The sequence below is a fragment of the Lissotriton vulgaris genome, chromosome 4_2 (genome assembly GCF_964263255.1).
Source record: "Lissotriton vulgaris chromosome 4_2, aLisVul1.2, whole genome shotgun sequence".
Classification (NCBI taxonomy): Eukaryota; Metazoa; Chordata; class Amphibia; order Caudata; family Salamandridae; genus Lissotriton; species Lissotriton vulgaris.
Genome location: NC_141692.1, coordinates 19,149,888 through 19,420,828, shown reverse-complemented (window position 1 = coordinate 19,420,828; position 270,941 = coordinate 19,149,888). Strand labels below are relative to the sequence as shown.

Sequence of the window (270,941 nt, the reverse complement as noted above, 5' to 3'; positions counted from 1 at the left end):
AGATAGATAGAGTGATAGAGAGAGAGAGAGATCGAGAGATAGAGTGATAGATAGAGAGAGATAGCTAGATAGAGAGATAGAGTGATAGATAGAGCGAGAGAGATAGATGGAGAGATAGAGTGATATATATAGAGAGAGAGTGACATAGAGAGAAAGAGTGATAGATAGAGAGAGATAGATAGAGTGATATATAGAGATAGAGTGATAGATAGAGAAAGATAGATAGAGAGATAGAGTGATAGATAGAGAGAGATAGATAGAGAGAGAGATAGAGAGAGATAAATAGATAGATAGATAGAGTGATAGAGAGAGAGAGATAGAGTGATAGATGGAGATAGATAGATAGAGTGATAGATAGAGAGAGATAGATAGATAGATAGAGTGATAGATAGAGAGAGATAGATAGAGAGAGAGATAGATAGAGCGATAGAGTGATAGATAGAGAGAGATAGATAGATAGATAGATAGATAGATAGATAGATAGATAGATAGATAGATAGATAGATAGATAGATAGATAGAGTGATAGATAGAGAGAGAGAGATAGAGAGAGAGAGATAGATAGAGAGATAAAGTGATAGATAGAGAGATAGGTAGATAGAGTGATGAATAGAGAGAGAGAGAGATAGATAGAGAGATAGAGTGATAGATACAGAGAGAGAGATAGATAGAGAGATAGATTGATAGATAGAGATAGAGATAGATAGATAGATAGAGTGATAGATAGAGAGAGAGAGATAGAGAGAGAGATAGAAAGAGAGATAGAGTGATAGATAGAGAGAGATAGATAGAGTGATAAATAGAGAGAGAGAGATAGATAGAGAGATAGAGTGATAGATACAAAGAGAGAGATAGATAGAGAGATAGAGTGATAGATAGAGAGAGAGAGATAGATAGAGAGATAGAGTGATAGATAGAGAGAGAGAGAGAGATAGAGTGATAGATAGAGAGAGAGAGAGAGATAGATAGAGAGATAGAGTGATAGATAGAGAGAGAGAGATAGATAGAGAGATAGAGTGATAGATAGAGCGAGAGAGAGAGATGGAGAGATAGAGTGATATATATAGAGAGAGAGATTGAGATAGAGAGAAAGGGTGATAGATAGAGAGAGATGGATAGAGTGATATATATAGAGATAGAGTGATAGATAGAGAAAGATAGATAGAGAGATAGAGTGATAGATAGAGAGAGAGATAGAGAGAGAGATAGAGTGATAGATAGAGAGAGATAGATAGATAGAGTGATAGAGAGAGATAGAGAGATAGAATGATAGATGGAGATAGATAGATAGAGTGATAGATAGAGAGAGAAAGATAGATAGAGAAAGATAGATAGAGCGATAGAGTGATAGATAGAGAGAGATAGATAGATAGATGGATAGAGTGAGAGATAGAGAGAGAGAGAGATGGATAGAGAGATAGATTGATAGATAGAGAGAGAGATAGATAGATAGATAGAGAGATAGAGTGATAGATAGAGAGAGAGATAGAGAGAGAGAGATAGAGAGATAGAGTGATAGATAGAGAGAGATAGATAGATAGATAGAGTGATAGATAGAGAGAGAGATTGAGAGAGATAGAGTGATAGATAGAGAGAGAGAGATAGAGAGAGATAGAGTGACAGATAGAGAGAGAGAGAGACAGATAGAGAGATAGAGTGATAGATGGAGAGAGATAGATAGATAGATAGAGAGATAGAGTGATAGATAGAGAGAGAGAGATAGATAAAGAGATAGAGTGATAGATAGAGAGAGATAGATAGAGATAGATAGAGAGATAGAGTGATAGATAGAGAGAGATAGATAGAGTGATAGATAGAGATAGAGAGAGATAGATAGAGAGATAGAGTGATAGATAGAGAGAGAGATAGATAGAGAGATAGAGTGATAGATAGAGAGAGAGCTAGAGAGAGAGAGATAGAGAGATAGAGTGATTGATAGAGAGAGATAGATAGATAGAGTGACAGATAGAGAGAGATAGATAGAGAGATAGAGTGATAGATACAGAGAGATAGAGATAGATAGAGATAGATAGAGAGATATAATGATAGATAGAGAGAGATAGATTGATAGAGTGATAGATAGAGAGAGATAGATAGAGATATAGAGTGATAGATAGAGAGAGAGACAGATAGAGAGATAGAGTGATGGATAGAGAGAGAGACACAGATAGAGTGATAGATAAAGAGAGATAGAGATATAGAGTGATAGATAGAGATAGATAGATAGATAGAGTTATAGATAGAGAGAGAGAGATAGATAGAGAGATAGAGTGATAGATAGAGAGAGAGACAGATAGAGAGATAGAGTGATAGATAGAGAGAGATAGATAGATATAGTGATAGATAGAGAGAGTGAGATAGAGTGATAGATATAGAGAGATAGATAGATAGAGTGATAGATAGATAGAGAGAGAGAGAGAGAGAGAGAGAGAGATAGAGAGATAGAGAGAGATAGAGATAGAGAGAGATAGATAGATAGAGAGAAAGAGTGATAGATAGAGAGAGATAGATAGATAGAGAGATAGAGAGATAGATAGAGAGAGAGAGATAGAGAGATAGAGTGATAGATAGAGAGAGATAGATAGATAGAGTGATAAATAGAGAGAGAGAGAGATAGAGTGATAGATACAGAGAGAGAGAGATAGAGTGATAAATAGAGAGAGAGAGATAGATAGATAGAGAGAGATAGAGTGATAGATAGATAGATAGAGAGAGAGAGAGAGAGAGAGAGAGAGAGATAGATAGAGAAATAGAGTGATAGATAGAGCGAGAGAGATAGATGGAGAGCTAGAGTGATATATAGAGAGAGAGTGAGATAGAGAGAAAGGGTGATAGATAGAGAGAGATAGATAGAGTGATAGATAGAGATAGAGTGATAGATAGACAAAGATAGATAGAGAGGTAGAGTGATAGATAGAGAGAGATAGATAGAGAGAGATAGAGAGAGAGATAGAGTGATAGATAGAGAGAGATAGATAGATAGAGTGATAGAGAGAGAGATAGAGAGATAGAGTGATAGATAGAGAGAGATAGTTAGAGAGAGAGAGATAGATACAGAGAGATAGATAGAGCGATAGAGTGATAGATAGAGAGAGATAGATAGATAGATAGATTGATAGATAGATAGATAGATAGATAGATAGATAGATAGATAGATAGATAGATAGATAGATAGATAGAGTGATAGATAGATAGAGAGATTGAGAGAGATAGAGTGATAGATAGAGAGAGAGATATAGAGTGAGATAGAGTGACAGATAGAGAGAGAGAGACAGATAGAGAGATAGAGTGATAGATGGAGAGAGATAGATAGAGAGATAGAGTGATAGATAGAGAGAGAGAGATAGATAGAGAGATAGAGTGATAGATAGAGAGAGATAGATTGAGATAGATAGAGAGATAGAGTGATGGATAGAGAGAGATAGATAGAGTGATAGATAGAGATAGAGAGAGATAGATAGAGAGATAGAGTGATAGATAGAGAGAGAGATAGATAGAGAGATAGAGTGATAGATAGAGAGAGAGATAGAGAGAGAGAGAGATAGAGAGATAGAGTGATAGATAGAAAGAGATAGATAGATAGAGTGACAGATAGAGAGAGATAGATAGAGAGATAGAGTGATAGATAGAGAGAGATAGAGATAGATAGAGATAGATAGAGAGATAGAGTGATAGATAGAGAGATAGATTGATAGAGTGATAGATAGAGAGAGATAGATAGAGAGATAGAGTGATAGATAGAGAGAGAGATAGATAGAGAGATAGAATGATAGATAGAGAGAGATAGAGAGAGATAGAGTGATAGATAGAGAGAGAGAGACAGATAGAGAGATAGATTGATAGATAGAGAGAGAGAGAGAGATAGAGTGATAGATAGAGAGAGAGAGAGAGAGATATAGAGTGATAGATAGCGATAGATAGATAGATAGATAGAGTTATAGATAGAGAGAGAGAGAGATAGATAGAAAGATAGAGTGATAGATAGAGAGAGAGAGACAGATAGAGAGATAGAGTGATAGATAGAGAGAGATAGATAGATAGAATGATAGATAGAGTGAGATAGAGTGATAGATATAGAGAGATAGATAGATAGAGTGATAGATAGAGAGAGAGAGTTAGATAGAGAGATAGAGTGATACATAGAGAGAGAGAGAGAGAGAGAGAGAGTGATAGAGAGAGATAGAGTGATAGAGAGAGAGATAGAGATAGATAGATAGATAGAGAGATAGAGTGATAGATAGAGAGAGATAGAAATATAGAGAGATAGAGTGATAGATAGAGGGAGAGAGAGATAGATAGAGAGATAGAGTGATAGATAGAGAGAGAGAGAGAGAGAGATAGAGAGACAGAGTGATAGCTAGAGAGAGATATAGATAGAGATAGAGTGATAGAGAGAGAGATAGATAGATAGAGTGATAGATAGAGAGAGAGATAGAGAGATAGAGTGATAGATAGAGAGACATAGAGATATATAGAGATAGATAGAGAGATAGAGTGATAGATAGAGATAGATAGATAGAGTGATAGATAGAGAAAGAGATAGAGAGAGATAGAGTGATAGATAGAGAGAGAGAGATAGAAAGAGATAGAGTGACAGATAGAAAGAGAGATAGATAGAGAGATAGAGTGATAAATGGAGAGAGATAGAGTGATAGATGGAGAGAGATAGATAGATAGAGTGATAGATAGATAGAGAGAGAGATAGAGAGAGAGATAGAGTGATAGATAGAGAGAGAGAGATAGAGTGATAGATAGAGAAAGAAAGATAGAGAGAGAGATAGAGTGATAGATAGAGAGAGAGATAGATAGATAGAGTGATAGATAGAGAGAGATAGATAGAGAGATAGAGTGATAGATAGAGAGAGATAAATAGAGATAGATAGAGAGATAGAGTGATAGATAGAGAGAGATAGATAGAGTGATAGATAGAGAGAGAGATAGAGAGATAGAGTGATAGATAGAGAGAGAGATAGATAGAGAGATAGAGTGATAGATAGAGAGAGAGAGAGAGAGAGAGAGAGATAGAGTGATAGATATTGAGAGATAGATAGATAGAGTGATAGACAGAGAGAGATAGATAGAGAGATAGAGTGATAGATAGAGAGAGATAGAGATAGATAGAGATAGATAGAGAGATAGAGTGATAGATAGAGAGAGATAGATTGATAGAGGGATAGATAGAGAGAGATAGATAGAGAAATAGAGTGATAGATAGAGAGAGATAGATAGAGAGATAGAATGATAGATAGAGAGAGAGAGATAGATAGAGAGAGATAGAGTGATAGATAGAGAGAGAGAGATAGATAGAGAGATAGAGTGATAGATAGAGGGAGAGATAGAGAGATAGAGTGATAGATAGAGATAGATAGATAGATAGATAGAGTGATAGATAGAGAGATAGAGAGATAGATAGAGAGATAGAGTGATAGATAGAGAGAGAGACAGATAGAGAGATAGAGTGATAGATAGAGAGAGATAGATATATAGAGTGATAGATAGAGTGAGTGAGATAGAGTGATAGATATAGAGAGATAGATATAGAGAGATAGATAGATAGAGTGATAGATAGAGAGAGAGAGTTAGATAGAGCGATAGAGTGATAGATAGAGAGAGAGAAATAGATAGATAGAGAAATAGAGTGATAGATAGAGAGAGAGATAGATAGAGAGATAGAGTGATAGATAGAGAGAGACAGATAGAGATAGATAGAGAAATAGAGTGATGGATAGAGAGAGATCGATATAGTGATAGATAGAGAGAGAGAGATAGATAGAGAGATAGAGTGATAGATAGAGAGAGAGATAGAGAGATAGAGTGATAGATAGAGAGAGAAAGAGAGAGAGAGAGGGAGATAAAGAGATAGAGTGATAGATAGAGAGAAATAGATAGATATAGTGATAGATAGAGAGAGATAGATAGAGAGATAGAGTGATAGATAGAGATAGAGATAGATAGAGATAGATAGAGAGATAGAGTGATAGATAGAGAGAGATAAATTGATAGAGTGATAGATAGAGAGAGATAGATAGAGAGATCGGGTGATAGATAGAGAGAGAGAGATAGATAGAGAGATACAATGATAGATAGAGAGAGAGATAGAGAGAGAGATAGAGTGATATATATAGAGAGAGAGAGAGAGAGATAGAGTGATAGATAGAGAGAGAGAGATAGATAGAGAGATAGAGAGAGAGAGAGAGAGAGAGATAGGGAGATAGAGTGATAGATAGAGATAGATAGATAGATAGATAGATAGATAGATAGATAGATAGATAGATAGATAGATAGATAGATAGAGTGATAGATAGAGAGAGAGAGATAGATAGAGAGATAGAGTGATAGATAGAGAGAGAGAGACAGATAGAGAGATAGAGTGATAGATAGAGAGAGATAGATAGATAGAGTGATAGATAGAGAGAGTGAGATAGAGTGATAGATATAGAGAGATAGATAGATAGAGTGATAGATAGAGAGAGAGAGTTAGATAGAGAGATTGAGTGATAGATGAATGAATGAATGAATGAAGAGATTCTTATTGTGCGCAAACTTTTCCCCATGGGCGTCAAGGCGCCTACATCAAAAATAACAGCTCGTCACCACATGTAGCATTCTATCATTGGTAGGCCCTCCTGAAGAACCAAGTTTTAAGTTCCTTTTTAAACAGGTCAATTGAGGGTAGCGTTTTTAGCTCAATTGGGATGGAGTTCCAAAGCTGCGGGGCAACAACTGAAAAGGCCCTGGCTCCTCATCTAGTCAGCCTAAAGCGGGGCACGACAAGTTGGAAGAGTCCAGCGGACGGAAGACCTCTTGTTGGAACGTAACGAGTGAGTAAGGAACTGATCGCACTCGTTGATCCCTCCGCCAGTGCTCTATACGCCAAGCAGAGAATTTTAAAAGAAATTCTGTGCTGCACAGGAAGCCAATGAAGGTCTTTCTTGGCCTTGGTGGCAGATGATGTCTTAGGAAGAGCCAGAACAAATTGTGCAGCAGCATTCTGCACAATTTGCAGCCGATGTATGAGGCTCTTGTTAGACTCCATATACAAAGAGTTGCAATAGTCTAACCTGGAGCCAACAAGAGCGACTGCAACCTGTTTGCGCGCCTGGGGGGAGAGATAACCACGGATTCTGTTCAGTATCCTAATCACGCCCCAGCACGTGGCCACGGTCCTGTTAGCTTGTAGAGACAGAGAGAGTGAGGTGTTGAATATCACACCAAGATTTCTGGCTGATTGGGATGGAGTGGGGCAGGTGCCAAGAGAAGAAGGCCACCACTCGCTCGACCAAACATCCTGGTCCTTCCCAAAGACCAGTACCTCTGTCTTTTCGCCGTTAAGCTTAAGGGAATTAATAGTCATCCAGTCTGCCACATACTCCATGCATACCCTAAAGCTGGAGGCGGATGTCCTGACAGAGGAGTGAGCCAGAGACACCATTATCTGGGTGTCATTGGCGTAGGACACCACCTCCAACCCCTGCGATCTTACTAGTCTAGCAAGGGGGGGCCACATAGATGTTAAACAGGGTCGGGCTCAATGCCGACCCCTGTGGCACCCCACATTGCAAAGACTTGGCAGGGGAGAGGTAGTTCCCAAGCATTACTCTCTGCTCCCTTTCAAGAAGAAAGGAGTTCAAAAGACTCAGGGCCGGTCCAGTGACCCCTGCCTCCCTAAGCCGAGATGTTAAAATGGCGGGAGACAGGGTATCGAACGCGGCCGTGAGATCCAGCAGGACCAGAAGTGTAGTTTGGCCAGAGTCCACTTTGCGCCGGATGTTGTCGACCACAAGGGTAAGAGCGGACTCTGTGCTGTGGTGTTTTCGGAATCCGTGTTGCATGTTGTCTAAATATTCTGACTCATCGAGAAAAGAGGACAGGTGGATGTTAAGATGCGCCTCCAATATTTTTGCTGGAGCAGGGAGAAGGGAGATAGGCCTGAAGTTTTTAAGAAGGCCGGGATCGAGTGACGGTTTTTTAAGGAGAGGCTTCACAATATATACCACACAAAAGAGCAGACCAGGTCTAAGAAGGGTGTGTGACCATATAGGCGATTGCAAAACAGTTGGATGCAGAGGAGGGCAAGTACTGTTGAATAGCAGAGGCTTGAAAAATTCCCATCAGCCCACCGTTGTGGTGGAATTCCATCATGTGCGAATTCATGATCACCCAGAACCTCGCCCGGCCTAATAGTGCCAGGGAAAAATGGCAAAACTCTGACCATACTGTTCCTCAAAAAAAGGGTGCAGTGCTGAAGTGTTTGTGATGGATAAAATTGACTACTGAGACTCAACGAATATTCAGACAAAAGTCTTAATGTCAAAGATTAAAAAGACACGCCGAGTAGTTGGAGCTAAAACTACCCTCTGGCGCTGTGCAAAACGGTCGACATGTTTCAGCCTGTAGGGGAACTACCCCGGCTTTCTTCAGGACCTTTAATGTTGAATTGCTACTGCAACTGAAGGTGATATGTGATATGAAGAACACCATAAAATGTACTTTAGAAAAGTTACATATCTACCAAGACCTTTGCGCTCCAATATTCTCTGGAGGAAGAGAAACATGACTTCTTCCTATCCAGATTTTTGTGGGTGAAGGCCTCACCTCACCCGGCAACCGCTCGGGAGAATGAGGCCCCGCTCTATCCATCGGTGCCCCTAATTCTGACCGAACGGAAGTGGAGGTCACAATAGCCTTCTTCCATACAGTTGGAAAAGAGCCCTGGACAATAGCTTTATTCATGGCCACGAGCATGGGAGGAAGAAGACTGCTTCTACACTCTTTAAGTTTTTTAAGAGGAAGAGGATCCATGGGGGAAGCGGATTTAGTCCTGTCAAGTAGAAGGTTCAGTCCCTCCAGAGACAAGAGAGGAAACTCCATAAGTGGTTTGGGAGGGTCTTTACCTAAGGAGTCAAGATTTAATATGACAGGAGGGATGTTCTGATCCAAAGAGTGGCAATGGGCTTCCAAAGAGACATGAATATCCAGGATCTTCTTATGGAAAAAGTCTGAGATATTATTGCATAGTTCTTGCAAACTAACTACAGGATCCAGGAGTTGAAGGGAGCATAACAAATCAGCAATTTTAAAGAGCTCCCTAGAAGATGTGAGAGAGCTGGTAAGATTGGAAAAGTACTCCTGCTTCTCCATTACCACTCTCTGTTTATACTCCCGCAATGCAGACTTGTGAGCCTCTCGATCATTAGGGTCCCAAGATTTCCTCCACCTTCTCTCACTGCTCCTGCATCCCTGCCTCAGAAGTCTCAGCTGGTCAGAGAACCAAGGTGCCGTGGGCTTCCGCCGGGCTACATAACGCAGAGATGCAGGGGCAAGCTTTTCCACTGCATTGGAAATAGAATCCATCAGATCTTGAGCTGCCTCAGCTGCGTCTTTCCGGGAGAGAGATTCAGTAGAGGAGACCAGAGAGGCAAGAGCCTCATCCGTGATAATTCTGAAGTTTCTCCTAAGAGTAAGTGAAGAGGTAGCCTGGATGCCAGAGCAAAGGGCAGGAAGAGCAAATTCCAACGGTACTGCAAAGTGGTCTGTCCAGACCAGCGGCAGAGGGGGGCCAGTAGAAAGTCTCAGGTCATTAGAAAATACCCCGTCAAGTATATGACCAGCCTTATGAGTGGAACTATTCACAAGTTGAAGAAAGTCACAAGCTCCAAGTGACCCAACCAATGATAAAGTATCTTTTGAGTTGGCCTCATCAAGTTGAAAATTAAGATCACCTAAGGTGGTGAGGCAGGGCTTACCAAAGTAGGGTTCGAGAATTCTTAATAAGTCCGAAGAGAAGCCAGATCTAGAACCCGGCGGCCTATAGATCAAAATCCCTGTGAAAGAGGCCGATGGGGCACGAATGATACAAAAATAAAGAGCTTTGAACCGATCTTGAGGCATGGATAGTGATTTGATCGTGCAGGGAAGAGAGGATTTTGAAAGAATAGCGATTCCTCCTCTGCGCAACAGTCTATCCTGCCTATGCAGGGAATAGCCATCAGGAATGGCCATAAGCAAATCGTGACCGGAGGTGTCAGAGGCCCAGGTCTCCGTAATGAACACCCAGTCCGGCTGTCGCTCATCCACAAAATCGTGAAAGGCCACGTTATGCTTGATGAGTGAACGCACGTTGATAAGAAAGCCAGATCTCAGGGAAGTAACAGGCTGTTTTTGAGGAAGAAGGGGTTTAATAGGGTCAGTAGATGAGAATTGAAAAGAGACAAAACATGTCCTACAACTATAAGAGTGCAGTATCCCTTCAGGCGAGAAACGATGTAGACAGGGTCGAAAACTTGGTTTAAAAGAGAGGATTTCAGACATGGAATATTGCCTAATTACCTCAGAGAGTGAAGATGGAGTAAAAGCCGAGTCCAGCCCGACCTGCAGCCCGTCCTCAGCGCGGACGGGCGCAGACGGGCTGAACTCAAGCGTAACTCCGGCGTCAGTCTGGCGTCCCCGCTGCGCGTTACCGCTGCGCGCAGGCATGGCTAACTTTATATTCGCCTCGCAAGAAGAAAGCGGACTAGAGCGCGCGATGTCTGCCCCTCACCCAATATGGCCGCCAACGAGACAGGGGCAGAGGACCCGCGAAATGCGGTGCTTTCCACAGATTATAGTGCGGGTGAGATGACAGCAGTGGGGGTATGCGTGGCCGGCGTTAAAAGCAGGGGTAAGTGTCCAAAAGAAATCACAACTAAAATGGCAAAACGGGAATTAAAATTCAAGAGCTGCAAATGACAGGCGCTGCTGCGAATAGTGCGCTAAAGCTGAGTAGGGCAAGCTGCACGATTTGCCTGCCTTTATACTCGCCTCGCAAGATAGAGAGAGAGAGATAGATAGAGAGATAGAGTGATAGATAGAGAGAGATAGATTGATAGAGTGATAGATAGAGAGAGATAGATGGAGAGATAGAGTGATAGATAGAGAGAGAGATAGATAGAGAGATAGAATAATAGAGAGAGAGAGAGAGAGAGAGAGAGAAAGAGATAGAGTGATAGATAGAGAGAGAGATAGATAGAGAGATAGAGTGATAGATAGAGAGAGATAGATAGAGTGATAGATAGAGAGAGAGATAGAGAGATAGAGTGATAGATAGATAGATAGATAGATAGATAGATAGATAGATAGATAGATAGATAGATAGATAGATAGATAGAGTGATAGATAGAGAGAGAGAGATAGATAGATAGAGAGATAGGGTGATAGATAGAGAGAGAGAGATAGATAGAGATATAGAGTGATAGATAGAGAGAGATGGATAGAGTGATAGATAGAGAGAGAGAGATAGAGTGATAGATATAGAGATAGATAGAAAGAGTGATAGATAGAGAGAGAGTTAGACAGAGAGATAGAGTGATAGATAGAGAGAGAGAGATAGATAGAGAGATAGAGTGATAGAGAGAGAGAGAGATAGAGAGAGATAAATAGATAGAGATAGAGTGATAGATAGAGAAAGATAGATAGAGTGATAGATAGAGAGAGAGAGAGAGAGATAAATAGAGATAGAGTGATAGATAGAGATAGATAGAGTGATAGATAGAGAGAGAGAGATAGAGAGAGAGAGAGAGAGATAGAGAGAGATAGATAGATACGGTGATAGATAGAGAGAGAGATAGATAGAGAGATAGAGTGATAGATAGAGAGAGATAGAGAGAGAGAGATAGATAGAGAGATAGAGTGATAGATAGAGAGAGAGAGAGATAGATAGAGAGAGATAGATGGATAGAGTGATAGAGAGAGAGAGAGATAGAGTGATAGATATAGAGAGAAAGATAGAGTAATAGATAGAGAGAGAGAGAGAGAGAGAGAGAGAGAGAGAGAGAGAGATAGAGAGATAGAGTGATAGATAGAGAGAGAGAGAGATAGATAGAGATAGAGTGATAGATAGAGAGAGATAGACAGATAGAGTGATAGATAGAGAGAGAGATAGAGAGATAGAGTGATAGATAGAGAGTCATAGAGATATATAGAGATAGATAGAGAGATAGAGTGATAGATAGAGAGAGAGAGATAGAGAGAGATAGAGTGACAGATAGAGAGAGAGAGATAGATAGAGAGATAGAGTGATAGATGGAGAGAGATAGATAGATAGAAAGAGAGATAGAGTGATAGATAGAGAGAGATAGATAGATAGATAGATAGATAGAAAGAGTGATAGATAGGGAGAGAGAGATAGATAGAGATAGATAGAGAGATAGAGTGATAGATAGAGAGAGAGAGATAGATAGAGTGATAGATAGAGAGAGAGAGAGATAGAGAGATAGAGTGATAGATAGAGAGAGATAGATAGAGAGATAGAGTGATAGAGAGAGAGATAGAGAGAGAGATAGATGAAGAGATAAAGTGATCGATAGAGAGAGATAGAGATAGATAGAGATAGATAGAGAGATACAGTGATAGACAGAGAGAGAGAGATAGAGAGAAAGAATAATAGATAGAGAGAGAGAGATAGAGAGAGATAGAGTGACAGATAGAGAGAGAGAGAGATAGAGAGATAGAGTGATAGATAGAGAGAGATAGATAGATAGAGTGATAGATAGAGACAGAGAGATAGAGTGATAGATAGAGATAGATAGATAGATAGAGGGATAGATAGAGAGAGAGAGAGAGAGATAGAGAGATAGAGTGATAGATAGAGAGAGAGAGATAGATAGAGATATAGAGTGATAGATAGAGAGAGATAGATAGAGTGATAGATAGAGAGATAGAGTGATAGATATAGAGAGATAGATAGATAGAGTCATAGATAGAGAGAGAGAGTTAGATAGAGAGGTGGAGTGATAGATAGAGAGAGAGAGGTAGATAGAGAGATAGAGTGATAGAGAGAGAGAGAGAGAGATAGAGACAGATAGATAGATAGAGAGATAGAGTGATAGATAGAGAGAGATAGATAGAGAGATAGAGTGATAGATAGAGAGAGAGAGATAGATAGAGAGATAGAGTGATAGATAGAGAGAGATAGATAGATAGAGAGATAGAGTGATAGATAGAGAGAGAGATATAAATAGAGATAGAGTGATAGATAGAGATAGATAGATAGATATGGTGATAGATAGAGAGAGAGAGATAGATAGAGAGATAGAGTGATAGATAGAGAGAGATAGAGAGAGAGAGATAGAGAGAGAGATAGAGTGATAGATAGAGAGAGATAGATAGATAGAGAGAGATAGATAGATAGAGTGATAGATAGAGAGAGAGAGAGAGAGAGAGAGAGAGAGAGAGAGATAGAGTGATAGATAGAGAGAGATAGATAGATAGAGAGAGAGATAGAGAGAGAGAGATAGATAGATAGAGAGAGAGATAGAGAGAGAGATAGAGAGAGAGAGAGAGAGAGAGAGAGAGAGAGAGATAGAGAGAGAGATAGAGAGAGAGATAGATAGATAGAGAGAGAGATAGAGAGATAGAGAGAGACGGATAGAGAGAGATAGATAGAGAGAGAGATAGAGAGAGAGAGATATATAGATAGTCAGTCAGTGTAATCTAGACAATAGGGATATGAGCCTTGAAATGCCTTTACCAAAGTCGTCAAACTGGTCAATCCAGACTCGAGAACTCAGTTAACAGAAGAAACGACAGGCAGCCAGGGAGGAATGTGTCTAAGCCCCGCCCCCGCTTGCAGCTCCTCTTTCCTGGCAGGACTGTGTCGCCTGTCATCGGATGAAGACGCCCAGGGGCTTGGCGGTGACAAGCAATGAAATCCAGAACCACTTATCAGGTATCTCAGTCACTTTGCTGCCCTGAAGCTATCTATATGGCATTGTCACCTGCATCTTTATTTCCGGGAGTGGTTCTTCTCTTCATAGAGATGGTATGTTCATGGTAAAAGAATGCAGTCGAGTCATATATGATTAAACAACCCTTTCTGGCAAATGGATCGGAATTTTGGGCAGTTACAAGTCACACGCTAACCTTTTGCAAAAGATTTTAACAGGGGCGACTCCTCTGCTAAGGTGGACGGTTGTTATTATCATATTATTTTTCATAGGTTGGGGTCTGGGTTAGGGTGAGGACGGGCTGGGCTGGTGGCACTAGAGAGGAGTGGTTTTCACACTCCAAGTGCACATGACTTTTTGGCCGGCGGTCTTGGGCTGTTCAAAACATTAATGCGCACTTTGCATGTTCCCAATCCAGGCTGTAATGCACAACCTTGTGGGGAATTTTAGATTTGGGTGTGAGGTAATAGAAATTTTCAGGTAGCTAATGTGTCCCCCACTCGCACCCTATCCATGCACCCATGTTCCTTCTATGTCATGTAACTTCCTTCCCGTACATGCTATAAAGACGCATATGCATTTGCGTCAAACGTTAACATGTCAGTTATATAATTCTCCAAGAAAATCCCGTTAATTAGGCTTCTAGGCCTATGGTGCCAACGTCTTTACATGGTACACTTTTGAATCTCGCACACGTTTTCTCCATGTTTCCTGGCTCAGTCGAGCTAGGCCCTTAATTGAGGCCCCAGGTCTCTTCTGTCTCTGAAAGCTGTAGTTTAGGTATGCATCCCTGACCTCTGCCTTACTTCCTGTCCAGCGAAGCGGTGCCCGGCTCAGCCTGGCCTTCCTGCCAAAGACAGTATTTTGCCTACAGTTATCAGCTCAGCCTCCTCGAAAACACATTCCAAATCTAGTGAAATAGGTAAACATATTCCCGGCTGCAGAGCAAAGGGCCCGGCCTTCCTGTCCTCCTTGCAAGTGATTTACAGAACCCGTTACCATGGTAGGCCCATGGCCCCGCGCATTGCACCAAGACACGTATGCACGCACTAGCATCCCGTATTGAACGGCCTCTGCTCGAGAGACCTTTTACTCCAGATAATACATCCTCAAAACACAAGATACCAGATATGCTATAGGTACAGGTCGTTCTGACATCCCAGACACCAGTCTCCTCTACTAGAGCTAAAATCAAGCCCCCAGTTCTCCCCAGTTACACGTCATACCTAGTTGCGCGCGCATCTAGGCCAAATGTTTCTGCTGACCCTGCAGGAATTCACTATGTATCCACCCACTTATGACACTTCTTGTGACGTTTCTCTGACATGTCAAGTGCATGCCCATGTGTACGCCTTCTTACACGCCCCCTGTTACGCACATGTGTTCTTATCTTTTACTTTTCACTAGTTACGCCTACTGTATTCATTTCAATTATACTGTTTTACTATATATAATGTGTGATGTTAATAAAACGTTGAATATCCCTTCCTGAACCTTAGTGGTGATGGAACACGATGTCCTGTTCCTCGAGGATCATAATTAAAGCCCGTATGACTCAGATACCACGGACTCTGCCTCTCATTTGATTGAGCTATCCTTATTGATATTTAATGTATGGAAAAATAGTCCGGTAAATTTATTTACCACAGGTGTCTCTGGTTGGCACAGGTAAGAACTTGTGTCAAGGAGGGACCCTCTCCTCTAGTCAGGATAAGGGGATCACCCTCTAGAATAACCCCTGCTCACCCTCTAGGTAGTGTGACGCAAGCAGACAAGGCTAATCAGTGGGCGTCATAGGCTAAGCATTTGTAAACACGTACAGTAATCAAATGACAATACCACAAATGGACACCAGTCTAGGATTCATAAAAATATGTATGCTTTATATAAATATAGATAGCTCCTATGCACACTTAATACAAGACCATAAATAACGTTTCACTTGTGATGCACACAATACTTTTTATTCGAGGATATGCATTGTCTCTTAAAAGTGTTTCTAGACCCTAAATAACGTTTTAAAATGCACACAATTGCTGTGGGTAAAGAGTTCTCTTGTAAAATAGGCTTCATTTCAAGTTGGCACAGTTCATATTTCCTAGGGCGATCCCTTGATGATAAACGTAAAGAAAAGGGCCTTTAAACACCAAATCCGGACTTTCAAATCCGACGCTTGCACAGTACCTTAGAAAATTAGCCACAGACAATGCGGGGGTAAACGGCGTACTCTGGACGGGAATCGGCAGTGCTTCTAATGCCGGTCTGGCTCGTGGCAGCCGTCGTGACGGACGACTGGAGCGGGACCTCAGAGGGGCGCTGCGGATCGTCCGGGCTGCTGGCGAGGTCCGGAGCGTAGGCAATCTTGTGTGGTGATCAATCCCCCCAGAGGCGGCAATGCGGCACGGAGCGGCCTGTACGCAATGTACAGCGCGGCTCTCCTTGTGCGGCGTGGCCTCGGGGGCAAGGCAAGGTGCGGTGCGTTTCAGTACGCTTCCAGCGTATGGCCCGTACCTCTGTTCACTTCGGCAGGCACATAGTACGAGGTGTACTGGGCAGATGATAAAGGTGGTACGGCTCCAAGGGTCCCAAAAGGCGGTGCGAATTGGTTCGCTTCAGGCGTACGCGATGTTGGTTCGGGTGGTGCCTCTCTGAGCGGGGAATGCCTTTTCTTTTAGCAGCGCGACGTCCGGGAGTTGGTATGCTTCGGCGTACGAGTCGTCCCCATTGGCGATGCGCTCCCTCTCAAGGTTTCTCCCCCAAGTGGGGATGTGGCGAGCAGTGCAGTGCATCCTTCAGAGGAGGGTGAAGCAGGTGTGGGCGGCCCAGTGGGACAGTGTGAGTACGGCTCGCAGGCAGAGCGGTTCACACGGGGCGGGCGGTCAGAGGTCGGCTTCACAGAGGTCCAGGGGTACGGGACGCACTTGGCTGGTCGCTCCAGCAGCAGGGGAGAGTTTAGCAATTTCTCACAGCTCAGATACAGGCAGGCAGAGTCCAATGTTCCTGGGACTCAGGTCAGGGGGCCAGCTCGCTTCCAGGCCCTTGGAGATCGTTTTGAGCCCAAGTTGTTTGTAGCAGAAAACAAAGCAAGTCTCTAAAAAGTAGCAAGTCTTTGGGGGTTTTCTTCCTCTCTTTTGGCAGCAAGGCAACCACTGTAGGCCAGTCCCCCAGGATAGGGACAGTCTTCCTCCTTCAGCTTTCCTGGTTACTCTTCCTCATGCAGAGAGTTCTTCTTAGTTCAAAAGCAGTATCTAGTTTCTTAGGAGCAGGGCTCCTACATTTATACCACAACTCCTTTGTTCTTGCAGGCCAGGCGGGCCTTTGCCTAATCCGGTCCAGGCCCAGGGGACGTTGTTTTGCAGACTCTGGCTTCTCCTTTCAGTGAGAAGGGCAGGGACTTCAGATGCTCCGCAGGAGGTGGAGCCAGTATTGTGGTGACAAGTACAGTCCAGGAGCACTCTGTTGACAGTCTTCCCCTCTCTCTTCTCAAGGTGCAGGGCAGAGACATCAGTCGCTCTCCAGGGGGCGGAGCCAGCGTGGAGGTGGCAGAGCACAGCCCTATTCAGAGTCAAGGGGCACTCCCCCTACCCATCCTGGTGTAATCTCTCTATTCACCACCTGTCAGCCCCAGCGTGTCTCCTGGAATTCCCCAGCCCTGTCACACACAGATACACATCAGAGCAGAGGTGGGCTAAAATGGTTAGGCAAGCAAATACTAACTTTCTAAAAGTAGTATTTGCAAACACAGGATATTAAAATAAACTTTACTAAAAGAAGTATCTTATTATTCTGAGTTCAGGCATACTAAACTTGACTTTTTACCCTGCTCTCTGAGTCTGTTAGGATTATAGAGTGTAATAATTCAAGTAGCCCATTCTGGCCTATGGAGAGCAGGTAGCCTTACAATAGTGAAACATGAAAATGGCTGTAATTCACTATTAGGACATGCCACACACATCAGGGTTTGTCCTACCTAGGGCTTAAAATGCACCCTGCCCTTGGGCCTGCCATAGGGGTGACTAATATGAAGTCAAGGGAAGGTTTGGGGACTGGCAAGTAGGTGCACTTGCACAGTCAGCATGACAGTACCAGACTACACGCAGGTTCTGCAATGGCAGACCTTAGACACATTTTTTAAAGGGCTACTTCTGTGGGTGGCACAACCAGTGCTGCAGGCGCACTAGCAGCCTTCGTATTTACAAGCCCTGGCACTCCTGGTGCACTTTACTGGGGTCTGACAGTAAACCAAATAAGCCAAACATGAAATCCAATCAATGTATATATTTTCCATAGGGACCACTTGCACTGTGGCACTGATTGGCAGTGGCACAGTGCCCTGAGCAGCTGACACCAGCAAAACACATGAGGCACAGCAGCAAAAAGTGGAAGGGAGACTCACGCCAAGGTGCCAGGTCTAACAGGGATCATGCACAGACTCCCTGTCACTGACTGAACACCTAACCACAGCGCTCAGAATATTCACAACGCTGCCTTGCAGCATTGTGATTGGCTTATGGGAGACTGTGTGCTTTCTGGTTCTGGGACTCACAGCGGCTGTAGGAGGTAAAAGTTTTTATTTTTTTATGTCTTGCAGCTCTATCAGTGCCCACCTGCACTGCACAGCAGAGCTCTTCAGCCGTACATGGCCCAGTCCCAGCTGCACTGCGCAGCAGAGCGCTCGGGCCCTACAGGGTCCAGTGCCAATGCACTGCGCAGAGCACTTCAGCCCTATATGGCCCAGTCCCAGGTGCACTGTGCAGAGCACTTCAGCCCTACAGGGCCAAGTCCCAGGTGCAGTGTACACGGATCTACAGGGCCCAGTCCCAGGTGCACTGTACAGAGCACTTCAGCCCTACAGGGCCCAGTCCCAGTTGCACTGCACAGAACACTTCAGCCCTAAACGGTCCAGTCCCAGATGCACTGTAGACGGCTCTACAGGGCCCAGACCCAGGTGCATTGTACATGGCTCTACAGGGCCCAGTCCCAGGTGCACTGCGCAGCGGAACACTTCAGCCCCACAGGGGCCAGTTTCAGCTGCACTGCGCAGCAGAGCGCTCCAGCCCTATATGGCCCAGTCCCAGGTGCCCTGGGCAGAGCACTTCAGCCCTACAGGGCCAAATCCCAGGTGCACTGTACACAGATCTACAGGGCCCAGTCCCAGGTGCACTGTACAGAGCACTTCAGCCCTACAGAGCCCAGTCTCAGGAGCACTGCACAGAGCACTTCTGCCCTACAGGGCCCAGACCCAGCTGCACTGCACAGAACACTTCAGCCCTACACGGTCCAGACCCAGATGCACTGTACACAGCTCTACAGGGCCCAGTCCCAGGTGCACTGTAAACGGCTCTACAGGGCCCAGTCCCAGGTGCACTGAGCAGCGGAACACTTCAGCCCCACAGGGGCCAGTCCCAGCTGCACTGCGCAGCAGAGCGCTCCAGCCGTACCGGGTCCAGTCCCAATGCACTGTTCAGAGCACTTCAGTTCTACATGGCCCAGTCCCAGGTGCACTATGCACGGTTCTACAGTGCCCAGTCCCAGCTGCACTGCACAGCGCACTTCAGCCCTACAGGGCCCAGTCCCAGTTGCACTGCACAGAGCACTTCAGCCCTACAGGGCCCAGTCCAGGGGTGCACTGCGCAGAGCACCTCGGCTCTACAGGGCCCAGTCCCAAGTGCACTGAACAGAGCACTTCAGCCCTACATTGTAGTGTAGTTCCTATTTTCTCTATAGGCCCTGCGCATTGGAATAACATAAACAGCAGTGTAGATGAGGACTGAGGTCATCTAGGTCTCTACTGACTACGTTAGACTTAATTTAGGTTTGCGCAAGCTAGCTCAGAGGTCACTGGAAACTTTCTTGAATGAATAGGAAGAGATCAGCTTCCCTGGCTCAGACAAGAAGGGATTCAGCTTCCGACAACTGCATAAACATGACAACTTTGCTCCCTCAGAATAAGAGTAAATCTCTAGAGTCGTGAAAACAATAGACAGCTATTTCACTCAGTCAGATGTGCGTTCTTAGTTTCCCCAGAGTGCAGAGAAGAGAGAGACGGGCGTTTTCAATAAAAGGTATTATTTATTGAGCAGTCTTCCTTCTCATGCAAGAGAAATGAATTGCCACAATTGCAATACTTAATATAAAGTAAAGTACGTACAGTAAAAGGAGTATTATAAAATAATACTGTAAAAGCATTGATATGGTTTCTTAGCCATAAGAAACTTTAAAATGGATAAAATATATACATACATATATACATAGGCTAACGTCCTCAACTGGTGCTTCTAAACTACGCCTACCCCGGTGTACCTGACCTAAGCCTAATACGTGGGAAGGAGTAAGTGAGTAGCAGTTTAAGTTAAGTAGGTTTGTTGCCAAGGATCTGTTCAAGAATTCTCTCTAAGGGTTTAGTCAGCACTGTACCTTGGGAATAGAATATAGGAGGTCTGGTATCTCTCTCTCTGGACTCGATATCCCAGTCACCCGCAAGGGTAGGCTGTAAACGCCGGAGCTGGATTTTCTCGGTAGGAGAAAAGACAGCGTCTTTCTCAGCGCGTCAAAGAGGAGGGGCAGCGTCCGTGGGCTTCTCGCGTCTGCTGGGCTCTCCGAAAGTAGATTAGCTGCTCTACTCCAAAACCACCACTGTGTGTTTGCTTAAGGGAACGTTGGTATATTTATACCTGAAAGGTGCCGAGTTTGACGGAAGGTTTGGACATAAGACGTCAATAAAGATGTCACTAAGAACTGGCAGTTCTTACAGTGCTCGCAGGAGTTCTATTACAAATCAAAACAAAGCAAGTGGGGATTTCCCAGGTTGCTGGAGGTTTGGTGTGTCGAAAGAAATCGGTGTGCTCTCTAGGAATCCAAGGAAGTAGCTTTTGCCGTGCCTTGGACTGCAAGGGCGATTTACAGAAATATGGATCTGATTCTTATGCCATTATAGGGATATTATTGATTATAGCCGTACAAGGGCATAAAGTCACAATATTGATTCGGGTTCCTAGATAAAACACATCAACATGGCCCAGTCCTAGTTGCACTGCACAGAGCATTTCAGCCCTACAGGGCCCAGTCTCAGGTACACTGCTCAGAGCACTTCGTCCCTACATGGCCCTTTCCCAGGTGCAGTGCACAGAGCACTTCCTCCCTACAGGGCCCTGTCCCAGGTGCACTGCACAGCAGAGCACTTCATCCATACAATGCCCAGGCCCAGCTGCACTGCGCAGCAGAGCACTCTGGCCCTAAAGGGCCCAGTCCCGGTCGCACTTAGCAGCAGAGCACTTCAGCCCTACAGGGCCCAGTCCCCGCTGCACTTTGCAGGAGAACACTTTGGCCCTATAGGGCCCAGTCCCAGGTGCACTCAGCAGAAGAGCACTTCGGCCCTACAGGGCCCAGTCCCAGGTGCACTCAGCAGAAGAGCACTTCGGCTCTACAGGGCCCAGTCCCGGCTGCACTGCTCAGCAGAGCACTTCATCCAGTCCCGGCTGCACTGTGTAGCAGAGCGGTCCGGCCCTAGAGTGCCCAGGCCCATTTGCACTTAGCAGCAGAGCACTTTAGCCCTACAGTGCCCAGTCCCAACTGCACTGCACAGAGCACTTCAGCCCTACAGGGCCCAGTTCCAGCTCCACTGTGCAGCAGAGCACTTCGGCCCAACCAAAATTTAGGCGCTTCCAAAATAGTGGTTCTCTGTATAAATGAACAAACAAAGTTAATTGTGTAAAGTGCTTTGAAACCTCTATGTTTATTGTCACTGTTATATATTGTTGCACAGAACACTTTGCGCACTTCACGCTGTTCTTTTTGTCACTTGCGTCGCCGTAGTGTCACCCACTTGTCACTCGTGCACCTTGTACACACTTGGGTCTTAATGAATTTGAGTATTTACAATTGCAGTGCTGATATTAATTGGGAATCATTTCTCTGCCCTACTAATTATATGTTGATTAAAATTGATGCTTTTAGCACATGTTATTAGTAAATAGAGTGTCCTTGTGCCCTCTTGGATAATGTTTTCATATCCTTATCATCTGTCCTTCAATTATACCAGTTGGGATATTGTTTCTTTTACACAGGGCAATGTGGCAGCTAAACTGCACAGCAAAGCTCTGTAGCGCCGCAGGCCCAGGTCAAGCTGCGCTGCGCAGAGCACTTCAGCCCTACAGTGCCCATTCTCAGCTGAAAAGCACTTCGGGCCTACAGAGCCCAGTCCAAGCTGCACTGCACAGTAAACACCTACAGGGCCCGGTCGCGGGTGCACTGCGCAGCAGAGCACTTCGGCCTTACAGGGCCCAGTCCCGGTTGCACTGCCTCAAGGACTAAGAATGAGGAATTACCACTGGGGCTAGAGAAGCAGCTAGCAGCACTGCCTAGACGACTTAGATTCAGGAAGTACTGATGGGACAAGAGAAGCTCCTGCAGCACTGCTTAAAGGGATAAGAATGAGGAATTACCTCTGACAACAGACATAGCTGCAGCACTGTCTAGCAGATGTAGAATGCGGAATTATCAATGGGACCAGAGAAGCAGCTGCCCACTGCCCAGAGAACTAAGAATGAGGAATTGCACACCAAAGACCTCAGACAACCTTTTCACAAATCCATCGTACCTTGCTGCTCTCTCAGCTGTCAATAAAGTACACTACTCTGTGTGAAGCCAGGCCTCTTTATTAATGGCAAATTCAAAAAGAAAGTTGGAAGGTGCACTCGTTCCGAGGTCAATGAAGCAGCGTAAAGAGTTATTCCATAATCAAGTCCTTTTATTCAATAGATCTCTAAAAACTGGCACACAGCCAACCTGATTCTTTGCTAGAGGAAACTTTGTCAGGGCTCCTATATTACAAGAATCCAAACACATAGGTCATAGGTTACACCTCAATATGTGGTGTATACAGTAAACTATCTCATAATTTCAAATATTAATCATATGCTCTATATGGCATTACGATACACCTCCCCTCTGTTTGATGCACTAGATTTCTCATGATTCCAGATAAAGCGAACGTGAGGACTTCCTATATATTGAATGGCACCAAAGGTAAATCTTTAGTCACCCATCAGCAGTAAAGTGGCGAGTTGTTGTAAAGACTAATGAACGGAAGGATGGCATTGCTGCCCTGTGAAATGGATCCAAAAACAGAAGAAGCCTGGGAGTGCTGCACGCGTGGGCGCCACAGGGAGACATGTGGTTTCAATCATCGCACCCGTGTCTGGGCACGATAATTGAAACCACATGACAGCCAGTGCACGTACTAGACACCAATAGGTCATGGGCGGATCAATGCGCCTGCCTTTGGCCTATTGCGTGCTCTCCTTCATTACAAGACACACGCAAAGACCAATAGCGTGCTCCTAAAGGAAAAGCACACGCTCATGCCTTTCCTAGGTCAGCTTCTAAAACCCCATTTTTAGCTACTAAACGTCTTGCTCTGCGTGACAGTGCTGTGCAATGCAACACGAGGTGTGAGACCTAAAAATCGAAATTCGATCCAGGCATAAATTATCTTCAGATATGCAGCAATCAATGACTGAGTGTCCCCGTGGAATAGAGACAATGTTTCTGATTTCCTGGCTAGCATTGAGGGTTGTGAAAACAAGTTATTAAAATAAGATTAAATACAACAAAGTATCATGTTTAAGGAATAGTATTTCCACATTTCAGTGATAAACAATGTCTGATTTAAGACACTTTGCCGTTTTCAAGATGAGAGCTTTCACAAAAATAAATGGACATGCCAATGTCAGTTAAAAAAACAAACAGGAGTCAAAACTGGTCTTAGCAGAAGCATGTCTAGAAACACAGCAGAACCGTAACGCATATGCTGCAGGTAAAGTAAATTACTGGTGAAAATTGAATGCCTGTTTCAGTACTGTGCAGCATGTACTATAAATATTATCTGGAATTTTCTGGCTGCCTTTTGAAGATATAACACTATGCGCGGCAAGCATTATTGTGCATACACTTAACATCCTTCAAGCTGGGATATTAAGGTATGCACAAAACAACAGTAGTGGTAATACTAAAGCCTACATGGAGCCTAGGCTTTTACTTACAAACATTTTCTCAACACAAAGCTGCTTTAAGAACCAGAAGTGCTTCTGAAAGTAAAGTGCTTTCAAAGACCCCTCATCAACCCCTTTCCCTGGTCTCCCATGCCCAACAGGCACACAAAAAGAAAGAAGTAAATACATATGGCATGCTCTGGGGGGCGCCCCAAGCACACAAGGCAGGTGATGACTGTAGCATTCCTGCTCTGCGGTTCACACACAAGTAACTCCAGATGGTGGCGGGGGGGGGGGGGGCACTGAAGGAGGGGAGGTTATCTGGGTTAAATCAAGACACACACAGGACATATATGTGTCCACAAGCTGCCAAATGAATAATGTGACCAACACTTTTTTGCTGAAATAAATGTAAACAAATGTTAAAGTTGCAGCAGGAGGAGGAGGAGGAAATGTTCTGCTGAAATGCTGCTTTCCTTTGACTGCAGGCACGCGTCCTTTGACCTTTAATTGCTATATTGTTAACATTGAAAGAGACACATTGTGCTGCGGAATGTGGATAAAGACACGCTTATTATCTTCCTCCGCATATAGGTTTGGTATAGATTATTTACAGCCACACATATTCATACCCAGAGAAAATCATATACAATATCAATGAATCACACAAATGATAAAATCCAGGTAAGTTAGCGCAAATACCAATACACCACTTAAAAAAACTGAATAAGAATAAGAACAATTACCAGAAATACCAAAGACATGATAGATACTAGGCAGTTAGAAAAAATTACAATTCATTATTATTTACATATGGCCCTTACATATACATAAAATCAAAGCCAGCAGCAAGATAGATGTAAGAAGACTAGTAGCAGTGCCCTTTTAGGTTTTATACCATTAAAATATTAAAATATTGCCTAACAAACTCCACTATTCCCACTGTTAGGGTCTCTGGCTTCTTTGCTCCATTTTGTCCCCAAGGATGCTGGCCTGTCTGCCCCTACATGCATATAGTGCAGTCTCTTGGTTGTATACCCCTAGGAGCTGTGCCAGCAACATCTGGAATATATATATACATAACATGGTGCGTCACTCCTTACGCCTGCTTCAAGCAGGCGTAAGGATTTGACGCAGCAGCATCGTAAAACTGACTCCGTGAAATCTTGTAGATTTCACTTCGTCAGTTTTACTTGGCTTTCCCACGAGGGAACGCCCACCCTGCGACAGAACGCCCACATGAAACCTGACGCAGGTTTCATGTGGCGCAGGGCTTTACAACGTGACGCATCTGCCTAGATGCGTCACGTTGTTAATAAGTCGCAACATGGCACATTGTTTACGCCACCGCTGCGTCACAAAAGTGACGCAACGGCAGCGTAAAAGTGTTGCAACAGGCTTGTAAATCTGCCCCTTGGTATTTAAGTGATCTTCTCACCTTTCCGTATTGCCAAATGAAGTTAGAAAAGATGAACTCCAAGGTCTTCAGAATCCGTTCATCTACCTCTAGCCGGATTGATGGAAACAGATATACAATTTTAGACAGCATAGTCATTTTAAATAAATTCCCTCTTCCAATAATAGATAGATGCAGCACATTTATTCGCTTTATTCAAAGTTAATTTTGCCTATGACATCAACCTTCGCGCAAATAGGGACACCAAGATGAACTGCAGATTCTACACCTCGAAAATCATTAAAGGTTATGTTTTCTGTGCTGATTACTTGTGCTTAAAATCGAAAGGCAAGGGGAGTAACTGTGCAACCACAGGGCTTGCCCATGCTTTTTTACAGAAAGGCAGAGCTCAGAGCTCTGCCAATAGCATAAAATGCAAGCAGCTCTGGCACTGAGCAGGAACCCAAAAAGAAAATAGTCACCCAAAGAGCATATATATAATCAAAGCGTAATGATTCAGTACTTATTCCCTGCTGCCTTTGAGGAATGAAAGAGTTGGAGGGACAATAAGGCAGGACTAGCCACTAGCAAGCAAGGATTTTTAAAGGACACTAAACCCAACAAACAGAAAGCAGGGGGATGGCTTTAAGCCAACAGGAGAAGTTACAACAGGCCCCCGAATGCTCGACCTCAAAATATATACCTAGGGCAGCAAGCAACCCCTCCTGCTTGAGGGTGAATGATGTGGTAGTGGAGCCAGGGGTGCAATGGGGTAGAGGGGGGGGGGGGGGCTAACACTCCCACGGAAGGGCTGGCTCTAGTACTGGTCACACACGGAGCAAAAGTCATTTTTGGCGCCCCCTTTCCCATTTCCTCCTCGTCCTCCTCCATGAAATCCCTTAAAACTACTCACCGACAATGCACCTCCTCTCTCTATAGCAACTTTCTGACAAATATTTAATTGTTTCTAGAGCTACTCATAGTTTACTCAAACTCAGTTATGTGATCTGCATGGTACACATTCTTTGTAGCAGGCACATTAACCCTGTGCGCAGTGTGGGTGGCAGGAGTGCCCTTTTGAGTGCACGGTGACCGATGCAACAGTATAAGAGAAGGGTAAGAGGAGTGACTGCAGGGTGAGTGAGGTGACCATATGAATTTGGGTGCGGATGTAAGTGCAGAGTGGGATGAATGAATGCATGGTTAGTGATGGGCTTATTTGAGTGTGATTGCAGATCGAGTAGTGAGGGGGACAGGTGCGTGAAGAGTCACATGAGTGTAGGGTGAGTATTGTACTCGTGTGACTACAGGGTGAGGTAAAGGATGAAGAGCACAAGGGCATTGTGAGTGCAGAGTGATCACTGTTAGCGCAGGGTGAGCGGGTGGATGGTGTGAGTGCATGGTGATCAGTTTGAGTGCATTGTGATCACTGTGAGTGTAGGGTGAGTGTGAAAATGAAGAGCGAGAATGAAGAGTGAGTTGTCTGAATGCAGTGGGCATTCCCAGACACTTGAAGTAACTCAGCATGTTATTGACAGCAGATATAAGTTAAACTATTGCTATTATGGCATTAATCAGGGATCAAGGGGAAGGAAATACATAATGTGCTCATCCTGCAATAAACTTCCAGTCTTATGATTAGGGTCGCCAGCTCATTATTTTGATGTTCCAGACGATACAAAAATAAGCAGCCACCTAAAGCTGTATTTTCAGCACTTATCTGTGCATACTTCAAACAGCAGATATAAAGAGAAAGCACATTTAATTGTATTCTACGGCAGCCTGAATGACCCATGCCTGATATTTAAAGGGAACAAAGACAGAAAAGTCACAGTACAAATGAATACATACTTTTTTATGTACAACCTTATTTAGCATCATGTCAAGGTTTTTCCAGGCTCTTTAAACAACACATGGCTGTCATTTTTCTTTTGGCAACTCTACTTTATACTCCTTTTCATGAAATGCATTCTCACATTATGGCAGTAAATGTAAAATACAAATGTAAGCAATAGGCGGAGTGGGGGCCCAGGGGGTACTGGAACCAGACACAAACTAAACCTTGATAACCAGTTTACAAAGGTATGTAAATATGAAAATGGTCTTCAGAGACCTGTGCAAAAGACGGGCGTGCCGGAGATAAGGCTCCAGACACTCCCCAGCCGACAGCAGCTTGTGATGCTGCAGCCCGGCCTGATACACACAACCTGGGGGAGCTGAACCCTTTTTAGCCCTATGGGCGTTGTGCGCCTTGGTGCAACACAGGAGCAAAGAAGGGGCACCATATTTCACATCACCATTCACAGGGATGGGACTGGGACTGAATATCAGGTATGACATCCTCATCTACTCTGCCACCACAGAGGACCACCACTGCCTCCGGTCAGCACTACAATGACTCAGGTACTACAGCCTTACACTACTTTTGGCGAAGTGCTCATTTTTTGAACCATAGATTGAAATTTTGGCTACGCTGTCACCAAAATCAAAGTGGAACCCAGGAAGTAGTCAGGAGACATTAACCAGGCCCCTTGTCCCCTTCCTACCTCCTTTCGTCCAGTTTATTTCCAGACTCACAACACTTTTGGACCCGCTCTGAGCCCTGACAAAGACTTCTGTGAAGTGGTCCTGGAGCAACAAAGCGGAAACCTTCGCCAATTGTGAAGCAAACCCTGCTCGACGATACCACAATGGCCTAGTGGGACACCGGGAGGGCAACAGAACAGCCAATTGATGCCAGCCTGGTGGGGATTGGAGTGGTACTGATCCAGGAAAGGTTACCGGGCCATCAGGGCGCTCACCTCAACGGCACTCGCTATGCATACATCGAGAGGCAGGACCTGGCCTTTAAATGGAGGTGCAAATTACCAACAAATAATGGTTGCATTATTTGGTGAGAATGCTTCACAGCGACCAACCGGCATTACACGATGGGCAGTGCAGCTACAGTGATACCATTGTACAGATGCATAAGGCCCCGGATCGAAGAATCTGGCTGGCTTCCCATCTCGACACCCAGTGGCTCAGGAGACTATGCAGAGCACCACAACATTAGGTACTGAAGACTCTGTATGGGTTATGACTTGTCGTGCCTTTCTAAAATCAGTGTCTGTGCAGGAGCTCAGCCACCCAAGAAGATGCAGCACTCCAAAAGGTCATCGGCAACCTCCAAGGAGGAGCGTGGAATATTTTCCTGAGCGACGCCAACCAATTGGTACCAGCAGACAGGGAACTGTTATCCCAGCTGTGGAGGGTGTGAAATGAACTGAGTGTAGCTTCAGACACCTTATTCTGGAGAGGCAACCACATGGTGATGCCAGCCACGTTGTGCAAGTGAGTTGTCAAGCTAGTATTCAGGTCACCGAGGAGCAGGGAAGAAGTAGCCTCGCCTGGGGCCTCATTACAAGCCCCTTGCCCTGCTGCTACGTCACTTTTTTATGCTGCAGTGGTGCAAACACTGCACCATGTCTACAAACAGGCGCATTGGGTCCAGTGCATCAGTTTGTAGAGCCCTGAATTACATTTTACCTGCGTCAGGTATAATGTGTGCAGGCTAGTCGTTCCCATGCAAAAAAGCCACGTAGAACTGATGCAGTGAAATGTAGAACATTTTGCTGCGTCACTCTATGACTTCACCATCAAAATTCTTATGGGTGCTCAGACCAGGCGTGAGGAATGACGCAGGGCTTTTACAATGCGACTCACCTATTTTTCCTGAGGCATTGCTGAAGTTGCATCAGTTTTGAGACCAACTCCAGCAATGCATCACTTTTGCGTCAGGGGATGCCTACCCTGCATACATTTTACTTGGTGTGGGTATAATGTGGCGCAGGCCTCTACAAACTGATGCATTGGACCCAATGTGTCAGTTGGCAGATATGGCAGAGTACGGCGCACTTAGTACACCACCGCTACATCAAAAAAGTGGCACAGAGGCAGCACAAGGGGTTTGTAATTGAGGCCCCCCGACGGTGTGAGTGGGCATCATTCTTGGGCACAACCAGGTCCTGCCTACGCAATGAGCAGACTGGTCAACACCATTACACCTTGTCTTGTTGCACAAAAGAAACCCTCTTTTCTCATCATTAGATCTGCAAAGGCATGTTTTCTTGTACAAAGTTTTGACAACAAATGGCCAAAAACATGTATGCAGGAGTCAATGAAGAAGCAGGGAAGCATGAGCTGGAAAATATATCCAATATTTATTGAATGAGTATCAACCGTGTAATAAACTTTAATCAACAATTACACAGTGGTTCTGGTTAATTTCTAATAGAATACCAGATCAAGCATGAGGGCATTGATTAGAGAGACATCAGATAGCATTATTGGCCTGGCTTTGGAGGTAAATAATCTTCCCATGGCCCAGTCTCTCTCTCTGGATAGTGGTTCCAGAGCAGGGGAACTGGCAGGGCTGGTGCCAGGCAAGCTGAGAAGGACGGTCTGGAACATCCCCACCTTGGCAAGAAAGAAAACACAAACAAGAACATGTGGTACTTCATAGACCAACAATAAAAATCACTGATTTTCTAAAAACATAAGTTTCACCAAATGGTAAGATGTAGGTACTAACTTTGACGTTAGCTAATTGCACACATTTTTTAAATATTCCACACCTGGGCCTGGGGTGCGAGATCCCTGTCGCACCCACTATCCCTGCGACAGGTCTTGGGGATACGACAGAAAGAGGGAGGAAATGTGCAGAATAAGTTAAACATAGGGCAGAAAAACAAGAGCGCACAAGAGGCAAAACAGAGGGCAGAAAAAAAAGCAGAAAAAGCAAAACAGAGGACAGAAAGATCAGCAGAAAAGACAAAAGATAGCAGAAGGGGGCAAAACAGATGCCAAAAAAACTAGCAGAAAAAGCAAAACAGAGGGAAATAAAATGAGCTGAAAATGTAAATCAGAGCAGAATAGAGCAAAACAGAGAGCAGAGTAACGGAGCGAAAAGGGAAAAACATAGGGCAGCGAAAGTAGAAGAAAAATCAAAACAGAGGGAAGAAAAATTAGCAGAAAAGGCAAAAAAGGGCAAGAGGCGAGCAGAAGAGGCACAAACAGAGGGCATCATGGACCCAGGCAGAGGGTGACAGACAGTGGGCAAGCTGGAAAGGAGAACTGTGGCTGGGGGATCTGGCACAAGGACCTGCTCATTGCCATATGAAATGCTCTAGGCAACTATTGAAGAACCCCGGGTTACCATATGCAATGCCCTACTCAACTACTCAAGAACCCCAGGCTATTGTTGGCGACAACCTAGTAAACCACTAAAGCACCAAGGGCTACCACTTGCAAAGCACTGAAGGACCACAGTGTATGAGAGGGAATGTCCTAGTCTACCATTGAAGGATCCAAAGCTGTAGAAGGCAATGACCCTCAAGCTACTGAAGAAATTATTTTTCTTTTGAAGATCCACCGGTTGCCATAGGCACGTCCGAGGTCTATCACTTAAGGCCTCCAGGCTACCATAAGCAATGCGTAGAGTACCCTTGAAGGCCCTTAAGCTAACGGTGGCAACGGGCTAGTCTACTGCTCAAGACGCTCAACCTAAAATTGAAAATGCCTCAAACTACAACTGAAGGACACCAGACTAGCGTTAGTAATCCGGCAGCATTTCATCTATTTTATAGACCAAAATGACATGGTGCTTTCAAGGCGTGTGCTGCTTTTGGCTGGAAATGTAGCTGCATTTGTTTACCTATGTAAAGTAAACTCCTAAACACAATAGAATAACGTACACAAAGGAACATAACTGTCCTCTCCCTCAGCGCCTTGAGACCCATTCCGGGTGAGAAGCCAACGCTTTACAAATTGATTAATTGATTGATTAACACCAAAATTAAAACTTAACTTGCAAAACACAGCAGAATAGTCAAAAGAAAACACAAAAACTACAGAACAGAACAAAATCACATTGCAATAATGTAGCACAAAAACAACGGGACACACCAGCAGCACATCAAATAGTTACACAGCAAATATGCACAAATATTCATATCATTCATCACCATCTCCAGAATCATGTTTTCATAATGCATGAAGTAAAAGGTGTTTAGAACAAACACTACCTTAATAGCACCTGTCAAAGATGCTTTGTGACCCATGTCGTAACCTAGCATCACTTACTTTCGAACATCAAATGAGTTGATGGGAAACAACCATTACAATGCAGTCATTGCAACTCACTACTTTTACAATGCAGAAGTTACAACGCGAACACATTTACTTTGCATGCCATTACAATCCAGGCAATAAAACACGTTACTACATTGCATACCATTACAACACATGCCATTACAACACATTATAGGGTAAGTAATGGAGATTTTTTAATTTTAGAGTGGGCATTGGTTTTATGGTACATGGGAATAGTACTTTTTACCCCTACGCTATCCAATACTTACCCTACTGTTGCACTCACCCGTGTGGGAATAGTAATTTTTAGCCCTACACTACCCAAATCTTACCCTACTGTTACCCTAAACGTATTATGCATCATAATGGTATGTGTCGTAATGGTATGTGTTGTAATAGAATGCGTTGTAAAAGTAGTTTCTAAAAATGCATTTTAATGGCATGCGTTGTAAAAACATGAGCTGTAATGGTAGTTGTGATGTAAAAAACATGTTGTAAAAGTATGTGTTGTAAATGTTTGTGTTGTAACGTCATATATTGGAATTGATTAAAAGTTTATGGTGTGATTTCCCCAATGCTCACACAGCCAGTATTATAGGTGAGGGGGTTGGAGGAGATGCGGAATGGAAGATCCACAGTGGTGTCTTTCTACTCATTGCTGACACGCCACACCATGCTACACAGATGGATCATTTACTTTCAGTCAATGGCACTTCACAAACAACACCACACCCACCACATTAACACCACCTACAACCACACAGTGAAGTAGTGTGGCTCACTGGTTAGAGGCGGCAGACCCGAGAGCAGAGGATGGCCCGGGACCAGGGTTCGATTCCCGGCGCGGCAGGTTTCTGGACCAGGGTCAGCGGACTCGATAATTCTCTCGCCTCGGTGCCCACTCTGATCAGCGATCACACTCGGCAACTCTGGGCATTAGCTTGCCTCATCTTCACTAACGGCCCCACCAGACCGCCGGGGATGCCTGGTCTCACCCTGGAGATACCCATTAAGGGACCATCTCTCAGGGAAGCCAGGAAGGGTTTCGCAGCGGTCGAAGCGCCTTGGGACCCTCCGGGTAAGTAGTGCAATATATAAATGCCTATACATTTACATTTACATTTACCACACACAGAACACACACACGCCCACCAACAAACATACACCCTAGGACAAACTTTTATGCATGTTACTCAACACCCAAACACTAAGCCAACACACCACGGAAATCTAGTACATCTTGGACACTCACGTCCCAGACCTTCTCCCCCTTATGTAAACCTGGCTGACCTCCGAGTCGGCATCTGACAACACCGCAGCCATACCAGCATGTTACAAGATTGCATGACAGAACCAACAGTGAAGACCAGTAGGAGGAATCACAATAATATAAAAAGGATCCTGAAGTTGCATTACAGACAATGAGAACTATACCCCCTACATGGAGCACCTACACTTCAATCTATGAATCACAGCATCCCACATCCTGAGCGGAACCCTTATCGACCGACCACCGAGACCCAGAGTCACTTTCACTGACACCATCTTCCGCCAACTCTTACTGTCTTACTAGGAGATTTTGTCTTCCATCGTGAAGATAGGAACAACACCACCGTACTCTTTGAGAGCCTAGAAAACCTGGGATTGGCACATCATGTCATCGAATTTATACACTCCAGTGAACACACTCTTGACCCTGTCTTCACCATTTTCAATGACATTGAAATCACCGCAAGTCTCTTGCCTGGACTGCCCTCATATAATTCCCATTCAACATTCCTCACCTAATAAAACCCAACACTGAACGCCTGGCCAGACGCAGCTAGAGCAGCATCTCAGAATCCAATTTGCTCAACTCCCTAAGCCAGAACCAGCCAAAACCTACCAATGACCTCAACAGCAACATCAAACATCTCAAAGAATGGATCACAGCATGAAACGACTCTCTGGCACCTCATAAACACAATACAGAGAGTAGGACACAAAAGCAGGCCAGCTGGTATGAGGCACTCCATGAAACAAAACAACACTGCAAACAATTGGACAGAAAATGGAGAACTAACCACTGTGAAAGTGACATGAAGACATGCAGAGCAGCCCTGATATGCTACCACCAGCAAATTAAAGATGCTGTATCAGAACGCATAGACGCCATCAAAGATTTCACCTCACCAGCTTTTCCCCACAAACACCATTATCTCCTCACCAGAAGTGTGTGACAACCTCTCGGACTTCTTCAGCAACAAAATCAAAGACATCTATAACAGCTGCAACCTCCAACGGGCCCCCAACTCCTTTACAATGAGCCTATTCATGAACACCCTCTAAATAACCCTGACTGCTTGGGTAACTTTCACAATGTAAGAGAAATCCAACATCATGAGGACCATCCACTCCAACAGACAACTGCCCCAAAACATCTACTATATTGGCACCTTCCCTATCAGAAAAGGCCTCACCTACACCCCGAACAACTCGATTACCTCCATGACATTCCTGAATTCCTGGAAACACACTAGGGTCAACACATTGCTAAAGAAACCTTCATCCATCTTCATTCAACTATCAAACTACAGTCTGAACTCCCTTTTACCCTACCCAGCGTAGGTCATGAAGAAAGTCAGCAACAAGCAACTTGCTCACTTCTAGACACCACACAATCCATTTTCCATACCGACCACAGTATTGAGACTGCCCTCATCTCAGGCACAGATGACACCTGGCTGATCCGCGACCGTGGAGATGCTGCAGCCCTCATACTACTCAACCTCTGAGCAGCCTTAGACACTATCTCCCACTGCTCCCTGATCAGAAGACTACATGAAACAGGCATCCAAGGACCCACCCTCAACTGAATCTACTCCTTCCTCACAGGAAGAACCCATAAAGGCAACACACCACCCTACACTTCAGAAGGAAGGGCTCTGCCAGGGATTCCACCTTGTGGCCAACGGACTTCAGCCCCACACCCACCCCCTCCGTTCATACCAGAAATCTTGGAATCAGCATGGAAAACAAGCTTGACATGATGGCCTAATTAAACACAGTTACCTCTACTTGCTTCCACATCCAGAGGATGCTGAGGAAGATCCTCAAATGGGTACCCATAAAGCCCAGGAAGACAGTTACACAGGCCCTGATTACCAGCATAATTGACTAGGCAAACACTGTACACTCAAAGAAGCTTCTGAACAGGCTCCAAAACAAACAAAACATCTGGGCACGTCTCATACTCAAACTATCTCACCAACCTATATCAACCCACATCTCAGAAAACTTGCTCCACATGCGCAAATGTACCAAGTTCCAACTCTTCACACTCACCCACAAAGCACTGCACAACAATCGCCCCGCCTATCTCCTAGCCACCTCCGCTCAGTCAGTATGGATAAGTTGAGGAGCACTGTGTGCCACCCTTGAGAGGTCATGTGCCCTCAGCTCACAGTATGCAACATAATGCCCTGAACAACCTTTATCTCCTTGTGAGATCACCTATGGTTGCCCAAATCCACTCAGCTCATTATGAGTCCACATGGTTGCTGGATCCTACCATCTACAGACTGACCTGGAGTAGAAGAATCTGTTCTGAGAGGGCCCTGTGCCCCGTAACAGATAGACCCAAGGTGCTTCAGGATCCCCGCTAGATCATCATGTCTCCATTTAGACAAGTTAGCCACAGAGTGATCATGGGTTTTTCGCAATCCACAACCTGGCCAAGACTAGTGGCATCTACTGCCAGAGAAATGCCCCCTTCTGGTTGAAAGACCCAACGTGTATCAGTATCCCCCTGAATCATCATATCCCCACTTACCCCACAGGTTAGCCAAGTAACGGGTACAGCGTACCACCATCCATCCCCTGGCTTCGAGGCGATCATTCACATCTATCTGAAGGGAATTCGCTCACACTGATTGACCTCAATGTCCTCTTGCAAAACATCATGAAGCCCAGGACCCACACTGAACCTGTAAAATAGGATGGAAAGAGGTATCCTATGCTAATTCTCACCTTAGAGTCCTCCTTTGAGAAGAAGGGCACTAATGCCAGCTGCAAGGAAGAGCATTGTGTAGCTAATCTTCACGCTGCTTGCTCCGTTGCAGAGGTCCGTTTGGCAACAAGAAAGGCTACTAGTTACTCCTTGTATAGTATCAGATCCTGGCGTGCAGGTTATGGCACAGAAGTTGTTGACAGTTGTGAGTGAGCCTATAAACAAAGACACAAAGACAGGAAGTTATAATTAAAAAATGTGTAGGTTTTCAATAGAATATTTTGCATGGAGACAGACGAGCATACATGTGGTAGTAGCTGAGGAACTCCCTGCCCATTCACTCTGATATTTGGCGATAGTGCCATCACGGTCTCTAGCTTTATCCTTCATTCCGATGCATCATCTGTTGTTTCTCAGCTTCTTATCAAGAGGGACAGTAAGAAAGTAGATTTTGGGAGGTGTGATGCATGTTACTTAGGTTCTCCAGTTTCTACGGAGGTAACTTTGATTGGGCAGTGCCTTGGTGGGTGCAATGGTTTAACATGGGGTTCTATCACTTTGGATAATACTGAACTATAATTGCAATGTCTGCGTATTCTATTAGTGCACCTGACTCTCCAGAGGTAGCTCAGATGATCAGTCAAAATATACCCCATCATGTAGTAGAAGGGTAGGATTCAGAAACAGATCTAGTGCCGGCTTCAGAGAAGCATGTCTCCCAAACCCTTGGCTCACCAGCCTCGTTTAGAGGGGGGCAGACCTTTAGATTTTGTCAGCTCAGCTTCTACTGGCACTATTGATGGAAAGCTTCCTATGATGGCCATTTGCGCTGCTCCTTAGTCGTAAGGAAAATAGGGTAAAAAGCATCTAAGAACTCTACACTTGCTACAATTAGCAAGGTACTCCCAACAAATGATTGTTATTGTGACTTTAGATGCTCTCTGTTCAGAAGCAGATTCCTGTTAGTTGATTCCCATGTGTTCTGCTGCAGCTTCCCAGAGTGTTCTAATGAACAACTAGAGCGCTAACAGTCTAACTTATGAGAAAAGTGTGACACACCTGAAACCATCTTGATTGAATCAAAGCTGTAGACTATAAGCATTTCCTTTGGAGGGAGTTTGTTTTGTAGTCGAAACTATAGTTAGTGCTCTGCAAAGCTAAAGTGAGGGACCACGGCAACCCGGAATCACCCATTTCTATGATGTAAAGGTCAGCTCTCCAAGGGGCATATCATCAACAACCGGCGATAATTATCGCTAAGCGCACTTAGGGCTAGGATAATTATCGCCGGCTATCGCTTGTTTATATCGCGGAGATAGCGCGCTATCAGTGACACTTATCTCCAGAACGATAAAAATTATTCAGTTAGCTGCCAAATGTGGAATTGTTGCTGGGATTCCAGCGATAATCGCACAACGTTTGGCGCTATGTTGTTGATAGTGCAGGGCAGACTTAACCATGATATCCACCTTCCATTGGATATCATGGCTAAGCCAAACTAAAAGCAGGCATAAGGAAAGTAGCAAAAATCACGTTTAGCGCGACTTTTCTTATCGCTATGCTTGTTAGCGTGCCCATTGATAATTGGAGAAATGTCGGTTAGCAAAATTTCTCTAGTTATTTTGGGAAGGAACGCCCACTTTGCATCTCATTAGAGATGCAAAGGGAGGCGTAGAGAAAAAAGGTGCTAACATGCGATTATGCATGTTAGCTTGTTGATAGGGCGAAAACGTTACCTCCGCTTTTCTGGCTTTTAAAGTAAAAAAAGCGGAGATAAGGCCCTTGATGATATGCCCCAAAGGGGCATTTTATCAAGACAGGCGATAAAATTATCACCGCTTTAGTGGCCAAAAACTGCAGCTAAAACGGCGATAATGGCTTGATAATATGTTCTATGGTATTCCAATTGAATCTCAGGTCCTTCACATCTAACATGGGCTCCAATAGGAATTCCATAGAGCATATTATCAAGCCCATTATCGCCATTTTAGCGGCAGTTTTCTGCCTCTAAAGTGGCGATCATTTTATCGCCTATCTTGATAATATGCACCCAAATTCGTCAAACCATCGCCTATTAAGAATAACTAAGTGTAATGCCCTTTACTATGATATGATCTCTGGGGCCCTCATTGGCCATCAAAGATTATTTAAAGATTTCAATAATGTGATTCCAGGGGTGTATCAGTGCCACAAAATTGCCCCTCTGGGTTGCAGTAATGTGAGTAAAAAAAAGAGGAGGGAGCAGCGTAAGCTGGATTCAGGTACCTTTTCCTGCACAGAAACAATCTCCCCACAAATATTCAAACCTGATTAAAGGGGCTTTTCCCCTGACAGCCATTTTGATGTAATACATTTAGGGCCAGGAGAAATGTAAATGATGTCAGTGGGATTTGCAGAATTCTAGGTATTTCATGTTAAACGTGTTACACACAGTTCCTGGATTGACCCCAGTATTTCACGTCACATAATTATGCTGAATTGATAGAGAAATTATAGCAGATGAACACAGAAATAATGCGAACTACCACAACATGAGTGGCTTCTGTTAGCAGCTTTTGTGTTTTCATGCATTTTTTTTTGCAAATGTATCCTCGTGTCAGAAACTGATGTGAGGATGCATTTTGTGCCACAATATAAATAAATAGAATAAATAAATAAATGACATATTTTCCAGTCACATAATTTTGCGTCATTTTCTTGGATGTGTGCGCAACAGTGAAAGCAAATTACCAATATGTAATGTGCAAGGCACGCAGGAATGAGTATTTTATTAGGCAATAGCACCAACCACAGGAAATAGCAGTGCCTAGATGCAGAGATTGGAATCAGAATGCACCTATAGCAGCCTGCAAAAGCTGCTACAACACAACACTATATTTACACCTCTGTGCTTAAAATCAAAAGAAACTGAACCCCTTTGTTTGGTTTATTTATTCATTTATTTATTTTTTGCAATTTTTAAAGCGCTACAATTACCCGTGGGTGTCTCGGCGCTAGAGGCTAGGAGCTGATACCAGTGGTTAAATCTCTAGGCAGAAGTTAGATTGATTTATAGTTAGTCATGTCGTTGAGAGAACAACCAAGTCTTTAGTTGCTTTCTGAAGACAATCAGAGATGGGCTGGTTTTTATATTAAGAGGGAGGGAGTTCCATAATTTAGCAGCAGCTATAGTAAAACATCTGTCTCCCCAGTTAACTTTCCTTGTTCTGGGTATCTGCAGCAGATGAGCCGTGTTGGAACGAAGCGTTCTGGGAGTTGCCAAAGGCTTAAAGGAATTTTTAAGGAATTTGGGTCCTGTGTTGTTTATTGCCTTGTAGACAATACAAAGGGCCTTGAACTTTGTGCGACTTCTGACTGGAAGCCAGTGCAATTGATCCAGATGTCCAGAGACCGAGCTGTATTTAGGAATGGTCAATAAGACTCTGGCAGCAGCATTTTGTATCATTTGTAATTTGGAAATAACCTTTTTTTGTGCATTGAGGAGGAGGGCATTGCAATAATCGGTACGTGAAAACACCAGTGTAGATATAAGTGTTTTGCCTGCAGTTATAGGAAGATATGGAAGAAGTTTCTTTATTTTCCTTAAGATGTTAAAAGATGATGATACTACAGCGTTCACGTGATGATGGAACAGGAGTTTGTCATCAAATATTACTCCCAGGTTTCTGACTTTGCTGACCGGTTGAGGTGGAGTTCCCAGTTCCTCTGGCCACCATAAAGGGGACCACAAAGGTTGAATACTTCCAAAGAGCATGACCTCCGTCTTAGATGAATGAAGTTTTAAGCAGTTGGAGGCCATCCAACTGCTAATGGCTCTCATACCGTCCTTGAAGTTTGCTGCAACATTAGGTCCATTTTTATGTATGGATAATACCAACTGAGTGTCGTCGGCGTAAGTTGTTAGGTTGATGTTATACTCTTTTATTACCCTCGCTAAGTCCGAAACATAGATATTAACAATCATTAGAAATGCAATAGGTCTCGCAGCATTAGAGTTAGTGCTTTTAGAATTGTTTATGGGTTTTTTTGTAAATCTTTAGCATGAGGTTGAGGGTGAGTGAGGGTGAGTGAGGGTGAGGGGTTGAGGGTGAGTGAGGGTGAGTGAGGGTGAGGGGTTGAGGGTGAGTGAGGGTGAGGCTGAGGTGGTGAGGGTGAGTGAGGGGTTGAGGGTGAGGGGTTGAGGGTGAGTGAGGGTGAGGGGTTGAGGGTGGGTGAGGGGTTGAGGGTGGGTGAGGGGTTGAGGGTGAGTGAGGTGAGGGGTTGAGGGTGAGTGAGGGTGAGGGTGAGTGAGGGTGAGTGAGGGTGAGTGAGGGTGAGGGGTTGAGGGTGAGTGAGGGTGAGTGAGGGTGAGTGAGGGTGAGTGAGGGTGAGTGAGGGTGAGGGTGGGTGAGGGGTTGAGGGTGAGTGAGGTGAGGGGTTGAGGGTGAGTGAGGGTGAGGGTGAGTGAGGGTGAGTGAGGGTGAGTGAGGGTGAGGGGTTGAGGGTGAGTGAGGGTGAGTGAGGGTGAGTGAGGGTGAGTGAGGGTGAGTGAGGGTGAGTGAGGGTGAGTGAGGGTGAGTGAGGTGAGTGAGGTGAGTGAGGTGAGGGGTTGAGGGTGAGTGAGGGTGAGTGAGGGTGAGTGAGGTGAGGGGTTGAGGGTGAGTGAGGGTGAGTGAGGGTGAGTGAGGGTGAGTGAGGTGAGGGGTTGAGGGTGAGTGAGGGTGAGTGAGGGTGAGTGAGGGTGAGTGAGGGGTTGAGGGTGAGTGAGGGTGATGGTGAGTGAGGGTGATGGTGAGTGAGGGTGAGTGAGAGTGAGTGAGTGAGGGGTTGAGGGTGAGTGAGTGAGGGGTTGAGGGTGAGTGAGTGAGGGGTTGAGGGTGAGTGAGGGTGAGTGAGGGTGAGTGAGGGTGGGTGAGGGTGAGTGAGGGTGGGTGAGTGAGGGTGAGTGAGGGTGGGTGAGGGTGGGTGAGTGAGGGTGAGTGAGGGTGAGTGAGGTGAGGGGTTGAGGGTGAGTGAGGGTGAGTGCGGGTGAGTGAGGGTGAGTGAGGTGAGGGGTTGAGGGTGAGTGAGGGTGAGTGAGGGTGAGTGAGGGTGAGTGAGGGTGAGTGAGGGGTTGAGGGTGAGTGAGGGTGATGGTGAGTGAGGGTGAGGGTGAGTGAGAGTGAGTGAGTGAGGGGTTGAGGGTGAGTGAGTGAGGGGTTGAGGGTGAGTGAGTGAGGGGTTGAGGGTGAGTGAGGGTGAGTGAGGGTGAGGGGTTGAGGGTGAGTGAGGGTGAGGGTGAGTGAGGGTGAGGTATTGAGGGTGAGGGGTTGGGTGAGGGTGAGGTATTGAGGTGAGGGGTTGAGGTTGAGTGAGGGTGAGTGAGGGTGAGGGTGAGGGGTTGAGGGTGAGTGAGGGTGAGGGGTTCTTCAGGGCTTTTTTTTTCTCCTAAATTAGGAAGTGGGACCTCCGTTTGTGAAATCCCACAAGATATTCCCTTCTGCTTGTGTGGTTTTAAGCTAGTAGGTGGGACATCATTTTTAAAGGAAAATTTGCTGAGAGCTAACCAAGTGGACGAAGAATTCGAGCAAGATCGTTGGCACTAGCTGGAGGGATTTGATAATTTAGTTACTACCTTGTTTCATGTCCAGTTCTGTGGTTTATCTGTAAACCTATTGCACTCTGGGAGTTGTAGTCTGGGTTTACTTAGATATTCAAGAGCCAAGACCAGGGATGGAACATGGATTCTTGCTGAAATGGAGTGAGGTTGGAACCCTAGCGGCATAAGAGGAAGTCCTCACCGGGGTATGTCGATGCTGCTGGATCTGAGCAGTCGCATTTATGAAACCAGTGCTGCATGGGGTGGAGACATGGGGGACCACAGCGTGGGGACTGAGCATGTTTGAGAATCTATGAAGTGGTCAGCAGCGGCATTTGGAGGTGGTGACTGTAGGAGAGGACTCTCACTGAAGGCCATGGAGCAGTTAAGGTGGACAAGGAGGTTATCATGGTTGGCGTGCCCGGGGTGGAGAGACGAGGCATGTGAGAGGGCTCTTCGTCCATGGACTGGCCGGGGGAGAGCAGCCGGAGGGAAGAGAGGGGAGGGGGGAGGAGAGCGAAAGGATCGGAGACACGGCGGGTAAAATAAACAAAAAAAAAGCCGGAGGGAAGAGAGGGGAGGGGGAGGAGAAATGCGACACGGCGGGAAGGGGAGGGGGCGGAGCCGGTCAAATAAACAAAAAACAAGCTGGAGGGAAGAGAGGGGAGGGGGGAGGAGAAGTGCGACAGGGGAAATGCGAGACAGCGGGAAGGGGAGGGGGCGGAGCGGGTCTGTGCAGGGGAAGCTGCCTCGGGCTGGGGTTGCTAGGAGAGGAGGAGGGGGGAGGAGACCTTGGAAGCAGAATCTGTTACAGCTTTGATGTGCCCTTTGAGATCCGGATTTTCGTCGAGCATGACGCCCAGTAGTGACCATTCTGAAGTCAACATCTCTTAGTTTCAAACTAGAGACTATGACTGTTGGGTTAGATTTGGAGGGGAAGAGAAGAAAATCAGTCTTGAAGGCATTATATTTAAATTGTTTTTGATCCATCCATTTGTGGCTGCTGTGCAGGACAGATTAATTCTTGGAGATACGTTTGAGGAAATCCATCCATTTTGAGATCGAGTTGCGTGTCTTCAGTGTATTGGTGAGATAAGATGCCAAGATCTTTAAGTAGTCCCCCCTCTGTGATTCTTTGACTTGCACATTGTCAAGGATTTGTTCTAGGATCCAACTGTGTGGGGTGCGGACGGAAATTAAAGTGGGGTCAGAAAGGGAATTGTCAGTTTTCACTATTTGGGAGTGTTCTGAGAGGTAGGATTGGTACCATTTCACAATGCTTTCCTACTTGCGCATCCTGTTTTTAAGAGTGTCCAGAAGAATTTGGTGGCCGGTGATGATGTTTAACATGGCAGTTAGGTCTAATAAAAAAATGACGTCAGTGGCTTTTTTTAAAAGGTGCGGAGTGTGTCATTGGTCACCATTAGTGCTGCCTGAGAGCTAACCAAGTGCACGAAGAATTTGAGCAAGATCGTTGGCACTAGCTGGAGGTATTTGATAATTTAGTTACTACCTTGTTTCATGTCCAGTTCTGTGGTTTATCTGTAAACCTATTGCACTCTGGGAGTTGTAGTCTGGGTTTACTTAGATATTTAACCAATTGCACTGCACGCCTTGAAATGATACGTGTAGTTTTTAAGAGCCAAGACCAGGGATGGAACATGGATTCTTGCTGAAATGGAGTGAGGTTGGAACCCTAGCGGCATAAGAGGAAGTCCTCACCGGGGTATGTCGATGCTGCAGGATCTGAGCAGTCGCATTTATGAAACCAGTGCTGCATGGGGTGGAGACATGGGGGACCACAGCGTGGGGACTGAGCATGTTTGAGAATCTATGAAGTGGTCAGCAGCGGCATTTGGAGGTGGTGACTGTAGGAGAGGACTCTCACTGAAGGCCATGGAGCAGTTAAGGTGGACAAGCTGGAGGGAAGAGAGGGGAGGGGGGAGGAGAAGTGCGACAGGGGAAATGCGAGACGGCGGGAAGGGGAGGGGGCGGAGCGGGTCTGTGCAGGGGAAGCTGCCTCGGGCTGGGGGTGCTAGGAGAGGAGGAGGGCACTGCACGCCTTGAAATGATACGTGTAGTTTTTAAGAGCCAAGACCAGGGATGGAACATGGATTCTTGCTGAAATGGAGTGAGGTTGGAACCCTAGCGGCATAAGAGGAAGTCCTCACCGGGGTATGTCGATGCTGCTGGATCTGAGCAGTCACATTTATGAAACCAGTGCTGCATGGGGTGGAGACATGGGGGACCACAGCGTGGGGACTGAGCATGTTTGAGAATCTATGAAGTGGTCAGCAGCGGCATTTGGAGGTGGTGACTGTAGGAGAGGACTCTCACTGAAGGCCATGGAGCAGTTAAGGTGGACAAGCTGGAGGGAAGAGAGGGGAGGGGGGAGGAGAAGTGCGACAGGGGAAATGCGAGACGGCGGGAAGGGGAGGGGGCGGAGCGGGTCTGTGCAGGGGAAGCTGCCTCGGGCTGGGGGTGCTAGGAGAGGAGGAGGGCACTGCACGCCTTGAAATGATACGTGTAGTTTTTAAGAGCCAAGACCAGGGATGGAACATGGATTCTTGCTGAAATGGAGTGAGGTTGGAACCCTAGCGGCATAAGAGGAAGTCCTCACCGGGGTATGTCGATGCTGCTGGATCTGAGCAGTCGCATTTATGAAACCAGTGCTGCATGGGGTGGAGACATGGGGGACCACAGCGTGGGGACTGAGCATGTTTGAGAATCTATGAAGTGGTCAGCAGCGGCATTTGGAGGTGGTGACTGTAGGAGAGGACTCTCACTGAAGGCCATGGAGCAGTTAAGGTGGACAAGCTGGAGGGAAGAGAGGGGAGGGGGGAGGAGAAGTGCGACAGGGGAAATGCGAGACGGCGGGAAGGGGAGGGGGCGGAGCGGGTCTGTGCAGGGGAAGCTGCCTCGGGCTGGGGGTGCTAGGAGAGGAGGAGGGGGGAGGAGAGTAGGGGAGGCACGGCCTAGCGGCCGTGCAATCAAGTAGTGAGGGGGCGGAGTTGTGGGACGGCTGAGAGAGAGAGTAGGCGGCTGGGGGCATGTGCACGCGCATTTAAGCTCAATGCGCATGCGCATTGAGCTTAAATTTATCGTGCACTGCAAGGAATCGCCACGATTCCTTGCAGTGTGGATAAAGAGCGGATAAGTGCCAATACTCTCGCCTTGCTCGATGCGCATGCGCATCGACAGGCGAGACCTAAAAAGGGTCGGACTTAGCGAGGAACCCTGAGGGACTCCACACGGAAGGCTGAAAGTAGGTGAAGTGAAAGTACCTAACTTGACTGCCTGCTTGCGGTCAGCCAGGAAGGATGTGATGAGATCTCTAGCTCTATGTTTGATACCAATGGCCTCGACACGGCCGATCAAAGTGGAGTGATCGACCGTGTCGAAAGCCGCCGACAAGTCCAACAGAATCAGGACAGCCTGTCCACCCTTGTCCATCGTGGCCCTTGGCAATGGTTGGCAACACAGACTAAAATCTGTAGTTGACACCGTTACAGGACTCAGGACATTACTTATGGGCTTTTGCCATAGGGCAGTGACGCAGGCCTCCCTACGGCACAACAAAAGGGCAGAAATGCGCCGTATCTATATGAAACTCCACACATATAATCCTTTTTGGATTAAATCCTGTGAAAAATGATTTTTCAGAGAATGGATAATTTATTGTATCCAATCTTAGGAAATTAGATATACATATAACTATTCCGAAGGCTTTATTTTATTTTTTGATAATCTGTATGATACGGCGCATTCCTGTCCTTTTCCCCTGCGCCGGTGCACAATGGGCTGCCGTCCACCAACGCAGGCACCTTTGCAGCATGGTGCAAGGGTTCCTGCGTTGCGGGAATGATTGCTTTTGTGCCGGAAGGGAGCCTTTCTGCACAAAATCAATTCATTCAGGCGCTTTCCTTTTTCTATGTGTGCTGCAGAATGCAAAAAATGAAACTAAAAGGAGAAATGTTTTAGGCCCTCATTTATGAAAAGTGACGCATCGCTGCGAAAAAACTGCCATGCGTCACTTTTCCTTGCCCCCTCCTTGCGGCACCAATGATGCATCATATTTACAGTATGACACATCATGTCGCAAGGAGTTACAGGTACATGAGTATTTCCGACGTTTCTGTAGGCGCAAAAATAATGCATTGTTGAAGTGTGTAACAAAAGTGATCTAGCTCCATCATAGGCAAGTCCCATGTTAAATGTGCCTGCGCCAATATCTTACGCCTGCCTCAAGGCAGGCGTAAGATATTGGAGCATTTGTGTCATAGAAGTGGCGCAGTGAAATCTCATAGATTTTAATGCATCATTTCTTCGACCCTTTCTTGCGTCGGAGCGCCCCCCCTACATACATTATACCTTTGTAAATATGGCACAACGTGTCGCTTTTGTGACACTGCTAGGGGCTTTTATAAAAGCCCTTTGTGCCACCATATGTCACTTTTCCCACGCTAAAAATGACACAAAAGTGGCACAAGGGGCTTGTAAATAACCCCCCTGGTGCGTCACAAAAAGTGATGCACCGGCGGCGCAAAAGTAACGCAAGGGCTCATAAATTAGCCACTTATTTTCTCTTTCGTTGTGCCTGCCTAATGCCACCTCTGGGTTGGTGTTAAGTTCTGACACATTTCTAGATTTGCGATGCCTCGTAAATCTTGGAATGTGTCAGGCTCCATGAGTGTTGCATGGGAACACCCACAGCAACACCCATGGAACCCCTTTTCACACAGTTTTCTGTGTGAAAGAGGCACATATTTATAAGGCCATGTAAAGCCACGTAAAGTGGCTTTACATGGCCTTATAAATATGCAGTGGCACATTGCGCCACCGGAACGTAAAAAACGTGACATTCTGTGGGTGCAAAAATGCCAATAGGGCCTCATAAATGAGGCCACCAGGACTTTGGCTGCTCCTTGAAAAGTCTATTAAAAAAAGAGTCAAAAGACCCCGAAAGAAAAGAATGTAAAAAAAGGTAAGACACCACCTGAAGGTTGGGTGCAACTCCTGGCCAACGCCTGCTGGCGCATACCCTCATGGCCACCTCTGTCGTGGTTGGCTGTAAATAGGCTAATGCAAGAAACAGCTGAATATAGCATATATTTTTTTTTTTTAAACGTTCACTGAAAACCACAAAAGTTAAAACACAATTATGGTTACCTTTGGATGTACAACTTTATTATATGTTTGAATGAATCTTAAAAAAACAGTGAAAAACACAAAATGAAGTTAAGGTTGCCAAACAAAACCTAAAAAAACACAAAAATCCACCATGGATGGTTAGACAAACCAATCATAATGTGATTCCCCTAATACAAAGTTATTGACCTCACAGATGGATGACATTATTGATGACATCACTAAAGATATCTTAAATGACAATATTGATGACAACCATAGCTTCACTCCTTCTTTTGTAGCAGGTGGAGTGTCGGGTGAAAGATACCGCATCAGCAGAGGTAGGTAAAGTTCCATGGGACTGTCAGTTCTTCCTATCGGCCACATGAGTCAGCGACGTCATGCAAAATGATGGGACCCCGACAAAATGTGATTAGGGGCCCTTGAGTCTCTCATATTCCACAGATATTAATTGGTGTTGGACTCGATGGGGGCCCCCTAAAGGTTTGGGCCCTTCAGCGCTGCCAGAGTCTGCGTTACACCCTCACCAACGGAATAACCATGCACCCCAAAGTAATGGCCTCAGGGGCATATTCACAAAGAAATGGCGCAGTGTGGTGCAGCTTCATTTAGAAAAATCTGAGATGCGCCATATGCACAAGAATATGGCTCACCTGTGTGTTTTCCCTTTTGCAGGTGCTAAAAAAAGCTGCCTAGCCCCAACATAGACACCCTGGTGCCCTTGTGCAACAGTGCCTGAGCTGAAGGGATGATTGTTTATGAACATGAAGGTGCAACCTTCCTCCACACAAACAATCAATGAAGGTGATTTGCTGCAGAATGCAACAAACATAGAAAGAGCAAAAAGAAGGCGAAATAAAAGTATTTCTCCTCGTCCCACCAATCAAGGTCTTCTTTTCAGTGGCGTTAGAGTGATACCTGCGTCAAAGGCTATCACGTTTAGCCCCTTCCATCCGGGGCTAATTCCCCCTCGGTGCGAGGGGGAGGGGGGCCGCGCGCATCGCCTCTGTGCTCGTGACGAGCTCAGCTCATCACGACTCCGCCCACTCAATGGAACGCCCCGCACAGGAGGGGAATTATCCCCGCGTGGGCGTTCCGCGGCGGTTAGCTCGTCATGAGCACAGCTCCACTGTGCCTCAGAGCGCCGAAAGGGTTAGAGCACAGTGGTAAGCAACGCAAAGTGGCTTAATGCTGCCTTGTAAATATGGAGTAGGGCATTGTGCCAGTGGAAAATCCTAAAAAGTGATGCTCCAGTGGCACAATGCCCTTGTAAAATATGCCTCTCAGTTTCTCCAGTGCAAGATGTTGACGAAATTCCATAGGAAGCATGAATTTCACTGTGTGGCTTACATTGGTTTCTATCAGCTTGAAAATAAACACACTGAACTGGTTAGAGGGATGAAAGGCTAACTTTGGCAAAGTAAAAAAAAGCGGCAACACTGCAACTATAAAAATCGAGATTTAATATCCTTACTTACTAAAATGCTGGGGATGTCAAATGAGTATACACTCTTAATTTTTGCTAACTAAATTTTTGGTCATATGTACAAGCCCCTATTGCCACTACAACGTCACTTATATCGACATTGTGGTGGCCATAACGCCTCATTTTCCAGGCAGCGTTAAGCCCCTTAATGTGGCTTATCACTGCCTTGTAAATAAGGCCCTCGTTCACACTAGGGTTAGCGTGAAAGGAGTGGGCAGTGGGTGTTGCAGTGGGCGTTCCATCACAACATCCATTAATTTTGACGCAGCCCCCTATTTACCAGGGCAGCGTAAAAAGGAGGCAGCGCCAACATTAAGACCAGGGAAATCCTCGTCTTAAGTTGGCGAAACGAGGAGAAATGCTTAATTTTTCCTCGCTTTTGCTTTTTCCATATGTGCTGCCCTGCGCAGAACACATGGAAAAAGCAAAATGCCTTGAATTGTTTATGTACAGGAAGGCCCCCGTCCTGTGCATAAACAATCTTTAAAAAAATGTGCCATTTTGTGACTTTCATGTGTGCTGCATTAAGCGGCAAACATAGAAGTGACAAAATGGCATTTAACCCCTCCCCTGCTGGTGATGGAACCGCTCCGTCACCAGCCAGGGACGCGCTGTGCTGATGACAGAGCGGTTCCGTCACTGCCCACTCGGAACGCCTGCGTGGCACGGATTCCTCGCCTGCGCGGCGTGGATTCCTCTCCTGCGCTGGACGTTCTGTTTAGCAGGCGGGGCTGTGACGGAACCGCTCTGTCATCAGCACAGCGCACCCGAGGCTCGTGACGAAGCGGTTACGTCACGAGCACCGGAGCACCGCGCGCCCCCTCACGCCCTTAGCGCTGCGGCGGAATTGCCGCCGTAGCAAAGGGGTTAAAGATTGCTTATGTACAGGAAGGAGGACCTTCCTGCACATAAACAATCTTTCCCCTGCACGCAGACACCGTTGCACATGGTGCAAGCGTGCCTGCATTGGCACTACACTGCTAGGTGTAGCGACAGAGCAGGGGGAAATGCAAGGCTGCACCCTATCCTTGTAAATAAGGTGCAGCCTGGCATTTCTGAGATGGCGGAGCACGGTGTTAGGCCAGGACGGCTAACGCCTCACTCTGCCACTTCCTTGAACATATGCCCCTTTGTCTCTTGAAGTTAAAGAACGAACTTCTGCACAAGATGTGTTTCTGGTCACACATTAGCATTTATAGCTAGAATCTCTGCATGTTTATGACTGTACAAAACTCCAACAGTTCACTTTCACGAATTACCCAAAATGCTACAAAAAACCTGTTAATGTGTGTTATTTTTGGAAACTTTCGTTTTTTGTGTTACTTAGTGTAAACAAAATTGAATAGGTTGTGCTGACGAAAAAACACTTACTTATTTATTATTAATTGCAAATAAGTATATTTAGCTAAAACAATTTTGTCAGAAGAATATTTGTGCAAGAATGAGAAGCTGTCACTGTTGGCATAATTGTAAGAAACATTTAAAAAACATAGCACGTGCAGAATATTTCAAAATTATAACTTATGTTATGTTTTGTTATATGTTGTGTTATGTTATGAGGATTTGTGAAGTGTGGCATATCACCGAGGGGTGTCCAGGAGCTGAGCACGTGTGGAGCCCTTCTCCTGGGTGTTAGTTGAAGAGCCAGGTCTTCAGCTTCTTGCAGACTTCAAGAAGCGTGGAGGTCTCCTGCTGGGCGTTAGTTGAAGAGCCAGGTCTTCAGCTTCTTGCAGACTTCAAGAAGCGTGGAGGTCTCCTGCTGGGTGTTAGTTGAAGAGCCAGGTCTTCAGCTTCTTGCAGACTTCAAGAAGCGTGGAGGTCTCCTGCTGGGCGTTAGTTGAAGAGCCAGGTCTTCAGCTTCTTGCAGACTTCAAGAAGCGTGGAGGTCTCCTGCTGGGTGTTAGTTGAAGAGCCAGGTCTTCAGCTTCTTGCAGACTTCAAGAAGCGTGGAGGTCTCCTGCTGGGTGTTAGTTGAAGAGCCAGGTCTTCAGCTTCTTGCAGACTTCAAGAAGCGTGGAGGTCTCCTGCTGGGTGTTAGTTGAAGAGCCAGGTCTTCAGCTTCTTGCAGACTTCAAGAAGCGTGGAGGTCTCCTGCTGGGTGTTAGTTGAAGAGCCAGGTCTTCAGCTTCTTGCAGACTTCAAGAAGCGTGGAGGTCTCCTGCTGGGTGTTAGTTGAAGAGCCAGGTCTTCAGCTTCTTGCAGACTTCAAGAAGCGTGGAGGTCTCCTGCTGGGTGTTAGCTGAAGAGCCAGGTCTTCAGCTTCTTGCAGACTTCAAGAAGCGTGGAGGTCTTCCGCTGGGTGTTAGTTGAAGAGCCAGGTCTTCAGCTTCTTGCAGACTTCAAGAAGCGTGGAGGTCTCCTGCTGGGTGTTAGTTGAAGAGCCAGGTCTTCAGCTTCTTGCAGACTTCAAGAAGCGTGGAGGTCTCCTGCTGGGTGTTAGTTGAAGAGCCAGGTCTTCAGCTTCTTGCAGACTTCAAGAAGAGTGGAGGTCTCCTGCTGGGTGTTAGTTGAAGAGCCAGGTCTTCAGCTTCTTGCAGACTTCAAGAAGCGTGGAGGTCTCCTGCTGGGCGTTAGTTGAAGAGCCAGGTCTTCAGCTTCTTGCAGACTTCAAGAAGAGTGGAGGTCTCCTGCTGGGCGTTAGTTGAAGAGCCAGGTCTTCAGCTTCTTGCAGACTTCAAGAAGCGTGGAGGTCTCCTGCTGGGTGTTAGTTGAAGAGCCAGGTCTTCAGCTTCTTGCAGACTTCAAGAAGCGTGGAGGTCTCCTGCTGGGCGTTAGTTGAAGAGCCAGGTCTTCAGCTTCTTGCAGACTTCAAGAAGCGTGGAGGTCTCCTGCTGGGTGTTAGTTGAAGAGCCAGGTCTTCAGCTTCTTGCAGACTTCAAGAAGCGTGGAGGTCTCCTGCTGGGTGTTAGTTGAAGAGCCAGGTCTTCAGCTTCTTGCAGACTTCAAGAAGCGTGGAGGTCTCCTGCTGGGTGTTAGTTGAAGAGCCAGGTCTTCAGCTTCTTGCAGACTTCAAGAAGCGTGGAGGTCTCCTGCTGGGTGTTAGTTGAAGAGCCAGGTCTTCAGCTTCTTGCAGACTTCAAGAAGCGTGGAGGTCTCCTGCTGGGTGTTAGTTGAAGAGCCAGGTCTTCAGCTTCTTGCAGACTTCAAGAAGCGTGGAGGTCTCCTGCTGGGTGTTAGCTGAAGAGCCAGGTCTTCAGCTTCTTGCAGACTTCAAGAAGCGTGGAGGTCTTCCGCTGGGTGTTAGTTGAAGAGCCAGGTCTTCAGCTTCTTGCAGACTTCAAGAAGCGTGGAGGTCTCCTGCTGGGTGTTAGTTGAAGAGCCAGGTCTTCAGCTTCTTGCAGACTTCAAGAAGCGTGGAGGTCTCCTGCTGGGTGTTAGTTGAAGAGCCAGGTCTTCAGCTTCTTGCAGACTTCAAGAAGCGTGGAGGTCTCCTGCTGGGTGTTAGTTGAAGAGCCAGGTCTTCAGCTTCTTGCAGACTTCAAGAAGCGTGGAGGTCTCCTGCTGAGTGTTAGTTGAAGAGCCAGGTCTTCAGCTTCTTGCAGACTTCAAGAAGCGTGGAGGTCTCCTGCTGGGCGTTAGTTGAAGAGCCAGGTCTTCAGCTTCTTGCAGACTTCCAGAAGCGTGGAGGTCTCCCGCTGGGTGTTAGTTGAAGAGCCAGGTCTTCAGCTTCTTGCAGACTTCCAGAAGCGTGGAGGTCTCCTGCTGGGTGTTAGTTGAAGAGCCAGGTCTTCAGCTTCCAGCAGACTTCAAGAAGCGTGGAGGTCTCCTGCTGGGTGTTAGTTGAAGAGCCAGGTCTTCAGCTTCCTGCAGACTTCAAGAAGCGTGGAGGTCTCCTGCTGGGTGTTAGTTGAAGAGCCAGGTCTTCAGCTTCTTGCAGACTTCAAGAAGCGTGGAGGTCTCCTGCTGGGTGTTAGTTGAAGAGCCAGGTCTTCAGCTTCTTGCAGACTTCAAGAAGCGTGGAGGTCTCCTGCTGGGCGTTAGTTGAAGAGCCAGGTCTTCAGCTTCTTGCAGACTTCAAGAAGCGTGGAGGTCTCCTGCTGGGCGTTAGTTGAAGAGCCAGGTCTTCAGCTTCTTGCAGACTTCAAGAAGCGTGGAGGTCTCCTGCTGGGCGTTAGTTGAAGAGCCAGGTCTTCAGCTTCTTGCAGACTTCCAGAAGCGTGGAGGTCTCCTGCTGGGCGTTAGTTGAAGAGCCAGGTCTTCAGCTTCCTGCAGACTTCCAGAAGCGTGGAGGTCTCCTGCTGGGTGTTAGTTGAAGAGCCAGGTCTTCAGCTTCCTGCAGACTTCCAGAAGCGTGGAGGTCTCCTGCTGGGTGTTAGTTGAAGAGCCAGGTCTTCAGCTTCCTGCAGACTTCCAGAAGCGTGGAGGTCTCCTGCTGGGTGTGAGTTGAAGAGCCAGGTCTTCAGCTTCTTGCAGTCTTCAGGAAGCGTGGAGGTCTCCTACTGGGTGTTTGTTGAAAAGCCAGGTCTTCAGCTTCTTGCAGTCTTCAAGAAGCGTGGAGGTCTCCTGCTGGGTGTTAGTTGAAGAGCCAGGTCCTCAGCTTCCTGCAGACTTCCAGAAGCGTGGAGGTCTCCTGCTGGGTGTTAGTTGAAGAGCCAGGTCTTCAGCTTCTTGCAGACTTCAAGAAGCGTGGAGGTCTCCTGCTGGGTGTTAGTTGAAGAGCCAGGTCTTCAGCTTCCTGCAGACTTCCAGAAGCGTGGAGGTCTCCTGCTGGGTGTTAGTTGAAGAGCCAGGTCTTCAGCTTCCTGCAGACTTCCAGAAGCGTGGAGGTCTCCTGCTGGGTGTGAGTTGAAGAGCCAGGTCTTCAGCTTCTTGCAGACTTCAAGAAGCGTGGAGGTCTCCTGCTGGGTGTTAGTTGAAGAGCCAGGTCTTCAGCTTCTTGCAGACTTCAAGAAGCGTGGAGGTCTCCTGCTGGGTGTTAGTTGAAGAGCCAGGTCTTCAGCTTCCTGCAGACTTCAAGAAGCGTGGAGGTCTCCTGCTGGGTGTTAGTTGAAGAGCCAGGTCCTCAGCTTCCTGCAGACTTCCAGAAGCGTGGAGGTCTCCTGCTGGGTGTTAGTTGAAGAGCCAGGTCCTCAGCTTCCTGCAGACTTCAAGAAGCGTGGAGGTCTCCTGCTGGGCGTTAGTTGAAGAGCCAGGTCTTCAGCTTCTTACAGACTTCAAGAAGCGTGGAGGTCTCCTGCTGGGCGTTAGTTGAAGAGCCAGGTCTTCAGCTTCTTGCAGACTTCAAGAAGCGTGGAGGTCTCCTGCTGGGTGTTAGTTGAAGAGCCAGGTCTTCAGCTTCTTGCAGACTTCAAGAAGCGTGGAGGTCTCCTGCTGGGTGTTAGTTGAAGAGCCAGGTCTTCAGCTTCCTGCAGACTTCAAGAAGCGAGGAAGAGGCCGCCGTATGTAGAGGGCGCTGTTCCAAAGGTGTGAGGTAGGACAAGGCTAGGCCTCCTGTTCTGCTTTTGCGGATGCGAGGTGTGTGTGCGAGAGCGAGTGAGGCAGAGTGTAGGTGTCTGCTGGGCTGGTGGAAGTAGCAGTGGTAGTTGAGGTAGGCTGGTCCAGTGTTGTGCAGTGCCTTGTATGCGTGTGTGAGGAGTTGGAATTGGCATTGTTTGTGTATCGGCAGCCGGTGGATATCTCGGAGGTGAGGTGAGGTGTGGGTGAGTCGTGGGAGCTCTAGGACCTATCTAGCAGCGGTGATCTGGATGGTTTGAAGATGGCAGAGGAGGTGGTTGGGTATTCCGGCATACATTGCTTTGCCGTCGTCAAGTGTGCTGATGACCAGGGCATGAGTGGTAGTATATTTAGTGCTCTTAGGGATCCATAAGAAGATTTATTTAAGGATGCGTAGCATATATAAATGGGAGAAGCCGACTGAGCACATCATGTTGAGTTTGTATTTTAAGATGATTCCCAGGATACATTTCATCAAGTTTTTAGCAGGATTCACATTTCGCCCCCACAAGTTGCTAGCTGCAGCAAATAAACATGACAGGGTTGGGCTGACCTCACTTACCTGCGGTGGCGGTCAATGTGGCGCAGTACTTGTCTGTCCTCCCTTCACAGGTGCTCGGAGTGTCGCACCTCCCAGTGGAGGCAAGGCATTGATAGCACTTCAAGGAGTAAGCTGAAAAAGGAAAGAAACCAAACATAAGTGACATATGCAAAAGTGCTGAGCTCGCACAGTGCCTTCTAAGCATTAATAGATGTATCTGTTCATGGTTTGCTCAGTGCATTCAGGCCTGATAGCTTTGTTTAATGCAGTTTAAATCCAACAAGACTAATGCACACACACTCCAGGATCGATTTCGCCATTTGCAAAATAACTTCAGTTTTGTAAAAAGACTGCGCTTCTTTCAAAAGTGCCCACAAAATCAGGCAAGCTCCCGGGAGGTCGTACCACACAAAAGACGCCCCCTACTGCGTACATTCCTTTGTGATGCACAAGTGGTTTTCAGACAGTGTGTGTCTGCCGCATGTTAGGCTGCGATGGGTATCTTCAGACATCCTTCAGCTGCGGGGATCTCTCCCTGCAGGGTCAGGACTGCCAGTAAATAGAAGCCCTTGGAAGACTCAAGACACTGTGCCCTGCCTGCAGTGTGCACCAGGTACGAGCCTTGTATTGAGCATGCACAGAAACATGATCAGAGCTGTCTGGATAGCCATGCACGTGCACCTGATCGGAGCTGTTTGGATAGCCATGCACGTGCACCTGATCGGAGCTGACAGGATAGCCTTGCACGGAAACCTGATCAAAGCTGACAGGATAGCCATGCACGTGAACCTGATCGGAGCTGACTGGATAGCCATGCACGTGAACCTGATCAGAGCTGACAGGATAGCCTTGCACGGAAACCTGATCGGACCTGACTGGATAGCCATGCACGGAAACCTGATCGGAGCTGTTTGGATAGCCATGCACGTGAACCTGATCAGAGCTGACGGGATAGCCTTGCACGGAAACCTGATCGGAGCTGACAGGATAGCCATGCACGTGAACCTGATCGGAGCTGACTGGATAGCCATGCACGTGAACCTGATCAGAGCTGACTGGATAGCCATGCACGTGAACCTGATCAGAGCTGACTGGATAGCCATGCACGGAAACCTGATCGGAGCTGACTGGATAGCCATGCACGGAACATGATCGGAGCTGTTTGGATAGCCATGCACGTGAACGTGATCAGAGCTGACTGGATAGCCATGCACGGAAACCTGATCGGAGCTGTTTGGATAGCTTTGCACGTGAACCTGATCAGAGCTGACTGGATAGCCATGCACGTGAACCTGATCGGAGCTGTTTGGATAGCCTTACACGTGAACCTGATCAGAGCTGACTGGATAGCCATGCACGGAAACCTGATTGGAGCTGTTTGGATAGCTTTGCACGTGAACCTGATCAGAGCTGACTGGATAGCCATGCACGGAAACCTGATCGGAGCTGTTTGGATAGCTTTGCACGTGAACCTGATCAGAGCTGACTGGATAGCCATGCACGTGAACCTGATCGGAGCTCTTTGGATAGCCATGCACGGAAACCTGATCGGAGCTGTTTGGATAGCCATGCACGTGAACCTGATCAGAGCTGACAGCATAGCCTTGCACGTGAACCTGATCGGAGCTGTTTGGATAGCCATGCACGGAAACCTGATCGGAGCTGTTTGGATAGCCATGCACGGAAACCTGATCGGAGCTGGCTGGATAGCCTTGCACGGAAACCTGATCGGAGCTGACTGGATAGCCATGCACGTGCACCTGATCGGAACTGTTTGGATAGCCTTGCATGTGAACCTGATCAGAGCTGACTGGATAGCCATGCACGTGCACCTGATCGGAGCGGTTTGGATAGCCATGCACGGAAACCTGATCGGAGCTGTTTGGATAGCCATGCACGTGAACCTGATCGGAGCTAATTGGATAGCCATGCACGGAAACCTGATAGGAGCTGACAGGATATCCTTGCACGTGAACCTTATCAGAGCTGACTGGAAAGCCATGCACGTGAACCTGATCGGAGCTGTTTGGATAGCCATGCACGGAAACCTGATCGGAGCTGTTTGGATAGCCATGCACGTGAACCTGATCGGAGCTGTTTGGATAGCCATGCACGGAAACCTTATCGGAGCTGTTTGGATAGCCATGCACGTGAACCTAATCGGAGCTGTTTGGATAGCCATGCACGGAAACCTGATCGGAGCTGACTGGATAGCCATGCACGTGAACCTGATCGGAGCTGTTTGGATAGCCTTGTACGTGAACCTGATTAGAGCTGACTGGATAGCCATGCACGGAAACCTGATTGGAGCTGTTTGGATAGCTTTGCACGTGAACCTGATCAGAGCTGACTGGATAGCCATGCACGTGCACCTGATCGGAGCTGTTTGGATAGCCATGCACGGAAACCTGATCGGAGCTGTTTGGATAGCCATGCACGTGAACCTGATCGGAGCTGTTTAGATAGCCATGCACGGAAACCTGATCGGAGCTGACAGGATAGCCTTGCACGTGAACCTTATCGGAGCTGACTGGAAAGCCATGCACGTGAACCTGATCGGAGCTGTTTGGATAGCCATGCACGGAAACCTGATCGGAGCTGTTTGGATAGCCATGCACGTGAACCTGATCGGAGCTGTTTAGATAGCCATGCACGGAAACCTTATCGGAGCTGTTTGGATAGCCATGCATGTGAACCTGATCGGAGCTGTTTGGATAGCCATGCACGGAAACCTGATCGGAGCTGACTGGATAGCCATGCACGTGAACCTGATCGGAGCTGTTTGGATAGCCTTGCACGTGAACCTGATCAGAGCATACTGGATAGCCATGCACGGAAACCTGATCTGAGCTGTTTGTATTGCCATGCACGTGCACCTGATCGGAGCTGTTTGGATAGCCATGCACGGAAACTTGATCGGAGCTGACAGGTAGCCATGCACGTGCACCTGATCGGAGCTGTTTGGATAGCCATTCACGGAAACCTGATCTGAGCTGACTGGATAGCCTTGCACGTGAACCTGATCGGAGCTGTTTGGATAGCCATGCACGGAAACCTGATCTGAGCTGTTTGGATTGCCATGCACGTGCACCTGATCGGAGCTGTTTGGATAGCCATGCACGTGAACCTGATCGGAGCTGTTTGGATTAGCCATGCACGTGAACCTGATTGGAGCTGTTTGGATAGCCATGCACCGAAACCTGATCGGACCTGACTGGATAGCCATGCACGTGAACCTGATCGGAGCTGTTTGGATAGCCATGCACCGAAACCTGATCGGACCTGACTGGATAGCCATGCACGTGAACCTGATCGGAGCTGTTTGGATAGCCTTGCACGTGAACCTGATCAGAGCTGACAGGATAGCCTTGCACGGAAACCTGATCGGAGCTGACAGGATAGCCATGCACGTGAACCTGATCGGAGCTGACAGGATAGCCATGCACGTGAACCTGATCAGAGCTGACTGGATAGCCATGCACGTGAACCTGATCGGAGCTGTTTGGATAGCCATGCACCGAAACCTGATCTGACCTGACTGGATAGCCATGCACGTGAACCTGATCGGAGCTGTTTGGATAGCCATGCACGGAAACCTGATCGGAGCTGACAGGATAGCCATGCACGGAAACCTGATCGGAGCTGACTAAATAGCCATGCACGTGAACCTGATCGGAGCTGTTTGGATAGCCATGCACGGAAACCTGATCGGAGCTGACTGGATAGCCATGCACGTGAACCTGATCGGAGCTGTTTGGATAGCCTTGCACGTGAAACTGATCAGAGCTGACTGGATAGCCATGCACGTGAACCTGATTGGAGCTGTTTGGATAGCCTTGCACGTGAACCTGATCAGAGCTTACTGGATAGCCATGCACGGAAACCTGATCGAAGCTGTTTGGATAGCTTTGCACGTGAACCTGATCAGAGCTGACTGGATAGCCATGCACGTGAACCTGATCGGAGCTCTTTGGATAGCCATGCACGGAAACCTGATCGGAGCTGTTTGGATAGCCATGCACGTGAACCTGATCAGAGCTGACAGGATAGCCTTGCACGTGAACCTGATCGGAGCTGTTTGGATAGCCATGCACGGAAACCTGATCGGAGCTGTTTGGATAGCCATGCACGGAAACCTGATCGGAGCTGGCTGGATAGCCTTGCATGGAAACCTGATCGGAGCTGACTGGATAGCCATGCACGGAAACCTGATCGGAGCTGTTTGGATAGCCTTGCACGTGAACCTGATCAGAGCTGACTGGATAGCCATGCACGTGCACCTGATTGGAGCTGTTTGGATAGCCTTGCATGTGAACCTGATCAGAGCTGACTGGATAGTCATGCACGTGCACCTGATCGGAGCTGTTTGGATAGCCATGCACGGAAACCTGATCAGAGCTGTTTGAATAGCCATGCACGTGAACCTGATCGGAGCTGTTTGGATAGCCATGCACGGAAACCTGATCGGAGCTGACAGGATAGCCTTGCACGTGAACCTGATCAGAGCTGACTGGAAAGCCATGCACGTGAACCTGATCGGAGCTGTTTGGATAGCCATGCACGGAAAACTGATCGGAGCTGACAGGATAGCCATGCACAAGAACCTGATCGGAGCTCTTTGGATAGCCATGCACCGAAACCTGATCGGACCTGACTGGATAGCCATGCACGTGAACCTGATCGGAGCTGTTTCGATAGCCATGCACCGAAACCTGATCGGACCTGACTGGATAGCCATGCACGTGAACCTGATTGGAGCTGTTTGGATAGCCTTGCACGTGAACCTGATCAGAGCTGACAGGATAGCCTTGCACGGAAACCTGATCGGAGCTGACAGGATAGCAATGCACGTGAACCTGATCGGAGCTGACAGGATAGCCATGCACGTGAACCTGATCAGAGCTGACTGGATAGCCATGCACGTGAACCTGATCGGAGCTGTTTGGATAGCCATGCACCGAAACCTGATCGGACCTGACTGGATAGCCATGCACGTGAACCTGATCGGAGCTGTTTGGATAGCCATGCACGGAAACCTGATCGGAGCTGACAGGATAGCCATGCACAGAAACCTGATCGGAGCTGACTGGATAGCCATGCACGTGAACCTGATCGGAGCTGTTTGGATAGCCATGCACGTGAACCTGATCAGAGCTGACTGGATAGCCATGCACTGAAACCTGATTGGAGCTGTTTGTATAGCTTTGCACGTGAACCTGATCAGAGCTGACTGGATAGCCATGCACGTGAACCTGATCTGAGCTGTTTGGATAGCCTTGCACGTGAACCTGATCAGAGCTGACTGGATAGCCATGCACAGAAACCTGATCGGAGCTGTTTGGATAGCTTTGCACATGAACCTGATCAGAGCTGACTGGATAGCCATGCACGTGAACCTGATCGGAGCTGTTTGGATAGCCATGCACGGAAACCTGATCGGAGCTGTTTGGATAGCCATGCACGTGAACCTGATCAGAGCTGACAGGATAGCCTTGCACGTGAACCTGATCGGAGCTGTTTGGATAGCCATGCACGTGCACCTGATCGGAGCTGTTTGGATAGCCATGCACGGAAACCTGATCGGAGCTGGCTGGATAGCCTTGCACGCAAACCTGATCGGAGCTGACTGGATAGCCATGCACGTGCACCTGATTGGAGCTGTTTGGATAGCCTTGCACGTGAACCTGATCAGAGCTGACTGGATAGCCATGCACGTGCACCTGATCAGAGCTGTTTGGATAGCCTTGCATGTGAACCTGATCAGAGCTGACTGGATAGCCATGCACGTGCACCTGATCGGAGCTGTTTGGATAGCCATGCACGGAAACCTGATCGGAGCTGTTTGGATAGCCATGCAAGTGAACCTGATCGGAGCTGTTTGGATAGCCATGCACGGAAACCTGATCGGAGCTGACAGGATAGCCTTGCACTTGAACCTGATCAGAGCTGACTGGAAAGCCAAGCACGTGAACCTGATCGGAGCTGTTTAGATAGCCATGCACGGAAACCTGATCGGAGCTGTTTGGATAGCCATGCACGTGAACCTGATCGGAGCTGTTTGGATAGCCATGCACGGAAACCTTATCGGAGCTGTTTGGATAGCCATGCACGTGTACCTGATCGGAGCTGTTTGGATAGTCATGCACCGAAACCTGATCGGACCTGACTGGATAGCCATGCACGTGAACCTGATCGGAGCTGTTTGGATAGCCTTGCACGGAAACCTGATCGGAGCTGACAGGATAGCCATGCACGGAAACCTGATCGGAGCTGACTGGATAGCCATGCACGTGAACCTGATCGGAGCTGTTTGGATAGCCATGCACGTGAACCTGATCAGAGCTGACTGGATAGCCATGCACTGAAACCTGATTGGAGCTGTTTGGATAGCTTTGCACGTGAACCTGATCAGAGCTGACTGGATAGCCATGCACATGAACCTGATCGGAGCTGTTTGGATAGCCTTGCACGTGAACCTGATCAGAGCTGACTGGATAGCCATGCACGTGCACCTGATTGGAGCTGTTTGGATAGCCTTGCATGTGAACCTGATCAGAGCTGACTGGATAGCCATGCACGTGCACCTGATCGGAGCTGCTTGGATAGCCATGCATGGAAACCTGATCGGAGCTGTTTGGATAGCCATGCACGTGAACCTGATCGGAGCTGTTTGGATAGCCATGCACGGAAACCTGATCGGAGCTGACAGGATAGCCTTGCACGTTAACCTGATCAGAGCTGACTGGAAAGCCATGCACATGAACCTGATCGGAGCTGTTTGGATAGCCATGCACGGAAACCTGATCGGAGCTGACAGGATAGCCATGCACGTGAACCTGATCGGAGCTGTTTGGATAGCCATGCACTGAAACCTGATCGGACCTGACTGGATAGACATGCACATGAACCTGATCGGAGCTGTTTGGATAGCCATGCACCGAAACCTGATCGGACCTGACTGGATAGCCATGCACGTGAACCTGATCGGAGCTGTTTGGATAGCCTTGCACGTGAACCTGATCAGAGCTGACAGGATAGCCTTGCACGGAAACCTGATCGGAGCTGACAGGATAGCCATGCACGTTAACCTGATCGGAGCTGACAGGATAGCCATGCACGTGAACCTGATCAGAGCTGACTGGATAGCCATGCACGTGAACCTGATCGGAGCTGTTTGGATAGCCATGCACGGAAACCTGATCGGAGCTGACAGGATAGCCATGCACGGAAACCTGATCGGAGCTGACTGGATAGCCATGCACGTGAACCTGATCGGATCTGTTTGGATAGCCATGCACGTGAACCTGATCAGAGCTGACTGGATAGCCATGCACTGAAACCTGATCAGAGCTGTTTGGATAGCTTTGCACGTGAACCTGATCAGAGCTGACTGGATAGCCATGCACGTGAACCTGATCGGAGCTGTTTGGATAGCCTTGCACGTGAACCTGATCAGAGCTGACTGGATAGCCATGCACGGAAACCTGATCGGAGCTGTTTGGATAGCTTTGCACGTGAACCTGATCAGAGCTGACTGGATAGCCATGCACGTGAACCTGATCGGAGCTGTTTGGATAGCCATGCACGGAAACCTGATCGGAGCTGTTTGGATAGCCATGCACGTGAACCTGATCAGAGCTGACAGGATAGCCTTGCACGTGAACCTGATCGGAGCTGTTTGGATAGCCATGCACGTGCACCTGATCGGAGCTGTTTGGATAGCCATGCACATGCACCTGATCGGAGCTGGCTGGATAGCCTTGCACGGAAACCTGATCGGAGCTGACTGGATAGCCATGCACGTGCACCTGATCGGAGCTGTTTGGATAGCCTTGCACGTGAACCTGATCAGAGCTGACTGGATAGCCATGCACGTGCACTTGATCGGAGCTGTTTGGATAGCCTTGCATGTGAACCTCATCAGAGCTGACTGGATAGCCATGCACGTGCACCTGATCGGAGCTGTTTGGATAGCCATGCACGGAAACCTGATCGGAGCTGTTTGGATAGCCATGCACGTGAACCTGATCGGAGCTGTTTGGATAGCCATGCACGGAAACCTGATCGGAGCTGACAGGATAGCCTTGCACGTGAACCTGATCAGAGCTGACTGGAAAGCCATGCACGTGAACCTGATCGGAGCTGTTTGGATAGCCATGCACGGAAACCTGATCGGAGCTGTTTGGATAGCCATGCACGTGAACCTGATCGGAGCTGTTTGGATAGCCATGCACGGAAACCTTATCGGAGCTGTTTGGATAGCCATGCACGTGAACCTGATCGGAGCTGTTTGGATAGCCATGCACGGAAACCTGATCGGAGCTGTTTGGATAGCCATGCACGTGAACCTGATCGGAGCTGTTTGGATAGCCTTGCACGTGAACCTGATCAGAGCTGACTGGATAGCCATGCACGGAAACCTGATCTGAGCTGTTTGTATTGCCATGCACGTGCACCTGATCGGAGCTGTTTGGATAGCCATGCACGGAAACTTGATCGGAGCTGACAGGTAGCCATGCACGTGAACATGATCGGAGCTGTTTGGATAGCCATGCACGTGAACGTGATCAGAGCTGACTGGATAGCCATGCACGGAAACCTGATCGGAGCTGTTTGGATAGCTTTGCACGTTAACCTGATCAGAGCTGAATGGATAGCCATGCACGTGAACCTGATCGGAGCTGTTTGGATAGCCTTGCACGTGAACCTGATCAGAGCTGACTGGATAGCCATGCACGGAAACCTGATTGGAGCTGTTTGGATAGCTTTGCATGTGAACCTGATCAGAGCTGACTGGATAGCCATGCACGGAAACCTGATCGGAGCTGTTTGGATAGCTTTGCACGTGAACCTGATCAGAGCTGACTGGATAGCCATGCACGTGAACCTGATCGGAGCTGACTGGATAGCCATGCATGTGAACCTGATCAGAGCTGACTGGATAGCCATGCACGGAAACCTGATTGGAGCTGACTGGATAGCCATGCACGTGAACATGATCGGAGCTGTTTGGATAGCCTTGCACGTGAACGTGATCAGAACTGACTGGATAGCCATGCACGGAAACCTGATCGGAGATGTTTAGATAGCTTTGCACGTGAACCTGATCAGAGCAGACTGGATAGCCATGCACGTGAACCTGATCGTAGCTGTTTGGATAGCCTTGCACGTGAACCTGATCAGAGCTGACTGGATAGCCATGCACGTAAACCTGATGGGAGCTGTTTGGATAGCTTTGCACGTGAACCTGATCAGAGCTGACTGGATAGCCATGCACGGAAACCTGATCGGAGCTGTTTGGATAGCTTTGCACGTGAACCTGATCAGAGCTGACTGGATAGCCATGCACGTGAACCTGATCGGAGCTCTTTGGATAGCCATGCACGGAAACCTGATCGGAGCTGTTTGGATAGCCATGCACGTGAACCTGATCAGAGCTGACAGGATAGCCTTGCACGTGAACCTGATCAGAGCTGTTTGGATAGCCATGCACGGAAACCTGATCGGAGCTGTTTGGATAGCCATGCACGGAAACCTGATCGGAGCTGGCTGGATAGCCTTGCACGGAAACCTGATCGGAGCTGACTGGATAGCCATGCACGTGCACCTGATCGGAGCTGTTTGGATAGCCTTGCACGTGAACCTGATCAGAGCTGACTGGATAGCCATGCACGTGCACCTGATCGGAGCTGTTTGGATAGCCTTGCATGTGAACCTGATCAGAGCTGACTGGAAAGCCATGCACGTGCACCTGATCGGAGCTGTTTGGATAGCCATGCACGGAAACCTGATCGGAGCTGTTTGGATAGCCATGCACGTGAACCTGATCGGAGCTGTTTGGATAGCCATGCACGGAAACCTGATCGGAGCTGACAGGATAGCCTTGCACGTGCACCTGATCGGAGCTGTTTGGATAGCCTTGCACGGAAACCTGATCGGAGCTGACTGGATAGCCATGCACGTGCACCTGATCGGAGCTGTTTGGATAGCCTTGCACGTGAACCTGATCAGAGCTGACTGGATAGCCATGCACGTGCACCTGATCGGAGCTGTTTGGATAGCCTTGCATGTGAACCTGATCAGAGCTGACTGGAAAGCCATGCACGTGAACCTGATCGGAGCTGTTTGGATAGCCATGCACGGAAACCTGATCGGAGCTGTTTGGATAGCCATGCACGTGAACCTGATCAGAGCTGTTTGGATAGCCATGCACGGAAACCTTATCGGAGCTGTTTGGATAGCCATGCACGTGAACCTGATCGGAGCTGTTTGGATAGCCATGCACGGAAACCTGATCGGAGCTGTTTGGATAGCCATGCACGTGAACCTGATCGGATCTGTTCAGATAGCCTTGCACGTGAACCTGATCAGAGCTGACTGGATAGCCATGCACGGAAACCTGATCTGAGCTGTTTGTATTGCCATGCACGTGCACCTGATCGGAGCTGTTTGGATAGCCATGCACGGAAACTTGATTGGAGCTGACAGGTAGCAATGCATCTGCACCTGATCGGAGCTGTTTGGATAGCCATGCACGGAAACCTGATCTGAGCTGACTGGATAGCCTTGCACGTGAACCTGATCGGAGCTGTTTGGATAGCCATGCACGGAAACCTGATCTGAGCTGTTTGGATTGCCATGCACGTGCACCTGATAGGAGCTGTTTGGATAGCCATGCACGGAAACATGATCTGAGCTGTTTGGATTGCCATGCACGTGCACCTGATCGGAGCTGTTTGGATAGCCATGCACGTGAACCTGATCGGAGCTGTTTGGATTAGCCATGCACGTGAACCTGATCGGAGCTGTTTGGATAGCCATGCATGTGAACCTGATCTGAGCTGTTTGGATAGCCATGCGCGTGAACCTGATCGGAGCTGACAGGATAGACATGCACGTGAACCTGATCGGAGCTGACAGAATAGCCATGCACGTGAACCTGATCGAAGCTGTTTGGATAGCCATGCACCGAAACCTGATCGGACCTGACTGGATAGCCATGCACGTGAACCTGATCGGAGCTAATTGGATAGCCATGCACGGAAACCTGATAGGAGCTGACAGGATATCCTTGCACGTGAACCTTATCAGAGCTGACTGGAAAGCCATGCACGTGAACCTGATCGGAGCTGTTTGGATAGCCATGCACGGAAACCTGATCGGAGCTGTTTGGATAGCCATGCACGTGAACCTGATTGGAGCTGTTTGGATAGCCATGCACGGAAACCTTATCGGAGCTGTTTGGATAGCCATGCACGTGAACCTGATCGGAGCTGTTTGGATAGCCATGCACGGAAACCTGATCGGAGCTGACTGGATAGCCATGCACGTGAACCTGATCGGAGCTGTTTGGATAGCCTTGTACGTGAACCTGATTAGAGCTGACTGGATAGCCATGCACGGAAACCTGATTGGAGCTGTTTGGATAGCTTTGCACGTGAACCTGATCAGACCTGACTGGATAGCCATGCACGTGCACCTGATCGGAGCTGTTTGGATAGCCATGCACGGAAACCTGATCGGAGCTGTTTGGATAGCCATGCACGTGAACCTGATCGGAGCTGTTTGGATAGCCATGCACGGAAACCTGATCGGAGCTGACAGGATAGCCTTGCACGTGAACCTTATCGGAGCTGACTGGAAAGCCATGCACGTGAACCTGATCGGAGCTGTTTGGATAGCCATGCACGGAAACCTGATCGGAGCTGTTTGGATAGCCATGCACGTGAACCTGATCGGAGCTGTTTGGATAGCCATGCACGGAAACCTTATCGGAGCTGTTTGGATAGCCATGCATGTGAACCTGATCGGAGCTGTTTGGATAGCCATGCACGGAAACCTGATCGGAGCTGACTGGATAGCCATGCACGTGAACCTGATCGGAGCTGTTTGGATAGCTTTGCACGTGAACCTGATCAGAGCTGACTGGATAGCCATGCACGGAAACCTGATCTGAGCTGTTTGTATTGCCATGCACGTGCACCTGATCGGAGCTGTTTGGATAGCCATGCACGGAAACTTGATCGGAGCTGACAGGTAGCCATGCACGTGCACCTGATCGGAGCTGTTTGGATAGCCATTCACGGAAACCTGATCTGAGCTGACTGGATAGCCTTGCACGCGAACCTGATCGGAGCTGTTTGGATAGCCATGCACGGAAACATGATCTGAGCTGTTTGGATTGTCATGCACGTGCACCTGATCGGAGCTGTTTGGATAGCCATGCACGTGAACCTGATCAGAGCTGTTTGGATAGCCATGCACCGAAACCTGATCGAACCTGACTGGATAGCCATGCACGTGAACCTGATCGGAGCTGTTTGGATAGCCTTGCACGTGAACCTGATCAGAGCTGACAGGATAGCCTTGCACGGAAACCTGATCGGAGCTGACAGGATAGCCATGCACGTGAACCTGATCGGAGCTGACAGGATAGCCATGCACGTGAACCTGATCAGAGCTGACTGGATAGCCATGCACGTGAACCTGATCGGAGCTGTTTGGATAGCCATGCACCGAAACTTGATCTGACCTGACTGGATAGCCATGCACGTGAACCTGATCGGAGCTGTTTGGATAGCCATGCACGGAAACCTGATCGGAGTTGACAGGATAGCCATGCACGGAAACCTGATCGGAGCTGACTAAATAGCCATGCACGTGAACCTGATCGGAGCTGTTTGGATAGCCATGCACGGAAACCTGATCGGAGCTGACTGGATAGCCATGCACGTGAACCTGATCGGAGCTGTTTGGATAGCCTTGCACGTGAAACTGATCAGAGCTGACTGGATAGCCATGCACGTGAACCTGATTGGAGCTGTTTGGATAGCCTTGCACGTGAACCTGATCAGAGCTTACTGGATAGCCATGCACGGAAACCTGATCGAAGCTGTTTGGATAGCTTTGCACGTGAACCTGATCAGAGCTGACTGGATAGCCATGCACGTGAACCTGATCGGAGCTCTTTGGATAGCCATGCACGGAAACCTGATCGGAGCTGTTTGGATAGCCATGCACGTGAACCTGATCAGAGCTGACAGGATAGCCTTGCACGTGAACCTGATCGGAGCTGTTTGGATAGCCATGCACGGAAACCTGATCGGAGCTGTTTGGATAGCCATGCACGGAAACCTGATCGGAGCTGGCTGGATAGCCTTGCATGGAAACCTGATCGGAGCTGACTGGATAGCCATGCACGGAAACCTGATCGGAGCTGTTTGGATAGCCTTGCACGTGAACCTGATCAGAGCTGACTGGATAGCCATGCACGTGCACCTGATTGGAGCTGTTTGGATAGCCTTGCATGTGAACCTCATCAGAGCAGACTGGATAGTCATGCACGTGCACCTGATCGGAGCTGTTTGGATAGCCATGCATGGAAACCTGATCAGAGCTGTTTGAATAGCCATGCACGTGAACCTGATCGGAGCTGTTTGGATAGCCATGCACGGAAACCTGATCGGAGCTGACAGGATAGCCTTGCACGTGAACCTGATCAGAGCTGACTGGAAAGCCATGCACGTGAACCTGATCGGAGCTGTTTGGATAGCCATGCACGGAAAACTGATCGGAGCTGACAGGATAGCCATGCACAAGAACCTGATCGGAGCTCTTTGGATAGCCATGCACCGAAACCTGATCGGACCTGACTGGATAGCCATGCACGTGAACCTGATCGGAGCTGTTTCGATAGCCATGCACCGAAACCTGATCGGACCTGACTGGATAGCCATGCACGTGAACCTGATTGGAGCTGTTTGGATAGCCTTGCACGTGAACCTGATCAGAGCTGACAGGATAGCCTTGCACGGAAACCTGATCGGAGCTGACAGGATAGCCATGCACGTGAACCTGATCGGAGCTGACAGGATAGCCATGCACGTGAACCTGATCAGAGCTGACTGGATAGCCATGCACGTGAACCTGATCGGAGCTGTTTGGATAGCCATGCACCGAAACCTGATCGGACCTGACTGGATAGCCATGCACGTGAACCTGATCGGAGCTGTTTGGATAGCCATGCACGGAAACCTGATCGGAGCTGACAGGATAGCCATGCACGGAAACCTGATCGGAGCTGACTGGATAGCCATGCACGTGAACCTGATCGGAGCTGTTTGGATAGCCATGCACGTGAACCTGATCAGAGCTGACTGGATAGCCATGCACTGAAACCTGATTGGAGCTGTTTGTATAGCTTTGCACGTGAACCTGATCAGAGCTGACTGGATAGCCATGCACGTGAACCTGATCGGAGCTGTTTGGATAGCCTTGCACGTGAACCTGATCAGAGCTGACTGGATAGCCATGCACAGAAACCTGATCGGAGCTGTTTGGATAGCTTTGCACATGAACCTGATCAGAGCTGACTGGATAGCCATGCACGTGAACCTGATCGGAGCTGTTTGGATAGCCATGCACGGAAACCTGATCGGAGCTGTTTGGATAGCCATGCACGTGAACCTGATCAGAGCTGACAGGATAGCCTTGCACGTGAACCTGATCGGAGCTGTTTGGATAGCCATGCACGTGCACCTGATCGGAGCTGTTTGGATAGCCATGCACGGAAACCTGATCGGAGCTGGCTGGATAGCCCTGCACGCAAACCTGATCGGAGCTGACTGGATAGCCATGCACGTGCACCTGATTGGAGCTGTTTGGATAGCCTTGCACGTGAACCTGATCAGAGCTGACTGGATAGCCATGCACGTGCACCTGATCAGAGCTGTTTGGATAGCCTTGCATGTGAACCTGATCAGAGCTGACTGGATAGCCATGCACGTGCACCTGATCGGAGCTGTTTGGATAGCCATGCACGGAAACCTGATCGGAGCTGTTTGGATAGCCATGCAAGTGAACCTGATCGGAGCTGTTTGGATAGCCATGCACGGAAACCTGATCGGAGCTGACAGGATAGCCTTGCACTTGAACCTGATCAGAGCTGACTGGAAAGCCAAGCACGTGAACCTGATCGGAGCTGTTTGGATAGCCATGCACGGAAACCTGATCGGAGCTGTTTGGATAGCCATGCACGTGAACCTGATCGGAGCTGTTTGGATAGCCATGCACGTGTACCTGATCGGAGCTGTTTGGATAGCCATGCACCGAAACCTGATCGGACCTGACTGGATAGCCATGCACGTGAACCTGATCGGAGCTGTTTGGATAGCCATGCACGGAAACCTGATCGGAGCTGACAGGATAGCCATGCACGGAAACCTGATCGGAGCTGACTGGATAGCCATGCACGTGAACCTGATCGGAGCTGTTTGGATAGCCATGCACGTGAACCTGATCAGAGCTGACTGGATAGCCATGCACTGAAACCTGATTGGAGCTGTTTGGATAGCTTTGCACGTGAACCTGATCAGAGCTGACTGGATAGCCATGCACATGAACCTGATCGGAGCTGTTTGGATAGCCTTGCACGTGAACCTGATCAGAGCTGACTGGATAGCCATGCACGTGCACCTGATTGGAGCTGTTTGGATAGCCTTGCATGTGAACCTGATCAGAGCTGACTGGATAGCCATGCACGTGCACCTGATCGGAGCTGTTTGGATAGCCATGCACGGAAACCTGATCGGAGCTGTTTGGATAGCCATGCACGTGAACCTGATCGGAGCTGTTTGGATAGCCATGCACGGAAACCTGATCGAAGCTGACAGGATAGCCTTGCACGTTAACCTGATCAGAGCTGACTGGAAAGCCATGCACATGAACCTGATCGGAGCTGTTTGGATAGCCATGCACGGAAACCTGATCGGAGCTGACAGGATAGCCATGCACGTGAACCTGATCGGAGCTGTTTGGATAGCCATGCACTGAAACCTGATCAGACATGACTGGATAGACATGCACGTGAACCTGATCGGAGCTGTTTGGATAGCCATGCACGGAAACCTGATCGGAGCTGACAGGATAGCCATGCACGTGAACCTGATCGGAGCTGTTTGGATAGCCATGCACTGAAACCTGATCAGACCTGACTGGATAGACATGCACGTGAACCTGATCGGAGCTGTTTGGATAGCCATGCACCGAAACCTGATCGGACCTGACTGGATAGCCATGCACGTGAACCTGATCGGAGCTGTTTGGATAGCCTTGCACGTGAACCTGATCAGAGCTGACAGGATAGCCTTGCACGGAAACCTGATCGGAGCTGACAGGATAGCCATGCACGTTAACCTGATCGGAGCTGACAGGATAGCCATGCACGTGAACCTGATCAGAGCTGTTTGGATAGCCATGCACGGAAACCTTATCGGAGCTGTTTGGATAGCCATGCACGTGAACCTAATCGGAGCTGTTTGGATAGCCATGCACGGAAACCTGATCGGAGCTGACTGGATAGCCATGCACGTGAACCTGATCGGAGCTGTTTGGATAGCCTTGTACGTGAACCTGATTAGAGCTGACTGGATAGCCATGCACGGAAACCTGATTGGAGCTGTTTGGATAGCTTTGCACGTGAACCTGATCAGAGCTGACTGGATAGCCATGCACGTGCACCTGATCGGAGCTGTTTGGATAGCCATGCACGGAAACCTGATCGGAGCTGTTTGGATAGCCATGCACGTGAACCTGATCGGAGCTGTTTGGATAGCCATGCACGGAAACCTGATCGGAGCTGACAGGATAGCCTTGCACGTGAACCTTATCGGAGCTGACTGGAAAGCCATGCACGTGAACCTGATCGGAGCTGTTTGGATAGCCATGCACGGAAACCTGATCGGAGCTGTTTGGATAGCCATGCACGTGAACCTGATCGGAGCTGTTTAGATAGCCATGCACGGAAACCTTATCGGAGCTGTTTGGATAGCCATGCATGTGAACCTGATCGGAGCTGTTTGGATAGCCATGCACGGAAACCTGATCGGAGCTGACTAGATAGCCATGCACGTGAACCTGATCGGAGCTGTTTGGATAGCCTTGCACGTGAACCTGATCAGAGCTGACTGGATAGCCATGCACGGAAACCTGATCTGAGCTGTTTGTATTGCCATGCACGTGCACCTGATCGGAGCTGTTTGGATAGCCATGCACGGAAACTTGATCGGAGCTGACAGGTAGCCATGCACGTGCACCTGATCGGAGCTGTTTGGATAGCCATTCACGGAAACCTGATCTGAGCTGACTGGATAGCCTTGCACGTGAACCTGATCGGAGCTGTTTGGATAGCCATGCACGGAAACCTGATCTGAGCTGTTTGGATTGCCATGCACGTGCACCTGATCGGAGCTGTTTGGATAGCCATGCACGTGAACCTGATCTGAGCTGTTTGGATTGCCATGCACGTGCACCTGATCGGAACTGTTTGGATAGCCATGCACGGAAACCTGATCGGAGCTGACTGGATAGCCATGCACGTGAACCTGATCGGATCTGTTTGGATAGCCATGCACGTGAACCTGATCAGAGCTGACTGGATAGCCATGCACTGAAACCTGATCGGAGCTGTTTGGATAGCTTTGCACGTGAACCTGATCAGAGCTGACTGGATAGCCATGCACGTGAACCTGATCGGAGCTGTTTGGATAGCCTTGCACGTGAACCTGATCAGAGCTGACTGGATAGCCATGCACGGAAACCTGATCGGAGCTGTTTGGATAGCTTTGCACGTGAACCTGATCAGAGCTGACTGGATAGCCATGCACGTGAACCTGATCGGAGCTGTTTGGATAGCCATGCACGGAAACCTGATCGGAGCTGTTTGGATAGCCATGCACGTGAACCTGATCAGAGCTGACAGGATAGCCTTGCACGTGAACCTGATCGGAGCTGTTTGGATAGCCATGCACGTGCACCTGATCGGAGCTGTTTGGATAGCCATGCACATGCACCTGATCGGAGCTGGCTGGATAGCCTTGCACGGAAACCTGATCGGAGCTGACTGGATAGCCATGCACGTGCACCTGATCGGAGCTGTTTGGATAGCCTTGCACGTGAACCTGATCAGAGCTGACTGGATAGCCATGCACGTGCACTTGATCGGAGCTGTTTGGATAGCCTTGCATGTGAACCTCATCAGAGCTGACTGGATAGCCATGCACGTGCACCTGATCGGAGCTGTTTGGATAGCCATGCACGGAAACCTGATCGGAGCTGTTTGGATAGCCATGCACGTGAACCTGATCGGAGCTGTTTGGATAGCCATGCACGGAAACCTGATCGGAGCTGACAGGATAGCCTTGCACGTGAACCTGATCAGAGCTGACTGGAAAGCCATGCACGTGAACCTGATCGGAGCTGTTTGGATAGCCATGCACGGAAACCTGATCGGAGCTGTTTGGATAGCCATGCACGTGAACCTGATCGGAGCTGTTTGGATAGCCATGCACGGAAACCTTATCGGAGCTGTTTGGATAGCCATGCACGTGAACCTGATCGGAGCTGTTTGGATAGCCATGCACGGAAACCTGATCGGAGCTGTTTGGATAGCCATGCACGTGAACCTGATCGGAGCTGTTTGGATAGCCTTGCACGTGAACCTGATCAGAGCTGACTGGATAGCCATGCACGGAAACCTGATCTGAGCTGTTTGTATTGCCATGCACGTGCACCTGATCGGAGCTGTTTGGATAGCCATGCACGGAAACTTGATCGGAGCTGACAGGTAGCCATGCACGTGAACATGATCGGAGCTGTTTGGATAGCCATGCACGTGAACGTGATCAGAGCTGACTGGATAGCCATGCACGGAAACCTGATCGGAGCTGTTTGGATAGCTTTGCACGTTAACCTGATCAGAGCTGAATGGATAGCCATGCACGTGAACCTGATCGGAGCTGTTTGGATAGCCTTGCACGTGAACCTGATCAGAGCTGACTGGATAGCCATGCACGGAAACCTGATTGGAGCTGTTTGGATAGCTTTGCATGTGAACCTGATCAGAGCTGACTGGATAGCCATGCACGGAAACCTGATCGGAGCTGTTTGGATAGCTTTGCACGTGAACCTGATCAGAGCTGACTGGATAGCCATGCACGTGAACCTGATCGGAGCTGACTGGATAGCCATGCATGTGAACCTGATCAGAGCTGACTGGATAGCCATGCACGGAAACCTGATTGGAGCTGACTGGATAGCCATGCACGTGAACATGATCGGAGCTGTTTGGATAGCCTTGCACGTGAACGTGATCAGAACTGACTGGATAGCCATGCACGGAAACCTGATCGGAGCTGTTTAGATAGCTTTGCACGTGAACCTGATCAGAGCAGACTGGATAGCCATGCACGTGAACCTGATCGTAGCTGTTTGGATAGCCTTGCACGTGAACCTGATCAGAGCTGACTGGATAGCCATGCACGTAAACCTGATGGGAGCTGTTTGGATAGCTTTGCACGTGAACCTGATCAGAGCTGACTGGATAGCCATGCACGGAAACCTGATCGGAGCTGTTTGGATAGCTTTGCACGTGAACCTGATCAGAGCTGACTGGATAGCCATGCACGTGAACCTGATCGGAGCTCTTTGGATAGCCATGCACGGAAACCTGATCGGAGCTGTTTGGATAGCCATGCACGTGAACCTGATCAGAGCTGACAGGATAGCCTTGCACGTGAACCTGATCAGAGCTGTTTGGATAGCCATGCACGGAAACCTGATCGGAGCTGTTTGGATAGCCATGCACGGAAACCTGATCGGAGCTGGCTGGATAGCCTTGCACGGAAACCTGATCGGAGCTGACTGGATAGCCATGCACGTGCACCTGATCGGAGCTGTTTGGATAGCCTTGCACGTGAACCTGATCAGAGCTGACTGGATAGCCATGCACGTGCACCTGATCGGAGCTGTTTGGATAGCCTTGCATGTGAACCTGATCAGAGCTGACTGGATAGCCATGCACGTGCACCTGATCGGAGCTGTTTGGATAGCCATGCACGGAAACCTGATCGGAGCTGTTTGGATAGCCATGCACGTGAACCTGATCGGAGCTGTTTGGATAGCCATGCACGGAAACCTGATCGGAGCTGACAGGATAGCCTTGCACGTGCACCTGATCGGAGCTGTTTGGATAGCCTTGCACGGAAACCTGATCGGAGCTGACTGGATAGCCATGCACGTGCACCTGATCGGAGCTGTTTGGATAGCCTTGCACGTGAACCTGATCAGAGCTGACTGGATAGCCATGCACGTGCACCTGATCGGAGCTGTTTGGATAGCCTTGCATGTGAACCTGATCAGAGCTGACTGGAAAGCCATGCACGTGAACCTGATCGGAGCTGTTTGGATAGCCATGCACGGAAACCTGATCGGAGCTGTTTGGATAGCCATGCACGTGAACCTGATCAGAGCTGTTTGGATAGCCATGCACGGAAACCTTATCGGAGCTGTTTGGATAGCCATGCACGTGAACCTGATCGGAGCTGTTTGGATAGCCATGCACGGAAACCTGATCGGAGCTGTTTGGATAGCCATGCACGTGAACCTGATCGGAGCTGTTTGGATAGCCTTGCACGTGAACCTGATCAGAGCTGACTGGATAGCCATGCACGGAAACCTGATCTGAGCTGTTTGTATTGCCATGCACGTGCACCTGATCGGAGCTGTTTGGATAGCCATGCACGGAAACTTGATTGGAGCTGACAGGTAGCAATGCATCTGCACCTGATCGGAGCTGTTTGGATAGCCATGCACGGAAACCTGATCTGAGCTGACTGGATAGCCTTGCACGTGAACCTGATCGGAGCTGTTTGGATAGCCATGCACGGAAACCTGATCTGAGCTGTTTGGATTGCCATGCACGTGCACCTGATCGGAGCTGTTTGGATAGCCATGCACGGAAACATGATCTGAGCTGTTTGGATTGCCATGCACGTGCACCTGATCGGAGCTGTTTGGATAGCCATGCACGTGAACCTGATCGGAGCTGTTTGGATTAGCCATGCACGTGAACCTGATCGGAGCTGTTTGGATAGCCATGCATGTGAACCTGATCTGAGCTGTTTGGATAGCCATGCGCGTGAACCTGATCAGAGCTGACAGGATAGACATGCACGTGAACCTGATCGGAGCTGACAGAATAGCCATGCACGTGAACCTGATCGAAGCTGTTTGGATAGCCATGCACCGAAACCTGATCGGACCTGACTGGATAGCCATGCACGTGAACCTGATCGGAGCTAATTGGATAGCCATGCACGGAAACCTGATAGGAGCTGACAGGATATCCTTGCACGTGAACCTTATCAGAGCTGACTGGAAAGCCATGCACGTGAACCTGATCGGAGCTGTTTGGATAGCCATGCACGGAAACCTGATCGGAGCTGTTTGGATAGCCATGCACGTGAACCTGATCGGAGCTGTTTGGATAGCCATGCACGGAAACCTTATCGGAGCTGTTTGGATAGCCATGCACGTGAACCTGATCGGAGCTGTTTGGATAGCCATGCACGGAAACCTGATCGGAGCTGACTGGATAGCCATGCACGTGAACCTGATCGGAGCTGTTTGGATAGCCTTGTACGTGAACCTGATTAGAGCTGACTGGATAGCCATGCACGGAAACCTGATTGGAGCTGTTTGGATAGCTTTGCACGTGAACCTGATCAGACCTGACTGGATAGCCATGCACGTGCACCTGATCGGAGCTGTTTGGATAGCCATGCACGGAAACCTGATCGGAGCTGTTTGGATAGCCATGCACGTGAACCTGATCGGAGCTGTTTGGATAGCCATGCACGGAAACCTGATCGGAGCTGACAGGATAGCCTTGCACGTGAACCTTATCGGAGCTGACTGGAAAGCCATGCACGTGAACCTGATCGGAGCTGTTTGGATAGCCATGCACGGAAACCTGATCGGAGCTGTTTGGATAGCCATGCACGTGAACCTGATCGGAGCTGTTTGGATAGCCATGCACGGAAACCTTATCGGAGCTGTTTGGATAGCCATGCATGTGAACCTGATCGGAGCTGTTTGGATAGCCATGCACGGAAACCTGATCGGAGCTGACTGGATAGCCATGCACGTGAACCTGATCGGAGCTGTTTGGATAGCTTTGCACGTGAACCTGATCAGAGCTGACTGGATAGCCATGCACGGAAACCTGATCTGAGCTGTTTGTATTGCCATGCACGTGCACCTGATCGGAGCTGTTTGGATAGCCATGCACGGAAACTTGATCGGAGCTGACAGGTAGCCATGCACGTGCACCTGATCGGAGCTGTTTGGATAGCCATTCACGGAAACCTGATCTGAGCTGACTGGATAGCCTTGCACGCGAACCTGATCGGAGCTGTTTGGATAGCCATGCACGGAAACATGATCTGAGCTGTTTGGATTGTCATGCACGTGCACCTGATCGGAGCTGTTTGGATAGCCATGCACGTGAACCTGATCAGAGCTGTTTGGATTAGCCATGCACGTGAACCTGATTGGAGCTGTTTGGATAGCCATGCACCGAAACCTGATCGGACCTGACTGGATAGCCATGCACGTGAACCTGATCGGAGCTGTTTGGATAGCCATGCACCGAAACCTGATCGAACCTGACTGGATAGCCATGCACGTGAACCTGATCGGAGCTGTTTGGATAGCCTTGCACGTGAACCTGATCAGAGCTGACAGGATAGCCTTGCACGGAAACCTGATCGGAGCTGACAGGATAGCCATGCACGTGAACCTGATCGGAGCTGACAGGATAGCCATGCACGTGAACCTGATCAGAGCTGACTGGATAGCCATGCACGTGAACCTGATCGGAGCTGTTTGGATAGCCATGCACCGAAACTTGATCTGACCTGACTGGATAGCCATGCACGTGAACCTGATCGGAGCTGTTTGGATAGCCATGCACGGAAACCTGATCGGAGTTGACAGGATAGCCATGCACGGAAACCTGATCGGAGCTGACTAAATAGCCATGCACGTGAACCTGATCGGAGCTGTTTGGATAGCCATGCACGGAAACCTGATCGGAGCTGACTGGATAGCCATGCACGTGAACCTGATCGGAGCTGTTTGGATAGCCTTGCACGTGAAACTGATCAGAGCTGACTGGATAGCCATGCACGTGAACCTGATTGGAGCTGTTTGGATAGCCTTGCACGTGAACCTGATCAGAGCTTACTGGATAGCCATGCACGGAAACCTGATCGAAGCTGTTTGGATAGCTTTGCACGTGAACCTGATCAGAGCTGACTGGATAGCCATGCACGTGAACCTGATCGGAGCTCTTTGGATAGCCATGCACGGAAACCTGATCGGAGCTGTTTGGATAGCCATGCACGTGAACCTGATCAGAGCTGACAGGATAGCCTTGCACGTGAACCTGATCGGAGCTGTTTGGATAGCCATGCACGGAAACCTGATCGGAGCTGTTTGGATAGCCATGCACGGAAACCTGATCGGAGCTGGCTGGATAGCCTTGCATGGAAACCTGATCGGAGCTGACTGGATAGCCATGCACGGAAACCTGATCGGAGCTGTTTGGATAGCCTTGCACGTGAACCTGATCAGAGCTGACTGGATAGCCATGCACGTGCACCTGATTGGAGCTGTTTGGATAGCCTTGCATGTGAACCTCATCAGAGCAGACTGGATAGTCATGCACGTGCACCTGATCGGAGCTGTTTGGATAGCCATGCATGGAAACCTGATCAGAGCTGTTTGAATAGCCATGCACGTGAACCTGATCGGAGCTGTTTGGATAGCCATGCACGGAAACCTGATCGGAGCTGACAGGATAGCCTTGCACGTGAACCTGATCAGAGCTGACTGGAAAGCCATGCACGTGAACCTGATCGGAGCTGTTTGGATAGCCATGCACGGAAAACTGATCGGAGCTGACAGGATAGCCATGCACAAGAACCTGATCGGAGCTCTTTGGATAGCCATGCACCGAAACCTGATCGGACCTGACTGGATAGCCATGCACGTGAACCTGATCGGAGCTGTTTCGATAGCCATGCACCGAAACCTGATCGGACCTGACTGGATAGCCATGCACGTGAACCTGATTGGAGCTGTTTGGATAGCCTTGCACGTGAACCTGATCAGAGCTGACAGGATAGCCTTGCACGGAAACCTGATCGGAGCTGACAGGATAGCCATGCACGTGAACCTGATCGGAGCTGACAGGATAGCCATGCACGTGAACCTGATCAGAGCTGACTGGATAGCCATGCACGTGAACCTGATCGGAGCTGTTTGGATAGCCATGCACCGAAACCTGATCGGACCTGACTGGATAGCCATGCACGTGAACCTGATCGGAGCTGTTTGGATAGCCATGCACGGAAACCTGATCGGAGCTGACAGGATAGCCATGCACGGAAACCTGATCGGAGCTGACTGGATAGCCATGCACGTGAACCTGATCGGAGCTGTTTGGATAGCCATGCACGTGAACCTGATCAGAGCTGACTGGATAGCCATGCACTGAAACCTGATTGGAGCTGTTTGTATAGCTTTGCACGTGAACCTGATCAGAGCTGACTGGATAGCCATGCACGTGAACCTGATCGGAGCTGTTTGGATAGCCTTGCACGTGAACCTGATCAGAGCTGACTGGATAGCCATGCACAGAAACCTGATCGGAGCTGTTTGGATAGCTTTGCACATGAACCTGATCAGAGCTGACTGGATAGCCATGCACGTGAACCTGATCGGAGCTGTTTGGATAGCCATGCACGGAAACCTGATCGGAGCTGTTTGGATAGCCATGCACGTGAACCTGATCAGAGCTGACAGGATAGCCTTGCACGTGAACCTGATCGGAGCTGTTTGGATAGCCATGCACGTGCACCTGATCGGAGCTGTTTGGATAGCCATGCACGGAAACCTGATCGGAGCTGGCTGGATAGCCTTGCACGCAAACCTGATCGGAGCTGACTGGATAGCCATGCACGTGCACCTGATTGGAGCTGTTTGGATAGCCTTGCACGTGAACCTGATCAGAGCTGACTGGATAGCCTTGCACGTGCACCTGATCAGAGCTGTTTGGATAGCCTTGCATGTGAACCTGATCAGAGCTGACTGGATAGCCATGCACGTGCACCTGATCGGAGCTGTTTGGATAGCCATGCACGGAAACCTGATCGGAGCTGTTTGGATAGCCATGCAAGTGAACCTGATCGGAGCTGTTTGGATAGCCATGCACGGAAACCTGATCGGAGCTGACAGGATAGCCTTGCACTTGAACCTGATCAGAGCTGACTGGAAAGCCAAGCACGTGAACCTGATCGGAGCTGTTTGGATAGCCATGCACGGAAACCTGATCGGAGCTGTTTGGATAGCCATGCACGTGAACCTGATCGGAGCTGTTTGGATAGCCATGCACGTGTACCTGATCGGAGCTGTTTGGATAGCCATGCACCGAAACCTGATCGGACCTGACTGGATAGCCATGCACGTGAACCTGATCGGAGCTGTTTGGATAGCCATGCACGGAAACCTGATCGGAGCTGACAGGATAGCCATGCACGGAAACCTGATCGGAGCTGACTGGATAGCCATGCACGTGAACCTGATCGGAGCTGTTTGGATAGCCATGCACGTGAACCTGATCAGAGCTGACTGGATAGCCATGCACTGAAAACTGATTGGAGCTGTTTGGATAGCTTTGCACGTGAACCTGATCAGAGCTGACTGGATAGCCATGCACATGAACCTGATCGGAGCTGTTTGGATAGCCTTGCACGTGAACCTGATCAGAGCTGACTGGATAGCCATGCACGTGCACCTGATTGGAGCTGTTTGGATAGCCTTGCATGTGAACCTGATCAGAGCTGACTGGATAGCCATGCACGTGCACCTGATCGGAGCTGTTTGGATAGCCATGCACGGAAACCTGATCGGAGCTGTTTGGATAGCCATGCACGTGAACCTGATCGGAGCTGTTTGGATAGCCATGCACGGAAACCTGATCGAAGCTGACAGGATAGCCTTGCACGTTAACCTGATCAGAGCTGACTGGAAAGCCATGCACATGAACCTGATCGGAGCTGTTTGGATAGCCATGCACGGAAACCTGATCGGAGCTGACAGGATAGCCATGCACGTGAACCTGATCGGAGCTGTTTGGATAGCCATGCACTGAAACCTGATCAGACCTGACTGGATAGACATGCACGTGAACCTGATCGGAGCTGTTTGGATAGCCATGCACGGAAACCTGATCGGAGCTGACAGGATAGCCATGCACGTGAACCTGATCGGAGCTGTTTGGATAGCCATGCACTGAAACCTGATCAGACCTGACTGGATAGACATGCACGTGAACCTGATCGGAGCTGTTTGGATAGCCATGCACCGAAACCTGATCGGACCTGACTGGATAGCCATGCACGTGAACCTGATCGGAGCTGTTTGGATAGCCTTGCACGTGAACCTGATCAGAGCTGACAGGATAGCCTTGCACGGAAACCTGATCGGAGCTGACAGGATAGCCATGCACGTTAACCTGATCGGAGCTGACAGGATAGCCATGCACGTGAACCTGATCAGAGCTGTTTGGATAGCCATGCACGGAAACCTTATCGGAGCTGTTTGGATAGCCATGCACGTGAACCTAATCGGAGCTGTTTGGATAGCCATGCACGGAAACCTGATCGGAGCTGACTGGATAGCCATGCACGTGAACCTGATCGGAGCTGTTTGGATAGCCTTGTACGTGAACCTGATTAGAGCTGACTGGATAGCCATGCACGGAAACCTGATTGGAGCTGTTTGGATAGCTTTGCACGTGAACCTGATCAGAGCTGACTGGATAGCCATGCACGTGCACCTGATCGGAGCTGTTTGGATAGCCATGCACGGAAACCTGATCGGAGCTGTTTGGATAGCCATGCACGTGAACCTGATCGGAGCTGTTTGGATAGCCATGCACGGAAACCTGATCGGAGCTGACAGGATAGCCTTGCACGTGAACCTTATCGGAGCTGACTGGAAAGCCATGCACGTGAACCTGATCGGAGCTGTTTGGATAGCCATGCACGGAAACCTGATCGGAGCTGTTTGGATAGCCATGCACGTGAACCTGATCGGAGCTGTTTAGATAGCCATGCACGGAAACCTTATCGGAGCTGTTTGGATAGCCATGCATGTGAACCTGATCGGAGCTGTTTGGATAGCCATGCACGGAAACCTGATCGGAGCTGACTAGATAGCCATGCACGTGAACCTGATCGGAGCTGTTTGGATAGCCTTGCACGTGAACCTGATCAGAGCTGACTGGATAGCCATGCACGGAAACCTGATCTGAGCTGTTTGTATTGCCATGCACGTGCACCTGATCGGAGCTGTTTGGATAGCCATGCACGGAAACTTGATCGGAGCTGACAGGTAGCCATGCACGTGCACCTGATCGGAGCTGTTTGGATAGCCATTCACGGAAACCTGATCTGAGCTGACTGGATAGCCTTGCACGTGAACCTGATCGGAGCTGTTTGGATAGCCATGCACGGAAACCTGATCTGAGCTGTTTGGATTGCCATGCACGTGCACCTGATCGGAGCTGTTTGGATAGCCATGCACGTGAACCTGATCGGAGCTGTTTGGATTAGCCATGCACGTGAACCTGATTGGAGCTGTTTGGATAGCCATGCACCGAAACCTGATCGGACCTGACTGGATAGCCATGCACGTGAACCTGATCGGAGCTGTTTGGATAGCCATGCACCGAAACCTGATTGGACCTGACTGGATAGCCATGCACGTGAACCTGATCGGAGCTGTTTGGATAGCCTTGCACGTGAACCTGATCAGAGCTGACAGGATAGCCTTGCACGGAAACCTGATCGGAGCTGACAGGATAGCCATGCACGTGAACCTGATCGGAGCTGACAGGATAGCCATGCACGTGAACCTGATCAGAGCTGACTGGATAGCCATGCACGTGAACCTGATCGGAGCTGTTTGGATAGCCATGCACCGAAACCTGATCTGACCTGACTGGATAGCCATGCACGTGAACCTGATCGGAGCTGTTTGGATAGCCATGCACGGAAACCTGATCGGAGCTGACAGGATAGCCATGCACGGAAACCTGATCGGAGCTGACTAAATAGCCATGCACGTGAACCTGATCGGAGCTGTTTGGATAGCCATGCACGGAAACCTGATCGGAGCTGACTGGATAGCCATGCACGTGAACCTGATCGGAGCTGTTTGGATAGCCTTGCACGTGAAACTGATCAGAGCTGACTGGATAGCCATGCACGTGAACCTGATTGGAGCTGTTTGGATAGCCTTGCACGTGAACCTGATCAGAGCTTACTGGATAGCCATGCACGGAAACCTGATCGAAGCTGTTTGGATAGCTTTGCACGTGAACCTGATCAGAGCTGACTGGATAGCCATGCACGTGAACCTGATCGGAGCTCTTTGGATAGCCATGCACGGAAACCTGATCGGAGCTGTTTGGATAGCCATGCACGTGAACCTGATCAGAGCTGACAGGATAGCCTTGCACGTGAACCTGATCGGAGCTGTTTGGATAGCCATGCACGGAAACCTGATCGGAGCTGTTTGGATAGCCATGCACGGAAACCTGATCGGAGCTGGCTGGATAGCCTTGCATGGAAACCTGATCGGAGCTGACTGGATAGCCATGCACGGAAACCTGATCGGAGCTGTTTGGATAGCCTTGCACGTGAACCTGATCAGAGCTGACTGGATAGCCATGCACGTGCACCTGATTGGAGCTGTTTGGATAGCCTTGCATGTGAACCTGATCAGAGCTGACTGGATAGTCATGCACGTGCACCTGATCGGAGCTGTTTGGATAGCCATGCATGGAAACCTGATCAGAGCTGTTTGAATAGCCATGCACGTGAACCTGATCGGAGCTGTTTGGATAGCCATGCACGGAAACCTGATCGGAGCTGACAGGATAGCCTTGCACGTGAACCTGATCAGAGCTGACTGGAAAGCCATGCACGTGAACCTGATCGGAGCTGTTTGGATAGCCATGCACGGAAAACTGATCGGAGCTGACAGGAAAGCCATGCACAAGAACCTGATCGGAGCTCTTTGGATAGCCATGCACCGAAACCTGATCGGACCTGACTGGATAGCCATGCACGTGAACCTGATCGGAGCTGTTTCGATAGCCATGCACCGAAACCTGATCGGACCTGACTGGATAGCCATGCACGTGAACCTGATTGGAGCTGTTTGGATAGCCTTGCACGTGAACCTGATCAGAGCTGACAGGATAGCCTTGCACGGAAACCTGATCGGAGCTGACAGGATAGCAATGCACGTGAACCTGATCGGAGCTGACAGGATAGCCATGCACGTGAACCTGATCAGAGCTGACTGGATAGCCATGCACGTGAACCTGATCGGAGCTGTTTGGATAGCCATGCACCGAAACCTGATCGGACCTGACTGGATAGCCATGCACGTGAACCTGATCGGAGCTGTTTGGATAGCCATGCACGGAAACCTGATCGGAGCTGACAGGATAGCCATGCACAGAAACCTGATCGGAGCTGACTGGATAGCCATGCACGTGAACCTGATCGGAGCTGTTTGGATAGCCATGCACGTGAACCTGATCAGAGCTGACTGGATAGCCATGCACTGAAACCTGATTGGAGCTGTTTGTATAGCTTTGCACGTGAACCTGATCAGAGCTGACTGGATAGCCATGCACGTGAACCTGATCAGAGCTGTTTGGATAGCCTTGCACGTGAACCTGATCAGAGCTGACTGGATAGCCATGCACAGAAACCTGATCGGAGCTGTTTGGATAGCTTTGCACATGAACCTGATCAGAGCTGACTGGATAGCCATGCACGTGAACCTGATCGGAGCTGTTTGGATAGCCATGCACGGAAACCTGATCGGAGCTGTTTGGATAGCCATGCACGTGAACCTGATCAGAGCTGACAGGATAGCCTTGCACGTGAACCTGATCGGAGCTGTTTGGATAGCCATGCACGTGCACCTGATCGGAGCTGTTTGGATAGCCATGCACGGAAACCTTATCGGAGCTGGCTGGATAGCCTTGCACGCAAACCTGATCGGAGCTGACTGGATAGCCATGCACGTGCACCTGATTGGAGCTGTTTGGATAGCCTTGCACGTGAACCTGATCAGAGCTGACTGGATAGCCATGCACGTGCACCTGATCAGAGCTGTTTGGATAGCCTTGCATGTGAACCTGATCAGAGCTGACTGGATAGCCATGCACGTGCACCTGATCGGAGCTGTTTGGATAGCCATGCACGGAAACCTGATCGGAGCTGACAGGATAGCCATGCACGTGAACCTGATCGGAGCTGTTTGGATAGCCATGCACTGAAACCTGATCAGACCTGACTGGATAGACATGCACGTGAACCTGATCGGAGCTGTTTGGATAGCCATGCACGGAAACCTGATCGGAGCTGACAGGATAGCCATGCACGTGAACCTGATCGGAGCTGTTTGGATAGCCATGCACTGAAACCTGATCAGACCTGACTGGATAGACATGCACGTGAACCTGATCGGAGCTGTTTGGATAGCCATGCACCGAAACCTGATCGGACCTGACTGGATAGCCATGCACGTGAACCTGATCGGAGCTGTTTGGATAGCCTTGCACGTGAACCTGATCAGAGCTGACAGGATAGCCTTGCACGGAAACCTGATCGGAGCTGACAGGATAGCCATGCACGTTAACCTGATCGGAGCTGACAGGATAGCCATGCACGTGAACCTGATCAGAGCTGTTTGGATAGCCATGCACGGAAACCTTATCGGAGCTGTTTGGATAGCCATGCACGTGAACCTAATCGGAGCTGTTTGGATAGCCATGCACGGAAACCTGATCGGAGCTGACTGGATAGCCATGCACGTGAACCTGATCGGAGCTGTTTGGATAGCCTTGTACGTGAACCTGATTAGAGCTGACTGGATAGCCATGCACGGAAACCTGATTGGAGCTGTTTGGATAGCTTTGCACGTGAACCTGATCAGAGCTGACTGGATAGCCATGCACGTGCACCTGATCGGAGCTGTTTGGATAGCCATGCACGGAAACCTGATCGGAGCTGTTTGGATAGCCATGCACGTGAACCTGATCGGAGCTGTTTGGATAGCCATGCACGGAAACCTGATCGGAGCTGACAGGATAGCCTTGCACGTGAACCTTATCGGAGCTGACTGGAAAGCCATGCACGTGAACCTGATCGGAGCTGTTTGGATAGCCATGCACGGAAACCTGATCGGAGCTGTTTGGATAGCCATGCACGTGAACCTGATCGGAGCTGTTTAGATAGCCATGCACGGAAACCTTATCGGAGCTGTTTGGATAGCCATGCATGTGAACCTGATCGGAGCTGTTTGGATAGCCATGCACGGAAACCTGATCGGAGCTGACTAGATAGCCATGCACGTGAACCTGATCGGAGCTGTTTGGATAGCCTTGCACGTGAACCTGATCAGAGCTGACTGGATAGCCATGCACGGAAACCTGATCTGAGCTGTTTGTATTGCCATGCACGTGCACCTGATCGGAGCTGTTTGGATAGCCATGCACGGAAACTTGATCGGAGCTGACAGGTAGCCATGCACGTGCACCTGATCGGAGCTGTTTGGATAGCCATTCACGGAAACCTGATCTGAGCTGACTGGATAGCCTTGCACGTGAACCTGATCGGAGCTGTTTGGATAGCCATGCACGGAAACCTGATCTGAGCTGTTTGGATTGCCATGCACGTGCACCTGATCGGAGCTGTTTGGATAGCCATGCACGTGAACCTGATCGGAGCTGTTTGGATTAGCCATGCACGTGAACCTGATTGGAGCTGTTTGGATAGCCATGCACCGAAACCTGATCGGACCTGACTGGATAGCCATGCACGTGAACCTGATCGGAGCTGTTTGGATAGCCATGCACCGAAACCTGATCGGACCTGACTGGATAGCCATGCACGTGAACCTGATCGGAGCTGTTTGGATAGCCTTGCACGTGAACCTGATCAGAGCTGACAGGATAGCCTTGCACGGAAACCTGATCGGAGCTGACAGGATAGCCATGCACGTGAACCTGATCGGAGCTGACAGGATAGCCATGCACGTGAACCTGATCGGAGCTGTTTGGATAGCCATGCACCGAAACCTGATCTGACCTGACTGGATAGCCATGCACGTGAACCTGATCGGAGCTGTTTGGATAGCCATGCACGGAAACCTGATCGGAGCTGACAGGATAGCCATGCACGGAAACCTGATCGGAGCTGACTAAATAGCCATGCACGTGAACCTGATCGGAGCTGTTTGGATAGCCATGCACGGAAACCTGATCGGAGCTGACTGGATAGCCATGCACGTGAACCTGATCGGAGCTGTTTGGATAGCCTTGCACGTGAAACTGATCAGAGCTGACTGGATAGCCATGCACGTGAACCTGATTGGAGCTGTTTGGATAGCCTTGCACGTGAACCTGATCAGAGCTTACTGGATAGCCATGCACGGAAACCTGATCGAAGCTGTTTGGATAGCTTTGCACGTGAACCTGATCAGAGCTGACTGGATAGCCATGCACGTGAACCTGATCGGAGCTCTTTGGATAGCCATGCACGGAAACCTGATCGGAGCTGTTTGGATAGCCATGCACGTGAACCTGATCAGAGCTGACAGGATAGCCTTGCACGTGAACCTGATCGGAGCTGTTTGGATAGCCATGCACGGAAACCTGATCGGAGCTGTTTGGATAGCCATGCACGGAAACCTGATCGGAGCTGGCTGGATAGCCTTGCATGGAAACCTGATCGGAGCTGACTGGATAGCCATGCACGGAAACCTGATCGGAGCTGTTTGGATAGCCTTGCACGTGAACCTGATCAGAGCTGACTGGATAGCCATGCACGTGCACCTGATTGGAGCTGTTTGGATAGCCTTGCATGTGAACCTGATCAGAGCTGACTGGATAGTCATGCACGTGCACCTGATCGGAGCTGTTTGGATAGCCATGCACGGAAACCTGATCAGAGCTGTTTGAATAGCCATGCACGTGAACCTGATCGGAGCTGTTTGGATAGCCATGCACGGAAACCTGATCGGAGCTGACAGGATAGCCTTGCACGTGAACCTGATCAGAGCTGACTGGAAAGCCATGCACGTGAACCTGATCGGAGCTGTTTGGATAGCCATGCACGGAAAACTGATCGGAGCTGACAGGATAGCCATGCACAAGAACCTGATCGGAGCTCTTTGGATAGCCATGCACCGAAACCTGATCGGACCTGACTGGATAGCCATGCACGTGAACCTGATCGGAGCTGTTTCGATAGCCATGCACCGAAACCTGATCGGACCTGACTGGATAGCCATGCACGTGAACCTGATTGGAGCTGTTTGGATAGCCTTGCACGTGAACCTGATCAGAGCTGACAGGATAGCCTTGCACGGAAACCTGATCGGAGCTGACAGGATAGCAATGCACGTGAACCTGATCGGAGCTGACAGGATAGCCATGCACGTGAACCTGATCAGAGCTGACTGGATAGCCATGCACGTGAACCTGATCGGAGCTGTTTGGATAGCCATGCACCGAAACCTGATCGGACCTGACTGGATAGCCATGCACGTGAACCTGATCGGAGCTGTTTGGATAGCCATGCACGGAAACCTGATCGGAGCTGACAGGATAGCCATGCACAGAAACCTGATCGGAGCTGACTGGATAGCCATGCACGTGAACCTGATCGGAGCTGTTTGGATAGCCATGCACGTGAACCTGATCAGAGCTGACTGGATAGCCATGCACTGAAACCTGATTGGAGCTGTTTGTATAGCTTTGCACGTGAACCTGATCAGAGCTGACTGGATAGCCATGCACGTGAACCTGATCAGAGCTGTTTGGATAGCCTTGCACGTGAACCTGATCAGAGCTGACTGGATAGCCATGCACAGAAACCTGATCGGAGCTGTTTGGATAGCTTTGCACATGAACCTGATCAGAGCTGACTGGATAGCCATGCACGTGAACCTGATCGGAGCTGTTTGGATAGCCATGCACGGAAACCTGATCGGAGCTGTTTGGATAGCCATGCACGTGAACCTGATCAGAGCTGACAGGATAGCCTTGCACGTGAACCTGATCGGAGCTGTTTGGATAGCCATGCACGTGCACCTGATCGGAGCTGTTTGGATAGCCATGCACGGAAACCTGATCGGAGCTGGCTGGATAGCCTTGCACGCAAACCTGATCGGAGCTGACTGGATAGCCATGCACGTGCACCTGATTGGAGCTGTTTGGATAGCCTTGCACGTGAACCTGATCAGAGCTGACTGGATAGCCATGCACGTGCACCTGATCAGAGCTGTTTGGATAGCCTTGCATGTGAACCTGATCAGAGCTGACTGGATAGCCATGCACGTGCACCTGATCGGAGCTGTTTGGATAGCCATGCACGGAAACCTGATCGGAGCTGTTTGGATAGCCATGCAAGTGAACCTGATCGGAGCTGTTTGGATAGCCATGCACGGAAACCTGATCGGAGCTGACAGGATAGCCTTGCACTTGAACCTGATCAGAGCTGACTGGAAAGCCAAGCACGTGAACCTGATCGGAGCTGTTTAGATAGCCATGCACGGAAACCTGATCGGAGCTGTTTGGATAGCCATGCACGTGAACCTGATCGGAGCTGTTTGGATAGCCATGCACGGAAACCTTATCGGAGCTGTTTGGATAGCCATGCACGTGTACCTGATCGGAGCTGTTTGGATAGCCATGCACCGAAACCTGATCGGACCTGACTGGATAGCCATGCACGTGAACCTGATCGGAGCTGTTTGGATAGCCTTGCACGGAAACCTGATCGGAGCTGACAGGATAGCCATGCACGGAAACCTGATCGGAGCTGACTGGATAGCCATGCACGTGAACCTGATCGGAGCTGTTTGGATAGCCATGCACGTGAACCTGATCAGAGCTGACTGGATAGCCATGCACTGAAACCTGATTGGAGCTGTTTGGATAGCTTTGCACGTGAACCTGATCAGAGCTGACTGGATAGCCATGCACATGAACCTGATCGGAGCTGTTTGGATAGCCTTGCACATGAACCTGATCAGAGCTGACTGGATAGCCATGCACGTGCACCTGATTGGAGCTGTTTGGATAGCCTTGCATGTGAACCTGATCAGAGCTGACTGGATAGCCATGCACGTGCACCTGATCGGAGCTGTTTGGATAGCCATGCATGGAAACCTGATCGGAGCTGTTTGGATAGCCATGCACGTGAACCTGATCGGAGCTGTTTGGATAGCCATGCACGGAAACCTGATCGGAGCTGACAGGATAGCCTTGCACGTTAACCTGATCAGAGCTGACTGGAAAGCCATGCACATGAACCTGATCGGAGCTGTTTGGATAGCCATGCACGGAAACCTGATCGGAGCTGACAGGATAGCCATGCACGTGAACCTGATCGGAGCTGTTTGGATAGCCATGCACTGAAACCTGATCGGACCTGACTGGATAGACATGCACGTGAACCTGATCGGAGCTGTTTGGATAGCCATGCACCGAAACCTGATCGGACCTGACTGGATAGCCATGCACGTGAACCTGATCGGAGCTGTTTGGATAGCCTTGCACGTGAACCTGATCAGAGCTGACAGGATAGCCTTGCACGGAAACCTGATCGGAGCTGACAGGATAGCCATGCACGTTAACCTGATCGGAGCTGACAGGATAGCCATGCACGTGAACCTGATCAGAGCTGACTGGATAGCCATGCACGTGAACCTGATCGGAGCTGTTTGGATAGCCATGCACGGAAACCTGATCGGAGCTGACAGGATAGCCATGCACGGAAACCTGATCGGAGCTGACTGGATAGCCATGCACGTGAACCTGATCGGATCTGTTTGGATAGCCATGCACGTGAACCTGATCAGAGCTGACTGGATAGCCATGCACTGAAACCTGATCGGAGCTGTTTGGATAGCTTTGCACGTGAACCTGATCAGAGCTGACTGGATAGCCATGCACGTGAACCTGATCGGAGCTGTTTGGATAGCCTTGCACGTGAACCTGATCAGAGCTGACTGGATAGTCATGCACGGAAACCTGATCGGAGCTGTTTGGATAGCTTTGCACGTGAACCTGATCAGAGCTGACTGGATAGCCATGCACGTGAACCTGATCGGAGCTGTTTGGATAGCCATGCACGGAAACCTGATCGGAGCTGTTTGGATAGCCATGCACGTGAACCTGATCAGAGCTGACAGGATAGCCTTGCACGTGAACCTGATCGGAGCTGTTTGGATAGCCATGCACGTGCACCTGATCGGAGCTGTTTGGATAGCCATGCACATGCACCTGATCGGAGCTGGCTGGATAGCCTTGCACGGAAACCTGATCGGAGCTGACTGGATAGCCATGCACGTGCACCTGATCGGAGCTGTTTGGATAGCCTTGCACGTGAACCTGATCAGAGCTGACTGGATAGCCATGCACGTGCACTTGATCGGAGCTGTTTGGATAGCCTTGCATGTGAACCTCATCAGAGCTGACTGGATAGCCATGCACGTGCACCTGATCGGAGCTGTTTGGATAGCCATGCACGGAAACCTGATCGGAGCTGTTTGGATAGCCATGCACGTGAACCTGATCGGAGCTGTTTGGATAGCCATGCACGGAAACCTGATCGGAGCTGACAGGATAGCCTTGCACGTGAACCTGATCAGAGCTGACTGGAAAGCCATGCACGTGAACCTGATCGGAGCTGTTTGGATAGCCATGCACGGAAACCTGATCGGAGCTGTTTGGATAGCCATGCACGTGAACCTGATCGGAGCTGTTTGGATAGCCATGCATGGAAACCTTATCGGAGCTGTTTGGATAGCCATGCACGTGAACCTGATCGGAGCTGTTTGGATAGCCATGCACGGAAACCTGATCGGAGCTGTTTGGATAGCCATGCACGTGAACCTGATCGGAGCTGTTTGGATAGCCTTGCACGTGAACCTGATCAGAGCTGACTGGATAGCCATGCACGGAAACCTGATCTGAGCTGTTTGTATTGCCATGCACGTGCACCTGATCGGAGCTGTTTGGATAGCCATGCACGGAAACTTGATCGGAGCTGACAGGTAGCCATGCACGTGAACATGATCGGAGCTGTTTGGATAGCCATGCACGTGAACGTGATCAGAGCTGACTGGATAGCCATGCACGGAAACCTGATCGGAGCTGTTTGGATAGCTTTGCACGTTAACCTGATCAGAGCTGAATGGATAGCCATGCACGTGAACCTGATCGGAGCTGTTTGGATAGCCTTGCACGTGAACCTGATCAGAGCTGACTGGATAGCCATGCACGGAAACCTGATTGGAGCTGTTTGGATAGCTTTGCATGTGAACCTGATCAGAGCTGACTGGATAGCCATGCACGGAAACCTGATCGGAGCTGTTTGGATAGCTTTGCACGTGAACCTGATCAGAGCTGACTGGATAGCCATGCACGTGAACCTGATCGGAGCTGACTGGATAGCCATGCATGTGAACCTGATCAGAGCTGACTGGATAGCCATGCACGGAAACCTGATTGGAGCTGACTGGATAGCCATGCACGTGAACATGATCGGAGCTGTTTGGATAGCCTTGCACGTGAACGTGATCAGAACTGACTGGATAGCCATGCACGGAAACCTGATCGGAGCTGTTTAGATAGCTTTGCACGTGAACCTGATCAGAGCAGACTGGATAGCCATGCACGTGAACCTGATCGTAGCTGTTTGGATAGCCTTGCACGTGAACCTGATCAGAGCTGACTGGATAGCCATGCACGTAAACCTGATGGGAGCTGTTTGGATAGCTTTGCACGTGAACCTGATCAGAGCTGACTGGATAGCCATGCACGGAAACCTGATCGGAGCTGTTTGGATAGCTTTGCACGTGAACCTGATCAGAGCTGACTGGATAGCCATGCACGTGAACCTGATCGGAGCTCTTTGGATAGCCATGCACGGAAACCTGATCGGAGCTGTTTGGATAGCCATGCACGTGAACCTGATCAGAGCTGACAGGATAGCCTTGCACGTGAACCTGATCAGAGCTGTTTGGATAGCCATGCACGGAAACCTGATCGGAGCTGTTTGGATAGCCATGCACGGAAACCTGATCGGAGCTGGCTGGATAGCCTTGCACGGAAACCTGATCGGAGCTGACTGGATAGCCATGCACGTGCACCTGATCGGAGCTGTTTGGATAGCCTTGCACGTGAACCTGATCAGAGCTGACTGGATAGCCATGCACGTGCACCTGATCGGAGCTGTTTGGATAGCCTTGCATGTGAACCTGATCAGAGCTGACTGGATAGCCATGCACGTGCACCTGATCGGAGCTGTTTGGATAGCCATGCACGGAAACCTGATCGGAGCTGTTTGGATAGCCATGCACGTGAACCTGATCGGAGCTGTTTGGATAGCCATGCACGGAAACCTGATCGGAGCTGACAGGATAGCCTTGCACGTGCACCTGATCGGAGCTGTTTGGATAGCCTTGCACGGAAACCTGATCGGAGCTGACTGGATAGCCATGCACGTGCACCTGATCGGAGCTGTTTGGATAGCCTTGCACGTGAACCTGATCAGAGCTGACTGGATAGCCATGCACGTGCACCTGATCGGAGCTGTTTGGGTAGCCTTGCATGTGAACCTGATCAGAGCTGACTGGAAAGCCATGTACGTGAACCTGATCGGAGCTGTTTGGATAGCCATGCACGGAAACCTGATCGGAGCTGTTTGGATAGCCATGCACGTGAACCTGATCAGAGCTGTTTGGATAGCCATGCACGGAAACCTTATCGGAGCTGTTTGGATAGCCATGCACGTGAACCTGATCGGAGCTGTTTGGATAGCCATGCACGGAAACCTGATCGGAGCTGTTTGGATAGCCATGCACGTGAACCTGATCGGAGCTGTTTGGATAGCCTTGCACGTGAACCTGATCAGAGCTGACTGGATAGCCATGCACGGAAACCTGATCTGAGCTGTTTGTATTGCCATGCACGTGCACCTGATCGGAGCTGTTTGGATAGCCATGCACGGAAACTTGATTGGAGCTGACAGGTAGCAATGCATCTGCACCTGATCGGAGCTGTTTGGATAGCCATGCACGGAAACCTGATCTGAGCTGACTGGATAGCCTTGCACGTGAACCTGATCGGAGCTGTTTGGATAGCCATGCACGGAAACCTGATCTGAGCTGTTTGGATTGCCATGCACGTGCACCTGATCGGAGCTGTTTGGATAGCCATGCACGGAAACATGATCTGAGCTGTTTGGATTGCCATGCACGTGCACCTGATCGGAGCTGTTTGGATAGCCATGCACGTGAACCTGATCGGAGCTGTTTGGATTAGCCATGCACGTGAACCTGATCGGAGCTGTTTGGATAGCCATGCATGTGAACCTGATCTGAGCTGTTTGGATAGCCATGCGCGTGAACCTGATCGGAGCTGACAGGATAGACATGCACGTGAACCTGATCGGAGCTGACAGAATAGCCATGCACGTGAACCTGATCAAAGCTGTTTGGATAGCCATGCACCGAAACCTGATCGGACCTGACTGGATAGCCATGCACGTGAACCTGATCGGAGCTAATTGGATAGCCATGCACGGAAACCTGATAGGAGCTGACAGGATATCCTTGCACGTGAACCTTATCAGAGCTGACTGGAAAGCCATGCACGTGAACCTGATCGGAGCTGTTTGGATAGCCATGCACGGAAACCTGATCGGAGCTGTTTGGATAGCCATGCACGTGAACCTGATCGGAGCTGTTTGGATAGCCATGCACGGAAACCTTATCGGAGCTGTTTGGATAGCCATGCACGTGAACCTGATCGGAGCTGTTTGGATAGCCATGCACGGAAACCTGATCGGAGCTGACTGGATAGCCATGCACGTGAACCTGATCGGAGCTGTTTGGATAGCCTTGTACGTGAACCTGATTAGAGCTGACTGGATAGCCATGCACGGAAACCTGATTGGAGCTGTTTGGATAGCTTTGCACGTGAACCTGATCAGACCTGACTGGATAGCCATGCACGTGCACCTGATCGGAGCTGTTTGGATAGCCATGCACGGAAACCTGATCGGAGCTGTTTGGATAGCCATGCACGTGAACCTGATCGGAGCTGTTTGGATAGCCATGCACGGAAACCTGATCGGAGCTGACAGGATAGCCTTGCACGTGAACCTTATCGGAGCTGACTGGAAAGCCATGCACGTGAACCTGATCGGAGCTGTTTGGATAGCCATGCACGGAAACCTGATCGGAGCTGTTTGGATAGCCATGCACGTGAACCTGATCGGAGCTGTTTGGATAGCCATGCACGGAAACCTTATCGGAGCTGTTTGGATAGCCATGCATGTGAACCTGATCGGAGCTGTTTGGATAGCCATGCACGGAAACCTGATCGGAGCTGACTGGATAGCCATGCACGTGAACCTGATCGGAGCTGTTTGGATAGCTTTGCACGTGAACCTGATCAGAGCTGACTGGATAGCCATGCACGGAAACCTGATCTGAGCTGTTTGTATTGCCATGCACGTGCACCTGATCGGAGCTGTTTGGATAGCCATGCACGGAAACTTGATCGGAGCTGACAGGTAGCCATGCACGTGCACCTGATCGGAGCTGTTTGGATAGCCATTCACGGAAACCTGATCTGAGCTGACTGGATAGCCTTGCACGCGAACCTGATCGGAGCTGTTTGGATAGCCATGCACGGAAACATGATCTGAGCTGTTTGGATTGCCATGCACGTGCACCTGATCGGAGCTGTTTGGATAGCCATGCACGTGAACCTGATCGGAGCTGTTTGGATTAGCCATGCACGTGAACCTGATTGGAGCTGTTTGGATAGCCATGCACCGAAACCTGATCGGACCTGACTGGATAGCCATGCACGTGAACCTGATCGGAGCTGTTTGGATAGCCATGCACCGAAACCTGATCGAACCTGACTGGATAGCCATGCACGTGAACCTGATCGGAGCTGTTTGGATAGCCTTGCACGTGAACCTGATCAGAGCTGACAGGATAGCCTTGCACGGAAACCTGATCGGAGCTGACAGGATAGCCATGCACGTGAACCTGATCGGAGCTGACAGGATAGCCATGCACGTGAACCTGATCAGAGCTGACTGGATAGCCATGCACGTGAACCTGATCGGAGCTGTTTGGATAGCCATGCACCGAAACTTGATCTGACCTGACTGGATAGCCATGCACGTGAACCTGATCGGAGCTGTTTGGATAGCCATGCACGGAAACCTGATCGGAGTTGACAGGATAGCCATGCACGGAAACCTGATCGGAGCTGACTAAATAGCCATGCACGTGAACCTGATCGGAGCTGTTTGGATAGCCATGCACGGAAACCTGATCGGAGCTGACTGGATAGCCATGCACGTGAACCTGATCGGAGCTGTTTGGATAGCCTTGCACGTGAAACTGATCAGAGCTGACTGGATAGCCATGCACGTGAACCTGATTGGAGCTGTTTGGATAGCCTTGCACGTGAACCTGATCAGAGCTTACTGGATAGCCATGCACGGAAACCTGATCGAAGCTGTTTGGATAGCTTTGCACGTGAACCTGATCAGAGCTGACTGGATAGCCATGCACGTGAACCTGATCGGAGCTCTTTGGATAGCCATGCACGGAAACCTGATCGGAGCTGTTTGGATAGCCATGCACGTGAACCTGATCAGAGCTGACAGGATAGCCTTGCACGTGAACCTGATCGGAGCTGTTTGGATAGCCATGCACGGAAACCTGATCGGAGCTGTTTGGATAGCCATGCACGGAAACCTGATCGGAGCTGGCTGGATAGCCTTGCATGGAAACCTGATCGGAGCTGACTGGATAGCCATGCACGGAAACCTGATCGGAGCTGTTTGGATAGCCTTGCACGTGAACCTGATCAGAGCTGACTGGATAGCCATGCACGTGCACCTGATTGGAGCTGTTTGGATAGCCTTGCATGTGAACCTCATCAGAGCAGACTGGATAGTCATGCACGTGCACCTGATCGGAGCTGTTTGGATAGCCATGCATGGAAACCTGATCAGAGCTGTTTGAATAGCCATGCACGTGAACCTGATCGGAGCTGTTTGGATAGCCATGCACGGAAACCTGATCGGAGCTGACAGGATAGCCTTGCACGTGAACCTGATCAGAGCTGACTGGAAAGCCATGCACGTGAACCTGATCGGAGCTGTTTGGATAGCCATGCACGGAAAACTGATCGGAGCTGACAGGATAGCCATGCACAAGAACCTGATCGGAGCTCTTTGGATAGCCATGCACCGAAACCTGATCGGACCTGACTGGATAGCCATGCACGTGAACCTGATCGGAGCTGTTTCGATAGCCATGCACCGAAACCTGATCGGACCTGACTGGATAGCCATGCACGTGAACCTGATTGGAGCTGTTTGGATAGCCTTGCACGTGAACCTGATCAGAGCTGACAGGATAGCCTTGCACGGAAACCTGATCGGAGCTGACAGGATAGCCATGCACGTGAACCTGATCGGAGCTGACAGGATAGCCATGCACGTGAACCTGATCAGAGCTGACTGGATAGCCATGCACGTGAACCTGATCGGAGCTGTTTGGATAGCCATGCACCGAAACCTGATCGGACCTGACTGGATAGCCATGCACGTGAACCTGATCGGAGCTGTTTGGATAGCCATGCACGGAAACCTGATCGGAGCTGACAGGATAGCCATGCACGGAAACCTGATCGGAGCTGACTGGATAGCCATGCACGTGAACCTGATCGGAGCTGTTTGGATAGCCATGCACGTGAACCTGATCAGAGCTGACTGGATAGCCATGCACTGAAACCTGATTGGAGCTGTTTGTATAGCTTTGCACGTGAACCTGATCAGAGCTGACTGGATAGCCATGCACGTGAACCTGATCGGAGCTGTTTGGATAGCCTTGCACGTGAACCTGATCAGAGCTGACTGGATAGCCATGCACAGAAACCTGATCGGAGCTGTTTGGATAGCCATGCACGGAAACCTGATCGGAGCTGTTTGGATAGCCATGCACGTGAACCTGATCAGAGCTGACAGGATAGCCTTGCACGTGAACCTGATCGGAGCTGTTTGGATAGCCATGCACGTGCACCTGATCGGAGCTGTTTGGATAGCCATGCACGGAAACCTGATCGGAGCTGGCTGGATAGCCTTGCACGCAAACCTGATCGGAGCTGACTGGATAGCCATGCACGTGCACCTGATTGGAGCTGTTTGGATAGCCTTGCACGTGAACCTGATCAGAGCTGACTGGATAGCCATGCACGTGCACCTGATCAGAGCTGTTTGGATAGCCTTGCATGTGAACCTGATCAGAGCTGACTGGATAGCCATGCACGTGCACCTGATCGGAGCTGTTTGGATAGCCATGCACGGAAACCTGATCGGAGCTGTTTGGATAGCCATGCAAGTGAACCTGATCGGAGCTGTTTGGATAGCCATGCACGGAAACCTGATCGGAGCTGACAGGATAGCCTTGCACTTGAACCTGATCAGAGCTGACTGGAAAGCCAAGCACGTGAACCTGATCGGAGCTGTTTGGATAGCCATGCACGGAAACCTGATCGGAGCTGTTTGGATAGCCATGCACGTGAACCTGATCGGAGCTGTTTGGATAGCCATGCACGTGTACCTGATCGGAGCTGTTTGGATAGCCATGCACCGAAACCTGATCGGACCTGACTGGATAGCCATGCACGTGAACCTGATCGGAGCTGTTTGGATAGCCATGCACGGAAACCTGATCGGAGCTGACAGGATAGCCATGCACGGAAACCTGATCGGAGCTGACTGGATAGCCATGCACGTGAACCTGATCGGAGCTGTTTGGATAGCCATGCACGTGAACCTGATCAGAGCTGACTGGATAGCCATGCACTGAAACCTGATTGGAGCTGTTTGGATAGCTTTGCACGTGAACCTGATCAGAGCTGACTGGATAGCCATGCACATGAACCTGATCGGAGCTGTTTGGATAGCCTTGCACGTGAACCTGATCAGAGCTGACTGGATAGCCATGCACGTGCACCTGATTGGAGCTGTTTGGATAGCCTTGCATGTGAATCTGATCAGAGCTGACTGGATAGCCATGCACGGAAACCTGATCGGAGCTGTTTGGATAGCCATGCACGGAAACCTGATCGGAGCTGACAGGATAGCCATGCACGTGAACCTGATCGGAGCTGTTTGGATAGCCATGCACTGAAACCTGATCAGACCTGACTGGATAGACATGCACGTGAACCTGATCGGAGCTGTTTGGATAGCCATGCACGGAAACCTGATCGGAGCTGACAGGATAGCCATGCACGTGAACCTGATCGGAGCTGTTTGGATAGCCATGCACTGAAACCTGATCAGACCTGACTGGATAGACATGCACGTGAACCTGATCGGAGCTGTTTGGATAGCCATGCACCGAAACCTGATCGGACCTGACTGGATAGCCATGCACGTGAACCTGATCGGAGCTGTTTGGATAGCCTTGCACGTGAACCTGATCAGAGCTGACAGGATAGCCTTGCACGGAAACCTGATCGGAGCTGACAGGATAGCCATGCACGTTAACCTGATCGGAGCTGACAGGATAGCCATGCACGTGAACCTGATCAGAGCTGACTGGATAGCCATGCACGTGAACCTGATCGGAGCTGTTTGGATAGCCATGCACGGAAACCTGATCGGAGCTGACAGGATAGCCATGCACGGAAACCTGATCGGAGCTGACTGGATAGCCATGCACGTGAACCTGATCGGATCTGTTTGGATAGCCATGCACGTGAACCTGATCAGAGCTGACTGGATAGCCATGCACTGAAACCTGATCGGAGCTGTTTGGATAGCTTTGCACGTGAACCTGATCAGAGCTGACTGGATAGCCATGCACGTGAACCTGATCGGAGCTGTTTGGATAGCCTTGCACGTGAACCTGATCAGAGCTGACTGGATAGCCATGCACGGAAACCTGATCGGAGCTGTTTGGATAGCTTTGCACGTGAACCTGATCAGAGCTGACTGGATAGCCATGCACGTGAACCTGATCGGAGCTGTTTGGATAGCCATGCACGGAAACCTGATCGGAGCTGTTTGGATAGCCATGCACGTGAACCTGATCAGAGCTGACAGGATAGCCTTGCACGTGAACCTGATCGGAGCTGTTTGGATAGCCATGCACGTGCACCTGATCGGAGCTGTTTGGATAGCCATGCACATGCACCTGATCGGAGCTGGCTGGATAGCCTTGCACGGAAACCTGATCGGAGCTGACTGGATAGCCATGCACGTGCACCTGATCGGAGCTGTTTGGATAGCCTTGCACGTGAACCTGATCAGAGCTGACTGGATAGCCATGCACGTGCACTTGATCGGAGCTGTTTGGATAGCCTTGCATGTGAACCTCATCAGAGCTGACTGGATAGCCATGCACGTGCACCTGATCGGAGCTGTTTGGATAGCCATGCACGTGAACCTGATCAGAGCTGACTGGATAGCCATGCACTGAAACCTGATCGGAGCTGTTTGGATAGCCATGCACATGCACCTGATCGGAGCTGGCTGGATAGCCTTGCACGGAAACCTGATCGGAGCTGACTGGATAGCCATGCACGTGCACCTGATCGGAGCTGTTTGGATAGCCTTGCATGTGAACCTGATCAGAGCTGACTGGATAGCCATGCACGTGCACTTGATCGGAGCTGTTTGGATAGCCTTGCATGTGAACCTCATCAGAGCTGACTGGATAGCCATGCACGTGCACCTGATCGGATCTGTTTGGATAGCCATGCAGGTGAACCTGATCAGAGCTGACTGGATAGCCATGCACTGAAACCTGATCGGAGCTGTTTGGATAGCTTTGCACGTGAACCTGATCAGAGCTGACTGGATAGCCATGCACGTGAACCTGATCGGAGCTGTTTGGATAGCCTTGCACGTGAACCTGATCAGAGCTGACTGGATAGCCATGCACGGAAACCTGATCGGAGCTGTTTGGATAGCTTTGCACGTGAACCTGATCAGAGCTGACTGGATAGCCATGCACGTGAACCTGATCGGAGCTGTTTGGATAGCCATGCACGGAAACCTGATCGGAGCTGTTTGGATAGCCATGCACGTGAACCTGATCAGAGCTGACAGGATAGCCTTGCACGTGAACCTGATCGGAGCTGTTTGGATAGCCATGCACGTGCACCTGATCGGAGCTGTTTGGATAGCCATGCACATGCACCTGATCGGAGCTGGCTGGATAGCCTTGCACGGAAACCTGATCGGAGCTGACTGGATAGCCATGCACGTGCACCTGATCGGAGCTGTTTGGATAGCCTTGCACGTGAACCTGATCAGAGCTGACTGGATAGCCATGCACGTGCACTTGATCGGAGCTGTTTGGATAGCCTTGCATGTGAACCTCATCAGAGCTGACTGGATAGCCATGCACGTGCACCTGATCGGAGCTGTTTGGATAGCCATGCACGGAAACCTGATCGGAGCTGTTTGGATAGCCATGCACGTGAACCTGATCGGAGCTGTTTGGATAGCCATGCACGGAAACCTGATCGGAGCTGACAGGATAGCCTTGCACGTGAACCTGATCAGAGCTGACTGGAAAGCCATGCACGTGAACCTGATCGGAGCTGTTTGGATAGCCATGCACGGAAACCTGATCGGAGCTGTTTGGATAGCCATGCACGTGAACCTGATCGGAGCTGTTTGGATAGCCATGCACGGAAACCTTATCGGAGCTGTTTGGATAGCCATGCACGTGAACCTGATCGGAGCTGTTTGGATAGCCATGCACGGAAACCTGATCGGAGCTGTTTGGATAGCCATGCACGTGAACCTGATCGGAGCTGTTTGGATAGCCTTGCACGTGAACCTGATCAGAGCTGACTGGATAGCCATGCACGGAAACCTGATCTGAGCTGTTTGTATTGCCATGCACGTGCACCTGATCGGAACTGTTTGGATAGCCATGCACGGAAACTTGATCGGAGCTGACAGGTAGCCATGCACGTGAACATGATCGGAGCTGTTTGGATAGCCATGCACGTGAACGTGATCAGAGCTGACTGGATAGCCATGCACGGAAACCTGATCGGAGCTGTTTGGATAGCTTTGCACGTGAACCTGATCAGAGCTGAATGGATAGCCATGCACGTGAACCTGATCGGAGCTGTTTGGATAGCCTTGCACGTGAACCTGATCAGAGCTGACTGGATAGCCATGCACGGAAACCTGATTGGAGCTGTTTGGATAGCTTTGCACGTGAACCTGATCAGAGCTGACTGGATAGCCATGCACGGAAACCTGATCGGAGCTGTTTGGATAGCTTTGCACGTGAACCTGATCAGAGCTGACTGGATAGCCATGCACGTGAACCTGATCGGAGCTGACTGGATAGCCATGCATGTGAACCTGATCAGAGCTGACTGGATAGCCATGCACGGAAACCTGATTGGAGCTGACTGGATAGCCATGCACGTGAACATGATCGGAGCTGTTTGGATAGCCATGCACGTGAACGTGATCAGAGCTGACTGGATAGCCATGCACGGAAACCTGATCGGAGCTGTTTAGATAGCTTTGCACGTGAACCTGATCAGAGCAGACTGGATAGCCATGCACGTGAACCTGATCGTAGCTGTTTGGATAGCCTTGCACGTGAACCTGATCAGAGCTGACTGGATAGCCATGCACGTAAACCTGATGGGAGCTGTTTGGATAGCTTTGCACGTGAACCTGATCAGAGCTGACTGGATAGCCATGCACGGAAACCTGATCGGAGCTGTTTGGATAGCTTTGCACGTGAACCTGATCAGAGCTGACTGGATAGCCATGCACGTGAACCTGATCGGAGCTCTTTGGATAGCCATGCACGGAAACCTGATCGGAGCTGTTTGGATAGCCATGCACGTGAACCTGATCAGAGCTGACAGGATAGCCTTGCACGTGAACCTGATCAGAGCTGTTTGGATAGCCATGCACGGAAACCTGATCGGAGCTGTTTGGATAGCCATGCACGGAAACCTGATCGGAGCTGGCTGGATAGCCTTGCACGGAAACCTGATCGGAGCTGACTGGATAGCCATGCACGTGCACCTGATCGGAGCTGTTTGGATAGCCTTGCACGTGAACCTGATCAGAGCTGACTGGATAGCCATGCACGTGCACCTGATCGGAGCTGTTTGGATAGCCTTGCATGTGAACCTGATCAGAGCTGACTGGATAGCCATGCACGTGCACCTGATCGGAGCTGTTTGGATAGCCATGCACGGAAACCTGATCGGAGCTGTTTGGATAGCCATGCACGTGAACCTGATCGGAGCTGTTTGGATAGCGATGCACGGAAACCTGATCGGAGCTGACAGGATAGCCTTGCACGTGAACCTTATCAGAGCTGACTGGAAAGCCATGCACGTGAACCTGATCGGAGCTGTTTGGATAGCCATGCACGGAAACCTGATCGGAGCTGTTTGGATAGCCATGCACGTGAACCTGATCAGAGCTGTTTGGATAGCCATGCACGGAAACCTTATCGGAGCTGTTTGGATAGCCATGCACGTGAACCTGATCGGAGCTGTTTGGATAGCCATGCACGGAAACCTGATCGGAGCTGTTTGGATAGCCATGCACGTGAACCTGATCGGAGCTGTTTGGATAGCCTTGCACGTGAACCTGATCAGAGCTGACTGGATAGCCATGCACGGAAACCTGATCTGAGCTGTTGGATTGCCATGCATGTGCACCTGATCGGAGCTGTTTGGATAGCCATGCACGGAAACTTGATCGGAGCTGACAGGTAGCAATGCATGTGCACCTGATCGGAGCTGTTTGGATAGCCATGCACGGAAACCTGATCTGAGCTGACTGGATAGCCTTGCACGTGAACCTGATCGGAGCTGTTTGGATAGCCATGCACGGAAACCTGATCTGAGCTGTTTGGATTACCATGCACGTGCACCTGATCGGAGCTGTTTGGATAGCCATGCACGGAAACATGATCTGAGCTGTTTGGATTGCCATGCACGTGCACCTGATCGGAGCTGTTTGGATAGCCATGCACGTGAACCTGATCGGAGCTGTTTGGATTAGCCATGCACGTGAACCTGATCGGAGCTGTTTGGATAGCCATGCATGTGAACCTGATCTGAGCTGTTTGGATAGCCATGCGCGTGAACCTGATCGGAGCTGACAGGATAGACATGCACGTGAACCTGATCAGAGCTGACAGAATAGCCATGCACGTGAACCTGATCGAAGCTGTTTGGATAGCCATGCACCGAAACCTGATCGGACCTGACTGGATAGCCATGCACGTGAACCTGATCGGAGCTGTTTGGATAGCCATGCACCGAAACCTGATCGGACCTGACTGGATAGCCATGCACGTGAACCTGATCGGAGCTGTTTGGATAGCCTTGCACGTGAACCTGATCAGAGCTGACAGGATAGCCTTGCACGGAAACCTGATCGGAGTTGACAGGATAGTCATGCACGTGAACCTGATCGGAGCTGACAGGATAACCATGCATGTGAACCTGATCAGAGCTGACTGGATAGCCATGCACGTGAACCTGATCGGAGCTGTTTGGATAGCCATGCACCAAAACCTGATCGGACCTGACTGGATAGCCATGCACGTGAACCTGATCGGAGCTGTTTGGATAGCCATGCACGGAAAACTGATCGGAGCTGACAGGATAGCCATGCACAAGAACCTGATCGGAGCTCTTTGGATAGCCATGCACCGAAACCTGATCGGACCTGACTGGATAGCCATGCACGTGAACCTGATCGGAGCTGTTTCGATAGCCATGCACCGAAACCTGATCGGACCTGACTGGATAGCCATGCACGTGAACCTGATTGGAGCTGTTTGGATAGCCTTGCACGTGAACCTGATCAGAGCTGACAGGATAGCCTTGCACGGAAACCTGATCGGAGCTGACAGGATAGCCATGCACGTGAACCTGATCGGAGCTGACAGGATAGCCATGCACGTGAACCTGATCAGAGCTGACTGGATAGCCATGCACGTGAACCTGATCGGAGCTGTTTGGATAGCCATGCACCGAAACCTGATCGGACCTGACTGGATAGCCATGCACGTGAACCTGATCGGAGCTGTTTGGATAGCCATGCACGGAAACCTGATCGGAGCTGACAGGATAGCCATGCACGGAAACCTGATCGGAGCTGACTGGATAGCCATGCACGTGAACCTGATCGGAGCTGTTTGGATAGCCATGCACGTGAACCTGATCAGAGCTGACTGGATAGCCATGCACTGAAACCTGATTGGAGCTGTTTGTATAGCTTTGCACGTGAACCTGATCAGAGCTGACTGGATAGCCATGCACGTGAACCTGATCGGAGCTGTTTGGATAGCCTTGCACGTGAACCTGATCAGAGCTGACTGGATAGCCATGCACAGAAACCTGATCGGAGCTGTTTGGATAGCCATGCACGGAAACCTGATCGGAGCTGTTTGGATAGCCATGCACGTGAACCTGATCAGAGCTGACAGGATAGCCTTGCACGTGAACCTGATCGGAGCTGTTTGGATAGCCATGCACGTGCACCTGATCGGAGCTGTTTGGATAGCCATGCACGGAAACCTGATCGGAGCTGGCTGGATAGCCTTGCACGCAAACCTGATCGGAGCTGACTGGATAGCCATGCACGTGCACCTGATTGGAGCTGTTTGGATAGCCTTGCACGTGAACCTGATCAGAGCTGAATGGATAGCCATGCACGTGCACCTGATCAGAGCTGTTTGGATAGCCTTGCATGTGAACCTGATCAGAGCTGACTGGATAGCCATGCACGTGCACCTGATCGGAGCTGTTTGGATAGCCATGCACGGAAACCTGATCGGAGCTGTTTGGATAGCCATGCAAGTGAACCTGATCGGAGCTGTTTGGATAGCCATGCACGGAAACCTGATCGGAGCTGACAGGATAGCCTTGCACTTGAACCTGATCAGAGCTGACTGGAAAGCCAAGCACGTGAACCTGATCGGAGCTGTTTGGATAGCCATGCACGGAAACCTGATCGGAGCTGTTTGGATAGCCATGCACGTGAACCTGATCGGAGCTGTTTGGATAGCCATGCACGTGTACCTGATCGGAGCTGTTTGGATAGCCATGCACCGAAACCTGATCGGACCTGACTGGATAGCCATGCACGTGAACCTGATCGGAGCTGTTTGGATAGCCATGCACGGAAACCTGATCGGAGCTGACAGGATAGCCATGCACGGAAACCTGATCGGAGCTGACTGGATAGCCATGCACGTGAACCTGATCGGAGCTGTTTGGATAGCCATGCACGTGAACCTGATCAGAGCTGACTGGATAGCCATGCACTGAAACCTGATTGGAGCTGTTTGGATAGCTTTGCACGTGAACCTGATCAGAGCTGACTGGATAGCCATGCACATGAACCTGATCGGAGCTGTTTGGATAGCCTTGCACGTGAACCTGATCAGAGCTGACTGGATAGCCATGCACGTGCACCTGATTGGAGCTGTTTGGATAGCCTTGCATGTGAATCTGATCAGAGCTGACTGGATAGCCATGCACGGAAACCTGATCGGAGCTGTTTGGATAGCCATGCACGGAAACCTGATCGGAGCTGACAGGATAGCCATGCACGTGAACCTGATCGGAGCTGTTTGGATAGCCATGCACTGAAACCTGATCAGACCTGACTGGATAGACATGCACGTGAACCTGATCGGAGCTGTTTGGATAGCCATGCACGGAAACCTGATCGGAGCTGACAGGATAGCCATGCACGTGAACCTGATCGGAGCTGTTTGGATAGCCATGCACTGAAACCTGATCAGACCTGACTGGATAGACATGCACGTGAACCTGATCGGAGCTGTTTGGATAGCCATGCACCGAAACCTGATCGGACCTGACTGGATAGCCATGCACGTGAACCTGATCGGAGCTGTTTGGATAGCCTTGCACGTGAACCTGATCAGAGCTGACAGGATAGCCTTGCACGGAAACCTGATCGGAGCTGACAGGATAGCCATGCACGTTAACCTGATCGGAGCTGACAGGATAGCCATGCACGTGAACCTGATCAGAGCTGACTGGATAGCCATGCACGTGAACCTGATCGGAGCTGTTTGGATAGCCATGCACGGAAACCTGATCGGAGCTGACAGGATAGCCATGCACGGAAACCTGATCGGAGCTGACTGGATAGCCATGCACGTGAACCTGATCGGATCTGTTTGGATAGCCATGCACGTGAACCTGATCAGAGCTGACTGGATAGCCATGCACTGAAACCTGATCGGAGCTGTTTGGATAGCTTTGCACGTGAACCTGATCAGAGCTGACTGGATAGCCATGCACGTGAACCTGATCGGAGCTGTTTGGATAGCCTTGCACGTGAACCTGATCAGAGCTGACTGGATAGCCATGCACGGAAACCTGATCGGAGCTGTTTGGATAGCTTTGCACGTGAACCTGATCAGAGCTGACTGGATAGCCATGCACGTGAACCTGATCGGAGCTGTTTGGATAGCCATGCACGGAAACCTGATCGGAGCTGTTTGGATAGCCATGCACGTGAACCTGATCAGAGCTGACAGGATAGCCTTGCACGTGAACCTGATCGGAGCTGTTTGGATAGCCATGCACGTGCACCTGATCGGAGCTGTTTGGATAGCCATGCACATGCACCTGATCGGAGCTGGCTGGATAGCCTTGCACGGAAACCTGATCGGAGCTGACTGGATAGCCATGCACGTGCACCTGATCGGAGCTGTTTGGATAGCCTTGCACGTGAACCTGATCAGAGCTGACTGGATAGCCATGCACGTGCACTTGATCGGAGCTGTTTGGATAGCCTTGCATGTGAACCTCATCAGAGCTGACTGGATAGCCATGCACGTGCACCTGATCGGAGCTGTTTGGATAGCCATGCACGTGAACCTGATCAGAGCTGACTGGATAGCCATGCACTGAAACCTGATCGGAGCTGTTTGGATAGCCATGCACATGCACCTGATCGGAGCTGGCTGGATAGCCTTGCACGGAAACCTGATCGGAGCTGACTGGATAGCCATGCACGTGCACCTGATCGGAGCTGTTTGGATAGCCTTGCACGTGAACCTGATCAGAGCTGACTGGATAGCCATGCACGTGCACTTGATCGGAGCTGTTTGGATAGCCTTGCATGTGAACCTCATCAGAGCTGACTGGATAGCCATGCACGTGCACCTGATCGGATCTGTTTGGATAGCCATGCAGGTGAACCTGATCAGAGCTGACTGGATAGCCATGCACTGAAACCTGATCGGAGCTGTTTGGATAGCTTTGCACGTGAACCTGATCAGAGCTGACTGGATAGCCATGCACGTGAACCTGATCGGAGCTGTTTGGATAGCCTTGCACGTGAACCTGATCAGAGCTGACTGGATAGCCATGCACGGAAACATGATCAGAGCTGTTTGGATAGCTTTGCACGTGAACCTGATCAGAGCTGACTGGATAGCCATGCACGTGAACCTGATCGGAGCTGTTTGGATAGCCATGCACGGAAACCTGATCGGAGCTGTTTGGATAGCCATGCACGTGAACCTGATCAGAGCTGACAGGATAGCCTTGCACGTGAACCTGATCGGAGCTGTTTGGATAGCCATGCACGTGCACCTGATCGGAGCTGTTTGGATAGCCATGCACATGCACCTGATCGGAGCTGGCTGGATAGCCTTGCACGGAAACCTGATCGGAGCTGACTGGATAGCCATGCACGTGCACCTGATCGGAGCTGTTTGGATAGCCTTGCACGTGAACCTGATCAGAGCTGACTGGATAGCCATGCACGTGCACTTGATCGGAGCTGTTTGGATAGCCTTGCATGTGAACCTCATCAGAGCTGACTGGATAGCCATGCACGTGCACCTGATCGGAGCTGTTTGGATAGCCATGCACGGAAACCTGATCGGAGCTGTTTGGATAGCCATGCACGTGAACCTGATCGGAGCTGTTTGGATAGCCATGCACGGAAACCTGATCGGAGCTGACAGGATAGCCTTGCACGTGAACCTGATCAGAGCTGACTGGAAAGCCATGCACGTGAACCTGATCGGAGCTGTTTGGATAGCCATGCACGGAAACCTGATCGGAGCTGTTTGGATAGCCATGCACGTGAACCTGATCGGAGCTGTTTGGATAGCCATGCACGGAAACCTTATCGGAGCTGTTTGGATAGCCATGCACGTGAACCTGATCGGAGCTGTTTGGATAGCCATGCACGGAAACCTGATCGGAGCTGTTTGGATAGCCATGCACGTGAACCTGATCGGAGCTGTTTGGATAGCCTTGCACGTGAACCTGATCAGAGCTGACTGGATAGCCATGCACGGAAACCTGATCTGAGCTGTTTGTATTGCCATGCACGTGCACCTGATCGGAACTGTTTGGATAGCCATGCACGGAAACTTGATCGGAGCTGACAGGTAGCCATGCACGTGAACATGATCGGAGCTGTTTGGATAGCCATGCACGTGAACGTGATCAGAGCTGACTGGATAGCCATGCACGGAAACCTGATCGGAGCTGTTTGGATAGCTTTGCACGTGAACCTGATCAGAGCTGAATGGATAGCCATGCACGTGAACCTGATCGGAGCTGTTTGGATAGCCTTGCACGTGAACCTGATCAGAGCTGACTGGATAGCCATGCACGGAAACCTGATTGGAGCTGTTTGGATAGCTTTGCACGTGAACCTGATCAGAGCTGACTGGATAGCCATGCACGGAAACCTGATCGGAGCTGTTTGGATAGCTTTGCACGTGAACCTGATCAGAGCTGACTGGATAGCCATGCACGTGAACCTGATCGGAGCTGACTGGATAGCCATGCATGTGAACCTGATCAGAGCTGACTGGATAGCCATGCACGGAAACCTGATTGGAGCTGACTGGATAGCCATGCACGTGAACATGATCGGAGCTGTTTGGATAGCCATGCACGTGAACGTGATCAGAGCTGACTGGATAGCCATGCACGGAAACCTGATCGGAGCTGTTTAGATAGCTTTGCACGTGAACCTGATCAGAGCAGACTGGATAGCCATGCACGTGAACCTGATCGTAGCTGTTTGGATAGCCTTGCACGTGAACCTGATCAGAGCTGACTGGATAGCCATGCACGTAAACCTGATGGGAGCTGTTTGGATAGCTTTGCACGTGAACCTGATCAGAGCTGACTGGATAGCCATGCACGGAAACCTGATCGGAGCTGTTTGGATAGCTTTGCACGTGAACCTGATCAGAGCTGACTGGATAGCCATGCACGTGAACCTGATCGGAGCTCTTTGGATAGCCATGCACGGAAACCTGATCGGAGCTGTTTGGATAGCCATGCACGTGAACCTGATCAGAGCTGACAGGATAGCCTTGCACGTGAACCTGATCAGAGCTGTTTGGATAGCCATGCACGGAAACCTGATCGGAGCTGTTTGGATAGCCATGCACGGAAACCTGATCGGAGCTGGCTGGATAGCCTTGCACGGAAACCTGATCGGAGCTGACTGGATAGCCATGCACGTGCACCTGATCGGAGCTGTTTGGATAGCCTTGCACGTGAACCTGATCAGAGCTGACTGGATAGCCATGCACGTGCACCTGATCGGAGCTGTTTGGATAGCCTTGCATGTGAACCTGATCAGAGCTGACTGGATAGCCATGCACGTGCACCTGATCGGAGCTGTTTGGATAGCCATGCACGGAAACCTGATCGGAGCTGTTTGGATAGCCATGCACGTGAACCTGATCGGAGCTGTTTGGATAGCGATGCACGGAAACCTGATCGGAGCTGACAGGATAGCCTTGCACGTGAACCTTATCAGAGCTGACTGGAAAGCCATGCACGTGAACCTGATCGGAGCTGTTTGGATAGCCATGCACGGAAACCTGATCGGAGCTGTTTGGATAGCCATGCACGTGAACCTGATCAGAGCTGTTTGGATAGCCATGCACGGAAACCTTATCGGAGCTGTTTGGATAGCCATGCACGTGAACCTGATCGGAGCTGTTTGGATAGCCATGCACGGAAACCTGATCGGAGCTGTTTGGATAGCCATGCACGTGAACCTGATCGGAGCTGTTTGGATAGCCTTGCACGTGAACCTGATCAGAGCTGACTGGATAGCCATGCACGGAAACCTGATCTGAGCTGTTGGATTGCCATGCATGTGCACCTGATCGGAGCTGTTTGGATAGCCATGCACGGAAACTTGATCGGAGCTGACAGGTAGCAATGCATGTGCACCTGATCGGAGCTGTTTGGATAGCCATGCACGGAAACCTGATCTGAGCTGACTGGATAGCCTTGCACGTGAACCTGATCGGAGCTGTTTGGATAGCCATGCACGGAAACCTGATCTGAGCTGTTTGGATTACCATGCACGTGCACCTGATCGGAGCTGTTTGGATAGCCATGCACGGAAACATGATCTGAGCTGTTTGGATTGCCATGCACGTGCACCTGATCGGAGCTGTTTGGATAGCCATGCACGTGAACCTGATCGGAGCTGTTTGGATTAGCCATGCACGTGAACCTGATCGGAGCTGTTTGGATAGCCATGCATGTGAACCTGATCTGAGCTGTTTGGATAGCCATGCGCGTGAACCTGATCGGAGCTGACAGGATAGACATGCACGTGAACCTGATCAGAGCTGACAGAATAGCCATGCACGTGAACCTGATCGAAGCTGTTTGGATAGCCATGCACCGAAACCTGATCGGACCTGACTGGATAGCCATGCACGTGAACCTGATCGGAGCTGTTTGGATAGCCATGCACCGAAACCTGATCGGACCTGACTGGATAGCCATGCACGTGAACCTGATCGGAGCTGTTTGGATAGCCTTGCACGTGAACCTGATCAGAGCTGACAGGATAGCCTTGCACGGAAACCTGATCGGAGTTGACAGGATAGTCATGCACGTGAACCTGATCGGAGCTGACAGGATAACCATGCATGTGAACCTGATCAGAGCTGACTGGATAGCCATGCACGTGAACCTGATCGGAGCTGTTTGGATAGCCATGCACCAAAACCTGATCGGACCTGACTGGATAGCCATGCACGTGAACCTGATCGGAGCTGTTTGGATAGCCATGCACGGAAACCTGATCGGAGCTGACAGGATAGCCATGCACGGAAACCTGATCCGAGCTGACTGGATAGCCATGCACGTGAACCTGATCGGAGCTGTTTGGATAGCCATGCACGTGAACCTGATAAGAGCTGACTGGATAGCCATGCACGGAAACCTGATCGGAGCTGTTTGGATAGCTTTGCACGTGACCCTGATCAGAGCTGACTGGATAGCCATGCACGTGAACCTGATCGGAGCTGTTTGGATAGCCTTGCACGTGAACCTGATGATAGCTGACTGGATAGCCATGCACGGAAACCTGATCGGAGCTGTTTGGATAGCCATGCACGGAAACCTGATCGGAGCTGTTTGGATAGCCATGCACGTGAACCTGATCAGAGCTGACAGGATAGCCTTGCACGTGAACCTGATCGGAGCTGTTTGGATAGCCATGCACGGAAACCTGATCGGAGCTGTTTGGATAGCCATGCGCGGAAACCTTATCGGAGCTGGCTGGATAGCCTTGCATGGAAACCTGATCGGAGCTGACGGGATAGCAATGCACGGAAACCTGATCGGAGCTGTTTGGATAGCCTTGCACGTGAACCTGATCAGAGCTGACTGGATAGCCATGCACGTGCACCTGATTGGAGCTGTTTGGATAGCCTTGCATGTGAACCTGATCAGAGCTGACTGGATAGCCATGCACGTGCACCTGATCGGAGCTGTTTGGATAGCCATGCACGGAAACCTGATCGGAGCTGTTTGGATAGCCATGCACGTGAACCTGATCGGAGCTGTTTGGATAGCCATGCACGGAAACCTGATCGGAGCTGACAGGATAGCCTTGCACGTGAACCTGATCAGAGCTGACTGGAAAGCCATGCACGTGAACCTGATCGGAGCTGTTTGGATAGCCATGCACGGAAACCTGATCTGAGCTGACAGGATAGCCATGCACGTGAACCTGATCGGAGCTGTTTGGATAGCCATGCACCGAAACCTGATCGGACCTGACTGGATAGCCATGCACGTGAACCTGATTGGAGCTGTTTGGATAGCCATGCACCGAAACCTGATCGGACCTGACTGGATAGCCATGCACGTGAACCTGATCGGAGCTGTTTGGATAGCCATGCACCGAAACCTGATCGGACCTGACTGGATAGCCATGCACGTGAACCTGATCGGAGCTGTTTGGATAGCCTTGCACGTGAACCTGATCAGAGCTGACAAGATAGCCTTGCACGGAAACCTGATCGGAGCTGACAGGATAGCCATGCACGTGAACCTGATCGGAGCTGACAGGATAGCCATGCACGTGAACCTGATCAGAGCTGACTGGATAGCCATGCACGTGAACCTGATCGGAGCTGTTTGGATAGCCATGCACCGAAACCTGATCTGACCTGACTGGATAGCCATGCACGTGAACCTGATCGGAGCTGTTTGGATAGCCATGCACGGAAACCTGATCGGAGCTGACAGGATAGCCATGCACGGAAACCTGATCGGAGCTGACTAAATAGCCATGCACGTGAACCTGATCGGAGCTGTTTGGATAGCCATGCACGTGAACCTGATCAGAGCTGACTGGATAGCCATGCACGGAAACCTGATCGGAGCTGTTTGGATAACTTTGCACGTGAACCTGATCAGAGCTGACTGGATAGCCATGCACGTGAACCTGATCGGAGCTGACAGGATAGCCTTGCACGTGAACCTGATCGGAGCTGTTTGGATAGCCATGCACGGAAACCTGATCGGAGCTGTTTGGATAGCCATGCGCGGAAACCTGATCGGAGCTGGCTGGATAGCCTTGCATGGAAACCTGATCGGAGCTGACTGGATAGCCATGCACGGAAACCTGATCGGAGCTGTTTGGATAGCCTTGCACGTGAACCTGATCAGAGCTGACTGGATAGCCATGCACGTGCACCTGATTGGAGCTGTTTGGATAGCCTTGCATGTGAACCTGATCAGAGCTGACTGGATAGCCATGCACGTGCACCTGATCGGAGCTGTTTGGATAGCCATGCACGGAAACCTGATCGGAGCTGTTTGGATAGCCATGCACGTGAACCTGATCGGAGCTGTTTGGATAGCCATGCACGGAAACCTGATCGGAGCTGACAGGATAGCCTTGCACGTGAACCTGATCAGAGCTGACTGGAAAGCCATGCACGTGAACCTGATCGGAGCTGTTTGGATAGCCATGCACGGAAACCTGATCGGAGCTGACAGGATAGCCATGCACGTGAACCTGATCGGAGCTGTTTGGATAGCCATGCACCGAAACCTGATCGGACCTGACTGGATAGCCATGCACGTGAACCTGATCGGAGCTGTTTGGATAGCCATGCACCGAAACCTGATCGGACCTGACTGGATAGCCATGCACGTGAACCTGATCGGAGCTGTTTGGATAGCCTTGCACGTGAACCTGATCAGAGCTGACAAGATAGCCTTGCACGGAAACCTGATCGGAGCTGACAGGATAGCCATGCACGTGAACCTGATCGGAGCTGACAGGATAGCCATGCACGTGAACCTGATCAGATCAGACTGGATAGCCATGCACGTGAACCTGATCGGAACTGTTTGGATAGCCATGCACCGAATCCTGATCTGACCTGACTGGATAGCCATGCACGTGAACCTGATCGGAGCTGTTTGGATAGCCATGCACGGAAACCTGATCAGAGCTGACAGGATAGCCATGCACGGAAACCTGATCGGAGCTGACTAAATAGCCATGCACATGAACCTGATCGGAGCTGTTTGGATAGCCATGCACGTGAACCTGATCAGAGCTGACTGGATAGCCATGCACGGAAACCTGATCGGAGCTGTTTGGATAACTTTGCACGTGAACCTGATCAGAGCTGACTGGATAGCCATGCACGTGAACCTGATCGGAGCTGTTTGGATAGCCTTGCACGTGAACCTGATCAGAGCTTACTGGATAGCCATGCACGGAAACCTGATCGAAGCTGTTTGGATAGCTTTGCACGTGAACCTGATCAGAGCTGACTGGATAGCCATGCACGTGAACCTGATCGGAGCTGTTTGGATAGCCATGCACGGAAACCTGATCGGAGCTGTTTGGATAGCCATGCACGTGAACCTGATCAGAGCTGACAGGATAGCCTTGCACGTGAACCTGATCGGAGCTGTTTGGATAGCCATGCACGGAAACCTGATCGGAGCTGTTTGGATAGCCATGCACGGAAACCTGATCGGAGCTGGCTGGATAGCCTTGCATGGAAACCTGATCGGAGCTGACTGGATAGCCATGCACGGAAACCTGATCGGAGCTGTTTGGATAGCCTTGCACGTGAACCTGATCAGAGCTGACTGGATAGCCATGCACGTGCACCTGATTGGAGCTGTTTGGATAGCCTTGCATGTGAACCTGATCAGAGCTGACTGGATAGCCATGCACGTGCACCTGATCGGAGCTGTTTGGATAGCCATGCACGGAAACCTGATCGGAGCTGTTTGAATAGCCATGCACGTGAACCTGATCGGAGCTGTTTGGATAGCCATGCACGGAAACCTGATCGGAGCTGACAGGATTGCCTTGCACGTGAACCTGATCAGAGCTGACTGGAAAGCCATGCACGTGAACCTGATCGGAGCTGTTAGGATAGCCATGCACGGACACCTGATCGGAGCTGTTTGGATAGCCATGCACGGAAACCTGATCGGAGCTGTTTGGATAGCCATGCACGTGAACCTGATCAGAGCTGTTTGGATAGCCATGCACGGAAACCTGATCGGAGCTGACAGGATAGCCATGCACGTGAACCTGATCGGAGCTGTTTGGATAGCCATGCACCGAAACCTGATCGGACCTGACTGGATAGCCATGCACGTGAACCTGATCGGAGCTGTTTCGATAGCCATGCACCAAAACCTGATCGGACCTGACTGGATAGCCATGCACGTGAACCTGATTGGAGCTGTTTGGATAGCCTTGCACGTGAACCTGATCAGAGCTGACAGGATAGCCTTGCACGGAAACCTGATCGGAGCTGACAGGATAGCCATGCACGTGAACCTGATCGGAGCTGACAGGATAGCCATGCACGTGAACCTGATCAGAGCTGACTGGATAGCCATGCACGTGAACCTGATCGGAGCTGTTTGGATAGCCATGCACCGAAACCTGATCGGACCTGACTGGATAGCCATGCACGTGAACCTGATCGGAGCTGTTTGGATAGCCATGCACGTGAACCTGATCGGAGCTGTTTCGATAGCCATGCACCGAAACCTGATCGGACCTGACTGGATAGCCATGCACGTGAACCTGATTGGAGCTGTTTGGATAGCCATGCACGTGAACCTGATCGGAGCTGTTTGGATAGCCATGCACGGAAACCTGATCGGAGCTGACAGGATAGCCTTGCACGTGAACCTTATCAGAGCTGACTGGAAAGCCATGTACGTGAACCTGATCGGAGCTGTTTGGATAGCCATGCACGGAAACCTGATCGGAGCTGTTTGGATAGCCATGCAAGTGAACCTGATCAGAGCTGTTTGGATAGCCATGCACGAAAACCTTATCGGAGCTGTTTGGATAGCCATGCACGTGAACCTGATCGGAGCTGTTTGGATAGCCATGCACGGAAACCTGATCGGAGCTGTTTGGATAGCCATGCACGTGAACCTGATCGGAGCTGTTTGGATAGCCTTGCACGTGAACCTGATCAGAGCTGACTGGATAGCCATGCACGGAAACCTGATCTGAGCTGTTTGTATTGCCATGCACGTGCACCTGATCGGAGCTGTTTGGATAGCCATGCACGGAAACTTGATCGGAGCTGACAGGTAGCAATGCATGTGCACCTGATCGGAGCTGTTTGGATAGCCATGCACAGAAACCTGATCTGAGCTGACTGGATAGCCTTGCACGTGAACCTGATCGGAGCTGTTTGGATAGCCATGCACGGAAACCTGATCTGAGCTGTTTGGATTGCCATGCACGTGCACCTGATCGGAGCTGTTTGGATAGCCATGCACGGAAACATGATCTGAGCGGTTTGGATTGCCATGCACGTGCACCTGATCGGAGCTGTTTGGATAGCCATGCACGTGAACCTGATCGGAGCTGTTTGGATTAGCCATGCACGTGAACCTGATCGGAGCTGTTTGGATAGCCATGCATGTGAACCTGATCTGAGCTGTTTGGATAGCCATGCACGTGAACCTGATCGGAGCTGACAGGATAGACATGCACGTGAACCTGATCGGAGCTGACAGAATAGCCATGCACGTGAACCTGATCGGAGCTGTTTGGATAGCCATGCACCGAAACCTGATCGGACCTGACTGGATAGCCATGCACGTGAACCTGATCGGAGCTGTTTGGATAGCCATGCACCGAAACCTGATCGGACCTGACTGGATAGCCATGCACGTGAACCTGATCGGAGCTGTTTGGATAGCCTTGCACGTGAACCTGATCAGAGCTGACAGGATAGCCTTGCACGGAAACCTGATCGGAGCTGACAGGATAGCCATGCACGTGAACCTGATCGGAGCTGACAGGATAACCATGCATGTGAACCTGATCAGAGCTGACTGGATAGCCATGCACGTGAACCTGATCGGAGCTGTTTGGATAGCCATGCACCGAAACCTGATCGGACCTGACTGGATAGCCATGCACGTGAACCTGATCGGAGCTGTTTGGATAGCCATGCACGGAAACCTGATCGGAGCTGACAGGATAGCCATGCACGGAAACCTGATCGGAGCTGACTGGATAGCCATGCACGTGAACCTGATCGGAGCTGTTTGGATAGCCATTCACGTGAACCTGATCAGAGCTGACTGGATAGCCATGCACGGAAACCTGATCGGAGCTGTTTGGATAGCTTTGCACGTGACCCTGATCAGAGCTGACTGGATAGCCATGCACGTGAACCTGATCGGAGCTGTTTGGATAGCCTTGCACGTGAACCTGATCGGAGCTGACTGGATAGCCATGCACGGAAACCTGATCGAAGCTGTTTGGATAGCTTTGCACTTGAACCTGATCAGAGCTGACTGGATAGCCATGCACGTGAACCTGATCGGAGCTGTTTGGATAGCCATGCACCGAAACCTGATCGGAGCTGTTTGGATAGCCATGCACGTGAACCTGATCAGAGCTGACAGGATAGCCTTGCACGTGAACCTGATCGGAGCTGTTTGGATAGCCATGCACGGAAACCTGATCGGAGCTGTTTGGATAGCCATGCACGGAAACCTGATCGGAGCTGGCTGGATAGCCTTGCATGGAAACCTGATCGGAGCTGACTGGATAGCCATGCACGGAAACCTGATCAGAGCTGACTGGATAGCCATGCACGTGCACCTGATTGGAGCTGTTTGGATAGCCTTGCATGTGAACCTGATCAGAGCTGACTGGATAGCCATGCACGTGCACCTGATCGGAGCTGTTTGGATAGCCATGCACGGAAACCTGATCGGAGCTGTTTGGATAGCCATGCACGTGAACCTGATCGGAGCTGTTTGGATAGCCATGCACGGAAACCTGATCGGAGCTGACAGGATAGCCTTGCACATGAACCTGATCAGAGCTGACTGGAAAGCCATGCACGTGAACCTGATCGGAGCTGTTTGGATAGCCATGCACGGAAACCTGATCGGAGCTGACAGGATAGCCATGCACGTGAACCTGATCGGAGCTGTTTGGATAGCCATGCACTGAAACCTGATCAAACCTGACTGGATAGCCATGCACGTGAACCTGATTGGAGCTGTTTGGATAGCCATGCACCGAAACCTGATCGGACCTGACTGGATAGCCATGCACGTGAACCTGATCGGAGCTGTTTGGATAGCCATGCACCGAAACCTGATCGGACCTGACTGGATAGCCATGCACGTGAACCTGATCGGAGCTGTTTGGATAGCCTTGCACGTGAACCTGATCAGAGCTGACAGGATAGCCTTGCACGGAAACCTGATCGGAGCTGACAGGATAGCCATGCACGTGAACCTGATCGGAGCTGACAGGATAGCCATGCACGTGAACCTGATCAGAGCTGACTGGATAGCCATGCCCGTGAACCTGATCGGAGCTGTTTGGATAGCCATGCACCGAAACCTGATCTGACCTGACTGGATAGCCATGCACGTGAACCTGATCGGAGCTGTTTGGATAGCCATGCACGGAAACCTGATCGGAGCTGACAGGATAGCCATGCACGGAAACCTGATCAGAGCTGATTAAATAGCCATGCACGTGAACCTGATCGGAGCTGTTTGGATAGCCATGCACGTGAACCTGATCAGAGCTGACTGGATAGCCATGCACGGAAACCTGATCGGAGCTGTTTGGATAGCTTTGCACGTGAACCTGATCAGAGCTGACTGGATAGCCATGCACGTGAACCTGATCGGAGCTGTTTGGATAGCCTTGCACGTGAACCTGATCAGAGCTTACTGGATAGCCATGCACGGAAACCTGATCGAAGCTGTTTGGATAGCTTTGCACGTGAACCTGATCAGAGCTGACTGGATAGCCATGCACGTGAACCTGATCGGAGCTGTTTGGATAGCCATGCACGGAAACCTGATCGGAGCTGTTTGGATAGCCATGCACGTAAACCTGATCAGAGCTGACAGGATAGCCTTGCACGTGAACCTGATCGGAGCTGTTTGGATAGCAATGCACGGAAACCTGATCGGAGCTGTTTGGATAGCCATGCACGGAAACCTGATCGGAGCTGGCTGGATAGCCTTGCATGGAAACCTGATCGGAGCTGACTGGATAGCCATGCACGGAAACCTGATCGGAGCTGTTTGGATAGCCTTGCACGTGAACCTGATCAGAGCTGACTGGATAGCCATGCACGTGCACCTGATTGGAGCTGTTTGGATAGCCTTGCATGTGAACCTGATCAGAGCTGACTGGATAGCCATGCACGTGCACCTGATCGGAGCTGTTTGGATAGCCATGCACGGAAACCTGATCGGAGCTGTTTGGATAGCCATGCACGTGAACCTGATCGGAGCTGTTTGGATAGCCATGCACGGAAACCTGATCGGAGCTGACAGGATAGCCTTGCACGTGAACCTGATCAGAGCTGACTGGAAAGCCATGCACGTGAACCTGATCGGAGCTGTTTGGATAGCCATGCACGGAAACCTGATCGGAGCTGACAGGATAGCCATGCACGTGAACCTGATCGGAGCTGTTTGGATAGCCATGCACCGAAACCTGATCGAACCTGACTGGATAGCCATGCACGTGAACCTGATTGGAGCTGTTTGGATAGCCATGCACCGAAACCTGATCTGACCTGACTGGATAGCCATGCACGTGAACCTGATCGGAGGTGTTTGGATAGCCATGCACCGAAACCTGATCGGACCTGACTGGATAGCCATGCACGTGAACCTGATCGGAGCTGTTTGGATAGCCTTGCACGTGAACCTGATCAGAGCTGACAGGATAGCCTTGCAAGAAACCTGATCGGAGCTGACAGGATAGCCATGCACGTGAACCTGATCGGAGCTGACAGGATAGCCATGCACGTGAACCTGATCAGAGCTGACTGGATAGCCATGCACGTGAACCTGATCGGAGCTGTTTGGATAGCCATGCACCGAAACCTGATCTGACCTGACTGGATAGCCATGCACGTGAACCTGATCGGAGCTGTTTGGATAGCCATGCACGGAAACCTGATCGGAGCTGACAGGATAGCCATGCACGGAAACCTGATCGGAGCTGACTAAATAGCCATGCACGTGAACCTGATCGGAGCTGTTTGGATAGCCATGCACGTGAACCTGATCAGAGCTGACTGGATAGCCATGCACGGAAACCTGATCGGAGCTGTTTGGATAGCTTTGCACGTGAACCTGATCAGAGCTGACTGGATATCCATGCACGTGAACCTGATCGGAGCTGTTTGGATAGCCTTGCACGTGAACCTGATCAGAGCTTACTGGATAGCCATGCACGGAAACCTGATCGAAGCTGTTTGGATAGCTTTGCACGTGAACCTGATCAGAGCTGACTGGATAGCCATGCACGTGAACCTGATCGGAGCTGTTTGGATAGCCATGCACGGAAACCTGATCGGAGCTGTTTGGATAGCCATGCACGTGAACCTGATCAGAGCTGACAGGATAGCCTTGCACGTGAACCTGATCGGAGCTGTTTGGATAGCCATGCACGGAAACCTGATCGGAGCTGTTTGGATAGCCATGCACGGAAACCTGATCAGAGCTGGCTGGATAGCCTTGCATGGAAACCTGATCAGAGCTGACTGGATAGCCATGCACGGAAACCTGATCGGAGCTGTTTGGATAGCCTTGCACGTGAACCTGATCAGAGCTGACTGGATAGCCATGCACGTGCACCTGATTGGAGCTGTTTGGATAGCCTTGCATGTGAACCTGATCAGAGCTGACTGGATAGCCATGCACGTGCACCTGATCGGAGCTGTTTGGATAGCCATGCACGGAAACCTGATTGGAGCTGTTTGAATAGCCATGCACGTGAACCTGATCGGAGCTGTTTGGATAGCCATGCACGGAAACCTGGTCGGAGCTGACAGGATAGCCTTGCACGTGAACCTGATCAGAGCTGACTGGAACGCCATGCACGTGAACCTGATCGGAGCTGTTTGGATAGCCATGCACGGAAACCTGATCGGAGCTGACAGGATAGCCATGCACGTGAACCTGATCGGAGCTGTTTGGATAGTCATGCACCGAAACCTGATCGGACCTGACTGGATAGCCATGCACGTGAACCTGATCGGAGCTGTTTCGATAGCCATGCACCGAAACCTGATCGGACCTGAATGGATAGCCATGCACGTGAACCTGATTGGAGCTGTTTGGATAGCCTTGCACGTGAACCTGATCAGAGCTGACAGGATAGCCTTGCACGGAAACCTGATCGGAGCTGACAGGATAGCCATGCACGTGAACCTGATCGGAGCTGACAGGATAGCCATGCACGTGAACCTGATCAGAGCTGACTGGATAGCCATGCACGTGAACCTGATCGGAGCTGTTTGGATAGCCATGCACCGAAACCTGATCGGACCTGACTGGATAGCCATGCACGTGAACCTGATCGGAGCTGTTTGGATAGCCATGCACGGAAACCTGATCGGAGCTGACAGGATAGCCATGCAAGGAAACCTGATCGGAGCTGACTGGATTGCCATGCACGTGAACCTGATCGGAGCTGTTTGGATAGCCATGCACGTGAACCTGATCAGAGCTGACTGGATAGCCATGCACTGAAACCTGATTGGAGCTGTTTGGATAGCTTTGCACGTGAACCTGATCGGAGCTGACTGGATAGCCATGCACGTGAACCTGATCGGAGCTGTTTGGATAGCCTTGCACGTGAACCTGATCAGAGCTGACTGGATAGCCATGCACGGAAACCTGATCGGAGCTGTTTGGATAGCTTTGCACATGAACCTGATCAGAGCTGACTGGATAGCCATGCACGGAAACCTGATCAGAGCTGTTTGGATAGCCATGCACGTGAACCTGATCAGAGCTGACAGGATAGCCTTGCATGTGAACCTGATCGGAGCTGTTTGGATAGCCATGCACGTGCACCTGATCGGAGCTGTTTGGATAGCCTTGCACAGAAACCTGATCGGAGCTGGCTGGATAGCCTTGCACGCAAACCTGATCGGAGCTGACTGGATAGCCATGCACGTGCACCTGATTGGAGCTGTTTGGATAGCCTTGCACGTGAACCTGATCAGAGCTGACTGGATAGCCATGCACGTGCACCTGATCAGAGCTGTTTGGATAGCCTTGCATGTGAACCTGATCAGAGCTGACTGGATAGCCATGCACGTGCACCTGATCGGAGCTGTTTGGATAGCCATGCACGGAAACCTGATCGGAGCTGTTTGGATAGCCATGCAAGTGAACCTGATCGGAGCTGTTTGGATAGCCTTGCACTTGAACCTGATCAGAGCTGACTGGAAAGCCATGCACGTGAACATGATCGGAGCTGTTTGGATAGCCATGCACGGAAACCTGATCGGAGCTGACAGGATAGCCATGCACGTGAACCTGATCGGAGCTGTTTGGATAGCCATGCACCGAAACCTGATCGAACCTGACTGGATAGCCATGCACGTGAACCTGATTGGAGCTGTTTGGATAGCCATGCACCGAAACCTGATCGGACCTGACTGGATAGCCATGCACGTGAACCTGATCGGAGCTGTTTGGATAGTCATGCACGGAAACCTGATCGGAGCTGACAGGATAGCCATGCACGGAAACCTGATGGGAGCTGTTTGGATAGCTTTGCACATGAACCTGATCAGAGCTGACTGGATAGCCATGCACGGAAACCTGATCAGAGCTGTTTGGATAGCCATGCACGTGAACCTGATCAGAGCTGACAGGATAGCCTTGCATGTGAACTTGATCGGAGCTGTTTGGATAGCCATGCACGTGAACCTGATCGGAGCTGTTTGGATAGTCATGCACGGAAACCTGATCGGAGCTGACAGGATAGCCATGCACGGAAACCTGATCGGAGCTGACTGGATAGCCATGCACGTGAACCTGATCGGAGCTGTTTGGATAGCCATGCACGTGAACCTGATCAGAGCTGACTGGATAGCCATGCACTGAAACCTGATTGGAGCTGTTTGGATAGCTTTGCACGTGAACCTGATCAGAGCTGACTGGATAGCCATGCACGTGAACCTGATCGGAGCTGTTTGGATAGCCTTGCACGTGAACCTGATCAGAGCTGACTGGATAGCCATGCATGTGCACCTGATTGGAGCTGTTTGGATAGCCTTGCATGTGAACCTGATCAGAGCTGACTGGATAGCCATGCACGTGCACCTGATCGGAGCTGTTTGGATAGCCATGCACGGAAACCTGATCGGAGCTGTTTGGATAGCCATGCACGTGAACCTGAGAGGAGCTGTTTGGATAGCCATGCACGGAAACCTGATCGGACCTGACTGGATAGCCATGCACGTGAACCTGATCGGAGCTGTTTGGATAGCCATGCACCGAAACCTGATCGGACCTGACTGGATAGCCATGCACGTGAACCTGATCGGAGCTGTTTGGATAGCCTTGCACGTGAACCTGATCAGAGCTGACAGGATAGCCTTGCACGGAAACCTGATCGGAGCTGACAGGATAGCCATGCACGTGAACCTGATCGGAGCTGACAGGATAACCATGCATGTGAACCTGATCAGAGCTGACTGGAAAGCCATGCACATGAACCTGATCGGAGCTGTTTGGATAGCCATGCACCGAAACCTGATCGGAGCTGACAGGATAGGCATGCACGTGAACCTAATCGGAGCTGTTTGGATAGCCATGCACTGAAACCTGATCGGACCTGACTGGATAGACATGCACGTGAACCTGATCGGAGCTGTTTGGATAGCCATGCACCGAAACCTGATCGGACCTGACTGGATAGCCATGCACGTGAACCTGATCGGAGCTGTTTGGATAGCCTTGCACGTGAACCTGATCAGAGCTGACAGGATAGCCTTGCACGGAAACCTGATCGGAGCTGACAGGATAGCCATGCACGTTAACCTGATCGGAGCTGACAGGATAGCCATGCACGTGAACCTGATCAGAGCTGACTGGATAGCCATGCACGTGAACCTGATCGGAGCTGTTTGGATAGCCATGCACGGAAACCTGATCGGAGATGACAGGATAGCCATGCACGGAAACCTGATCGGAGCTGACTGGATAGCCATGCACGTGAACCTGATCGGATCTGTTTGGATAGCCATGCACGTGAACCTGATCAGAGCTGACTGGATAGCCATGCACTGAAACCTGATCGGAGCTGTTTGGATAGCTTTGCACGTGAACCTGATCAGAGCTGACTGGATAGCCATGCACGTGAACCTGATCGGAGCTGTTTGGATAGCCGTGCACGTGAACCTGATCAGAGCTGACTGGATAGCCATGCACGGAAACCTGATCGGAGCTGTTTGGATAGCTTTGCACGTGAACCTGATCAGAGCTGACTGGATAGCCATGCATGTGAACCTGATCGGAGCTGTTTGGATAGCCATGCACGGAAACCTGATCGGAGCTGTTTGGATAGCCATGCACGTGAACCTGATCAGAGCTGACAGGATAGCCTTGCACGTGAACCTGATCAGAGCTGTTTGGATAGCCATGCACGTGCACCTGATCGGAGCTGTTTGGATAGCCATGCACGTGCACCTGATCGGAGCTGGCTGGATAGCCTTGCACAGAAACCTGATTGGAGCTGACTGGATAGCCATGCACGTGCACCTGATCGGAGCTGTTTGGATAGCCTTGCACGTGAACCTGATCATAGCTGACTGGATAGCCATGCACGTGCACCTGATTGGAGCTGTTTGGATAGCCTTGCATGTGAACCTCATCAGAGCTGACTGGATAGCCATGCACGTGCACCTGATCGGAGCTGTTTGGATAGCCATGCACGGAAACTTGATCGGAGCTGACAGGTTGCCATGCGCGTGAACATGATCGGAGCTGTTTGGATAGCCATGCACGTGAACGTGATCAGAGCTGACTGGATAGCCATGCACGGAAACCTGATCGGAGCTGTTTGGATAGCTTTGCACGTGAACCTGATCAGAGCTGACTGGATAGCCATGCACGTGAACCTGATTGGAGCTGTTTGGATAGCCTTGCACGTGAACCTGATCAGAGCTGACTGGATAGCCATGCACGGAAACCTGATTGGAGCTGTTTGGATAGCTTTGCACGTGAACCTGATCAGAGCTGACTGGATAGCCATGCACGGAAACCTGATCGGAGCTGTTTGGATAGCTTTGCACGTGAACCTGATCAGAGCTGACTGGATAGCCATGCACGTGAACCTGATCGGAGCTGACTGGATAGCCATGCACGTGAACCTGATCAGAGCTGACTGGATAGCCATGCACGGAAACCTGATCGGAGCTGACTGGATAGCCATGCACGTGAACATGATCGGAGCTGTTTGGATAGCCATGCACGTGAACGTGATCAGAGCTGACTGGATAGCCATGCACGGAAACCTGATCGGAGCTGTTTGGTTAGCTTTGCACGTGAACCTGATCAGAGCAGACTGGATAGCCATGCACGTGAACCTGATCGTAGCTGTTTGGATAGCCTTGCACGTGAACCTGATCAGAGCTGACTGGATAGCCATGCACGTAAACCTGATGGGAGCTGTTTGGATAGCTTTGCACGTGAACCTGATCAGAGCTGACTGGATAGCCATGCACGGAAACCTGATCGGAGCTGTTTGGATAGCTTTGCACGTGAACCTGATCAGAGCTGACTGGATAGCCATGCACGTGAACCTGATCGGAGCTCTTTGGATAGCCATGCACGGAAACCTGATCGGAGCTGTTTGGATAGCCATGCACGTGAACCTGATCAGAGCTGACAGGATAGCCTTGCACGTGAACCTGATCGGAGCTGTTTGGATAGCCATGCACGAAAACCTGATCGGAGCTGTTTGGATAGCCATGCACGGAAACCTGATCGGAGCTGGCTGGATAGCCTTGCATGGAAACCTGATCGGAGCTGACTGGATAGCCATGCACGTGCACCTGATCGGAGCTGTTTGGATAGCCTTGCACGTGAACCTGATCAGAGCTGACTGGATAGCCATGCACGTGCACCTGATCGGAGCTGTATGGATAGCCTTGCATGTGAACCTGATCAGAGCTGACTGGATAGCCATGCACGTGCACCTGATCGGAGCTGTTTGGATAGCCATGCACGGAAACCTGATCGGAGCTGTTTGGATAGCCATGCACGTGAACCTGATCGGAGCTGTTTGGATAGCCATGCACGGAAACCTGATCGGAGCTGACAGGATAGCCTTGCACGTGAACCTTATCAGAGCTGACTGGAAAGCCATGCACGTGAACCTGATCGGAGCTGTTTGGATAGCCATGCACGGAAACCTGATCGGAGCTGTTTGGATAGCCATGCACGTGAACCTGATCGGAGCTGTTTGGATAGCCATGCACGGAAACCTGATCGGAGCTGTTTGTATAGCCATGCACGTGAACCTGATCGGAGCTGTTTGGATAGCCTTGCACGTGAACCTGATCAGAGCTGACTGGATAGCCATGCACGGAAACCTGATCTGAGCTGTTTGTATTGCCATGCACGTGCACCTGATCTGAGCTGTTTGGATAGCCATGCACGGAAACTTGATCGGAGCTGACAGGTAGCAATGCATGTGCACCTGATGGGAGCTGTTTGGATAGCCATGCACGGAAACCTGATCTGAGCTGACTGGATATCCTTGCACGTGAACCTGATCGGAGCTGTTTGGATAGCCATGCACGGAAACCTGATCTGAGCTGTTTGGATTGCCATGCACGTGCACCTGATCGGAGCTGTTTGGATAGCCATGCACGGAAACATGATCTGAGCTGTTTGGATTGCCATGCACGTGCACCTGATCGGAGCTGTTTGGATAGCCATGCACGTGAACCTGATCGGAGCAGTTTGGATTAGCCATGCACGTGAACCTGATCGGAGCAGTTTGGATAGCCATGCATGTGAACCTGATCTGAGCTGTTTGGATAGCCATGCACGTGAACCTGATCGGAGCTGACAGGATAGACATGCACGTGAACCTGATCGGAGCTGACAGGATAGCCATGCACGTGAACCTGATCGGAGCTGTTTGGATAGCCATGCACCGAAACCGGATCGGACCTGACTGGATAGCCATGCACGTGAACCTGATCGGAGCTGTTTGGATAGCCATGCACTGAAACCTGATCGGACCTGACTGGATAGCCATGCACGTGAACCTGATCGGAGCTGTTTGGATAGCCTTGCACGTGAACCTGATCAGAGCTGACAGGATAGCCTTGCACGGAAACCTGATCGGAGCTGACAGGATAGCCATGCACGTGAACCTGATCGGAGCTGACAGGATAACCATGCATGTGAACCTGATCAGAGCTGACTGGATAGCCATGCACGGAAACCTGATCGAAGCTGTTTGGATAGCGTTGCACTTGAACCTGATCAGAGCTGACAGGATAGCCTTGCACGTGAACCTGATCGGAGCTGTTTGGATAGCCATGCACGGAAACCTGATCGGAGCTGTTTGGATAGCCATGCACGGAAACCTGATCGGAGCTGGCTGGATAGCCTTGCATGGAAACCTGATCGGAGCTGACTGGATAGCCATGCACGGAAACCTGATCGGAGCTGTTTGGATAGCCTTGCACGTGAACCTGATCAGAGCTGACTGGATAGCCATGCACGTGCACCTGATTGGAGCTGTTTGGATAGCCTTGCATGTGAACCTGATCAGAGCTGACTGGATAGCCATGCACGTGCACCTGATCGGAGCTGTTTGGATAGCCATGCACGGAAACCTGATCGGAGCTGTTTGGATAGCCATGCACGTGAACCTGATCGGAGCTGTTGGATAGCCATGCACGGAAACCTGATCGGAGCTGACAGGATAGCCTTGCACGTGAACCTGATCAGAGCTGACTGGAAAGCCATGCACGTGAACCTGATCGGAGCTGTTTGTATAGCCATGCACGGAAACCTGATCGGAGCTGACAGGATAGCCATGCACGTGAACCTGATCGGAGCTGTTTGAATAGCCATGCACCGAAACCTGATCGGACCTGACTGGATAGCCATGCACGTGAACCTGATCGGAGCTGTTTGGATAGCCATGCACCGAAACCTGATCGGACCTGACTGGATAGCCATGCACGTGAACCTGATTGGAGCTGTTTGGATAGCCTTGCACGTGAACCTGATCAGAGCTGACAGGATAGCCTTGCACGGAAACCTGATCGGAGCTGACAGGATAGCCATGCACGTGAACCTGATCGGAGCTGACAGGATAGCCATGCACGTGAACCTGATCAGAGCTGACTGGATAGCCATGCATGTGAACCTGATCGGAGCTGTTTGGATAGCCATGCACCGAAACCTGATCGGACCTGACTGGATAGCCATGCACGTGAACCTGATCGGAGGTGTTTGGATAGCCATGCACGGAAACCTGATCGGAGCTGACAGGATAGCCATGCACGGAAACCTGATCGGAGCTGACTGGATAGCCATGCACGTGAACCTGATCGGAGCTGTTTGGATAGCCATGCACGTGAACCTGATCAGAGCTGACTGGATAGCCATGCACTGAAACCTGATCGGAGCTGTTTGGATAGCCATGCACGGAAACCTGATCGGAGCTGTTTGAATAGCCATGCACGTGAACCTGATCGGAGCTGTTTGGATAGCCATGCACGGAAACCTGGTCGGAGCTGACAGGATAGCCTTGCAAGTGAACCTGATCAGAGCTGACTGGAACGCCATGCACGTGAACCTGATCGGAGCTGTTTGGATAGCCATGCACGGAAACCTGATCGGAGCTGACAGGATAGCTATGCACGTGGACCTGATCGGAGCTGTTTGGATAGCCATGCACCGAAACCTGATCGGACCTGACTGGATAGCCATGCACGTGAACCTGATCGGAGCTGTTTCGATAGCCATGCACCGAAACCTGATCGGACCTGAATGGATAGCCATGCACGTGAACCTGATTGGAGCTGACAGGATAGCCTTGCATGTGAACTTGATCGGAGCTGTTTGGATAGCCATGCACGTGCACCTGATCGGAGCTGTTTGGATAGCCATGCACGGAAACCTGATCGGAGCTGGCTGGATAGCCTTGCACGCAAACCTGATCGGAGCTGACTGGATAGCCATGCACGTGCACCTGATTGGAGCTGTTTGGATAGCCTTGCACGTGAACCTGATCAGAGCTGACTGGATAGCCATGCACGTGCACCTGATCAGAGCTGTTTGGATAGCCTTGCATGTGAACCTGATCAGAGTTGACTGGATAGCCATGCACGTGCACCTGATCGGAGCTGTTTGGATAGCCATGCACGGAAACCTGATCGGAGCTGTTTGGATAGCCATGCACGGAAACATGATCGGAGCTGTTTGGACAGCCATGCACGTGAACCTGATCGGAGCTGTTTGGATAGCCATGCACGGAAACCTTATCGGAGCTGTTTGGATAGCCATGCACGTGAACCTGATCGGAGCTGTTTGGATAGCCATGCACCGAAACCTGATCGGACCTGACTGGATAGCCATGCACGTGAACCTGATCGGAGCTGTTTGGATAGTCATGCACGGAAACCTGATCGGAGCTGACAGGATAGCCATGCACGGAAACCTGATCGGAGCTGACTGGATAGCCATGCACGTGAACCTGATCGGCGCTGTTTGGATAGCCATGCACGTGAACCTGATCAGAGCTGACTGGATAGCCATGCACTGAAACCTGATTGGAGCTGTTTGGATAGCTTTGCACGTGAACCTGATCAGAGCTGACTGGATAGCCATGCACGTGAACCTGATCGGAGCTGTTTGGATAGCCTTGCACGTGAACCTGATCAGAGCTGACTGGATAGCCATGCATGTGCACCTGATTGGAGCTGTTTGGATAGCCTTGCATGTGAACCTGATCAGAGCTGACTGGATAGCCATGCACGTGCACCTGATCGGAGCTGTTTGGATAGCCATGCACGGAAACCTGATCGGAGCTGTTTGGATAGCCATGCACGTGAACCTGAGAGGAGCTGTTTGGATAGCCATGCACGGAAACCTGATCGGACCTGACTGGATAGCCATGCACGTGAACCTGATCGGAGCTGTTTGGATAGCCATGCACCGAAACCTGATCGGAGCTGACAGGATAACCATGCATGTGAACCTGATCAGAGCTGACTGGAAAGCCATGCACATGAACCTGATCGGAGCTGTTTGGATAGCCATGCACTGAAACCTGATCGGACCTGACTGGATAGACATGCACGTGAACCTGATCGGAGCTGTTTGGATAGCCATGCACCGAAACCTGATCGGACCTGACTGGATAGCCATGCACGTGAACCTGATCGGAGCTGTTTGGATAGCTTTGCATGTGAACCTGATCAGAGCTGACTGGATAGCCATGCACGTGAACCTGATCGGAGCTGTTTGGATAGCCATGCACGGAAACCTGATCGGAGCTGTTTGGATAGCCATGCACGTGAACCTGATCAGAGCTGACAGGATAGCCTTGCACGTGAACCTGATCGGAGCTGTTTGGATAGCCATGCACGTGCACCTGATCGGAGCTGTTTATATAGCCATGCACGTGCACCTGATCGGAGCTGGCTGGATAGCCTTGCACAGAAACCTGATTGGAGCTGACTGGATAGCCATGCACGTGCACCTGATCGGAGCTGTTTGGATAGCCTTGCACGTGAACCTGATCATAGCTGACTGGATAGCCATGCACGTGCACCTGATTGGAGCTGTTTGGATAGCCTTGCATGTGAACCTCATCAGAGCTGACTGGATAGCCATGCACGTGCACCTGATCGGAGCTGTTTGGATAGCCATGCACGGAAACTTGATCGGAGCTGACAGGTTGCCATGCACGTGAACATGATCGGAGCTGTTTGGATAGCCATGCAGGTGAACGTGATCAGAGCTGACTGGATAGCCATGCACGGAAACCTGATCGGAGCTGTTTGGATAGCTTTGCACGTGAACCTGATCAGAGCTGACTGGATAGCCATGCACGTGAACCTGATTGGAGCTGTTTGGATAGCCTTGCACGTGAACCTGATCAGAGCTGACTGGATAGCCATGCACGGAAACCTGATTGGAGCTGTTTGGATAGCTTTGCACGTGAACCTGATCAGAGCTGACTGGATAGCCATGCACGGAAACCTGATCGGAGCTGTTTGGATAGCTTTGCACGTGAACCTGATCAGAGCTGACTGGATAGCCATGCACGTGAACCTGATCGGAGCTGACTGGATAGCCATGCACGTGAACCTGATCAGAGCTGACTGGATAGCCATGCACAGAAACCTGATCGGAGCTGACTGGATAGCCATGCACGTGAACATGATCGGAGCTGTTTGGATAGCCATGCACGTGAACGTGATCAGAGCTGACTGGATAGCCATGCACGGAAACCTGATCGGAGCTGTTTGGATAGCTTTGCACGTGAACCTGATCAGAGCAGACTGGATAGCCATGCACGTGAACCTGATCGTAGCTGTTTGGATAGCCTTGCACGTGAACCTGATCAGAGCTGACTGGATAGCCATGCACGTAAACCTGATGGGAGCTGTTTGGATAGCTTTGCACGTGAACCTGATCAGAGCTGACTGGATAGCCATGCACGGAAACCTGATCGGAGCTGTTTGGATAGCTTTGCACGTGAACCTGATCAGAGCTGACTGGATAGCCATGCACGTGAACCTGATCGGAGCTCTTTGGATAGCCATGCACGGAAACCTGATCGGAGCTGTTTGGATAGCCATGCACGTGAACCTGATCAGAGCTGACAGGATAGCCTTGCACGTGAACCTGATCAGAGCTGTTTGGATAGCCATGCACGAAAACCTGATCGGAGCTGTTTGGATAGCCTTGCACGTGAACCTGATCAGAGCTGACTGGATAGCCATGCACGTGCACCTGATCGGAGCTGTATGGATAGCCTTGCATGTGAACCTGATCAGAGCTGACTGGATAGCCATGCACGTGCACCTCATCGGAGCTGTTTGGATAGCCATGCACGGAAACCTGATCGGAGCTGTTTGGATAGCCATGCACGTGAACCTGATCGGAGCTGTTTGGATAGCCATGCATGGAAACCTGATCGGAGCTGACAGGATAGCCTTGCACGTGAACCTTATCAGAGCTGACTGGAAAGCCATGCATGTGAACCTGATCGGAGCTGTTTGGATAGCCATGCACGGAAACCTGATCGGAGCTGTTTGGATAGCCATGCACGTGAACCTGATCGGAGCTGTTTGGATAGCCATGCACGGAAACCTTATCGGAGCTGTTTGGATAGCCATGCACGTGAACCTGATCGGAGCTGTTTGGATAGCCATGCACGGAAACCTGATCGGAGCTGTTTGTATAGCCATGCACGTGAACCTGATCGGAGCTGTTTGGATAGCCTTGCACGTGAACCTGATCAGAGCTGACTGGATAGCCATGCACGGAAACCTGATCTGAGCTGTTTGTATTGCCATGCACGTGCACCTGATCTGAGCTGTTTGGATAGCCATGCACGGAAACTTGATCGGAGCTGACAGGTAGCAATGCATGTGCACCTGATCGGAGCTGTTTGGATAGCCATGCACGGAAACCTGATCTGAGCTGACTGGATATCCTTGCACGTGAACCTGATCGGAGCTGTTTGGATAGCCATGCACGGAAACCTGATCTGAGCTGTTTGGATTGCCATGCACGTGCACCTGATCGGAGCTGTTTGGATAGCCATGCACGTGAACCTGATGGGAGCAGTTTGGATTAGCCATGCAGGTGAACCTGATCGGAGCTGTTTGGATAGCCATGCATGTGAACCTTATCTGAGCTGTTTAGATAGCCATGCACGTGAACCTGATCGGAGCTGACAGGATAGACATGCACGTGAACCTGATCGGAGCTGACAGGATAGCCATGCACGTGAACCTGATCGGAGCTGTTTGGATAGCCATGCACCGAAACCTGATCGGACCTGACTGGATAGCCATGCACGTGAACCTGATCGGAGCTGTATGGATAGCCTTGCACGTGAACCTGATCAGAGCTGACAGGATAGCCTTGCACGGAAACCTGATCGGAGCTGACAGGATAGCCATGCACGTGAACCTGATCGGAGCTGACAGGATAACCATGCATGTGAACCTGATCAGAGCTGACTGGATAGCCATGCACGTGAACCTGATCGGAGCTGTTTGGATAGCCATGCACCGAAACCTGATCGGACCTGACTGGATAGCCATGCACGTGAACCTGATCGGAGCTGTTTGGATAGCCATGCACGGAAACCTGATCGGAGCTGACAGGATAGCCATGCACGGAAACCTGATCGGAGCTGACTGGATAGCCATGCACGTGAACCTGATCGGAGCTGTTTGGATAGCCATGCACGTGAACCTGATCAGAGCTGACTGGATAGCCATGCACAGAAACCTGATCGGAGCTGTTTGGATAGCTTTGCACTTGACCCTGATCAGAGCTGACTGGATAGTCATGCACGTGAACCTGATCGGAGCTGTTTGGATAGCCTTGCACGTGAACCTGATCAGAGCTGACTGGATAGCCATGCACGGAAACCTGATCGAAGCTGTTTGGATAGCTTTGCACTTGAACCTGATCAGAGCTGACAGGATAGCCTTGCACGTGAACCTGATCGGAGCTGTTTGGATAGCCATGCACGGAAACCTGATCGGAGCTGTTTGGATAGCCATGCACGGAAACCTGATCGGAGCTGGCTGGATAGCCTTGCATGGAAACCTGATCGGAGCTGACTGGATAGCCATGCACGGAAACCTGATCGGAGCTGTTTGGATAGCCTTGCACGTGAACCTGATCAGAGCTGACTGGATAGCCATGCACGTGCACCTGATTGGAGCTGTTTGGATAGCCTTGCATGTGAACCTGATCAGAGCTGACTGGATAGCCGTGCACGTGCACCTGATCGGAGCTGTTTGGATAGCCATGCACGGAAACCTGATCGGAGCTGTTTGGATAGCCATGCACGTGAACCTGATCGGAGCTGTTGGATAGCCATGCACGGAAACCTGATCGGAGCTGACAGGATAGCCTTGCACGTGAACCTGATCAGAGCTGACTGGAAAGCCATGCACGTGAACCTGATCGGAGCTGTTTGGATAGCCATGCACGGAAACCTGATCGGAGCTGACAGGATAGCCATGCACGTGAACCTGATCGGAGCTGTTTGGATAGCCATGCACCGAAACCTGATCGGACCTGACTGGATAGCCATGCACGTGAACCTGATCGGAGCTGTTTGGATAGCCATGCACCGAAACCTGATCGGACCTGACTGGATAGCCATGCACGTGAACCTGATTGGAGCTGTTTGGATAGCCTTGCACGTGAACCTGATCAGAGCTGACAGGATAGCCTTGCACGGAAACCTGATCGGAGCTAACAGGATAGCCATGCACGTGAACCTGATCGGAGCTGACAGGATAGCCATGCACGTGAACCTGATCAGAGCTGACTGGATAGCCATGCATGTGAACCTGATCGGAGCTGTTTGGATAGCCATGCACCGAAACCTGATCGGACCTGACTGGATAGCCATGCACGTGAACCTGATCGGAGCTGTTTGGATAGCCATGCACGGAAACCTGATCGGAGCTGACAGGATAGCCATGCACGGAAACCTGATCGGAGCTGACTGGATAGCCATGCACGTGAACCTGATCGGAGCTGTTTGGATAGCCATGCACGTGAACCTGATCAGAGCTGACTGGATAGCCATGCACTGAAACCTGATCGGAGCTGTTTGGATAGCCATGCACGGAAACCTGATCGGAGCTGTTTGAATAGCCATGCACGTGAACCTGATCGGAGCTGTTTGGATAGCCATGCACGGAAACCTGGTCGGAGCTGACAGGATAGCCTTGCACGTGAACCTGATCAGAGCTGACTGGAACGCCATGCACGTGAACCTGATCGGAGCTGTTTGGATAGCCATGCACGGAAACCTGATCGGAGCTGACAGGATAGCCATGCACGTGAACCTGATCGGAGCTGTTTGGATAGCCATGCACCGAAACCTGATCGGACCTGACTGGATAGCCATGCACGTGAACCTGATCGGAGCTGTTTCGATAGCCATGCACCGAAACCTGATCGGACCTGAATGGATAGCCATGCACGTGAACCTGATTGGAGCTGTTTGGATAGCCTTGCACGTGAACCTGATCAGAGCTGACAGGATAGCCTTGCACGGAAACCTGATCGGAGCTGACAGGATAGCCATGCACGTGAACCTGATCGGAGCTGACAGGATAGCCATGCACGTGAACCTGATCAGAGCTGACTGGATAGCCATGCACATGAACCTGATCGGAGCTGTTTGGATAGCCATGCACCGAAACCTGATCGGACCTGACTGGATAGCCATGCACGTGAACCTGATCGGAGCTGTTTGGATAGCCATGCACGGAAACCTGATCGGAGCTGACAGGATAGCCATGCAAGGAAACCTGATCGGAGCTGACTGGATTGCCATGCACGTGAACCTGATCGGAGCTGTTTGGATAGCCATGCACGTGAACCTGATCAGAGCTGACTGGATAGCCATGCACTGAAACCTGATTGGAGCTGTTTGGATAGCTTTGCACGTGAACCTGATCAGAGCTGACTGGATAGCCATGCACGTGAACCTGATCGGAGCTGTTTGGATAGCCTTGCACGTGAACCTGATCAGAGCTGACTGGATAGCCATGCACGGAAACCTGATCGGAGCTGTTTGGATAGCTTTGCACATGAACCTGATCAGAGCTGACTGGATAGCCATGCACGGAAACCTGATCGGAGCTGTTTGGATAGCCATGCACGTGAACCTGATCAGAGCTGACAGGATAGCCTTGCATGTGAACCTGATCGGAGCTGTTTGGATAGCCATGCACGTGCACCTGATCGGAGCTGTTTGGATAGCCATGCACGTGAACCTGATTGGAGCTGTTTGGATAGCCTTGCACGTGAACCTGATCAGAGCTGACAGGATAGCCTTGCACGGAAACCTGATCGGAGCTGACAGGATAGCCATGCACGTGAACCTGATCGGAGCTGACAGGATAGCCATGCACGTGAACCTGATCAGAGCTGACTGGATAGCCATGCACGTGAACCTGATCGGAGCTGTTTGGATAGCCATGCACCGAAACCTGATCGGACCTGACTGGATAGCCATGCACGTGAACCTGATCGGAGCTGTTTGGATAGCCATGCACGGAAACCTGATCGGAGCTGACAGGATAGCCATGCAAGGAAACCTGATCGGAGCTGACTGGATTGCCATGCACGTGAACCTGATCGGAGCTGTTTGGATAGCCATGCACGTGAACCTGATCAGAGCTGACTGGATAGCTATGCACTGAAACCTGATTGGAGCTGTTTGGATAGCTTTGCACGTGAACCTGATCAGAGCTGACTGGATAGCCATGCACGTGAACCTGATCGGAGCTGTTTGGATAGCCTTGCACGTGAACCTGATCAGAGCTGACTGGATAGCCATGCACGGAAACCTGATCGGAGCTGATTGGATAGCTTTGCACATGAACCTGATCAGAGCTGACTGGATAGCCATGCACGGAAACCTGATCGGAGCTGTTTGGATAGCCATGCACGTGAACCTGATCAGAGCTGACAGGATAGCCTTGCATGTGAACCTGATCGGAGCTGTTTGGATAGCCATGCACGTGCACCTGATCGGAGCTGTTTGGATAGCCATGCACGGAAACCTGATCGGAGCTGGCTGGATAGCCTTGCACGCAAACCTGATCGGAGCTGACTGGATAGCCATGCACGTGCACCTGATTGGAGCTGTTTGGATAGCCTTGCACGTGAACCTGATCAGAGCTGACTGGATAGCCATGCACGTGCACCTGATCAGAGCTGTTTGGATAGCCTTGCATGTGAACCTGATCAGAGCTGACTGGATAGCCATGCACGTGCACCTGATCGGAGCTGTTTGGATAGCCATGCACGGAAACCTGATCGGAGCTGTTTGGATAGCCATGCAAGTGAACCTGATCGGAGCTGTTTGGATAGCCATGCACGGAAACCTTATCGGAGCTGTATGGATAGCCATGCACGTGAACCTGATCGGAGCTGTTTGGATAGCCATGCACCGAAACCTGATCGGACCTGACTGGATAGCCATGCACGTGAACCTGATCGGAGCTGTTTGGATAGCCATGCACGTGAACCTGATCAGAGCTGACTGGATAGCCATGCACTGAAACCTGATTGGAGCTGTTTGGATAGCTTTGCACGTGAACCTGATCAGAACTGACTGGATAGCCATGCACGTGAACCTGATCGGAGCTGTTTGGATAGCCTTGCACGTGAACCTGATCAGAGCTGACTGGATAGCCATGCATGTGCACCTGATTGGAGCTGTTTGGATAGCCTTGCATGTGAACCTGATCAGAGCTGACTGGATAGCCATGCACGTGCACCTGATCGGAGCTGTTTGGATAGCCATGCACGGAAACCTGATCGGAGCTGTTTGGATAGCCATGCACGTGAACCTGAGAGGAGCTGTTTGGATAGCCATGCACGGAAACCTGATCGGAGCTGACAGGATACCCTTGCACGTGAACCTGATCAGAGCTGACTGGAAAGCCATGCACATGAACCTGATCGGAGCTGTTTGGATAGCCATGCACCGAAACCTGATCGGAGCTGACAGGATAGCCATGCACGTGAACCTAATCGGAGCTCTTTGGATAGCCATGCACTGAAACCTGATCGGACCTGACTGGATAGACATGCACGTGAACCTGATCGGAGCTGTTTGGATAGCCATGCACCGAAACCTGATCGGACCTGACTGGATAGCCATGCACGTGAACCTGATCGGAGCTGTTTGGATAGCCTTGCACGTGAACCTGATCAGAGCTGACAGGATAGCCTTGCACGGAAACCTGATCGGAGCTGACAGGATAGCAATGCACATTAACCTGATCGGAGCTGACAGGATAGCCATGCACGTGAACCTGATCAGAGCTGACTGGATAGCCATGCACGTGAACCTGATCGGAGCTGTTTGGATAGCCATGCACGGAAACCTGATCGGAGCTGACAGGATAGCCATGCACGGAAACCTGATCGGAGCTGACTGGATAGCCATGCACGTGAACCTGATCGGATCTGTTTGGATAGCCATGCACGTGAACCTGATGAGAGCTGACTGGATAGCCATGCACTGAAACCTGATCGGAGCTGTTTGGATAGCTTTGCACGTGAACCTGATCAGAGCTGACTGGATAGCCATGCACGTGAACCTGATCGGAGCTGTTTGGATAGCTTTGCACGTGAACCTGATCAGAGCTGACTGGATAGCCATGCACGTGAACCTGATCGGAGCTGTTTGGATAGCCATGCACGGAAACCTGATCGGAGCTGTTTGGATAGCCATGCACGTGAACCTGATCAGAGCTGACAGGATAGCCTTGCACGTGAACCTGATCGGAGCTGTTTGGATAGCCATGCACGTGCACCTGATCGGAGCTGTTTGGATAGCCATGCACGTGCACCTGATCGGAGCTGGCTGGATAGCCTTGCACGGAAACCTGATCGGAGCTGACTGGATAGCCATGCACGTGCACCTGATCGGAGCTGTTTGGATAGCCTTGCACGTGAACCTGATCATAGCTGACTGGATAGCCATGCACGTGCACCTGATTGGAGCTGTTTGGATAGCCTTGCATGTGAACCTCATCAGAGCTGACTGGATAGCCATGCACGTGCACCTGATCGGAGCTGTTTGGATAGCCATGCACGGAAACTTGATCGGAGCTGACAGGTTGCCATGCACGTGAACATGATCGGAGCTGTTTGGATGGCCATGCACGTGAACGTGATCAGAGCTGACTGGATAGCCATGCACGGAAACCTGATCGGAGCTGTTTGGATAGCTTTGCACGTGAACCTGATCAGAGCTGACTGGATAGCCATGCACGGAAACCTGATCGGAGCTGTTTGGATAGCTTTGCACGTGAACCTGATCAGAGCTGACTGGATAGCAATGCACGTGAACCTGATCAGAGCTGACTGGATAGCCATGCACGTGATCCTGATCAGAGCTGACTGGATAGCCATGCACGGAAACCTGATCGGAGCTGACTGGATAGCCATGCACGTGAACATGATCGGAGCTGTTTGGATAGCCATGCACGTGAACGTGATCAGAGCTGACTGGATAGCCATGCACGGAAACCTGATCGGAGCTGTTTGGATAGCTTTGCACGTGAACCTGATCAGAGCAGACTGGATAGCCATGCACGTGAACCTGATCGTAGCTGTTTGGATAGCCTTGCACGTGAACCTGATCAGAGCTGACTGGATAGCCATGCACGTAAACCTGATGGGAGCTGTTTGGATAGCTTTGCACGTGAACCTGATCGGAGCTGACAGGATAGCCATGCACGGAAACCTGATCGGAGCTGACTGGATAGCCATGCACGTGAACCTGATCGGATCTGTTTGGATAGCCATGCACGTGAACCTGATCAGAGCTGACTGGATAGCCATGCACTGAAACCTGATCGGAGCTGTTTGGATAGCTTTGCACGTGAACCTGATCAGAGCTGACTGGATAGCCATGCACGTGAACCTGATCGGAGCTGTTTGGATAGCCTTGCACGTGAACCTGATCAGAGCTGACTGGATAGCCATGCACGGAAACCTGATCGGAGCTGTTTGGATAGCTTTGCACGTGAACCTGATCAGAGCTGACTGGATAGCCATGCACGTGAACCTGATCGGAGCTGTTTGGATAGCCATGCACGGAAACCTGATCGGAGCTGTTTGGATAGCCATGCACGTGAACCTGATCAGAGCTGACTGGATAGCCATGCACGTGAACCTGATCGGAGCTGTTTGGATAGCCATGCACGGAAACCTGATCGGAGCTGTTTGGATAGCCATGCACGTGCACCTGATCGGAGCTGTTTGGATAGCCATGCACGTGCACCTGATCGGAGCTGGCTGGATAGCCTTGCACGGAAACCTGATCGGAGCTGACTGGATAGCCATGCACGTGCACCTGATCGGAGCTGTTTGGATAGCCTTGCACGTGAACCTGATCATAGCTGACTGGATAGCCATGCACGTGCACCTGATTGGAGCTGTTTGGATAGCCTTGCATGTGAACCTCATCAGAGCTGACTGGATAGCCATGCACGTGCACCTGATCGGAGCTGTTTGGATAGCCATGCACGGAAACTTGATCGGAGCTGACAGGTTGCCATGCACGTGAACATGATCGGAGCTGTTTGGATGGCCATGCACGTGAACGTGATCAGAGCTGACTGGATAGCCATGCACGGAAACCTGATCGGAGCTGTTTGGATAGCTTTGCACGTGAACCTGATCAGAGCTGACTGGATAGCCATGCACGGAAACCTGATCGGAGCTGTTTGGATAGCTTTGCACGTGAACCAGATCAGAGCTGACTGGATAGCAATGCACGTGAACCTGATCAGAGCTGACTGGATAGCCATGCACGTGATCCTGATCAGAGCTGACTGGATAGCCATGCACGGAAACCTGATCGGAGCTGACTGGATAGCCATGCACGTGAACATGATCGGAGCTGTTTGGATAGCCATGCACGTGAACGTGATCAGAGCTGACTGGATAGCCATGCACGGAAACCTGATCGGAGCTGTTTGGATAGCTTTGCACGTGAACCTGATCAGAGCAGACTGGATAGCCATGCACGTGAACCTGATCGTAGCTGTTTGGATAGCCTTGCACGTGAACCTGATCAGAGCTGACTGGATAGCCATGCACGTAAACCTGATGGGAGCTGTTTGGATAGCTTTGCACGTGAACCTGATCAGAGCTGACTGGATAGCCATGCACGGAAACCTGATCGGAGCTGTTTGGATAGCTTTGCACGTGAACCTGATCGGAGCTGTTTGGATAGCCATGCACGGAAACCTGATCGGAGCTGACAGGATAGCCTTGCACGTGAACCTGATCGGAGCTGTTTGGATAGCCATGCACGAAAACCTGATCGGAGATGTTTGGATAGCCATGCACGGAAACCTGATCGGAGCTGGCTGGATAGCCTTGCATGGAAACCTGATCGGAGCTGACTGGATAGCCATGCACGTGCACCTGATCGGAGCTGTTTGGATAGCCTTGCACGTGAACCTGATCAGAGCTGACTGGATAGCCATGCATGTGCACCTGATCGGAGCTGTATGGATAGCCTTGCATGTGAACCTGATCAGAGCTGACTGGATAGCCATGCACGTGCACCTGATCGGAGCTGTTTGGATAGCCATGCACGGAAACCTGATCGGAGCTGTTTGGATAGCCATGCACGTGAACCTGATCGGAGCTGTTTGGATAGCCATGCACGGAAACCTGATCGGAGCTGACAGGATAGCCTTGCACGTGAACCTTATCAGAGCTGACTGGAAAGCCATGCACGTGAACCTGATCGGAGCTGTTTGGATAGCCATGCAAGGAAACCTGATCGGAGCTGTTTGGATAGCCATGCACGTGAACCTGATCGGAGCTGTTTGGATAGCCATGCACGGAAACCTTATCGGAGCTGTTTGGATAGCCATGCACGTGAACCTGATCGGAGCTGTTTGGATAGCCATGCACGGAAACCTGATCGGAGCTGTTTGTATAGCCATGCACGTGAACCTGATCGGAGCTGTTTGGATAGCCTTGCACGTGAACCTGATCAGAGCTGACTGGATAGCCATGCACGGAAACCTGATCTGAGCTGTTTGTATTGCCATGCACGTGCACCTGATCGGAGCTGTTTGGATAGCCATGCACGGAAACTTGATCGGAGCTGACAGGTAGCAATGCATGTGCACCTGATCGGAGCTGTTTGGATAGCCATGCACGGAAACCTGATCTGAGCTGACTGGATATCCTTGCACGTGAACCTGATCGGAGCTGTTTGGATAGCCATGCACGGAAACCTGATCTGAGCTGTTTGGATTGCCATGCACGTGCACCTGATCGGAGCTGTTTGGATAGCCATGCACGGAAACATGATCTGAGCTGTTTGGATTGCCATGCACGTGCACCTGATCGGAGCTGTTTGGATAGCCATGCACGTGAACCTGATCGGAGCTGTTTGGATTAGCCATGCACGTGAACCTGATCGGAGCTGTTTGGATAGCCATGCATGTGAACCTGATCTGAGCTGTTTGGATAGCCATGCACGTGAACCTGAACGGAGCTGACAGGATAGACATGCACGTGAACCTGATCGGAGCTGACAGGATAGCCATGCACGTGAACCTGATCGGAGCTGACAGGATAGCCATGCACCGAAACCTGATCGGACCTGACTGGATAGCCATGCACGTGAACCTGATCGGAGCTGTTTGGATAGCCATGCACCGAAACCTGATCGGACCTGACTGGATAGCCATGCACGTGAACCTGATCGGAGCTGTTTGGATAGCCTTGCACGTGAACCTGATCAGAGCTATCAGGATAGCCTTGCACGGAAACCTGATCGGAGCTGACAGGATAGCCATGCACGTGAACCTGATCGGAGCTGACAGGATAACCATGCATGTGAACCTGATCAGAGCTGACTGGATAGCCATGCACGTGAACCTGATTGGAGCTGTTTGGATAGCCATGCACCGAAACCTGATCGGACCTGACTGGATAGCCATGCACGTGAACCTGATCGGAGCTGTTTGGATAGCCATGCACGGAAACCTGATCGGAGCTGACAGGATAGACATGCACGGAAACCTGATCGGAGCTGACTGGATAGCCATGCACGTGAACCTGATCGGAGCTGTTTGGATAGCCATGCACGTGAACCTGATCAGAGCTGACTGGATAGCCATGCACAGAAACCTAATCGGAGCTGTTTGGATAGCTTTGCACGTGACCCTGATCAGAGCTGACTGGATAGTCATGCACGTGAACCTGATCGGAGCTGTTTTGATAGCCTTGCACGTGAACCTGATCAGAGCTGACTGGATAGCCATGCACGGAAACCTGATCGAAGCTGTTTGGATAGCTTTGCACTTGAACCTGATCAGAGCTGACTGGATAGCCATGCACGTGAACCTGATCGGAGCTGTTTGGATAGCCATGCACGGAAACCTGATCGGAGCTGTTTGGATAGCCTTGCACGTGAACCTGATCGGAGCTGGCTGGATAGCCTTGCATGGAAACCTGATCGGAGCAGTTTGGATAGCCTTGCACGTGAACCTGATCAGAGCTGACTGGATAGCCATGCACGTGCACCTGATTGGAGCTGTTTGGATAGCCTTGCATGTGAACCTGATCAGAGCTGACTGGATAGCCATGCACGTGCACCTGATCGGAGCTGTTTGGATAGCCATGCACGGAAACCTGATCGGAGCTGTTTGGATAGCCATGCACGTGAACCTGATCAGAGCTGTTTGGATAGCCATGCACGGAAACCTGATCGGAGCTGACAGGATAGCCTTGCACGTGAACCTGATCAGAGCTGACTGGAAAGCCATGCACGTGAACCTGATCGGAGCTGTTTGGATAGCCATGCATGGAAACCTGATCGGAGCTGACAGGATAGCCATGCACGTGAACCTGATCGGAGCTGTTTGGATAGCCATGCACCGAAACCTGATCGGACCTGACTGGATAGCCATGCACGTGAACCTGATCGGAGCTGTTTGGATAGCAATGCACCGAAACCTGATCGGACCTGACTGGATAGCCATGCACGTGAACCTGATTGGAGCTGTTTGGATAGCCTTGCACGTGAACCTGATCAGAGCTGACAGGATAGCCTTGCACGGAAACCTGATCGGAGCTGACAGGATAGCCATGCACGTGAACCTGATCGGAGCTGACAGGATAGCCATGCACGTGAACCTGATCAGAGCTGACTGGATAGCCATGCATGTGAACCTGATCGGAGCTGTTTGGATAGCCATGCACCGAAACCTGATCGGACCTGACTGGATAGCCATGCACGGAAACCTGATCGGAGCTGTTTGGATAGCCATGCACGGAAACCTGATCGGAGCTGACAGGATAGCCATGCACGGAAACCTAATCGGAGCTGACTGGATAGCCATGCACGTGAACCTGATCGGAGCTGTTTGGATAGCCATGCACCGAAACCTGATCGGACCTGACTGGATAGCCATGCACCGAAACCTGATCGGACCTGACTGGATAGCCATGCACCGAAACCTGATCGGACCTGACTGGATAGCCATGCACGTGAACCTGATTGGAGCTGTTTGGATAGCCTTGCACGTGAACCTGATCAGAGCTGACAGGATAGCCTTGCACGGAAACCTGATCGGAGCTGACAGGATAGCCATGCACGTGAACCTGATCGGAGCTGACAGGATAGCCATGCACGTGAACCTGATCAGAGCTGACTGGATAGCCATGCACGTGAACCTGATCGGAGCTGTTTGGATAGCCTTGCACGTGAACCTGATCAGAGCTGACTGGATAGCCATGCACGGAAACCTGATCGGAGCTGTTTGGATAGCTTTGCACGTGAACCTGATCAGAGCTGACTGGATAGCCATGCATGTGAACCTGATCGGAGCTGTTTGGATAGCCATGCACGGAAACCTGATCGGAGCTGTTTGGATAGCCATGCACGTGAACCTGATCAGAGCTTACAGGATAGCCTTGCACGTGAACCTGATCGGAGCTGTTTGGATAGCCATGCACGTGCTCCTGATCGGAGCTGTTTGGATAGCCATGCACGGAAACCTGATTGAAGCTGGCTGGATAGCCTTGCACGGAAACCTGATCGGAGCTGACTGGATAGCCATGCACGTGAACCTGATCGGAGCTGACAGGATAGCCATGCACGTGAACCTGATCAGAGCTGACTGGATAGCCATGCACGTGAACCTGATCGGAGCTGTTTGGATAGCCTTGCACGTGAACCTGATCAGAGCTGACTGGATAGCCATGCACGTGCACCTGATCGGAGCTGTTTGGATAGCCATGCACGGAAACCTGATCGGAGCTGTTTGGATAGCCATGCACGTGAACCTGATCGGAGCTGTTTGGATAGCCATGCACGGAAACCTGATCGGAGCTGACAGGATAGCCTTGCACGTGAACCTGATCAGAGCTGACTGGAAAGCCATGCACGTGAACCTGATCGGAGCTGTGTGGATAGCCATGCACGGAAACCTGATCGGAGCTGTTTGTATTGCCATGCACGTGCACCTGATCGGAGCTGTTTGGATAGCCATGCACGGAAACTTGATCGGAGCTGACAGGTAGCAATGCATGTGCACCTGATCGGAGCTGTTTGGATAGCCATGCACGGAAACCTGATCGGAGCTGACAGGATAGCCTTGCACGGAAACCTGATCGGAGCTGACAGGATAGCCATGCACGTGAAACTGATCGGAGCTGACAGGATAGCCCTGCACGTGAACCTGATCAGAGCTGACTGGATAGCCATGCACGTGAACCTGATCGGAGCTGTTTGGATAGCCATGCACCGAAACCTGATCGGACCTGACTGGATAGCCATGCACGTGAACCTGATCGGAGCTGTTTGGATAGCCATGCATGGAAACCTGATCGGAGCTGACAGGATAGCCATGCACGGAAACCTGATCGGAGCTGACTGGATAGCCATGCACGTGAACCTGATCGGAGCTGTTTGGATAGCCATGCACGTGAACCTGATCAGAGCTGACTGGATAGCCATGCACTGAAACCTGATCGGAGCTGTTTGGATAGCTTTGCACGTGAACCTGATCAGAGCTGACTGGATAGCCATGCACGTGAACCTGATCGGAGCTGTTTGGATAGCCTTGCACGTGAACCTGATCAGAGCTGACTGGATAGCCATGCACGGAAACCTGATCGGAGCTGTTTGGATAGCTTTGCACGTGATCCTGATCAGAGCTGACTGGATAGCCATGCACGTGAACCTGATCGGAGCTGTTTGGATAGCCATGCACCGAAACCTGATCGGACCTGACTGGATAGCCATGCACGTGAACCTGATTGGAGCTGTTTGGATAGCCTTGCACGTGAACCTGATCAGAGCTGACAGGATAGCCTTGCACGGAAACCTGATCGGAGCTGACAGGATAGCCATGCACGTGAACCTGATCGGAGCTGACAGGATAGCCATGCACGTGAACCTGATCAGAGCTGACTGGATAGCCATGCATGTGAACCTGATCGGAGCTGTTTGGATAGCCATGCACCGAAACCTGATCGGACCTGACTGGATAGCCATGCACGGAAACCTGATCGGAGCTGTTTGGATAGCCATGCACGGAAACCTGATCGGAGCTGACAGGATAGCCATGCACGGTAACCTGATCGGAGCTGAATGGATAGCCATGCACGTGAACCTGATCAGCGCTGTTTGGATAGCCATGCACCGAAACCTGATCGGACCTGACTGGATAGCCATGCACCGAAACCTGATCGGACCTGACTGGATAGCCATGCACCGAAACCTGATCGGACCTGACTGGATAGCCATGCACGTGAACCTGATTGGAGCTGTTTGGATAGCCTTGCACGTGAACCTGATCAGAGCTGACAGGATAGCCTTGCACGGAAACCTGATCGGAGCTGACAGGATAGCCATGCACGTGAACCTGATCGGAGCTGACAGGATAGCCATGCACGTGAACCTGATCAGAGCTGACTGGATAGCCATGCACGTGAACCTGATCGGAGCTGTTTGGATAGCCTTGCACGTGAACCTGATCAGAGCTGACTGGATAGCCATGCACGGAAACCTGATCGGAGCTGTTTGGATAGCTTTGCACGTGAACCTGATCAGAGCTGACTGGATAGCCATGCATGTGAACCTGATCGGAGCTGTTTGGATAGCCATGCACGTGAACCTGATCAGAGCTGACAGGATAGCCTTGCACGTGAACCTGATCGGAGCTGTTTGGATAGCCATGCACGTGCACCTGATCGGAGCTGTTTGGATAGCCATGCACGGAAACCTGATTGGAGCTGGCTGGATAGCCTTGCACGGAAACCTGATCGGAGCTGACTGGATAGCCATGCACGTGCACCTGATCGGAGCTGTTTGGATAGCCTTGCACGTGAACCTGATCAGAGCTGACTGGATAGCCATGCACGTGCACCTGATCGGAGCTGTTTGGATATCCTTGCATGTGAACCTGATCAGAGCTGACTGGATAGCCATGCACGTGCACCTGATCGGAGCTGTTTGGATAGCCATGCACGGAAACCTGATCGGAGCTGTTTGGATAGCCATGCACGTGAACCTGATCGGAGCTGTTTGGATAGCCATGCACGGAAACCTGATCGGAGCTGACAGGATAGCCTTGCACGTGAACCTGATCAGAGCTGACTGGAAAGCCATGCACGTGAACCTGATCGGAGCTGTTTGGATAGCCATGCACGGAAACCTGATCGGAGCTGTTTGTATTGCCATGCACGTGCACCTGATCAGAGCTGTTTGGATAGCCATGCACGGAAACTTGATCGGAGCTGACAGGTAGCAATGCATGTGCACCTGATCGGAGCTGTTTGGATAGCCATGCACGGAAACCTGATCTGAGCTGACAGGATAGCCTTGCACGGAAACCTGATCGGAGCTGACAGGATAGCCATGCACATGAACCTGATCGGAGCTGACAGGATAGCCATGCACGTGAACCTGATCAGAGCTGACTGGATAGCCATGCACGTGAACCTGATCGGAGCTGTTTGGATAGCCATGCACCGAAACCTGATCGGACCTGACTGGATAGCCATGCACGTGAACCTGATCGGAGCTGTTTGGATAGCCATGCACGGAAACCTGATCGGAGCTGACAGGATAGCCATGCACGGAAACCTGATCGGAGCTGACTGGATAGCCATGCACGTGAACATGATCGGAGCTGTTTGGATAGCCATGCACGTGAACCTGATCAGAGCTGACTGGATAGCCATGCACTGAAACCTGATCGGAGCTGTTTGGATAGCTTTGCACGTGAACCTGATCAGAGCTGACTGGATAGCCATGCACGTGAACCTGATCGGAGCTGTTTGGATAGCCTTGCACGTGAACCTGATCAGAGCTGACTGGATAGCCATGCACGGAAACCTGATCGGAGCTGTTTGGATAACTTTGCACGTGATCCTGATCAGAGCTGACTGGATAGCCATGCACGTGAACCTGATCGGAGCTGTTTGGATAGCCATGCACGGAAACCTGATCGGAGCTGTTTGGATAGCCATGCACGTGAACCTGATCAGAGCTGACAGGATAGCCTTGCACGTGAACCTGATCGGAGCTGTTTGGATAGCCATGCACGTGCACCTGATCGGAGCTGTTTGGATAGCCATGCACGGAAACCTGATCGGAGCTGACTGGATAGCCATGCACGTGCACCTGATCGGAGCTGTTTGGATAGCCTTGCACGTGAACCTGATCAGAGCTGACTGGATAGCCATGCACGTGCACCTGATCGGAGCTGTTTGGATAGCCTTGCATGTGAACCTGATCAGAGCTGACTGGATAGCCATGCACGTGCACCTGATCGGAGCTGTTTGGATAGCCATGCACGGAAACCTGATCGGAGCTGTTTGGATAGCCATGCACGTGAACCTGATCGGAGCTGTTTGGATAGCCATGCACGGAAACCTGATCGGAGCTGACAGGATAGCCTTGCACGTGAACCTGATCAGAGCTGACTGGAAAGCCATGCACGTGAACCTGATCGGAGCTGTTTGGATAGCCATGCACGGAAACCTGATTGGAGCTGTTTGGATAGCCTTGCACGGAAACCTGATCGGAGCTGACTGGATACCCATGCACGTGCACCTGATTGGAGCTGTTTGGATAGCCTTGCACGTGAACCTGATCAGAGCTGACTAGATAGCCATGCACGTGCATCTGATCAGAGCTGTTTGGATAGCCTTGCATGTGAACCTGATCAGAGCTGACTGGATAGCCATGCACGTGCACCTGATCGGAGCTGTTTGGATAGCCATGCACGGAAACCTGATCGGAGCTGTTTGGATAGCCATGCTTGTGAACCTGATCGGAGCTGTTTGGATAGCCATGCACGGAAACCTGATCGGAGCTGACAGGATAGCCTTGCACGTGAACCTGATCAGAGCTGACTGGAAAGCCATGCACGTGAACCTGATCGGAGCTGTTTGGATAGCCATGCACGGAAACCTGATCGGAGCTGTTTGTATTGCCATGCACGTGCACCTGATCGGAGCTGTTTGGATAGCCATGCACGGAAACTTGATCGGAGCTGACAGGTAGCAATGCATGTGCACCTGATCGGAGCTGTTTGGATAGCCATGCACGGAAACCTGATCTGAGCTGACAGGATAGCCTTGCACGGAAACCTGATCGGAGCTGACAGGATAGCCATGCAGGTGAACCTGATCGGAGCTGACAGGATAGCCATGCACGTGAACCTGATCAGAGCTGACTGGATAGCCATGCACGTGAACCTGATCGGAGCTGTTTGGATAGCCATGCACCGAAACCTGATCGGACCTGACTGGATAGCCATGCACGTGAACCTGATCGGAGCTGTTTGGATAGCCATGCACGGAAACCTGATCGGAGCTGACAGGATAGCCATGCACGGAAACCTGATCGGAGCTGACTGGATAGCCATGCATGTGAACCTGATCGGAGCTGTTTGGATAGCCATGCACGTGAACCTGATCAGAGCTGACTGGATAGCCATGCACTGAAACCTGATCGGAGCTGTTTGGATAGCTTTGCACGTGAACCTGATCAGAGCTGACTGGATAGCCATGCACGTGAACCTGATCAGAGCTGTTTGGATAGCCTTGCACGTGAACCTGATCAGAGCTGACTGGATAGCCATGCACGGAAACCTGATTGGAGCTGTTTGGATAGCTTTGCACGTGAACCTGATCAGAGCTGAATGGATAGCCATGCACGTGAACCTGATCGGAGCTGTTTGGATAGCCATGCACGGAAACCTGATCGGAGCTGTTTGGATAGCCATGCACGTGAACCTGATCAGAGCTGACAGGATAGCCTTGCACGTGAACCTGATCGGAGCTGTTTGGATAGCCATGCACGTGCACCTGATCGGAGCTGTTTGGATAGCCATGCACGGAAACCTGATCGGAGCTGGCTGGATAGCCTTGCACGGAAACCTGATCGGAGCTGACTGGATAGCCATGCACGTGCACCTGATCGGAGCTGTTTGGATAGCCTTTCACGTGAACCTGATCAGAGCTGACTGGATAGCCATGCACGTGCACCTGATCGGAGCTGTTTGGATAGCCTTGCATGTGAACCTGATCAGAGCTGACTGGATAGCCATGCACGTGCACCTGATCGGAGCTGTTTGGATAGCCATGCACGGAAACCTGATCGGAGCTGTTTGGATAGCCATGCACGTGAACCTGATCGGAGCTGTTTGGATAGCCATGCACGGAAACCTGATCGGAGCTGACAGGATAGCCTTGCACGTGAACCTGATCAGAGCTGACTGGAAAGCCATGCACGTGAACCTGATTGGAGCTGTTTGGATAGCCATGCACGGAAACCCTTACATTTTCATCTATAGATTATGAGCTCTGCACAGTCCTACGCGAGATCATCTGTAAGTCACCAGCTCCAGGCGGCCACAACCAAGATCAGCTATAGAAGATGAGCTCTGCACAGTCCCACACAAGATCATCTGTAAATCATCAGCTCCATGTAGCCCCACACAAGATCATCTGTAAGTCATCAGCTCCAGGTGGCCCCACCCAAGATCAGCTATAAAAGAAGAGCTCTGCACAGTCCCACACAAGATCATCTGTAAGTCATCAGCTCCAGGTGGCCCCACCCAAGATCAGCTATAGAAGATGAGCTCTGCACAGCCCCACACAAGATCATCTGTAAGTCATCAGCTCCATGCAGCCCCACACAAGATCATCTGTAAGTCATCAGCTCTATGCAGCCCCACACAAGATCATAGACAATGAGCTCTGCACAGCCCCACAGAAGATCATAGACAATGAGCTCTGCACAGCCCCACACAAGATCATCTGTAAGTCATCAGCTCTATACAGCCCCACACAAGATCATAGACAATGAGCTCTGCACAGCCCACAGAAGATCATAGACAATGAGCTCTGAACAGCCCCACATAAGATCATCTACAGATGATGATTTCTGCACAGCCGCACACAAGATCACATATAGAATCTAGATGATGAGCTCTGCACAGTTCCATACAAGACCGCCTATAGATGATCTCCTCTGTGATATTCCAATGGCTCTGCACAGTCCCTTACATTTTCATCTATAGATTATGAGCTCTGCACAGTCCTACGCGAGATCATCTGTAAGTCACCAGCTCCAGGCGGCCACAACCAAGATCAGCTATAGAAGATGAGCTCTGCACAGTCCCACACAAGATCATCTGTAAATCATCAGCTCCATGTAGCCCCACACAAGAACATCTGTAAGTCACCAGCTCCAGGTGGCCCCACCCAAGATCAGCTATAGAAGATGAGCTCTGCACAGTCCCACACAAGATCATCTGTAAGTCATCAGCTCCATGCAGCCCCACACAAGAACATCTGTAAGTCACCAGCTCCAGGTGGCCCCACCCAAGATCAGCTATAAAAGAAGAGCTCTGCACAGCCCCACACAAGATCATCTGTAAGTCATCAGCTCTATGCAGCCCCACACAAGATCATCTGTAAGTCATCAGCTCCATGCAGCCCCACACAAGATCATCTGTAAGTCATCAGCTCCATGCAGCCCCACACAAGATCATCTGTAAGTCATCAGCTCCATGCAGCCCCACACAAGAACATCTGTAGGTCACCAGCTCCAGGTGGCCCCACCCAAGATCAGCTATAAAAGAAGAGCTCTGCACAGCCCCACACAAGATCATCTGTAAGTCATCAGCTCCATGCAGCCCCACACAAGATCATCTGTAAGTCATCAGCTACATGCAGCCCCACACAAGATCATCTGTAAGTCATCAGCTCTATGCAGCCCCACACAAGATCATAGACAATGAGCTCTGCACAGCCCCACACAAGATCATCTGTAAGTCATCAGCTCCATGCAGCCCCACACAAGATCATCTGTAAGTCATCAGCTCTATGCAGCCCCACACAAGATCATAGACAATGAGCTCTGCACAGCCCCACAGAAGATCATAGACAATGAGCTCTGCACAGCCCCACACAAGATCATCTGTAAGTCATCAGCTCCATGCAGCCCCACACAAGATCATCTGTAAGTCATCAGCTCTATACAGCCCCACACAAGATCATAGACAATGAGCTCTGCACAGCCCACAGAAGATCATAGACAATGAGCTCTGAACAGCCCCACATAAGATCATCTACAGATGATGATTTCTGCACAGCCGCACACAAGATCACATATAGAATCTAGATGATGAGCTCTGCACAGTTCCATACAAGACCGCCTATAGATGATCTCCTCTGTGATATTCCAATGGCTCTGCACAGTCCCTTACATTTTCATCTATAGATTATGAGCTCTGCACAGTCCTACGCGAGATCATCTGTAAGTCACCAGCTCCAGGCGGCCACAACCAAGATCAGCTATAGAAGATGAGCTCTGCACAGTCCCACACAAGATCATCTGTAAATCATCAGCTCCATGTAGCCCCACACAAGAACATCTGTAAGTCACCAGCTCCAGGTGGCCCCACCCAAGATCAGCTATAGAAGATGAGCTCTGCACAGTCCCACACAAGATCATCTGTAAGTCATCAGCTCCATGCAGCCCCACACAAGATCATCTGTAAGTCATCAGCTCTATACAGCCCCACACAAGATCATAGACAATGAGCTCTGCACAGCCCCACACAAGATCATCTGTAAGTCATCAGCTCCATGCAGCCCCACACAAGATCATCTGTAAGTCATCAGCTCTATGCAGCCCCACACAAGATCATAGACAATGAGCTCTGCACAGCCCCACAGAAGATCATAGACAATGAGCTCTGCACAGCCCCACACAAGATCATCTGTAAGTCATCAGCTCCATGCAGCCCCACACAAGATCATCTGTAAGTCATCAGCTCTATACAGCCCCACACAAGATCATAGACAATGAGCTCTGCACAGCCCCACAGAAGATCATAGACAATGAGCTCTGAACAGCCCCACATAAGATCATCTACAGATGATGATTTCTGCACAGCCGCACACAAGATCACATATAGAATCTAGATGATGAGCTCTGCACAGTTCCATACAAGACCGCCTATAGATGATCTCCTCTGTGATATTCCAATGGCTCTGCACAGTCCCTTACATTTTCATCTATAGATTATGAGCTCTGCACAGTCCTACGCGAGATCATCTGTAAGTCACCAGCTCCAGGCGGCCACAACCAAGATCAGCTATAGAAGATGAGCTCTGCACAGTCCCACACAAGATCATCTGTAAATCATCAGCTCCATGTAGCCCCACACAAGAACATCTGTAAGTCACCAGCTCCAGGTGGCCCCACCCAAGATCAGCTATAGAAGATGAGCTCTGCACAGTCCCACACAAGATCATCTGTAAGTCATCAGCTCCAGGTGGCCCCACCCAAGATCAGCTATAAAAGAAGAGCTCTGCACAGTCCCACACAAGATCATCTGTAAGTCATCAGCTCCATGCAGCCCCACACAAGATCATCTGTAAGTCACCAGCTCCATGCAGCCCCACACAAGATCATCTGTAAGTCACCAGCTCCAGGTGGCCCCACCCAAGATCAGCTATAAAAGAAGAGCTCTGCACAGTCCCACACAAGATCATCTGTAAGTCATCAGCTCCATGCAGCCCCACACAAGATCATCTGTAAGTCATCAGCTCCATGCAGCCCCACACAAGATCATCTGTAAGTCATCAGCTCCAGGTGGCCCCACCCAAGATCAGCTATAAAAGAAGAGCTCTGCACAGTCCCACACAAGATCATCTGTAAGTCATCAGCTCCATGCAGCCCCACACAAGATCATCTGTAAGTCACCAGCTCCAGGTGGCCCCACCCAAGATCAGCTATAAAAGAAGAGCTCTGCACAGTCCCACACAAGATCATCTGTAAGTCATCAGCTCCATGCAGCCCCACACAAGATCATCTGTAAGTCACCAGCTCCAGGTGGCCCCACCCAAGATCAGCTATAAAAGAAGAGCTCTGCACAGTCCCACACAAGATCATCTGTAAGTCATCAGCTCCATGCAGCCCCACACAAGATCATCTGTAAGTCATCAGCTCCAGGTGGCCCCACCCAAGATCAGCTATAAAAGAAGAGCTCTGCACAGTCCCACACAAGATCATCTGTAAGTCATCAGCTCCAGGTGGCCCCACCCAAGATCAGCTATAGAAGATGAGCTCTGCACAGCCCCACACAAGATCATCTGTAAGTCATCAGCTCCAGGTGGCCCCACCCAAGATCAGCTATAAAAGAAGAGCTCTGCACAGTCCCACACAAGATCATCTGTAAGTCATCAGCTCCATGCAGCCCCACACAAGAACATCTGTAAGTCATCAGCTCCATGCAGCCCCACACAAGATCAGCTATAAAAGAAGAGCTCTGCACAGCCCCACACAAGATAATCTATAGGAGATCAGTTCTGCACGGCCCCACACACATCATCTATAGGTGATGAGCTCTGCACAGTTCCACAAAAGATCTCTTATCGATGATCTGATCTGCGATGTCCCAAGGGCTCTGCACAGTCCCATACAAAATCATCTGTAGATGATGAGTTCCGCAAAAAGGAAGGAATTTTAATGAAGAGGCCTGTGCATCTTTATACTATTAAAACTATATGTGACAAATTCTGAAGAGCTGGCAAAGTATGCAGAAGGACTAGATGAACTACTTTTACTGGATACCTGTAAAAAAATAGCATGGTTAAATAACCTGAAGGAATTGGTTTTCACTTTGGGTCTCAGAGAGGCATGGGAGCTGCAGTCACCACCACCGAAAGATGTCATAAAAAAACTATACTGGGACTGGGTACAGAATAACGTTATGAGGTCTAGGAAATTGGGCTCACTCACTGACCAATTTTTGTCTATTAAGTGTACGCGCAAAATGGAACCCTTTCTAGATTTAATAACTAAACCATTGGATCGAGCGCTGTACCTAAAATTGCGATATGGGACGCTCCCGGTGTATGAGTTTACGGGTAAATGGAAGAATACAGATGCTAGCTCGCATGGTTGCCCGGGTTGTGCGGCCCCTAAGGAATCGGTGGCTCACCTGTTCTTCGCTTGCCCATCTTACAAAGGGGCACGGAAATTCTGGTTGAAACCCGTCTGTAGGGAACTAGGACTGAGGTGCCATAGCCAGGCATTACGTGTCCTTTCTACAGACTCTTCATCTGCCAGTATGATCTGTGGGGTGGCCAAGTTCCTAGGAAGTGCGTGGATGACACGTTGCCGTTTGTTGAAACTTCAAACCGGAAAGTCCACTAGCTAAGGACGATTTTACTGCCAGTAAACTGTTGAATGATGTGTCATTGCTCCTACTGTATTATATAATCTTTTATCAGAAGTGAAATGTTTTATATATTGTGTTCTTTTATGGTGAAAAATTGCCGAATAAAGATATTCAAACTAAACTATATGTGACAAATTCTGTACAGCCCCACTCCAGTAAATCAGTAGGTGCCCAAAGGGGTACAGTTATGAAGGATAAGTTCTGCCCACTAAACCCTCCAGACGAAACAAAGCTATAGCTAATAAAGTCTGCACAGCTGCACACAGGTAAATCTATAAATTATGAGTTTGGCACACTCCAGTGCAAGAAGATATAGAGGTGATAACTTCAACACTATGTAGAGTTCAACAGGGCCCACAGTTCTAGATTCTTACCTCACCACGTCAGGCACAGCTGTACACAGATAGGCGTGAGAGTTCTGAGTAACCTACACATAAATATTCACTGCACTGGTGACCAGTGGTACAAAGCCAACACAGGTAGGTTTGTAGGGAATACATTCTACACAGATTACAGAGTTATATTCATAGATGGCCAGTCAAACAAAGCCAAAATAGCTACATTTGTAAGGGATGAGTGCGTCACACCCTACATAGGTATATTTATAGGTGACCAGTCCTACACAGCCCACCTAGGTAGAACTGTAGGGGATCTGGTTCTGCACGTCTTAGGTAGGTATATCCATTGGTGACAATTTACACAAATCACAAACAGATAGATCTATAGTGGTGTGTGCTGCATATCATACACAGGTATATCCAATTATGACCAATCATACAACACCCATACATTTAGAAGTATAGATGATGAAGTCGACACAGCCCCACTAGAATATGCTGGGCCCATACACAACTTCACACAGCTATTTATGAGGCTGATGATTTCTGCACAGCATACACAAATATATACACAGGCGACCAGTCATACAGACACTATAGGGTTTGAGTCATAGGTAATGAGGTCAGCAGTGCACAGCCCCCACTGGCAGAACCAGAGCTGACTGTTCATGCACCGCTTGTTCGGTAGTTGATGAATTCTGCACAGCCACACAGATCTATCCATAGGTGATCGATCAGTCATGCAAATAACACAGGATTAGATCTATAAGTGATGAGTTTCTGTAGAGCTCCACAGGTTTATCTAAAGCAGACAAGTCATGGAGAGGCCACACAGTTTTCTATGGGTGATGAGATCTGCACAGCATCTATAGTTGGATCCATAGCTCATCAGTCATGCACAGTCCCACACAGGATGAAATATTGGAAAGTAATCATACACAGCCTTGCACAGGTGATTCTGTGGGTGATGAACTGTTAACAGCCCACATGCATACTGCTATAGGTGTTCATCTCTGCCAAGCCCACATACATACTTCTATACTTGAACTTCTACAGGCAGTCCCCATAGGTAGAGTCATATCATACAATCTGGCAGGCAGCCTTACCTGTCCCAAAGAGGAGGACAGCAGCCAGGAGAGAGATCACCACAGCCTTCATCACTTCAAGACGGAGCAGCACAAATCAGATCAAATGTGTGTGGTGTCTTTTGCGGGGTTGTGAGTTAGGTCCCTTTAGGGTCCTTCCTGAGTGGTGTTTGTGGCAGGGTTCTAAGTGAGGTAAGTATGGGGTCCTTCTCATGTGATTTCCTAGTGTGATGACTTCCAATCTGCTGGGATACCTGGATGGTGTCTGTGAGTCACTGGGTTTATATAGCAACTGATGTAGAAATGAGGAGGGTGGTGAAAGATGTTGTATCGCTCCGTATGAAAGCTGTTATATGGTATTTTTCGCAGTCACTTCCCACCCGCCGATGAAGTAAGGCATTGCCTAATGAGTAGGACAGAAAGGGCCTACCTGCCATAATGAGTGTGTTATATGCAGCAATGACTGTGAGGCAAACACTGATGTCTTAATGAATTCAGCAGTTGAATTACACTTTATTGCATCTCTGCCTTTAAAAGACATTCAGGCTCTTCAATGCTTAACAGGACTTCATTCATCAATTCTGTACTTCTGCAGAGGTCTGTACACCATAGGGGGTGCACAGTTCAGGCTAAGATTCTTGAATTGCTGCCATGTCAGTATAGAGTGTATTTTAAGGCTGAGCCAGGGGAGGAGGCCCACACAGAGAGACTAATATAGCTGCTGTAACCCAAAGAGTGGTAGCTTTGGTTTTGAGGTCTCAGGGCAGTGGCGTAACCAAACTTAAGGTGGAAACACTGAAATATACTGGGAGGGGGCCCACACTCTAGACCCAGTCAGGAGCTCTCAGGCCGGTGGCCCTCAGCCTGTGCACAATGCCAAGGGAGGCCCCCTGGAACTCTGGTGCCCCCAGCCCCAAAGGGGCTGTGGGGGCTAATGTTAGGCCACTGGTCAGGACTCGTCCGCTCTGTGCTCTGCCCCCAAGGGGCTCCGGGGCAAGCCTCTTGACTAATCCATTGCATACTCAGCTTCTTAACTGGCTTTTTTGGAGGCACTAAAGAGGTTAACTAAAGAAGTTAACCGCAAAGTCACCAAGATAAAACAAACACCCACAGCCTAGTAAATATGCACTACATAAAAGGCATATAAAACTGCAACTTTTAGAGTTCTTAGAAGTACATTTATCACAAATGTGCATTTTCAAACATGTATACAATCATATCTAATAAAAGTTAATCGAATCTTCCCTAGACGAACCCTGGGTGGGAAACTCCTCTTCGTCAGCGGAATTTGGGGAGATTTGCCTACTCCGTGCTCTCTGGTGAATGCGGATGTAGGCAAAACTCCACCTCCGTGGTGGAGCGGAGTTAGCTGCTTCCTCTTCATTCCAAAAATTGCTTTAAAATGATAAAAAGAAGGCACTTAACTGTGTTTCTGCCACCTTTCGCGCCTGGCCGCTCTCCTTCCTGCTCCTCTTGCATCCTTCTTAATTAGTAAAGCACTATGTTGTACGTCTTGCGAGTGTACACGCGCACGCACAAGATGTACAACATAGTGTTTTTTTTCAAGAAGGACGCGTGGCATCAAGGAGCAGGAAGGAGAGCGGCAGAAACACAGATGCCTTCTTTTTATCATTTTAAAGCACTTGGGAGGGAGGAGGGAGCGGGTAGCTCCATGGAGCTACACGTAGAGGCACTATGCCAGCTCCGCCCACCCATACCTTAGACATTTCTTAATCTATGGGCTGTCATGCAATGCAGCACAGCACCCAAACATACTGCACTGCGTTACATGACAGGGAGAGAGCAGGAGAGCGAACTATCTACAGAGCACCGCACAGAATTTTGCTGCTGAGCACCAAGTACACATCTTTGTCACACAGTGTAAGGGTGAGTGTGTGAATCTAGCAATGGTTTTGTACTGAAAAGGTACCCTTCCAGTACAAAATACTATGAATAGACAAGTTTTAACACATTTTCTACTTAGTATGTATTCTGTACAATGCAGCAAACATACAAAGTTGGAGAAGAAAAAGGAAATAAAACATTTCTCCTTTTAACACCTGCTTGCATTATTTGTTGGCACAAAACTGTCTACTAATGTAAGTAGATCGAGGTTTCACGTCAAAAAGCATGGAAAGTTGCATGGGAATGCACATGTACCACCCATGTAATGCCTCTTGACGGATTGCTTTGCATTACTTTCCCTTACAAACCAACACTAATACCAATTTGCCTAGGTTTGTAAACCCCCAAAAAGGTTTTGCGTCTAGTTTGGGTTTAAAAATGGCCCAAACCAGATGCAAAACCTTTGGGAATGTAGGCCTAAGTATTTGCAATGAGGACCAAATTGCTTTGGAATTTGTACCCACACACAACTATCTATAGGTCTAACCTAACTTTGTTTTTAGCAGAAACATTTTCCCACTAAAAAAGTGCGTGGAAGACCACCTAAAAATACTGTTAGGAAGTATTGTATTGTACTGTAACTGCATTTATATAGAGCTTACTACCCCTTACGAGGTGTCAAAGTGCTTTTCCAGGGAGTAGCATGCTACTCCGGAACCCATAAAGGACAAGTGTTGAGCTAGTAAAGTCAACACGAAATTAATCTGAGTGGTGGATAGGTTAGTCAGTTATTTGGATTCAGTAGGATAGCGGAGGGATAAAAGAGGGAAAAAGGTTTGCATTTATATAGCGCTTGTTATTCCTGATGGGGTGTTAAAGCTCTTTTTTACACAAGTATCACGCTACTCTGAACCCCATAATGGGTTTGTGGTGAATTAGTAAAGTGAAATATGAAAGTAGTTTGAGTGGTGGATATTAGTAAGTTATTTGGAATGAAAAGGATAGTGGAGGATTAGAAGAGGGAAAAAAGGTTAGGATTTATATAGCGCTTATTATACCTAATGGGGTGTTCAAGCACGTTCTTGGAGAGTAAAATGCTAATCTGGAACCCATAAGGAATAGTGTTGAATTAGTATAGTGAAATATAGTGAGTCTTACAGAACGAAGCAACAGAGATGCAGAAAGATGAAAGAGGGGGTGTAGAAAGAGGCAAGAGAATTATAGAAAGAAGCAACCGAGGTACAGATAGAGGCATCAGGGGAGAAGAAAAAGGGAAGAGGGGTAGAGAAAGAGGCAAGAGGGGTGCAGAGAGAAGCAAGAGGTGCTGAAAGAAAAAATAAGTGCAGAAAGAAGGAACAGAGGCGTTGAAAGAGACAAGAGGGATGCAGAAAGAGGTAAGAGGGGTAAATTAAGAGGCACGAGCCGGCCAGTGGGATTCTAGCCACTCGCCCGACTCGCGCTGTGACACGCGCCCTCCGCGCATTCTTTTAAAATTTTAATTACTGTGTGCATGCTTAACCCTCTTTTGTTGTGCAGGGCTTACCTTGACTGCGCGCTGAGCAGTACCCTTTGCATTCTTGTTGTTCGCTGCCTCATTACCACGGGCGCCCACGCAGGAGATCAATTCCTGCCGGGACGCGCTGGTGGCCGCCATCTTGGGTGAGGAGGGTGAGTAGGTGAGCGGTGCAGCGCTCGGACCAGCACCACCCCAGCCCTATAAAATGGCACCCCTTTACAGGGAGCCCAGCGGACGGGCGCAGCGGGCACGCCGTCAGCGCGCCGAAGTCGCGCCTAAGTCCAGCCTAGCTGCGCCCGTCCGCGGCCAGACGGGCCCAGGGGCCAGGGACGCTGCTACTGCCATTTCTTACTCCCCCTCTGCCCTCATGCATCTACAATCCGCTGCTAGCCCCCTACCGTTGGACATCTGGACGCGGATCACCTCACTCAAAATCGCTGGTAACCTCCCCCCTTATCTGGGCTTGGATATTCCTCCCACCTCACCTACCACCCCTGAGTCACAGATCCGTTTACTTTATCTAAACACTCGTTCTCTAGTCAGACACCAAACTGACATCTTTCACCTGCTTATGACTGAGAGGCCAGACGTCCTTTTACTCTCTGAGACCTGGCTAACCGACGACTCCCTCCCGGACATCTTGGCAGCGTTACCCCCAGATTACTACCTGCTAAACACCAACCGCCCAGGAGGCCGCTCCGGGGGGGGTTGCAGCGGTAATACGTAAGAATCTCAAGGTCATTGCCTCCACTTCTATGATCCTTCCTGAAGTGGACAATCTGGTTCTCAGCTTTGGGACCGAGGCAGTCACCCTCATGGTACTTTACCGCCCTCCTCAGCCCATGCCTTCTTTTCCCGCATCTTTTACTGAACAGCTTGCTAATCTTGCCATTTCCTCCCCCCGCATAGCCATTGTTGGGGACTTTAATTATTGGTTCCAGCATAAGGACGCTGGTCCTCACGCCACTGAATTGTTCGAAGCTCTTTCGTGCCTGAACTTTAGGCAATTAGTCAAGTCTCCCACCCACAGTGGCGGTCACATTCTCGACCACATTTGGGTCCATGGGGTCAAGTCCTCCTGCCCGCTTACCACACCTTATGTCTGGTCTGATCATTTTTAAATTGATACTACCATCTCGGCGGCCGGCCAGATTAGGATCCCCCCGCGGGAGGGTGGCACCGCTCGCAAGTGGAAGGCTGTTGACTCCTCTAAATTGATACCCCATCTGTCTCACACACGCCCCCTTATCCACAACAATATCGGCACCAACGAGCTAGACGGCCACATCTCTGACTGGCTCACGTCAGCTAGCGACATCTTTGCCCCTTAACCTAATTCCCCCGGTCCCGGCACAGTAACTCTCACAAATGGTTTACTTCCCAACTTAAAGCCTTACAGCTGGAACTCCGCCAATCAGAACGCAAGTGGAGAAGAGACTATTGCTCGTCAAGCAGAGATACTTATGTGGCAGTCCGCAACAAGTATAAATCAGCCATCTCCGCAGCCAAAAAAGCGTATGCCTCAGAGAGAATTCTATTAGCCCCTTGTAAGTCGGAAGAAATCTTCAAAGTCCTTGACGAATTCACCTCTGATCCCAGGACGCTCCCGACCCCGGCCCCCACACAGGAATCCTGTAATGCACTTAGCACTTTCTTTATACAAAAAATTGTTTTGATTAAGGATACTATTCCGGTCACCTCTCCTGGCGCTGATTCTGTTACTCTCCCTCACAATGCCCTCTCCTTCACTCAATTTCCCCTTTTAGATCCCACATCCCTAACCACTCTGGCCGTCCGCATTAAGTCTGGTTCTCCTGACAATCGTTGTCCGCCTTCCATACTCCGGGACATCTGCCACTCTTTACCTGACTGCATCCTTCCCCTGCTGAATTCTTCTCTCTCCTCCGGGACGGTACCCAGCTCCTTCAAGGAGGCCGTCCTGGTGCCTCTGCTGAAGAAGCCTGGAGCCGATCCCGCCGTCCCGGCGAACTATCGTCCTATCTCTCTCTTGCCTTTTTTCTCTAAAATCTTGGAAGCCCATGTTACTGCCTGTCTCTCAAGGTTCATCGAGAGCTCCAACTTCCTCGAGGCCAACCAGGCCGGCTTCCGACCCGGCCACTCTACGAAGACTGTGATCCTGGCCGTTTTGGACGCCTTGAGAGACGGAGCTGACAAGGGTACCCCCCAGGCCTTGGTATTATTAGATCTGTCAGCCGCCTTCGACACGGTGGATCACAACATCCTTCTCCGCCGTGTCGAGCAGGCCGGCATCCAGGGCCTGGCGCTGGCATGGGTCAAATCCTTTCTTACCGGGAGATCCCAGACCCTCAGCCTAGGCACTTTTAGGGCTCCTAGGGAGCAGTTGCCTTGTGGGGTCCCCCAGGGCTCCTCTTTATCGCCTCTTCTCTTCGATCTCTATCTTCGCCCTCTTCTTTTTTCTCTGAGGCAGTGGGACGTCACCGTCTTTAATTACGCGGACGACCTGCAACTCATCTTTTCTTTAAACTCCCCCTCTGCTATTCCCAACTTCCAGGCAGTCATGTCCCACATCCTTCAGTGGATGTGTCAGAACCAACTTAAACTGAACCCAGGAAAGACGGAGCTCCTCCTTCCTGGTAGGAGCTCTGCTCACAGGGGTTCGCATTTCTGGCCGGCAGAACTTGGTCTCCCTCCTATCCCGGTGGCCGCGGTGAAAAGTCTTGGGGTCACCATTGACGCCGGGCTATCTCTTGGGCCTCAGGTGGGGACGGTGGTCTCCTCCTGCATGTTCCAGCTGCGCAGGATCAGGAAGGTGGCTTACCTCCTCACCCCCGATGCCCTGCTGCAAGTTATTATTGCCCTCTTCCTCTCCCGCCTGGATTTCTCAAATTCCATCTATTATGGTTTGCCTAAATCTTCCATCCATAGGCTGCAAATCATTCAAAATCAGGCGGCGAGACTGGCCCTCGGGATACCGAAATGGCAGTCTGCCAAACCCCTTCTTATCAAATTGCACTGGCTCCCTGTTAGCCTTAGGGCAGCCTTCAAGCTTGGCTGCCTTATTTTCAAATTTCTCCCTGGTTCTTGTCCTGCTTTTCTGAAATCTCTCATCCGGCCCTACTGTCCCCCTCGCAATCTCAGATCATCACACCTACACCTCCTGGTTGTCCCCCCCATCAAACTCTGTAGATCTGGTGGCCGGCGATTCGCATACCTTGGCCCTAAACTCTGGAACTCTCTCCCCTCCCCAGTCAAGATCTCTAACACCCTCATCCACTTCCGTAAATCATTAAAAACCTGGCTCTTCCCACAATCTAGCTAAAGTCCCTCTGTCCCCTCAGCATTCAATCAGCGCCAGGAAACCCACAGTGACAGTGCGCTTTACAAGCACCCCCTTAACATAACATAACATAACATAACACGAGGGGTGTAGAAATAAGCAAGAGAGGTAAAGAGAAAAGCAAGAAAAGTGCAGTAAGAATAAAAGAAAGTGCAAAAAGAAGCAACAGAGGTGCAGAAAGAAAGAAGAGGGGAGCAGAAAGAGGGAAGAAGGGTGCAGAAAGAGGCACAAGTATTGCAGAAAGAAAGACAGAGGTGCAGATTGCAGAAAGAGGCAAGAGAAGTGCAGAAACAAGCAACAGATATGCAGAAAGGGTGGAGGAGGGGTACAGAAAGAAGCAAGAGAGGTGCAAAAAGAAACAAAAGAAGTGCAGAAAGAAGCAACCGAGGTGGTGAAAGATGCAAGAGGAGTGCAGAAATAGTGCATGTGGATACAGAAAGAGGCACGAGTGGTACAGAAAGCAGCAAGAGAGGTACAGAAAAACTCAAGAGAAGTACATAAAGAAACAATAGAGATGCAGAAAGGGGGAAGTGGTGAGGAGAAAGAGGCAAGAGTGATACAGAAAGAAGCAAGAGAGATGCAGAAATTAACAAAAGAAGTGCAGAAAGAAAGAATAGGGGTGCAGAAAGAGGCAAGAGGAGTGAGGAAAGAGGGAAGAGGGTTGCAGATAGAAGCACAAGTGGTACAAAAGAGGCAAGAGTGGTGCAGAAAGAAGCAATAGTAGTGCAGAAAGAAGCAATAGAGGTGCAGAAAGAGGCAAGAGGGAAACAAAAAGAGGCAAGATGGGTCCAGAAAGATGCACTAGGGGTGCAGAAAGAAGCAAGAGATGTGCAGAAAGAAACAAAATAAGTACTGAAAGAATGAACAGTTGTGCAGAAAGAGGCAACATGGGTGACAACAGAGGAAAGAAGGGTGGAGAAAGAGGGGTGCAGAAAGAAGCAAGAGATCTGCAGAAAGAAACAAAAGAAGTGTGAAACAAGGAGCACGGGTGCAGAAAGAGGCAAGATGGGTACAGAAAGTGTGAAGAGGGGTGTAAGAGAGGCATGACCGGTGCAGAAAGAAGGAAGAGGATAATGAAAGAAGCAAGAGAGGTGCAGAAAGAAACAAAAGAAGTACAGAAAGAAGGAACAGAGGTGCAGAAAGTGGCATAAGGGGTGCAGAAAGGAGCAAGAGAGGTGCAAAAAGAAACAAAAGAAGTCCAGAAAGAAGCAACAGAGGCACAAATAGAGACGAGAGCAGAAAGAGAGAAGGGGTGCAGAAAGAGGCACAAGGGTTGCAGAAAAAAGGGATAGAGCTGCAGAAAGAAGCAAGAGAAGTGCAAAGGGCAGTAATAGGGGTGGAGGAAGCGGCAAGTGGGGTGCAGAAAGAAGCAAGAGAGGTGGAGAAAGAAGCAAAAAAAGACCAGAATGAAGGAACACAGGTGCAGAAACAGACTAGAGGGGTGCAGACAAAGGGAAGAGGGATGCAGAAAGAAGGAAGAATATTGTGGAAAAAAAGCAAGGGACCTGCAAAAAGAAAGAAAAGAAGTGGAGAAAGAAGGAACAGAGGTGCAGAAACAGGGCAAGAGGAATGCAGAAAGAGGTAAGGGGGTGAAGAAAGAGGAAAAAGGGGGCAGAAAGAAGTGTGAGTTACAGAAAAAACCAAGAGAGGTACAGAAAGAAGCAACAGCAGTTCAGAAAGGGCAAGATTGATTGCCCTATTTGAGGTCCGCAATTGGGGATTAGTATCTTAAAAGTTATCCATCATGGTTCTGTAGTTTATACTATTTACTGCTTTTTATTATGTGCCCTCATTTGCTCTAGGAGCGACTCTACTTCTGACAGCTCTCTAATGTTCCGTGTTGTATTGTTCCACATTATTCGCAAGAGAGCTGGGAATTTCAGTTGAACAATAGCACCTTCCATCTTCAGATCTTGCATATATTTACCCAGGGCCCATTGCCTGTCGGCCGTGGCCCGAGAAATATCTGAATGGATCTTGTAGTTAAAACCATCTTTTGAGAGAGTGCCAGATTTTAGAGCCTTATTCAAAATGTGCTCCTTTAAGGTGTAAGATTTAAAGTCAGCAAGCACTCTCCGTGGATTTTTCCTATCCTTATTGAGCCTAAAGGGGTCTCCATGTACCCACTGTATGTCTTCGTCCAATGTTTTTTCATCCAATTCGGGAGAAAGCTCCTTTAACAGATTGACTATGAAACCCCTTACGTTCTGACGTTCTTGACCTTCCGGGATATTCAACAGGCGTATGTTATTTCTTCTGGAGTATTCTCTAATGTCTCGATTTTGTCCCTGAGTTCCCTTTCGGCTTGTGACAGCTTATCAATACCTAACTGTTAGTGTTTCACTTCCTCTCTAGTGTGCTCCAGGGTGGTCTCAACTGCCACAACTCTAACTACTAAAGCGTTGACCTTAGATTTCAGGGCTTCGCAGGTGCCCTGAATTTTTCTTGATTCCTTTCAGATTTTGCAAAGCTAAGCTTCATTTCCTGAAACAGTGAGCCTACCAGATTACTGACCCCTGCCTCCGGTGATACTTTTAGATTTTCTAGGTCTCGCTCCTTGTTTGAGCACAGTATCTTGCCCAATGGCGCCAGGCAGGGTTCTCCAGGGTAGAGGTAGGGGTAGAGGTTGGGGTCGCAGGGGGGGTCCCAGGAACTTCACTTTACTTTTGTGCACTTTAAACACGTTTTTGGGTGGGGAGAATTTGGGAAAAAAACTAAAATATAATAGTTCGATATACAAACTAATGGCAATCAGGGTCAAGGTGGTATGGCAAACCTTTGGCTAGATGAGTAATCTACCGTTAGTAACATGGAATGTGAACGGGTTAAGATTAAGAGCTAGGCGACAAAAGACTTTTGAGTATCTAAAGTTAAAAAATTATGATATATTTATACTACAAGAAACTCACCCTATTAAAGAAGAATGGTTCGAAATTATAAAATGTTAGAAATGGGTTGGCGAGAGTGTCTGTACAAATCAATCCTTCAACACCAAAGGAGTAGCAATCATTATAAAAAAGTCAGCGAACTTAACATTACTTTGGGAGAGTGTAGACTCGAGGGGTAGATGGGCCATAGCCAACATAACGTCGGGCGACATTTCCTTATCGGTGGTTGGGTACTCTGGTCCCAATACAGACGAGCCGACGCCCCTTCAATCTCTCACCAATACATTTTTAACGTTATCTCTTCCAATCATACTAGGTGGGGATTTTAATATTCTATTGTACCCCAGAAAGGATAGGCACCCCCCTGGCAGGGCTCCAAATCTTCCTAAAATGAGCGAATGGCTGAATAGACTTAAAGATGACTTGGGGTAAACTGATATCTAGAGAATTAAAGGAGACATGATTAATATTTTTATTCAAGGATTTTTTTTTTTCAAATCGATAAGACTTTGGGCATCAATGTTAAAAAGGTGTCTCATACGCCAGCTCATCTCTCAGATCACTCTCTAGTACACCTTGAATTAGTTACAAAGGACATGCTTGGAGAGAAAGGGTGGACACTCTTATTGGACTCTGAAATATTAGATAAAGCGATACCACGTTAAACTACTTTATAAATAATATTGAAGGGAACTCTCCAAGACTGTAATTTGGGACGCATTTAAACTAGTTCTCAGAGGAGCCTTAATCAGCTTCACGATTCAGAAAAGGGGGTGGTGATGGACAGAGTACCTGAATTAAGCAGAACACTCCTACCCAGTCAACAGATCAGGGCTTGATCCATCACCGTTTTTTATCTCACTGCACCATCCCAGCTCAGAACCTGGCTACATGCAAATTAGTCTGTCCCTGGCCCAGTGCATCATGGGAACAGGGCAGACCAAACTACCAAGCCAATTCTTTTACTGGAAAGGAAACAAGCTTCCGGGGACCGATTTCTGGCATTACAGCCGTCTTCGGCCCGGCTTGCTTGAATCCTGATGGTGCAGTGAGCAAGGGACTCATGCCTGAGCATACCCTTCCACGCTTATGGTGGACAAAACGATCCAGAAAAGGGGGTGGTGATGGACAGAGTATCTGAATTAAGCAGAACACTCCTACCCAGTCAACAGATCAGGACTTGATCCATCACCGTTTTTTAGCTCACTGCACCATCCCAGCTCAGAACCTGGCTACATGCAAATTAGTCTGTCCCTGGCCCAGTGCATCATGGGAACAGGGCAGACCGAACTACCAAGCCAATTCTTTTACTGGAAAGGAAACAAGCTTCCGGGGACTGGTTTCTGCCATCACAGCCGTTTCCGGCCCGGCTTGCTTGAATCCTGATGGTGCATTGAGCAAGGGACTCATGTCTGAGCATACCCTTCCACGCTTATGGTGGACAAAACGATTCAGAAAAGGGGGTGGTGATGGAAACTCTGTCCATTACCACCCCCTTTTCTGAATCATTTAATCAGCTTCACAGCATTTAAGAATAAAGAGAAAAAGTTTAAATTAGCACAGCTAGAAGCTGCCATACTAGAGAAACAAGGGAGGTTGGAGATTGTTCTTGATAAGGATGATCAGAATAAAATAATGGAAGATATATTAAAAAAGAAACAAGAATTTGCTTCTTATCTGGAACATAGGGTGTGGAAGAGATGGCAGGTTAGTTCCCTATCAAATTATTAATTTGGAGAAAACAGTGATAAACTTTTAGCGTGGAAGCTGAAAACTGAGTCGAATAGAAATAAGATCTTGGCAGTTTATAAGGCCGATGGGAAGGAAAAGGTAGAAGAAAGGGCTAGTATAGAAGAGGCTTTTGTTGACTTCTTCCAGCTTTTATATGACGAAGACCTCTCCCCTTCACCTTCTTTGGTAGACACATATTTAATAAATCACAACTTCTGAAATTGGATGTTGACTCCCGTGAATCTTTAAATGCAGCTATTATGGTGGTCTTGCAAGTAATTAAGAGCTTGGAAAGAGGAAAAGCGGCTTGGCCTGACGCAATCCCCAATGAGATATACTCAGTTTTGAAGGAACTGCTGCCCCCCAAACTAGCAGACCAATTTCATTCAATTTACTTAGAGGGTTCTCAGATCCCTAAAACTTGGAATGGGGCAACTATCTGCCTGATTTTAAAAACTGTGAAAGACCCTTTTAAATAAGGGTCATACAGGCCCATTTCACTCCTCAACAATGATTATAAAATATTTACCCAGATTATCGCACAAATGCTTGGATCTTTCAGCAATAATTTAATTCATCAAGACCAGAAGGTTTTCATGAGGGGTAGACAGCTATGCGATCTGACTCACCAACTTATTGGAGCTATTGACATTGATTCTCAGGAAAAAGTCCCCCTCGCGGTTTTTACATTCGACGCAGCAAAAGAGTTCGATAACGTAAATTGGTCATACCTCCAGAAGGTTTTCCACCATTTTGATCTTGGGGGGAATTTCTCAAGGGCCATCGCAGCCCCGGTAGGGAAAATACTCGTAAAAGGTAGAGTTTCAAAAGGTTTTCAGATCAGAAGAGGCACTAAGCAGGGTTGCCCACTCTCCCCACACCTTTTTAACCAGTACATAGAACCTTTAGCCAATATGATAAGACCTTCTAAAGAAATTACACCTTTTAGTTTTAAGGGTTGGGCCTTGAAAGTGACGTTATACGCCGACGACTTAATGATTTATACGAGTAACCTGAACAAATTGATTGTTAGCATAAATTGCTTATTATCGGATTTTGGGAGGTTATCCGACTACCAAATTAACCACCAAAAAACTGAAATTATGCATTGGAACATAACGCTACCCCTGACAAAGTCCAAACATAAAATCAAATATTTAGGGATTGAAGTCCCAAGAAACATTGAAGAAGCTGCTCAAGTCAATCTCGATCTCAAAACCAAAGAAATGAGGAAACTGTTAAAATCATGGAGTTTTCTACATCTCACTTTCTTGGGGAGATCGAACGTTGTCAAAATGGCCATTCTACCAAAGTTCACATTCATATTTAACGCAATCCCTTTGGAGTTTAATTTAGTGGGTATAAGAAAGATACAGAGTGAAATCAACTCTTTTATCTGGGCATCTAAAGGGGTAAGAATAGCCTGGAGAAAGCTTTGTCAAAAGACATGCCAGAGGGTGGGGGATCGCTAGACCAGATTTAGCCATGAATATAAAGCCTTTAATTTAAAAAACATTAGGATTTTATTTCTTGCCCGTGAGTTCTATCCCGCCTACTGGAAAGCTGTAACCGACCATGATCAATGTATTTATAAGTTCGGCCACCCCAAATACTTCAAAAAGATCAGACTGAAGGTATTAAGATCAGCATATAAAACTTGGTCCGAGATAAGTAAAATATGGAAGTTTCCATGTTATAGTCTTCTAGTACCAATATGGAACTCACCGGGCACTCCAGAATATCTGAAAGATGCCCTAGCAAGCCCTCTGAAAAAAGCAGAAATAGAGAAGTGGGGGGACCATCTCAAAAATGGGAATCTTAAACACTGGGATGTCTTAGCGGAAAGAACTAATAACGGACTATCAAGATTCAAATACTACCAGATGGCCAGCTGGGTCAGAGGACAAGTGATACTACCAGACCCTTGCAGGAAGCTAGAGGAGGATTGACAAAAAAATCCAACTTGAAAGAAAGTTTCAATATGGTACGGGCACCTGATCGAGGGAAATGAGGCCGACTTGGATATACCTGAGGACGTTTTGAAGAAAATCTTTCCGGCTCAAGATATGCAACATTCTTGGCAAGTATCTTGCACTTTTTTATGGCACAATATTGTTTCTGCACCTCTTAGGAGAAATCATCCTTTTGCTTTGCATAGGTCGTATTGGACAACATAAACAATTGTCAAAGATGAATACACAGGTGATGAAAAAATGTCATAAATGAGGAGAGATGAAGCTAACGACATACACATGTTTTACACATGCACTCACCTTGACTTTTACTGGCACGAAGTTGGTAAGATTGTTGATAAAGTTCTGGATATCAACATCAAGGTAAGCTCTTTCATCATCATATTTGGTATTTTAGACACTGCTGATTCTAGCATTAATTTAAGTAAAAAGCAGAACCACCTTTTATTCATATCTATGTTACTAGCTAGACATGAGGTGGGTAAAAATTGGATTCTTCCATCACCTTCTGAAGTAGACGATTTGGTTAGGGCAATGACCAAGTTTAGGAAGTTGGACGAACTGAGAGGTAACAGCAAGCACACAAAATATTGGGAACTATGGGACAGGGCTAGGTGGTAGGGCGGAGAGGGAATGAGTGAATGATTGAAACAATGCGATCTAGCAAGTTTTTGATTTTTTCTTTGGTGGTACACCGCTCGCTCAAACTCATTGGAATTTGCTGGTTCTAATGACAAGGCTTAACCTTGCCTCTCTGGGCTTTCCTCCATGCAAAATTAAGATGTGACCCTGTGGCCATTATCATAAAGATCTTATAAATGAGGACTTTATAAAAAAAACAGCAGTGCAGAAAGAGGGAAGAGCGGTAGAGAAAGTGGCACAAGGGGTGCAGAGATAAGCAACAGAGGTGCAAAAAGTTACAAAAGACGTGCAGAAAGAAGGAATAGAGGTGCCGAAAAAAGTGCCAAAAAAGAAACAGAGATGCAGAATGAAGCAACAGAGGTGCAGAAAGAGGGAAGAGGGGTGGCGAAAGAGGCATGAGGGGTGCATAAAGAAGCAAGAGAGGTACAGAAAGTAACAAAAGAAGTGCAGAAAGAAGGAAAAGATGTGCAGACAGAGGCAAGAGAAGAGAGGTGTAGAAAGAGGCACAAGGGGTGCAGAAAGAAGCAAGGTAGGTACAAAAAGACGCAAGATAAGTGCAGAAAGAAGGAAAATAAATACAGAAAGAGGGACGAGGGGTGGAGAAAGAGGCAAGAAAAGTACAGAAAGAAGCAACAGACATGCAGAAAGGGGGAAAAGTGTGGATAAAGAGGTAAGAGGGGTGCCAAAAAAGCAAGAGAGGTACAGAAATAAACAAAAGAAGTACAGAAAGAAGGAACAGATGTGCAGAAAGAGTCAAGAGAGGTGCAGAGAGGGAAGAGGGGTGCAGAAAGAGGCAAGATAGGTGCATAAAGAGGCAAGAGGGGTACACAAAGAAGCAAGTGAGGTGCAGAAAAAGGCAACAGATGTGCAGAAAGGCAAAAGAGGTGCAGAAAGCAGAAGAGATGTGCAGAAAGAGGCAAGAGAAGTGCAGAAAAAGAAAGAAAGATGCAGAACACCCACATTTAGCAGTAAGAAACCGGTGACCTTTCTAGGTTTACAAAGGAACTTCCACCATGCCGTAACACTTGTGACTGCATTTTCGGTAATGTTTGAGCCATTTGAGTCTAGAAACAAGGCTTATTTTCTTCAAATCTGCAGATTAGGCAGCAGGTGATGGATTATGTGGCTAATGCGGAAAATGTATACTTTTGCGAAAGTCACTGCAGCCATCCAGTCACATAATTCCAGAGGCCCTGCTCATACCTCTGACTAGGTCCAGAAGTGCTCCTCAGCGATTCCTTCTTTTTTTGTCTCACTGAGTTCATAGTTTAGCTTCTATGGAAATGAGGAAGACTAAACCTGAGGTTACCACTCCAAAAACCAGACTACCATACCAAATATTTACTCTCCATAACACATAATCCCACTCTACATAATTCCTATGCACTAAGTACCATATACTTTCTATCCACATAATTTCATTGCACAACATACAACATAATTCCAATACACAAAACTTACATCTGCTCCACTCCAAAAAAAATGAGTAAATTTACATTTACAACGCAAATACCTCTAACTCTTGCAAATGCGAGACCTGTTAAATTACAAATGCTTCTTTAACTGGTAGCCACACTTGCAGAGTGGTGGAGAAAGGGTGCTGGGCCTCCAACCAGAGCTTCGGAATTCCACTGCGTAGGACTTACAGAAGGTATCAGGAAGGCTTCTGGGTCCTAAAGTCCCTCAGGAGTAAAGTGACCTTCCTTCCCCAACACGTAGTGTGCTAGGAGGTGTGTTTGCAGAGTAGTGGAGAAAGGGGGGCATGGCCTCCGAACACTTCCTAGGAATCCCACTATGAGGTACTTAGTTGAAGTAACAGGAGGAGTAGTTGGCCCCCAAGAACAACCTTGGGGGCCAACAACCCCTCCGATTACCTCCAGTAAGTCCAACACAGCAGCGTTTCTAAGTCCTCATAGCAGGCCACGCCCCATTTCCCCACCACTCTGCAAACACGCTCCCTGGTGTGCTCTTGGATGGGGATTAAAGTCCACTTTGATGCTGGGAGTCCTTAGGGGCCAACTAATCTACCTGATATCTCCAGTATGCCCCAGATAGTGGGATTGATGACAGGGAGGACACAGACCACGCCCCCTTTGTCTACCACCCTGCAAATGCGCCTCCTGGCATGCTCTTGCTTGGGGGATGAAGTCCCCTTGCCTCCTGAGGGTCCCTGAGGGCTAACTAGCCAGGTACCTCCAGTAAGCTGGATTGCTGAGAGTGGTCCGAGCCCAAGCCCAAGACCAAGCCCCCGTTTTACACCACTCTGCAAACTTCTCCACCTGGTGCACTGCTGCTCAGGGACTGAATTCTACTTTAGTCCTGAGGTCCTCAAGACACAAGAGGACCCCATCGTCCCACCAGCAGTGCGCCAAGAGGAGCGTTCGCAGAGTGGTGTAAAAGGAGGCGTGGCCTCAGACCACCTCTCAGCAATCCCACTGTGTGGGGTTTAATGGAGGTACCTGGTAGGCTAGTTGGCCCCTAAGGACCCTTAGGATTCAGGAGACTTAATCCTTCAATCCAGAACGCACAAGGAGGAGAGTTTGCACATTGGGGCAGGGAGGAGATGGGGCCTGCAGCGAGATGCCGGCTTCTGCTTATTAAACATTTGTTAATAGAAGGGGGCTTTGTGGCCCCCATTCTCTTAATTTTTTTGTGGGCCCTGGGTACCCCATCCCCCAGGGCCTGATCCATTTAAAAAAAAATGGTAAGGGGGCACATGCTAAACCAGAAAAATTCAACAGTTATAGTTCGTGAGGTAAATATAATGCACACACCCACAATGCACTGCTCATGACCTCAAATATTACATCACTCATGACATGGTCAGTGACACTGCTGATGATATCAGTGATGATGTCTCTTGAATGATATCACTGATGACATCATCTGGTAATTGTGACTTTTAAAAAAATGTTTGCGTTAAATATATATGCCAACACATTTTGGTGAATCAGTGGATGTATGAGTGCCTGTATGGATGATTCAGGTGGTGTGTGACGACTATATAAGTGAGTGATTAGGTTTCTTAGCGAATGCATGGGTGAGTGACTGGTTGTGTGAATTTCTGTTTCTGTTTGTTAGTTGGTATCTAACTGGCTGTATGGGTGTGTGAATGGGTACATAAGAATGAGTAATTGTTCGTCTGAGAACCTCTGTGGGTGTCTGAGTGTCTGTGTGAGTGGGATAATTCAGTGTCTGTATGAGTTATTGAGTACATTTGTGAGGAGATGTATGGGCGTATATATATTTGTATGTCTGTCTTGGTGACTAAGTGCATGTGTCAGTGGTATATGGGTGAGTAACTGGGTATATGAAATTTGGTATAGATGAGTGATGGGCTATGTGACAGACTGTGTGGGTGAGTGAATACATGTGTCTGTTTAGGTGAGTGCATGTTTGTGTCAGTGACTGTATAGGTGAGTGAGTATGTGTTAGTGTCTGTATGAGTAACTGAGTGAGTGTGGATGTAACTGTATGGGTGGGTAAGTGGCTGTGTGATTAATGTATTTATGGGCGACTGGCTCTGTGTGTGAGTGGCTGTGTGAGCGTATGAGTGGATATGTTAGTGGTTGTATTAGTGAGTGAGTGGATGTATGAGTACCTGCATGGTTGAGTGAGTAGATGTGTGTGTGTTTATGTATGAATCAGTGAGTGACACTTGTAAGAACTGGAATGTGTTTTTGAATATGTTTGAGAATGGTAGTGTGGAAGTTGGAGTGGATGTATTAAAGGTTATAATGGGGTATGAGTTGGTGCATCAGATATTCTGTGGATGATGTCATCAGTGACATCATCAGCAATGTAATTTGAGATGTCATGAGTGATGCCATCAGTGATATCACTGTTAAATAAACATAAGAGGGACCCTGAAGAAAACGTATTACTAGGGAACAACCCACCAGGGGAAAGCAAAATACTAAATGACGTGAAAGGGGTGTCCCCAAAATATGTAAAAAGAGGACGCAATATCATATGTATTTTTCATTTCATTTTTTCATTATGATATTTACTTTTTTATATATATATATGATATCAAAATCAGGATAAAGAGAATATGAAACAAATCACATACAAAAATACATTTAAATAAAGCATCACAGTAACTTCATAATCTTGAAAAAAGATTTTTTTTTAAAAAGGACAATGTAGGTAAGAAAGAGCAACCCATACTTAACAAAATGCAAACATGGATGATTAGAAGTTCGCATAATTAAGGTTCAATAAGCAGGAAAAAATCACATAAAAAAGAGGACACAAAGTTCAAAGTTAAATTCAAAGACATAAGACAATATAAATAACACACAATAGACAATTGTAAACAAACACAGAAGAAAAGCGCTGACGTGCGATTCGGAAAATGCCACAAACAGCAGTTTTATAAAAAGTCCTTCATCAGGGAGCACATCTTATGTTTCTTAGACCATTAGCGATCCAGGAACAGTCATCTAAATATCAAGTTCTGAACCAATGTGAACATCAGGGTTGCCCGAGCATATTCGTCACCAGATTATTTCACCTTATACCCTGTGAAAAAAACAAAAAAACGTGTATAGAAACAATGAGAAAATGTGCTATTGAGCTGATGACCAGAAATGCTAACCTCAATGGTCTGTAGTCAAGGTTCAAGAATTGCCTTAAATAAATGGAATTCCAACACTGGATATCTCATATAGGGCAGTATTCCTAAATGGATAAAACAAAAAATTAAGTCATATAGTGCAGTAGGTAATTCTCTATAGTACATTAGGGCGTAATGAAATTGCTGCACAATTGGAATTGTACTCTAAGCTATCTAAGACCCCGATGCCACCACCCTTGTGTCTGGGTTTAATTGTAAGGGTGTGGTCAGAAGAACGTTTTTTTAGGGCCTGATACTCCTCATAGTTGAGATTGTAAGCTGATTTAGAGGCAAATTTAGTCATACTTTGAATTTTAGCATATACACTCCTTTCAAAGATACCGACTTCCAGGCCAATTTGTTCCAGTGCAGGAGTGAACACTGAGGTAGGTCGAAAACCAGACATATTGTCATTAGGAAGAAGGTCTTGTCCTGAAAAGAACCTTTTCAATCTGATTTTACGGAAAAAAGCCTAAATATCTTTATTAAGCTCAAAGCCATTAAAAGGTGTACTAGGTGCTGAATAATGGATAGTGCTTATTCAGCACCATTGAGTGCCCATGGTGATCAGCTCTATTTCCTTTTTTATGGTGCGTTTGGGCATCGCTACTCATTTCTCAATATCCTTTTTAAAGTGGGAATCTCGTTCCTGCTTACAAACGACTGTCGAATATATCCGAAATTCTCTGGGAGTCTTAGTCTATCTTTTATTTCCATCTCCGATCACCTTCCTTGACAACTGATAAATTTCTTGCTGCGGTATTTTCTGCTAGCGGGCTAGTTCATTTTATCCATTAACACACTGTCATTAACCCGCGCTGGCTACACCTGCACCTGATTGGACCTCATAATATTTAAGGAGGGGCGGTACTCGAAGGCCGTTCAGCTTGATCGCTTCGTGACGACGGCTCTGCCATTCAGAGACCATGAGGAGGAATCCCGAAATCAGGTCAGTGGGGGTGAGATAATCGGGTTTCTATGGGTTTCTAGCCCTTTCTTCCATTTAGAGGCCGTGACTCGTTCCCTTGTCTATTTGTTTTCTTTCCGCCCATATAGGACTTGCAACTTCGCCGACCAGTAAGCTTTTCATATTTCCTCCAGTTCCATTCATGAGGATTCACCTCATTGGAATTCTTCTTTTTGGTAAGCCCACTAGGTGAGGGATACCTTGGGCTGCTAAGTTATGTAATTGCACTTTTTCCGGTTTTATTATAATTTTTCTTTTGATGCTAACTGGTACTTTATTAGCAAAGGTTCAGCACTTTCCCTTGTTCCAAAAAGAAAATATCATAATGAAAAAAGGAAATGAAAAATAAATATGAAACTTAGGTGAGTTGTTCTGTGGGTGTAATTTTCTACTTTTCATATATTTTGGAACTGTGTCCTCTTTTTACATATTTTGGGGACACCCCTTTCATGTCATTTAGTATCAGTGATGTCACTGACCATTTCATGAGTGATGTAATATGCATTGCACAGCGTGTTATAGGTACCTTACTAACTATAACAGCTACATTTCTCTGGTTTTGTATGATTGAAACATCAGCCTAACTATAACATCTCTGTAACCTTTTTTCAGTGAATTTCTAAGGTTTTTGTTAAATTCTAGTTCCTAACTATAATGTCTGTGTAAGCTTTCTTTTTCAGTCAATTTCTAAGGTTTTTTAAATTTTAATTCCTAACTATATGCCCCTTTGTTTTTTTTCTGTGAATTTCAAAGGCTTTTAAAAATCTATCCTGCAAGTTTAATGCCTCTACTACTGGTAGTTTTCAGTGTCTTTTATATTAATATTTTAAAATAGTATTTACGTATTTAAAGATACTCCTTTTTTATGTTTACTATATATTATGTTTTAAATTTTAAAATGCTTTTTATAATTACTTAAAAAAAATATTTTTAAGGCTAGGCGATAATGTTGTGGTAATGTTATTTATTTGTAAGTTTCAGATTTTTTGAAATTTTACAGAGTGTTCTTTTATTAATAATTTTGCAGAGTATGTTATTATATGATAAAGTTAGATTTAAAAGAAAAACACTTTGTTGAGTCTTTTGGGAATATTTTCTTTAGTGTTTTTCTCACAATTAATTTTTGTGAGGTTACTATTAGCAGTGTAAAAGATATATTGTGTTATTTTTTAAAATAATTTTTTAGTCTAAGTACATTTTTTTTAATTGTTCTTGTTGTGCATTAGGTGCACAAATCCGTTATAAGGTTGAAAGTGTAAAATGCATGTATACACAAAAAGACAAAAATATTATTTATTTTTAGTTAAGGGGTTTACGATTGAAATTAAATAGTATTAGTGTACCTGTGAAATATTTTTATGAGCGTTACAACAGGTTTTCGTGGACGTGGCTCCATCATGCACCGGCCATGTCAGGCTTTCAACCTCACATATTTTTAATAGTTTTGAATACAGTAAAAATGTCTTTTTTGTAGATTTTAAATGTAGTGAATTAGAGCTAGAGTACTGAAATCAATAATAATATATGTTAAAGTTAATTTAAAAACTGTTTATATGTATATTATAGAACCGCTACGGTGTCTTGTGGGGACGCAGCTTTAGAGTGATTTGTAAAAGGTTTAAATATGCTTGTGCTTATAAAAAATCGATTCACTGATAGTACTTTATATTTTGAAATGAAGTGTAATACATTTCACTGGTGCGCGACTTGGACCCAATTGTGACGCGACCCCGTCGCAACATCCTGTGACAAGGAAAGAAAGAATTTGATTGGTTAAAAAGATTTTCATTCTGTTAGATGAAGGATCTAACACCTGTTTGTTTTTTGGTTATGTGTGAATATGTTGACACCATTTTGTATGTATCCAGTTAATTTCTATTTCTTTGGTGCTTTGACCAACTTCTCACTAAAAAGAAAATGGCATTTCTGCATCTGCAGGAAGAAGAAGAGGTAGAAGTAGTTGAAGTGTTGGAGGAACCCATCAAAAAAGGAAGTAAACTATTGTTTGGACCTTCTTTACCATTTGTGTGGGGAAGAAGAAGGTGAATGCAAGGAAGGTCACCTGCTCCCTATGAGGCAAGGTATTGTCAACATGGTCGGCGAGGAAATATTCTTGTGGTACATCCTCCATGAAAAAACACCTGGAGATGATGCATCCCACTCTCCTTGCAAAGGAAATCAGTGCAAGAGAAAAAAGGGAGCAAGTTGAACGTGGCAAATTAGATCATACCAGTACATCTTGAACTCTACTCACATCACCACAGTTGCAGACCATCCCTGAGTTGGCAGATGCTGGAGTGCACTGTCAAAGAGCCAATCTATTTTGTGTGTTGTTGAATAGCCAATATATGCTATTATTACTAAAGTGTAAATTAACTTATGTTTCATAGTTTGCTGGAAGCACCATGTTTAGAAGATTGAACTTTATATATATATATATATATTTTTTTTTTTAAAACAACAAAAAAAAAATAATAATTAGAAAGTACAAAAAAAAAAAAAAGTATTTAAAGGATAAAAAAGGGTTCTAACGGAACCACCAGATTGGATGGATTAATTTGTGTATGGGAGACTCATTTGTGCAATTGTGTATGTATATATTATGTGATGAGTGCATGAGTACTGCCTGGGAGATTATTTGAGTGCATGAGTAGTGCCTAAGCAACTGGATGAGTACAAAATTAGTGCCTGAGTGATTGGATGAGTGCATGAGCAGTACATGAGTGATTGCAAGAGTGCATGAGTAATGCTTGGGTGATCGATGAGTGTAGAGTAGTGTCTAGGTGATTGGATGACTGCATGGGCAGTGTCTGCATGATTGGATAACTGCATGGGTAGTGCCTCTATGACTGGATGAGTGTATGAGTAGTGCCTGGGTGATTGGATGAGAGAATGAGTAGTGTCTATGTGATTATATGGCTGCATGGGTAGTGTCTGGTTTATTGGATTAGTGAATGCGAAGGGCCTGGGTGATTGAATGACTGTTTGAATAGTGTCTGGGTGATTGTATGAGTATATGAGTAGTGCCTGAGTGATTGTATAAGTGTATGTGGAGTACATGGGTGATTAGAGTCGCGACTACACTTCTGTGCCCAGCGCAACCCCCCAGTGTAATGTCACTGTGGAGTGATGAACCCTTACAGGAGTTCAAAAAGCCATTTCCAATAATACTACAACCATGTCTTAACAACATATCACTTTCAAACGTACTACTGAATTGGAAAAATTCCCTCTTTATATGTATATAGTATATATATTTTAAAAGCAAACTGTACTTTAAACCCTTCTCCCACACTGCTTCAACTCAGTTTCCATAGCAACAATTTGTGAAAAATTCAACTGTACTAGTAAGTCAAAAGTTTATCTTATTGTTAACTGCAGCACACTAGCTTGGCAGTTCGGGCTGGACTGTTCCCATGAGGCACAGGGTCAAGACTGATTTGCATATGGTCAGGTCTAAACTGGGGTGGCATGGTGAGCAAAAGATTGATGGATTTAACCCAGGTCACTTGACTGGGGGTGAATGTTTTGATTTGTTCTGCATTAGGTTCATCAATTGTGTGTCTTTTGCTTTCTCGCCCTGAGTGTGCCAGGTATGCCCAGATGTGGGTCCTGGGCTCTCTGTGCCACTGGAATCAAGCTATCCTGGCTAAAGAGGGTTGAAACCCCAAAACCGGTCCTGGGATGCTTGATTCCGGCACAGGGAGGACCTGGCTTGGCAGTTCGAGCTGGACTGTTCTCATGAGGCACAGGGTCAAGACTGATTTGCATATGGCCAGGTCTAAACTGGGGTGGCATGGTGAGCAAAAGAATGATGGATTTAACCCAGATCTCTTGACTGGGGTGAATGTTTTGATTTGTTCTGCATTCCGTCCATCAATTGTATGTCTTCCAATTCAAAAGTAGCAGGCGTGGTTGACCTGTTAAAAATATTAGCTTATCCAGTGTGCTGTACCTTTTAATATGTGCTCCACAACCAATCAGAAAAATACTTATTTTACAAACTTAGATACAACCTATCTTTGGGTATGTAATATCTATGTTGTAATCAAAGGGGAAAGGATCACTTGTCCTGAACAACCTTAGGTCTGCAGGATGGTTTTCGGGGGGAATTCTGTCCCAAATAAAAAGACCCTCATGCACGTGATGGGTATGGTGTTGTCTCAGAGCGGTATATCTTGGTTCTCCGCTTCTATTTCACGTGTGTGCATAATCATCAGGTCTACTTAGGTTATGCAGCCTCCACCAGGAGGATTTTACCCAAAGGTTGGTGCAGTAGTGAGCCAGAGATAAAAAGACCAGAGATCAGAAGGGCAAAGCTTTAATAGGTCTGATTTCGGGTCTGGTAAACTCAACTTTTGTGCATCCGTTTGTACTTGTTTAGGAGTTACAGTTGCACTTTGAGTGATGAAGGAATTAAAAGGTTGGTCGACATGTTTCTGCCTCGGTTGCCTTGCTAATAGGACTTACGGGCATTCTTCAGGACCGTGAAATAACGTGCAAAATATCATACAGTGTAATAAGTGAAAAGAAAAGGTTATTGACCTGTTTCTAAGTCTTGGAGGTCTTATGGTACCTGTAATGAGTAAACACATAATTGTAACGCACACACACCGGGTCGGGGGATAGGGAGGGAAAGACACACACCCACAGCGATTTGCGCTGTCATTTTCACAATAAACAACTAAAAAATGGCAATACTTCATAGACCGTTCGTGTCCATTCGAGTGTCAACTCTCATAACCTCTCCATGCTCAGGCACCGTCCTATAGCATGCTGGCAGAGGGGCAGTGCAGGACTATCTTTGTATCGTGAATATATTCGTTTGTGGATTCACGTGACTATAATGGTCGTGAGTTTGTCTGTAGTTATCAGGGCGGGTGAATGAGTCTACTGACACATATTCGTGGCATGCAAGTCATACTCTGCGGCTTGGTGAACTGGGGGCGCCGTGATCGTAGCGGCGCCACGTGGCATGCAAATGTCATTTACGCTAGCAGTTACCTCGCGCATTGCTAATGCACACTTCCTTCAGCCGGTAAGAATATTGGAGCGGGCTAAAGGCGGGAATTAAACAAAAGTAAGCATTAGGGTTAGAGCGGTTGGATGGTACTTGCGGTTTTTGTGGACCGGGTGAGGGAAATCTTCTTGCTACCTGTTTCGCCTCGTCCTCAGCTCGCTATTGCGCGCGCTGCTCTGCTCTTACCGAACCGGAAGTGGTTCCTGTCTCTTCCGGGTCGCTTTTCTTGAGCCGCCTTGTGGGCGGTGCCGAAGTTCTTTGTGTGATCCTATTGGACCATCGGTGTTTACTAATATGAAACACGGGTAGTGTGCTCTTATCATACCGCTAATGTCCAAGAAAGTTACACGAATCAAGGAATTATAAAAGAGGGTTGATGGACTACTTGCACAGCTTGTGATGTTATCTGACAAGTAGTGTCTTTTTTGGTGACGCTGTGATTTCTTATTTGTTTTTTCACAGGTGATATTTCGAAGGAGGGGATGGGGGGCGAGGTTATTCTTGCAATAGTACTGTCGCTCTTTGTATTATTCTATTGGACCTTCAGTATTCATAGATATTAACCACGGGTAGATTGCTCTATCATTCTGCTAGTAGTAATGAAAGAATTTTGTGATGGACTACTCGCATGATTGGTTTACATCATGGTTACGTTTATGTGGTGAGTGGTATCTTCTTCTTTTAGGTGACATTATGATATCTTGTTGGCTCTATCGCGTATGATATTTCAAGGTTATTTTAGCAATAGTTATCGATGTTCGTTAGAATTGCTGTCAAGGTGCATACCTGCGTGGTTATTTTAGGGTCTTTTCTTTTTCCTTACGGGTGTGTGCGATGATGTCGATCTTTATTTACTGACATCTATCTTCATTGAACCTTTGGCAGATTGAGAGCTCGTTCTCTCTCATGTTATTTAATATAGTTGTCAGCTTTCTACGAGGAATTCTTGGATAGCTTTCAATGGGTTGGTTTTGCTCATTCATAGGGTGCACGGTACGACCTCTATTTTCTTGCCACTGAGAGCCAGGGTATGTTGTCATTCAGCCCCTCTGTGTCTGTCTTCAGTCTATGGACCCACCTCTGCTCCTTCTCAAAGAGGATTCGTTCTGCATTGTGGTCTTTGTTTTGGAGAGTTTCCAAGATCACCCATTGTAAATCAAGTGTAGTGTGGCCCTTTTCCAAGTAATGGGTGGCCATCTTTGTGGTGCTCTTTTTGCACTTCACGTTGCTCTTATGCTCGCAGAGTCTCTGTTTTGCTTTCCTGCACGTCATCCCAATATAATTCATCTTGCACGGGCATGTAATCATGTAGATCACGTGTGTGGTATTGCAGTTTGTGTGACTGTTCAGGGTCCATCTGAAATCTGGCAGGAGTTGCAGTTCTTTTGTTGCTGTTGTTAGGCTGCAAACTGAGCATGAGCCACATGGATAGTGTCCTTTTACTTGTGGATTTCCCCATGGGTTGAGATTTTCTCTCAGTCTTTTTGGGGGAGGTCTTGTATGGACCAAGATATCTTTCAGGTTCCTGCTCCTTTTATTTGCAAATCGTGGTTTTTGCCAAGTAAGATCGCCTGATGTCAATATGCGCCAATTCTGATTGATTATTTTCTTAAGATTGTTAGTCATTGGGCTGTACGTGGTGACGCATGTGAGTACTTCTTCCACAGGTTCTCTTGGAGTAATCTCTAGGAGGGCTTCTCTGTTCTGGTTTTTTGCACGTTTTTCACACTTGTTGATGATCTTTTTTGGGTAGTCCCTCTGCCAGCATGCTATAGGACGGTGCCTGAGCATGGAGAGGTTATGAGAGTTGACACTCGAATGGACACGAACGGTCTATGAAGTATTGCCATTTTTTAGTTGTTTATTGTGAAAATGACAGCGCAAATCGCTGTGGGTGTGTGTCTTTCCCTCCCTATCCCCCGACCCGGTGTGTGTGCGTTACAATTATGTGTTTACTCATTACAGGTACCATAAGACCTCCAAGACTTAGAAACAGGTCAATAACCTTTTCTTTTCACTTATTACACTGTATGATATTTTGCACGTTATTTCACGGTCCTGAAGAATGCCCGTAAGTCCTATTAGCAAGGCAACCGAGGCAGAAACATGTCGACCAACCTTTTAATTCCTTCATCACTCAAAGTGCAACTGTAACTCCTAAACAAGTACAAACGGATGCACAAAAGTTGAGTTTACCAGACCCGAAATCAGACCTATTAAAGCTTTGCCCTTCTGATCTCTGGTCTTTTTATCTCTGGCTCACTACTGCACCAACCTTTGGGTAAAATCCTCCTGGTGGAGGCTGCATAACCTAAGTAGACCTGATGATTATGCACACACGTGAAATAGAAGCGGAGAACCAAGATATACCGCTCTGAGACAACACCATACCCATCACGTGCATGAGGGTCTTTTTATTTGGGACAGAATTCCCCCCGAAAACCATCCTGCAGACCTAAGGTTGTTCAGGACAAGTGATCCTTTCCCCTTTGATTACAAGTTATCTATTGGAAAATGAATGGATCAATATTCCATCTCCCTCACCTCTGATTAGAAGAATGTAATATCTATGAACACACAATCACTTATCTACTTTTCCTAATCCACAATCTGCCCTCCATTTTAGATGCTTTTCATTACACTAACTGTCACATCCAGCGACAGACATCGGATTCCTAGTGCACCTTCCTTCAAAAAGCTTACACTATGGATTGTGGGTCACAGCTAAGTTTTCTGGGAGAAAAAGTTTGATAAAGAAGGAGGTATTGACAAAGACTTGGGTTTGCATAATGTGGATACTAAATGATTTGTGCGGAGAAGATTAAAGTGGCTCCAATTGCTGCTTTTTGTTTAAAGCATTTTGAATTTTCAACCCGCTGACCTCCTCATTATGCACTATGGTGACAATGATCTAGTACACTGACTGGGGTAGGTCTAGAAATCCCAACGAAGGAAACCTTTTCCCAAAAGATGTTGATTTTCCCTCGCACTGCCTTTTTGTATTCTAATATTTGCCAAAGACAGACATTGAAGTGGTCAAAATTAATAAACTAACAAAGCATGAAAACATGTTAATAAAATTGTTTCTGCTTACCTCAGAGATCATAACTGGGTCTGGGCGGTAAATTCCTTTCCGCTCACGGAATTTGCGGAATTTTAGTTTTTTCGCGTTCCACGGAGAATGTGAAATTCCCCAAAATTCTATGTCCCGTGGCTTTGAGGAATTTTTTGCTTGTTCTAGGTCTCAAAATGCGTGTTTGTGAGATATTTCCCCCGAGCACGCAAACAGCGATCGCGAACAGGAAAAAAGCATTGCGAACAAGCAATTCTGCGTGTTCGTGGAATTTCTGTGTGTTCACGGAGATTTCTTACTGTTTCGCGGAATTTTACGTAGCGCAACTATGCAAATTCCGCCCATCCCTAACCATAACATGGGCTCTATCTACCACAATAACCTGTGTTTTGACATGCATGGAATATATAGAAGTGGAGGAGTTCATTTCACAGATGAAGGCAACTAGGTCTTTCCAAGCAACCTGAAACTCTGCATCCACACTTACATGTATAGCTGCAACAAATTCATAATGAACACAACAGCTCTTCTCAGAGCCACCCAATGACCCAACAGTGAAAAAAATATTTTAAAAAAAATTTATTTCTCAAAAATATTTTGTGGATTCATGACTTCATTGATGTCCTGCAAAACAAAAGCACAAGCTCAATGCACGGCAACACATTTACATTTTAAACTATAATTTTACCTCTATACATATTAAATTATTGTTGTAAGTACTTTTGTAATTGTATAAATGTAAATGTGTTTGTGAGCTTCACTCTGAGTTGCTCTATGATATTCTTCTGAGTGGATCTGTGACAGATTGCGTCAGAATCTGAATGTGGTTTATGAATTGGTGTATCAGTCTCTAATTTGAGTTGCAAATCTATTCATCAGTGCTTGTGTGGGTCTGTGACAAGCTTTTTGAGTAAATGACTAAGTTTGTCAATGGTTACAACTGTGCCGAAGTCGATATATCAGCATCTGAGGGGGTGTGACATTGGGTGTGTCAATGAGTGCGATATATAGTGTCTGAGGGAGTCTCACACTGACTTAATCAGTGGCGGAGTAGGTCTATTAAAAGATGCATCAGTATCTGTATGAGTCTGTGAGTGGGTGCATCAGTGTCTCAATGTGTTTGGGAGTCAGTGTATCAATATCTAAGTTTGATTAGGTCTGTGAGTGGCTGCATCAGTGTCTTATTGGCTTTGTGAGTGGGTACTTAAGTCTGTGAGTTAGTCTGTATGAACATGTGACACTGTTTGTAGTTAATTAATATATGATTTTTTAATTAACTGTTGATAAGTGCCCGACTGTGCGGAGACATTACAAGCGGGGAGGGGCGTGCTGAGCTCTGTGATGGAGTTGTGACTTCGACTACGAGGAAAAAAATTAATATAATATTTTTGGGGAAGGAAGACCACGTGGCCTCTCTTCCCAGGGCTCATTTCTGCCCTGGGAATCCCATTCCCCCGGGCCACATATGTTAACAATGGGGATGGGGGCCACATGTCCCCCCTCCGGGGTCTGTCTCTTAATGTACCATTACAAAATTTTCAAGACCTCAGCTGAATATATATATCATATAGTTGTGCTAATAACTTTTCTGATGTTTGACCAATCCTCACCAAAGATGCCAAACAAAAATTGCATCCACCTCGGCTCTAACTTGCCAAGTTTTGAGGTGATCCATTAGGCAGAGGAGCATGGTAAATGGCAGTTACAAAATACTCATTCTGGATTTTTTGGAGGAGCTACAGGCAAAACAACTGAAACAAATAGCACCAAATTTGGCAGAAAGCTATATCTTTATCTAGTAAGAGTGCTTTTTGTGATATGGTGTAAACCTGTACGTGATGAGGAGCAGAGAAGATGCTGGCTCCATATGTTCTCTTGAGCCCCACAATGACCCCTCAAGTTGTAGATTCGCGGCTGGGACTTAGCCACCCATAACATGAAAAAAAAAGAGTCATGGCCTCACCACTTGAGTATAGAAAGTTACATCAGCCACTAATTAAATATACATTGCTCCCTGGCGGAAACTCCCCATAATGCTCTGCATGTGGTTTGTTTGAAATATTTTACATATTGTGGTGTCCCAAGGCAGGGGAGGTGTGTCACAAACTCTTGATCTAAGCATGGAGGGGGGCTGCAGGGAGCGCAGAAGCCCAGACAGGAATATGTTATAAAAAATTACACTAAGGCCTGATTACAAGGGGAGGTCGTGTATTTACATCCTGTGTGGAAACCCCTGTTTAACGGATAATGAATTTAGCTTTAGTTAGTGCATCAGATAAAGATGAGATGCATTAATTACCCCCAACATTATTTAAACACGGGAAAACATACAGTATTTACCGTATCCAGTGGAGTTTGGTGGGTTAAAAAAATCTGCATGTTAATACCCATGAACTCTTAATAGATGTTAGTTATTGCACCCGATAAATAATGTACCCCAAGGCTTCATTATTTACCAGGGCCTATAAATAATGCCTCCACTTGTAGTCATTATTTAAGTCTCCTTGGTCATTGAATTCATGACCCCAGGAGAGATTTTGAATTATATTGAAACACTTCCAGAACTGGAACTAGTGTTCTTGGGCTCTAAAGTGTGGAATCCCGAGTTGCTCGTCTAATCTCTACATTATGTGGCCTGAAGAGTATAAAGAAAGACCATAACACATGTTGTCAATTGTTTTTAACACAAATACTTTATTAACAAATGCTTAAAAGTTATATTGATAATGAAAGTTTTAGTAGGATTATTTATTCCTTGATTATTAGTATAGTGATTCTTGAGACGTGCATAGTCCTGCATTATGCATTGATGTGCTGACCTGTTGACAAAGCCAGTAGGTCTCTCCTATATATAATTACACTCCTTATATTGTGGAGTTGTATCAGATATAGATGGGGAGTAATTTAATGATGTACTTTAGGACCAACTGTCTCTCAAAGTGTGTGGTACTCAGTAGCGTACATAATATTTACATTTACCTTTTCACGAGAAAAGGCACTGACTGGGTACCAATTCCTTAGGGATCAGAAAAGTGGGCTGGATTGGACGTCTATTGGGGTTGGCGGCCCACCATAGGCCAGCCCCTATATATTAACTATAACTTGCCCCTTCCCCATGCACTGCTTATACTATATGTATAATATGACATCACTTGTATCCTGTTAAATGACAGCATCCCTAACTAGACTTATGATATGCCAAATTAAATCATGTATGACACTGTGCATAAGAGCAGGCCAGGTTAAAGGTCATGTAATCAGGCTAGTGAGTTCACAATACTATGCACATAGGTGCTCAAGATACTGGACATTTTGGATAGGGCACAAGTTATAACTATAAGTTATATCTATAATTTTAGAATTTCCAAAGTTTGTGTAGTTTAGGTTTGTTTTGTAACCAAAGTAGTAGTTTTTCTAACTAATGTTTTTGTACTTTATGTTATTTTTGCATAGAAATAATAGATTTTGTTATCCTAACTATAAATTTTCTTTAACCTTTGTTTTTTCCATTGAATGTGTGTTTTGGAGTGGTGTAGAGTGGAGTACAGTAGAATGAGTAGAGTGGCATACAGTGGGGTGGAGTAGAGTGGTTTGGAGTGCCATACAGTAGAGTAGCGTAGAGTAAAGGGCCATAGGGCGCAGTGATATAGAGTAGAGTGGTTAAGTGTAGTGTACAAAAGTGTAAAGTGCAGTAGAGAAGAGTGGTGCTTACTAAATCACAGTGGCATGCAGTACAGTGGCACACCTTGTGGAGAGCAGCTGGTTAGAGCAGGCAGACCCTGAAGCAGAGGTCAGACCCAGGACCAGGGTTCAATTCCCGACGCGGCAGGGTCTTGAGCTCAAATGTCCATGGACTCGATAATTCTCGCTTCGGTGCCTGACCTAATCATGGGTTCACACTCTGCAACTCTGGGCATTAAGCTTGCTTAATCTCCACAACGGCCCCCCCGCGGCGGGATGCCTGGCTTTCACCTTGGGGATGCCCTGTAGGGGCTATCTCACAGGGAAAAGCCAGGACGGGTTCCCAAGGCAAGCGCGGAGATACCCCTTTGGGGGTCGATTCTGGCGCTATATAAGAAACATAATAATAATAATAATAATAATACATTGGTGTGTAGTGACATAGAGCGGAATAGAGTATATTGAAGTAGAGAGGAGTTGAGTGCAGTACAGTGGCTTGTAGTGGCAAAGAGTAAAGTGTCAGAGCAGAATGGCTTAGATTGGCATACAGTAGAGTGACATAGACTGAACTGGGGAAGAGTAAAGTGGGGTACAGCGAAGTGGGGTAAAGTAGAGTGGGGGGAGCACAATGGCATTGAGTAGATCAGAGTAGATTGAACTGGGGTAGGGAGATGTTAGGTAGAGCAGTGTGGCATAAAGTAGAGTGGCATAGAGTACAGTGACTAAGAGTGAAGTGGTGCAGAATGAAGTGAGGTAGAATAAAGTGGGAGAGAATGAAGTGGAGAGAGTAGAGTTGCATGGAGTGAAACAGCATACATTGGAGATGGGTAGAGTGATGTGGTGTAAAGTAGAGTAGAGTGGTATAGAGGGAAGTGGTGGAGAGTCTACTGCAGTTGCATCTAGAGAGTAGAGCAGATTGGAGTAAAGTGGCATAGATTTGAGTGGGGTACAGTGGCTTGGAGTGGGGTACAGTAGAGAAGTATACAGTAGAGCACAGTAAAGTAGAGTGTCACAGAGTAGAGCAGCATAGAGGACAGTGGTCTGGAGTAAAGTATGATAGTCTGAAGTGGGTTAGAAAGATGTGGGGTAAAGTAGAGTGTGGTATACAGAACAGTGGCATAGATTGAAGTGGGGTAGAGTGAAGTGGGGTACAGCCAAATGGAGTAATAAGGCATAGAGTAGAGAGGAAGTTTATAGTTAAGTGGTGCACCGTTGAATAGCGCACATTAGAGTGGCATAACGAAAAATGGAAATTGGGTAGAGTAAAGTGGAGGAGATTAGATTGTTTTAGACTAGAGTGGCATAGAGTGAAGGGGGATAGATTGAAGTTGGCTAGAATTAAGTAGAGTGATCTACAGTAGAGTGGTGTGAAGTTGGGCGGAGTCAATTCAGGGAGAGGGAATGGGTAGAGTAACGTGGCATACAGTACAGTCAAATAGAGTGAAGTGGGGTACAGTTAAGTGGGATAGAGTAAAGTGGCATAAAGTAGAGTAGCGTAGAATGAAGTGGGGTAGAATGAAGTGAAGTAGAGAGGACTGTTGTAGAGTAGAATGGTGTACAGTGGTATACAGTAAAGTCATGTGGAGTTAGGTGGGTATAGTTGCATATAGCAGTGTAGCATAGAATAGATAGAGATGTTTAAAGTGAAGGGGTAGATTGAAATTGAGTAGAGTGGCAGAGAGTAGAATTGAGTAGAGTACCATACAATAGAATGACGTAGAGTGAAGTGGGGTACAGTGAATTGGATAGATTAAAGTGGTATAAAGTGAAGAGGGGTACATTGAATTGGAGTAGAGGTAAGTAACATAGAGTATGGTGGCGAACAGGAGAGTTGTGTAAAGTGAAGTGGGGTAGAGTAGACTGGCATAAAATAGAGTGGTGTGGAGTAGAGTATACAGAGCGCAGTAGGATAGAATGAAGTGATGTAGAGTAGAAAGGCATTCAGTAAAGTCAAGCATAGGGAAGTGAGGTAGAGTGAAGTGGGGTACAGTGTAGTGGGGTAGAATAGAGTGGCATAAAGTAGAGTGGTGAAGAGTACAGTGGTGCAGAGTGAGGTGGGGTATAGTGAGGTGGGAGAGTATATTGTAGAGTAGAGTGACACAGAGTATAGCGGAGTACAGTAGAGTGGCATAGAGTGAAGTGGGGTAGAGTGGTGTAAAGTAAAGTGGGATACAGAGAAGTGAGGTAGAGGGAAGTGGGAGAGCGCACAGTTGTATAGAGTAGAGTGGAATATAGTGAAGTGGGGTAGAGGGAAGTGGCATGGAGTAGAGTGGTGTAGCATAAAGAGGGGTAGAATAAAATTGGGTAGACTGAAGTCGGGTAGCATATGGTAACATAGATCAGAGTGGCGTAGAGTGGCACAGAGTGAGGAGTAGGGTGAAGTGGAGTAGTGTAGAGTGGCATAGAGAAGAGAATTGTAGAGTAGAGTGGCGTAAACTGAAGTGGGCTAGAATGAATTGGGGTCGAGTGAAGCGGCATATAGTAAATTTGTATAGAGTAGAGTGGAGTAGATTGAAATAGTCTATAATGAATTGGGGAGGAGTAAAGTGGAGTTGAGTTAAATGGAATAGTATCATGGAATAGAGTGAAGTGAGGAAGAGTAAATTGGAATGCAGTGAAGTAAGGTAGAGGAGAGTGGCTAGAGTAAAGTGGCATAGAGTGAGGTGAGGTATAGTGAAGTGCGGGAAAGTGAAATGGAGGATTAGAGTAGCATAAAGTGCAGCGGTGTAGATTAGTCAAGTCAAGTCAAGTCATAACACTTATATAGCGCACTACATACCCAGAGGGTTTCAAGGCGCTTAGGAAGGGGAGGTGGATTATTTGTCAAATATCCACGTTTTAAGCTGCTTTCTGAACGCTAGGTGATTCTGGGTGAGGCGAAGGTAAGCGGGGAGTGAGTTCCATGTTTTGGCAGCCAGGTATGAGAAGGATCTGCCTCCCATGGTGGTCTTGTTGATGCGAGGTACAGTGGCGAAGGCTTGGCTGGAAGAGCGCAGTTGGCGGGAGGGGGTGTAGAAGGACAGTCGAGAGTTGAGGCAATCTGGTCCGATGTCGTAGAGTGATTTGTGTGCGTGGGTAAGCAGTCGGAAAGTAATCCTCTTATTGACGGGTAGCCAGTGGAGGTCTTTAAGGTGACCAGAGATGTGTTCGTTGCGTGGGATGTCTAATATGAGCCTGGCTGAGGCGTTTTGGATTCGTTGTAGTTTCTTCTGGAGTTTAGCGGTGGTACCTGCGTAGAGGGTGTTTCCGTAGTCCAGTCGGCTCGTGACTAGAGCGTGGGTGACTGTTTTCCTTGTTTCGGGGGGGATCCAGCGAAATGTTTTTCTGAGCATGCGAAGAATGTTAAAGCAGGAAGAGGATACGGCGCTGACTTGTCTGTTCATTGAGAGTGAAGAATCCAGGATGACGCCAAGGTTCCGTGCGTGGTCTGTCGGGATGGGTGCATTTCCGAGGGCTTCCGGCCACCAGGAGTCGTCCCATGCAGAGGGTGATTTACCTAAGATGAGGACTTCTGTTTTGTCTGAGTTCAGTTTCAGACGGCTTTGTTTCATCCATTCGGCGACTTCTTTCATTCCTTCGTGTAGGTTAGTTTTGGCGGTGCTGGGGTCCTTGGTGAGAGATAGGATCAGTTGAGTGTCATCCGCGTAAGAGATGATGTTGAGGTTGTGTTGGCGGGCGATGGCCGCGAGGGGGCTCATGTATACGTTGAAGAGGGTGGGACTGAGTGAGGATCCTTGTGGTACGCCGCAGATGATTTCAGAGGCCTCGGACTTGAATGGTGGGAGGCGGACTCTCTGGGTTCTTCCGGTGAGGAACGAGGTGATCCATTCCAGTGCCTTTCCTTGGATTCCGATGTTTCTGAGGCGTTGTAAAAGGGTGCTGTGGCAGACTGTGTCGAAGGCTGCAGAGAGGTCGAGGAGGATGAGGGCGACTGTGTCTCCATTGTCCAGTAGAGTTCGAATGTCGTCTGTTGCTGCGATGAGTGCGGTCTCAGTGCTGTGTTTGGCTCGGAAGCCAGATTGTGAGGGGTCGAGTGATTTGTTGGCTTCGAGGAAGGCGGAGAGCTGGTTGTTGACAGCTTTCTCGATGACTTTGGCCGGGAATGGAAGAAGTGAGATGGGGCGGTAGTTTTTGAGTTCGGTGGGGTCTGCTGTTGGTTTTTTCAGAAGGGCGGTGAGTTCAGCGTGTTTCCAGTCTTCTGGGAAGGAAGCAGAGTTGAAGGAGCAGTTGATGACGTCTCGGAGGTGCGGAGCTATGACGGAGTCTGCTTTGTTGAAGATGTGGTGGGGGCATGGGTCTGTGGGGGATCCAGAGTGGATGGAATTCATCAGGCGGATGATGTCCTCAGTGGAGATTGGGTTCCAGGCGTTAAGGGTGTTAACGGGGGGAGGATGGTCAGCTGATGGTAGGGTGGGTTGCCTTCCGGGTTGGTTGTCAAAGCTGTTGTGGATGTCAGCAATCTTGTTGTGGAAAAAAGAGGCTAGGGAATCGCAGAGGGTTTGAGAGGGGGTGATGTCGTTGGAGTTGGCCGAGGGGTTGGAAAATTCCTTGACGATGTTGAAAAGTTCCTTGCTGTTGTGGGCGTTGTTGTCAAGTCGATCTTTGAATGCTGTTTTCTTGGCTTTTCGGATCAGTTGGTGGTGAGTACGGATGGCGCTTTTGAAGGCGTCCTTGTTGCTGGTGGATGGGTTTTTTTTCCAGGCCTTTTCCAAGGAGCGGCACAGTTTCTTGGATTTCTTGAGGTCGTCGTTGAACCATGAGGCCTTCTTGAAGCCAAGTTTGTGTTGACGTTTTTTCAGTGGTGCTAAGGTGTCGGCGGTGTTGGATAACCAAACGGTGAGGTTGGAGGCGGCTTCGTTGGCGTTAGAAGAGAGGGCTGGGGAGGATTGAAGGAGTGATGTGGAGATCTGCTCTGTGGTGATTTTGTTCCAGTTTCTTTGCAGAGTTGGTTGGGGGTGGTTGATGGGTTTCGGCTTGTTGTAGATGAAGTGAACGCAGCTGTGGTCAGTCCAGAGGAGATCCGTAGTGTGGCTGAAGGAGACATGGTTGCTGGAGGTGAAGATGGGGTCGAGAGTGTGACCTGCGATGTGGGTGGGGGAAGTGACCAGTTGTTTAAGTCCGAGGTTGGCGAGGTTGTCCAAGAGGGTGGCGGTGTTGCGGTCGTTGATCTTTTCAAGGTGGAAGTTGAGGTCTCCCAGAAGGATGTAGTCTTTGGAGGGGAGCGCGTGTGGAGTGATGAAGTTCGTGATGTCTTCACTGAATTTTGAGCGTGGTCCAGGTGGTCTGTAGAGGAGGGTGCCTCTGAGTGTGGTCTTGGGGTCGATGTGGATCTGGAAGTGAAGGTGTTCGGAGTTGGCGAGGTTGGCATCAGAGCTGGTTGAGATGCGGATTGTTTTCTTATGGACGATAGCGATTCCACCTCCTGTATGGTCGGTGCGGTCCTTGCGTGTGATCTTATAGTCATCAGGGATAGCGATGGCGATGTCAGGGGCGGAGGAAGCGTTCATCCATGTTTCCGTTAGGAAGGCGACGTCAGGAGAGACGGTGTCTAGTAGGTTCCAAAGGTCAATGGCGTGCCTGTGGACCGAGCGGGTGTTGAGAAGGATGCATTCTAGGTGGTTGGGGTCGGGAATCTGTGGTGTAGTCGTAGCGGAGATGTTGTCGGTGCCGCTAAATTTGCAGGAGAAGCAGGAGAAAGGTCCATGGGTGCGTCCAGGAGCGGCTTGGACGCAGTTGGGGGCGCGACCGGGGTCAAGGGCTAGGAGGGTGGTGGCATCGTAGGTAATGCGGGAGGGCTGTGGAGCGAGAGGGGCAGGGGGTATGGCGCTGGGCGCGGTCCAGGCGCGGACGGGCGTAGACGGGCTTACCTTTGGCGCACCTTCGGCGTGTCCGAAGCGCGTGGACGCTGCGCGTGGAGGCATTGGCCATAAATGGAGGGTGGAGGGGGCGGAGCGTGGGAGGGTCAGCAGCTGGGAGGCGGTAGCGGGGAGGAGGGGCAGGGAAAACAACAACAGCAAGCAAGATGGAGGTCAGAGGGGAGGCGAAGCAGGGGCAGTAGGTCGCCAGCGAAGAAAATAAATCCAATAATGCACGTTGCTGCCAGGTGGAATGCAGTGAAATGAAATGCAGTGCAGGGCGGGCGGCGCTATGGTCACAAGCGCTGAGAGCAATGAGATTAAACAAAACACTGCGCAAATTTGAGAAAAGCAGGCGAGCCGAGTGGTGTAGGGTAGAGTGGCGTACAGCAGAGTGGGGTAGTGATGTGGGGCAGAACAAAGTGGGGAAGAGTACACTTAAATGGACTAGAGGGGCGTAGAGTGAAGTACAGTAGAGTGAAGTGGGGTTCAATGAAGGGTGGTAGAGTAGAGTGGTGTCGAATGAAGTGGCATGAGGTGAATTGTCTAGAATGAAGTGGGGTAATGTGACATTGGGGACAGGGAATTGGGGTAGAGTAAAGTGGCATGGAGTAGAATGGCTTAAAGTAGAGTAACATAGAGTGAAGTGGGGTAGAGTAGAATGGTGTTGAGTAGAGTGGCACAGGTGTAGAGTGAAGTAGGGTAGAGTTTTGTGAAGTAGAGCAAACTAGGAAAGAGTGAAATGGGGTAGAATGTTGAGATCAATAAATATGATAACAATGCACATGATGATGTATGCACGCATAGCAAAGGCAGTACTAATAAATGCAATATCGATATACACTGTAAACATGACATCATGACTACCATGTTCCACGTGCATACACTCACAAACTCATATCATTGCTGTTGGATTCTTCAAAGGTGGACTCCTCATCAACTTGAACTCAGAGATACATCATCAGACATGCCCTGCGACCCAAACCCAAGTCTAACGATTGAAGGGTCACAGGTAGTGTTACACTTAGCCCAAAGACAAACGCTCACTCAGGGAAAACCTTGGTTGATCCCAGAGATAGGTAGTCCCACCATAAACAGGACCAAGGTGATTGTCCCCAATAAAACACAAAGGCACACATTCTCAAAAATGCACAAGTTAAATGCCACATGAAGTTAGAAATACTCAGCCAATGGGTACAAGACATGTACACAGTATGAGGTGATCAGGTGCCCACCACACCCAACATCTGGAGACACACGCCTCGGTCCACACTAGCTCTCCCTGAGGTATAGAGCAATCTGCGTTCCCCTTATCAGATGGTTGTACTTGTGGTTTATGACTAAAGTGCTTTTCAAAGAATGTTGAAGTGTGTTATTGTACCCACAAAGTTTATATAATATCTGCGGCCAAAAGTTCGGTACTACGAGACGGTCTTCATAAACGCCTGTATCAATACTCTCCTGACCTCTGTGTTTCATTAAACCAACTTGTTCCTGTTTAGCCAAAAGCATCTTGTCTTTTCATTTATTTGAGGTAAATTTATATTCGGGGAACATTTTGGTGAGCCAGATGAAGATTGATTTATGAAGCCTGACTGCTGTCAAAGGAAGACCCCCATCCTGAATGGAATCACATTTGCGCATTGAGGTCGGTGAGCAGGCGCCATACTTGATTAGAAGTGCTGCTGAATCCATTGGGTGGAGGTCTGTGTGGAGACAGCTGTCACAGGGTACAAGACTACATCTCAGCCTTAGTCCCAGTGTGTGGCGAACTATGGAGAAGCATGTAGATGACTTTTGCTTTTCCCCTAGTCAGTACGCTAGAGAAGGTGGAGATAGCAACACATTTTTTGCTTGAATCATTCAGCGGGTCACAAGTGGTACACCCTGGCCCTTGTTGTGGTATATAGGGTCACTACGCTTGAACCGTGAGGAAAAAAAAATAATCCAGGCATTCTAAAACTCATAAGGGATGCCTAAGACACTCCTACAATGAGGATAGATAGATAGATAGATAGATAGATAGATAGATAGATAGATAGATAGATAGATAGATAGATAGATAGATAGATAGATAGATAGATAGAAAGATAGAAAGATAGAAAGATAGATAGATTTGAGCAAGCCACCATTCCCAGCAGTTGGAAGCATGCCCAGGTTAAACCCATTTTCAAAAAGCCTTCTAGTGATCCTACTCTCCCGGCAAATTATCACCCTATTTCTTTACTTCCCTACTTTGGTAAGGTACTGGAATATCTGGTGAATAAGCGCCTTACTACTTACATTGAATTACACGGGTTCCTGGACTCCTCACAGTCAGGGTTCCGAGTTGCTCATGGCACAGAGACAGCTGTTATGGAGATTGTTGATAACATCAGACTAACGCTAGACAGAGGTGATTTTGCAGGTCTTATCCTACTATATTTATCTGCGGCATTTGATACCATCTCCAACAGCGTTTTGAAACATCGGTTGTGGGAGAAAGGTATCAGAGGAAAGGCCCTTTCCTGATTTTTGAAAACTACCTTGCGGACCGCCTCACCTCTATTAAGGTCGACACTTTAGTATCTAGCAGTCGACCTCTCATCGTGGGAGTCCCCCAGGGATCGATCCTCAGCCCCAAGCTATTTAATCTATACCTTATACCGTTGGCAAACATTATAAAATCCCACAGTTTCATGACAATATCGTATGCGGACGACACTCAGTTGCTTGTCACATGCAACTCTGATTATGCTGAAACCTGCTCCAGGTTAAAAAAATGCATGACTGACATCAGTAACTGGAGGTGCAATAACAAGCTCCAACTGAAGTACAGTAAAACGGAGATCATCTTGTTTGGCAAGGCTAAAGAATTCTGGTCACAGGACTGGTGGTCCCCAGAATTGGGACCACGCCCCGCTCACAATGAGGCAGTCAGTATGTGACCTAGGATTTACCACTGACTGCTTTCTCTCCATGAAGACTCATATCAATCAAGTATCAGGCGTTTGCTATGGGATTATGCATAAGCTACGAAAAATCTTTAAGTGGTTATCCTTAGAAGCCAGAAAGCCACTGGTGCAGGGTCTAGTCATGAGCCGCTTGGATTACGGCAATGCACTGTTCACAACACTTAATGAGAATTTACTCTCTAAGCTGCAAACTCTGAAGAATGCTGCGGCTAGACTGGTTATAGATCTCCCCCCAGATCAGCCTCCGACCCAAGTCTCAAGAAACTGCATTGGCTCCCTATTCGCCTAAGAAGCCAATTTAAAGTGCTGAGTCTGACTCACAAGCTTCTCCATAGTGCTGGTCCCACTTATCTTGTGAAAAAACTGGTCTGGTACTTACCTATAAGATCATTAAGATCCAGCTCTAAATCTCTTCTGGTGGGTCAGCCACGTGTACGCACGTCACACAATGGATGTCGGTGCTTTTCTTATGTTGCCCCTCAACTTTGGAACAAACTACCCCCTCATCTACTGGCAATTACCAATCACTTATCTTTTCGCAAACATTTAAAAACCTGGCTTTTCCCAAAATAACCAGTGCTGTATCAGGACTATGACTTTGTCTCGGTTTGTGTGTTCTTCTCTACTAAGCGCCTTGAGACCTCACAGTGAAAAGTGCGCTCTATCAGAGCATTTGACTTGACTTGACTGACTAGAGAGATAGATAGATAGATAGATAGATAGATAGATAGATAGATAGATAGATAGATAGATAGATAGATAGATAGATAGATAGATAGATAGATAGATAGATAGATAGATAGATAGGTAAATAGGTAAATAGATAGATAGATAGATAGATAGATAGATAGATAGATAGATAGATAGATAGATAGATAGATAGATAGATAGATAGATAGATAGATAGATAGATAGATAGATAGATAGATAGATAGATAGATAGATAGATAGATAGATAGATAGATAGATAGATAGATAGATAGATAAACAGATAGATAGACAGACAGACAGACAGACAGACAGACAGACAGACAGACAGACAGACAGTTAGACAGATAGATGGATAGATAGATAGATAGATAGATAGATAGATAGATAGATAGATAGATAGATAGATAGATAGATAGATAGATAGATAGATAGATAGATAGATAGATAGATAGATAGATAGATAGATAGATAGATAGATAGATAGATAGATAGGTAGGTAGGTAGGTAGATAGATAGATAGATAGATAGATAGATAGATAGATAGATAGATAGATAGATAGATAGATAGATAGATAGATAGATAGATAGATAGATAGATAGATAGATAGATAGATAGATAGATAGATAGATAGATAGATAGATAGATAGATAGATAGATAGATAGATAGATAGATAGATAGATAGATAAACAGATAGATAGACAGACAGACAGACAGACAGACAGACAGACAGACAGACAGACAGTTAGACAGATAGATGGATAGATAGATAGATAGATAGATAGATAGATAGATAGATAGATAGATAGATAGATAGATAGATAGATAGATAGATAGATAGATAGATAGATAGATAGATAGATAGATAGATAGATAGATAGATAGATAGATAGATAGATAGGTAAATAGATAGATAGATAGATAGATAGATAGATAGATAGATAGATAGATAGATAGATAGATAGGTAAATAGATAGATAGATAGATAGATAGATAGATAGATAGATAGATAGATAGATAGATAGATAGATAGATAGATAGATAGATAGATAGATAGATAGATAGATAGATAGATAGATAGATAGATAGATAGATAGATAGATAGATAGATAGATAGATAAACAGATAGATAGACAGACAGACAGACAGACAGACAGACAGACAGACAGACAGTTAGACAGATAGATGGATAGATAGATAGATAGATAGATAGATAGATAGATAGATAGATAGATAGATAGATAGATAGATAGATAGATAGATAGATAGATAGATAGATAGATAGATAGATAGATAGATAGATAGATAGATAGATAGATAGATAGATAGATAGATAGATAGATAGATAGATAGATAGATAGATAGATAGGTAGGTAGGTAGGTAGGTAGATAGATAGATAGATAGATAGATAGATAGATAGATAGATAGATAGATAGATAGATAGATAGATAGATAGATAGATAGATAGATAGATAGATAGATAGATAGATAGATAGATAGATAGATAGATAGATAGATAGATAGATAGATAGATAGATAGATAGATAGACAGACAGACAGATAGATAGGTAATATATATGCACACTACTCCTTTATTGCTTTCAATGGAAGATTCGGCCCTCCAAAAGTGGATAAAAAAAAGTGTATTACAATTTTGGCAACAGGAAAAATGTCTATCAAAAAGCATGCAATAAATCAAATAAATTCAAACACTATGTGTATTATGTATTTAATGTTTGATAATTCTCAATAATTCATTTTAGCAACATTTTGGTGCTGTGAATGGTCTGAAACCAGCTAATAGTTGGGAAACAACTCTAGTACTTATTATACTGCTATCTTTCTCTTTAATAAAGTACATGAATGTCATTATCACAGTTCAATACCGTAGGTTCCTAACTATCCAGTGATAACATGTATTTTTTGATTCCAATATCAAATTTTGTTTTCTATTGCCATCTCTTTCATCATTCTTCACACCATCAATCACATTATATTTCAGGTCTTTTTCATCTCTTCCATGCATTTCTTGGTAATGCCTTGCCACTGGATAGTTGGTATCACTGTTTTTATGGCCCTTAGGTGCTGAAGTATTCTCTTATGCATCTGTAAGACCATGCTCCCTACATAGATTTTTGGGCAATTGTGAAGCGTTTTTATTTTCCAATAACTTTAGCGCCATTTGAGAAATCGTTCAGATGCTATCTTGAAAGTTTCAGGATGATCCGTCAAGCAGGGGGAAAGAAAACAGGGGAGTCCCAAAAAGCGTTTTTCCCATGTTAAGTAGATGGGGTCTTTTCAACTACAGCTCAAATCGATGAACGGAATTTTACCAATTTTGGCAGAAAGCTATATGTTGGCCCAGAAAGATTGCTTTTTGTAACTTTGTTGTGAATCTATTCAGTAGATTCTGAGATATATAAGTTTAAAAAATATAGATACTTGGTAGCCCGAAAACCGACTGAAATGCTACTGAAATTTCATTTGCTGCCAACAATTCAGCCATGAAGTGCTGGCAGCCATTTAGGGGCCAATATACATGATAGCACCCCATTGAAATGCATTGTAGTGAATGGCATCAATATACATAATAGCCCCCTTTTGAAATGCATTGTAGTGAATGGCATCAATATACATGATAGCACCCAATTGAAATGCATTGTAGTGAATGGCATCAATATACATAATAGCACCCCATTGAAATGCATTGTAGTGAATGGCACCAATATACATGATAGCACCCCATTGAAATGCATTGTAGTGAATGGCATCAATATACATGATAGCGCCCAATTGAAATGCATTGTAGTGAATGGCATCAATATACATAATAGCACCCCATTGAAATGCATTGTAGTGAATGGCACCAATATACATAATAGCACCCCATTGAAATGTATTAAAGTGAATGGCATCAATATACATGATAGCACCCAATTGAAATGCATTGTAGTGAATGGCACCAATATACATAATAGCACCCCATTGAAATGCATTGTAGTGAATGGCACCAATATACATAATAGCACCCCATTGAAATGTATTAAAGTGAATGGCATCAATATACATGATAGCACCCCATTGAAATGCATTGTAGTGAATGGCATCAATATACATAATAGCACCCCATTGAAATGTATTAAAGTGAATGGCATCAATATACATGATAGCACCCAATTGAAATGCACTGTAGTGAATGGCATCAATATACATAATAGCACCCCATTGAAATGTATTAAAGTGAATGGCATCAATATACATGATAGCACCCAATTGAAATGCATTGTAGTGAATGGCATCAATATACATGATAGCACCCCATTGAAATGCATTGAAGTGAATGGCACCAATATACATGATAGCACCCAATTGAAATGCAATATAGTGAATGGCACCAATATACATGATAGCACCCCATTGAAATGCAATATAGTGAATGGCACCAATATACATGATAGCGCCCAATTGAAACACATTGAAGTGAATGGAACCCATATACATGATAGAACCCCATTGAAATGCACTGTAGTGAATGGCAGGTTTTGAGGTTCATAAAAAGGAGAAATAATAAATGGTAATACAGTTTTTAGCTACAAAATATATCATTTACTGATGGTACCATACTAATTTCAAGAATAGTGGTGTGTTCTAAGGGGATTTTACATTTTGAAAAAAGCCTTCTGCTGGGATTTCATGAATCATGTTTTCCTATAGAGGTTATTGAAGGTGCTCCAGAAGCTAAAATGCAAAGCATATTTTATATAAATTCACACTATCTTTCGAAGCCATATGAAAATAAAGTCTGACATTGTGAGAAAGTGCCCTCTTTCTGCATGGTTGCTCCCACTTTTTGCTGAACTGGTTGACTGAGTGTGCCTGGGGCTCCTTCCAATCAGGTACTAAGGGCCTATGATCCTTCCCTAAAATTGCATTGGAGACCAATCCCAATTGGCACTCTCTGACCACAGGTCAGTCCCTGGTAAATGGTACCACAGGTACCCAGGGCATTGTGACCAGGGAAGGCCTCTAAGGGCTGCAGCACTTATTGTGCCACCCTTAGAGGCCCTGTACCTTTACACTCACACACTGCCTTTGCAGGCTGTGTGTTTTGGTGTAGAACAAAGTGAAGAGTTGACATTGCACACATCCCTGTGTGCCATACCTACAACCCCCTGCCCTCGCATAGATCAGTCACCCCTCTGGATGGGTGCACTATACCAGTGGTGAGGGTACATGGTTGCATGAGCCCTGTTCCCCTACAGTGTCTAAGTCAATTCTTCGACATTGTAAGTTCAGTGCTGCCATTAAGAGTAAATGGTGTTGGGAGTTTGTCATTACAAACTCCACAGTACCATAATGGCTGCACTAAAATCTGAGAAGTTTGCTATCAAACTTCTCAGCACACTAACCACACACTGATGCCAGTGTGGGATTTAATGAAAATGCACATAGAGGGCATCTTAGAGATTCCCCATGAAAAACGACCTACCACTAGTGTCCAGGCTGAGTGGCTGCTTTCAGCTGCCTCCACCAGATATGTTTCTGGACCCCTGGGTCGAGATCCTGCTTCTCTTGGGGGTCTGAAACAATACACATCACGGGACGAGGTGCCAAGCCTCCTCCCCCATGATGGGTAGGGTCCACGAAGGGGAAGCTTCAAAGGCTTGCCACCTTTGAGAGCTTCCCCAGGACTTTGGCTGCTTCTAGCAACTGGTCACCACCAGTTCTGACCCCTACTTTGGGCACGATAACCGGTGGGAAAACCAAGTGAGAAAGACGGGTGTGCCCACCTCTGCCAACCCTACTCCTTAGGTGGGGGAGGCGAGGGGAAGCACAACACCCAGTCCCCACTATCTTGCAGATGCAGGGACCCAGCCAACCGCGACCAGGAGCTTGTAAGAAGATATGACCCTAAAAGACACACCTTCACTCGACGCACCAAGGCCTTGGGTGGCCCAAGTGATGGTGTCTAACCAACCCCTAGCATCCCAGCTTACCTCTCCAAGTGGTGGTCACACCCAGGAGACCTTCGTCCGCCAGCCTGCAGTGTGTTTGCAAACCGGAGACTTGCCATTGAAAGCTCCAGTGCACCCAATGCCAAAACAGCACTCTGCACCTGACCGCCACAGTGCCGCTGAGGGTGCACCTTTTGTGCTGGCTTGGACCCCCCTTTGCCCTGAGCTTATGTCCAGGAGCTTTGCTCCTCCAGCCTTGTGGCCTGCACGTAAGCAGCCACCAACCAGAGACCCCCTATCCCCCTTTGGATAACATTGGGCCTCAGCACTCTGCACACGGCCGGACTAGTGCCGCTGAGGGCGTAGCAAGAGCGCACCCTTGACTCTGGGGAGCCAATGAGTCTACCCTCAGAATAGCAACTCCATCAATTGTATACTTACCTTTGAACCTATAACCCTAATTTTCTCCATAGGACACTATTGACAGGTTTTCTGTGAAATGTTTCCATGAAGAATTTCGAAGTGTGTTGTTGGAGAATCTATAAAAGTCTCTAAACCTGTAACAACATAACAAAAACGCTTTTACTTACCTGTTTAAAAGACCCAGTGCAGTATCCAGATATACTGCACTGTGTGAGAAAAGTCATTAGCACAGTAATCTACTTGATATTCTACTGAAAAGCCAATACAAAGTATAGGTACACTGTTTCAAAGCATTGCATTACTAGTAATTCTATTGTAATCAAACCAAAGTATATTTACAACTGCAACACAAACTGTTTACAAATTGTATTATTAATGCAAAGCACTTATCACTTACCTGAGCCAGGCTTGCTTGATTCTAGGAAATAAAATAACTAAAAGTATATTTTTATACAAAACCAATTTGGTCTGAAGAGTGTGTGATATCATTTGTTGATTGAGTGTGTACAACAAATGCTTAAACACTGTCCTCTGATACTGCCTTACTGCTCGACCATACTACCACAAATAGAGAGTGAGGTGCTATCTACTTTACCTCTGCCTACCTTTTGGGTTCCACTGGACTCTGTGCACGCTATACAGACATTCTAGTAAATCATGTACTTCCAACAGGAGCAACGACCTTCAGCTGATACCCTGTGTTCCAATACAGCCTCCCAGAGTGTTCTAAAGAACAACTAGAGCGCTAACAGTGTTGCATATGACAAATGTATGGCACACTTGCAACCATGTTGATTGAATCAAACTGGTAGAACTTAAAACATTTAATTTAGCAAGGAATACAATGAGGGGGTTCAGTTTGTTGTAGAAATGATGGTTAGTGCTGTAGAAAGAAATATTAGGACAAATTTTAAGTGAGTTCTCAAATATCTTAATCTTCTATTTCATTCAAAAATTCTGACACGCTGACTGAAACATGCATACTGAAACATGTACTTTGAACACATGCACACATGCAGACTGAAATATGCAGTTTCCACACCAGTAGCAGATTGCCAGTTTACTCCCTGGTGATCAGCAGCTTTACTATAGTGTTCTAATGAGCAACTAGAGTGCTAACATTCTGAGTTAATGCCCAACGTGTGGCACACCTGGATGCCATCTTGATAGAATCAAAGTGAAAAACTGAAATCATTTCCTACTGAGGATACTGCAGTAAATGAGGAAATTAGGGAGCTACATAACAGATGTCTTCAAGATGGCTGTTAGAGAAAAAAGACCCCAAATATAGCACAGTTATCACCCAGATGTACCCAAGTATAGCCTAATGTCAGAAGTAGGCAGGAAAACTATTTTGTTTGTTTTTTGCAGTAGTATATAGCGCAGATTTGTCCCGGAAGTATTGGAGTGCATTACACGAGCATCATCATTCAAGGCCACATTAGTTTAGGTTTAAGGCATGGGGAGATTGAGTGATTTGTCCAATTTGGATGTTGAGCTGACGCTAACACTCAAAATGGTTCCCCAGTTACAAAGTCTGCAGCTCTGGCTGTAATGCCACATCCGCTCCCTTAAGTGTAACAAATAATCAAGTGATCAACTATATAAAAAAAACATAAAGATAGCAAATTATTTAAAAGTGATTTGTCACTCTTTGAGAACTCAGAAAATATGTCCTCATTTCAGTTGTTTAGAGCACTAAGTACAATTTCTCTGGTAATAAGACCCTCTAATGGAGAAGGGTTCAGAAGCAATGAGTTGAATACGCAGTGGCAGCACAATGGACCATGGAGGGCAGAGGAAAGGGGGGCAAAGGGCAGCAACCCAATTACGCTGTACAGGCAAAAGAGGCTGTGGCAACATGAAAGACCATTGAGGGGAGAAGGAAGAGGCAGTGGCAGTGCAACCATGCATGTGAACTGATCAGATTCAGGCAGGAAACTCCCAATGTTTTTAACCCAAAAAGGCCTTTATTTTATCTGTCTCCTGTGAGACAGATAAAGTGGGATCGCAGTGCAGCACAACATCCCATGGAAAGCAATAGGGAGGGGACAGGACCATGCATACAGACAACAGAGAGCAGGGAGGAAAGAGGAGGAAGAGGCAAGGCAGCAGGTTGATTATACCAGACATACAGGAGGGACAGTTGGAGCATAACGTACCATGAAGGGCAGGAGGGAGGGATAGGGGCACAACAAAGGCAGGATGGAGGGGATACGTGACTGTACATGGAAAACATATGATGGGGGCAAAGGGGCAGGGCACGAGCAGCAAGCAGCTGACCATTGAGGGTAGGAGGGATGGGCAATGGCAGTACAACACACCACGTAGGGCTACAGTGAGCCTATAATGGCATACACACAGACATTGGAGAAAATGTGGGAGGGAGGAGGTCAGGGGCAGCAAACGGACTACACAGGACAGGTGAGAATACATGTGGAGACACAGATGACCATGCATAGCAAGCAGGAGGGTCATTGGCAACACAACGGCCATGGTGGGCAAGAGACAAGGGACAGAGACATGCACAAAGGACCATGGAGGACAGAAGGAAGAGGTAGGGGCTGGACACACACAAAATAGAGCAGGGGATGGAGCTTCACAACCGACCACACAGAGCAGGCAGAAGCAGTTGCAGCAAAACAGACCATGGAGGCAGAATGGAGTGGCAGCAAAATGGACCGTGGAGGACAGGAGAGAGGGACCTAACTGGGCCCCATGGAGTCGGAGCGGAGGGACACAAGTAGGTGCCTAAATGCAGGAGGTATCTGGTGCACAAAGTTGCTAGGATATCGAACCCCTCCGACTCCATGGGGCCCAGTTAGGTCTCTTGAAAAGAACCACGTGTTTTTTGGAACAAAATACGTAGGTATCGTTGCATGCACTTAATAGAGTTTGCTGCAGTTGAGAGTTAATTTTTATAATATCTCATTGAAGAGTTAAGGAGTGGCGAACACAGGGCTGGTCCCTGTGTAGTCCCGAAGAAGTGCTTGGGGTACGCACGAAACATGTCGACTATAGGAGTTGATAGGTACATCTGGACACATTAAGTTTAGGGCAGCCTATCTCCCCACCCCGTTTTTAATGTTACCACCTAGAGGCGAGAATAAAGTTTATTGAAAACCTACTGGGCAGGTATTTTTAACCTACATCACATAGTCCACTCCCCACAATTACACATGCACCACACATAGTCTTTAAAAGTGCTCCTACGTAACTTCGCAAGTCGCAGCACGCCCCAGCCCGTAGAGGACTGGGATGGCCCCAATGATGAAGCATGTCACCGTGGGGCAACCCCAGTGAGTGAGGGGACACCTAAAAAAGGAGCAATTCTCCTTTTTTATACACATTAACATATTTCTCACAGTCAACCCCAGTGTGTGCTGACTGCGGTTTAGCAAGGCTCTTAGGTATCTGGAAACAGAGACCTTTTTTGTTTGACTTAATTTCTGGAGGGCGAGCCTAGCTAACAATCCTCTAACTCCCTTTCTTATTTGTTGAGCTTGTGCATAGACTCAGACAACAGAGGTTAGAGAGGAGGTAAGTGAGCTAGCTGTTTAGGGCAGGCAGGAAGGGCACTGGCTGAACAATAGCCACAAATGGGTGTAATGATGGAGCAGGATCATGGACTTGGACAATGGATGGCCAGGAGGAGGGAGCAGGAGCAGCAAGTTAGTGGGGCCAGCCCAATGCCAGACCAGCCCCATGGGCATCTTACATATTGTTACAAAAACCTTAGAAATAAATTGACAAATCCAAAGCTTACAGTGTCCTTATACTTAGGAAATAGAATTTCAAAACCTTAGAAATTCACTGAAAAAATAGGTCACAGGAACATTATATTCAGGCAGAGACTTTACTTGTGCAAAAGCAATGACATTCAGCAGTTATAGTTACTTGAGCTAACTAAAATGTATACCCCACAACGCACTTCTTATGACCTCACATATTAGATCCCTTATGACCTCACTGATGACATCTCAAATGACATTACTGATGACACCATCCAGTGATTGTTAATGTTTTCTAAAGTTTTATGAGTTTTAAACAAATATACTAAGGTACTACAAAAGTACTGCAAAAAATTAAGATATGCACATTTGGTTTCCTAAAATTTCTTGAATACTACAGAACAGATTTACACTAAATAAGAAAAAGTGTGATCTCCGGAACGTAATCTACCTTTCTCCCAAATTATGTGGAATTGTGTCTAGCGGTTCCGGCTGCAGGAGTGTCTAAAGACTCTAGTTAATTACCATTGGAAAACACTTTTTTTTACCTCTGCCTATTTCAAAGCCCAGAAGCTTTCCATGCACAGCTAGAACCACTGGTACACTGTTTTGGGAAACGTTTGTGAAGATTCATCAACTGGCGCAAAAGAAATAGGCACATCAAAAAAACACAAACAAGTCCCTTGCCAATCAAAAACCCAAACACACCCTAAACCCTTACAATTCCTTTGCCACCCTAACAAATACCTTGCCTCCCAAAGACACATACCCACCCTAAGCCTTAAATATATTCCTTTGCCACCCAAAAACCCATACCCATCCTAAACCCTTAAAATTACTTAGCCAAACAAATCCCTTTCCAACCAAAATACAATACCCACCCTAAACCCTAAAAATAAATCGAATTGACACTAAAATATACATACGGTGCCTAAACCAAAAAAAAACCTTATCACCCAAAAATCCATAACCAACAAAAACCGCAGAAATTTCCATGCCACCGAAAAACCTATACCCAACCTAAACCTGAAAAATATCTTACCACCGTGAAGCAAATACACACCATAAACCCTAAAATTCTCTTATCATGACCTAAACTCCAAAAAATCACTTACCAGTCAAAAACCCATGCCAAACCTAAACCCCCCAAAAATGGCTTGCAACACAAAAACCCATTCTCACCCTAAACTCTAATTTTTAAAAGGCACCAATCAAAGAGAGAAAGAGTATTTCAGGGTGGTAAACACAATTAAATCAAGGAGTGACATTGTGAATAAATGAATGAAATAATTGTATAGAGCACGGAATACCCGAAGGTGTCTTAGCGCTAGGCGGATCAAGGACTGAGGAGGGCGCAACAGCCCAGTTAGGTCTGAGAGAACTTAGTATTTACAGGCGGAAAAAGACAGGTCTTTAGCTGCTTTGAGATTAGCTGCAGGCTGTGTTGGGATCAGAAGGCAAGAGGAAGGGAATTCCATAACTCCCCCCTGGACCGTCAGTGTTCTGCCCCCCCAGTTTACTTGTTTAATTCTGGGAATCTGGACCCTATGCGCCGAGCTAGATCTAAGTGTTCTAATGAGCGCATACCTGGTAAATTGCACCTGGAAAAAAAGGGGGCCAGTACTGTGGAGAGTATTGTGCATTAAGCACAGAGTTTTCAATGAGATTATCTTCTTTACTGGTAGCCAGTGAAGGCTGTGTAATAGATGAGAAACTGGTTTGAACTTGGGGATATTCAGAAGAGTTCTGGCCACTGCATTTTGTAGAGACGGCAATTTATTTACCAGGTATTTCGGGGTGCCAAGATAAAGTGCATTGCAGTACTCTAGCTTAGAGCTAATGAGGGCCAACATTATGGTCTTCTGAAGATCGGTTGGAATGAAAGGAAGAGTTTTTTGGAGACCCGTAACATAAAGTAGCCCCCAGAGGTCACTGCATTGATCTGTGCATCAAAGCATAGTTTGGTGTCAAAGATGACTCCCACGTTTTTAGCCTTCTAAACTGTGTAGTTAGTTCACCCAGCTCCTGTGGCCACCAGGATGCATTACAGAAGGAGTTCTCATTCCCAAAGAGCAATACCTCAGTTTTATCTGAAATTAATTTAAGACAGTTCTCCTTCATCCAGCCTGCCACTACAGTCATACAACTGCAGAAGATGTTGCCATCATTTTCAAACTGAGATGAGAAGGACACCACTATCTGTGTTTTGTCTCCGTAAGATAGTATGGTCAGGCAGAAGCTCAGAATAAGCTTTACCAGGTGGATGACGTACACGTTGAAGAGAGTGGGACTGAGCACCAAACCCTATGGCACCTCACAAAGGAGGGAAAAAGGGCTGTATTTTACCTCTCCCATCTTGACCTACTGTTGCCTATTTTAAAGAAAGGAACTCAGCCGAGATAGTGCAGTGCTCCTGAAGCGCAAGGAGTGCAGGCTTTTCCTAAGAAGCATGAGTTGGACCGTATCAAAGGTGGCAGAGAGATCGAGTAAGATTAGTGCCGCTCTGCCGGCTTTTGTCCACCATCACTCTAATTTCCACTGATGCGGCCACCAGAGCGGACTCAGTGCAGTGGTTTGCTCTAAATTTGTGTTGAGCGGGATCCAGCAAATGATGGGCATCCAGAAAGGTTAGAATTTCCACGTTCATGTCCTTCTCTAACACCTTAGCCATGAAGGTGAGTCAAGACATTGGTCTATAACTGTCCACAAACTTGGGGTCCAGGGAGGGTTTCTTTACCAGAGGAAGACTAGAGGCCTTTTTCCAGATGGCAGGGTATTGCCCCGAACTCAGTAAGTATTTCAGTAGATCTTTAGGTGGCCCAACCACCTCGTTAGCCAGCTTGTTGATGATCCTTGGGGCAGGGTTCGGAGGGGCCCAAGACTTGATGGAACTCATGAGGATGATTGTTTTGTCCCGCCTGAGAAGGGAAAACTCCTCAAAGGTGGGAGATACCTCACGACCAAAGAATGTGCGCAAACCCAATCCCTCACCAAATACAGATGAGGTCAGTTCTGGGAAACTGCTGAAAGAATACCTGAAAGAAGTAATTGACCTTAAATTGGAAGAATTCAGCCAGCTTGCTGCAGAGAGGTTTGTCCTTCACAAAGGAGTTGCTGTTGCTCCAATACAACAAACTTTTAACTGTTTTTAAAAGTTCCCTGGAGGAATTTACTGCTAGTCTGATTTTCTCTGCGCAAAATCTAGTCTTTTTGGCTTTAATAAGCTCTTAATACTCTGCAAGGGTCTTTTTGTACCTGGGTTTTTATACCAGGGGAGTAATCTACCCTCCAGAAACACTTTTCCCGCCTGCATCTCAGTTGTGCTTCTTTCAATGCTGAAGAGAACCAAGGAGCAGAGGATTTTTCCTATGGTTCTTTAGTGTTTTCACAGGCACTACTTAGCTGCATCAGTGTGTGTAGCTAGTTGCTGTCTTGTCAATGTCCTTGACAGAAACAGGAACAGAGTTGGAGAAAGCCTCATGTAGACTATCTAGCTTGGTATTCTTCCATGGCCAGTACTTAATAACTCTAGCTGTGTTATTTGATTTGGCTCTATTACACTGGGTCGAGCTAGAGAAGAAAATGGCCATGTGGAAGTGGAAGGATCTTATCTACGCCTAGATCAACATTATTTGGAAAGATACCATCCAGTGTATGGTTGGCTATGTGAGTGGGTGCATCAATTCGTTGGGATAGATTGAAACTATTAAGAGTGTCCGCCAGATATTCTGTATCTGCATCTGAGGGTGACTTTAAAAGAAAAATGAAGTCCCCTACCAGCATAAAATTTGCGTAAGTAATGCTGGATTCCATGAAGAATTTAATTTTATCAACAAAATCCCTCCTAGGGGCCAGGAGGTCGGTAGACTAGCAGTCTTGAAATGTGTAGGATTTGGTCAGACTGAGGCTGAACCTAAGTGCCTCACACTCTAGGTGATATATTGGTGTACAACTGGCCTCAAATGAATTGCGATAAATATTCGCTAGCCCTCCTCTTTTGTCTGATCTATCCAATCTTTAAATGTTGAACCCACACGGGATGGCAGCCTTAATGTCTGGGTCAGACATACTGTCAGCCCAGGTCTCCGTGAGGCAAGTAAAGTCAGGATCATGCTGGACCATTAGATCTGCAAATTCAAGTTTATGTTTAATAAGAGACCTATTGTTAAGAAGAAAACAGTGGTGTGCTTGTACAGCTGATTGCCTTTCTGTTTAAATTTTGATAGGGGCTCCTCGGGGAACATACCCTGACCCAACCCCCACACTCTGGGAGAAACAACACAAGTGGCACCGGAATTCCATAAAGCTGGCACCCCTGTCATGAGGACAGCAGAGACTGTTAGTAACAGTGTGTTGTAGAGCAAGGAGTTCACTCTTTGTATAGATGGTGAGTTGAACAGGGTTTCTGGTGCCTGGCACCATCCAGGTGTGGACAGGCACAGACGGGCTTGCCTTTGGCACGCCCTGTCCCTCGCCAGGATTTATGGCTGGATGAAGGGAACAACTAGTGCGCCAACCCCCAAGATAGCTTCCTGCCCGGAAGTGGGTCAGGAGTGAAGGGGTGAGGCAGCTTTCTTCCGGGTCTCTCCACACAAACCGGAAACACTGGACGATGGACCAGGGAGTCGGGAGACAAAGAAACCCCCTGGAGGAAAATGAGAACTAAGATAATAAAAAACTAGGACCAATGTAACTAAAAGTTTAAAACCCCAATTTTAAAAACAATAACGCCCAATTTCTCCCAACTTGCCCTCGAGTCTTAGAAACAGGAGTGCTCCGCATCACAAGTATTAACAAATAAGAACAGACTTTGTAGACTTGCCACAGAGTGGAGTTGATCCGCTGCGCGCCTGGTCCCTCACTAGCATTTATGGCTGGATGAAGGGAACAATTAATGCGCCAACCCCAAAGATGACTCGCTGCCAAGAAGTGGGCCAGGAGTGAAGGGGTAAAGCAGCTTTCATGTGGCTCTCTCCACACAAACCTTAAACACTGGGCGGTGGACCAGGGAGTCAGGAGACAAAGAAGCCCCACGGAGGAAAAGGAACCGTAAAATAATAAAAAAAATAGCAGCAATGTGCTAAAAGTTTAAAGCCACAAATTTAAAAACAAGAGCAAAGAGCACTGTTGTCCATCAATCAGATAAAGGAGGCAATATTGTCTTATGGCAGCTCAGTATGTACACCAAAGAGGTAAAATTACAACTAAAAGACACATGTTATAAGATTACAGAGAAATCTAGCTGAACTAAAGAATAAATACGATAAGAACCTAGAGAGATGGAGAGAAATAGGTTTAATCTCAAAGGAAGATTATGTTTTTTTAAAGGAATAGGATTCTATCATGCCAATGCGAAGTCTGATTCCCAAAATTCATAAAAATCCAACTAAACCTCCTGGTGAAAGACCGATAATGTTGATTACAGGAAGCATTTTTTAGGCAATCTCCCACTACATAGATAATTTCTTAAAAGATTTTGTGAAAATTCTTCGTCCTATATTCAGGACACAAGGGATATTTTAAGGAGGATACAGAATATTCCCTGGGATGAAGCCTCGCTTTATACAAGCATTTCACATGAAGATGGACTTAGAGCCATGAGGCACTATCTGAACAAGACCTATTGGCATCTATCAACATACTTAAGATGGCAAAGCTATGCCTTGAGAACAATTGTTTCCTATTTGGTAAGGAGACATACAAACAGGTTAGAGGCATGGCAATGGGCACCTGCTCCGCCCCCAGTTATGCCAACCTTCACAAGGGCTGGTGGGAGGAGCTCAAGAATAAACATGCCGTCAAATGGGGAGATTGAGTATTTACTTACAAGTGAGATTTACGGAAACTGATTATATTATTTGGGGTCATGAAAATGTATTTTCTGCCAACAGTAAGAAATGTGGAGTGTCTTAATCTATCATGGTAAACTGATCTGTATTTTAGGAATCTATTTCAAGTCACATTGTTTTGTTTCTTATCTAAATTGTATCTTCGGCATGTATCAGTGCATTTTAGAAATATTCATTATAGATATCTGAATATAAATATAATCCATTGGTGTAGGTGGAGTCATGGTCTATTTGTATTGATTATTTGTTGATTAATGTATGAAAACAATTTAGGTGATTTGGATTGAAAATACGTATATTTAAAGCAAAAATCTGATAAAAAATATTTTTTGTATGTGTTTTAATATTTTCAGCCCTGATGAAGTCTGTTTAGGATGAAACACATTTGCTGGGATAAATTCATGTGTAAATCAACAAAAAGAATGGAAATAAATCAAGATTTTTTCATCAAGATTCAGTGACTCCTGTGTATTACTAATGTACACTCCTATAATTACGGGTTGGATAATTTATATATTTGGCCTATATTTATTATGATGTCGGGGCATCATCAATGATGAAATGTGTAGTTTTTAAAACAAGATTAATGATATTATCAATGATAACAGATGTGTAGATAATAGACATTCCTGTCCTGAATGTGCTAAGATTTTTCACATTCATACCATTGTCATGTTAACAGAGGTTTAACTGATTTGCCTTGCAAGGTTGTGACATCAAACATCCTTTCACACGGAAGCTAGTGGAACATTATTTTTTACATGCAAGTGGAGGCCATCATTTGCAGAGGTATTAAAATGATTTTCTGAAACAGAATAAGTCCATGAACCTGCAGAACTTGTGCATACAAATAAACGAATACCCTCATAAAGGCTGCATCTTGATGGAGTCTAGTCATGTCAACCAAAGCCAAAACTAAAGTAGGTAAATGTATACAGGCCTTCTTTTTCCGCTAATTGTGCATTGGTGAATTAAGTTAAAGGGGCAGAACAAACTGGTTTAAAAGACTGGTGCATATTTATGACATTTTCATGTAGTGCACAGGGAAAGGGCAGGGATGTGTCGTATTTAAAAGAATACGGTGCTTTGATGAGTTTTCCCCTGCACTGGCACTGTTGTGGCTGCCTATTACCAGTGCAGGCACCCTTGCACCATGGTACCAGGGTGCCTGTGTTGCATGCAGGATAATGCTGCATTGGGCATACTTGGGAAGCTTCACACTTCTAAGTCTGAAATATGCTCAATTTCACCGGTCTGCATCAGTTTATTTAATAGTTTGCCTGTGCCTACCTTCAACTCTTTCAGCATTGGCCCTTTCCAGAGGCAATTCATATACTTTTTTGGGTCCAGTGGCTGCAGCGGGTGTGATTTCAACTATCTTCTCTAAGAAAAAATAATCCAGCGATCTTGGACCTGATGGACCCAAGTTTTTTTTTTTGTGTGTGCTTGGATTTTTATGAAAATTATTTGCATCAATTCTGCATCATTGTACATATAAGAATTTGCATGGCAGGAAACACTTTGTGACCACTACCGATATACCTTCTGTCAGGATTACTGTTGGAGGATTGTACACATCCTGCATGCATGGCTGTCCAGTTGAAGATAGATGATAAGTGATGCCTTTCTGAGGACCTCCCTTCGTATACTTCCGTTTATCTCCTTGACCTCCATTTGCTTGCTCCGTTTCACTTCCTTTGTCTTCAAGACCTGTATGTACACATAACTCAAGTTTCCATGCCACAGCAGGTCTCTTGACATACAAGGTCCGCTGAATCTTAATGATGGTCGTCACAACTCACTCAAGATGGCAAAGTTTGCTGCTCCCAGAAATCTTCTCCAGGAGGCAAATTGTACCCTAACCTGGTAGACTGGGTTTTTAGCATGTGGAGGATCAGACTCTTATTGCAAACTTTTGATGTGAGTAACCACCTGTTCTTGGGGCTCCAAATTGTAGCATTTAAGTCTGCCAATTTCCTCCTGACTAGGTGGGAGCCTGGACACATTGCCAAAGCTCTGCTGGCCTCCCCTATTGATGCTCCTGCTTACCTTATCTACATCAACACCCCAAGTAAATCACGAATTCATGAGCAATGGGCACAGTAAACTGAAGTTCTCTTTGGTCCTCCCTCAAAATTGGGAAAATGCTGACTCAATGCAACTGCTCCTACAAGTAAGATGAGTGGCAACTCTGCTTGCAAGCAAACCCCATCCCTGTACAGCTTTGTATTGTTTGTTGTCATTGCCATTGACCTTTATGTTGAGGTCCAGTACATGCAGCTGTGTCTTGAGCAGGATTTCTCTGGTTACTTGTAAATAGCAGGCAGGGATATTCTGAGCTCTGGAGCAGTTTCTCCATATTTCGTGAACTTCTATGAAAGCACGATCATCAACTTCAGCAGGGTAAGTCAGCAGAGCTTCAGAAACATGTCAGACCTATTTGAGCATTGAGGGAGTAGGCAGTGATTGGCTACATGTCCTCAACACTGCATTGCACAATTTCAGAGACTTGGTAAAGCTCCTCAAACATGCCCCAACACATACTTTCTAAAAGAAGTCTACAGATAGACTACTGTTTGCTTCATTCCAACCAGTGTGTTCTTCTTGAAACTCTTGTAATTTAATTTACATTCCACTTAGTGCTACTAATGGCACAATATTCTTTAGCTCTCCAGGTCACCTCTAATGCTGATGAGACCCTATTATCCAAAGCAAGGTTTAAATGCAGTCAATACCATCTAAAGACAGACCTAATATATCACAAACACACCAGATTAATACATTACATGAATTGGTCTATAGAGATGATGCATCATAGATAAGAACTTATCACATGAGATCAAGGTAATAACAGTTTTTAGTCTTGGTATGACAATATCCCCACTACTGTGACTCCAACGTGTGCTCTCTTTGTTGCTGTCCCCTTTAATAAACTTCAAAAAATATTTGTTTATAAAATACAAATTCATATATTTAGCTTGATAATAGTATGGAAGGAAATTATAATAATAATAATAATAATAATAATACAGAATTTTCTAAAGCGCGAAAAGTTACCTCACATGGAGGTGTCCCGGCGCTAAGTGAGTAGCTAGATGTAAGAGGGGAAGAAAGTGATTTAGATATTTTTAGCAAAAAGCCACGTCTTTAGTAGCTTCCTAAAACAAGTCTCTGAAGTTGCAGATCGAATAGAGAGCGGTAAGTCATTCCACAGTTTTACCATCCTAACGGAAAAGGTCCTAGCCCCGAGTCGAGCTTTCAAGGCTCGTGGAGCATGTAACAGGTTCAATGAATTTGAGCGAAGAGACCTCGCCTGCTGGTATCGGGGAAGTCTCAATTTGAGGTAATTAGGACAGCTACCCTGTAGCGTCCTGAAAGCTAGGGTCAGAGCCTTAAATTCGATCCTGCTAGCCACTGGCAGCCAGTGCAGACCGCACAAATGTGAAGAGACATGATGTCTGAAAGGAATATGTTTAATCAGCCTCGCAGCTGCATTCTGCACGGTCTGTAATTGCTGGATCAGATATTTTGGTAAGCCAAGATATAGGCCGTTCGCGTAGTCTAGCCTTGATGTGACGGTCGCAAGGACTACAACTTTGCGGCAGTCTACCGGCAGCAAATCAAAACATTTTCGGCGATTCCTAAGTTTGTTTAGGTACCCCGCTGATACCTGCTGGACGTGGGCAGAAAAAGAAAGGCTATCATCCCATCTCACCCCCAGGTTTTTAGCACTACTACTGGGGAGAGGCGGAGGACCCATTTCCGACGGCCACCACAGATCTGGCGGGGGCCGTAGGCCTTTACCAAAGACGACCACCTCAGTCTTGCCTGCGTTCAATTTTAATTTGTTGGTATTCATCCATATAGCTTCGCGAAGGCAACCTTTAAACTTGCTAAATGCTTCCACAGACAATTCAGACTAGGGAAAGACCAACTGAGTGTCGTCTGCGTATGAAATCGCTTTGACCCCCCATTTGGCAGAGTAAAAAGTGGAGCTAAATAGACATTAAAAAGTAAGGGACTAAGCGCTGATCCCTGCGGGACCCCACACCAGAGGCGTTTGGGTTTAGAGGAGAAAGGGCCTACAGCAACTTTCTGGGAGCGGCCGCCTAAGTAAGAATGTAGCCAGGCCAGCGCTTTGTCTTTCAGGCCAGCACCCTCCAGTCTCTGCAAAAGTCTGACATGGTCGACAGTATCAAATGCAGCAGATAGATCCAGGAGCACCAGCATTGCTGAGCCCCTGAATCTAAAGACCATCTGATCGACTCTGCCACCTCAATGAGGGCGGTCTCAGTGCTGAAACCCGATCTAAAACCGGATTGAGTTTCATGCAAAATGGTGTTATTTTCAACAAAACAATTCAGTTGGCGTTGTACCAATTTCTCAAGCATTTTTCCTGGTGCTGCTAGTAGAGAGATAGGCCTAAGATTACTAAGGTCCTCTGAGACCCCATTAGCTTTTTTTTTCAAGGGGAGTAGTGTGGCATGTTTCCAGCAGTCGGGAAACACCCCTGAAAAAATAGAAGTGTTCCAGATGTGTGAGAGTGTTTTTGCTAGAGAGCATGACATAACATTCCATAATTTGGGAGGACAAGGGTCATCCGGGGCACTTGATTTGCATTTTTTTTATTTCTTCTAGTGCCTCTTTTTGTGAAATAGGACGAAACTGTGCTAAGGACGGAGCAAGCACACTGGCCTCAGCCGAGTCCGACCTAACTGTTGCCACAGGGTCTGAAAAGGTGTCATACACTTTTTGAATTTTATTATCACAGAAATCCGAGATATCTTCACAAAGTGCCACTGACGGGGTAACTTCTGTCTCGATAACTCTTGGTATGAAAAAGGACTGAACTATCCTAAAGACTTCTTTGCTCGATTGCTCAGCTTTCTGGATGGAAGTTGCAATAAAATATTTTTGGGCCGTTTTGATTGATTTATGAAGTTTGTTGAGGGCTTTTTTATATTGTGCTTTGGCTGTCTCACAGTAGTTTGCACACCATAATCGCTCCAATCTCTTACAATTACTCCTTTCTTCCATCAGTGCTTTAGAAAACCAAGGGTCTGATGGTAATTCTCTACGTGACATAGACAATTTTGCTGGAGCGATAGCATCCACCGTTTTTTCTATCAATAGATTCATCGCCACCACGTCTGTGTTTGCGTTTGAAGTCAGAGCTGGAGGATTAATTGCCAGGGCAGGGCCTAGGGTGTCAGCTGATAGATTCTTTCATTGCCTATGCCTAAAAGAGCGTCTACCAATGGCCTGGTTATGTGAGGATATTGTTATTGAGAAACAGATCAGGTAGTGATCAGACCAGACCAGCGGTTGAGGAGTCTCTGCTATTGTTTCCTGAATATTTGAAAAAATCAAATCGAGCGTATGTCCTGCCCTATGAGTGGGATCAGAGATTATTTTTGTTAGGTCATTGTATGAGGTTTCATTACAATTTATCAGTCTGTGTGTTATATTGATAGGTATGTTTCTGTAAGACATCGTTTTTAATGGCTTATCACTGTTGCCTTTGAAGCAAGCAAGCATGGCATCAAATGTTTTTAGACTATATGAGTAGCTGAAACAATGCACTCTATCTAGCAGTCTGTCAAAGAATGGATGTCATTTGTCTAATGCTTTGTAAATATGCAGCACTGTATATTAATACTTGTATATTTGTATATGTTTTTATGGAGCATTGTACTATATTGTGGTTTTAAATATGCATATGTCATACATGTTTTGTAGCCCTGAAGAAGTCCTGAGATGGGATGAAATGTGTTGGCTACTCTTGGAAGACTTCATCTTTGGAAAGAATAAAGGATTTGAAAACGTAAAACAGATCTATATGGAACTATTTGTGATCTATCCAAATGCGAAAATCTAAACTTGATGTAATATCAACATTATTTGTTGATCATCTTTTCACTAATACATGTGTATTAGACCTGTATGTCTCTGGGATTTCCCCTACCATTATTTTTTTATTTTGTCCCCTTTGGCCTCCAAGTGTTCTATTATCTTTTAGTTTTTTATTACCACCAGACTTTTTCCTTGCCGTTGTCCATGGGGCTAGGTGTCCCTTCATACTATTTCCCCATTTTCCATGTGCGCCAAGTCTCTCAGGAAAGTCTCAGTTCCTAGAAACCTAAAATGGTGGCCAGCAACGGACAAAACTGCCACCACAGGGAGCCTGACTCATTGTAATGCATGTAGAAGGTTCTGGAACCTGCTAGTACCTTCCAAAGGTCAGGGTCCAGCCTATAAATAGCCAGAACTAGGGCAGCCATTTTGTAGTGACCAGAGGGAACTGGAGGGGTAGGAGCGAGGCTATAAAGGAGAGAAGGGCGCCCTGAGGAGAGCTAGATTGACACCTGGGTCAGCGATACTACTTAGGGATGTCTTCCTCTTTCTACTGACCAAACCCTACCGGGATATATTTCCCACTATATCCAGAACCTTGTTAGTAAAACCCTCGAGTGAATTCCTTCCAGAAGCCTTGGGTCCGATAAAAACGGTCTAACTTGACCTACCTTGACTTACTGTTCCTGACACCCCCTTCCACCACCTGAGGGATCATACCTGACTGAGGCACTTGAAGGAGGTGGGGCTGGCTTGGTACTCCTTTGGAACTCTCCCCTGGGGTTCGTGAGGCGAATACGAACTCCGGCGGCATTCTGCTGGTCGTGGCAGTCCACCGCAACCCCAGAACCCAGATCGACTCCACAGGTTAGCGGGTCTGGTGGAGGAAGAGGGTGCAGCGTGAGGCGACTGGAGTGTATCCGGAAGAAGAAGGAGGCCGGCCGGCGTGAATCCACGCCCCCCTCTGACGCCTACAGTGAGGGCAGGCCGGACCTCTGACAGGACGCGGAGGAGGAGCAGCGGAGCCTCTGCGTGCCGGCTGAAGGAAAGCTGCGGTGGGGAAGCCGGAGCGGGCACAGTGATTCCGCCTATGTTACGAAGAAGTTGGTGATCCAAGGACTGGCCTGAGCAAGATCCTAAGTACCGGTAAGGCGGTAGTGTGTCGAGTGAGGCCCCCGAGTCTTAACGGGCCTCATCAGTAACTTAAAGAACAGACAGAAAGGTGCGATGCACTTGAACCTTTCAGCTGGGTTCGAGGGGTGTAAGGTACTGGCGACTATTGAGCAAACGGAAAGACAACAGTCCCGGTGAACGGCAAAATAAGCCAAGCTGTTCCCATGAGACTGAGAATTTGGCAAGTCATCTAGAGTAGTCTCTGGACAGTTTAGATAGGCGGTGCAGAACATCTAAGTGAACACTACAAAGGATAAGATTTAGATTGCATCAGAGAGAATGTAAATGTAAATGTATTTGAGCTTATATAGCGCACAGCTACCCGCAGTGGGTTTCCCGGCGCTTGCTTAGGGAACCCGTCCTGGTATTCCCCTGTGAGATAACCCCGGCAGGGTATCCACAAGGTGAAAGCCAGGCATCCCTCCGCGAGGGGCCGTTGTGGAGATTAAGCAAGCTATTGCCCAGAGTCGCAGAGTGTGAACCCGTGAGTCGAGAAGGCACAGGAGCGAGAATTATCGAGTCTGTGGAATTTTTTTAGCCCAAGACCCGCCGAGGAGGGGAATTGAACCCTGGTCCAGGGCCGATCTCAGCTTCCGGGTCTGCCGCCTCTAACCCCTGAGCCACACTTCTCCAGAATAACCTGCCTACTTAGCTACTAGAGCTGGTGGTAAAGAACTTATAATAACAGAGGGGGACATTGAGAATCTGAGAGGGTTGGTTAACCTTGAATGAAATACAAAGAACAAAGTGTTTTCCTACTGAAGATAATTGCTGGGCTAGAGTTTGTAATTCTATCCTATGTAGGAGCGTTTTCTTTTCACAGGTTAATGTACTGCATTTGATAATGATGAAACAAATGTGTTAACTGAGTAACTACTGCTTGAGAACCAAAAGTCTAAATGCACTGGAGCAGTGAACAACTCTGGGCATCCAAAATAATCTTACTTGTAAATGTGATACTGTGTCTAAAATTTTGATATAAGTCATAAGTGAAACAAAATCTTTTATAAAAGGATCCAGTATTTTTCTACTTTGGTGTGGTGTCTTTATTTTTGGTGGTAGTTCACTGAGTTGCTGCGGGTGAGTTTGTAAGCACTACACAAAAGCCTTGGGGATGTTTTAGCTGTTCCCGCTCTGTGCCAAGCTACCCTATGTAGTCTAGGAATCTAGGTCTAACATAATTGGTGTTTCAGCAGTGGGATAGAGTTTGTGCTTACACTCATCTAGAAGCAAATCAGTGCATACCACAGGCCTACACCTGGAGTTATCTCCAAGCGGACTTCCTAATTAAATTTTTGGCTTTTCCAAATTTACTCCTGGTGGTTGGTGGAGGTTGTCCTTACGCTACACCCTTCCTTGTTCCCTTCTAGGTACCTGTTTGACCCTGTGACAAAATGGAACTAAACCTTGAAGAGTTAGAAACTTTTACTGTGGCCCAGCTAAGGGATTTTTGTCAAAGGAAGGGGGTATTTCACAAACGGGGTGCAAAGAAAAGCGAGCTACAAACAAGCTTGAGGGCATGGGTAGAAGCTCACTTAGAGAAGGAACTAGAGAAGGGAGAGGTGGACAGAGACACTGTCATCGGGATAGATGTGTTGTACCAAACTGAGGGAGGGAACCTATTGACTGGTCCCAGGACACTCTCAAGGGAGGGCAGCAGTGTCTCGGTGAGGAGTTTAACCGAAGCTGAACTAGTGGACAGGAGAGAGGAAAGGAAGCTAAAGTGGGAGTTAGCTAGGTTGGAGTTGGAGAGGGAGGAAAGGAGGTTAGCCCATGAATTAACTCTTAAGGAGCTGGATCTCAAGGCCCTACAAATAGGGACTCCCAATCCTTTAAATGGTGGCAGCGAAACAAAAGAGTTAACCAGGGAACCCTGACCCTATTTATCCAAGGATGTTGTTGCTAGCTACAGCGCAGGTGATGATATTGCTAAGTGGCTAGCTGCCTATGAGGTCTCCTTAAGAGCCCATGGGATACTAGAAACTCACTGGGGGGGGGGTGGTTTGTATAGGTACATGCCTCCTGCTGGAAGGGATACATTGTTGGCCCTCGAGCAGGACCAACAAACCCACTACCCCACCATGAAAGTGGCGCTAATAAAGAAGTTTGGACTAACCCCAGAGAAATACAGGCAGAAATTTAGGAGTAGTCACAAACTAAGCACACAGAATTGGGTGGATTTCCTTGATTACACAAAGAAGGCCTTGGAGGGTTGGGTGAAAGGCAGCGAGGTAGGGGACTATGAGGGATAGTATGACCTCATACTCAAGGAACACCTACTCGAGAAATGTTTTCCCGAGCTGCGACAACACCTGGTGGACAGCAAGCTGACCAGCCCCCGGAAGGTTGCAGAGGAGGGTGTCCTCAAAGGGGACTGGAGGGGATTCCCAGAGATCCGGACAGGGTTCCCCCCCAGAAGAAGGAGGGGGGAGATAACAAGAAGGAGTTCTCTAAAGGTCCCCAAAATAATTTCCAGGGAAGAGGATTCACCCCCAAGGCTAACCAACCCCGAAAACCTAATCCTGGCCAAAGCCAGCAGCCAAGGGTTGTCCATTGCTTCGAGTGTGGTGGTGTTGGACACCATAAAGGGGACGTGAAATGCCCAAAAAGACCACCCACTCCCACTGAAGGAGAGGCCCCGGGAGTAGCTAGTGTAGTGCTCGGGGTGGAGTTGCCCTTAGATAAGGGGGGGGAGTGGGCGGGTGTCACGTTAGTGTCCCTGGGAGATCGGGAGATGGTTCCAAAGATCCAGTTGCCCTCAAATACTACTAAGTATGAGCAATAGGTCACCATCAATGGCCAAAGAGGGGAGGCTCTTAGAGACACAGGAGCCAATAGGACTATGGTAAGGAGTCATCTGGTGTCTCCAGAGCAGATACTTTCAAATGTACTCCACCCCGCCGCGATGGCTGATGGCAGAATGGGTCACTATCCAGTGGCCAAGGTTCCATTTGAGTGGGAAGGGGTTGCAGGTTTACTTCGAGTTGCCGTAATCCATGCCGTGCTAGTTGATTGTCTTTTGGGGATTGACATGGAGCACAATGCTTGGAGGGAGGTGGAATACTGGACTCATTCTGAGATGCTGGGTACACCTGACTGGGCCTGTGTCAGCAAAAGGTCCGCGACTACCCGGAGGGGGAGTTCGCTTACGCTGGAGCCTGGAACAATGGCCCAGCCAGCTGCCAGAAAGAGGAAGGACTGTAGGCAGGAGGAGCCTGCCTCAACATCCCAACCTCGTGAGATGGATAGGCCACCTGCTGTGGTGGATCTGGAGTCCACTGAGGAGGATGTTACTCCATTGGAGAACCTACCTATCCCTGCTGAGTGGCATGTGGAGGGAGGTCCTACCAGGGAGGAATTCTGTAAGGGTCAGAAGGAGTGTCCTACTCTTGAGGGACTGAGGTGTCAGGCCGAAGCCCAGGCAGCCGGAAACGTTACAGGGCACTACCATATTTACTGGGAGGATGGACTCCTCTACAGTGAACCCAAGGTACCCGTGCATGGGTCATCACGGGCCTTGGTGGTCCCTCAACGTTATCGGGCCTTTCTTTTAGAATTGGCTCATGAAATACCATTGGCAGGACACTTGGGTCAGGACAAGACCTTTGCACGGCTTGTCCCCCACTTTTATTGGCCTCAGATGAAGGTGGCATCCGACACCTACTGTCGGACATGTGTGTCTTGCCAAGCCAGTGGGAAAACAGGGGTGAAGCTGAAAGCTCCCCTGGAACCACTTCTTGTCATTAGCACCCCCTTTGAAAGGGTGGGCATCGACATTGTGGGTCCATTGGATCCACCGACTTCAGCTGGTCACAGGTTTATCCTGGTTCTGGTGGATCATGCCACACGGTACCCAGAGACAATTCCTCTGAGGACCATTACTGCACCTGCAGTGGCAAGGGCCCTAATGGGGATCTTTACCCGAGTGGGCGAGTGAGTTTCCCCAAGGAAGTTGTGTCCGACAGGGGGACCAACTTCATGTCAGCATATATGCGGGCTATGTGGAAGGAGTGTGGAGTTACCTACCGGTTCACCACTCCTTATCACCCACAGACCAATGGTCTCGTGGAGAGGTTCAACAAGACCTTGAAAGGCATGATAAGAAGTCTGCCTGAGAGCCTGCGGAGGAAATGGGACGTCCTCCTAACCTGTCTGTTGTTTTCCTACAGGGAAGTGCCACAGAAGGGAGTGGGCTTTAGCCCCTTCGAGCTTCTGTATGGGCACCCTGTACGCGGACCTCTCAGCCTGGTGAAAGGCGGATGGGAAAAGACTCCCAGGAAGCTTCCCCAGGATGTGGTGAGCTATATGCTGGCCTTCCGGAGCCAAATGGCTAAGTTGTGGAAGCAAGCTTCCGACAACTTGGAAGCCAGCCAAGCAGTGATGAAGGAGTGGTATGACCACAACGCTCACCCAGTGGAGTTGGAGCCTGGCCAGAAAGTATGGGTGGTGGAGCCTGGAGAGCTAAGTGCCCTCCAGGATCGCTGGACAGGCCCCTTTGAGGTATTAGAGAAGAAGGGTGAGGCCACCTACCTGGTGGATCTTAAGACCCCTCGACAGCCCCTGCGGCTGCTGCATGCTAATTGCCTCAAACCCCACCATGAGAGGCCCGAGGTCACCTTACTGAGGGTGACTGATGGAGCAGAGGAAGAGGAAAGCAAGCCTCTCCCTGATCTCTTCTCGTCTCAGGAAAAGGATGGGTCAGTGGAGGGAGTGATTCTCTCACCATCTGTGACTCCTGAACAGCAGAGGGATTGCCGCCAGGTCCTGGAGCAATTTTCCTTGCTGTTCTCCCTTGTCCCGGGAAGGACTCACCTGTGTACCCATGATGTGGACACAGGAGACAGCCCACCTGTGAAGTCTAAGATCTACCGGCTGTCGGACAAGGTGAAGGCCAGCATCCACGGTGAAGTCACGAAGATGCTGGAGCTAGGAGTGATTGAACATTCTAGTAGCCCCTGGTCCAGTCCGGTGGTTCTGGTACCAAAAGCTGCCCCGCCGGGCAGCACTCCAGAACTGAGGTTCTGTGTGGATTACCGGGGACTGAATTCAGTGACAAAGACTGATGCTCATCGGATCCCAAGGGCGGATGAACTCATTGACCGGCAGGGAGCTGCCCAATACTTGAGTACCTTTGACCTCACTTCTGAGTACTGGCAGATCTCCCTTACAGATGGAGCAAAGGAAAGGTCAGCCTTCTCCACGCCTGAGGGTCACTACCAGTTCTGTGTGATGCCCTTTGGGCTCAAGAACGCTCCTGCCACTTTTCAGCGGCTGGTGAACGAGGTCCTCTCTGGAATGGAGGCTTTCTCTGCTGCTTATCTGGATGACATTGCTGTCTTCAGTAGCAGTTGGGAGGATCATTTGCATCATTTGCAAGCTGTTCTCCAGGCCCTGAAACAGGCTGGCTTGACAATCAAGGCCAGCAAATGTCAGATCAGGCAGGGGTCGGTGGTGTATCTAGGCCACTTGGTGGGAAGGGGAACGCTGCAGCCCCTCCAGGCGAAGATTGAGGCTATCATGGCCTGGGAGCCCCCAAGACCCAGACTGAGGTCCGAGCATACCTGGGCCTCACAGGTTACTACTGTCGCTTTGTGAAGGGGTATGGCACTATTGTAGCGCCCCTCACAGAGCTCACATCCAAGAAACAACCTCGACGGGTAGTCTGGACGGAGGCTTGTCAGCGAGCCTTCGTCACCTTGAAGCAAGCAATGTGTACTCCAATTCTCAGGGCCCCTGATTTCTCAAGAGAATTCATTGTCCAAACAGATGCATCAGAACATGGCATTGGGGCAGTGTTATCGCAACTCAACGAAGAGGGCTTGAATCAACCTGTTGTCTTCCTGTCCAGGATACTGCTTCCCCGGGAACAGAGGTGGAGTGCAATTGAGGGGGAAGCCTTTGCGGTGGTTTGGGCTCGGAAGAAGCTGCGGCCATACCTGTTTGGTTCCCACTTCCTGGTTCAGACTGATCACCGGCCCCTTCTTTGGCTGATGCAAATGAAGGGGGAGAATCCCAAGTTGTTGAGATGGTCTATATCCCTACAGGGAATGGATTTCCGGGTGGAACATCGGCCTGGAGTGGACCACGCCAATGCAGACGGTCTCTCTAGGTATTTCCGCCTTAGTGATGAGAACTCCCAAGGGATTGGGTAGCTCTCCCCACTTTCAGCTGGGGGGGACGCGTGTTAGACCTGTCTGCCTCTGGGATTTCCCCTACCATTATTTATTTATTTTGTCCCCTTTGGCCTCCAAGTGTTCCTTGCCATTGTCCAGGGGGGCTAGGTGTCCCTTGATACAGTCTCCCCATTTTCAATGTGCGCCAAGTCTCTTAGGAAAGTCTCAGTTCCTAGAAACCTAAAATGGTGGCCAGCAACAGACAAAACTGCCACCACAGGGAGGCTGACTCATTGTAATGCATGTAGAAGGTTCTGGAACCTGATAGTACCTTCCAAAGGTCAGGGTCCAGCCTATAAATAGCCAGAACTAGGGCAGCCATTTTGTAGTGACCAGAGTGAACTGGAGGGGAAGGAGCGAGGCTATAGAGGAGAGAAGGGCGCCCTGAGGAGAGCTAGATTGACCCCTGGGTTAGCGATACCACTTAGGGATGTCTTCCTCTTTCTACTGACCAAACCCTACCAGGATATATTTCCCACTATATCCAGAACCTTGTTAGTAAAACCCTTGAGTGAATTCCTTCCAGAAGCCTTGGGTCCGATAAAAACGGTCTAACTTGACCTACCTTGACTTACTGTTCCTGACCCCCCCCCCCCTTCCACCACCTGAGGGATCATACCTGACTGAGGCACTTGAAGGAGGTGGGGCTGGCTTGGTACTCCTTTGGAACTCTCCCCTGGGGTTCGTGAGGTGAATACGAACTCCGGCGGCATTCTGCTGGTCGTGGCAGCCCACCGCAATCCCAGAACCCAGATCGACTCCACAGGTTAGCGGGTCTGGTGGAGGAAGCGGGTGCAGCGTGAGGCGACTGGAGTGTATCTGGAAGAAGAAGGAGGCCGGCCGGCGTGAATCCACGCCCCCCTCTGACGCCTACAGTGAGGGCAGGCCGGGCGTCTGACAGGACGTGGAAGCGGAGCAGCGGAGCCTCTGCATGCCGGCTGAAGGAAAGCTGAGGTGGGGAAGCCGGAGCGGGCACAGTGATTACATCTATGTCAGGAAGAAGTTGGTGATCCAAGGACTGGCCTGAGTAAGATTCTAAGTACCGGTAAGGCGGTAGTGTGTCGAGTGAGGCCCCCGAGTCTGAACGGGCCTCATCAGTAACTTAAAGAACAGACAGAAAGGTGCGAGGCACTTGAACCTTTCAGCTGGGTTCGAGGGGTGTAAGGTACTGGCGACTATTGAGCAAACGGAAGGATAACAGTCCCGGTGAACGGCAAAATAAGCCGAGCTGTTCCCATGAGACTGAGAATTTGGCAAGTCATCTAGATTAGTCTCTGGACAGTTTAGATAGGCGGAGCCAGAACGTCTAAGTGAACACTACAAAGGATAAGATTTAGATTGCATCAGAGAGAATAACCTGCCTACTTAGCTACTAGAGCTGTGATCTACCTGGTGGTAAAGAACTTATAATAACGGAGGGGGACATTGAGAATCTGAGAGGGTTGGTTAACCTTGAATGAAATACAAAGAACAAAGTGTTTTCTTACTGAAGATAATTGCTGGGCCAGAGTGTGTAATTCTATCCTATGTAGGAGCGTTTTTCTTTTCGCAAGTTAATGTACTGCATTTGATAATGATGAAACAAATGTGTTAACTGAGTAACTACTGCTTGAGAACCAAAAGTCTAAATGCACTGGAGCAGTGAACAACTCTGGGCATCCAAAATAATCTTAACTGTAAATGTGATACAGTGTCTAAAATGTTGATATAAGTCATAAGTGAATCAAAACCTTTTATAAAAGGAACCGGAATTTTTCTACTTTGGTGTGCTGTCTTTATGTTTGGTGGTAGTTCACTGAGATGCTGCGGGTGAGTTTGTAAGCACTACACAAAAGCCTTGGGGATGTTTTAGCTGTTCCCGCTCTGTGCCAAGCTACCCTATGTAGTCTAGGAATCTAGGTCTAACAATGTGTGAATCCTTTTCACTGTTTGGGGAATAGGAGGTTTTTTCCCTTGATCTTTGCACCACTCAGACACAATACCTGCAGTGTAACAAGTGTAGTATTCTATGTCTAAGGTCTCTTTGTAACTATTTTACAACAGATATTTGCCCTGGTGTTCTTATTTGTATGCAATACCAGTGGCTGTCTCTTGATTTATGCCAATGTGCTTGTTTATTTGTATGTATATATTGTCATTTGGTTGTGCTATGCTTCTTTGCACTTGGGGCTCTGTTTAAAATCTCTTTGTCACCACTCACTTGATCGTTTGTGACTTAATTGCTGTGCATTCTTCTAATTGCTTTCTGAAAATAAAGTAAACTTGGACGAAAAGGTCAATATTCTGGTTGACTCTTCCAGTGATTTTATGCTAAGATTCACTCATGGCAAAAACTTAGGACTGTTCAATATTGATTTATTCAGTACAGGATGGATCCTCTTGTATCCTATAGTTCCTTTAAATTAGTTCCATGTGAATGCTTGTTAAAAGTTTATATAATTACAATGGCCTGCTTCCGCCCTCCAAATTACCACTTAAAACTGGTGAACAGCAGTGGGCAGCAAATTGGGGGCATAGTGGGAATGATGGGGCTACGTGGAGTGCCAGGGAGACAGAATCAATCTCCGCAAACTCCGCGTAGCTCTGCTACGCACCGCCGTCCTTCCGCTCGCACTATTAAAACATTAAAAAAGAACAATTTAGAACACCTTGCCTCATTCTCAGAGTCCCCTGGCTTCCATCTTCCTCCATCGCACCTTCTTCTAGAAAACTGTGCAGGTGCGGGCACCCACGCATGCGCAGTTTTCAAGAAGAATTTGTGTGCAGGAACCTTTTGCCAGGGATAAAAATATTTCCTTTTACTACATATGTCACCAGGATGTCACCACTAGCGCAAGTCCTGTCCATAAGGCAGGGTGCAGTATGCAGAGTGCAGTGTATTTAAATAGTTTGGCATATACTTTTAAGTTTAATATGTCCCGGAATAGGCGAGGTTCAATTGCTACCCATATTCTTTGCGTTATTCTTGAATTTCTCACAATGCCATGAGTTGACTTTAGCGATGTACATGCACCAGTGATGGCAGCACCCACACGCTGAAAAGTGTTCGAGTGCCACTGGCCTGGGTACTTTTGTGTGAATTTTTCATGATTTCTAGCCAGGGAGCCATGTGAGACATTTCTATGCTTTCTGGCTGCCTGGTGCTTATGTGTGACGTTTCCATGCTTTCTGGCCTGGGTACTTATGTTTGCTATTTCCATAGCTTCTTGCCTCTGTGCCCTTGAGGCTCATGTGTGACATTTCCATGCTTAATAGCCTGATGTGACCAGGCCTGGGTGTGACTTTTCCATAGTTTTTAGCCTCTGTGCCCTAGGTGCTAGTTATCAGATGCTTATGTGTGACATTTCCTCAGTTTCTGGCCTCAGTGGCTTGTGTTCTCATGTGTGACATCACATGTCAGTGCTTAATGTGTGACAACCTTTGCACAATTGTTTGAAGTGAAGTGTGTTTTTAAATGTCTTTATACTATTTTATATGAACAATAAATTGGTTATGTTCAAATTCATGTTTCCTGCTCGACATTTCATTTTTTAGTTTTCTCTGAAAGAATGTCCGTGAGTTATGACTGGGTATCCTGGTGCTCCATAAGGTCATCATTTACTATGCTTTAAAAGTTAATACAAACTGATCTGTAATGAAAAATGTGTTAAAAAATGCTTTATTTTGGCCTTTCAGTCTCCAAATTTTCTTGTGGGGACAACCCCCCGAACTCCCCCTAGTAGTGGTTGCTCTCTGCGCTTGCTCGCTTCACTCCATGTGAGGGCAGGTCTCGCTTTTACTTTGTTCTTTCTGATTCACTACTCGTGTGTATTTTTGGTGCTCTCCAAAATAATGTCTATGGGTACATATGACTGGGCCGGTAACCTGGTGCTCTTTAAGATCATCATCTACTATTTACTGTGCTTTGGAAGTTGATACAATTGAATATGTAATGAAAAATGTGCTGTAAAATTCGCCATTTTAGTCGGTCTTTTTCCACTTCCTGCACTCGCTCGCTATGCGTCAGACGGAGGCTGATGTGGCAAAATTTGTCAGGCCTGCTTTCAGTTCCCAGTCCAGCCCTGGTATTCTTCCTTCTGTTCTAGGCTGTCTTCTAGTGCTTTCTGTATCAGAATCCTCATGCCAATACTGTAGTGTCTTGGGAGTTTTATGACGTAGGTGTCAGAGCAGAAAACAATTAAAGCTTGTTTTAGACTGTTGAGTTCATAGTTACATGCAGAGGAATAAAGAGACATAATATTATGCTCCTTGTACCCATGCTTAGGAGGATGATACACATATGAGTACTGTACAACTGTCCTCTTTTATCCCCGTCTTCTGAACTATCGTCCCTTGCTCTCCTCGCCCTATTCATTCTATTCTCCCTTCTCTCTGCTCTTATTTTCTTATTTCCTTTGTCCTCTCTTTGCACATTCTCCCTCCACTGCTGCCTTCTGTTTCCTCATTTCTCGCTATCCTTCTCACCTTGTCTCAACTTCCCTGTTCACTATGCTTTGCCCTGACAGTATCCACTCTTTCACAAATCAACTATTGCTTCGTCATTTTCTTCACTGTCCTTTTTCTATCTTCCTAGCACTGTACCTCATATTTGTCGCCTTTCAATGCGCACATTCTCATTTACCAATTTTTTCAGATCCCATACCTATTCCTATCTTAAAAACTGTTCCCCACTTTCACTTTCTCTCTTGTGAATGTGCATTCTCTCCTCATCACATTTTTCTTCTTTGTCCTTACTCACTTCTTACCTGTACCTGTCTCCTCGGTCTCTCCCTTCTCTCATCTACCACGTCATTCCTTAACTTTCTGCCTCAACACCTCTTTGTCTCTTTTACCCTGTTTTTCTCTCTCCTGCTTCTATCTTTTCCATCAGTTCCGCGGTAACTTAACAGTCTATCTTTGTTCTATTTTCTATCTCCAATTTCTCCTTTGTTTTACTTTGAATCAATTCCTGTTGTCTCTTTTATTCCATCTCTTCTCTCTTTCAGTTTCTTCTCTCTTCCCTCTTCTTTTCTTCTTCCCCATACTCCTCTTTTTCTCTGTCTGTCCTCATTCTCTCTATTAGCCTCTCTTTCCCCTCCTGGTATGTTTTTAAAAGCACCCTACCTCCTCAGTTTTATTTCCTGTCAACCCCACGTTTCCATCCCATTTCTGTCCTTTCTAATCTTCTCTATCATATTATACCTTTCTCAGACCACACTACTGCCTTCTCTTCTCTTCTCTTCTCTTCTCTTCTCTTCTCTTCTCTTCTCTTCTCTTCTCTTCTCTTCTCTTCTCTTCTTTTTCCTTTTCCTCCTTGTCTTTACAATAATCCCACACCTGCAGACTTCACGCTCAGCAGTGTTCAAGAATGAATACGTTCTAAAAAACAAAGAAAAGCATAGGTGTGCACAGTAGCACTCTAATTGAAAAAAGGTTCCTTTTGCCTGGTCAAAATGACAGTTTCACAACTGCACAGGCAGACTGCAGTTGCAGGCCCTGGCCTTGACACGTTTAAATAGGCTACTTAAGTTGGTGGCACAATAAGTGTTGCAAGCCCAGTAGCAGCATTTAATTGGCAGTCCCTGGGTACATGTAGAGCCACATTGCTAGGGACATTAAAGTAAATACATTTTTCCAATTAGGTGTAAGCCAATTTTACCATTAAGAACGTTTTTAAATCTAATTTATGGACGTTTGATATTTGTATTTTTTCTTTGTTATATGCTTTATTTGTTCTCTTTTAAAGAGATGGGGCATACCAAGACCACTGTTAGACCTGCTGATCAACCTGCACATAGAGACGTGGATCCAGATAAAGTTGAGTGATGGTACACTCCTGTCAAGACTAATAGCAACCAATAAGGGTCTTAAACAGGGCTGTGTCTTAGCTCCCACACTGTTTTATTTGTTTTTAGGAGACCTAATCATGATACTCAATAGTTGTAATTCCCATGCTCCAAAACTAGAAGGGTTATTATTACTGTGTCTTCTCTATGCGGACGATATAGTCTTAATCAGCCATACTAAAGGTGGGTTACAACATCTTGTGAATGCAACACAGCAATATTCAGACATAAATGAATTGACAATAAACTTGGAGAAAACACAGACAATGACAATCAGTAAGAAAAGGAACAAGTCATTCACCTGGTTTTGGAATAATGTTTGTATTGAGGTTACAACAGTATATAAGTATAAGTATATAAGTATCTATGTGTAAAAATTGATAACAGTGGCCAGCTTACTGTTCAGAAAATGAGCATCAGAGGCAAAGGTGTTGTCACAGCAATTGCTTTAAACAGCAAACTTACCGGCCCGTCTCTACTGCCTTTGACACATGTGATACAAGCTAAACTGTTGCCAACAATATCCTACGGGAGCGAGGTACTGAGAGGTAGAGATGCCAAGATCCTGGACAACACAGTTACAGCTGCATATAGGATTATTTTTAGCTTGCCTAAACCAACCTCTTCGGCTCAAACTAGGCTCGAGTTTTGGGTCCAGAAACAGATCCTAGTAAGACAGGGGGCATACATAAATGTTTGGGACAAAACGCGTGAAACCAAACAAGGAACCTTAAATGTCTATTTATGGAAGCAATTAGTACAACACCCAGCTTCACCGGCCGCAAAGTACCTCAAAAGGAGCCTGTCGAATTTTGGCTTACATCAGCTTTGGGACGCTCCCACAAGCCATATTACGCTTAAAAGATTGGTCAGGAAAACAGTCAAACATCTCTCATGGGTTGAAGATAAGGCATCACTTGCAAAAAGATCACACAGCTGGATGATCCTAAACACATATTCCACACAGGCTCCTAATAAAAGCACTCAATTTCTGTAGTAGAAGAAGCGTAGCTTTAATGATCAGCCATCAACAAGCACAGCAACAGCAATTGAAATGTCATCATTCTAACAATGATGTAATCAGCTAGGAGACTCTTAAAGATACAGCAAACATAACACATCCCCTTTACATAAACAAGAAATAAACCAAAGCTTGGAGAACATTGTAGAGTAATAATAAAAAGAAACACAAGCAATAAAACATTAATGCATCACAAAGTCATTGAACGTCCTGGGGAGCTGTAAGGTCCTCCTAGGAGTAGCTCTTTGGAAACTAGAAGGAGAAGCATCACTAGGATTACTGGAAACATTAGGAGGAGCAGCACTAGGATTATCAAAGCATCTGGAGTTACTATTGAAGTGATACTTGACATCATTGCACTTGGCAAGCTTAGACATATTCCAAGTGCAACCGTTATCCAAAGTGACAACATTTTTCCTAATGGAAACAATGGTGAAAGGACCAATGAAGTTCGAAACACCCTTGTGACCAAATTTCATTTTTTTCACAAGCACACAATCCCCCACATTCCATTTCCTAGATTTGAAAACCATCCTAGCATCATAACGTTGTTTACATTTCTGCTGATAGTTTGTCAAAGCCTCCCTCCTTTTCACTACCTTTTCAAAACTGTCACTACAAACTCTCTCCGGAAGCCAAGTAGGATTCAGCTTAGAGCAAGCTAATCTCCCCCTCAAAGCTTCAAAAGGAGATCTCTGCATGACAGCATTAGGAGTCGTTCGATGTGCCCACCACGTCTCCCTCAAAACACTGGCAAAAGAGACTTTGGACTCCAAAGCCCTCTGCACACACATCTTCACCACTCTATTCATTGTTTCAGTGAGACCTTTCGCCTGAGGAGAATAGAGAGCTGTTTTCTGATGAATGATTCCCAAGTTACTCAAAAAACAACTCATCTCATTGGATGTGAATTGTACGCCATTGTCAGTGAGTAAGAAGTTAGGCACACCTTCAGACACAAACACTTCTATCAAAAATTCAATCACAGTCCTGGAATTTACAACACTCGTGCATTTGGAAACCAACCATTTGGAAGTATAATCCACCAACAACACAACAAATCTCTCATGAGAGGGCATAAGTTCAAACGGACCTGCAATATCTAACCCCAACTTTGTCCATACAGTAGCAAGAACCTCAACAGGAGAAAACGGAGCTTGGCTGGAGATGCGTGATTTGTCATTGACAGCACATAAATAACAATCTTTGACAACAGATTCCACCACACGATCCATACCAGGCCACCAGTACCTTTCTCTAACCCGAGCCTTCGTGAGATTCCTACCTAAATGCCCTTCGTGAGCAAGATTAACAACTTTTTCCCTTAGGCTATTTGGGGGCACGATCCTGTCACCTCTCATTAAATTATCATCGAAAATAGACAAATCATCCTTTACTGTCCAATAAGGCTTCAAATCACACTCAAGAGTATCATAGCTTGGCCATCCGTTCTTGATGGCGTTCTTTAATAAACGAAAAATGACGTCATCCTCAACACACTGTAACCATGCTTTCTTAGATATGCTAGACTCCAATATCCAATTTATACATGTGGTGACACCATCAGCAACACAATCTCTTTGAATAGGAAGACGTGATAAACAATCAGCAGGCTTATTATTCTGTCCTGGAATATACTGCACCCTGAAATTATACTCCTGCAGGCCTTCACTCCATCTTTTTAACCTGGGAGTCATATGATCACTCTGGTGACAAGAGAAAATTTGAACCAAGGGACGATGATCAGATTTCACAACAAACGGTATCCCCCACAAATAAAATTTGAAATGAAGTACAGACCAAAATACTGCCAACACTAGCACAGCAACAGCAACTGAATCCACAGCAATTGAAATGTCATCATTCTAACAATGATGTAATCAGCTAGGAGACTTTTAAAGATACAGTAAACATAACAGCTCCACAGAGCTACCTTGACTTGGGCTACTCAAAAATAGTTAGAATAGAATTTTTAAAGTACAGGCTGGGTCTGTTACCCTGTATTTTGCACCTTTCACACTGGTTAAAAGAAAAGGCGGGCTCCCTCTGTCGCGTATTTGGTACGATGCCTGAGGACATGCCGCATTTGCTGCGTTCCTGTGATTAATTGCTGGAAGAACGAAAGACTCTGCTAAAAATACATTTTAACCGGCGTGGAATTCGCACACAAAGACAACCAGTTCTTGCCTGCTTTGCACCTCACGATCCTCAGCTGAATTGTAGTCTTGTGAGGTTCACGAAGGCAGTGGAAAATAAAATGCCAAGACTTAATTCTTGACTGACATTCAGACATTCTTCGCAGCCCATGACTCTCATCTGAACTGTAGTTTTGAGAAGTTCTTGACGGTAGTGGAAAATAAAAATGTTAAAGACTGCTTTTATATTTGTCTTTTAGATAATTCTCATACTCCACGATCCTCAATTGAACTATAGTCTTGTGAAGTTGATGAAGGTAGAGGAGAAGAAACTGCCAAGACTAGATTCTTAATTGTCTGTTAATCAATTTTATGATAGAACTTTTACCTATTCTTGGTCGTTAAAAATAACTGGGATCCTATGATTTAATTGGAAAGGAAAAACTGTGTGTGGTGGCAAATTGTTCATGTGTATATAGATGGAATTTAAAGGTTGAAGTGATATATTGTCTTTTTACATGTAGACTTAAATTTTAAAAGCTTGTATTGCAATGGTTTTAATTAACTATGCAAATAAACTATTACTTACTGTTCTCTTTTATGGCTGGAATTGGACCAATATAATATGGACGGCTCAAGGGTGGTATTGTGCGCATGCAGGGCTCTGCCTGCGCAGTCACACGCCCGTTTTTACAAAACTTTTAATTACTCTTTATTTTAATTGTGTGCTCACTAGTGTCACTCACTTGCTGGGGAACCGTAGCGCTGACTCTCTCCCTTAGTGTGTCACTCTGGCTGGATTTGTCCATGCGAGCGGACCCGCCATCTTGGGAGGGGTAGTTGCTCCGTTCTAGTGTTTCTGGTGCTAGCTCCTTCCTGGATTCTCCTAAAAACCCAGGGACATAAAATCCCCTATGGCGCAAACGCGCAGCAGACGTGTGTAGCGGGTGCGTCAAAGGCAAGCCCATCTGCGCCCGTTAGCGCAAAAGAAGCGCTCAGCGCCAGCCATGCTGGTTGTATGGAATCTAATGGAGGGGTTTCGGGGGTCACAGGCAGGTATTCAAGGAAGATGCTTCTTGATTTAGGTGAGTCTGTTACTAATAGGGGGGTTCTACACTTTTCTGACTCAGCATTACCCCTTGGTGACTATCTTGACAACAGCCTCCTAATATGCGGCCTCCTTAATGTTAGATCTCTCCCCAAACATAGCGTAGAGATTCAGCTTTTGTTGGAATCACATGAGCTCGATGTCCTATTTATGACTGAAACTTGGACGTGTGCGGAGTGTGAGGTTGACCTTGGATGGGCCTGTCCGCCAGGATATAAAATTCATCATCAACCTAGAGAAAAGGGGAAAGGTGGGGGAGTCGGAATAATTTATAAAGATACCTGGGTGGTTGGAACCATTGACATTGACAGGGTCAATGGTGTGGAACTTTGTGGCATTTCTTTAAAAAATGAGCCTGGTCTCCTATGCACTGGGATTGTCTGCTACAGGCCTCCTGGGGCTTTTTGCATCTCACAGCAGCAATTATTACTGGATACCCTTTCTAATACGGCAGCTACTTACCATAAACTTATAGTTTTAGGGGACTTTTATTTATGGCCGAATGGACCACTGGATTCTGGCCTTTATAATCTTACTCACTCTTGCGAAGGGCTCGGTCTTTTTCATCATGTTTTTTAAGCCACCCATAAAGCCGGGCAGGCACTTGACCTAATTTTCTCAGAACCTCTCCTTCTACAGATTGGTAATATTCTTCCTATGGATTGGACCGACCATTCTTTGGTTACATTTTTTGTGAGAATGTCAACTGTCCAGAATCAGGCACCTCGATCTAAAATTGACAATGCTAGTAGGAATTGGAAGGCTCTTGCCCGTGCAAGAAGTCTTGGCTCGGTGTTCAAGGTGGGAGATTGTTTTTCTGTGAACAGACAAATCGAGGAGAATTCTGACTAGCTGCTCTGCAACTACCTCGACTTTGGACCTCCAGGCCTCGTTAGAAAAACATAGCTGCAAGGGTAAGTCCTCTGCTCCTTGGTTTAATGACCTCTTAAAGAACCTGAAATTAGCAAGTAAACAGGCAGAGAGAAAATGGAGGCAAGGCTATAAGGAGGCCGACAAACTTTTGTGGAAACAAAAAATTGCGGAATACAAAACTGAGATCAGAAGCTCTAAAGCACAATACTTCTCTCAGTTAATTTGTAAAAGCTCTAACAGCACTAGAAGTATTTTTACCATTTTGAACAGCATCACTAAACCAGATTGTTCAAGGAAGGTGATAAATCCTTTTCAGGAACTCTGTGAGAACCTGGTTGGATTCTTTCTAGAAAAGATCCAGCGGATCATTGATGACCTCAAGGGGGGGAAAAAAGAAGCTGGGAATTTCTCAGTGGAGGATACCAGCACAGCCGGTTGCTTGTTAAGTAAGGCAAAGACTCAAGGGGGAAAGGATCTATGTACCAGGAGGCGAACTGTCTATCGGAGTTTCAGCCTTCATCCTCAGAGGAGTTTAGTGAACTGGCACAGGGTATCTCCTCTGGCTCACCTTTAGATCCACTGCCACAAAGGATTTGGAAAGAATATGGGGAGGAATTGTTTCCCACTCTCCGCCTCATATGCAATCAGTCCTTAACTACCAGTGGGGTTCCCACCAAACGGAAACAAACCTTGGTATCTCCTTTGTTGAAAAAACCGTCCCTAGACCCGGAATGTGCAAGAAACTATAGGCCAATTTCTTTGCTATCGTTCCCCTCAAAAATTGTGGAACGTACCGTTAGTACTGCTCTCTCTGCATATTTGTAATAAGCTAACGTACTGGAGGAGGCACAATTCGGCTTTCGACCAGCGCACAGGACCGAGTCAGCACTAGTGACGGTCATGGACGAGCTTTGGAGGCAGACAGACAGGGGTCAGGCAGCGGAATTGGTCCTGCTTGACCTGTCTGCCGCCTTCGATACTGTAGATCATAAACTCCTGCTGGATAGATGGAGTGGGATCGGAGTGAGGAGTAGCGCCTTACAGTGGTTCCGCTTCTTTCTGCAGGACAGACAGCAGGCGGTGTCTCTTCCCCCATTTCAGTCTGCTTTCTCTGATATACAGCATGGTGTGCCTCAGGGCTCAGCGATCAGCCCTATTTTACTTAATGTCTATTTAAGACCGTTAATTGATGTTATTAAATCACACTACATTAGCATACTAAATTATGCAGATGATACTCAATTGATCCTATCTATGGAGGGTGAGAACGCGACCTCTGGGGAGGTATTTCATGAGTGCCTTCGGGATACGGCTTCCTGGTTACGAAAAAACTCATTGCAATTCAATGCCGGAAAAACAGAGGTGATTTATTGTGCAGCATCTAAGATTCCTCCCCCCTTTCCTGACAATTTCTGGCCTCCGGAAACGCCAACGGCAATACAGCCAGTGCAAACAGCTCGGAACTTGGGCTTTATATTTGACAGTAGACTTACGTTAGAAGCTCAGGTAATTAAGACGACGGCCTCTTGTTTTGCAATTATCCGGTCTATCCGAAAAAAAATTCCTTTACTCCCTTTTCAGGCTCGGGCTCAAGTTGCACGATGTACAATACTTAGCAGGCTCGATTACTGCAATGCCCTTCTGCTAAATTCTCCTGAATTTGTGCTGGATAGATTGCAGAGAATTCAGTCAGCAGCTGCCAAACTAGTACTGGGTCTTCCTAGAAAAGCCTAGGCATCTGCAGCCCTAGTAACACTCTATTGGCTCCCCTTGAGACAGAGAGTACAATTTAAATCTCTCTGTCTTGTATTTAAAGCTCTTCATGAGATTGGTCCCCTATCCCTGCGTAAAAAATTTGGCTGGTACACTCCTTCTAGAAGTCTTCGCTCCTCTTCAGCAAGACTGGTGAGGATACCTACATTTAGAAGAGTCAGACTGGGAGGTAGACTGTTTGAAGTTGCAGCGGCTAAACTGTGGAATAGTCTGCCCTGTGAAATCAGACCAATTCAGGAGCTACTCCATTTCAGAAAAGCCATTAAGACCTGGCTATTTCCAACACTCTAGTGCCGCCATACTGTACACACTCTCACTCCTTGAGCTGTTCAGCGCCAGGATGCCTGCCAGGCGATAGTGCGCTTTATAAGTTCCATAAAATAAAAATAAATAAATAAATAAACATATTTGAATATAATAATCGTTAGGGTAAGTAGATGATGTGAAGGCAAAAATAATAATTTATTTTCCATGATGATGTAACGGCAGGCAATATACTGGATGTGCTAGAATTGTAGCCCAGTCTAATTGTACTCGGCATAATGCCATTCAATCGTAGACACTTTGACGGACCAGAAAAAGAAAGGCCTGGCAAAATATCTTGTTTGGTTGGTATAAAGCACGGCCCTAGGCTCAAAGTAGAAGGAACAGTAATCCCTGATGAAAGTGAGGGCAGGGCGGCTGGCAACCTCTCCTTGATGTGCTTTGGAATGGAGATGTTTAGTAAAAACTGCATTTGTTTTCACATTTATCTCCCACTTAATTCCAACAAACAGCTTTTAAAACAGATCAGCATACAAGCATATGGTGATTGTTGTTCTCAAATAAATAGTTTCCGCAGAGATATTTACCAATGCGTTTAAAAGCATCAAAGTGAGGTACTCAGGATATTGGTGCAATGACTTATTCAAACCTTATTTTTCATATTTACATTTAATAAGGGTTTTATAGGGGTGCGAAAATCAACTTGCGAGGCTGGACAATTGACTCTGTCCCAGTTTCACAGCACTGGTCTTTTACAGGTCGGCAAAAGACCGAAGTGTTACAACATTGGGCCTTCACAAGACATGATCAGGACGTGACGCCATGTCCCCGCAGAGTCTAAATCAGTGTTGTTAGTTACACAACTGACCTGACTGGCTGCATCATGTCTCGGTAGTAGCCATTGGGCACTACCTCAACCTGACGTCATTAGAAAACCGCGCCATGAATCATCCATGAGCAGTGAGTGTGAGAAGTTGGCCTGGCATATGATGGTAGGTTGTAAAGTCAATCTTATAGAAAGCTATCCTAGTGGTAGGTGTGGGGAGCAGCCTTCAGGCTAAGACTTAGAGGCGAGTTAAACAACTTGTTTTACCAGATATAGTCTCTTGAATAATCAAATGAAAGCACACCACACAAGGTATACATCAAATATATATGTATTTAATCTAAACACAACCCCTCTGGACTCTTTATGAGGTCAGAGGTAAAAGTACAACACAAGGATCTTAATTAGCATACGATAAGGTGCAAAGAATATGTTTTGCCCTAGGGGCCTCACAAACCATATACTAAAATAGTGGTATAAGAACCACGTGAGGGCAAGAAAATAGGCCTAGGCCCTGTAGAACCATTGGGGCAACCAGGAACTACCCAAGGTAGGGACACAGGAGACCCACGGGGAACGCGTGCAGTGTCTAAACACAGCTGCGGATCACCATTGACTTTCTATGGAGAACGAACAAGTTACAATTTTAAAGATTAAGGGTACTTAGAGGTGAACTACCTTGGAGCCCATTTAGACTAGGACACTTCGAGAGTCAAGACACAAAGGATCACCGGAGTACTCGTGCTACCTCACCTAGGGAAACCGGGTGCATAGGTGTCTTTTGGTGTTGGGTTTCGTCGCCAATTCCAATGGAGAGTTGTGAAGAATTGCTGCAAGCAACCAGTGGAAAAGTGTCTGGGTGGATCCAAGGATGGTTTGGAGATGTGAGGAACCTGAAAGCAGAGGGGATAAAGTTTAGGTCACTAGCCAGTGACCAGGATGGCGAGGAGAAGATGCCACCCGATGTTGGGTGTTTTCAGGTGAAAGAGGTGAAGCTTGACTCTTCAGCCACGAAGACCAGGAGGTGTCGATGACAACCAGGAGCTGGATTCAAGCTATCCCACAAAGGATGTCGAGTGCTGGGACGACAGAATCCAGAATGGATCCAACAACCCTTGGCAACAGCAACGCACGCAAGATGTCGAGATTGGCTTTGCTTCAGACCAGCAAGGCCTGAGGAATCCCTCCTTTGGAAAGGAGTGAGAGCACATCTGGAGCAACTAGGAAAGCTCAAGTAACAAAGGATTATCCTTCGTGAGGGCTCACTAGCCAACAGACTAGGAACCACAAAGGAGCCTCAAGTGGAAATGCACAAAGCGGGCCCACGGAACACTCGTCAAGTGTAGGCCTCTGAGCTTCAGTGCAAAAGGTACTTGAGGAAGGGGCTTCAAATAACCCAATGCACAATTTCGGGAAACTTTGGGAAGTAGGTGCAGTTGCAAAAATGCAGGTTGTACAGGAGTTCCGGTCCCACATCTCTCGTTTCCACTACAGGTCTCAGCTTTGCTAGGAGCTCAGGTCAGTGTCAGAGATGTCTGGAAGTCTGTGTCCTGTGTCGCAGAGTCTTCGGGATCCGGCTGGAGCCTCAACATTTCAGACCGGCAAAGATGCTGTTACATGATGCATTATATTTCTTACCTTTATTACTTCCCCTTTAATGGCATGAGACTTAGTTCATTGTGTTCTTTTTCTCAGAACTTTCCTAGTGATGCATTCTGCATCCTGGAGTCAGTTGTACCTGATCCTTGAAGCTGCTTACATGATCCTGTGCTGCTGAATAAAGCTTCTCCAACTTTTACCTGTTTCCTGGATTCTTACAAAATTTGGCGACGAGGACTCCAGCCATCTACAGCAGAGGAGCGGAGTGAACCCTATTTTTCTACTTCTGAACCTTCTTTTCATATTTTTGTGGACCTTTTGCTTTCTGGTCCTTTGAGGAAAATTTTCAATTTTAATTTGTGGCTTTTTGGATTTATCCCCTCATTTTCCTCATAGTTTGGAAGGTTTTCAGCTTATTTTTGCCTTTAATACCATAAATTTGGACTGGTGCATTTTTCAACTCTGCTTAACGCGCAGTCTTCCTGAAGATTCCAACCTACTGTCGAGCGGACGCCGAGCTGTAGAACTCGCTATTGGAAGCGAAGATTCCAGCTGCTGCCTGCATTCCTGCTGCTGCCTGCATTCTTTAACGCCAGCCGAGCGTTCTGTTATCTGTGCGTACGGAGCCTTCAGACGTCCACACGCCCCGTGTTCGTCATTTCCATACCGCTGCTGTGTTGCTGTAACCTGGACGTCAACTCTTGGCAACATCAATCATCTTCGTGACACGCAGCGTCTACAAAGATCTATTCTACACGCAGCGTTACGTCCTACGTAATAACGCTGCGTGCGACGTGCCGCCATTTTGTTTCTACAAACTCCTGGTTACCTAGCAACGTTCTTATCCCCTAATCTTCACGGAGATGCCGCGTTATCGGCGCTAATTGGACAGTACTTTCGTATTGTATTTATTTTGCCAGCGCTTTCGTTTATTCCTTTTTGGGACTACGTACATCATTTCTTTACATCGTTTTGAACTGTCATCATTATAATTCATGAAGGTACTTCACACTCACATGGAGGAACTTCCGTTTTATCAATGACTCCTTTTAATCTTATTTATATTTTCTTGTACAGTGTGTTTGCCATTAGTTTTACAGTGTTTTTGCCTTAATTTCTTCATTCAAGTACATTTATTGTAGAGTACATTTTAAGGTATTTTGTTTCATATTAGTGGGGTATATTTTTCCTTCTTGTTTAAAATGCAGTTTGACCCTCCTGCAAAATTTTTACAGATCAAGGGTGACCCTCCTTTACCTTGGGCAAGATGGAAGGAGGAATTCTTCAATTACATGAGGGCTATTGATGGAGAGCGAATGGGCGCAGAGAGAAAAAAAAGTATTTTATTGCATTGCCTTGGTTCAGAAGGGCAAGAGATTTTTAGAACCTTGCCTCAAGTTTCTGCTCCTTCTGGTAATGGTGATAACCTTAATGTTTATTCTGAAGCTCTTGCTAGACTGGAAAAAAGGTTTAAACCTACTGCCAATATCGCTCTTAATCGTTTTAAATTTTATACCAGGGCGCAGAAACAGGATGAATCATTCGATGATTTTCTCACTTCCCTGAGAGCTTTGACTTTAGGTTGTAACTTTGGTACAATGGCTGATGAGATGATACGTGACCAAATTATTGTTCATGTTAAGAATAAGAAGGTCCAAGATAAATTATGGTGCTTAGGTGATCCTAGTTTGGAAGAAAGTATTGCTATTGCTCAGTCTACTGAAATGTCTGAAAAGTGGATGGATATTGTAGATAAACAAAGTGCCAATAGCAACACAACTAATGTTGAGGAAGAAGTATGCTTAGTTAAGTCCAAAAATGAAGGGAAAAATATTAATACCACACATACTGGTATCAAAAATTGGTCAAATGGTAATTACAGAAAACCTGATATTAACAGCAATCCTATTTCCTGTTTTAGGTGTGGCAATAAGTCACATATCGCTTCCTTTCCAGGATGTCCTGCCTTAAATAGAACCTGCAATGTGTGTGGTAAAATGGGACACTTAGGTAATGTCTGCAGGGAAAAACGTTTTAATACACAGGGACGTACAGGACAATCACGTTCTATTTCTAATTATCACACTCCTGTCAAAGTGTCTTCAGTTAATGATTCTCAAACTACATCACAAGAAGTTACTAGAGGCTATGTTGTTTCCATTTTACAAAGTGGTACTATTGTTTTGACTAGTAAGAAATCACCTAAATGCTTGTTTGATATTTTGGGGGTTGATGTTGAATTGATGGTTGATTCTGGGTCCCCATGGACCATTATCACCAAACAATACTTTGATGAGAAGTTACATGATGTGTGTGATTTTTCTAAATTACAACCATCTGATATTTTAGCTGAGAGCTTTAATGGAAGCAACATTTCTATTTAGGGATTTTTAAATGTGCCTTTAACTTTCAGAGGTAGGTTTGCCTATTTCAAACTATACATAGCCTTCAAGGGAGTGAATGTTCTTGGATGGCAAGATCAATGGGAACTTCGTATCAAATTGAATCCACGAGCCAAGGATCCCATTGAGCTTTGTAGTGATCAGGAGATGGTTAATAGCATTAGTGATGGAGAAAAGGATGTTACTTCTTTTTGGAGTAAAAAATTTGACAAAGTATTTTGTGATCAACTAGGAAAATTGAAAGGGTTTGCACACAAAATAGTTTTAAAAGATGGCGCTGTCCCTGTGAAGCAAAAATTGAGAGGTGTACCTCTTAATGTTAGATCTGAATTAAAGGAGATGCTAGATGATCTTTTGAAGGATAATATCATCGAACCCATAGAGTCATCTGAGTGGGTTTCACCCATAGTTCTCGTACGAAAACCCGATCAAAAATTGGGAGTCTGTATTGATTTGAGGGCCCTTAATTCAAATATCGTTATAGATTGTCATCCGCTTCCGAATATTAATGAATTAGTTTCACTCTTTGGTGGTGCGCAGATCTTTTCCACCCTGGACCTCAGGTCAGCGTACCATCAAATAGAGTTAACAGAAGAATCTAAAAAATTCACTGCCTTTATTACACCTATGGGTCTCTTCCAGTACAGAAGAATGCCATTTGGGTTGGCTTCTGCCGCTTCTGTTTTCCAGCGTGTAATGTTTCAGATTTTTAGGGACCTTGATTCTTATGTTAAGTGCTTTCAGGATGATATTCTTATTTTTTCTAAAAATAATACAGAACATTCTACCCACCTTAATGAAGTGTGTTCCAGATTGCAAAACTATGGTCTCACTCTTAGGGCACATAAATGCAATTTGTTTAGAAAATCAGTGGAGTATTTAGGGCATACCCTTTCAGGGGAAGGTTTGGTTCCAAAGAAATCGAATGTAGAAGCCCTTCTTAATGCCCCAGCTCCCAGTACTAAGGAACAGCTTTTGTCCTTTTCGGGCATGTGTGAGTACTACAGCAAGTTTGTTGCTAATTTTGCTACCAAAATGGAGCCTTTGAGGAAACTTTTAAGACAAAAGAATGAATTTGTTTGGGACACAGAGCAGGAAAATGCTTTTTCTGAAATCAAAAAGGACATTGTTAATTCACCAACTTTGAGACCCTTTAGGATGGGAAAAAATGTATAATTACCACAGATGCGAGTCTGTACGGTTTGGGAGGTGTGCTTTCCCAAACAGATGGTATGTCAGAGTGGAATGTGGCTTTTTCATCCAGAACGCTGAGTGAGACAGAACGCAGGTATGCAGTTATTGAGCGGGAGTTACTGTCATGTGTGTGGGCTATAGAACATTATAGAATCTACATCTGGGGTAGTAAGTTCATTTTGAGGACTGATCATAAGCCCCTTGTCCATATTCTTTCAGTGGGAGGAGGATGGAATTCTACAGCGAGGATTGCACGTTTAACATCTAAGTTGCAGGAATATAGCTTTACAGTGGAATATATACCTGGGAAGAAAAATGTTACAGCTGATTGCTTGTCACGTCTCCCTTGTCTTAGTTTAGCTGACAGTGTAATTGGATGTAAAGATGTAGACTTTGTGTCTAGTTTGCAAGATTTTGCTGATACCCAGTATCAAGAGATCACTGAACAGTTCTGGCTCAAGTGTCAAGAAGAAGATGATAAGTTAATTACATTGAGGAAATACTTGTTGGAAGGTTGGCCCAGCAAAGCTAATATTAGAGAATATATTGTGCCGTTTTTCAACGTTGCTGATGAATTGTTCTGTGAAGGTAATTTGGTTTTTAAAGGTGACAAGTGTGTTCCACCGGTTGGGGTTCAGGAGTTGATACTCAAGTTGGCGCACAAAACCCATCCTGGGATCTCTGCCATGAAGCGTCTTATTAGATTGAATTTTTGGTGGCCAGGTTTGGACAGGTTTGTAGATCGTGTGGTTAGGGAATGCAGTGAATGTTGTGACAAAGACAAAATGTTGAAAGTTGTTGTTCCACCCCTTAAGTCAGTAGTGTGGCCTGAAGTTCCATGGAACAAAATTGCTTTTGATATTTCCGGTCCGTTTAATATTTTGCCTGAGTCTTCTCGTTTTGCTCTTGTAATTATTGATTATCATTCGAAATGGCCAGAAGTAAAATTTGTTTCAAAGATCACTTCGGAGGTTATTATTTTGTTCTTCCAGGAAGTGTTTTCTAGAGAAGGTTGTCCTTCTGTCTTGGTGTCGGACAATGGAGTACAATTGGTCTCATCAGAAATGCAGTCATTTTTACAGTCTTGTAATATTAAACATATAAGGCCTTTTGTGAGGATGTTGTGGATGTTGTGGATGTCAAGCTTATTGCGGACAGAGTTGCTTCTAAACAGAATAAATCTGCTGTATGGTACAATAAGAGGTGGAAGGCTAAAGAGCATGGTTTGGCCGTGGGAGATTGGGTCAAGATTCTGAAACCTTCTTTCATTAGCAAGGGTGTGAGTAAATATGGTAGACCCATTCAGGTTAAGAATGTTTTCAAAAACTCTGTTATCACGCAAGATGGAAAGGTCTGGAATGTAAGCAAGGTTGCAAAGTGTCCTATCCAGTTTGGTGCGAATACTCATTCTTGTCCTCAGCATTGTTCCAATCCTATACCAGGTCAGTGTTCTAGATCTTCTCCTGATACAATTGCCTCTAGGATCAAGGAAGATTCCCGTATTCGTAAGAAACCCATTTCTTTGCGGGACTATGTATAATATGTTGTTTATGTTTTTATTATGATTTTGTACATATGTTAATTTTCTTGTTTTTCATTTTGTGGGGAAGATGTGTTACATCCTGCATTATATTTCTTACCTTCATTACTTCCCCTTTAATGGCATGAGACTTAGTTCATTGTGTTCTGGTTCTCAGAACTTTCCTAGTGATGCATTCTGCATCCTGGAGTCAGTTGTACCTGATCCTTGAAGCTGCTTACATGATGCTGTGCTGCTGAATAAAGCTTCTCCAACTTTTACCTGTTTCCTGGATTCTTACAGACGCTTCTGTTGCCTGTTTGAACAGGGTGGTCAATCCTTGACCACAAGGGAGCTTTCTTCCAACTTTCAGTCGATATGGAATGTCAAAGGTCCAAGGTATATGTTGCAGAGTTTCGTACAGGGTAATCTAAAGTCCTAGGGACGGGGTTCCTATACTTATACTAAGTTTAGGGGTTGGACTTACTCTAGGGACCCACCTATGGGAGGACCTAAGGAGGGATGTTTAAACCCCTTCCCCTTTGTCCAATTTCACGCCAGCAACCGGTTTGAACTGGGAAATGCATGGAGTACCTTGTGTGCCCCAGGCAGTGTCTAAAAAGCATTCACTGAATGCAACCCACCCTGCCCCAATACACTAAAGCATGTCTGGCCCTGTACAGGTAACTATTGTCCAGGCCTTCCCTGCCTGAGTTTCATCCAGCAGCAGGAGAGCAGACTCGTGTCTGTGGCAACAGCATCCATTTTGTGATGTTGAGGCTCTTTTAAACTTTAGCCGGGTATACCAGTGTGTACATGTCTTCTCCCTTGCAACTAGGCGGGGGGGGTAGTATTCCAAAGTGTTTGACACCTTACACAACATGTTTTGATAAAGCCAAACCAAAGTTTGCATTAACAGCGAGAATTATAATGCACTTAACCCCTTCCGTGCTCATGACAAGCTCAGCTCATCATGAGGTATACCTGCAGGGTGCTCATGATGAGCTGAGCTCGAAAATGACCACGCCCATTTACATTAAGGTCCAGCCCAGGGGAAGAATCTGCCAAGCAGCCAAGGTGTTAAGAGTATATGGTATGGCTATGTCACAGAACAGCTATAAAGAGATGGTTCTGAAAGCTGCAGAGGGGCTCAGCTCATGCTGGGGAACCCTCTCACACAAAACCAAGCATTATGCCTTCAGAATTGTTAAGGCCTGCCATAGGGAGTGACTTATAGGTTACTATTTGTCTACATGTAAGGGTAGATATAGGTATACTATATCTAAGTAAGAGGTGCTTACACCACTTTACCCAGGCTGCAAGTGCAGACCTGTGGTGTCAGTTTGGAAGGCTGCCCAGAAGTGGCACAATACATGCTTCAGCCCCTGGTAGGCCTCTGGGGTACCTATGCCCTGGATACCTAAGGAACCATATTCAGCGGTTCACAAGGGTGAACCAGCAACCAATCTGGTATGTACCTAGAGTACATGGTATCAATTTAGAGAGAGAACAGCTAGGCTGTGGTCCTGATTAGCAGGGCCAAAGCCAGACTAAAGTCGAAAAACCAGTGAAACACAGCAAAAAGTGGGGGTACCATGGGAAGCAGACCATTCTCTCCTACAGTGAGCACTCAACTAATGATGATACATTGTGGCATTAGGCAGCAGAGCGCGTTCCCCAAGCCTGTAAGAGCAGCACACACACGGTGTGTGCCGCTGCCAGCTGCCCAGTGAGACTATAGTGCATCACGGACCGGAAACAAAAACGGCCCCCTGTCAAAAAACCACCCCCCACCCTATGCAACCTACGGGGGGATTGCCCGGTGCCGGAATTACCAGTCCTGCCCTGAAGAATAGTAATCCAGAATTTGGGTTACTGTTCCTATTGAGGCACAACTAGTGTCCTGAGAGAAGGTGAGTGGAGAAGTAAGTTTCTAAGTTCAATTTTCACAATCACAAATTGTGTCTCTTGTTCCCCTCACACATGCCAGGGGATGTCATGCTTCATCACTAGGCATTGCTCCTCGTAGTGCAATGGGTCCCCCTGGCTAGGAGATACCACAAAAAATATTTTAATGTGTTGGTTCCCTAGTAACTAAAAGGTCGACACGTTTTGCGCCTTGTGGTGGTCAAAACAATCCTTGGCGCTTCATCAGGACCAAAAATAGTTATTTATAAGTGGGAGATTCTAAATAAATAACCCCTATAGAACTAAGTGGTGGAGCGGTGCCCCTTTGCTTTGGTGAGGTTGGCACCAGCTCGTGGTAGCCACAGGTATTCCGACCTAGAAATTATTTTTGAGAAGGGATAAAAAGGAACAACATACAGATGATACATGGACAGACAAAAGAACATAAAGGTATTATTGTTTGATGCGATTGTTAATGGCATCTCATATAAACTGTATACTCGCCTATCATACAGGGAATAGTTTATTGTCGTGATATCGTGGGTGTCTGCATTAGTTAGGAGGTAGTTGCGCCTTTCATTCACTCTGTGCACATACTCTTATAGTTCTGGTATAACATGATGCACTTTTTCAAGTCACAATTCTCTGTTATCAATTACATGAACATGTGCTCCTTATCCATCCTTGCTAGCAGTTAGTTTGTTGCAGGATAAGGAGGGTGGCACAATTCATTGGTTGAGGGTATTTCACAGTGAGCTCTACGCTTACCCATCCTTTTTTGAATGAACAATAGCTCAAAATCTGGAATGAAAATGCAACTCTCACATTCATTCTGTGAAAGTTGGAGAACTTCTATCCATCTGCTATGCTTGCAGCTCCTCCTACTGGAACTGTGTAACAAACATAAACAGCTCAAAATGAAATGCTCTCCAATAATCCTCTGGAAACCTTATGCAGTGCAAGCTTTTTGTCTCTTTTCACACACAGATTTATTGAAGGTGCTTTCGGACAACAATGCAGAAACATGGTTTCCTTACCTACAAGCATTTGTGTACAAATCAATAAAATGTGTCTATAGAAATAAAAAACAAAGAAAAAACAAATATTTACAATTTTAAAGAAATGTGCCACAAATTGTGGGTTAAACCTGCCTCGTTAAGTTAGGAAGCCTGTATTAAGCTTCTGCTTTTATCCATAAAAAGTTCTTTAAAATAAAGAGTAAAATGTTTGTGTTTATTGCCATGATTTTACAGTCACAACAGTTGTGTACGAAGGTGCAAGCTTTTCCTCAGTTGTGTATCAGTTAGTTTTGTTGTGGGGCCTGAAAGTTAGAAGGGACAGCATTTGTTCCGCTGGGTGTCTGAGCCTTTCTCTGCATAGGATCTTGTCTACTGGGTTAGATCTGCCCTTGTACAGCTTGTAATAGAACATGAACGCGCCACACCCTCTCCTGCTCTGCACCAGTATATATCTGAGGCCCCCATATTATTCCTCTTCTTGATATCACTCAGCAGCGAGCATCCCTCTACCCCCACCACTGGAAGGAGCCTCCTGTCTCAAGTGGCCTCCTATCTCAAGGGGCCTCCTCTCACAAGAGACCTCCTCTCTCAAGAGACCTCCTGTCTCAAGGGGCCTCCTCTCTCAATGGGCCTCCTCTCTCAAGGGGCCTCCTCTCTCAAGAGACCTTCTCTCTCAAGGGGCCTCCTCTCTCAAGGGGCCGCCTCCCTCAAGGGGCCTCCTCTCTAAAGAGACCTCCTGTCTCAAGGGGCCTCCTCTCTCAAGAGATCTCCTCTCTCAAGGGGCCTCCTCTTTCAAGAGACCTCCGGTCTCAAGGGGCCTCCTCTCTCAAAAGATCTCCTCTCCCAAGGGGCCTCCTCTCTCAAGGGGCCACCTCTCTCAAAAGACCTCCTTTCTCATGGGGCCTCCTCTCGAAAGAGACTTCCTCTCTCCCGGGGCTACCTCTCTCAAGTGGCCTCCTCTCTCAAGAGACCTCCTGTCTCATGGGGCCTCCGCTCTCAAGGAGCCTCCTCTCTCAAGGGGCCTCCTCTCTCAAGAGACCTCCTCTCTCAAGGGGCCTCCTCTCTCAAGAGACCTCCTGTCTCAAGGGGCCTCCTCTCTCAAGGGGCCTCCTCTCTCAAGGTGCCTTCTCTCTCAAGAGACCTCCTCTCTCAAGGGGCCTCCTCTCTCAAGGGGCCGCCTCCCTCAAGGGGCCTCCTCTCTAAAGATACCTCCTGTCTCAAGGGGCCTCCTCTCTCAAGACATCTCCTCTCTCAAGGGGCCTCCTCTTTCAAGAGACCTCCTGTCTCAAGGGGCCTCCTCTCTCAAAAGATCTCCTCTCTCAAGGGGCCTCCTCTCTCAAGGGGCCACCTCTCTCAAGAGACCTCCTTTCTCATGGGGCCTCCTCTCGCAAGAGACTTCCTCTCTCCCGGGGCTACCTCTCTCAAGTGGCCTCCTCTCTCAAGAGACCTCCTCTCTAAAGGGGCCTCCTCTCTCAAGAGACCTCCTCTCTCAAGAGGTCTCCTCTAACAAGGGACCCCCTCTCTCAAGAGACCTTTTCTCTCAAGAGACCTCCTCTCTCAAGGGGCCTTCTCTCTCAAGGGGCCTCCTCTCTCAATGGACCTCCTCTCTCAAAGGGACTCCTCTCTAAAGAGACCTCCTGTCTCAAGGGGCCTCCTCTCTCAAGGGGCCTACTCTCTCAAGAGACCTTTTCTCTCAACAGACCTCTTCTCTCAAGGGGCCTCCTCTCTCAAGGGCCTACTCTCTCAAGAGACCTTTTCTCTCAAGAGACCACCTCTCTCAAGGGGCCAACTCTCTCAAAGGGCCTCCTCTCTCAAGGGGCCTCCTCTCTCTGGGGTTTGATACCTGGTCAGACCACTGTTGGGTGGTCTGTGGGTGATCAAATAACCCAGCATGGCTCATCAGGGGCAACTTCACGAGAGCAACTAATGTCTGACTCTTCTTTAAGTTTGAGAGTTGTTTATTAACAATAGAGTTCATCTTCCTTTGTGTCAGTAATTCCACATTGGAGGATGTGTGTGGCCGTGGCAGGCTTCTTATTCTCGTTGTGTTACGTCTGGTGATTTAACATTCATGGAGAAATGTTCTGCCCAGTCCCAGACGATTATGTGGTCGAAGGTGCGTCTGTGGGCTAAGGGACTAATGCGTCCACTGTAGAGACCTGTGTGTGACCTCATGGTCGCAGGTTCAAATCCCAGCAGATCCACTCAGTCTTTCACCCTTCTGAGTTCCATAAAATGAGTACAATTAAGTTTGATAACAATAAACATATGTTATTCAGCGCCAAGTGTCCTACGTGTTAACGCGCACCTTACAAATACATATTGTGTTGTTACTCGGAGTCTGTGCATAATATGTTGCCGAGCAACAGTGGTTTCTTGTGCTCGGCACCTACACTTAATTGTCAACACTGGCACTTATGACAGCCTACCAAATGGTGGCACTGTGGTGTAAATTACAGATGAACAGAACAAGAGATGATTCCTAATTTAATATACAATAAATATGAATAATACCAACAGACCGGGCCATTCTTAAAGCTTTGGGGGCTTGAAATAGTCTGCATTATCAGACTTGTAGGTGTGTGTTGGTTAGTAGTTGAGTAGGTATTGTCACTTCTTTTTTTTTTTTTTTACAAATTAAGCACTGCTCGGAGTTCCCAGTCTCCTCAGTACCTATTTGATAGAACCCATCAGGCAGCTGGCTTCAACTGAGAAATAACAAATGTCTGATTCTAGTGCTTCCATGATGAAACTTGATGGTAACTTGAGTAATGATTTCCAGAATTAATTTCCTCCCATGACAACCTACTCCAGGGCATATTTACCAAGATATCATGCAGCAAGTCACCCTGCGTGATAGGGAAATGGCAGGACTGCACCATACTTAACATTACATGCTGCATTGCTGTATTTTACTGGTGCTGACACACAATGTGCTGCCTGGCACCAATGCTGGCACCCTTGCACCATGGTGCTTGTGGGCCTGCATTGTAGGGGTGATCGTTTTTGTGAAGGAAGGGACACCTCCCTGCACAAAAACGATCATGAGAGGTGTGTACCTGTTTCTATGTCTGCTGCAGAATGCCCACCCTACCCTGGGGAGACGAGGGATTCGGACTCATTCCCAGGTTTATGGAACCTTGCAACTCTGGGGACGCTCACCGCATCAACCATTTCACGCAGAGTAACGTGTAAAAGGGGTCTATTTACAAGGCCATGAAAAGCCATGCAGGGTGACTTAACTGGCCTTGTGTATATGGGCAGGCACACTGCGCCGCCGGTGCATAAAAAAAAGTGATGCACCAGTAGCTCAAGGGACTTGTAAATAAGCCCAATGTTTTTTCACCTTTTTGATTGAGTCGCACCAGAGAGTCGGCTCTGTCATTCAGCAGTTGGATAAGACGCAGATGCCCGTGTCGATGCCCTGAACTGACAGTTTGGATAGGAAGTGGCCTTGTGGTTAAACGGTAGAGGAAGAAAGAAGAGGAACAGGATTCTTAAGTCATCTTCCTGTCACAGCCACAAATGGATTCCTGAATAGCTTCCTCAGCTAAATAAACAGCTTGCCTTTTACATCACAAGGGTTTGCTGCCTTGGGTCGTCTGGCAATAGGAGGATAACATTGTATTTCCTCTGTTTTGATCTGCTCAGCTCCTGCTAAAAGTGAAAATACACACAAATATGCTTGAAGTTATACTACCGCAGAGCAGTCACAGTGGCTAGAGAGATGTACACACACCTTTTACGGATCCTTACATTTATTAATGTTTTTTCCTTCTATGACCCGGCTTCGATTGTGCTTTATACGCTCGTCTTTTTAGCGTTTGGCTGCCTTCTACTGGAGTAAATAAACTGCCCATATTTGTTGGAGTCTCAACTTTGTGACTGTTAAATTGCTGATCAAAATCTGTCTTTTTGTCCTTCTTTCACATTGCTGTTCAGCAACCTCTAAATATGGCTCAGTGCCAGGATTCTTTGTTTGGAGTGAGCCGTCTAATGCAATATTTCAAGTCTACATAACATACCATACCACGACATAACATAACAGGATTTGATAACTTTGCCACAAACATTGTTTTCTCTTTCTCAATGCAAAATAAAGATATTGGAAATTGGTAGTTCTGTGATAGTTTTACAACCTTTCTTAGGTCTGTCTTGACAGCGCAGCGGTAGCAGGACCTTATGTGATTACCTAAAAAGGGCGTAAAGAAAACCTCAAATGGGAAGAGCTTTGGCTCCGCCCACATGTTTGTAGCCAGGAGTACATGTTTTGATAGGGCCAAAGTTGCATGATTATACAAGAAAAGCACTTGCACTTCAAGCCGCTGCGATCATGTTATTTATCCAGCTCCCTGAGCCAGCAGCAGAATGTCTGAGCTTGAACTTTCAGAGGCAGATTCATGGCATTGCAATGCTTTCAAAGTGTCAAATATATTTCTAGATATTTTATGGTGTTTGTTTTTTTCTGGTGAAAGCATAAATGGAAAGATGAACATCATTAACTCTAGAGTTCACAGTGCTCTTTCATGTTGGAGAGCTCACAGCTACATTAATATACACTACACTACAATAAAATACACAGATTTGTAGGTTGCCTTAAAAGTGCAATTGTCACCTAAACTTCAGTGATCAACAAAAAAAGCTTTCCGAGTCTACAGAGGGAGAGGCTTCTATTCTATCCACATGTTAGTTCCCTTGATTACAGGATTCAATTGGGTCACGTTTGTGTGCTTCCACTAAAAGACTGCTTGTATTGCACCTTTTGGAAGGTGGCAAAGTTTATCCTCAAGACAGAAGGGCTGAGTTGGTTATGGTGGCGAACCAGCAACCATGGCAATATGCCTGATCTGTTTATTATAAAATTTTATGATAAAAGCACTAGACTTTGATATTTGCTGTGAAAAGAGCATGCTGAATTTGATAGCCATTCAAGTGTGGATTATGACTCTACATTAAAGCCTACAAATAGGTATTCTGCTACATGGAATACCACAGATTACTGTAATAAGCAAACACTTTGGTGTTGGCCACCCAGTGACAGAGAGTGGGTATAGATGGTTTGCTCTAGAGAGATAGCATTTGCTTAGCCAACTGTGTTTGTTTATACATTTTTAAAAAAAAAATCTGTGTTGCTAACGGATGACTTGTGGAAAAGCTTACACTGAAGGCAGTAGGCCTGAGCTGGTTTTAGTGAAGAATTGGATGTTGGAAACTTTGAAGTTCAGGATGCACAAGGTTTGGGAACTTTACTGACTTTAGACAGTTCTAATGCAACAACAAACAATGAGGTGGAAATCCTAGAAGGGGCAGGCATCCATCAATCTAAGTGAGGGAGGTAATACTAGTTTCAGGACAAAATCCAGATTTATCCTCCCAAAGACTAACAGATTTGATGGCTGCAGAATTAAAAAGTATTGAAATGAAAACATATATAAAGAGTAGAAAGGATGAAAAACAGGAGAAACAAGCCAGACAGGTGATCAGCAAATGGAACAACAATGACACATGTGTGGTGAGATTATCTGAAAAAGGGAGCAATGTAGTCCTTTGGGACAAAAGAAATGTATATGTAGGAAGCGTATGCCCAACTACATAATTGAGAATGCTATGCTAAGATATCATGGATAGAATATGCTAAAGTAGGTTAGAAATTTCACAAACAATTGCTTGAATGGCGGGATGAATGTATATTTTTGAAAAAAGAGAACCCCCATAATACCAGTTTTTTTCCTAATCCAGAAAATCTATAAAAATAAAACCAAACCACCAGGGTGACCAATAGTAATTGTTATTGGTAGCCTGCTAGAAAATACCTCTATTTACGTTGACGGCTTCTTACAGCCACTTGTTGGCAATCTCCTGTCGTACATTACGGATACCATGGAATTCCTTAAATTGGTGTTTGATGTAACATTGGAGGATGACATGTATATGTTGACAATGGATATGACCTTGTTATACACAAGGTTCTGACACAGAGATGGTCTGAAGGCAACACAACACTTTTTGCAAGCTAGGGCTAAAGATGGGATTGTATCTGCAAAACAAAATCTTTGGGTTTAAAGATGAACTATATAAACAACTACAGGGGACTTCGATGGGCACCTGTTTCACCTCCAGCTTTGCAAATCTGCATATGGGCTGGTGGGAGGAGCACGTGCTACAAGGACGCTACCTACAGGACTGGACATAACCCCTGGTGATATGGGTCAGTTACATTGATGATGTGTTTGCACTGTGGAAGGGGAGTGAAGCTTCTGCCAAGGCATTTGTAGAGAGAATTATTGTACCAACTTGAAATTGACATAAGTAACAAAGAAATACATTTTCTAGATGTACAGATCACAGTACAGGGTTCGAAATTGATTACAAATGTGTACAGAAAACCTACAACAGGCAACAGTATTCTGCATGCCAAAGGCTTCCATCCACACACATTAAAACAAAGTATTCCCTATGGAGAATGAATGGAGAATTAATAAGAGCAAAAATAATTTACAGCACAGCAGATACCTATTACCACACACAGAAACACATCCCCAGGGAAGCACCAGTTATTGTGCGCCGCAGCTCCGCCACCCATGGTGCACCGCATTTACAATGCGGCGCACCATGGGGCAAAAATGGCACAGATGCGTGACGCATCTGTGCCGTAAAGGCGGCACAATGCTGGAGTTGCGTCGCAAGCGCGACGCAGCTCCAGCAATGCTCTGGGGGGCCCTATCTGTCCAATGCTGCGTCAAGCCTTCTGCCTGCTTCAAGCAGGCGCAGGGTTTTGACGCAGCATTGGCCTAAAAGTAACTGAGTGAAATCTTGTAGATTTCACACAACCACTCCCCCCCCTGCGCCGGACCGCCTCCTTATGACCAGGGCTTTACAACGTGACGCATCTAACAGATGCATCACGTTGTAAATACCCCGCACCATGGCGCATCTTTTGCTCCGCCGCTGCGTCACAAAAGTGACGCAACAGCAGCGTGAAAGAGGCGCAAGCGGCTTGTAAAACTGCCCCATAGTGTTGAGATTAGAACAGAGAGGATACACAAAACAAGCACAAGAGGAGGCAAGGCAAAAGGTATCTGAAACAAAGGGGGAGGACATACTCTTTTCAGAAGAGGTACCCACAATATCTAGTATGGAAGGGAAAGAAGAAACTACATTCATAACAACGTACAAGGACAAACACATCCTACTTAGGTAGGCACTTACAAAACATTGCACTTAAAACAAAATGATCCTATCATAGGGAAGGATTTTTCACAAAGGACACAGGTCACGTTCAGGAAGGCTAAATCTTTGCATGACGTACTAGTAAAAAGTGAAGTGATAACAACAGGGCAAACATAACTGAGGCCACAAAAAGGTTTTAAAAAGTGCAATAAATGCAAAGCCTGTGAGAATGGCCAGAACCTAGCGGAACTAACTACACCACTGGGAAAATCCTAGAAAATCAGACAGCATCTAACATTCAAAACAGAGTATGCAGTGTCCACCTTGAAGTGCCCATGCTCCAAATACTATGTGGGCAGCACTGTATTGCCAGTCCACAAACGGATTTTGAAGCATTTAAGAGCAATAAAACACAATGACCCCAGCTACCCCATACCTCGACATTTCCATAAAATCCATGGGTGAGACCATAAACTACTCAAATACTGTGCCATAGACAGTGTGCCTAAAGGGAATAGGAATGGCGGTAGAGAGAAAGAGCTAAGAAAACTAGAATCAAGATACATCCTTGTGATAGACAGTAGAGAACCGATAGGATTGAACATTGACGATGAGCTCAATATACATCTCTAAAGATTAAACCTACTCCCAGATCCATGATCATGTTAAGTTTTAAAATTGTAATGTCTAAGAAGTATGCAAACTTTGTTTTATGTTAGTTTGAATGGGGAATTAGGGTTTTAAAATAACACTGTTGGTTGTATATTTGTTCACAGGTGTAACAACAGTAGAGATGCATTACTGGGGCAGCTTGATAGGAGTCTTCTACTCCAGTTAAGAGCAGCAAGAAAGAGTCACAAGACCATACTGCAACAAGTAAATTTGTTTGAACAGTGTAAACAAACTCAACTGTGAGCCCACTGGGGCTATATTTAACATTGAAAAGATGTTTACTCAAATGTTTTTGTATTTAAATATGGATTGTAAATTGTGGACCCAACAATGTTCACATTGTTTGTGAATCTATTGGTATGAAAGAAACAATAACAAGTATAGTGAAAAACTGATATTTTCATTAAATTTATAATATGTAGTTAATTTATGTGAAGTATATTTAGGGTCGCACTAGGAACTCAGAATAATATAAGAATGAAATAGAAGTTTGCTCAGAGGAATGTGAAATCAAATATTATGTTTTATTTTTTATGAAAGCGTTAATTTAAACAACACTCCAATATGGCTTCCACAGTAAAATGCATTGAATGTAGTCCATCACTGATGTTTACCAAATTTATTGTCCTAATTGAAACACAAAAGTATAAATAAAACCAGTAAAAACATTTTCAGTGTCGTGACCAAGGAGGTTTGAAAGCATCGAAATGCGTTGGTGTTTGTGCCTCTGCTTGAATAAATAAGTATTTTGAAAACTTCTACCAGAGTGCTGTGCGATCCTTTCAACAAAGTGTGTGGAACCGCTTTTTTTTTAGATATATATTCATCTACATACATATATCACCACTTATGAATTACGTCTATTGTTTATCAGTCACTGCTGGGAAAGAGACGCTGCAGGGCTCTTCTTCCCTGAAAATATTTCCTGCTTGACTTGTTTTTGCTGTAATTTGCAGCTTTGTAGACATGTCACAAAGTGTCATCCTTTGGCACAGTTTAATGACTCAGCAAACTGCAGAGAAACAATTCATATGTCAGGACATTCCTTTTTGAGACATATTTTCAAAATTGCCTTTTCAGACATCTTATTCATGGCATTTTTATAAAGTTTATTTTTTTTAAAGAAGTCTTTCTGTAGAAAGGGTAATAGTGCCAACTTGTTGACAAAGTTCAGCAGAGATACGTCACATATAACAAATTAATCGTATTTCATAACTCCGTGTAAATTGGCATTTTACACCCAGTTCTCAATTCTGAGCCTATAGAAGGGTTTTAAAATATCAATTCCTGGATGGCCTGAAGACCAGACTGATTCTTCCCTTGTTGAAAATGCCTACACTGGATGCAACTTATCTTCCCAACTTCTGTCCTATAAACCACCTACCATTCGTTACAAAACCCCTTGAGAAGGCAGTTGGCACTCAGCTACCGGAGCACATCAGCAAGATCAATCGAGTTCCAGACAATGGTGCATCATTGCCACTACCAGGCTCATAGTAGTTGACCATGACCTCTTCCTTTACAAGAAAAAATAACTTACCTTAGTTGCACTTGCGCTCTCAGTAGCTTTCGAGACCATCAACCATCTAACATTGATTCCCAACGCTTCTCTAGTGCGATCTCACAATGGTTCACATCATATCTCACCAACAGTGGCAATTCATTCAGAGAGGCATTACCAGATACTGAACTCTTCCCATCACCTGTGGAGTCAGCTGGGTCCCCATTATACTCAACCTTTCTTTGGGAGCCTGAGCACCACCCGTGCAAAAAACAGCATCAAGATCCACCAGTATGTGGACAACACCCAAAGCTATCTCAAGATCTCCCCAACCAATGACACACAGAGACTGAAGCCTGCCTCAAATGCATATAAAACTGGATATCAACAAACTACCTAATGCTAAACCCATGAAGACTCAACTCATCATCCTTATTGCCAACAATGACAAACATTCTCTGATTCAGACATGGACCTCTTTTTATAGATCTTACAAGCAGGATTCAGAACCCAATTGGCATGACAGACCAAATTCCTCAGAATTATATTTGACTTGAAATTTTCACTCAAAGAACAGATTGTCAAGACAACCTAAACACCCTGATCCATCCTCTCAATCACGAAACAAGGTAATTATTTTCTCCCAAGAAAATAATTTAAAATGACATTTCAGAGTTTAGTCCTCTGCTCCTTGGTAGCGATGTGACCACCTCGCTCCCCTGAAATGCATGCTTCATGCAGCAGCACACATTAGCATGAGGCTGAGAAACTCTGACCACATCACCCTCATGGTAAAGGCCCTTTAATGGCTTCCCCTGCATCTCTGGATCATCTTAAATATCGTCTGAATCACGTTAAAGCCCTCTTCAACAACACACCAGTCTACCTGGCTTACGAACTAGTACTCTGTCAACCCCAGCCAAGGATCTGTGATTTCGCCAGATTGGAGACAAAACACTGCAGAAAAAGATGACAAGAAAACACGCCTGCCCAGGCTTAGCCCCCAGTATATTGAACAACATGCCCTTTGACTTAAAACTCATCTCTACAAGGGAAACTACCTCAGATAGGCTGCCTTCTCACCTGGTCCACTAACCCTAGCTCCTTCCCCTGTCCCCTCCCCAACTTGTTTCATAATATTTCCTGGAGGCAAATGTTAGTTAATCAATAAAGGGAATTAGCATACCAGTATCACAATAAATACACTGTTCCATGCGCCTTTAGGAGATTAAACAAGCACAGACACAAATGAGCTCTGGCAATCAATCATATTAATAATACTAAATAGAGATAACTTCAGAAAGGGCCAAAAGCACCTTTACTTGCCTGACTTAACCTAAATGTGCAGTCCTAAAATGTTACTTGCACAGAACCAATCACAATATCATTTTAAAATAACTCATAGTTGTGTCGGCTAAGAGTGCACATATTTTAACGGAAAACACAGGATAACAACAATGAGTAGTTTTACACATACATTCCATTGACTTGTTAACAGAGGTTTAGCTGGGTGGCTGTGCATGGTTATAACATAAAATGTCCGTTCATATGGAAACAAGTGGAACATTATTTTCTACATACAAATGGAGACCATAGTTTGCAGATGCATTAAAAGGATTTTCTGAAACAGAATAAGTCCATGGCCATGCAGTGCTTGTGCACACAAATAAACAAATGCGCTTATGAATGCTGCAGCTTGATGGAGTCTAGTCATCTCAACTAAAGCCAACACTAGAGTAGGCACAGTTTTTGACAGCATTCTCCTATACTTGGTTTCCTATGATGATGAAGATGTCGGTGGAGTTCCCAATGTGCCTTCCAATGTTTGTTACCAGGAGCCCAATGAGAGTTTCATAACTTGCTTTCAGGAGGCCTGCTCCCCCTGATGGCATGGAATGTTTCAGGAGACAGTGAAATGTGGGAGGCCTTTGGCGGAAGCTTTCAGTCCATCTTCTGAATCCTGGGCACCGGGAACAAGAAAGGTATACACATTGGGGTGGCAGAAATAGGTTTGCTGGTGCCCTACAAAGGAGTTTAACTCATACTGTTAATGTGGTAAACTTTAAGACAGAATTATTTAAATCAGGATTATCATGTAGGTGAATGTGTACAGGCCTTCTTTGTCAGCTGGTCATGCATCGGGGGATGGAGCTTCTTGGGGCAGAACAAATGGGTTAAAAAGACTGGTGCATATTTATGACATTTTCGTGCAGTGCAGCAATTCACCTTGCAGAGCTGCACGGCGTGACAGGGAAAGGGCAGGAAAGAGTTGTATTTAAAAGAATATGGTGCTTTGATGCATTTTCCCCTGCCCTGGCTCTGTTTTGGCTGCCCAGGACCAGTTCAGGCACCCTTGCACCAGGGCACCAGGGTGCCAGTGTTGCATGCAGGATAATGCTGCATTGGGCATCCTTGGGAAACTTCATGCTTCTAAGTTTGAGATACGCCCAATTTCACCTACCTGCAACAGTATATTTCATACTTTGCCTGTGCCTACCTTCAACTCCTTCAGCACAGGCCCTGTCCAGAGGCAACTCATATACGTGTTTGGGTCCAGTGGCCGCAGCGGGTGTGATTTCACCTATCCTCTCTGTAGTAACTGAGTCCAGACGTGTAGAGGATCTTTAGATGTTTATTTGTAGTAAGTTACAAGTCATCCAGTTAAATCCAATACAAGACCCCACCAGGAGCAGCCTGTATGGTGCTCAACCCTCCTCAACTGACATCTCTGGTTCCCAACATTCAGAAACACATCAATGGATGAACATTCCACTGGCAGAGCAAGAGATGCATGAATATCATCAAAGCCAGGATATAACACTCTAAGAAAAAAGAATCCAGCGATGTTGCACCTAAAAGGCCCCTCCTGTTTATTTTTTGTGTGTGCTTGGGATGTTCAAGCATCAATTTTGCTTCAAACATTGGAAATATCAGAGTTTGCATGGCAGGAAACACTTTGTGATCACTACCAGTCTAGCTTCTGTCGGGGTTACTGTTGACGGATTGTAAACGCCCTGCATGCATGTCAGTCCAGTTGGAGATAGATGATGAGTGATGCCCTTCAGTGGACCTCCCTTCCTATACTTCAGTTTCATTGTCTCTAAGACCTCCAGTCACTTTCTCCATTTCTCTTCCTTTGTCTTCAAGACCTGTATGTACATATTACTCAAGGTTCCGTGCCAGGGCTGGTCCCGTGAGGATTATACAATGTTTGCTGAATCTTAATGATGGTTGCCACAACTCACTCAAGCAAGATGGCAATGTTTGCTCTTCCCAGAAATCTTCTCCAGGAGACAAATTGTACCGGGCTAGAACGGGCCCGCCCTTAGCCTGGGCTTCGCCTTGTGAGCGCCCGCCCGCGTCCCGCTTGCGCGAATTGGGATGAATCTAAGTAGCGGACGGTGGGGGCGGGAAGAGGACCAGCTGCGGCTAATCACCAGCCGCTCTGCATTTTGGACCCCGCAGTCCCGTGCTTTGGTGAATGCGACTCCAACTCCAGCACTCACTGTCCCAGTTCAACAGGTGGACACTCCCAGTTCTCCACAACGCGAGCGGCTCCCGCGGAGCAGGGGCCGCGAGGAGTGAGGTCTTTGGGCGAGGTTAACAAGTAGTCACCACAGACATCCAGCTCTCCCTCCGGCAGCACAACAGTGTGTGACTTAATTGCTGTATATTCTTATGATTACTTTCTAAAAATAAAGTAAATACGAACAAATAGGTCAATATACTGGTTGACTCTTTCAGTGATATCATACTAAGATTTACTCATGGCAAAAAAAAACTTGTCTAAGCTTGGGGCTGTACAATATTGATTTATTCTGTACAGGATTTATCCTCTCGTCTCCTATACTTCTTTTAAATGAGTTCTATGTGAACGTTTGTTATAGGTTTATATTATTACAATGGCCAGCATCTTCCCCCACATTCCACATACTACTGATGAACAGCAGATGGCAGCAATCCCCTTTCCATGTGTGAATGGGTGAATGTGACCAGAATCACACAATTACCTGCAGCAATAACTCATTTAAAGAAATATACTTGTTACCAATGTTAATGGGCCTTGGTTGTTTATAGCACCACTGAGCTATTTATTTGTTCCACTGCCCTGGTCCCCAGGTAAGGATAAGGGAGAGTAAGGGACAGATGCCTGAGCGTGAGGGTGGAGATACCTGTGTATGGCCCTGCCATAAAGTGTGGTCTTGGTTTGCACCAGGTTTGCAGTGTGGTGGGGATATTTAATTACCGGCCCCTCAAATTGTCAAACAATGAACATACAGGTCAGCTAGAACAAAGTGCTGATTACTTGCACAAACGTGACAAAACAGCTTGAGGTTGGGTGGCCTGAACCTCCCAGAACTGCAATACAGTCCACACATCCACACATTATGAGATTGTCGGACAGTGTTTGACACTTGGCAAAATATCACAGGATATACAGTCAAATAGGGTAGCTGAGAGAGAGAGAGAGTGCTTTATTTGTAAAAATATAACAGCAAGGGCCACACAATGCCTATGCTGTGCTTCATATCATAGCAACATCACAACTATTAACCATCACACTCCTACAAGTTTGACAAGTCAGACTATTCCAGCCCCCTGAAGATTTCAAAATAGTTTGGTCAGCAGGTAATAGTCTTTTCTATTGGATATTGAATGAATATTTACTGCTGTTGTGGTCATCTCTAAATTAGTCAGACAGCACCACCTTGTGGCAGACTGTCACAAGCACCGGTGTTCACAAATAAGTGATGTTGTTGAGAACCGGAAACCACCAGCTCAAATTAAGCTCTGCTGCCATGTCTCACTGTGGCCTGGGTCTCCTCTTGTTTCTGAACTAGGGTTTTAAAAAACAAGCATTGGGAAAGTGAATGCATCTGGCCAATATTTATTTTTCTGCACTGATGTTGGAGTTGGGTGTGGATCTGTGCATGGCAAGTAGGTAAGTAGTTGTGGAGTTAATAATTGAAAATACAGACTTACTCTGTAACATAGTGATTAGAACAATATAGTGGATGCATTATTACTGTATGTTGATATTGTAAATGTTGATATAGTCACATATCACATGCTTTTAGGATGCTGAGGTGATTGAGACAGAATAGCTCAGGAGGGATCCAAGTCTGATTTAAAGCAGCAAAATCACTAACTATGAGTGCAGCAAAACACTTTTGATGTGGTCAAGTGTGGGACAATGCAAGTAGGACAAAGGCGTTTCATCCATTGAACCACACTTGGACCTTCTGCAATAGAGAATTAAAAGAGGCAATGGGAGGGATGGTCTGTTGGGAGATAAGAAGTCTGCAGGTGGGGGATTATTGTTAAGACAAAGAGGAAAATGAAAAAGAAAATAAGAGAAGAGAAGGCAGTAGAGTGGTCAGAGAAAGGTATAATATGGACAGAAATGAGAGAGATGGAATCATGGGGTTGACAGGAAATACTGAGGGAGAAAGGGTGCTTTTAAAAACAGACCAGGAGGGGGAAGAGAGGCTAGTGGAGAGAATGAGGAAAGACAGAGAAATAGAGGAGTACTGGGAAGAATAAAAGGAGAGGGAAGAGAGAAGAAAGTGAAAGAGAGAAGAGATTGAATAAAAGAGAAAACAGGAATTGATTCAAAGTAAAACAAAGGTGGGAAAGGGATGGGAAGAGAGAGAGAGAGAGAGGATAAAGTGAAGATAGAAACATAGAACAAAGATAGACCATTAAGTTACCACAGAACTGATAAAAAAGATAGTAGCAGGAGAGAGAAAAATAGTGTGAAAGAGACAAAGAGGTGTTGAGGCAGAAAGATAAGAAATGACGTGGTATTCGAGAATGGAGAGAGACCGAGGAGACAGGTACAGGTAAGAAGTGAGTAAGAACATAGAAGAAAATGTGATGACGAGAAAATGCACATTCACAAGAAAGAAAGTGAAAGTGGGAAACAGAATTTGAGATAGCAAAAGGTATGGGATCTGGAAAAAATGGTAAATGAGAATGTGCGTATTGAAAGGCGACAAATGTGAGGTGGAGTGCTAGAGAGATAGAAACAGGAAAGTGAAGAAAAAGATTAAGCAATAGTTGATTTGTGAAAGAGTGGAAGCTGTCAGGGCAAAGCATGAACAGGGAAGTTGAGACAAGGTGAGAAGGATAGAAAGAAATGAGGAAACAGGCAGCAGTGTAGGGAGAATGTGCAAAGAGAGGACAAAGGAAATGAGATAAGAGCAGAGAGAAGGGGGATAGAATGAATAGGGCGAGTAGAGCAAGGGACGATAGTTCAGAAGACGGGGACAAAAGATGACAGTTGTACAGGACTCAAGTGTGTAGCATCCTCACCAGGTTGGGTACCCACCAATGACTACGCCGCACACGGAGCTTAATATTACATGTCTGTGTCCATCTGCATGTAACTGTGAACTCAACATTCTCAAACAAGCTGTCATTGCATTCCGCTCTCGGATTATGATAGGAGTCAAAAGGGCCCTGTCATAAAACTCTCAAGACACTACAGTATGGACAGCTTAGAACAGAGGAAGACTACAGCAGGGCACTCTGGCTCGAAGTGAAGAGATCACAATAAGGGGACACAGAGAAAAAAAAGAGGGAGTGGGGGTTGAAGAAAGGAGAGAAAGGAAAGATGAAGTGGGCTGAGAGAAAGGAGAAGTCAAAGAGCAAAAGCAAGGAGTGGCGACAGGATTTAGGAAAAAGAATGATTTGAAATAAGAGAAGGACAATATTGGGCAAACATCAGAAACAAATGATGCATAGAAAAGGAAGAGTGAATGAATTAAAATAGTAGTACATAGAAGAAGAGGGAGTACAAAGGACAAAGCTAGAGAGGGAAAGGTGTGCTATTTATTTTTCATGAGGCTGTAAATTGTGACAAAGTCCATATGTGACACATTCTAAATCATGCTTTCTTAGTCACATATAAGGTAATGTTATTCATCTCTAATCCTGCTGTAGTTGCTAAAGATCTTGTTCACCCTTGATGTGATTGGTAAAGTCCTATACCACAGGTTTTGACAGATAACTAGGGGCGTGTGCTAAACTACACTCTGCTGGTAGAGTTCGCAGAGTTTTTCCCACTCTGTGCTCCGCTAGGAAGTTGGATTTTCTGAAAAGCTCCAACAACTACAGCAGATGCTGGTAGGGAACAGGGTCAGTGGGTTATGAAACAAATTTAAAAAAAAAAAACACTTACCTGTTCCGCCGTCCCTCCCCGAAGTCTCTCCGCTTCTCTTCCTGACTCTGAAAGAAGCAGGAAGCACACAGGCTCCCCTAAGCCAAAGAACAACAATGCAGTCCACCTGTACATGCTCCCCCCCCCCCGGTTGTGTCTTACAGCCTGGTGGAGAACATGTTAAGTGTGCCTGAATATTTAACTGGCCAAACCATCACATGCGCTTAAGTTCAAAAGTCCCTGTGCCACCAGCCCCGCCCAAATCCAGGCCAGCAGCAACAAAAAATAAAAAGATAATAACGCTATTGTTACCATTTTATTTTTCCCTTCTGCATTGAGAGCAGTGGGCGACGCTTCTCCGCATTAGCGGGGGAGCTGCTCCTTGCCAATCGTTGTGTGGCAGAATTTGTTCTCATGTGCAGTGCAATCAATCTTAAGTTGGCGAGTAATGGGCGAGAATATTGAGCACTAGAACACCTCCCGTGAGATTTCTCAACCCGAGCAGTCGTGCCAGGTCGCTCCCATTCACATGGAGAAAGCTGCAGCTCGAGTAGAAAATCTGATCGACCCTCAGTAAGAAACAGCCCCCTCTGGAATACAGGTGGTGCTATTCGATCTCATTTTCCAGTGTAAAAAAAACTTCTGGGGCTAAAAATCAGCTCTAGCAGCATAAAGTGCCGAATTGCACCCACTCACGGAGTTATATGGTATCTCGTGTAGTTTTTATGTAATTCCGCTGAATTCCGCAGAGTGAAATTCCCTGAGTTCCGCACACCACTACAAACAAATGATCCTATATGGTCAGGTGCATTAGAAATTCATTTAGTAAATTTTTGTTTGTGATCAGAAAAAATACAGATCCCTGAAAATACAAGATGTGGCTCATGTTCATCCCTTTATCCAACCACTAGTCCTAGTGTTCCGTATCCATCCCTGCGCTGGGTTGTAAAATGTTCAGACACATCTTAATTTGAGTCCGAAACCAGCTTCCTATTTGTAGATATACTATCCAGGAGAGTGATGATGTTACTTTTAGCTTGAAGATATCCCAGTCAATGATTGATCTTTCCAACAGCAAATCTCCCCACTTTGTGATCCCTGCTTCTGACAGGACTCTTTTGACTATGTTGACTTCTTGTGATGCTAGCCCAGGTAGGTCCCAAATTGGTGCGTGTTCAGAAAGGTATCCTATTCCGGCCTTAGACTTTATTTGAGACCATTCTTTCAAGATACTCAATAGTGTCTTTAGCCTGATTTTTTTGAAAAACTTCTGGTGGCCGAACTTGAAAAGAAAGCCATTAACCGGTAGGTCCGAACCCAGTAGCATTGCCTTGTACATAAACCCATTTGCATTTTCCCAGGGGAGCTTAAGTAACATCCTAGAATGGGTCAGATGAAATGCCCAAGCGTAATATTCCAGGTCTGGCAATGCGAGCCCTCCTTTTTCTCTTCTCCTTCTCAATTTTTTCCAAGCTAATCTGCTGGATTTATATCCCCAAATGAAAGAATTAATATTCTGCTGACATTTTGCAAGCTGTTTGGTATCAAAAACTAGCGGGATGGCATTGAAAATAAAAGTAAATTTCGGGAGAATACTCATTTTTATCAGGCTAGTTCTCCCATAGATATTAAGTGGGAGGAAGGACCAGGCTTTCATCAAAATTTGGGATTCTCGCGAAACAAGTGCTAGGTTATTTTGCGTCAAATGTTCTAGGTCATTAGTTATTGTAATTCCCAGGTATATCATTGACGATTTTACAGGGAGTTGAAGATTTGGGATGTTCCAAACCATAATTTCGGTTTTTCCTGCGTTAATTTCGTAACCCGAGAATTTCCCAAACATCTCCGCCTTCTGTATAATTATGGGAAATGCCAGTGTGGGGTCAGTTGTATAAATAAGTATGTCATCGGCATAGAGGCCAATTTTCTTTTCCCAGCCCGAAAAAGTAAAATGTGGAATGTTGGTATCCTCCCTGATGGATTGTGCAAACGGTTCAACATATAAATTAAAGAGGAGAGGGGATAAGGGGCAGCCCTGCCTTGTTCCTCGGCTAATTTTAAAAGGAATTGTTTGTGTACCATTTATTAATAAAGATGCTCTAGGGTTGTTATATAATAAGCCTATGGTCCTACAAAATTTGGGTCCCAGATGAAATTTATTCATTATTGAATTTAGGTATGCCCAATTTACCCTGTCGAACGCTTTAGTGGCGTCGAGGGTCATGATGGCCAGGGGTAGACCAAAAGTTGAGGCAATGTCCGTGGCTCCCACCAGATCATAGGTTAGATCAGCCAACTGCCGGCCTCTAATAAACCCCTTTTGATCAGAGTGGATTATCGACCCAATCTCGCTTCCCAATCTCGCAGCCAAAATTGAGGTAAATATCTTATAGTCACTGTTGAGAAGCGAGATTGGGCGATATGATCCACATTCGGCTGGGTCCTTGCCTGCTTTTAATATTAAGGTTATATTTGCCTCCCCCCAGGAGCTTGGTGGTGTCTGCCCTCTGATCATTATGTCATTAAAAAGGTTCGTAAGAACTGGGGTAAGCGTAGTATTGAGTACTCTATATAATTCTCCTGGGAGGCCATCCGGTCCCGCCGCTTTGCCCTGTGACAATTGCTTGATGGTGTTAGAAACTTCTAGTTCCGTTATGTCTTTATCTATTTTTTCCGTTTGGGAGCTCTCCAATTTCGGAAGAATTATATTATTCAGCCATTCGTTCCTTTCCTCTACATTAACGTTCAGTTCCTCCGTGTATATATTCTGGAAGAACTCACTAAAGGCTTCCCCTATGGCCGTGTTCGTTGACCTACTATTAGCTTCTCCAGCGACCCTCACTTCTTTGATAAACTTTCTAGATTGATCAGCTTTAATTTTCCAGGCCAACAATTTTCCTGCAGATTCACCATATTCGAAGTGGGCAAGTTTGCTTGCCTGCCATCTTTTATTTATCCTCTCCTGTAGTAGTATGTCTAACTTGGCTTTTAATTCTGTCTTCTCCTCTTGATTATCTGAAGGGGGCTGGTCTAATGCTTCTAGATGAATTAATTCTTGCTCAATATGTCGGATTCCCTCATCATATTTCTTTCTCCTGTATGAGGCCCTTCCTGTAATACAGCCCCTTATGAAGGCCTTCCAAGCCTCCCATACTGTGACCAGAGAAGTAGAGCCTAAGTTTTGCTCTAAAAAGGAGACTGTTTCATACATCAAATGGTCTTTCTCCTCTTCCTCCAGTAAAATTGTTCGATCGAAAGACCAGGAATGGTGAGTGGACTTCTGATCTAATTTCACAGAGAAAGAAATAGCAGAATGATCTGACAGGTGTAAAGGGAGGTATGTTATATTTTTAACCCGATCTTTAATAGAGCGACTGAATAGAGCGTAGTCAATTCGTGATTTATGTCTGTATTTGTAGTTGTGGTAGGAGACTCCCATAGCATTGCCGGACCTTTGTCTCCATAGGTCTATTAAGCCAAGATTCGACATACATCTAAGTAGTGTGTCCCTCATATTACTATGCGCAACCGCTCTGGAAGTAGGGGATTTATCTAGCTTTGGGTCTAGGACAAGATTAAAATCTCCCACCCATATTATAGGATCGGAACAGGTAATCAAATGGTTCTGCAGGGTATTTAAATAAGAAGGATCGTCCTGATTAGGACCATAATAGCTGATAATAGTAATGTCCTTCGAATGTAATTGAACATTAGCTATCAGCCATCTACTGCTCGCATCCAATTTCCATTTCCCAAACTACCAAGCCAATTCTTATACTGGGTCGGGCTGACGACGGCTGAAATGCCAGAAACCGGTCCCCGGAAGCTTGTCTCCTTTCCGGTGAAGAATTGGCTTGGTAGTTTGGTCTGCCCTGTTCCCATGATTCACTGGGCCAGGGACAGACTAATTTGCATATAGCCAGGTTCTGAGCTGGGATGGTGCAGCGAGCTAAATAACGGTGATGGATCAAGCCCTGATCTTTGGACTGGGTAAGAGTGGTCTGCTTAATTCAGACACTCTGTTCATCACCACCCCCTATTTTGAATCGTTTTTGGCCACTATAGGTGTGGCAGGGTATACTCAGACATGAGTCCCTTGCTCACTGCACCACCAGGATTCAAGCAAGCCGGGCCGACGACGGCTGAAATGCCAGAAACCGGTCCCCGGAAGCTTGTCTCCTTTCCGGTGAAGAATTGGCTTGGTAGTTTGGTCTGCCCTGTTCCCATGATGCACTGGGCCAGGGACAGACTAATTTGCATATAGCCAGGTTCTGAGCTGGGATGGTGCAGTGAGCTAAATAACGGTGATGGATCAAGCCCTGAAATTTGGACTGGGTAAGAGTGGTCTGCTTAATTCAGACACTCTGTTCATCACCACCCCCTATTTTTAGCACTAATGCAGGGACACTTGCACCTTTGTGCAAGGGTGCCTGCGTTGTAAGATGGATTGCTTTTGTGGGGGATGGACACCGTCTAGCACAAAAACAATCCTGTGGGACATTTTCCTGTTTCTAAGCATGCTGCTGGATGCAGCACACATACACAGAGGAAGTAACAAGGAACAATAATGACATTTCTCCTCGTTACACCTCACATGGAGATGTGTGGCCTTTTGACGCATTTAACCATAAATCTAGGAATGAGTCAAAATCAATGGGTGTATGCATGGGAACAAACACTTTCACCCATGGAAAGCCTCCCTAGTGCAGAACGATGCAATGCAGTGATTTGTGCTGTGTTGTGTTACTCTGCAATTATCAAGCCACTCAGGGTCATGCAAGGTGGCCTTGCGTAACTTGATAAATCAGGCTTAGGTTTTACATCACACTTTCACCCCTTTGCGTGGTGTGACGCAAAACCTACACACATGTGGCCCTCAGTTTGTAAGCCTATACAGGCCACAAAGCTCAGCTCCCTAGGTGGTTTGACTTCCAAATTTTGCTTGGATCAATTTGTTGATGTGGTTTGAGGAAGGACCTCTGTGTCTGCACACCAGCCTTGGACGGCATTAGTAGAAGCTTCTCATTAACCTATTGCTGTTTGAATGTGAGTTTCCCATTTTAATGAACTGTCAATTGTTAACCCCAGACATTTGAAAGAATATTCTTTTTCCAGTCTTGTGTCATTTTTGAAGAAAGTACACTTCTTTTGTTGCTTTGTCTTGAAAGTCATGTATTTTGTTTTTCCTTTATGTATTATTAAATTATTTGAATCGCTGTATTCTTCCTTGGTTGTGAGTTGGGCTTGCAGGCCTTTTAGGGTTTTGGATTTCAAAATAGAGTCTTCAGCATAAATTAGGGCTGGGATCTTGAAGCCATTTATTGTTGATCGTCATCAGAGGCTTTTCGCACTTCATGGTATGAGTTGTTTGTTTAGAGGATAAACAGAAGTGGCGACAAAAGACATATTTGCTTGTCCCCTCTGCAGATATATAGGGTCCATCTTTGATGCACGGCAGCCCAGCAAGCCTTCCTGCTGTGCTGCGGTGCAGGGTGGCTTTACGCAGCCTTGTAAATATGGGCAGGCACACTGCGCCACTGGTGTATCAGAAAAAGTGATGCACCGGCGGTGTAAGGGGCTTGTAAATAAGCCCCATAGTTCTTTACTGATGTTCCCTTTTTGAATGAGTCACAACTGTGAGGTGGTTCTGTCATACAGCTGTTGGATTAGATGCAGATGCCCGTGTCGATGCCCAGAATTGTCAGTTTGGAGAGGATGTGGCCTAGTGGTTAAACGGTAGAGGAAGAAGCAAGGGAACAGGATTCTTATGTCATCTTCCTGTCACAGCCACAAATGGTTTCCTGAATAGCTTCCTGGGCTAAATAAACACCTTGCCTTTTACATTACAAGGGTTTGCTGCCTGAGGTCGTCTGGTAAGGAATCATGGTGATAGGAGGATAACACTTCATTTCCTCTGTTTTGATTTGCTCAGCTCCTGCCAAAGGTAAAAGTACACAGAAATGTGCATGACATTTACCACCTCA

The 270,941-nt window shown here is 47.3% G+C and overlaps 1 protein-coding gene across 1 annotated transcript; it reads right to left on the bottom strand.

The window, feature by feature from the left end:
* Positions 1-29,266: 29,266 nt before the first annotated feature.
* Positions 29,267-156,292, bottom strand: LOC147718157 (uncharacterized). The gene is made up of 4 exons (XM_086919231.1): positions 156,058-156,292; positions 53,397-53,507; positions 35,231-35,425; positions 29,267-29,548 (listed from the first exon to the last, which is right to left on the bottom strand). The coding sequence occupies exons 1-3, from the start codon at positions 156,107-156,109 to the stop codon at positions 35,232-35,234; spliced, it is 357 nt and encodes a 118-aa protein (XP_086775357.1). The 5' UTR covers positions 156,110-156,292; the 3' UTR covers positions 29,267-29,548; position 35,231.
* Positions 156,293-270,941: the final 114,649 nt, after the last annotated feature.

Coding starts and splice junctions, on each gene's coding strand:
- LOC147718157 (XM_086919231.1), bottom strand. CDS start 156,109: ATGAAGGCTGTGGTGATCTCTCTCCTGGCTGCTGTCCTCCTCTTTGGG. Junction 53,508..156,057: donor TGTCCTCCTCTTTGGGACAG/GTAAGGCTGCCT, acceptor TTCCTTTTTCAG/CTTACTCCTTGAAGTGCTAT. Junction 35,426..53,396: donor CACATTGACCGCCACCGCAG/GTAAGTGAGGTC, acceptor CTTTGTTTATAG/GCTCACTCACAACTGTCAAC.